This window comes from Heteronotia binoei, chromosome 3, assembly GCF_032191835.1.
Source record: "Heteronotia binoei isolate CCM8104 ecotype False Entrance Well chromosome 3, APGP_CSIRO_Hbin_v1, whole genome shotgun sequence".
In the NCBI taxonomy this organism is placed as follows: domain Eukaryota; kingdom Metazoa; phylum Chordata; class Lepidosauria; order Squamata; family Gekkonidae; genus Heteronotia; species Heteronotia binoei.
The window spans coordinates 104,754,941-104,998,733 of NC_083225.1; the positions used below are offsets into that span (position 1 = coordinate 104,754,941).

At 43.2% G+C, this 243,793-nt stretch overlaps 3 protein-coding genes across 12 annotated transcripts in view; 1 reads left to right on the plus strand and 2 right to left on the minus strand.

Annotated features, from left to right (window-relative positions):
- Positions 1 to 8,837, plus strand: part of GRIK1 (glutamate ionotropic receptor kainate type subunit 1) — a 319,350-nt gene extending 310,513 nt beyond the window's left edge. For all 7 annotated transcript variants that reach the window (XM_060234349.1, XM_060234347.1, XM_060234352.1 and 4 more), the window contains one exon: positions 8,635 to 8,837. Coding sequence is in view for 4 of the 7 variants with exons in the window: in XM_060234347.1 (XP_060090330.1) it covers positions 8,635 to 8,790 (156 nt within the window). In the remaining 3 variants the exon portion in view is untranslated. The remainder of the gene's footprint in view (positions 1 to 8,634) is intronic.
- An 85,212-nt stretch (positions 8,838 to 94,049) lies between these two features.
- Positions 94,050 to 138,575, minus strand: BACH1 (BTB domain and CNC homolog 1). 2 transcript variants are annotated; one of them, XM_060234356.1, is made up of 5 exons: positions 138,344 to 138,575; positions 111,260 to 111,556; positions 105,042 to 106,412; positions 100,670 to 100,876; positions 94,050 to 96,745 (listed from the first exon to the last, which is right to left on the minus strand). In XM_060234356.1, exons 2-5 carry the CDS (start codon positions 111,497 to 111,499, stop codon positions 96,287 to 96,289), a joined length of 2,277 nt encoding a protein of 758 aa, XP_060090339.1. In that variant the 5' UTR covers positions 111,500 to 111,556; positions 138,344 to 138,575; the 3' UTR covers positions 94,050 to 96,286. The 2 variants fall into 2 exon arrangements, with proteins under 2 accessions (XP_060090339.1, XP_060090338.1); XM_060234355.1 differs by lacking the exon at positions 138,344 to 138,575 and adding an exon at positions 138,204 to 138,314.
- On the minus strand, positions 94,050 to 243,363 carry MAP3K7CL (MAP3K7 C-terminal like). Of its 3 annotated transcripts, XM_060234359.1 has the most exons (6): positions 242,916 to 243,362; positions 235,889 to 235,997; positions 230,802 to 230,863; positions 198,592 to 198,707; positions 179,511 to 179,615; positions 94,050 to 94,559 (listed from the first exon to the last, which is right to left on the minus strand). In XM_060234359.1, the coding sequence occupies exons 2-6, from the start codon at positions 235,956 to 235,958 to the stop codon at positions 94,544 to 94,546; spliced, it is 369 nt and encodes a 122-aa protein (XP_060090342.1). In that variant the 5' UTR covers positions 235,959 to 235,997; positions 242,916 to 243,362; the 3' UTR covers positions 94,050 to 94,543. The 3 variants fall into 3 exon arrangements, with proteins under 3 accessions (XP_060090342.1, XP_060090341.1, XP_060090340.1); XM_060234358.1 differs by lacking the exon at positions 94,050 to 94,559 and having other exon boundaries at positions 179,393 to 179,615; positions 230,802 to 230,868; positions 235,894 to 235,997; positions 242,916 to 243,363; XM_060234357.1 differs by lacking the exon at positions 94,050 to 94,559 and having other exon boundaries at positions 179,393 to 179,615; positions 242,916 to 243,355.
- Between the last annotated feature and the right edge of the window lie 430 nt (positions 243,364 to 243,793).

Genomic DNA, 243,793 nt, shown 5'->3' on the forward strand with positions numbered 1-243,793 from the left:
AGGAAGCTGGTGTTTCGTTAGCTCCTGATATTTCTTTTCTCCCCAAGGTGGTTTCTCAGTTCCACCTCAACCTAGAAGTTTGGTTGCCCACTTTTCATCCTACACCTTCCTCGGATGAGGAACGTAGGTTGCATGCTTTAGATGTAAAGCGTGCTTTATTGTTTTATTTAAGTTTATTTATTTATTTATTTATTTTATTTATTCGAGATTTATATCCTGCCCTTCCCACAAGTGGCTCAGGGCGACTTCCAAAATTGATCAAACATGAAAATTAAACAATTTTAAGTATAAAAACAATTAAATATTTAAGCAATTAAAACCTTAAAAACCAATAACATTTCAATTACATATAAACAGATGGCTGGCCAAGTTACATCAAGTTTTCATCCTAGCTAGGTGTAAGCTAGCCGGAAGAGGGTCTTCTTACAGGCCCTGCGGAAATGAACCAGGTCCCGCAGGGCCCTCACCTCCTCCGGCAGCTGATTCCACCATGTGGGGGCCATAACGGAGAAAGCCCTTTCTCTGCTGGATTTCAAGCGGGCTTCTTTTGGCCCGGGGATAGTGAGGAGATTTTGTGTTCCTGACCTCAGTGCTCTCTGGGGAACATGTGGGGAGAGACGGTCCTTCAGGTAGGCAGGTCCCAGGCCATATAGGGCTTTAAAGGTAATAACCAGCACCTTGTACCGGACTCGGTATATCACTGGAAGCCAGTGCAGAGTCCGAAGACCCGGCCGAATGTGTCCCCACTTTGGGAGACCCAATAACAGCCGGGCTGCGGCATTCTGCACCAGCTGCAGTTTCCGAGTCCGGGACAGGGGCAGCCCCATGTAGAGGGCATTGCAGTAGTCCAACCTTGAGGTGACCGTAGCATGGATCACTGTTGCTAGGTCGTCGCGCTCCAGGAAGGGGGCCAGCTGCCTTGCCCGCCTAAGATGAAAAAATGCGGACTTGGCAGCGGCTGCTATCTGAGCCTCCATCTTTAAGGAAGGCTCCAACAGCACCCCCAAGCTCCTGACCCTGTCCGCCGCCGTCAGCGGCGCACCATCAAAAGCTGGCAGGGGGATTCCCCCCCCCGGGCCGCGGCGACCCAAGCAAAGGACCTCTGTCTTCGTAGGATTTAGCTTCAGCCTACTCAGTCTGAGCCACTCAGCCACGGCCCGTAATGCCCGGTCAAGATTTTCCGGGGCGCAGACCGGCCGGTCGTCCATCAGTAGATAGAGCTGGGTGTCATCAGCGTACTGGTGACACCCCAGCCCATACCTTCGGGCAATCTGGGCAAGAGGCCGCATGTAGATGTTAAATAACATCGGGGAGAGAACCGCCCCTTGGGGCACACCAGAATCGAGTGTGCGCCTCCGGGATAGTTCCCCCCCAAGTTGTTCCAAAAGCTTTCGCAAGGACAAGCAGCTTTTTGTTTCATATGCTGCCCCTAAGTTAGGTTCCAGGATTTGTCTCAGAGACTGTCAAAGTGGCTCACTGAGACTATTAAATTATGTTACTTGTTGGCTAAGAAGCCGTTACCCGGGCCTATTCGAGGCCACTCTACAAGAGCGATGGCGACGTTGGTGGCGTTCCTGAAAGGCGTGTCCCTGACGGATGTTTGCAAGGCTGCCGCCTGGTCCTCTCCACATGCCTTTATGAAGCACTGTGCGCTGGATGTGCATGCTCAACAGAGGACTCATTTGGGAACTGCAGTGCTGCAAGCTGTTTCTTCCGGTTGACCATCTTCCCGCCTCCAGGTATATCTTGCTTGCTAATCTCCCATGAGTGTGAAGCACAGGGAACACGAAGAAGATAGACAGGTTGCTTACCTGTAACTGTAGATCTTTGAGTGGTCATCTGTGCATTCACACTACCCACCCTCCTTCCCCACTGTTGACAGTCTCCCTCCAGTAGGGGCTTCCAGCGGTCAGGAAGGAACTGGCGGGATCCCCACGCTGGCGCCGGTGAGCATGCGCAATGGGATGCCTGTGCATGCCCATTGGCGCCGAGTGCGGAAAAATCCCGGGCTTTTCAGGTACCGATTTGGGGATCGGCGCAGGTGCACTATCCCATGAGTGTGAATGCACAGATGACCACTCAAAGATCTACAGTTACAGGTAAGCAACCTGTCTTTGCATACATCTCTGCACCGGGGCCCACAACTACTTGCTGTTGGATTTTTGTAATTCAGAATTTTCAGATAAGAATTTACTTTTATTTAACTTCCAAATCCAAGCAGAACTAATTATAATCTTGCTTTTCCTTCAGAATACTAAAGCTTGAAAGTGAGGGTTTTCAGTTTTAATTTTTAGCCTAAGCTATACATTTCTACATTTCCTTCTTTCAAAAACTCCATTTGTCTTAAAGGTGCAACTTGACTCCTACTTTGTTCTATTGCTTCAGACCAACATGGCTGCCCATTTGGATCTTTCAGGACCCTGTTATCTTCCTGCAAACACCCAATGGAGACAGACATTACTGTTTCTAGCAGACAGCACTGTATTAAGATTTGGAAAACATTGTATCTATCTGACATTCAGCATATGATGCTTCCAAATAAATTGTACAATGTATGTATCAGGAGGGAATTAAGCCAGACTCTATGAACTAGGAATTAATCCTGTTCTACATTATTCTAGCATGGTAACAGAGTAAATCTGTTAAGCAGAATGCAGTTATAGAAGTTACAGTCCAGTCCTCTGTTCTGCTTCAACTTATATTTGTGCAGGCATCTGTTAGTTATAGAAAGATTTGTGTGTGATGATGATGTAATATAGCTTCAAAATTTTAGCTTCAAATTAAGATGAGTCATATATTTGTACCCTGCCTAGGATTGTCAGCGTCTAGTTGAATCTTGGAGTTCTCTAAAAATGACAAGTGATCTCCAGACTACAAAGATGCAGTTCCCTTGGCAAAAATGGCAACTTTGGAGAGCAGTTCCTGGGGCATAATATCACTCCCCCAAACTCCATCCTCCTTAGGCATTGTCCACAGATATCCAGGAATTTCCCTAACCAGAGTTGGCAGTCCTAATACTGCCCATCTGCACTGACACTCAGGCAGGATACATCCTGTTCCCAACCAATCCACACCTTCTTTGATTCAGCAAAGCTGCAGCATCATGTGAGGCTGCAATATGTGTCTTCCAACTGTACCCAATACATGCAGTGGAGTAGGCTAGATGGAAGAGAGGACTACATGCACAACTGGAGCTGCACATATGGAGCCCTTCTTCAAAAGCTATAATCCCATTCGTTGGCTGTATTGGCAAAGACTTCGGAGCTCCTTTTAGACAGATTGTTTTACTGCTAATTTTGACTGACAGTTTTCACTGCCTTTATTTTGGAAGTAAATCTAATTGACTTAAATGAAAAACACTAGTAATCAGAAGTGCAACCTTAGGCTTTAAAAAAATCTGCCATGGAACACTCTAGCATTGGGCCTCCTCATATTCTGATGTGGTGTGCTGCTCTGGAGCTAGGGTGCTGGCACAAGGCCAGCACCCCAGGCACAGTGCCCCTCCCCATCCCTGCCCAGTGCACTCTTCCCTCCCCCACCCTCACCCCCAGTGAGGGCAAGCTCAGCTGGTAGTAGTGCGGCTTGCACAGCATGCCCTGCCACCTCTCATGCTGTGTCTGTGCTTCTGGAAGCACAGACACAGTGCTGGAGGTAAACCTATGGCAGTCAGCAGCAGGGGCACTGTACAAACTGCGCCACCACTGTCAAGCTGGGAAATTTCCCTTGCCAGGGGCGAGGGCAAGGGGGGGAGAGCCAAAACTGGAGCTATGGTAGCTGGCGGCAGGGCACACTGTGTGAACCACACTGCCACTTGGTCGTGCTCCAGGCAGCCACCTCAGGATGTCTAAAGGACCCACCAGCCCTGGTGTTGTGGATTCAACCACCCTCCAAGGAACCTCCTTCCAACTTACGTGGCTCCTTCTCTAACAGAAGAGCTAGTTAAATTGAAGAAAGACTTCTTATGCTACAGGAAGCTTTTAGACTTACTCAGAGGAGTGATGTGAAAGGGGGAGGAGCCACACCATCCAAACTATTCTTCTCCTTTATCTACACTATATAGCATTTTCTCCTAATCTAGTCTTTACTTAGACAGATGTTAGGAAAGTGACATCTTTCAGTTAGAGTGATGTTGTTGTGAATTTTGTTTCTGATTTATGCTATAAGTTATATGTTGAATTTCCATATATAGGTGCCTGTATTGTTCTTATATTACTTGTTTTAAACTATGGCCCCAATTCAGAAGACACAAGAGAATGTGCATGCTAACACACTTGTAATTGTATAAGAATTTCCACTTGGGATTTGCAATACCGATCTGGCAGCTAGTGGGGGGAAAAGATACATTAGACTGGCTCTCTTCTTGTAGTTTTCTGTGTTCTATATGGCCTGTGTTCTATATGGCATTCCAAGATATCTTTTGCAGTTGGCGCCATTTTTACAACAACTGTATCACTGGCTGAAATATCAGTCCTTTTGACTAGTTATTTGTAACTGCTCAGTGTATCACTTGATTTTTTTGTTATCCTTCCTTCTCTCCATAATACGTTATCACAAAGCTTCTTGCCTGAAATGCTTTAACATACCTACATTTCTAATTCTGTTCTCACACATTGAGAATATATTTTTTCTACAGGAAGGTATTTTCTTGAAATTTATTTTCTAAGTTCTTATCCTCATAAAAGCAATAAGGATTAATGTATTTTTCCAAGAAACTTTGTCTGTCTGGTTATATTTTTTCTTAGATGCTTGCACTTGCTATACAGCTAATATAAGGGCAATAGGCTTCTCAGACATACAGATCGTATTCTGTGGATTACAGTGGATAAATGTTTTATGTTATATGTATTCATAACATCTGCCATTGCCTGTAATGTTCACAACACACCATATTGTGTGTGTGGTGGGGGAGAGGTTTACATATGGAGAAATACAAAAACCAGTGCAACAGATGGAAAGAAATGAATTCCTCCTGGTTGAGTTAGGGTTGCCAGGTCCAACTCAACAAATGTCTGGGGACTTTGGGGATGGAGCCAGGAGCAAGGATGTGACAAGCATGACTGAACTCCAAAGGGAGTTCTGGCAATCACATTTAAAGGGACTGTGTATCTTTTAAATGCCTTCCCTCCATATGGCAATAATGAAGGGGGCTTTAGGGGTTCATGCAATTGGGGGCTCATAGAATTAGACTCCCTGGTCCAATCTTTTTGAAACTTGGGGGGGGGGTGTTTTGAGGAGAGGCACTGGATGCTATGCTGAAAATATGCTGTCTCTACCTCAAAAAACAGCCCCCCCCGAGCCACAGATACCCATGGATCAATTCTCTACTATACTCCATGGGAATTGGTCTCAGGAGAGTATGATGGAGCTCCCAGCAAATATTCCCCCCCCCCTTTCTGATAATCCTGAAGTGGGGGAGGGCCTCTAAACTGGGGGATTCCCTGCCCCCAACTGGAGATAGGCAACCCTAGGTTGAGTACAAGTCTTATTGTATACCTAACTGTCTTGCAAAATTATGGCCAATGAAACCTTTATATCTTTAAATTTATTCTTTTGACTACAATCAAATAATTTGTAGAATTTTTTGTCTTGAGTAACAAATGGTAAATGCTAAGTATTTGAATGCTTAATTTTCGTTATTGACACCTGATTTTATAATTACTCACAAATATTTATTGCAATTAATTTGATTTCTTAGAATGCTTTACTATGGTCATATGACCAAAACACACAACTCACAGATGCAGGTTTATCGAAAACATTTTTAAAAAAAATTTTGACAGTCACTTCCTAACCTCTATTTTCTGTGACATTTTGTTTTATTTATTGAGAAAAAGTATCACTTGCTTCTCAACAGGGGTTCTTAGGATGAGTTACAAATAAAAATAAGTCTATGATTATATTTTAAAATCAACTATTCTACAACATTATAACTGTAAATTAATACCAGCACTAAGTCAAAGTCAGACCCCATTAGACTTTAAAGGCTTGAGTAACCAGAAAAGTCTTTGAAGCCTTTTATATCCCAGGTTCTGTCATAACAACATAAGAGAAGCCATGTTGGATCAGGCCAATGACCCATCCAATCCAACACTTTGTCACACAGTGGCCAAAAAACCCAAGTGCTATATCCTTGGTTCTGTGAAGTACATCCAGCAGCTGTTTCCCAGCCTGCTTTATGCTGGCTGGGAAAGCCATGGTGAAATGCCTTCAGCCCCAGATTTCTGCTCATTGCCAAAATCTGTAGTGAGCAGAAAGTTGGGGATGAAATGGCTCAGAGCCAGTTAAACTCCTACTTTCTGCTCTCCACAGGTTTTTTTGCAGGGAGCAGAATGCAGGAGTTTAAACTTTAAATGGCTCATGAACCCATACAATCTAGTTCAGTTTGTGAACCAACCTCCCAGTTCATTTTGGTTCATTGTTTGGCCATAAACCACACCCAAAAGTGCAGTTTGTGACCATCCTTAGTCATACACTTTCTGAGTTTACCTAAATCAATTGGCTGAGATGGGTGTCAATTCTGTTTAGGAAAGGGTTGCCAAGTCCAATTCAAGAAATATCTGGGAACTTTGGGGGTGGAGCCAGGAGACATTGGGTGGAGCTATAAGCAAAGTTGTGACAAGTACAATTGAACTCCAAAGGGAGTTGTAGCCATCACATTTAAGGGGACCACATACCTTTTTAATGCCTTCCCTACATTAGAAATAGTGGATAGGGGTACCTTCTTTTGGGGCTCATAGAATTGGACTCCTTGGTTCAATCTTTTTGAAAATTGGCAAGCATTTTGAGGAGACCCATCAGATGCTACGCTGAAAATGTGGTCCCTCTAATTCAAAAAACTGCCCCTCCAGAGCCCCAGATACCCCAGGATTAATTCTCCATTAGACACTGTGGCCCAGCAGATATTTCCATCCCTCCCTTCCCCTCCAATTCTGAGGACCCCGACGCTCCGGAGGGCCTCCAAACTGAAGATCCCCTGTCCCCACCTGGGGACTGGCACTTCTACTCACGAGTTGCTGAACTTCCAAGTTTTTCACAGTAACACAGGGCAACCAAAGGTTCAAGTTTAGCTTCACACTATGCAAACGAACTCTGCAAAGATTGTTCAACAAATGGTGGTTCTGGGCTCCTTTCACAACCATGTTGTTCTGCCTCCTCTCCCCACTCCCGCTCCCCTTAAAAGCACAGACACACCATTCAAAGAGGAAGGCTTTCAAATAGAGACTGAAGCCTCCAGAGGTGGAAAGTCACATGATGGCTGTGGTGGTGGGGCTTCCCCCCCCCCGCCTGCCGGCCAGCTGACTGAGGGTGGGAAGGAGCCTAGGAAAGCGGGAGAACCCCCACTGGGACCTGGGGATTGGCAAGCCTAGTTTAGGATGGCACTGTTAATTTTGTTTCCAAAATTCTGACCTAATGTGTCTCTATGCAACGAAACACATCTTACCTATGTTCAAGAAACATGAATTTCATATATCTGCAACCCTCACTTTTTTGTTAACATCTCTCACTTAGTCAAGTTCCCACACATCGTTCCAAACACTTGTTCAGCCTTTATAAAAGTAGAACAGTGAACTGGATCCAGCCAGCTTTTTCACTCCAGCTCACTCAGTACTACAGCCTCCATCTCATATGGCTTTTGTACATGCAGATCCCAAGAACCCTATCATAACCTGCTTTCGTGGTCAAAGGGGATCTCTCCATTTTTTATTCAGAAAAACTGCTTGGATCCAACCCATTCTTTTACAGTTGCTCGGAAAGCATGGTGGACTTCTTTAGATAATTCATTTTCTCAAAATATTACTGGGTTGTACAAGGATTCTTATTCGGAAACTATCATAATACAATACAACATATTTAAACATATTTCTAAATATTGGAAATAAAACTTGCTCAATGTAAGAGCCACACAGAATAAACATCAGATGTTTGAGAGCTGCAAGACAGGAAGGAAGGAAGGTAGATGGGGAGGGAGAGGTGGAAAGAAAGGGCATTTTCGCACTGACCTTAATCGGCAGCGACGTCCCTCTTCACCATGCAGGATCTGCGCGGATTTCACACAGAACCAGTTTCCATTTGCGCCGCAAAAGCCGCGGGACTTTGCGGCTCTTCCGGGTGCTCCGCAGCAATTGGTGCGAAATCCGCGCAGATCCTGCGCAGTGAAGAGGGACGTCGCTGCCGATTAAGGTCAGTGCGAAAACGCCCAAAGAAACTTTAATCTTAAATGTATTCTCCAAGCTACTGGCTGTCTTGGCTTGGAGAAGACAAGTACCATCTACAAGCAGGCTGGTCAGGTGATGGGGGCTTCAAGAGCCACACAATATGTGTGAAAGAGCCACAAGTGGCTCCCGAGCTACAGTTTGACCAGCCCTGCTATATACTGTATCATAGAAGACCAAGTCATTCATTTTCTTATAAATTTTAATCTCTGAAGAGCTGTAAATGTAATTAATCTTCCCAGATTCCATACTTTAATCAACCATTCACTTTGTGGGAGATGTCTGTGATGTCCACTAGATGTATAGTCTAAGCCTATAATATGAATCACTCAGTGTAAAGATTGGAGTGTAAATTGAACAAAATACTATCTTTTTCAAATGTAAAAATCCTTAAGTTTTGTTTTGTTTTGTTTTCTACCAGTGTCTTTCTTTCAATGCCATAATGGAGGAACTTGGAATTTCCCTCAAACACCAGAAAAAATTAAAGAAAAAGTCAAGAACTAAAGGGCGGTCATCATTCACAAGTATCCTTACCTGTCATCAAAGGCGGACACTGAGGAAAGAAACCATGGCTTGAATGAACACAGCTGTCTAGATATCTGGAGTAAAAGACAAAGGATGTTTTTTAAAAATGTTGAGGCCTACTCATCCCTTGTATGGAAGAATTTCTGAAAGAAACATTAATGTTGTTCAGAAATTTGGTTTTCCCTTCTTTGATCTAGAGGAGGTACAGCAGATTCAACATTCTCATAGGACTGGTGTTCTAATAATCACCTGGAAACTATCTCACGTTTACTTTTAAAATGATTTTTATGCTCACCTCTTTTGCATCTCTTTTCTTCTCCCTTCATTGCTGTATGTGCTTTCTATGAATAAAACCAGGGATTTTTCAATATTGAATTATTCTTTTATTTCCTCAGTGAATTTTTTTTTGGGGGGGGGGGTGAGTGCATGTGTGTGAGAGAGAAAGATAGCATGATCATTTTTGACATTTGAGTTAGACCATTTTGCATCTAGCCTAGCATATATTCATTTGAATCATCAGGAACTCACAGTGGTCCTGGGAATGATCACTGATTTTAGGATTCATAACCTAAGAAGTAAAAGTAAATAGGATTTTGGCATTATGGTAGCAACAGCTTATTTGCGCAGTATATCTCACTTTATCAACAGATTGTGATGCAGAGGCAACCTCTGTATGATGCAGTCACCACCCACCCACTTATATACAGCCAAAGTCAACTAGTCTTCCTTCAATTGTCCCAGTCAAAAAGTCTTACAAGAAGCCTGTGGTTGTTATCTCGTAGGAAAAAAACAAAACAAAAAAAGTCCCACTGGGTAGATTTACTTTTGCTATTCAGATATTGTCCTAACATGCATCATTTTACACTTACTTACACTGAACCTCATTTTGTACATCATTGCTCAGTTTTCCAGTTTGGGAAGTGTTATCCAAATGGCCTACAAGTGTATGACACCCCCCCACCCACCCCCAACACTTGGAGCATCCCCCTAGCTTGTTAAGAACATACTCACTTGTATCAGATAAAATTAAATCAGGGACTACTGTCTGTGGATGCTAAAGTCCAGAATTTTGGTAGTAACAACTCACTACGGGAATGCAGAGGTTCTTAGAAGTAAAGCAGTCAGAAAATACAATCAGAGACTAAATCATTATTTAGAAAAAGATCGAGAACAGCAGGAGGCATTCAGAGAACTGCAGGCTCACATGTGTGTCTACCTAAGCAATAAAAGCACACAATAAAGGGAACCAAATGAAAACATACAAGCCTGTCTGGTTAGGGGGTCATGGGTAGAAGGAGAAGGAAGCAGGGCAGAGATGGAGGCCACCTCCAGATCTCCAAGAGTCCTGTGTTCAGGCTACACAGCACAGTAGTGAGGCAGTTCAGAGGAATGGCTGCTGCAGCAAAGTTCTAGGCTTTGGGAACAGCCCCGTAGCTAGAAGCTGCGAGGGGAGGGAGCCATGGAGGAATGGGGCCATGGGGAGGAGAGCAGGAAGCTGGAGAGGCTGGGGGCCACACCTTTTTCTCCCCCCTTCTATGTGATTTAGGGCCAGCTGATAAAATGATTGGCTCATCCTTTAAATGGCATGAGACGGACAGCAGCTGGTCCTGGGTACTTCTGCACAATTTAAATCATGCAGGAGGGAGAGGCCCTGGGATGGGAGTGAGAGGCCTCAAAAAAACCCTGTCAGGGGTCCAGGCCCCATGGGCCCCTAGTTAGTTATGGACCTGTTTGCGAAGCTATATTTATACTTGTTAAATGTTGGAAGTAATTGAGCTCCAAACCTGGCATTGATTTGGAGCCCAGAATTTGAATATTACTGATCAATTGTATTCTAACTGCCAGATCTTAAAACCATAAGTGCAAATGTGACACACCAAAGGCTGGGGTGATTGATTGAAATAAACTGGTCAGTAGCTGTGGACAAAAAACAGGTATGAACTGATGGTTGTATCCTGGGAAATAGTAGGTTTAAGAATAGGGATGACTGCAAACTGGATCCTTCCATACCTTACAGGTGTGTTATCACAGCTAGTAATTGAAACTTCACCTATATTTTTGAGTGGGGAAGAGGCTAATTCACTTAACTCCCATCTATATATCTAATTCCCAACTGTGCCACCTATGTGCAGATACTTATTTCTGTAGATGGGGAGCACATGGAGGGAAAAGAGTTTGTGCAGCACACATGAGCCAGTTTGGAGTAATGGTTAAGTGTGTGGACTCTTATCTGGGAGAACCAGGTTTGATTTCCCACTCCTTCACATGCAACTGCTGGTGTGACCTTGGGTCAGTCATGACTCTGTCAGAGTTGTTCTGGAAAGAGCAGTTTCTGTCAGAGTTCTCAGCCCCACCTAGCTCACAGAGAGTTCTCAGCCCTACCTAGCTCACAGGGTGTCTTTGGAAATTGTAAGCAGCTCCGACACTCCTTCTGGTAGTGAAGGGTGGGGTATAAAGCCAATCTCCTCCTCCTTCTCCAATTCTTCTTCTTCTTCTTCTTCTTCTTCTTCTTCTTCTTCTTCTTCTTCTTCTTCTTCTTCTTCTTCTTCTTCTTCTTCTAAATTTAAAAACATTTTTAAAATATAAAGGGGAGGTTAAAAACAGCCATAGAGTAAAGCAGCATTCACTGCAACTGCACAGAGAACATTCTGTTTGCCAACAGTCTCCCAAACCCCGGCCACCTCAACCAAAGCAGATACTGAGAAAGACCACCCACCACCCCTTCTAACCTCCTCCATCTCACCACATAAACTAATACCTGGCTCCCACATCAGATGCTGACCTCTATGCTGCTAACCACCCAGCAGCTAGCACTTGACACATGCAGCTTGAGCATAAAGAGTCACCAACAGAAGAAAGGTGGGGGAGGGACAAGGAGACACAAGAGAGAAAGAGAGAGTGAAGGGTGGGACTAGGTGGGAAGAGAGCAAGGAAGGTGAATGCTAAGGGCAGGGAGGTAATGAAGTTCAAAGAGTGGGGTATAAAGAACACAGACAAAGATTTTTTTAACAAACTTAAACGATTAGCACTCTTGCAATATTTTGTTTATTTAGCAGTTTCTGATAACTGACTCTTCTTGGTCTGAATTATTGCATCAGAATCTGGAGGCACTGTCTGTGCTGTAGCAATCTTGAGTATGCTGTTCAGGTGTGTATTTGAAGGTTGCAAACCTACTTGTGATTTATTGATATCCATTACAGAAATCTTAATGTCTGCAAACGAAATGTGCTGAGTGAACTTTGGACACACAGGGCGTTTCCGCACTTACCTTAAGCCAGAGCGACATCCCTCTTCACCACGCAGCATCTGCACGTTTTTCACACTAATTGCTGCGGAGCACCTGGAAGAGCCGCAAAGTCCCGCGGCTTTTGCGGCGCAAATGTAAACCGCCAAAAACCGGTTTACATTTGCGCCGCAAAAGCCGCAGGACTTTGCAGCTCTTCCAGGTGCTCCGCAGCAATTAGTGCGAAAACCGTGCAGACGCTGCGCGGTGAAGAGGGACGTCGCTCCGGCTTAAGGTAAGTGCGAAAACGCCCTCACTCATAGCTTAATCCACCTCACTGGCTTGTTGTTATTCTTCATCTAAATAGTTCACATTGCTTTCCTGCTGAGAAAGACTGGATCATGAAGGCATGAATACAGTGAAAAAGGGGGGTGCCCACCCACGAGACCTCTGGCATAACGCACAAAACACACACACTCTCTCTCTCTCTCTCTCTCTCCTAAGGCAAAAAGCTCATAACTTGAATAAAACTGTGTTGGCTTTGTTTCTCTCCCGTGCGATTGAGGGAACTGGGCAAAGGAAGCTCTCCATCTTTCCCTCAGGAGGAGGAGCCTCAGTCAATAGAAGGAAGAGGGGCTGGCTCAGTAGCTCTGCTGTGCAATTGTGAGAGCCCGGCAAAGCAAGCTCTCCCTCTTCCACTTCCTCCACATGGGAGGAGTCTTAGTCAATGGACAAAATAGAGGCTTTGCCCTGTAGCTCTTGTGCAATTGACCAAGTCTGGCAATGCAAGCTGTGATGCAGAAAGAAGCAAGAGAGTGGGAGAAGGAAGCAGACTTGATTGTGGAGCTCTGATAGGGGGCCTGATCCAGCCCCTGGGTTGCATATTTGACACTTCTGTCCCAGAGCATCCTTTAAAAATGGTATGAGCAGAGGAGAAGGCTGTTCTTCTGGTAAAATCCTGCTTTCTGGTGAAATTCTAGTTATGTTTTCATTGTGGGAGCTGACAAGAGACTTCCACTTAGTCTAAAAGCTACCACTATATCCACTGGGATTCACAAGTTCCTACAGATCAAGTATATCCAAATGGTTTTGAGCCATGAGAAAATCAGAACTATAAAACGATGTACAATGGTCATGCAGTGTTATCTTGCAATTCTGGTTCATCTTTAAGCAAATTTCTTAACATACCTATAAAATGAAATTAAATGAGAGCACTTTGGCATTTGACAGATGAAGGTAAAGTGAAAAGTGATAAAAGGAACTGTAACTTCAAGTTTATTTAGGAAAATTCTGTTTCTAAATCTGCCTAAATTTTTCAAGGCAAAGTCATCAAGCTTCTTCTGAAATTTTACACAGAAAAAGGAACACAATTTAGTCAAAGTTTTATTTGACCCTTGCATTGTTAAGACTAATACTTTAGGTCCTTAGTGAATTTACTTCATGACAACTATTGGACCTATTAATTTTATGCAGAGATTTTTTTAGATGATCCTACAAGGTCCATTATATGTCAAGCAGGGAGAATTTGAGGAAACCCACTGAATGACCTTGGCCTTTCCTTCTAATCTGCTTCATATGGTGGTTGTGCAGATAAAATGAGATAATCCCAGTATATGCTTTACTGAGCTCTTTGAATGCAGTGAGAGACGAATGATGCAATAATTACTGAATCTCTTTATTAATTGATAAGTACAAGTAGCTTGAATTAAGAAACTTCTCAGTGGCCTTGTTTTATGGAATGGTTGAACAGAAGCTGCATGTGCTGCACCATGGAAGAGACCACTAGCAATTTGATGTGATCTCTCAGCAAAGAATGTGATATAAAGATATTAGCAAATTGATATCTTTGTGGATTATCCCCCATTGTTCAAGTGAGTCTTCAGTATGGTCTCTTCTTGTATCAAATATTATTCCAGTATGGCCTCTCTTTTCTTTCCAATGCAGGTAAAACAAGCAAACAAAAAACAAACCCAAAGTATATTCACAAGAGAACAGTGACATGTCTGTAACTGCTGCAGGAGTATGTTTTAAAGATAAAATCAGGTTGAGCTTGGTTAGATTCATTTCCTTTTGGTTTCTTAGCTGATTTAATATCCTACCAAATCAGCTAACATATTACTCAATGAGTATTACAAGTTCATGTTTTAAAGAGAAATGATATCCCCCATTGTTAATGGGGAGTGAACACTCAATACATCTAATTCTCAACATGGCCAAAGAAGTGGATACTTAAATCCAGAGACTGGAGCTTTGAATAGACAAGACAGCTCTTTGTATGAACCTGACTGGAAGAACTTTGGGATTGAGAACAGGCCAGTTTCTATAAGGGTGCAAGTGTTCAAGCGAGGTATGACCCCTCTGGTTAACTGTAAGGCCAAAGTATATTGAATATTGGGGTGAAGCAAGATTGAATCTTTGCACCACTGCTATTTAATATTTATAGTAATGATTTTTGCTCCTTCCTGTCCCTTAATTATTTCCATCCACCATACTTAGCCTCCCTTAAATTGCCAACACAATTATATGCAGACTAAGAGTAAGGTCCACACACACACACAATAGGCTCTAGAAGGAGGTTCTGGGCGAGTGCCCACCACCCTTGCTGTCTTTCCACCCACCCAAGTGAAGGCATTGACTGCCCATCCCACCTCAAGGGGAGCTGATCTCTAGAGAGCAATTGTAAATCTGAGTGATTGTAAATCTCAGCCATTGGCCATGCTGGCTGGGGCTGATGGGAATTGTAGGCAAAAAACATCTGGAGAGCTACCTTGGCCACCCCTGCTATAGATGATACAGCATTGCTTGGAAGATTGGTAGAAGGAATGCATAGACTCTTACATCCCTTCTCAGATTACCACTCCAAAGAAGAGCAGTTATTAATTACACAAAATCTAAAGTTCTCCTTTTTAGTAAGAAATGAGGGCACAGAAAATACATATGGTCAGTTACTGGTCATAATATTGATCATGCTAGCTGAGCAGTTTAGAGTAAGGTTTCAGACTAATCTTTCCTGGAAAATCTATCTGAGTTCAGCAATGGGAACTATCTGAGTTCAGCAATGGGAACGAGTTCAGCTAGAGTCACCATTCTCTGATGGATTATGTACTTGTGGTTCAGATTAAATGGCTCTATTGATCATGTAGTATTAGATTGCCCTGTATTTTCATATTTAAGATAAGACTTAATCCTTTCATTACTTGGAGCTGGCTTTAATTCCCTGGATGCGAAAATTTCTTGGTTATTAAGAGATGTAGAAAACCGAGTTAGTGTATGAATGGCCAAATATTTTGCAGCAGTTATAGCACAATGAACAAACCACCTGCCTGATTTGTTTTATTCGATTGTGTGCTTCTGTTCATAACAGTGGTCAAAGGAACAGTAACTGGATTGGATTGAATTGGCTTTAGGACAGAACTACATATAAGAACACAGAGACCTCAGGCCTGTATTTTTTTTTTAAAACTTTAAACTGCAGCAGCACAGGGCTCAAATTCCATTTGAAGCAATGGTACAGAGATTAAGAAGTTAATTCTTTCCCCTTGTGTTTGGTACCCATATCCCTCATCATATGTCCTAACATGCAAGCAAACCTAGCATTCTGAAACTGCACATAAAAGTTCTCCCCCTCAGAACCTTTTTAGCAACTCTGATTGGTATAACAGCATGACTCAATAGATTGGCATTCCAGTGTCCATTGCGTGAGCAGGATACTGTTTGATATATCAGTGTCTCCAAGCATCCACATCTGTAAAGTGGAACATTAAAGTCTTCTCTCACAAGGCTGTTGGCATCAACCGTTGGTCAATTCATAAATGCCATTAGTCCTGGCTGCCCTGTCACACTGCCCCACCTAGCAAAAATGCCAGAACAGTATGCTGCAGTGGAAATTCCACAGACACCACTGTGGCAGAGCCCAGCAATGCTGCTGGGGCAACTTTTCCTCCCTCTTTGGCTGCCGCATAATTCACCTTAGGAAGGAAAGTAGCAGTGCCCAATTGTGCCATGGCCAGCTGCCACAGTGCAGGCATGCCACAGGCTGACTTTGACCAGCTGCTGCTGGAACCAACAAATAGCTGGTTGACACTGGTGTCTCTGCCTTAAAGGCAACACCATACTATCAAGGTGATGACATCAGGCCATTTAAAAATATGTCCAAATTTTTGTACTAAAATATATAAACAACCAGTGAAGGGGGAAAATATCACCAGTGAAATGGCAAAGGTTTTGGGGTAGGGTAGAAGAAGAAGAAGGCATTGGATTTATATTCTGCCCTCCACCCTGAATCAGAGACCGATTTTGCACTCAGCTTACCCTGCTGTCACGTTCCTCTTCTCCATGCAGCATCCTTCGGATTTTTCCACTACCTGCTCCGGAGCTGCAGGAAATATCGCGGATTTCGCACAGCAAACAGAAACCACTAAAAACCAGTTTCCGTTTGCCCCGTGAAAACCGCCAGGTTTGCTGCAGCTCCAGAGCAGATAGTGGGAAATCCAAAGGATGCTGCGCGGAGAAGAGGAATGTGACAGTGAGGTAAGCTGAGTGTGAAATCGGTGAGAGTCTCAGAGCAGCTCACAATCTCCTATATCTTCCTCCCCCGCAACAGACACACTGTGAGATGGGTGGGCCTGAGAGAGCTTTTCCCGGAAGAAAGGAAAATAGATGGGGGAGGGAGGCAGAAGTGAAAAGAAAATAATTAGAATTTTTAATGCATTCTCCAAGGTGGTGGCTGGCTTGTCTTGGAAAAGGGATTCAAAGAAACAAATACCTTCTCCAAGCTGGCCAATGGGCAGGGGGGGCTCTAAGAGCCACGTAATATGTGTGTAAGAGCCACATGTGGCTCTCGAGCCTCAGTTTGGCCACCCCTGGCCTAGAAGCTGACTGAAGAACACATGAATAACATTGAGCTAGAACATTTTGGGGGGAGGACTTCTGGTTTCGGCGACCCAATCTAAGGAGCGACTCGGACTAGCGCATCCAGAGCCACTCCTTAACCAAGGGGTCTCTCCTCTTGGGAGACCCGATTCTGGGACCCAGAAAAGGTCCTGGAATGCAGACAGCTTGAGTTGTGGACCGGGGCTGACAGCAGTGGCTGTCTCCCGATCCCAGCTCACTGTGAGCCTTAAATGGCATCGGGGTTGACTGCTGGTCTCCTCCTCCTTTTTTCCTCATCTAACGTCTCTGCACGAGCTGAATAAGCTGCATCACTACTACAAAGACTGTAAGTTCTTTTTTTCAATATTAAGTTCTGAGGCACTACCTTGTCAAGCAGGGGATTTGGATAACTGGATTTGAAGCAGAACACAGAGGTCGTTTTCGCACTCACCTCCAGCCGGCGCGACCCCCCTCTTCACCGCGCAGGATCTGCGCGGATTTCGCACTAAATGCCGCGGAGCAGCCTTTTGCGCCGGAAACTCCCGTCGCAAAAGCCGCTCAAACGTAAATCACCAAAAAGCAGTTTGGCGTTTGCGCAAAAGGCTGCTCCGCGGCATTTAGTGCGAAATCCGCGCAGATCCTGCGCGGTGAAGAGGGGGGTCGCGCTGGCTGGAGGTGAGTGCGAAAACGACCAGAGAAAGGCAAAGACTGAGAAAGCGGGGGGGGGGACTCTCTTCCTTTCTCCTTCGAGGCTTCCAAAAGTTCCTGCCTAACCTGCTGACTTTTATAACTTTACCATCAAAACTTTGAATCACACCAGTTTCTAAAGATAAAAAAGGCTTGATGGCTAAATTGAATTGATTTATTTTAAACTTCTTTCTGGAGAAGGACTTGATCTTTGGAAAGTTATTTGCAAGTATATATGGATGAGAAGGATAACTGGCACAAGAAGGAGTTTGAACTCTATGCTGAAGTGCTCTGAATAAATTTATGTGAGTTTTAAATGGACATTTAAACTCTTGTGGAATTTCTGTACTGGATTATAAAATATTGCTTTATTGTTGGCTGATGGAAGAATACCTGTGAAAGTTTTTAAAGTGGATTATAAGCTTTTGATGGTGGATATTATGAATATAACCTTTTAATTTTGGTTTTACTTTTTTATATGTCTTGAATATTCTTGACTTTGTATTCTTATATACTCTTTTTTTCATTTTTCACTTTTTTATACCCTCTGTAGAGTTTTTTTATCTTTATTTTGGGAATATCTGAATTGCTTTGTTTTGGTTTATCCTATTTTTTCTCTGGCTTATTTTTAATTTTTAATCTTTGATTTTACCTGTGGATTACAAATGGGGCATTCAGTCCTGGATTACAATTTATAATTTGGACTAGTTGGATGAGCTTGTTAAGACTTGGACTTTCTTAGAAAAGATGCCATAGTGAACTGTTTCTGTTTCAGTGAGTTGAACTGTTTTGGCGGCATGGTGCCAAAGATGGTTGTACTATAAAGGTTTTGTTTAACGTAAGTTTCATTATTATTTTGGGTTTGGTAAATTGTTGACAGAAGCTAGAAGACTGTTTTTTCTATGATTACTATATAATATTGGTACTGTTTGACAGATACTAGCTTATCTAATATAAACAGGAACACTGAGTTCCAAAACAAATCCCTAAAGAGGTAGCGTACGGGATTTGTGGTTGTGAGTGCAAATACACTAATAAGGATGGAAAATAAAGCTGCTATGGGTTTTAAAGAGACAATTTTAAAAAAAGATAATTGAGAAGGTAAACCACCAATTCCTTTTCCTAGTTCTTCATCTGGCCCAGGGAAGTTTATGACCATGCAGGGAGATATGAAAGAGATGCAAAATACTCTACTAACTGCCATAGCACAACTGACTGGTAAAGTAGACAACATAGGAGAGCAGATGGCTGAGATTAAACAAGAGCTTCAAGAGAACAGAAAACAGACAGCAGAGACCAATAAAGCCTTAAAGGTACTAGATGCACAGGTAACCGACAATACACAAAAGATGGAACAGCTGGAAAAAGAATAGAATGTACACAACAGCAGACTCCTACAGCTAGAAATAGACAGAGCAGCCTATATGTTGAGGTTTCAAAATATTCCAGAAGAAAAAAAATGAAAATTTACAGAAAATATTAAGTGAGGCCTTGGCAGAAATTCTTCAGGTGACACCTGAAAAGATGGAAGAAGAATTTGATCAAGTTAAGCGAGTACCATCAAGTTTTACAAGTTTGGGGAGGGATGGTGGCTCAGTGGTAAAGCATCTGCTTGGTAAGCAGACGGTCCCAGGTTCAATCCCTGGCATCTCCAAAAAATGGTCCAGGCAAATAGGTGTGAAAAACCTCAGCTTGAGACCCTGGAGAGCCGCTGCCAGTCTGAGTAGACAGTACTGACTTTGATGGACCAAGGGTCTGATTCAATATAAGGCAGCTTCATATGTCATATGACGGAACAAATTGCCTAGTGAAATACATTTGAAGCTTACAAGAAAGAGGACCAGAGACAATATTTTGAAGCAAGCAAGAGATAAACAAGTGATGATAGCAGGAAACACGGTGAAAATTTTGAGATAGGTGCCATGGCCATTTAGATAAAAGAGAAGAGAATATCAAATGCTGACAAACTTCTTGAGAGAAAGAGAAATATCCTATACATGGCTAATGCTGGAAGGCCTACTTTTTACTTATGAAGAGTACAGGTATAGGGTAAACTCCATCTTTAAAGCTCAAAACTTTCTGGAGAGAGTGGAGGAAAAGGAGGGGAAGAAAAAGAAGGAAGAGGAAGAAGAAGACCTAGGTAAAGAGAATCCAAATGAACTACGGAGATATCTGACAAGATTCCACACTAAAAAAGATTAAAAAGTTAGTGATAAGAAAAATGTATTAATGTGAATGGACTTAATTCTCCTATAAAAAGGAGGAAGACTTTTAGATATTCGACAAAACTGGAAATGGATATAATTTGTTTACAAGAAACTCATATTTTGGCTAAAGATCAATACCTTTTGAAAAATAAGAAACAGCAACAGAGATGAACAAAAAGAAAAAGGGACTGGCAATTTATGTTATATAAATTTTTGGCCACTGTGTGATACAGAGTGTTGGACTGGATGGGCCACTGGCCTGATCCAACATGGCTTCTCTTACGTTCTTATGTTAAGGACAAATTCAATCCACAGTTACAGTATACTTCTGAAGATGGAAGAATTCTACTAGTGGAAGTTATGGTGGACAATAAAAAAAAATCCTATTGGCAAATATTTATGCCCCAAATGATCACCAAGAGAAATTTTTCAAAGACTTACATCTCAGGTTGTCAAATTTGGACTATGCAAAATACTGCATAGTAGGAGACTTCAATGCAGTTTTTGATAGACAATTGGATAAAAAAATACATAAACATACTAAAATTAAAAGTCCCCAACTACAAACAAGTTTTTGGAAGTTTGTAGAAGAATTGGATCTAGTTGATGTATGGAGAACAAGATACCCAAATTCTAAAGACTTTACATATTATTCTGCCAGTCACCAAACGTGGTTGTGGTCAAGAATTGATATGTGCTGGCTCTCTACAAACCTGATTAAAGACTTAGTTGAGACAGAAATTCAAACAAGAGTCATATAAGACCATAGTTCTGTAATGGTAAAATTTAAAGGTATACAAATGAGAAGAATGTGGAGGTTAAACACGTCTATTTTAAAAGATAAAGATTTTCTTAAAGAATCTAAGGTCGAAATGGAATCTTTCTTTAAACAGAATATAACTCAAGATGTAAAGATGCAAGTGGTTTGGGACACTGCTAAAGCATCCTGTAGGGGTCTTGCAATTAGATATAGTGCAAAAAAGAGGAAAGAAAGAACTGAAAATTTCCAAAAATTATTGTTACAAACAGGAGAAGCTGAAAAGAATTTAAAAACACAACTGACAAGACAGGGGTTCCAAAATAAGGTTAAAGAAATACAGCATCAACTTAATCTACTACTTATAGAGGAGATGGAGAAAAAATTGAAATTTGCCAGACAAAATTTTTTTGAACATGCTAATAAACCTGGAAGGTGGTTGGCTTACAAAATGAGAAAAGAGAATGCCAAAAGAATAATACCCGTTTTGAAAGACGAGAATAATGAGAAAGTTCAAACACAGGAGATATGCTAAATTGTGGAACAATTTTACAAAAAACTATATGAAGACAAACAAGTTCAAAAGGTAGACCTAGAAGAATACATTAGTCAAAATAACCTTAACAAATTCACAGAAGAACAACAAAAAAATTTAAATGAACCAATAATGATAAGGGAAGTGGGAGACGCAATGGCATCTCAAAAGAATGGTAAAGCTCTGGACCCAGATGGACTACCTGCTGAGATTTATAAAGCCTATTAGGAGCCTCTACTGTTGCCATTCAAACGTCTTCTTGAAAGGAATGAAGTGGAAGCCCAAATACCAGTTTCATGGCAAGAAGTAGCTTCTTAATTCCAAAAGAAAGTGGAGATCTGAAAGATATTAAAAATTATTGGCCAATTTCTTTTTTAAATATGAACTATAACATTTTTGTAGCAATACTGGCACAACGTCTGAAGAAGGTCTTACAGTCCACAATACATCAAGACCAGGAAGGATTTCTCCCTAGGAGATATTTGAAAGACATTGTTAGAACAGTTTGTAATATAATGGAATTCTATGAGAGTCCAGAGAAACAATTGGCATTAATATGTCTGCATGCAGAGAAGGCCTTTGATAACATTGGTTGGCAATTTATGTTGCAACAATTGAAGGGAATGGAATGTGGTTAGAATTTCTTGAGAACAATAGAATCAATATATTCCTCGCAAAGGGCAAGGATGATGGTGAATGGTGAACTAACAGAAGCAATTGATATTCAAAAGGGTACAAGACAAGGTTGCTTACTTTCACCACTCCTTTTTATCTTGTGCTTAGAGATACTGAATAACCAAATAAGAGAAGATACAAGTATTAAGGGAACGGTGATCAAAGGTGAACAATATAAATTGAGAGCTTTTGCAAATGACCTGGTTTTTATATTAGACAGCCAACAGACTCAATTGATTGTCTTGTAAACAAAATTAACCAATTTGATCACTGGGCAGGACTGAAGATTAACTATCGTAAAACAAAATTCCTGATGAAGAATATGACAATAGAACAAATCCAACTTCTCCAACAAAAATCAGGGGGTTTGCATGAGAAAAGAATCAAATACTTAGGTGTATACATCTCAAATAAATGTAGCAGTTTAAAAATGGAGAACTACAATAAATTACTCAAAGAAATTAAAAAAGATTTAGAAAAATAGCATGATTTGAATTTATCCCTTATGGGAAGAATAGCCTCAATAAAGGTGAACATTTTGCCAAGACTGTTGTTCCTATTCTAAAGTATTCATGTACCTTTAAATAGTGGGTTTTTTCAGGAATTGAATAAGATGGTTTCTAAATATATTTGGCAAGGCAAAAAACCAAGAATCAAACTAAAGATACTACAAGACTCTAAATTGAGAGCAGGCATGGGCCTCCCAGATTGGCAATTGTATTATAAGGCTTCTGTGCTCTCATGGGTAAGAGACTGGGTACTGTTGAATGATAAGAGACAGCTACTGTTAGAGGGACACAATCTTAATTTGGGCTGGCATGTGTATTTATGGTATCAAAGACTAGAAGGACACTCTTATTTTAAGAACCATTGGTTCCGGAAATCTTTGTACCATACATGGTCATGGTTGAAACTGAGAATTTACCAGACAATTCCAAGATGGGTGTCTCCAGTGGAAGCATTTACTCCTCCAAATCTTTTGAAATCCAATCAGAGATACATATGACAACCTGCTGAAAAAGGATAACCAATTGAAAACCAGAGAAGAGCTAGAAAATATGGACATTAAAATGTTGGTGGTTGAGAACACAAGTTGAGTCCAGATATGCCAAAAAATAAGATAACAGACTTTAACGCAGAGCAATATCCATTTGACAAAATCTTTTTAGGTCCTCAAGAGAAGTTAATTTCTAAGCTATATGCATACCTATTACAGTTGAAGATGCAAGATGAGGTAGTAAAAGACTGCATGGTTCAATAGGTGAAAAACTTGGGACACAACATCAGGTTAGAAGAATGGGAGAGGCTATGGAAATTTAATATTAAACTAACCAAGTCAGTAACCTTTAAAGAAAATCTGTATAAGATGTTTTATAGATGGTACATAACTCCACAGAAATTGTGTAAGATGTATACTAACATGTCTAACAAATGTTGGAAATGTACTAAAAATGTGGGATCTTGGGGCGTGGCTTCGGCGCGAATGGCGACTGACGTGTGAGGCTCAAGCTCCTGACCTGATCCCCTCACCCTCCCTCATCGACGCAGGTTTCCGCACTCTTCCTTTTATTGGATTATGGGAAAATCGTCCCATAAAAAGAATAAGCCAACTTTAGCTAGTGCTCGGCTCCTCAAATCATTCCTAGATTCTAGCTCGCAAACAGATCGCTCCCTGACAAGGCCTCATGAAACAACAAAAATGGCGGATGACGCTGTCAGCTCACCTCCCTCAACGGACTTGCTTACAACGAAAGAGTTTCACAATACTCTGAGTTCATTCCAGTCAAAAATGCTTGATAACATGGCGGCTATACTCAAACCGATCACAGATCAGATCAGCACTTTACAAATCACTCTGAAAGAAGCTACAGCCACAGCTAATTCGGTGCTAGAAACGGGCCTGACGAATCAGGATGACATCCGCTATCTTCAAAGGCAAGAACGCTGGGCCACAGACAAAATCTTGGCATTTGACAATAAAGCGTGGGAGCGGCACGTTAAACTGAGAGTTTTTGAGGAACATGAGGAAGGTACCTCAGATCTTGCTAGTTTCTTAGCATCCTGGCTATCTACAGCTCTTCAGTTGGAAGACGGCATTGCCCCACATATCGTTCATGCTTATAGGCTAGGCTCAGCTTTCTCCCCACGTTACCGTGGCTCCCGGGATGTCATCATAGAACTAGCTGATATCCGTGTCAAAAAGAAGATTTTAGACACTGCCAGAAACCTGAATGGTCTAGCTTTTAAAGACAAAAAAATTCTTGCCTTCCCAGACTTGTCTGCAGAGACTCTACAGGACAGACATTTCCTCAAGCCAATGGCCCAAAAACTGGCTGCAGCAAACATCCGCTATAGATGGTCGCCGTCAGGCAGGCTCGTTGTTCACCATCAAGGGAAAAATTGGACAGTTGAAGACCCTGAGGCTGGCTTATATTTACTTCAGTCACTCAACCTAGATGTACCGATGGAGCTGGATTGCAAGTCACAAAAGCGAAAATGGACTTTCGCATCACCGCCTAAAGACCGCAAGATCTCAGTTCGTTCTCCTGAGCCAACTCATGCTTCAGATTCTATGCAATCTCTACAATCCGTAAACTCTCTATAAACCTGTGTCACCTTATTATCTTTCTTTGAAGAAATGAATAATATGTTTCATGTTATCTGAGGGTGGGTGGGAAAGGGTAGTGTGGGTTTTGACTCTCCAGCTCCCCCCAAAAAGGTGGGGATGTGGAGTGGAAGGGTACGAGGTCCCCTGTCTCGGGTGGTTCCCTGGGACCCGCAGGTTTTCCCCATATGTTTATTTCTGGTGGTATTGTTCACCTTACCTGCTAAGGGATCTGTCCTCCTGCACATGCCTTTCCATCTCGCATACAAACATAACTTGTTTGCAGGAGGAACAGAGAAAGGGGAAGGGGGGAGGGAACATGGTGCATTCATTGTTGTTACCTTCACTATAGTGTTAACTATGCTAGCTACTGTTCAACTTGTTACTTTGGTATGCCATCTGCTGTTCAAGTAATGTCATTACACGGCTGTCTGTATGCTCTCTTTAAACTCCTTTTTCTTTTTAGCTCTTGTTTGTTTGACATGGCACTAATGCACTTTGATCACTTTAGAGGTGGTATGTTTATGCTTTCATGCCCCATGGCTTTGTCTTTTGGATCATGGGTCCTTCCACCCTTGGGTTTGCCGCATTTCTTTTTTAAAAGCCAGTCAAGTGGACATAAGTCACCGCAACACTTTGGCCCACCCCTCGTGATTTATAAATTTCTAGCACCCTGTCACGTAATTATCGCAGTCTTATTTCTGGGCATCGTTTTACTTATATTTGCATACTCATCATTTTACTGTGCTGCTATGGGGTCCTATGCAGCACTTTCTTGCCATAGACCTCATGCTCCACTCCTACATTACCTTCTTCTTGTCTCTTATCCTCAATGGGAGATTTCTCCCACCATCTACTTACTTTGGTCTAAATGGCTCCAGATCTAAAGGTTCTTTCACTGAACTGTCGAGGGCTTAATAGCAAAATTAAATCTAGACGCATCCTCTCAAGCCTGAAGAAGCGGGCTCTAGATATTATTCTTTTGCAAGAGACGCACCTAAGAAATGACACTAATCTCTTATTTCACTCCGCTCACTTTCCCCTGATCTTTACCGCTCCTGGCTCCTCACATGCTAGAGGAGTCGCTCTTCTATTCTCACACTCAGTTCAATTCTCTTGTCTGGCCACTGAAAAGGATGATCGTGGTAGATTTCTATTTGTTAAAGGTAGGCTTAACAAAGAAGTCATAACCCTGGCTGCTGTTTAAAAACCTAATTCGGGACAGCTGGACTTCATTCGCGAGGTTATGTCCAAACTAAGAGCTTTCCAGGAAGGCCCTCTAATTATCGGGGCTGACTTTAATTTCCTTATGGACACCCGGCTAGATAAAAAAAAACAATCGCCTGCCTCCTCATCTCCTCCCCAGCTAGTGCCCCTCGCCCTCAGGTCTGCAAAAAATAATGTTGGATATGGGACTTACGGATTCCTGGAGGTTTCTTCATCAAAATGAACGAGACTTTACTTATTTCTCATCACAGCATCAAACCCACACGTGCATCGATTATATCTTTATTTCCAACTCTCTTTGCAACACTCTTGTAGACGCTTCCATTGAATCGAAACTTTGGTCTGACCATGCGCCAGTTCTTTGCACTATAAGGGCAACTGAGCAATATGACCGTAGCTTTTCGTGGAGACTTGACAATTATTTATTATTAGATAAGGAACTTTCCAACCAAATTGAACGCGAAATTAACGAATTTTTCAATCATAACCTTTCTGGTGACACCCCCCCCCCAAACAGTATGGGATGCTTGCAAAGCTGTCCTAAGAGGTAAGATTATTGCATTGACCGCGGCCCAGAGAAAGAAAAAACAACATCTTATTACTGCCCTGACCACGAAAATTAGAGATCTTGAATTTCAACACAAACGTACATGCAACAAAAAAGTTTATCAACACTTGCAAGAGGAAAGAAAGAGATTAGAAGCCTTAGAAATGCAAAAAATCAAACGCAATTTGCTATTTACTAAACAGGCATATTGCTATCGAAGCCCTAAATTTCACAGGCTCCTGGCATGGAAAGCCAAACAACAAGCTGCCAACCTGAATGTAAAAGGTCTCAGAGACTGCAAAGGTACTTTATGCACTTCTTCTAAATCTATTTTAGCTGCCTTTAGCCAATTTTATTCCTCTTTATACCAATCCAAAAACCCATCACCGGATCTAATCTCTAATTTCTTTCAATCTATCACTTCTCTTCCCACTTTGTCAGAAACTCACAGAAAGTACCTTGACCACCCCATCGAAGAGCTGGAACTTGCTGCAGCCATCAAGTCATTGCACACTAACAAATCTCCAGGTCTTGATGGCTTCACCTCTGAATTCTACAAAGTTTATAGTTCCTCACTATCCTCGTATTTATTAACTCTTTTTAATCATATTCTTGACTCTGGCTCTATCCCCCAGTCCTGGAGTCTTGCCAAGATTATTGTTTTGCATAAGAAAGAAAGAGATGAACTAGACCCCAAATCCTATCGACCGATATCACTCTTAAACACTGACTACAAGCTCTTTGCCAGCATTCTAACTAAGCGATTAAATAGTTTTATAGAAAAGTATATTGCCCCAGATCAGGCAGGTTTCATCCCTGGTCATGATCTAACTGATGTCACTCAAAAAACATTGAACCTGATCTATCACTGTACATCCAAGGCTGTTCAAGATACCTGTATTCTATCCATAGACATAGAGAAAGCCTTTGACTCGGTCAAACCTCTTTATTTGCACTCTTTGCTCGAAAGAATGGATTTTGGTCCTAAATTTCGCAATCTTATAGATTCCTTTTATTTCTCCCCTTCAGCGCTACTTCGGATTAACAACTTAAACTCAGCTATCTTCAACTTGTCTAGAGGCACTCGACAAGGGTGCCCTCTCTCACCCCTTTTATTTGCTCTTGCAATTGAGCCTCTTGCCATCAAAATCAGGAATGATACTCGCATCCAGGGTGTCCCTGTGGAGACCAAAGTTTTTAAGGTAAGTCTCTTCGCGGATGACATAACTTTGTATTTTACTAATCCCTCCTCGTCACTTCCAGCAATTCATTCTCACCTCTCTGAATTTGCCAATGCTTCAGGCCTTACCATAAACTTTGATAAATCTCTCTTGCATTCTATTACTCTATCCCCGGCCTCCATCTCCTTTATCAGAAAGCACTATCGCTATAAGTGGGTTAACAAATCTTGGGAACACCTTGGCGTTCACGTCCCACTTGACTTTAATACTCTCCCAGCTGTCAATCAGGCGGAAATCTCCAAATCTATCAAGTCACTCCTAACCTACTCCGGCAAACAACAATTTTTCACCCTTTTGGAACGCATTTACTTAATTAAATCTTTGATCCTTCCCAAGATAGTGTTCTACTTACGCGCTGTCCCTCTGTGTGTCCCGGCCTCCTTGCTACGTAAGTGGCAATCCCAAATGAATGAATTCATTTGGCAACATCGGAAACCAAGGCTCAACTTTGCATCGAGCAGACGGTCTATTTCAATGGGTGGACTGGGGATCCCAGATATTTTTAGATACCATGATGCTATTATTCTTTCTAACTTGGTGAAATATTATAGGTCCTCTTATGTGGCGGACTAAAAGTTGATCGAAAATTCTTATCTTAAGGCCCCTTCTTTTCAAGAAGAGCTCTGGAATGTTCCCAAGCGAGTTAAATCTTCTCTTTCTCCAAATCCTTTTTTAGCTTCCTTATTGCAGGTTTGGCGTAAACATCATATTAAGATAGCTCCTCCAACCTCTCTCTTAACCACGTTTGTTGGTCAGCACTGGTTTGCTCCGGGACTGCTAAAAACTCATTTGTGAAATGGAGACGATTGGGGCTGACTCGCTTTGTCGATGTCCTTCTTAATGGGGTAGTAAAAGACAAAGGGACTCTGGAGGCTGACTCCGACCTTCGGCTCCCCTGGTTTGAGTATCTTCAACTTCGGCATTTACTTGACTCGCATCTCTTTACCCCTCCTTTACGCATTCACCTTACTGATTTTGAAAAGATTTTATTTTGTGACTCAATCCCGATCAAAGGATTGATATCAAAGATTTATAAAATACTACTCTGCCCCCTTAACGCAGTGCCACACTCTTACCAAGGTGCCTGGGTCCGAGACCTGCACATGGAGCTGACTGAGGAGCAGTGGCAGGCTATTTGGCGTTCTTCCATATACAAAACAAAAGCAATGAACGTTCAACTTCAAGCCTTAAAAGTCCTTACACGATGGTACAGGACTCCAGTGCAGTTAGCACACTCATCCTCTATCTCGCCTCTCTGTTTTAAGAATTGTGGCCAGAAGGGCACATTTTTTCACTCTTGGTGGCTATGCCCAGTCATAAATAGCTTTTGGAGGCAAATCTACCAAGAAGTACTAGCTCTCACTTCACACTCTCCACCATTTATGCCTGAATACGTTCTTTTGAATCTTATAGGCACCTCAAGCACTTCCGAACCTGTAGAGGAATTGATCTTGCATATGTTTGTGGCTGCTAAATTTGCAATAGCCCTAGTCTGGAAGCAGCAATCTCCTCCCTCACGACGGACTTGGTGGTTGAAATTGTGGGATTATTTTGTTTTGGATAAGCTTACTTATTATTTAGACGCCCATCATTCTCAACAAATTGCTTCCCTGAGTTTTATAGAAAAATGGCGTCCCTTTATAGACAAAGTGTTAGCTGATAACAATATTACTAGTAACTCATACCATGCTATACTGATGTCATGTCAATTGTTGTAATTTTGCTCTAAGATGGCCTATGGTGTACGCACCTACTTCCCTGTTCTGTATTGGTACTTGGTGCACACTTACTGATTTGTTGATGTATTTGTACCATGTTTCTCAATTCAATAAAGCATTTTAAAAAAATTAAAAAATGTGGGATCTTTTTATCATATGTGTTGGACATGTGAGGTGGTGATAGACTATTGGAAAATTGTTCATGAACTATTACAGAAAATTCTGAAGACACAGATTCAATTTAAACCAGAACTGTTTTTATTGAAAATATATACAGAGGATTATTCCAAAGAGATGAGACATTTGTTGGCGCATATCAACACAGCGGCCAGGATTCAAACAGAGCAGTTTGGGGGATTTGCTGAGAGATGACCAATTTATTCTGATTCCCTAGCATTTCTAATAGTAATAATAATAATTTTATTTGTATCCCGCCCTCCCCGCCGGAGCAGGCTCAGGGCGGCTAACAGGACATGGTATACCATGATCAATTATACAATTCATAAAAAATACAGTTAAAATACAGTTTAAAAGTTACATAAAAATTATAAAACCATAATAAATTAAAGGTGCTATATTCAGTAGGATGTCTATCCAGATGGCTAGTTGTCACATTCAGAGTTCCCTATAAGCTTGTTGGAAGAGGGTAGTTTTGCAGGCCCTGCGGAATTGATTAACGTCCCCCAGGGCTCGCACTTCCTCCGGTAGCTGATTCCACCAGTGGGGAGCCATTACTGAGAAGGCCTGCTCCCTTGTTACTTTCAGTGTGGCCTCCTTTGGTCCAGGGATTTTTAGAAGACTTTGGGAGCTGGATCTCAGTGCTCTCTGGGGAACATTTCTAGTGAGAGATAGGCAGTCTTTACCATCTCTTATCTTGCTTTTCTCTCCTGGATAGGCACAGTTGTTGTTCACTCAGACCACTTTGCTATTATAGAAAGTGATAAGAGAGCTACCTATAAGGACTCTCAGGACATGAGAAACCAATTTCTTCACCTGCTGGCTTCACTTCCCCCCTGCTGCTCTGCTTTTTCCTTTCCCTAGTTCCACTGATCTATTGTTGCTTCCCTTTGGGCCCTCCTCATTGGTCATCTATCCTTCCTATATATCAGGGGTGGCCAATGGTAGCTCTCCAGATGTTTTTTGCCTACAACTCCCATCAGCCCCAGCCAACATGGCCAATGGCTGGGGCTGATGGGAGTTGTAGGCAAAAAACTTCTGGAGAGCTACCATTGGCCACCCTGCTATATATCTTCTTCCTCATTCTGTTATCCAGCTGCCTTCTCAATCTTTGGTTCCTACAGTGGCTTGTCCCACACAGTCTTTCACTTCCTTTGCTACCTCTGAGGTTTTTCCTCCTCTCATCTCCTCACTCCTGTCCTTATCAATACCTCTTTTGTTCTGGCTGTTCCTGTTTTTCTCATTATTGCCAGTCACTGCTCTCTTTCATAAAACCATAGAGTTGGAAGGGACTTTCCGGGTCATCTAGTCCAACCCCCTGCACAATTCTTCCCCTCATTGCCTATAGGGTCTCTTCTTTTACCCTCCCCTCCTCTCTGTACTCACATTTTTTCTATTGTCAGGTGCCAATTTGGATTGCTATAGCAATCTTATATGCTGCCCCCTCCATGATGTCTGTTGCTGTTATATTTGGGGGGGTGGAAGTTAGGTTAGCCCCACTTTTTAAAATTGTAAAAAAAATATTTGTCAGTCTTGGGGATTCTAGGTTTTTAGCAATATCTACCCAAGCCCTATGTATTTCACCTCCTCCAATTTTTGGTCTACATGCAGGCACACTAGACTATTAGATATATGATATTTCAGTCTATTTCTGTTGTAGCATTTTCACTCCTTCTGCACAAACAGAATCAATATAAGCTTACCAGGAATATCTTTTTGTAGTTGCTGTTATTATGGCACTCCATCCCATCATAATTAAATTTATTTACAATAAGAATACAACTAACATACGATCTAACATACAATAAGTAATCAGAATAATCAGGCTCCACATACTGATTATTTTCTTTAAAGTATGTAGCTTTGATTTAACTGGATGAAATGCTTACATATAACTTAATTTCGGATATTTCAGAGTTCATCTGGCATGTTCTTCCTATTAATCTGATATGTCCAACGAAATTATGAATTGGCATTTTATATATGCATGCATAGAGCATTAGGAAAATGAGCCTCCATGGCCAAGTAGCATCACTGTGTGTTGCTTATACTGGGAGATTTCTCCCACAATTCCAGGCTTTAAAATTCAATGTTTAGCTCTGGGTCATTTAACACAACACAGTGTACTGGGAATTGTCTTCAAATGGAAGTTTTCTCTAATGCAATATTTACAAGTACTTAAAATTGTAGTTAGCTGGAAAATCCTACTGTTGTTTCTGAAATGGACTCTTTTCAGAAAAAAAGAACACACCAAAATGAAACAAACCCAAAATATTACCATAATGAAAAAGCAAGCAAATGAAATATTGATGTGCTGCTGATCATATTGTTTATATGAAATCATATATACTGCTGCATCATTTATACTTGAAAGCATTAATAAAACTAAGCTGTGGCAAGTTTGCTAAAATATTTCCTAATAGCAACAAGGGGAATTGCATCAGTTACAGTATTTAATAGCCACATTGATCAATCATAGATTACATTTTCCCCGGTCCTATAGGTTGCAGATCTTTTGGGGGAAATCAAGGAGACTGATACAGCGCATGACAATATGCACTAGTTGGAAAATATCTTTGCTGTTACTTCACAGTGCAATCCCATGCAGCTTTAGTTTAAACCCATTGATTTCAATGGGCTTAGACTGGAGTACTTCTGTATACGATTGTACTGTAAAATTGAATGCTAATGCATTTAGGAACAATACACAATATGTTTCTACTGCTGTTTATATGACAGGTCACCAAAATATATGTTGGGTATTTAAACCGTAGATTCTATGTGAAATGAAGTTTGCTATGCAGCAATAGCTCTCAGTGTAGAGGAATGGTAACAGTGAGGACCAAAGGACATCAAATCAAGGACCAGGGAAGCTTTGCATTAATCCTGAGTTGTAATGACAGCTTAAAATGTGGTACTTTGATGAATTCTGAGATTGGATTTAAACCACTTTAATTTGGTTTGCTGAGATTTAATCCCTTAACTTTGCATTCTTAATCAAAAATCAAAGTAGATCTTTAATCTTGTATGTATAAAATAGATCAGAGGCCCCTGACCTACCTCTGATACACAGATGCTTGCTTCCCATTCTTCTTTTATAGCAGTATCAAGTTTATAAACTCTAGGAAGGGGTTATGCAAAAGTACAAATGCATGTAAATTGTCAAATTTGTTCTCCCCAATAATGTGCAATTTCCCTCTCTGCCTTTACTCAATAATTACATCTTTCTCTGAGCACCCACGTGTATTATTTTAATATTAAGACAGCACTATCCCAGAGTATGATGGAGTGTTTACAGTGTCAGACTAGGACCGATTTCGCACACAGTTTACCCCACGGTCACGTTCCTGTTCTCTGCGCAGCGTCCATCGGATTTCCCACTATCTGCGCCGGAGTTACAGAAGGTGCTGCGGCTTTTATGTAGCTAACGTAAACTGGGTTTTAGCGGTTTACGTTTGCTACATGAAAGCCGTGACACTTCCTGTAACTCCAGCACAGATAGTGGGAAATCCGACGGATGCTGTGCAGAGAACAGGAAAGTGACTGCGTGGAAAGCTGTGTGCGAAATCAGTATAGGTTCTGAAAGACCCCAGTTCAAATCTCCCCTCTGCCATGGAAGCTTGCTGGGATCATGGACCACTCACATCCAAGTTTAATCTGGTTTAACAGTAGTTTTCAAGGACTCTTTGGAATTGTATAGAAATATATATTTCTAAAGGATTTCTCAGCAATTAATCAGATGACAATTTCCAGGATTCTTTGAGTAAAACTGTGATGATTGATTTGTTATAAAACCATACAATGATGGGTTGTATCCTACCAACTTTCAGTGCAACGCTCTGGTACATGTGCATCTTTCTCATATCCTCCTTCCTGCTCCATCCTCATTGCCTCAAAATGTTGATGCTGCAGGTCTTGGGACCCATGCAGGCAAAGGGCATGTAGATGGGCAGACTGTGGTGAAAGAGGAAACCAAGCAAAATGGCCTCCTTCCTCTTCTACTCACACAGCTTCCAGGGCATCATCATCATTATCAGCAGGGGCTTTTTTTTTTTAAGCAGGAGTGCACAGGAATGCAGTTCCAGCTGGCTTGGTGTCAGGGGATGTGGCCTAATATGGAAATGATTTCCTGCTGGGCTTTTTCTACAAAAAAAAGCCCATGGTGAAACCATGGTGATGCCGGGGAGTATGGCCTAATATGCAAATGAGTTCCTGTTGGACATTTTCTACAAAAAAAGCCCTGATTGTATGTTTATTTATATTCCACCCATTCCCTCATAGAGGCTCAGAGCAGAGTACGTCATAAATAATAAAATTACAATAGCAGATATGGGAAGATGATGACTTGTGGTATTCTGAATAAAACTTTGTTGATCTTAAGGGCGTAACTTGACTCCTACTTTGTTCAATTGCCTAATTTCTGAAGAAGTATGTATGCATACTTATTACATTATGAATAAAACTTTGTTGGCCTAAAAAGATGTTACTTGACTCCTACTTTGTTCTACTGCTTCAGACCAACACAACTGCCCTCTTGGATCTAAGGACTTGTGGTGTTAGAAATGAAAATCAATCCTGCATTTTTTCCTGAGGTTTTCCTACATTTTCTAGATTTTTTCCCCTATGGTCCAAAGCAAACCCATTTTAGATCCTTTATGCCTTCTCTTTCTAAAAAGTAAATGCCTTCCTGCTTTTCTTAGAAATGGTGTATCTGTAACATCAGCTGGGAAACTGTAGGGAGGACAGGCTTATTGGGAGGAAAGATCCTGAAGACACACCCAGTGAGAACACACAGTTTCTAAAGTTCTGATAAATTTCTAAGAAAAGTATGTTGTCACATCAAACACACCTGCAACATGTACAGTACTTGTAGTTTTGGGTGATCATTTCGATGTACAACAGCCCATATGGTAGTTGTTTGTAACAGGGTATAAAAGACTGCCCTGCAAACAATAAAAGGTCAACTCTGCTGCATAGGAGAGTCTACCCTGCAGTCTACCCTGTAGTCCACACTTATCTTTTGTGGCAATTGAGTTCTAGATAAATAGTGACTCTCTGTGTGTTTGTCACTTCTTCCTGGCATAGCCTGGGTGTCTGGGTGGGATTGCTTACATTCTGAATAAAACTTAGTTGGTCTTAAAGGTGCAATTGACTCCTATTTTGTTCTACTTGCTTGTTATCTATTATTGAATAAACTCTGCTTTGAACACAAGCATGTTTCTTTGAACTTCTGTGGTCTGAAAGAGATTCTTGAAAGATAAGGTTCTGTACCTCTCAAAGAAGGGCCTAACCCATTTTTTCACAATAAAGCTGTATCTCTGTGACTAAACCTTCAAAAGTGTCAGAGTCCCCATTTTGGTACAGCTTTAACCTGTGGAACTACCTCTGCAAGGTAGGATAGGACCCATTTCTGACAGTGTATATCAACCCCAGTCTTCCTTGGTGGTCTCTCATCTAACCATGGTCAACCCTTCTTAGCTTCCATATTCTGACAAGCTTGGGCTAAGGAGGGAGGAGGGGGAAATTTCAGTCAGTTCCTCTTCCTCATTTTAGTCCCTCTTATCCACGTGGCTTTTTGTCTTGATGGGTCCTGTTACTTGCTAATAACTGAAGGGAAGTTAAGAAAGATATAAATACTACCCAATATGTTCATAGTATAGATATCACCAAATAGCATAACAACATTCAAATTGTAACTGGTAATTATTGGTAAAATGCTCAAGGCTTCCACTTTAACAGAATAAGCGCAATCTAGAGCAGTGGCCCCCAACCTTTTTAGCACCAGGGACCGGTTTCATGGAAGACAATTTTTCCAAAGGGGAGGGGAGCAGCACTGGGGGTATTGCTGCCCCAGGCTGCCCCCTGCCTGTACCTGCTCCAATGGGGGTCTTTAAATGGGGGTGGGACTGGGGCTGTTTCTGCCACCACACCCCACTAGGTGGCCAGGCAGCAGAAGGCCAATCTGCCTTCCCCTCCCATTTAAAGACCCCCACCGATCACCTGATTGCCAATAAATGGTCTATAAATGAGGGGTAGGCTAAGGTTGCAGCAACGCTGCCCCTTCCACCAGCCTGCAAGGGGAGGCAGCCATGGAACAAAGCTGCACTGCCTCTTTTGTCTGCCTGGGTCCTAGGCAAAAGGGGAGGCGGGGCTGCTCTGCCTTGCTCCACAGCCCGGTTGCTAGCAGACCATGGACCAGTACTGTTCCATGGCCTGGTGGTTGGGGACCCCTGATCTACAGAGTTCTAGTCACACTAAAAAGCTTGTGCTTGTTCCAGCATGACATTTTGGCATACATGCTAGGTAGTTTCTGCAGCAATGCATGCTTCCTGTTTCACTACCACTTCCATTTGGGCAAGGGCCCACGGGAAACCCCTGATCTTGTGCAAACAGATGTTTTAGCAGAAGAGGAGTGCTCTATAGAAGAGACTGTCCAGTGCACACAAAATTCATTCATAGAATCCAAGGTTAAAAACAGAGAATAATGGCTAAATTATTTCAAGCAAATGAAATAATGTTTTGCTAAATTTTTGCACAGGATTCTTTGTATAATCCAAGGATTTGCAGCAGATGCTTTTCCTTCCCCTGAGGAAGACAGCCCAAGTTTAAGACTGTCTTTTGATAAACATCTTTCAGTGATGCTAGCAAGGCCTTCTCAAGATGAAAAGCAAGCTGAGCCACATTGAGACATAGCCAAGCATAGAAAAAATACCTGTTTCCTTTACATATATGCATACACAAAGTGCTTTTTATATAAAGCATTAAAAAACATACAACTTGACATGAAAAGTTACCAGCTGTCATGTAGACGATTTGATTTTTAAAAAAATCTCAGAAGGGCTGTTAAGCTTGGAACAAACAGAAATCACAAACAAGAATGATCTATTTCGCTATTACAGTGATTTATTTCTTTCATTGAAATATCATAGAGAAATATATAAATAGCCCTGTCATGGCCTTGCTCGGTGTTCCATGCTGTAATGGATACAATGGGCTATAATCAGTATTGGGCAGGGTGGAGTACATACTGAGATGCACCTCAGCTGTCCAAAAGTCCCCCCCCACACACACACACACCTCACATTGCAAAGTTCACACCACAACCAAGTGGCAAATGGCAACTATTTGTTTATGTTGATGGATGCTTAGCCAAGTTGCCAAGGGACAAATTGCTCATTCTAATGACACACAATCCCCCTCTCTTTGTTAACAGTAAATCAGTGGAAATCAAGGGGACTTTTTCTTAAATTTCTGCATGTGTCACAAATATAATAGGAAAAAGGTCTTGCAAGCCTTGTGTTGTATAGGGTGACAGAAAAGTATGGATTGTTGCTGTCTAATATTTGTAGCTAATACTGTGATAATGGTGCCAAAGCAGTGCAAACCATTGTTCTAGAGAGAGAGAAAAATCCACAGAAATTCTTTGTACGTTGTTCTCCCCACAAGTGGAATAAAGCAGGAGTCAAGTTTCACCTTTAAGACCAACAAAGTTTTATTCAGAACGTAAGCTTTCATGTGCTCAAAGCACACTTCTTCAGACAAGGGCGGGGAGGGACGGTGGCTCAGTGGTAGAGCATCTGCTTGGGAAGCAGAAGGTCCCAGGTTCAATCCCTGGCATCTCCAAAAAAGGGTCCAGGCTGCCTGGAGGAGAAAATGAGGAAATTGTTTGGGGAGGTAGACACACGGGGAAATTAGGTGGCCTCAAAGGTTTCCCACTGTGCAACTGGGGCCAGACTGGTTAGCAGTGCATAACTCAGCCAGACTTCCTAGGGAGAGGCTGTCAGGGAGAGGGAAACTGGAAGATGGTGGCAGATAAAAGTAGGTTGGCTGGTGGGAGGAAGGCAAATGTAAGCAAATTGGTGGGTACTTAACCAGTTTTGATCAGTTTTATTCCTGGAGTGTGCAGGATGTCAGAAAGTTTACCCCTTCAGGATAGCCTTCTATCAATGCTTTAGTCAGGAAGCCTTCTTTTAATATGAAAAGAAGTGCATTTTGTCAAGCATGCAGTTTCAAGAACGAGTCAAGTGGATACAAAACTATGTTATTGATAGACCGATATGCTCTCCTGGTACAGGTCCTTGAGAGTGATACTAGAGTGATACTAGAAATACATTGATACAATTCTTTTAAGACATACTTCAAAGGATTCCCAAAGGTGGGGGCGAGGGATGCTCTCTAACACATAAACTATCATAAATGTCTACATTCTCACTATGTTATCAGTGTTATCAGTGTCTTGTCCTTGCTTTCCCCAGATGTCTCACACTCCCAGGCAGGAATGTATGGGAAGGTGTTGATTATTCTTTCTCTTACTAGTTTCTCACTACTCTACTTCACAAGCAATAAAGCAAGAAGGGGGAAGGGGAAAGAATAACAGAGCCAAAGTACTTCGGTCCTCCATGATGTTTCACAGACCAGCTTTATGGAGGACCCTAAAACAATTAATTATCATTGGAATTTTACCATGTTTGACACATTTCCCCTCATACCTGACATGTTGAGGCCAAACATTCTTGGGATATTTTATTCCTTGTACTCCTGGCATCTTAAAGTCAAGAAATTTTGCAGTTTCCTGTCCAAAGCTGCTCGTCTATGTAAGCCAGAGGAACTTTGGGTTGTGGAGATAACTGTGGACCAGGGGCTATGTAATTGTATTATTATGCTGAGCAAGAACTGTTTATGTGTCTGTAAACTGCCTGGCTATTACTCCTGTTTTGCCTTAGCTTAGTCCTGTTAGCTGGGATTATTTTGCTCCTGTTAGATGCTGACTATTCATGAATTGTAAAGAAACATGACATCCATGGTCTCTATTTGCCTTTGTCCACATCTATAGTATCACATCATTTGGAATGGGTAAAATCACTTCTCCAAAAGGCACTAAGAGGTTGATACATGAGGTCAGTTCCTGTACATGGAAGGAAAAAATAAAGGACAGTTGAATGAGCTGATTTTTAACTCAATAATGTGTCATACTGCTGTACATTTAAACAGTATTTTTCTAAATTAGTAAAATAGAAATTTTCAATATGTTCAGAAGGTCTCCCCTCGTTACATTCTCGTATATTCTGGTGATACATGTAACTAGTTTTTGTGTTCCAAGAGGCAATGTTTTTAATTACTTTGGAATGAGATTGATGCAAACTGGATTTTCTGAAGGGTCTGACCTATTTCCAGTTCCATCAGGTATTCAATAACTGCAAAATTATGCTGAACCATATGGCAAGAACAGCGATCATGGGACATTCTGAATTATAATTTGCCTAATGTGTATAATTATGCTTATGATGAACTTGGCTTTACAGTGTATAGAATTCTAGCTTTTGGTGTGTAGTAAATGGGTTAAACAGGAGCCTCAAACTGCCATTTCCTAATTCCTATATGAGATGAAACCAAGCCAGAGCAATGCTCTTCTCTCCCTGAAATTCTGTTGCTGTAGAAACGCCTAAGATTATGCAGGTCAGGTCAAGCTCTAACTCTTGAAAATTTAAGCATGTTCTGTACAAATTTTAGGAACTGTGTTTCCTGTTATGTATAGTATCTGTATAACATCTGGTTCTGCATGCCTTCATGTACTTTTCACATGCTCAGTGTGCACTGTCTTTTACCAATTTTGTTGTTATTTTTTTTAAATGACAATATCTTTATTTTCTTATTTGTATTTTTATATATTACCTGAAGAAGCTTGGGCAAAACATGTGGGGGCAGTATAGCAGAATAAACTATTATTTTTCCTACTGCACCTTTTAAATGTTCTTTTGTCCAGTAATAAAAACTCCAAGGCCTTTGCTTTTGATCAAAGAATGTTTATTTTGATCTTCAGATTTTGCATATTTAAAAGACACCCACCAAGATCTGAGGAGCTATTCTTCCATTTGGCATCCTTACCACAATAGATATGCACAACTTTTCAGAAACATTGCCCTGTGCACAACAGCCCTGTGGGGTTGGGTAGGCTGTCAGGCCGGGCAGGCTGAGGGGCAACACCCCCCTCCCCTGTCCAGCCATGCAGGGGCAGCATGGTGGCCCATAGCCCACTCTCCCCTCCATGGTCCAAGTCTGTCCACCCTCCCAGGCATTCCCTTGAAGAAGGCACTGACAGAGTGGGGGGGGGGGAGGTTGCCCAGGGAATGTGCAGCAGATATCAAGAAGGGGAGACAACAGAGGGTACAGATCAGACTTTATTTTTCCAGAACAGAGTGCAACAGTTTACCTAGTGCACGCTGGGCAGTCTCGTGGGGCTACATTCAGAGTGGTGGGCAGAAATAGCTGAGGGAGTGGAGGGGGGGGGGGTGGAATGACACATGCAGAAGCCTTTGTGTTGAATTCCCACCTGCAAAACAGAGACAGAGATCAAGAGTGCAGGGGTGGCAGCTGGAGGAGCAGGCTGTGTTTCAGCCGGCCGGTCTCTTAAAGTCTCTGATCCACATCCCCACATCGGGGCAGATGCCACACACACCCCCAGGGGTTGGGAAAGCTGCAGAGGGCAGACAGGAGAGCGGGGTCAGCAAATGCCCCCTGCTGGAGCCCACTGCCAGGTTCAAGTGCCAGAGACGCTCGCACATTGAGCGGTTGAGAGTGAGGGGAGGGGGAGGACAGTGGAAGGTCACAATGCAACTTACCCAGCCATGGGCGACAGTCCTCATATACAGAGCCTCTGGGAGCCCAGAACCTGTGGAGACCTGGAAACAAGAGCAGTTAGCCCCAGGGGAGAGACTTCGCTCTTCCCCTCGCAAGTCAGATACTGTCAAAGCAACCGCGCAGTACAAAACCCATCACCAATGTGCCTGCCTGTCCCGGCCTCTAAGTCCATATGGCTGGGAGCTCAACGGCAGAGCTTCCCGCCATGCAAAGCTGTCCCTAACAACTGAGTTGTGCGGGGCCAGAGAGGAAGTATTTCTAGAAGGGGGGACCACAATTGGGTGCTGGAGATGGGGCTCATCAGCCTGAGGCACAAGGGGATTGGTGAGGCAATCAAGGGGTTTGCGAGCTTCCACAGTGGCAGAGCCACCCTTTGTTTTTAGTTTTAATGAGGGCCTATGGGGCACGCTGCTGTTTTTGCAGATATAACGTTGCACTTCTCAGGGGGATGTGTCATGGCCCAAACTGCTCAGGGAGCTGCCTAAGCCTGGCCACACCCCCAACTCCACCCCCTCCTGCGCCTGAGCACCGTGCTCCACCTCACTTTCACCAATGCTCGGACGCAGCCCTCAGACGCCACTGCTCTTGGACAGAGCGGTGCTCTGGCGGCCCCATGTGCATGTAACTCCCCTCTGCTGTGGCGGCGCTGGCCGTACGTCGGTGCAAATGCTTCTTGCGGCCGTATAGTGGATCGTCTGCTCCCAAAGGACTCCCCCCCTTTGGATTGTGCTCTCAAACACTTATAGAGAACTGTTAGAAGCTAAAAATTGTTTAGATGAGATTGATGTAAATGAGTTAAATAAAATTCTTCTGTATGCTATGTAGAGGTTTTATGAGTATGAAAGTTACTGACAAAAAAAGTTTTTAAAAGAACAAGAAGCATAATAAATGCCATTAAAACAAGAAATGGACAAATGGACATACAGACCAAACAACTGAGGGGTTAAAAGTGTTTTGTAAGTCATTATTTAGTTCAAAATTACCAAAATGAGATTTTTAACTTTTTGGCCAAGACAAAACTTCCTAAGATATAAGATCTAGATAAATGCTTCATGGATTCTCCAATAAGAATTTCATTATGCTTTTACTTCAGCTGTTGCTCCCCATTATTGGATACTATTAATACAAGCTGTAAAGGGTGGGAAACATACCTCCATCATGGACTGAATCTAGGATAATAGTTAAAGCAAAGCCTACTACTAGTGCAGGTTCTTACCATCCTACAGTTTTGTTCAATTATGATAATAAGATCTTAACAATTGTTCCAGCAAATAGGTTGAAGAATATAACCTCTAGATAATATCTACTGACCAAACAGGTTTTATTCTTGAATGCTACACCACATGTAACATCAGGAGAATAATTAATTGTATTATTCTGGTTAAAAGAGGGGGAATCAAAGCTTTAATTCTTTTTGTTGATGCAGAAAAAGCCTTTGATAGGGCTGAACACCTGTTTCTGTTAAAAAGTTTAACAGCCTTTGGATTTGATAATTATTTTATCAATAATTACTTGGGCAGAATTAATTCATTCATAATCCAAAGAAAGGCTATGAACTATCATCACAAATCTCAACTAACAGATGGAGTAAAAAAAAAGGCTGTTATCAGCAATACTTTTTAATCTCTCTCTTGAACTTTTAGTGATTACTTATTAGAGAATCGAAGAGAACTGAACTAGGAGAGAACTGAACTCCAATCCTATTTCTCTGATATTTTTTCTTGCTTCCACAACTGCACATACAATGTCCTAGCAGCTGAGAGCAAGTACCAGATTAAAGTTCTATCTTCTTTTGGCAATTTTTCCATTTGTAATCCCAACAGAAAAGTCTCTGCAACTTTGTTAAATTCATATCCCAAGATCTTAGAAATCTCTTGTTGAATCATCTGCCAATACTTTCACAAGTCTATCACACATGGTAGAAAGAACCTTCATGTTTTTTACATTTCCAACATCTATCTGGCATCTTATTATTCATCTTTGCCAGCTATTTAGGAGTCATATACCATCTGTACATCATCTTAAAACAATTTTCTTTAATACTCTGACATGTTGAGAGTTTCATAGAGTTCTTCCACAAATATTCCCATGTGTCCATCTGTATTTCTTTATTTACATTAATTGCCCACTTAATCATTTGAGATTTCACTACTTCATCTTCCATAGACCATTTTAAAAGTAACTTATAGATTTTCTCAATTAATTTTTCATTATCTCCAAGCTGAACTTTTTCCATTTCTGTTCTTGTCTTATTCCTTCAGTTTTAACATCACTTTCCACCAAACTTTATTTGTTGCATTTGAAACCAATCATATTTATTATTAAACTCTTCAGCAGTTTTCAATTCTATTTTACCGCTTTGTATTTCTCTCTCTCTCTCTCGGCTTGACTTCGCGAACGAAGATTTAAGAAGGGTGCAGTAGTCCACGCCTGCTGCAGGCTCGCTGGCAGCTGACAAGACCAAGGTGGGACAGGCAGATCCGGCCACAGTAGCTGCAGGGAAAAGTCTGATTTGGGGTTGGTGCTGTAGCAGTGCGATTCTTCCTCAATCTCCTTTTGTCCTCAAGACCAGCTATGCGTGCTTTCTCAAAGGAAGAGACAGCCTAGTGGATGGTGTGCCTCCATGCTTTGCAATCTGAGGCTAGGTCAGACCACTGGTGATGGTTGATGCGACAGGTGCCAAGGGATTTCTTCAAGGAGTCCTTGTACCTCTTCTTTGGTGCCCCTCTATTTTGATGGCCGGTGGAAAGTTCGCCATACAGAGCAATCTTGGGAAGGCGGTGGTTTTCCATCCTAGAAATATGCCCTGCCCAGCGCAGCTGCGTCTTCAACAGCAGTGCCTCGATGCTTGTAACCTCCGCCCTCTTGAGGACTTCAGTGTTGGTCACAAAGTCACTCCAGTGGATGTTGAGGATGGTGCGAAGGCAGCGCTGATGAAAGCGCTCAAGGAGTCGCAGGTGATGATGGTATAAAACCCATGATTCGGAGCCGTAGATGAGGGTTGTCATCACAACCGCTTTGCAAACATTGGTCTTTGTGCCTTTTTTCAGATGCTTGTTGCTCCACACTCTTTTGTGCAGTCGGCCAAATGCACGGTTTGCCTTTGCCAGACTGTTGTCAATCTCCTTGTTGATCTTGGTATCTGAGGAGATGATGCACCCCAGATAGCTGAACTTCTGGACTGTCTTCAGAACTGATTCACCCACAGTGATGCAGGGAGAGTGAGGCTGGTGGAGAACTTCTGTCTTCTTCAGGCTGGTGGAGAACTTCTGTCTTCTTCAGACTAACTTCTAGGCCGAATAGCTTGGCAGCCTCTGCAAAGCAGGAGGTCATATGCTGCAGAGCTGATACCGAGTGGGAGACGAGTGCAGCAGCATCAGCAAACAGTAGCTCTCGGATAAGTTTTTCCATTGTCTTGGAGTGAGCCTTTAGTCGCCTCAGGTTGAACAGGCTGCCATCAGTGCGATAGCGGATGTAGACACCATCGTCATCATCTAGATCTACTGCGGCTCTTTGAAGCATCATGCTAAAGAAGATCGTAAAGAGAGTTGGTGCGAGAACGCAGCCTTGCTTTACACCTGTGCCTATTGGGAAGGGCTCCGTGAGGTCGTTGCAGTGTCTGACTTGGCCTCGCTGGTCTTCATGTAGCTGGATGATCATGCTGAGGAACCTTGTGGGACATCTTAATTGCAGCTATTCTACCAAGCAATGAGAAATTAAGCTTGTTCCATTTTATCATATCTTCGTCCATTTTACGCCATAACTTTTCATAGTTGTTTTTAAACAGATCAATATTCTTAATTGTTATTTCCACACCCAAATATTTTACTTTAGGGGTAACTTCACATCCCATTAATCTTTGCAATTCCTTTTGTTTACTTATTTACATATTTTTACACAAAATTTTTGACTTTTCTTTATTAACATAAAGTCCCGCCAGTTCTCCAAAATCTTGTATTTTGGCTAACAACAGTTACTTGCATAGGATTTTCATTTATAAACATTATACCAATTTTGGGTCTAATTCTTGTTTAATATAAAAGACTACTCTCTTCTTCTGTTCAGCCAATGTAAAAAATTCTAGTCCCAATTGTTGATTCCATAGAAATTTATAATCCTTTTGTCTAATATGCACTTCTTGTAAACATATTATATGACAATTTTGTTTTTTTATCCAATGAAACGTTGCCTTTCTTTTTTGTGGTGAATTTAGTCCATTTACATTCCAAAATATCAATTTATAATCCATCATGGTGCAAATTCTTTATTTTCTTCATAAAATCTACGCAGTTCCTGTGTATTTGTGATTGTGATTGTAATCCTTTTCCCTTGAAGTTCAAAGCGCAAATCTTCAGGTATTATCCATCTGTACCTCATTCCATTGTTACATAGTTTTTCTGTCAATCTTTTATATGACAAAAAGTTAGTACTTATCTTGGCAGTTCTTTCATAATTCTTACTCTACTGCCTCCCACTGTCAACGACATTTCAAAGTTTTTATTCATGATCTTTCCCACCATTCCTTTTGTCATAAATATTATGACCACATCTCTTGGCAGATTGTTCTTTTTTGCATAGAGTGAATTTACTCTATACATATAGTCATACAAATTTCTATTCCCTTCAAGATCTTCCTCCAAAAATTCTGCAATTATTTTTATTATGTATTCTTTCAGGTCTGATTCTTCATCTTCAGGTACGCCTCTCAGATGGATCTAAGTTTCCTTCAGTTTGCAGTCATGAATTGTCACTTTTTCTTGTAATTTTAACAAGGTGGAGTCATGTGTTTTCACTCTCCCTTCCACTTCTTGTACTTTCTTTGTTATTACCACAGTGTCATTTCTGAGATTCTCTATTTCTTTTTTTAATTCTTTCTTTGAGTCCTCAATATCTTTTCTTATTTTTTTTAGAGGCAGTTATCATTTCTTTCACACACACCCCCTTATTATCCTAGTGTCCATTGCATCTAATTGGGCTTGCATTTTCTCTATTGAAGCAGACCTAGCACGAGTTTGTTTCGGATCTGGCATGTAAAAAAAGATCGAAAATTTTGATCTTACCAAATTAAATTTGAACCATCAGGTTTGATAAAGTGAAGCTTGCCCTTTCCAATGCACCCAATTTCGCTGTCCTGTGAGCCTCCCAGGCTCAGATATTAATGTTTAAAGTTTTTATTTCTCCCAAAATGGCAGTCGCAACTTTTACTTCACTTTAAAAAAAAAATACTTTTTTTCCTTTTACCAGTTCAAATCTTGTTATCTACTATCCAACAGTAGTAATTCTTTAATTGCCAAATCTGTTAACTCCACCAACTTTTAATGTCCCAATCACTTCAAAAATGATGTTAAAACTTAGTCCTCCCAACAACAATGGCCACCGATGTTTCTCTCTGGTATTATATTCCTAAAGTAGGCTGTTTACTTGGTTGACTTCCTTCTTCTTCCTCCAATACTTCCTGCTTTTCTTGCCTTCAAATCTCATTTCACTGGTAGAGAAATCTCATGATATCTGACATATTAAGTTCAAATTTAGCCCCGAGAGTTCTGAAGGAACTCAAAGTTGAACTTGTGGATCTTCTAACAAAAATCTGTAATCTTTCATTGAAATCTGCCTCCATTCCTGAGGACTGGAAGGTAGCAAATGTCACCCCCATCTTTAAAAAAGGTTCCAGAGGAGATCCGGGAAACTACAGGCCAGTCAGTCTGACTTCAATACCGGGAAAGTTGGTAGAAACCATTATCAAGGACAGAATGAGTAGGCACATTGATGAACACGGGTTATTGAGGAAGACTCAGCATGGGTTCTGCAAGGGAAGATCTTGCCTCACTAACCTATTGCATTTCTTTGAGGGGGTGAACAAACATGTGGACAAAGGAGACCCGATAGATGTTGTTTACCTTGACTTCCAGAAAGCTTTTGATAAAGTTCCTCATCAAAGGCTCCTTAGAAAGCTTGAGAATCATGGAGTAAAAGGACAGGTCCTCTTGTGGATCAAAAACTGGCTGAGTAATAGGAAGCAGAGAGTGAGTATAAATGGGCAGTCTTCGCAGTGGAGGACGGTAAGCAGTGGGGTGCCGCAGGGCTCGGTACTGGGTCCCATGCTTTTTAACTTGTTCATAAATGATTTAGAGTTGGGAGTGAGCAGTGAAGTGGCCAAGTTTGCGGATGACACTAAATTGTTCAGGGTGGTGAGAACCAGAGAGGATTGTGAGGAACTCCAAAGGGATCTGTTGAGGCTGGGTGAGTGGGCGTCAACGTGGCAGATGCGGTTCAATGTGGCCAAGTGCAAAGTAATGCACATTGGGGCTAAGAATCCCAGCTACAAATACAAGTTGATGGGGTGTGAACTGGCAGAGACTGATCAAGAGAGAGATCTTGGGGTCATGATAGATAACTCACTGAAAGTGTCAAGACAGTGTGCGTTTGCAATAAAAAAGGCCAATGCCATGCTGGGAATTATTAGGAAGGGAATTGAAAACAAATCAGCCAGTATCATTATGCCCCTGTATAAATCGATGGTGCGGTCTCATTTGGAGTACTGTGTGCAGTTCTGGTCGCCGCACCTCAAAAAGGATATTATAGCTTTAGAGAAGGTGCAGAGAAGGGCAACTAGAATGATTAAAGGGCTGGAGCACTTTCCCTATGAAGAAAGGTTGAAACGCTTGGGACTCTTTAGCTTGGAGAAACGTCGACTGCGGGGTGACATGATAGAGGTTTACAAGATAATGCATGGAATGGAGAAAGTAGAGAAAGAAGTACTTTTCTCCCTTTCTCACAATACAAGAACTCGTGGGCATTCGATGAAATTGCTGAGCAGACAGGTTAAGACGGATAAAAGGAAGTACTTCTTCACCCAAAGGGTGATTAACATGTGGAATTCACTGCCACAGGAGGTGGTGGCGGCCACAAGTATAGCCACCTTCAAGAGGGGTTTAGATAAAAATATGGAGCACAGGTCCATCAGTGGCTATTAGCCACAGTGTATGGAGCACAGGTCCACCAGTGGCTATTAGCCACAGTGTATGTGTGTATATAACATTTTTTGCCACTGTGTGACACAGAGTGTTGGACTTGATGGGCCGTTGGCCTGATCCAACATGGCTTCTCTTATGTTCTTATGTTCTTATATTTCCTGTGTTGACTATGAATGCTGCAGATCTGTGACGATGGGGCTGCATCCTCAACCACAGATAGACTGAACAATAAATTCCTTTCTTCTTTTAACACTGTCTTTTAAGTTTACAAAGTTCAAATTTAGCCCCTAATCTTCTTCTCCTTTCAGGCTTTCAGTATTTCCAACTCCCACCTTTTACTTTTGTTTTGTTTAACTTTAATTAGTCCCGGAGTGAAGAGATAGCAATCAGTACCTTTTTTCCAGAGTTTATCCAAATCCAAATCAAATCAGTCCTTTGTAGATTAGATGTTTAAAATTGTAAAAGAAGGTTTGGATCCTGTCGAGCTTATGTCAAATTAATGACTCTGGAAACTTCTGCAGACAATGAATATGCAACTTCTCTCTGGAGATCCCATCAAAGCTTCAAAGGAGCCTCAAAAATTCATTTAGCTTCTCAGCCATTTCCCTATTCTCCTTCAGTAATCCTTTGACCCCTTGGTCATCCAAGGGCCCCACTGCCTCCCTGGCTGGTTTCCTGCTTCTAATATACTTGAAGAATTTTTTATTGTTGGTCTTTATGTTTTTTTGCAATATGCTCCTCATAGTCCCTTTTTGCCTGCCTGATCACAGTCTTGCATTTGATTTGCCATTGCCTGTGTTCCATTTTATTAATTTCACTTGGACTAGCTTCCCACTGTTTAAAGGAGTCCTTCTTACCTTTTACAGCTTCCATTACTTTGTTTGTTAACCATGCAGGCCTTCTCTTATACCTGTTTGTACCTTTCCTAACTTGTGATATCTATTTTATCTGTGCTTCTAGGATTGTAATTTTAAATAGCCCCAAGCTTCCCCAAGGGTTTGGACTGTACTTACCTTTCCTTTCAGTTTCCTCTTCACATGCCTCTGCATCTCAGAGAATTTACCCCTTTTAAAGTTAGACGTGGTTGTGCTGGTCTTTTGGGGCAACTCCCTATTTATACAAATAGTGAAATCAATAACATTATGGTCACTGCTCCCAAGTAGTGCGATCACTTTTACATCTCTCACCTGGTCTTGGGCATTACTTAGGACCAAATCCAGGATCGCCCCACCCCTGGTAGGTTCTGTGACCATCTGCTCCATAGCACAGTCATTGAGAGCATCTAGAAACTCAGTCTCTTTCTCTCGACCAGAACACATATTGACCCAATCAATCTGCGGGTAGTTAAAATCACCTATGACGACACAGTTTTTTTGTCTAGCCACCATCTTTAAGCCTTCGATCTTATTATTGTCGTCCTCTGTCTTTTGATTTGGTGGGCAATAACAAACTCCCATAGTTAAATTGCCTTTTGGGCCCTCTATTTCAACCCAAAGCATTTCTATAAGGGAGTCTAATTCTCTGACCTCAGTCTTACTGGACCGTATGCCCTCTCTGACATACAGAGCCCCCCCACCTCCAACCCTTCTCTCCCTAACCTTCTGGTATAACTTATATCCATGCTGAACGGGAAGCTGGATCTTTCCTACACTTAAGGGAAGAAATGAAAAGTAGTTTTCAAAAACACAAGCATCTATAGTGAAAACTTTAAAACATGTTTTGAGTATAACTTTGTAAAACTACTGCCACAGATGTGACAACTGAATTTTATTCTTTTTCAAGCATCCTCCCACATGGCAGGCCATATGATACAAAACTATGGTAGCCCCCAAGAACAGTAAACCCTCATATACTTAATACAACACACTTTAAGAAGCACTGTTCGTCCAGCTCTCATTCTAAGGCTAGACTCTCTACATCAGGGGTGGCCAATGGTAGCTCTCCAGATGTTTTTTGGCCAACAACTCCCATCAGCCCCAGCCAGCATGGCCAATGGCTGAGGCTGATGGGAGTTTTAGGCAAAAAACATCTGGAGAGCTATCGCTGGCCACCCCTGCTCTACATTCATGGTATACCCCTAAAATATTAAACCCACAACATCCATATAGGTGAATGTTAGGGACAATGTGTCCGCCTTTCCCGGCCCCTCCAGGAGATTCAAAGAAAAAGAGCTGTCAATCAGGAGTCTCTTTTAAAATATACAACTTTATTGACATCAAGAAAGAGGGGAGTCGCTTTGCAACGAACTGGTACACTCTTTCTGTTTGTGATTTTATGCTACCATTCAACAATTTTATTTATCAGCCATATAATTCACTGCTGCTGGAACCTCTTTCACCATGTGTAATACCTCCAGCCACTCTCTGCTATGCCAACTGCTGTTTACGTTGTTAGTGTCACCTGGCAAGGTTCTAACCACTGCTGAGACAACGGCCTTTCCTTTCCAGTCTTGACTAAAACCCAGTCACCCAGTCCATGTTGGTGTAGAGACAGCATTCGCATCAGCAAGACTTTTCTGTTGAAGAAAGAAAACAGCACGGACAGTAGCTGATCCAAATAACACATAATAACTCAGCCAGTTATTCCTGACTGAGGCAAACTTTTTAGCAGCATTTTGATAAATAGAAGTAGGTATATCAAGGAAGAGTAACTGATCCCTTAGCACTAAACATTATTTTAGCCTTCCTCCTCAAGGCACTTCAGTACAACCCACTTTTATACACCACACACACACACACACAAATAGGTTTTATTTCAAAATTTACTAAACACACAAATTTCCTATAAAAATATATCCATCTTGGCTTGAGCTCTCTGATACTTTTCTTTATACAACCACTTTAACACTTATTTAATTAATGGCTTGGAGAGCCACTGTTTTTCCTTTTACAGTCTCCTTTACAAATTATACCTTAAGTTCAACTAAACTTTATAATGCCACTTTTCCCAAAACCCTGTTATTGTTTCTTCTTTAGCTTTTTTTTTAACTGCCACATTAGTTAGCTTATTCTCTATAACCTTATCCAAAAATTACGGTAAATCTGATACCTGCACACATATAATAACTAACTGTTCTGTCCCCTTTGCTTCAGCAATCCTTAATATTTCTGATATTAATTTTATCAGGGGTCATATTGTAAAAAAAAAAAAATAGTTTGTGGATTTCATCCAGGGAGTGTTATACAGTTGCACCTATTTTCCAATAGACAAGGTAGGTAGATGGGGAGGAAGAGGTGGTGCCATCAGAAAAGTTCAGGAGCTGCTCTCCTGTGAGCTCCTACTAAATTCAAGACCTGAATTCCCCCCCTTACTGGTTAGCATTTAGCATTTTCTTTTTCCCTTCAAAATGTTTAAGAGTTTTATTAACCTAAATACACCACCCTTTCTCTTTAATAGAGTTTACATTTGAAAACAAGGTACAGGTTTGGCGAGACCATCCCAAATTAATTATTCTTGCCTTTTGTTCCCCCTTGTTCCCTTTATAATGTTGCACCTTTTCTCCTCTACTGCTTGGAAAGAACCATTTATAAACAGCACTTCCCTAGAGTAGAGGAACATCTTTTAGATTTGGTTATCTTTTTGATCTGGAGGTTTTGTAAATTTTACATAATCATGTTCCTCCTTTCCTTGTCCTTTAAAAGTTTCCAGATTCCAAATATAAAGTTAAACTCAATGTCTATTCTATGGTTTTAACAATATAGCTTCACATTTTAGCAATCTGCAATTTGTCATAACTAGCATTATTCTGTTTTATTGTTTATAAACTATTATTAAAAGTATTTCTCAACAAAAGTTATTTCTTTAGGCAGCACACAAGGTTGCCATTCTCACCCCACTGCATCTGGAAGACTGGAGAGATCTGTCCTGCCCACCTTTGGATTAGAAATCTCTAAATTCACATCATTAAAACTTTGAGTCTGCTTAAGAGAATGTTATTTCCTCTAGGGGTCCAATTCAGATATCTCACTTTTTATTCCACAACTTCTGATATAATAGTGCATTTTTAAAATAGTGCATAATTTTACCCCTACCAATGTTCCTTTTAAGCTGCCGAGTCTTGTATAAAAAGTGTGAACTACTGGCAGTTGTGCTCCGGGACTACTTTTACAAAAAGTGTGAGCTAGAAATCCGTGAGCCAGCCCAAGCCAACTCAGCTTAAAGGAAACATTGTCCCACACTTTTTTAGGGTTAAAGCATTATGTTCCTTATAACCAATTACATAAACATTGCACTTTCTTCTCCCACTAATTGTGCTTCAACAACTTGTTTATTTACAGAACATTGATAAAAAACAGGTTCAAAAGCCATAAATGCTTAAAATTAAAATCTTTAAAAAACCTGGAAACAACTAGCTTCTGAAAGAGTAACATTGGGGGGGGGGGGAATCATTTTTCTACAACTGTCCTTTTACTTTATAAACATTTTACTACCTTCTGAACATTTTTATATAGACAATATTCTCTGTATTTCTTTAGAATGTTCCAACAACATTTCCAAATTAGTTTACTTATGCAAGACAGAACTTACACTTTTCACAAAGTGAAAATGTCACTTCTTTACAAATACCAAATGTTAACAAAAACAAAAAGAAAGTAAAAGAAAAGAAATATTCCAACAGAGTGAGGGGTTGACCAGTTCTCTCCCCTCTATGTTTCCCAACACTCATTACTATAAATACTTTCTTTCTGACAGGCTCCTCCTGCCTGGAGCGTCACCAACTGACTGCAATCTACAGTGTCTCAGGTCTCGAGTTGTCCCCAATCCCAGCCAATGGAGATCCTATGGGTTGTGAAATACTCACGAGGTGCACCTTCCCAATTGGAGTTCACTGAGTGGGCTGGTGACAGGTCATGTGATCCTGGACAAGAGCCCCCAATTGTTAGGGACAATGTGTCCACCTCTCCCTGCCCCTCCATGAGATTCAAAGAAAAAGAGCTGTCAGTCAGGAGTCTTCTTTAAAATATGCAACTTTATAGATATCAAGAAAGAGGGGAGTCGCTTTGCAATGAGCTCCCTGATCAGTTCCATACATGCCCTTTTATCCTCTACTCCAGGCCGATGAATCCCTCCTCCTTCCCCCATAGGCTGAGGTACTCGGAAGGTGCAGCCTTACTTGACCGCCTACTTTATACTCCCTCCTTGATATTTACCCCTCCTGTTACATACATTGCATGTGCATTTAAATTTACCTTTCTCCGAAGTAGGTTGTGTCAGTTAATATTCATTACTTGATTACGCCTGCGTACTTGCTATTTATTAGTCTCTATTACTATTAATCTTTACTGTTGTCGTGGCCTGTTCAACCGTGTCATTTCTTTTACTACAGTAGTTCTGCTTCTGCTCTTTAACAATGGCTAATACACCTGTTCTTATGGTTATTAAATGTTTGTGCTTTGCATACCTGGTTCTGCTTCTTGCATTTTTACAATCACTAAGACATTACATTTGGTTCTTTCTTTGGAAAGTACCTTCTGTTTGTTTCAGCTCATTCCATCATTTCACTCCTCTCAGTGAATACATTATATAAATAACAAAAACAACAATAATAATAATATGCAAGGCAAGCAGGCATGAACACTTCAGAAGTTTGTGCAGGCTGGTAATATTTTGCAGTGACTAATTCTAATTATGTTTGGTAAATACATGTACTTGTGAAAGGCAACTGGTTCTTACTCCCACATTGCAATGGGTAATGTATTATGGGGTGACCAAAGGAACCTTCCCTCAGTCCTTAGTTAGCTCCGCTCCAAATTAATAAAAAAAATTATTATAAGGTTAAAGAGGGAATACAGAAAAGAAAGGGGGAAGGGATATAAAAATAATTTACTTCTAGAGCTTTTACATTTATCAAGAACATTTTTATAACATCAAATACATAGATAAAGAGAGTTACCTCAGAAATTTTCAGCCTTTGATTCCACCTGACCTTTCCCTTCAATGTTAAATAAAATGTTGCCAAAATTGGCATGAACTTGGCCCGGTTTAGAGCCTCCAAACCGATCTTCATGGAAGGCAGTGTTCATGGAAGAAACCTTCCTTGAACATTTCCTGGACTTTTTGTCCAGTTCAGTTCAGCTATTCAGGCCATTTAAACCTAACAGCTGGATGCTGTTTTGACTTGGAGTAGGGATATGTATTTATTCAGCTGGATGTTGCTGGATGCTTATGGTGTTTGTGTCCTTGCTCATGGTAGGATCCAACACTCACATCGCCTGCTTTTTTTTCAGGATTTCATACAGTTGCTTTCACCATCACTGAATAATCAAAGTCATTACTCAAAAGGAATGTCCACATGAAGGTTCTCAAAAGTACTTTCTGTATGTAAACAATGATCTTCAAATACTTTGCTCCCAAAATTAGAGCACACTCAACAGTTATGCATGTAGCTGTAGACTGTTTATCCTATCTCACATTTCATTAGAAATTAATGAAGCATATGTAATTAAACTAAAGCTTCTTACTCAGTTTTATTGGATTAGCCTTAATGTAATCAAAATTAACGTCACTCATAGTTAATCTTTAAAAAACACAGATTAGCATTGTAAGATCATTATTTGCTGAATGCCAAATGGAACAGTATGCACTTAATTCTCTTTTCTCAGATTAATAAATGTGCATTTTCCAGAAAACCTCTAAATGAGCTGAGACAAAGTCAAAAGTTATTTCAATATATGATAATAGCCCCTGTGTTGTATACAACCAGCTTTTCTGCTGGTGAAAAAGGAGGAGGGGAACCCTTTGACCAACCAAAAATGCTATGCTAGGGTTCATTAGGCCCTCAAGAACAAAAGCCATTTGAGACAGGAACTGTAATTAGGGCTGCCAAGTCTAATTTAGGAAATTCTTGGAGATTTGGGGGTGGTGCCTGGGGAGGGCAGAGTTCGGGAAGGAGAGGGAGTTTAGTAGAGATGTATTGTTTTAAAATCTGCCTTCCAAAATTGCCATTTTCTCCAGGGAAATTAATCCCTGTAATCTGGAGACCAATTGTAATTCTAGGAAAACTCAAGGCCCCACCTTGAGGTTGGTAACCCAAACTATAGCAAAAAGGTAAATTGGGTGAGACTACGAACCCTGATTAATGAAACTGAAAGGTTTGGAAGAGAATCTACAGTGCAAGCACACTGTCATCCCATGACTTGGGTCCCATGGTTGTATCAGCAGAAAGTCCTTGTGGTGGTGGGTTAGCAGCCATCCATGACCCCTCCCAAAGGCATGGTTGAGGTGTGCCTCTTCTTGGACAAAAACCCACTGGGGCAGGTTTGTGGTGAGGGGGAGATTGGGTAAAATTGACCCCACCTTGCTCTTGCACCCACAGAAACCTTGGCAGGGGAAGTATTGCAGAGTTAAATTTAATATTATTTCCTCCTTCTCATTGTAGCTCCTATGACTATTTGTTCACGGCGGTCCTGTGACTACTTTCAATTTCTTTTCAGGAAGGCTTCCATAGGAAAGAAAAAACAAGGAAAGGTTCTCCACCATGAGTAACATCCACTCATGTACTTGTAAGGTTTGATCTTTTGTTCAAAGGTGAGTGGAAATTCAGAAACTCAACCAAGAAAAACGTCTACACGAATCTGTTCACTATCCCTTGTTCTCTTCCTGGTTCTTATCTCCTTATGCTATAGGAATTGACACATATCAGAAACTGGTGCTACAGTTATTTCTCTGGTTCACTATAACCCCCTTGAACCAATTAAATTCATAGAAGAATGAGGATATCTTTATTCATAAATGCTTTGGCAAATACTTGTTGCCTCAAAGCCTCAGGGGAAATACTGGAACAAAGACAAGGGTCATCTGGTTGAAACCTTACCCCAAGCTTGGGACATTTATACACAACCATATTGTAGATGTCATATACATCCAGCTATAGTTTCAAGACATAATTAATACATGAACCAAGAATTACTATAAGAGGAGTCTTCAAATGAAGAGAGTTCTTCATTTACCCAAAGTTTCCAGTTATGAGAGTAGGGAAGCCTCTTGACATCCTGCCTCATTGCTCACTGGTGCCTCAGGAGAGATGATGGGGGAGGAATGCTGGTTGTATTTGCACAATGGTAGAGCATATGCGACACAATTTTTATTGAAAATGAAGTAAGCATGCCAGGCACCTGTGTGCTGGACCCTGCCCTGTATTTCCTCACAGGGATTGTTGGCTGTGGTCTCACAACCCTAGAGAAGAATGACAGAGAGGAAATGATAACCCCACATTAAACAAAAGAGTTTTATTTTCATTCATAAGGGAGCATACTTGCTAAAGTAGTGACTACCCCCTCTTCCAGAAGATAAACTGTGCTGCTGTGTGCCTGCAAAAAATACATTTATGCACATTTTTAAATCATCCCTTTCACCTGGTATTGAAAATGAAAGTTGAACTAAGTTTGTGTGATGAAGTTAAGAAAATCTGAGAAAAGAATTAAAAAGCTAAAAAGTTTAAAGTTTAAAAAAATCACATTTAATTCTACCCTAAGACATTTTGTACTGGCTTCTTAACCCAACATAAGTTCCAGCTGAAGGATCGTAAACCTTTGTTATGCTAATATGTATAACTTCTAATGCCACTTTGCTCAATCAAATGGCCACTAAGCCTCAATAGGCTGATTCTTTCTAAACTCTAGGTTCAGAAGCACAATACAGTCAAAATGAGAAATACTCTGAATGACATACCCAGTGATTTTTTCAAGAACTGGATATCAATCCTTTTCTTCCTTCCCTGCAGGTGGTATGGCAACTTTGCACCTATATTACAGATGGTCTCCAGATCAATTTTAATTGTTTTAAAAGCCAATACATTAAGGTGCCACCATCACAAGTCATCTGTATGCTTCCAGTTGTACCCTGCTTTTCTTAAGACAGAAAATTATATTTAAAAGGTATTAAATCTAATTTAATGAGCTTACATATCATATGCTAGACTACTTACATTTGAATAATACATTATTAAATGTAATTATAGCCACACTTTTACATGAAATCTGCTTAATTGCTCATTTGATAAATGTATTAGCTGTTTGTGAATTGTCCAGTTCTGTTTGGCGTTAATTAACAGCATTGGAGCCAGTCTGCCAGTGCAGCAGGCAGTCTGCAATAATCTGCTGCCATCTATTGCTTCAAAATGAAAGTGACTCTATAGATAAACTTCAGATCTTAAAACTGTGTAAAGGCCAATCATTTAAAGGAAGGATACCAAAAAACAAACAAACCAAAAACCTGTGGAAATGAAGCTTTAGATTAAAATGTGGTTTATTTCCAATAACATTGTGTGGTTTTGCTAACTACTTGTTACTTGAACTAGACCCAGAGAAGGGAAAATTAGTTAGAGGGTCTCCAACCAGATATATAAAGGATCTTTGGCTCACGTATACAGAAGCCTTTATTCCTGCACAATATTCTCTAGAGAAAAAATAATGATCTGATTCAAACTGAGCCTGCTTTGGTGAGGAGGACGGGATATAAATTGAAACAAACTAACTAACTAAATGAAATATTTATTCACTAGACGTACAACTAGACCAAAACTGCAAACCTTTAAAATCACAAATACAACTACACAAATAAAACCTAAGAATGAAACCACCTTCTACCTCCCAATAAACACATGCGCACTCACAAACCTGAGAATAGGGGAGAGAATGAGTGGGAAGAGACAAGAGGTTAATACTACCTGGTTAACTGCAATTCAAAGCTGCTGAGAAGGTTAGGAAACAACACCTGACATTCCAAGATGGGTTTTATCATATCAAAGAACTGGGTGTTAAACAATGGTAAAACTGTCTTCTTGAAAGCCATCTAGTGCTGATCAGATGTTAGGCCACTTTGATGTATCAGAAGTGATACTTAATGGTTGCCCATTAACTAGAAATGATTCATTTTGCTTTTATGAAGTACCTCTTGGAGTAGGGATATAATTGTGTGCATGCCTTGAAGCTGGTGGGGGGGTATGTAAATGCATTATGAATCCTGCATCCAAGATGGGATGTACTCTGGACATGGCAGGCCAGATGTGCTCTCTGAAACTTGTTCCAGGAATCCCCATTGCACTTCATGCTGTCAAGGGGATGTCCTATAAAACCACTAAGAGGTGACTGTGGATCAAATTGGAGTGTCTTAGCTGATGCAAGGATGGGCCTAACATGCTTACTGATCAGCCTTATAAATATTTTAAAATAAGTAACCCTGCATTGCAGTGCCGATTTTGAAAACTCCATTGCCATAGGCAGTATGAACTCAGGTTTCAATAGACAGAAATGTGACCTTCTGACAACTGGTCCCCCTACTGAAGCAATATGAAATGTTCATTAAGTCCAATTGCTTATGAAATAAAGAAAGGTCAGATACCAGGCACAAAGGCTAAGGGGTGTGGTGGAAAGGAAACCGGCTACTCTCTTCTCTTTGAATGGACATGGCTTGTCACTTAGTTAATAATATGTTAGTTGCATTATTGTATTAACTAAGAACATATGTGTCATTCTGTACTAGATGGAAGAAGTGGTAATGTTTGCTTCATGCCATCTAAAAGCAGCTTTGGAATTTAGTCACAGGTAACTCAGCTTCTCCTCTTGTGCAATCTTATAATTTCTATGCACACACATTCAAAGTTACAATTACTGGATTCCCAGAAGATTCCTTGATAGCATGATTTTTGTGTGTGTGTGTGGTGTATTGTAGCTGCATCTTCACAGCATGTTCCTAACAATACCTGGGTAGAAATCAATTCTGCACTTTTGTGAAACCAGTAGAATTTACTTATGTACAGTTTAGAGAGCTAAACTGATATTTGCATGTACCTGTATGGAAGGGATTATATGTTGACTTTGAATGCTCTTCAATGTATTTTTTTTTACAATTGACAAAATGAGCATTTATGAGGAAACACAGGGGAAGGGAAACAATTTGAAAAATCCCAACTCACTCCTTCAAAATCTCCTACTCTAGATTCTCAAAAGGACTTGTTGCTGTTTTTCTGTCTAATTACTACCACAAGGATTGTGAGGCAGAGTGATAGGGATATCCTAAAGAATTGATACTAGGAAAGACTGAAGGTAAAAGAGAGGGACAGCAAAGGATGAGATGGTTAGACAGCATCGAACATGAATTTGAGTGAACTTAGGTGGGCAGTGGAAGATAGAAGGGCCTAGCATGATGTGGTCCATGGGGTCGCAAAGAGTTGGTCTCAATTGTGCGACTGAACAACAGCAAACAATTGTGTTATATGTATACAGATATAAAATTTGGTACATAAGGTCAAGGGTTTGGATTCTGATTTCTACTTGCAGAAGATACTTCTACTACGGGAATTGTGGGGTTTTGGCAATTCCACCATTAGTGACTCCCATGCAGTTTACAGTGGTCTGATTGTCCTAGTTGAATGGTTGCAGAGGGTATCACAGGCTGAAATAGGGGAAGAATAGGAAAGTTCTTTAAGCTCTTTGAAGTGCAGGAAAAAATCCTTAAAAACCATACTTACAGGTATCTATCCAAACAACAAAATGCTATTTGTAATATTAACCCTAAGAAAGTGAGGTCTCTTTAATAATTCATCCCATAACCTGGTACTGTCTTTGGGTTTCTGTGTGGAACAAAAAGAAAAAGAAACCACCCCCAAAAAACTTTAATTTGGTGCCCAACTATACAGCTAAATCACTTCTTAGCTTTCCACCTACAAACCCCAAAGCTGTAAAAGAAATCCAGAGTAGAACAAAAATGCTTATGTGTCCTGAAGACAATCAGATTCTGGGCTGTGCAACATTAGTCATGATAGATCCAAGTAGGCAGCCATTGGATCTTAAATCTGTACCATTTTACATTCTGAGCCATTGCCTACCAGCTATGTGTGGCTCTGCTCACTGTGCCAGATTCCTCATCTGATGAAGTGTGTTTAGAGCACATGAAAGCTTACGTTCTGAACAAAACTAAGGTGCAATTGACTTAAAGATGCAATTGACTCCAATTTTGTTCTACAACAGGGTTGGCCAAGGGTAGCTCTCCAGATGTTTTTTGCCTACAGCTCCCATCAGCCCCAGCCATTGACCATGCTGGCTGGGGCTGATGGGAGTTGTAGGCAAAAAACATCTGGAGAGCTACCATTGGCCACCCCTGTTCTACAACATTAGTCATGTCACAGCTTGCACTATATGTTCTAGTCTATGCAAATCAGGGGGGTAGGTGGGTAGTACTGCCCTGTCAGCATCATGAAAAGATCCATATGAAATGTCATTTAAATCATTTCATTTCTACAGTCTGACTCACAGGCCTCTAAATTTAAACATCTTTTAGAAGCTACGGTTAACCACTCTGTGAGAACAATATCCATCATTTTCAATGGGATCAGCAGAACTATGCCTAGATGTTCTAAGAGCGTTAGAATTGCTGGTAGCTATGCAAAACAAGCTCAGTCCATCTCTATCCTTTTAGTGGGCTCTTTTCTGACAATCCTATGATAATTTACCATGACAAAATGTATATAAACTTATTCTGGCAGAGAAGGTCATTTTTGAAGTGAATTATCTAACAGGACTGTCTTAAGAAATCTTAAATTCACATGGTAAATTCTATTACTTTAACTCATCATTATAGGCTAGGAAAGGATACTGGTATTTGGTCACATGGACACAAACCTCTGACAGTTTCAGTTTGTCACCTTACAATTGACATCAAATGATTTGCACATATAATTTGAGATTAAATTAAGATTATTAAAACTGGTTGGAAAAGCATCTGATTCTTTAATGTATATTCAAAAGAGCAGCATGTCTCAAACTGGGTTCAGAAGTCCACAAGACTTTTTTAAGAAAGGAGAACCCTTTTCATGCTGTCCAGCTATGGTAAAAATGGGGCCCTCTCTGTTTTCTAGGAATGGGTGGGAAGAATTTATTTATTTATTTATTTATTTAGCAAATTTATTTATTTTCACTTAGTCATCATTATCTGCAGTTACCCACCTCAGAGCACTAGCCAGACAGCAGCCCCGCTCTAGAAACTCTAATTAGCTGAGTTTACCAAAGAGTCTACTGACATCTTAAACAGTAACATGTTAAAGAGCATACACATTCAGGGACTAGAGCCCACTTATTTAATGTAATGGTTCCTCACCAGATAGATATTTTATGAAAGACACATAATAAATAGCAGGGTCAAGAGACATAGAATGCAGAAAGGGTGAAATGTAATTAGGCATAATACACACCCAATCAAGAAATGTACAAGAAACCACCTACATAAAAGATCTGCTTAATGAAGAATCTGAAGAAGCAGATTTGAGAAAGAAATAACTGAGATGAAAGAATAACCATGGTAAATGTGAGGCTGGTTACCAAAGAAGTGAGGCTGAACTAGAAGTGAGGCTGAACTTCCCTAATATTGTACTGATTAGGGAAGAATATGTGTTGACTAGAATGTACAAACTGAAAACAAGTGGTATGAGATTAACAAGAAAGAGACACCTAAAAGACTGATGAGGCAAGGTCATTATGAATGTACTTATAATATAGTGGGTTCTATGCATGGAGAAGTCGCCAGTTGCATGATACAAGCTCTTTAATAAACATGATATAGGATAGAGTTACATCACTGACCCAACATCTCTGGATTCCCGCGCTATCACCTCATTGGGGCATTCAAACCAGTGGGGGCTTGTGATTGGTCTAAGGCTGCAGAGATTTGGATCTTGCAGCCCTTTGTTCCCTTTGTTCCCAAGTCCCCAAGCTCAGTCCGTCTGACTCCAATGAGCCTGGCAGGCACACCCAAAGTCTTCACTTGAGTCCACATACATAACAACCCTTCCCCCTTAGTTCGCAAGCCCCTAGTGGACATAGTCTTTTAGGTACACAGGCTTGCGATGCTCTTGTGTTGACTGTCTGAGTGCTGGTGTGGGTGGGGATGTGGCAGCAGCTTCTAGCGCCCTGAGTATAAGGCTTGGTGTCGAGGGGAATCTCAGCTGGTGGAGTCAGGTTCCCCGCGGTCTCTTGTTCTGGTGGTAGTCCTGGATGATCCGCTATCTCAGGTGCCGGCAGGGGTGTTGCTGCTGGTCTTTCTGCTTCCTCCGGCTCGTATGATGCGGCATCTCGTCTCCCTCCCTTCCAGGCGACTCGCGTACCTGTAATTGGTTGATGTGCTGCGTCATTGTGAACCCCCCCTCAGATGTAACCTCGTACATAATGGCACTCAATACTCTGGAAACCCATGCTGGTATCCATGCTGGCCCTCCCCCATAGTTTTTAGCAAACACTAAGTCCCCTGTGTCAAACCCCCAGGGTGTCCGGACCACTTCCGGCACCTCTTGTAGGTTGGGAGCTCGGTCCGGGTGCATGCGGTCAAGTAGGGTAGTCAGCCATCGACCCATGAGCAGCTCGGCTGGGCTGCAACCGGTGATGGTGCTGGGGGTGGAATGTTGTGCTAGGAGGCACTCGACTAAGCGGGCTTCCCACTCTTCATGTATGATGCGGCAAAGCGTTTCCTTCGTAACCCGCACCGTCCCCTCTGCTTGGCTATTGGTGGCAGGATGAAAAGGGGCCGACTGTATGTGGTTTATAAAGTTCCAGTCACAGAAATCCTGGAACTTGGCTGAGGTGAAAGCCGTCCCGTTATCCGATACCAACATGTCCGTGAGGCCCTGTGTGGCAAAAACCCTGTGGAGAGCCCCTAGTACCGCCCGCGTGGATGTAGACGCCACCAAAACTACCTCCATCCACTTAGAGAAGAAGTCCATAATAATGAAGAATACCTGCCCCTGGAATGGCCCTGCAAAGTCAAGGTGCAAACGGGACCAGAGGTTGCGAGTGGACTCCCAATGTTGTGCTGGGGTGCGGGGCAGCGCTGGTCGGGTCTCCTGGCATGGCTGACATCTGGCCACCCAGGATTCGATTGCTTCATCTATCCCGGGCCACCACACATAGCTGCGGGCTAGTGCCTTCATGCGCACAATTCCCAGGTGGGTCTCATGCAGGGGTGTTAGGACTCGATGCCGCAGTACCAGGGGCACCACCACCCTATTTTCCCACAACAGACACCCTTTATGCACCGACAGTTCATCCCTGCGGGACGCAAATACGAAGACTTCTGCTCCCACCTGGTTTTCCAGCCACCCCCTCCACACCCAGTCCAGAACTCAAGATAGAGTTTTGTCCTTAGAGGAGCAACGGGCAATGTCCTTGGCATGCACTGGGTGGTCTGGGAGGGACTCTAGCGACATGAACTGGAACACTGGTGCTGGATCTGGGTCCATTGAGGGTAGCGGCAGGTGGCTCAGGGCATCAGCATGACCCATCGCCTTCCCTGGATGGTACTTAAGGTCGTACTGGTACCCTGCGAGGAAGACGTACCACCTCAACACCCACAGTGAAAGCATTTGGGGCATTTGGCGGTCAGGGGCAAACAAGCATTTGACAGTCAGGGGCAAACAAGTCCAGTAGAGGCTTGTGGTTCATCAATATGGTGAAGGGCCAGCCATATAAGAAATCGTGAAATTTTTTAACCCCCGCCATGATGGCCACACCCTCTTTGTCTATTTGAGCATAGTTTTGCTCCACTTTCTGTAGAGTCCTTGAATAGTAAGCTACCAGAACTTTGTGGCCATCCGGTAGTACATGGGCTAGCACAGCACCCACCCCATAGGGTGAAACATCACATGCTAAAACAGCATGCAGCCTCTCGTCGAAGTGCGCCAGCAAGCTGTTGGAAGTTAAAATGTCCTTTACCGCCTGAAAAGCAGCAGCTTGCCTGCGACCCCAAATCCATGGTGCCTGTTTGTCCAACAGTCTATGTAAGGGCTCTGCTACCGCCACCTTGTGGGAAGGAAGGCGTGGTAGAAATTGAAGATTCCCAAGAAGGATTGTAGTTCTGCCTTGTTGGTGGGTGCCGGTGCATCACAAATAGCCTTTATTTTATTCTGGGCCAGGTGAATGCCGCTTGCATCCACTATACCCCAGGAAGTCAAAGGAGGGCACCCCCAACACCTTACCTTCAACCCTGCCCCGTTGAACCTCTGTAACACAGCCCGGAGGCGGCCGGCGAACTCCTCTTCGGTGGCGGTGGCTATCAGCACATCATCGAAGAATGGCTGGACCCCGTGAATACCTTTAAGAAGGGAGTCCATCAGGTTCTGAAAGATTCCCAGAGCCACACTGACCCCGAACTGCAAGCACTTTACTTTGAAGGTCCCCCAGTGCGTAACGATCGTTTGTGCCTCTGCTGTGGCAGTATCCACAGGGAGCTGTTGGTATGCCTGCGCCAGGTCCAGTTTCACAAAAATCTTTGCCCGCACTAATGACGCTAGTACGTGGCTCACCACCGGAACTGGGTAGGCATGGCCCTGCAGCGCCTTATTAATCGTGCATTTGTAATCCCTGCAGATGCGGATGCTGCCATTAGCCTTGATCGGGGTGATGATGGGGGTTTCCCACTTTGCGTTCACTACCAATTCAAGGACCCCTTGTCAATCTTGGGTCTCAATGCTAGGGGCACATGCCTGGCCTTCAGCCGTATGGACTGCACATTCAGGTTAGCTGTAGCGCTACAGGGTCCTCTGTGTACGTTCCCAGGGTTCCATCGAACACAGCAGGAAATTCCTCACATACGGCTTGGAAGTCTCTTTGAATGGGGGCGTGATGGATACCTGTTACTCGTATCCTTAGGGCCTCGAACCAGGCCCACCCCAGGAGGCTACTCAGGTTCAAGGGCAAGATTCCCCTGCTACGATTAAGGGAAGCTTGCCCTTGAAACTCCCATATGTAACCTGGACCAGGCCCATTCCCAGGATTGTAACCTCCTGTTTTTGAAAATCACGGACTAGGAATGGGGACAGTTGTAGTTTGGCCTCTCCCCTGGGGCATAACCCCCTAAATGTGCAGGCCGAAATGACTGCCTGGCCTGCTCCCAAGTCTACTTCCATTTTGCAGGGGTTGCTGTCAATGAACACAGTCACGTGGTACTTATCAGGGGATGGAAGGGGCAGTTGGCATACCTGGGTCCCCGTCATGGAGAGTGCCTGGATGTCATCCATAAGTGTGACCTCATGGCAGTGGCCTTCTTGTTGGCATGGAGGTTTCCCTTGCTGTTGCGCTGATGACCGGCAGACCCAGGCCAGATGCCCGGCCTTTCCACACGTGTAGCAGGTCATATTCCGGAACCTGCAAGTGCATCACTTGTGCGGCTCCCCGCAGCTGGCGCAGGTTTTGGGGGTGGTCGGTTCTGTCGCCCATGCCCGTGGCTTTTATCGACTTGCCTGGTGCAGCTTCAGGGCGTCGTCTCCATCAGAGTCTTCTGATTCTGTGGCCGGTCGCAGCTGGTGAGTGCTGGTGCCCAGACGATGGGCCTTCTTACTCACATCCTCGGCAACAGTGGCTATCTGTAGGGCTTTTGCCAGGGTAGGATCATCTTCCGTAGCAATTTTCCTATGTGCCTTCGAGTCCTGGAGGCTGTGAGTGAACGTCACGATCAGGGCATCTTCAAGTTGCGCGCTATAGTCCGCCTTCCTTCACATGTCACGCTGGCGGGCCAGGAAGGTTGCAGCTGTCTCATTTGGTTCCTGGAATCTCTCGAGGAACTGCAGTCACCAGGTGAGGCGGGTAGGCTTTGGGACAAAATGGCCAATCAGTGCCTTGATGATCTCGTCAAAGGAGGATGCTTCGAGCGTCCCTGGTGCGACCAGGCCCTCCACAAGCTGTAGGGTTGGGATCCCACAGTTGCTCAGCAGGATGGCTTTTTTGATTTCTGGTTTGTCATCCTTGATCCATTGCGGCACAAAGTGGTACTTAAGTCTTTTGACCTAGGGTTCCCAGGCCTCAGGCTGTGCTATGTCGAAATCCAGAATGGAGTTTTGCGATCTGGACGCGGTGGCCATGGTCAGGCCGGTCGGCGGTGCCTGTTGATTGGTAGCGCTGGAGCTCTGTGCGTTTGGCAATGCCAGTTGGCCCTGGATCCCACCTCATCCAGATCCCATCCTCATCCAGATCCCACCTTCGTCACCGCTATAATATAGTGGGTTCAATGCATGGAGAAGTCGCCAGTTGCATGATACAAGCTCTTTAATAAACATGATATAGGATAGGGCTACATTAGAAGACTGGGGATGGGGTCTACCAGCCGAACTTATATACATCTCTGGATTCCTGCGCTAGCACCTCATTGGGTCATTCAAACCGGTGGGGGCTTGTGATTGGTCTAAGGCTGCAGAGATTTGGATCCTGCAGCCCTTTGTTCCCAAGTCCCCAAGCTCAGTCCGTCTAGCTCCAATAAGCCTGGCAGGCACACCCAAAGTTTTCACTTGAGTCACAGGTTCACCTAATCTCCCATTCACTGAGCTGTCTGTTGCTCAATTTCAATGAGCAACTCCCACCCTCCAGCTCCAAGACAGACAAAGATTGAGCCACTGCTATGCACAGGAGAAAAAGAAAGCCTTCTCTCAATTGGCTGAGGGAGGAAAAAGGAGGAAAAGAGCCAGAGAAAAGCTTCATTGATTGGATGAAAGAAAGAGCCAGAGAAAGCCTTTCCTTGATTGGCTGAGGTCTCCTCCTCTTCGTCTGGAAGGGAAACAGCCAGAGCTGGGGTGGGTGGGTGATGGCATCCCATGGCAGCAGAGCAAATACAGAGAGAGGGAGGGGAGGGAAAGCAATAGAGACGGAGAGAGAAAATGAAGTCCTATGCTTAAGATCAACAACGTTATCAGAGAGATAGTGCTGGTCTGAAAGGTATCACTAAAGGCCTTTGAGGGAGAACTAATTGATGCCAGTCAGGAACCCTCCAAAGCAGTTATTTTCTCCAGGGGGAGTTAAATTATTGTCTGGAGTTCAGTTGTGATATCAAAAGATCTTCAGGCTCCATCTGGAGGCTGGCTACCCTAGGCCTGGCAGCACTGTCTGGGTGCCTTGATGCCACCTGACTGGAAAGATTTAACTAGATCTGGCTGCTTACTCCTGTTCAGCAGCAGCCTCCCTATGACTGCCAGTGTGGCATAGAAGTTACGGTTTCAGAGCAGGGTCTGCCAGACACAGGTTCTTGCTGTGGAAGCCAATTGGGTGATTTCAGAGAAGTCACAGACTTTTGGTCTAACCTGTCTCACAGGGCTGTTGTGCAGATCAAAGGGGGGGAGAGGAGAATGATGTAAGCTGCCTTGGTTTTCCCCCTCCCCACTGTGGAGAAAGACTGTGCTTTACTGCAGGGATGGGGGAGGAGAGGGAAAGCTGAAGTGAAGAGGGGCAGATAAAGGGAAGGTGATAGGGTTGCCAACTCCAGTTTAGGAAATTCTTGGAGATTTGAGGGGTGGAGCCTGGAGAGGGTGGAATTTGAGGAAGCATGGGAACTCAGTCATACACTCCACCCTCCAAACCAGCCATTTCCTCCTGGGGAACCACTGTTGCCAATCTCCAGGTGAGGGCTGTAGATCACTCAGAATTACAGTTGCTCTCCAGATGGCAGAGTTCACTTCCCCTAGAGAAAATGGCTGCTTTGGAGGGTGGACACTGTGTCATTATAGCCTGCTGAGAACACTTTCCTCCTGCTTTGGTCCACACTGTGATTTCAGACCAGTCACAGACTTTCAGTCTAACCTACCTCACAGGGTTATTGTACAGTTCAAAAGGGGGAGAGGAGACTGATGTAAGCCGCGTCGATCCATGCTGGGGAGAAAGACTGTACGTTTCCTAGGCAGAGGCTGTAAGGAGGGAGGGAGGAGATGGAAAGTTGAAGTTGAAGTCACTTCCCCTACAGAAAATGACTGCTTTGAATGGGTGGGAAGATAGCAAGGGGGGCACTCACCCAGAGCCTCTTTCAAGAGCCAGTTGTATTTTTCGTCACAATTACTACTACTACTACTACTAGTTTATTTATATTCCGCCCATTCCTCCATAGGGGCTCAGAGCACAGTACATCATAAATAATAAAATTACAATAAAATCACAACAGCATAACAATAAAATCAATTACAGTATTAGGTTCAGCAGAGCGATATAATAAAATGGCATAGCGATATAATAAGATGGACAGTGCAACACAGTAGAATAATACAGTAAGGGAGGCCAACTGATCTAATGGATAGATGCCCGTTGCCTCACCTGAAAACCTGGCAGAACAGCTCTGTTTTATAGACCCTACGAAAGGCTAGCAAGTCAGGTAGGGCCTGGATCTCCATAGGGAGCTGATTCCACCAGGTTGGGGTCAGGACTGAAAAGCACCTGGCCCTGGTAGAGGTGAGACGGGCATCTCTTGGGCTGGGGATGGTCAGCCTGTCTTGAGAGGCCAAACAAAGTGACCTCTGGGGCATATACAGGAAGAGATGGTCCCACAGGTATGTTGGTCCCAGGCTGTGTAATGTCACGGCTGGGGCTGGGTCAGGCAAAGTCCAGGGGCAGTCCGAGGTCTGTAGCCAGTAAGCAGGAGGGTCCGAGGCGCCAAATCCGAATCACTGTACAAGTATCGCAGGTCCGAGGTCCAGAAGCCGAGGTCAGGGAGTCCAGAAGTCACAAGCCAAAGTCCGGGAGTCCAGAAACCAAAGTCAAGCCGGAGTGGATGCTAGAACGTCAGGGAGATGACTAGTTGCTTTCACAAAGCCTCCTCCCAAAGCCTACAGCTATATAGCCCTCTGCTGGCTGTTGCCCATTTGGGCTAATTGCTGGCTCAGAGAGGCAGCCAGGATCCTGTTACAACTCAAGCAACCTTGCTCTTAGAAGGGCCAGAATCCTCTCAAAACTCAGGGCTCAGGGAGCGTCTTGCTTGTGAGCGTGCCGCCCTCCTCCGATCCCTGAGGTCCTGACGGAGGTGGACATGCACACGCGCCACCCGAGAGGGCGAGGCAGGGGGTCTGGGATCTTCTCCAGCAGGAGGTAGGGGCACTGGTGCAGGTGGCAGGGGCACAGTTTCTTCTGCAGGCTCAACTTCCTCTGCAGGGTCCCCAGCACCCAAGACATGTAAGGCTTTAAAAGTCAAAACTAACACCTTGAAATAGATCCGGTACTCTATAGGCAGCCAGTGCCTATAGAGTACCGGATTTATTTCAAGGTGTTAGTTAAAAATTTTAAAGGGGCCCTGGACATACTTGTGAAGCTCACCACCCTTTTGGGATTGGATTGGTTTAAGCCCCTGGGCATCAAAATTGTTGGGGTGGATGACATGCAGGCCCACACTTTTGATCAAGTGTGCCGGGAGTTCCCAGAAGTATTCGATGGGGCTCTGGGAACCTACAAAGGGCCACCTATTGCGCTGCAGCTGGACCTCACGGTTAGATCCTTAAGGCTGAAGGCTTGGCGAGTTCCATTTGCACTTAAGCCAAAAATTGAAGCAGAACTGGACTGCCTCGTGGCCCAGGGGGTGCTAGAGCCTGTCTCCCACACCATTTGGGAAACCCCCATAGTCACTCCAGTCAAGCCGAACGGGGACGTGCGCATCTGTGCAGACTACAAATGCACAATTAATAAAGCACCACAGGACCACCCATACCCCGTCCCGGTGGTAAGCCATGTCCTCACCTCCCTGGCCGGCTCTAAGATTTTCAGGAAGTTGGATTTGGCCCAAGCATACCAACAACTTCCAGTGGATGAGCAAATGGCTGAGGCTCAGACCATAGTTACACAACGGGGTGCTTTCAAGGTGCAGAGGCTACAATTTGGGGTCAGCGTGGCTCCGGGAATTTTCCAAAGCTTAATGGACTCTCTCCTTAAAGGGATTCCCAAAGTACAACCCTTTTTAAATGATGCTTTAATAGTGGAAAGTTCTGTTGTTGCCTTCGAGAGGTGCTCCGCCATTTCCAGAATGTGGGTCTCAAGGTGAAACGGGAGAAGTGCTCACTTGGGGTGCCAAGGGTGGAGTTCCTGGGGTTTGCAGTGGATGCAGTGGGAATTCAACAATGGCCAACAAGACCAAGGCAATAGTCCATGCCCTGGCCCCCACTTGCAAGGCGGAGCTTTGAAGTTTTTTGGGCCTCCTGAACTTTTACCCTTCACTCTTGCCCCACAAAGCAGCCCTGGCCGAACCCCTATACAGACTCCTAGATAAGGGTGCCTCATGGGTCTGGGGAAAAAAGCAGGCTGCGGCCTTCCAGGAGGTCAAGGACATCTTGGTTTCAAATGAGGTACTCCACCATTTTGACAAGTCCCCCCCCCCCCCCGTGATTTTAGCCTGTGATGCTTCCCCTTATGGTGTTGGCACCGTCCTGGGCCACCAACTCCCAGACAAGAGACAGGTCTGTGACAGAACCAGCCCGATTCTGCCTTCAGACCCGGTCCCGTCAGCTCCCTGGTGAGTCGCCAACTCCTGGAGGGAGCTATTTCTCCTCCTGCCCCTTGGGCGCGCTGCCACCACCTGCTCAGTCCCGGGGTTCAGATTGAGAGGAACAGGACTCCCAATCCCCCTCTCCAGCTATGAGGCCCGGCCTCAAGGTCCTCTGCCACCCTGCACTTGGGTTTCACAGAGACCTCAGCGCTTCTTTGGGGCACCCCTGGAGGATTGGCACCTTATCCAACTGCATGCCTTCCCCCTTCCCCGGGGCCCCCTTCTCAAAACACAGCGTGGTCTAAAGCGGTTTGGGGATCTATGTGGTACAGAGTTTGACTGCCAGCATTTAAACAGTAAAAATATATTTATTTAAAAAGAGAAACAGATAGGGAAAGAAAAACAAACCAAAAACAGTTGCGTTTAAAAGGTTAGCACAGCACAGCACACGCACAGCAAACAGCCTGACAAACAAAATGTGTTATAAACGCGTCCTGCTGGCCCTGATCTAAACTTGCCCTGTCTTGTGAATTACTTACTTAGTCTGCCTGCCTGGGCCCTCCCAGGCAGGAGCCTCCATTGCTCACCACATGCTCGCTCGAGCCCCAGTTCAAATCTGCCTTCTCTTCCTGCCTAACACATGCAAGGAACAACAGCACTTCCTGCCTCTCTAGGAGATTTTCCCCCTAGCGTTGTTGGTTTGGCTCTGAAAGGGAGGGGGGGAGTGAGGGGAAGGCTACAACGCCTGCTGAGGGATTTACTGACCCCTGCCAAATGAAGCACCACCACTGACTAAAATGGCGTTTCTCCACACTTCCCCCTCCTTAAATTCTGAGCCGGAGGGGTTGCCTCCTACAGAGGTGACCCCGTAGCAGAATCCAACCAAACAAGGAGAAACCCATTAACCAAAACATTACACAAACATTCAGGTATTTCTCCAATAATACACAAAGTCCAGCACCCTAGGTGCCCATGTCCCTTCTGGACAACAAGTCGCATTGCTGCATTCAGAAGGAATGTCCAGTCTAAGATGTACTTCTCCATCTCCCAGGACCACCTCTGGAGTTTGGTGCTCTCCCTTCGTTGCTGCTGTTGCTGGGGTGAGTGGTCCATCAACGGAGGAAATTCCTGGCCCCACATATGGGGATGGAAACTGCCCAGTCCCCACACAGTTGCTTCATCTTTATCCCTCATTGGTGGAATATTCCCTCTGTCCACTCTGTCCTCCCAGAAAACTACCTCTGGTGCTGCAAACAATTGCTGTCCCAGCTTCTTTTTGTCTCCTTCCTTCCTACCTATATGCACCACCATGGACCTCGCAGAGAATGGCTGTGGTATATTCACCTGCACCACTTTAACTGCCTTTCCCGTTTTCTCCATAGCCACCACATAAGTAGCATCGTCCAGGTCATCCACAATCATATGGGGTCCCTCCCATTCCACTTTCCGTTCACCAGTATGAAGTGGCAGGACATCCATCACCCTAGCCCCTGTCTCAGCTTCTGCGAAATCCACTTTCTGGTCCCTTGCCACCTCACACAGTGGTTCCAGCCTAGGGTCACTTTGAACCTCAGACAGGAACATTTCTGGCTCCCCCAGACTTCCTATCATCTGATGATATTGGATTTATATCCCGCCCTCCACTCCGAAGAGTCTCAGAGCGGCTCACAATCTCCTTTACCTTCCTCCCCCACAACAGACACCCTGTGAGGTAGGTGGGGCTGGAGAGGGCTCTCACAGCAGCTGCCCTTTCAAGGACAACCTCTGCCAGAGCTATGGCTGACCCAAGGCCATTCCAGCAGGTGCAAGTGGAGGAGTGGGGAATCAAACCCGGTTCTCCCAGATAAGAGTCCTCACACTTAACCACTACACCAAACTGGCTCTCTGTTCCTTCAAGCCACCCCTAGTCCCACTGTTTCCAGAACACCCAGCCAAAGTTTGATCTGGGTTCTCCGCCCCCTCAGTTGGTTTTTCAGTGTCAGCCAACTGAGCTCCTTCCTGCCTGGAAGGCTCCACAGCATCCTGCTGCCCTTGCGGAAATTGGCACCCCTCTTCCCATTGGGCACACCCTCCTGCAGGGCTTGAGACAGGCTGATCCTCCCCCTCCCTGGTTGGTGGTGAGGTGGCTTCCCTAAAGTTGCCTTCCTCCCCCCACCTTCCCCTGAGGGTTTGGCTTGGGTTCTCAGTCCCCTCGGTTGGTTTTTCAGCACTACCCAACTGACCCCCTTCCTGCCTGGAAGGTTCCACAGCTTCCCAGGATTCCTGTCTGCCCTGCTTCAAGACGACCTGTTTTGAGAGCGTCTCGGACGATCCCACTTCCTGATCCACAGCTACTTGGTGAACCGGTTCCAACCTAAGGCCGCTCCGGACCCCCTCCTGGAACCACTCCCGTCCCCCCAAGCCTTCAGCTATGTGCTCCTCTGAGCCCACATTAGCCTTGCTGCTCTCAGAACCTCCTGTGAAATCTCCACCTTGGTCTCTTCAGCATGCACATCCTTTATGCTAGACAGGTTCCTTTCCTTGCTAGGAACATCGACAGCCTCTTGCTGCACTTGGGGAAAGCTACACCCCTCTTCCCCTTGGGAACACCCTACTCCAGGGCTTGAGATAGGCTGGTCCTCCCCCTCCTGGGTGACTGCCCTCTCTTCGTCCTCAGTAACCTGGGCTATTTCCCCCTCCCTGGTTGGTGGTGAGTTGGCTTCCTTAAAGTTGCCTTCCTCCTCCCACTTTCCTCTGAGGGTTTGGCTGCGGGTTACAGCATTGATAGAGTACTGGCCAACCAACAAATCCCGGCCCACTAACACTGGAACTGTTTGTTCCTTCATTACCCCACATTCAGAATAGGATTTACCTTCTTGTGGAGCCAAACCCCTGAACTGCTTTCGGGAGTGGTCTGGCCCCAGTTTAAACCTTTTAAATACAGTGGCTTTATAGGCCGCAAAAGTTATCCCCCCATCTTCCCTAGGCATGCTGTAATAGATGGCTGAAAGCTCTCCAGTCAGGTTGCTACAGAGGTAAGACATATAGTCCTCCTCTGCAATCCCCCACTGTTTGGCTGTCCTCTCAAAGTTGGAGAGGTATATGGAGGGGTCTTCTCCCTCTTGGTACACTGCAAAGTCCTTGGGGGTGACTTGGATCTCTTTGCTTAGTTCAGCTTCCCGACGTAGCACCTCAAGCTCATGGCGACGTTGCTCTTCCTGCACCCGTCTGCGGATCTCAGCTCTCTCTCTTTCCTCCCGTCTGCGGATCTCAGCTCTCTCTTTTTCCTCCTGTCTGCGGACCTCAGCTTGTCTCAGCTCCCTCTCTCTTTCCTCCTGTCTGCGGATCTCAGCTTGTCTCAGCTCCCTCTCTCTTTCCTCCTGTCTGTGGATCTCAGCTTGTCTCAGCTCCCTCTCTGCTTGTCTTTCCTCTCTCTCTCGTTCCTCCCGTCTGCGGTCTCGGTCCGCCTCGATACGCATTCTCTCCAGTTCCAACTGTAGCCGCAAGATTGCTTCTGACTGGGTGGGGGCCACTTTTGCAAGTGCCCCTGCATGCTGATGACACTCCAAAAGGAGGTCTTTCATATCTACTACAGTCATGTTGTCACACTCCAGCTTGTGCTTTGCACACTCTTCCTGGAGCTGTGGCTTTGTCATCTTCAGGATTTCCCGCATCTTAGCACGCTCCATCCTAACTAGCTAAACTTTCCCTACTCCAGTTGACCCGAAAATAAAACAAAACCGCTGTTGCTTCCTCTGGGTGCTTGCACGTATCAAAAACCAAAAATGCCTGGCCAATCAAGTTCTCTGTTTGTTCTCATCCCACCGCTGCCGCCAAGTGTGACGGAACCGGCCCGATTCTGCCTTCAGACCCGGTCCCGTCAGCTCCCTGGTGAGTCGCCAACTCCTGGAGGGAGCTATTTCTCCTCCTGCCCCTTGGGCGCGCTGCCACCACCTGCTCAGTCCCGGGGTTCAGATTGAGAGGAACAGGACTCCCAATCCCCCTCTCCAGCTATGAGGCCCGGCCTCAAGGTCCTCTGCCACCTTGCACTTGGGTTTCACAGAGACCTCAGCGCTTCTTTGGGGCACCCCTGGAGGATTGGCACCTTATCCAACTGCATGCCTTCCCCCTTCCCCGGGGCCCCCTTCTCAAAACACAGCGTGGTCTAAAGCGGTTTGGGGATCTATGTGGTACAGAGTTTGACTGCCAGCATTTAAACAGTAAAAATATATTTATTTAAAAAGAGAAACAGATAGGGAAAGAAAAACAAACCAAAAACAGTTGCGTTTAAAAGGTTAGCACAGCACAGCACACGCACAGCAAACAGCCTGACAAACAAAATGTGTTATAAACGCGTCCTGCTGGCCCTGATCTAAACTTGCCCTGTCTTGTGAATTACTTACTTAGTCTGCCTGCCTGGGCCCTCCCAGGCAGGAGCCTCCATTGCGCACCACATGCTCGCTCGAGCCCCAGTTCAAATCTGCCTTCTCTTCCTGCCTAACACATGCAAGGAACAACAGCACTTCCTGCCTCTCTAGGAGATTTTCCCCCTAGCGTTGTTGGTTTGGCTCTGAAAGGGAGGGGGGGAGTGAGGGGAAGGCTACAACGCCTGCTGAGGGATTTACTGACCCCTGCCAAATGAAGCACCACCACTGACTAAAATTGCGTTTCTCCACAAGGTCCCTATGGCCTATTACTCTCGGACTTTGAACCAGGCTGAGCGCAACTACGCCCAGACAGACAAGGAGGCATTGGCAATCGTGGCGGGCATATACAAATTCAATGACTACCTGTATGGTAGGCGTTCCATGATTGCCACAGACCACAAGCCATTAATCAGCCTACTTGCCCCAAATCGCCAGATGCCACAGATCCTGTCGCAGTGGGTCCTGCAGTGGAACGAGTTCCTCAACTCCTACACCTACAAGATGGTCTACTGCCCCGGAAAGGCAATGGGCCATGCAGATGCCCTCAGCCGCCTTCCGCTGCCAGAGATGGACCCCAATCCAGCCCCGGCCCACCACGTGATGCTTCTGGAGTCTCTACCAAAGTGGCCCCTCCACGCTGCTGAGGTAGGCAGGTCCCCGGGTAGAGACCGCATCCTTGCACGCGTTTTGGACTGGGTGGGGGGGTTGGCCTATGGGCAAATTGGACACTGAATTCAGGTCTTTTTGTATCCCGCCAGGAGGAACTCTCCTTACATAAAGGGTGTATTCTGTGGGGCAGCAGAGTGGTGGTCCTTCCCCCACTCCGGAAGCAAGTGCTCGAGGCCCTGCACAAGACGTACCCTGGGATAGTGCTTATGAAAGCTCTGGTGCGGAGCTATGTATGGTGGCTGGGGATGGATGAAGAGATAGAGGGGTGGGTTAGGAGGTGCCCACCCTGCCAAGAGTCCCGGCCAACTCTGCCTGGCGCACGTGTTCACCGCTGGGAATCCAATTGGGTGCCGTGGTCCTGGCTACACTTAGATTTTGTGGGGCCATACCAGGGGCAAATATTCTTTATCTTCGTGGATGCTTACACAAAGTGGCTTGAGGTCATCCCAGTGTCATGGGTGCTGGGGGCCCTGCAGAAGAAGCCGAGCCTGCAGAAGAAACTGTGCCCCTGCCACCTGCACCAGTGCCCCTGCCTCCTGCTGGAGAAGATCCAAGCCCCCCTGCCTCGCCCTCTCGGGTGGCTCCTGCAATCCTGCCCAGCACGCCGAGCACGTTCGCCAGGTCCTGCAGCGCCTACAAGCCCACGGCCTTTATGCCAAGCTGGAGAAGTGCGAATTTGACCTGCGTTCCATCGAGTTCCTTGGTCACATTGTGTCACTGCAGGGAATACTCATGGACCCCAGAAAAGTGGAAGCGGTCCTGACCTGGCAGGCTCCTCAGAATCGCAAGGACCTGCAGCGGTTCCTTGGTTTCGCCAACTACTATCGGCAATTCATTCTGGCCTATGCATCCCTGACCACGACACTGATTCAACTACTCCGCCCCAAAGAACCCTTCCACTGGTCCCCAGAGGCCGATAACGCCTTCTCCACCCTGAAGACCCGCTTCGCCACCGGGCCACTCCTGAGATACCCCGACTCCCAGCTTCCCTTTATGGTGGAAGCTGATGCCTCCAACGTGGCCCTAGGAGCAGTGCTGTTATTGCAGCGCCCGCCTCACGGCCTCACTGGATCTCTATATTTTAGTCTCTTCGGGGTATTTTTACTTGTTTCTTTGATGGGACGACAGCAGCTTTGTTTGCTCTTCCCACAAAATATAGGCTCACGAGATCTTTAACTTAAACCACAGATTTATTGTAACAAAAAGTCTTAAACTGGGGATATGGGAGATATTTACATAGGCTAGTACGTTTGTTCTGTTGTTTCAGGCTTTACAATCACTTTTACTTTCTTGAGTCTTTCCCAGTTACACGGTTCACAGTTTCCCTTCAACTCACTCTCCACCTCTAGCCAAGGTCTGGCCTCTTGGGATTGATGTGTCTAGTCTCACCCCTAGACTGAAGTCTCTCCTCTCAGCCCTTCTTGGTGTCTCAGACCCACATCCACTCCCTCAACCTCCTCACTAGATCTTCAGAGTGGTTCCTAGGTGTTTGTGACCGTTCCGGTCTTAACTGACTCACACACACACAGCCCTCTTGGCTGGTTTTGTCCAGCTGGCAGTCTCTGGAAGACTTCCCCGTCTCCGTCTCCAGCTTCTTCACAGGATCAGCTGCCCTCTCAGCCCTTCTGGCCGGCACTAACTGACCCTCTCAGTCTCTGTCAGGTCCCCACTGACAGACTTCTCTGACAGGCCTCCACTCTGTCAGACATCAACTGACTGAACTCCTGCCTCAGCAGTTTCTCTCCTTCAACTACTCCTTTCCCTTCCTGAGAGCTCCCAGCACTTTGCCCCCACCCTCAGGTCACCTGACGCAGCCCTGTGCGTCTTCAGTTTATGGTTAACCCATTGCTTTCCGTCACAGCTGTCCCGGCGCGAGGAGCCGTCCCAGCCACTCCAGCCCTGCGCCTATTACTCGCGCCAGCTCACTGCTGCAGAGAGGAACTATACTATCTGGGAGAGGGAGTTGCTCGCGATCAAGGCAGCTTTTGAGGTTTGGAGACATTACCTTGAAGGGGCTCGCCACCCTGTCCAAGTGCTCACCGACCACCAGAACTTGGAGCATCTCCAGACCACCCGCCGTCTCAACCAGCACCAGATCTGGTGGTCCCTATTCCTCTCCCGCTTCGACTTCAGGATCACCTACATCCCCCATACCCAGAACTGGAAAGCCAATGCGCTCTCTCGAAAACCGGAATACGCCCCTGCTTCAACTGAGACCGCGCCTGCTGTTCCCATCCTGCTGCCCTCAGTGTTTGCAGCCACCTCCACTTCACCAGCACTCGTGGAGGACATTCGGGCTAGCCAGGCCAATGATCCCTGGGTCCAGCAACAGCTCCAGGCACTCCAAGATGGCTCAACAGGCGAGTTCACGACTCGAGGCGGCCTCTTGCTACACCGCGAATGCCTTTATGTGCCGCCCGGGCCCTTGCGGGCAAAAGTGCTACGCCTGACCCATGACGCGTTACCCGCTGGGCATTTTGGACAGCATAAGACCACCCACTTGCTGACATGGGAATTCTGGTGGCCATGAGTTCACTCCGATGTTGCCCATTATGTCAATTCCTGTGACGTCTGCCGACGGGCCAAAGACATCCCAGCCAAACCCCCAGGATTGTTACAGCCTTTGCCCACACCCTCAGGACCCTGGGATACCATCTCGATGGACTTCATCACAGAACTTCCGCAATCCAAGGGTCAGACTTGTATCTTAGTGGTCGTCGACCTGTTTACAAAGATGGCCCACTTCATTCCGTGCCCGAAACTTCCCACAGCTCAGGAGACGGCCCAGCTCTACCTGCAACACATCTTTCGTCTGCACGGACTCCCAGCCCACCTAATCTCAGACCGGGCCCCCAGTTCTCCTCTCGGTTCTGGCAAGCCCTCCATTCCAGCCTGGGTACTCGAGTGCACCTGTTCTCAGCCTACCACCCACAGACGGATGGTCAGACGGAGCACACCAATGCCACGCTAGAGCAATATCTCCGCTGTTACACCTGTCATCAGCAGGATGACTGGACCACCCTGTTGCCCCTAGCGGAGTTTGTGTACAACAACGCGGTCCATTCATCCACCCAAATGAACTCGTTTGCTGCAACCTACGGGTACCACCCTCGGTTCTTCCCAGCGATCCTGCCACCCACGAATGTCCCCGCCGTTGATGCCTACCTGCAAGAACTCCGTGCCAGCCAAGACTTGCTCCGAGAGCAGCTACAGCGGGCCAAGGAGGCATATAAACTGGCTGCGGACCGGAAGAGGCAAGAGGGCCCTCCAGTGCAGCCGGGGGATCATGTGTGGTTCTCAACTCTCTACCTGCGCCGGCCTGGTCGGTCTCACAAGCTGGATGCGCGGTTCATTGGACCCTACCCCTTCATGGAACAAGTAAACCCCGTCACCTTCAGGCTCCAGTTGCCACCCCACCTCCGCATTCACCCTGTGTTCCATCGCTCCCTCCTTGTCCCAGCTGCAACCCCTGACCCAGCTCGGCCTCCTTCCCCACTGCCACCACCACCGGTGCTGGTGGATGATGAAGAAGAATATGAGGTGCGCCAAATCCTGGACTCCCGGTACCATCGTGGAGGCCTCCAGTACCTTGTGGACTGGGAGGGATACGGCCCGGAAGACTGGTCTTGGGAGCCCGTGGACAACCTTCATGCCCCGGACTTGGTGCAGCAATTCCACCCCGACCACCCAGGCCCTTCGACAGAGGGGGGCCCTGGGGGGGGGGGATAGTGTCATGGGTGCTGGGAGCCCTGCAGAAGAAGCCGAGCCTGCAGAAGAAACTGTGCCCCTGCCACCTGCACCAGTGCCCCTGCCTCCTGCTGGAGAAGATCCAAGCCCCCCTGCCTCGCCCTCTCGGGTGGCTCGTGTGCGTGACCGCCTTCGTCAGGACCTCAGGGATCGGAGGAGGGCGGCACCCTCACGAGCAAGACGCTCCCTGAGTCCTGAGTTTTGAAAGGATTCTGGGCCTTCTAGGAGTGAGGGTGCTTGAGTCTCAGCAGGATCCTGGCTGCCCTCTGAGTTAGCAATTAGCCCAAATGGGCAACAGACAGCAAAGGGCTATATAGCTGTGGGCTTTGAGAGAAGGCTTTGTGGAAGCAACTAGTCACTTACCTGACGTTCTAGCATCCACTTCGGCTTCTGACTTTGGTTTCTGGACCCCCTGACTCTGGCATTGACTTCTGGACCCCCTGACTTCGGCTTCTGAACCTCTGACCTACGATACCTGGACTGTGATTTGGTTTTGGCGCTTTGGACCCTCCTTGCTACCCAGCTACAGACCTTGGACTGCCCCTGGACTTCGCCTGACCTGGCCCCAGCCCGTGACACCCAGTTCCTTCCATCTCCACCGCAGCCACAGTCGGAGCCTTACAGAGGGTTTTTTGCACCCACTGGATCCCTGACACTGTACTGACAGACAACAGTACCTCCTGGGAGTTCCAGGAATTTCTGAATAGGTACCTCATCCACCACATACGGTCCGCTCCCTTTCACCCTGCAACTAACAGCCAAGTGGAGTGCATGGTTTGCATAAACAAGGAGGCCCTGGGTTGCATAGTTCAAGGGGATTGGGACCACCAACTGTCCACCTTCCTATTTGGGAACAGGATCAACCCTAACCCGGCTATGGACATAAGCCCCGCTGAGTTACTCATGGGCAGGAGGTTAACCACCTGGCTCAATAGGTTACACCCCGACCAAGCCCCAGACCTCCGCAGCTCCCCCGAAACCAGGGAGGCCACTAGAGGGTTCTTTCCGGGGGATCCGGTCTATGCCAAGAACTTTGCAAGCGGGCCGGAGTGGATACCAGCTCAGATGCTGTGGCTCACTAGGTTCTGCTCATGCAAGGTCTCGTCGGAAGGGGGGCAGCTCCTCCGCCGACACATAGACCAACTTTGCCAACGCACCCTGCCGTAGGAGGGCCAGGGGGAGTGGGGAATGGGGAGAGCACGGGACTGCTGCAAGAAGCGACTCTGCCGGGCTTGTTGGGTTCACTGGTGGAGGAGCCTTACAGGGACAGGGCAGGGGGAGATACCTCTGCAGGCCCGAGACAACGCTCTGCTGACCGCGCCGCAAAACAAGGAACCAGCGGTTACAGAACCCCAGGCAGCAGCTTCAGCTCCCCAGATCGAACCTTGGCGGTTGCACAGAGAGCAGCCGCCCACTCATTTGAAAGACTATGTATCTTGAACTAGGGGGGGAGGAGTGTTGTGTCTGGCATTTATCCTGGAAGATACAGCACAGCGTGCCTGTGGGCGGTGCCTGGAAGGGATGAACAAAGCCTGCCTATGACGATCAGTGGCAGGAAGTTTAACTGGCCAGGATTGGACCTGACCAGGAAGAAGGTTGTTCCAGGAAATGTATATAACAGGGGACCCGGACCTGCCATGTGGTCTTTGTGATGTACTCGCTAATAAAGCATGTTGCCATTTGAACGTCTCCAACTTCAGTACATTACAAAGAGGGTCCTGCCTGTGGTGCATGCACACACACAAGCAGGTCTCTGGCACATGGAAGCCAACAGAAGAGTCGCTGAGGGGAGAAAATAAAAGGGCAGGTGGGTTTGAGGGAGGAGCAGACTATCCTCTTGCTTCAAGCTGAACCATTCTCAAGGAGGAGGAGGGTTGACACTGAGACAGACCAAGTGATTGAGGCCCCACCTGTCTGCATGAACAGCATGGCAAGGAAGCAGCAGAGCCCCCAAAAGAAGCCCACCCAGCGAGCCCTGAGTGGCTATGGAGAGCATAGAAGAAGCAGGTGCACATGGCCAGCTCCAAAGCTGAGCCGACTGTCATGGAGGACGGAGGGGCCCTTCCCTTCTGGATCAGCACAATATATGCAAAAGAGCTGCATGCAGGTCCTAAGCCACAGTTTGGTCACCCCTGCTCTAGACAAAGCAAATTTCCAGGCATAATTTTCTAACTCTGAGCCCACTTATGAGTAAATTTACTCATAGCAGTAGTTACATTAATAATCAGATTATAGAATGTTGATAGAATATGTTTCTCAAGATGCAAAATTAATTTTTCAAATTCATTCATTTGCCTTAAGGTTATATCAGATTTAAGTCATTTTGCAAAAAAAACCAAAACAAAAACCCTTTAACCTGCAGATACTTGAACCATGATATATGACCATCACTGCTTTTCTTCACAACATTGCAACATTGTTCTGAGACATCAAGGTTTTTTTTTATATCAATCTAGATTGAATCTTTCCAATTTACTCAAGGTTGAAACTTCCTGATGTTTGAGGCTTCCTGTTTGGCTTGGAAGGCAGACTGCAGCTCCCTAGTAAGGGGGATATTTTTTCTTCTGTTCAGGGTATAAAAGACCTCTCCGGGGGTGTGGGATCTATGCCCATTAATCTTAGTTAAAGATTAATCCAAGATGACGTCAAAACCCTTGAGCCGTCGATATCTATTTTAGAAAGGTGGGGAGCTACCTTTTTTAAATCTTGATGTCTGGCGCTATCAGAGGGACATCTAAACAACATCTGCAGAGGATTAAAAAGTCATTAATTTGACTTAAACCTGTCGGAAACCAGACACTTAAGAAAGGACTTATAATTGCAAGATAAGGGAAAGCTGAAGTGCCAAGAATATCTATTTAAGGTACTCTGTTTTATATTTCTACTCTCGAGACTTTCTAAGCTTATCTAAAAGTTGTGGAAATTTATAAACAGATGGAATACTGAAGGAAGATAATTGCCTACCAGCTTTGAACTTTTTGAACTTTGTATAATTAAAGGCTTTAGCAAAACTCGGGAAAAGAGGAAGTTGTTTTACATAATTGCGGTTGATGACGCAGGTGTTTTTTCTGTGGATGTTATACACTGCTACAAGTTTTAAACATTGCTGGAATTTATAAATGAGCTGAGTTGAAACATAACTGAATAAGATAAGACAACGGCCTGCCAAAACTGAATTTAATAGCTTTGAAAGAGCTTGGAGAAAAAAGAGAAAGACTTTTTGAATGTTTGCAGCTTGGGACTGGTGATGCAGGCTATTTTTTTTTACATCCCTACAAATTCCATAGGCTGCGATACTTGACACGCGAACAGAGCAATTTGACCTAGGAAGTAAAAGGTTTTGACCAATTAAACAAAGTCTATAAGGATTACAAAAACTGTGACATTTAAACCAGGAAGGAATTAAGACAAGGATCAAGAAGGACCTCTCTAACCATAGAGAAAGAACGAGTGCCATTTTAAAGGGAAATAAAACTGTCAAATTGGTTAAAAATCAATATCTCAGCTTAGGAAGCTAAGAGAAAAACAGAATTAGCTTTGTTTGATACAGCAGGCCCTAAGCTACTGGACTTGGTGTTGAACTTTGATTGGAAAAACTTTTAAGTTTTGGTGGTTATTTTTTTATGTCAGAAGGAAGGGTAACTCGTGCAAGGGCCCACTCATTTGATAAAATGCAATCTAAATTTGATGCCCTTGAGGCTAAAATGTTAAAAGCTATGGACAAAATGCAATTGGCAATGAGAAAAGACTTAAAAAAGGAAGTTGGAGATCTTAGGAAAGATATTGAGGGCTTTAAAGATGAGATTAAAGATAGAGTTAAGGAGGTAGAGGAGAAAGTGGATATACATGCTTCTACTTTGTTAAAACTCCAAGAGAAGGTTAATATACATGATTGCAAGTTGATGGAAACACAAGTTCACTTGAGAGGAATACCTGAAGGGGAGGAGGCAGACTTAATGGATCACATGGTGAATATCATTACTGAATACTTAGGAGAAGACCCTGAAAAATTTAAAAGTATGTTGGATGGAGCTTACAGAGTTAACTCAACATATGCAAAGAATAAAGGCCTACCAAGAGATATTGTTATAAGGCCAAGATCTAAAGATATACAGGAAAAATCTTAAACAAAGGTTTTCAAAAAGATTGGATCATAGAAGGGAGCAAAGTCAAAATAATGAAAGAGCTACCAAGACAAGTGATTAATGACAGGAAGAAATACAAGAAGTTAACAGACAGACTACGTACAGAGGGCACAAGATTCAGATGGCTATTACCTGAAGGTCTTGGCTTTGAACAACATGGAATAAGGATTACAATAAAGAGTGAACAAGAGATGCATAGCTTTTTTGAAGAGAATAAAAAGTCTACATCATAATGGAGTACAAGTTACTATCTTGGAACATAAATGGACTAAATTCACCACAAAAAAGAACAACAACATTTCATTGGATTAAAAAGCAAAAATGTAACATAATTTGTTTACAGGAAGTTCATATACAGCAAAAAGATCGTAAATTTTTGTGGAATAAAAATTTGGGACTGGAATTTTTTTCATTGGCGGAACAAAAGAAAAGAGGGGTAGTTTTCTATATTAAAGAACAACTACAACCAAAACTAATATTTAAAGACAAAGAAGGAAGGTATATTGCAGTAGAAGTGATAATTGAGGCAAAAAAAAACGTTATTAGGACTATATGTGCCCAATGGAGCAAAAGATAAGTTTTTTAAAGAACAATTTTTTAATCAACAATTAGATGAAAAGACATATGACCAGATTTTAATGATGGGCGATTTCAATGGGACAATACAAAATAATATTGATAGATCAAGTCAAAAGAAAAATGATAAAGAGGGAAAACTACCAAACTCCTTCTTTGAGCTGGTTAAACAAGAAAATTTGGAAGATATATGGAGAAAATTCAACCCTGAAGTAAGAGACTATACTTTCTTCTCAGCTAGACATAATACTTTTTCTAGAATAGATATGTTATGGGGTTCCAAGAGTTTGGGCCTTATAACTAAAAAAGTAGAGATTCTACCAAAGGTTTGTGCAGACCATAATGCAATATGTTGGCTTACAAAATTGCAAACGAAAACAAGAAGATGGAGAATTAATGAGGACTTGCTACAAGATAAAGATATTGTGACGTTTTTAGAAAAGGAAACTGCGGCTTTCTTCCAAATAAATGAAACTGATGACATGGAATTTCAAACAGTATGGGATACTTATAAAGCAGTAATGAGAGGAATATTAATCACATTGAACAATAAAGATAAGAGGGCCAAAGAAGAATGGTTGTTAGCATTACAAAATGAAATAAATAAAAAAGAAAGGGAATTGAAAAAAAGGCCTGGGAAAAAGAAATTAATAAAAGAAATTACAATATTACAATCACAAGTAAGACATTTGCTGAATAAAGAATTAGAATGGAATTTAAAAAGTCTGAAACAGAAATCGTTTGAAAGTGCGAACAAACTGGGAAAGTATTTGGCTTGGCAACTGAAGAGAAAGAAAGAAAATAAAACCATTAATAAAATTATGTGACAGCATATGGCACTTTAAGGAGCCATAATGCTGAGTCAGTGTTATGTAACTCCCACTATACAGCCAAATAAGAAGCATGTGAGTTACATGTGGAGCTAGTTAACCAATTAAGAAATGTGATTGGCTAGCTGTAGTATATCAACAGAGGCCAAACTCTCTGTCTCTTGTGCGTGTTGATGAATGAGAGGAGATCGGAGGAGAGGTGTGGAGAGATTTTGGAACCTGGCTGTTACTCTGTTGGACTGGATAATTGTATTGACTTATGGACTGGTATGTGTGACTACTCTTCTGGATTGTGAATTTGTACTGTTGACCTGGCTGGACTGAATATATGTAACCTGACCATTGGACTGACTTTAACTACTGCTTTTGCCTAAACCCAAATATATCTGTTGAAACGGCTTTGTTTAAGTTTGTCTTCATTAGAACTGCAGCTGGGGCTGAATTTATCAGGGTGCTCAACCCGAAGAACTTCCCACGCACTGACATTATGGCCAATGGAAAAACAATAGTAGATCAAGATGGAATTAAAAGAGAATTTTTTAAAATATTATGCAAATTTATTTAAGGGTGTAAAAATAAAGAAAGGAAAAATGGAAGAGTATCTACGGAATTTTCAAGTGGCACCTTTGACTGAGTACATGAAAAAGACTTTAAACAACCCAATAGAGAAAATCGAAATCGAAGCAGCAATAAAAGCAATGAAAGAAGGTAAGGCTCCTGGGCCAGATGGATTTACATCTAAATTTTTATAAAATCTTTAAGACGAGATAACACCCAAACTGATGAAATTGTTAAACACGATAAGAGAAAATGGAAAAATTCCAAATACCTGGAAACAAGCTGTAATTTCTTTGATTCCCAAAGAAGATAAAGATGTCACAAATGTAAAGAATTATAGACCAATTTCACTGCTAAATAATGACTATAAGATCTATACAAGAATTCTGGCAGAACGACTGAAGCAATATTTGATTAATTTTATAAAAAAAGACCAAGCCGGATTTCTTCCTAAAAGACAGATAAGAGACAATGTAAGAGCTGTTATTAATGTTGTGGAATATTATGAGAAACATCCAGAAAAGCAAGCGGCTTTATTTTTTGTAGACGCAGAAAAAGCCTTTGATAATTTGAGTTGGGACTTTATGTTTGTAGTAATGGAAATAATAAATTTAGGGGAATATTTTATAAAGATGACGAAAGCAATATATACGGAACAATATGCAAAACTGTGTATAAATGCAGATCTTACAAAAGAGTTGAAGGTAAGCAAAGGTACAAGACAAGGATGTCCGTTATCACCATTGTTGTTTATAATGACTCTTGAAATTCTATTACAACAAATACAAAATGACAATGAAATAGAAGGATTAAAAATCAGAGGATTTTCTTATAAATATAAAGCTTTTGCAGATGATATCGTGTTCATAATAGAGAATCTGATTCAAGTGTCACCGTTGCTGTTAGCTAAGATAAAAGAATATGGAGAGCTAGCAGGACTATATATAAATAAAGAGAAATCGAAATTTTTATGTAAAAATATGCAACCAAATAGACTTAAGGAATTGCAAACAGTGACGGGTTGTGAAGTCACGACTAAAGTCAAGTATCTTGGAGTGGAAATAACTATGAAGAATATTGACTTGTTCAAAAATAATTATGAAAAATTATGGTGTAAAATGGACAAAGATTTGATGAAATGGAATAGACTTAACTTGTCCTTATTGGGCAGGATAGCTGCAATTAAGACGAATATTTTGCCAAGAATAATGTATTTGTTCCAAACTATCCTGATTGTGAAGGATACCAAACAATTTAACAAATGGCAAAGGAAAATTTCTGATTTTGTATGGGCTGGAAAGAAACCAAGGATTAAGATGAAGATTTTAATAGATGCTAAAGAGAGAGGTGGTTTTCAGCTCCTGGACTTAAGATTGTATCATGATGTGGTTTTTTTGACATGGATCAAAGATTGGATAATGCTGTTAGATAAAAAACCTTTATGGTTAGAAGTTCATGGGAATAAATTCGGCCGGCACGCATATCTGTATTATGGGAAGAACAAGATGGACGGTTTTTTCTCAGAAATAGTTTATTAAACACTTGGATAAAATATAAGAAATATGGCGACGAGAGAAAACTGCTTTGGATAGTGCCAGCTGAAGTAATAAAAATAACAGCTGAATCTGATGAAGAAAGAGCGATGTCATATAATCAACTGCTCAAGATTCAAGGAGACAAAACTGAATTAAAATCTGCAGAAGAGTTAAATAATAAATATGACTGGTTTCAAATGCAACAAATCAAAAGCTTGATGGAAAATGATATTAAAATGGATGGAATTAGACGCGAGCAAAGAGAACTGGAAAGGGTCCAGCTTGGAGATAATGAAAAATTAATATCGAAAGTATATAAATTATTATTGAAATGGTTTACAGAAGAAGAAGTAGTAAAGTCTCAAATGGTCAAATGGGCAATCAATGTGACTAGAGAAATACAAATGGATACGTGGGAGCACCTTTGGAAGAACTCGATGAAGATCTCAACTTGTCAGAGTATCAAAGAGAACTGTTTTAAGATGATGTACAGGTGGTATATGACTCCGAAAAAGCTGGCTAGGATGAGTAAGAAAATGTCGGATAGATGTTGGAAATGTAGAAAACACGAAGGTTCTTTCTTTCACATGTGGTGGACTTGTGAAAAAGCGAAGGAGTATTGGAAGATGATACAACAAGAAATCTCCAAAATTTTGGGTTATGACTTCAAGAAAACTGCAGAGACTTTTTTACTTGGATTACAACTAGAAAATTTTCCAAAGGAAGATAGGACTTTAATTTGGTATTTGCTCTCAGCTGCTAGGACATTGTATGCGCAGCTTTGGAAACAAGGAACAATACCAGAGAAATTGTGAAAGTTTTATCATGGTGTGAGATGGACAAACTAACTAAAACTTTAAGAGACTATGACTTAGACTTATTCAAAAAGGAGTGGAAGAAATTCAAAGGATATATGGAGAAAGAGTGGAACGTAAAAAGACATTGGACAATTTTTTAGTATTAACCAAAAGTATTATATTTTGATAGATTAGTGGTACCTTTAGAATTAAATGCAAATTTATAACTTCGGGGAAGTCAATATTGGAGGGAGGGGGTGAAATATCATATGGTTTAGTATAAGGGGAAAAAAAGATAATTAAATATTGTAACCATGTGTTATTAATAAATTGTTAAAACACGAAACTTCCTGATGTTTGTCTAAGTCTTTGGCTGCTGATAAAGGGAAGATATCTGGAAAAAGCTTTGTTATTTATCTCAAACTAGAAAAAGTTTATTAATTATAAGATCATTATTATAAAATTATCAATATTGTAAATTAGTAAACAGTCCAGTAGCACCTTTAAGAGCAGCCCCAAGGCGCAGAGTGATAAAGCTGCATTACTGCAATCCAAACTCTCTGCTCATGTTCTGAGTTCGATCCTGGCAGAAGCTGGGTTCAGGTAGCTGGCTCAAGGTTGACTCAGTCTTCCATCCTTCCGAGGTGGGTAAAATGAGTACCCAACTTGCTGGTGGGGGGGGGAAGTGTAGATGACTGGGGAAGGCAATGGCAAACCACCCCGTAAAAAGTCTGCTGTGAAAACGTCACAATGCAACATCACCCAAGAGTCAGAAAAGACTGGTGCTTGCACAGGGGACTACCTTTTCCTTCTTTAGCACCTTTAAGACTAATGAATTTTATTGTAGCATAAACTTTTGAGAAACACAGCTCTCTTGTAGCCTTAAAGGTGCTACTGGACTCTACTATTTTGCAGCAACAGAGTAACATGGCTAACTCCTCTGGATCTATGACTATTATTATAAACTCTCCTTATCTCTTTGTCAGCCGAAAGCAAAGTTTTAAGTGGCATCTTAACCTAAGTTTCTTCAATTACTAGTTCTGATGACCTTCTGTCTATATTCAACCACCTCCAAGTTCAAATTAGCTTAGCAGCATCATTGAATGTCAGGGATAGCACCTGAGGATCCCTTAACCTGAACAATCATTCAGCTTACTTTGGTTTTCAGGTTCTTAGGTCTTCTCCAAATAAATTTGTTAGAGATTCCTTGCCACTCTTGTGATATCTTTTCGTAAGTGAATAACTGGTTGTAAAGCTTTATTTGTATTTACATAGCAATAGTTTGTTAAATAGCTGTTAGGAGAGTGTAGTTAGAAAATTAAGATGCCTAAAAAGAAATTCAATGAAACAAATGAGGCCGTTTTTCACCTACTGATATTCCTTTCTTTTTGTTAGATATTAAGGAATTATTGGTTAGTAAATTTAATCTTTGAAGCTGTTTTAATGGAGACCTTTGATTTAAAAATTGAAAATAAGAGTTTAGGAATAAATGGGGGGGGGGAATGGAAGAGATACTTTAGAACAGGAGTGTCAAACATGCAGTTCGAGGGTCAAATCAGGCCCCCGAGCAACTGGCTGTCATCTGCTTCCTTCTCTCTCTCTCTTGCTTCCTTCTGCATAACAGTTTGCTTTGCAAGACTTACTTAATCACACAGGAGCTACAGAGCAAAGCCTCTTTTTTCTCCATTGGCTGAGGCTACTCACTTGGGAAGAAAGGGAGGGAGGCAGAGTTTGCTTTGCCAGGCTCTCTCAATCACATAGCAGAGCTACTGAACCAAGCCTCGCTTCCTTCTATTGGCTGAGTCTCCTCCCCCCCCCTGGGGAAGGAAGGAAAGAGCCAAAACTTTGCCCAGTTCCCTGGAGACCATAGAAGAAATACAAAGAAAGCACCTTTAAGACCAATGATTATTAATGTTTTAAGCAGTCTTAAGTGGTTTTTTTTAATGTTGTGTTTATAACGTTTATATATCTGCTACTTAATCATAAATAGAAACACACATGTCCTGGCCTGACAAAGTCTCATTTGTGTCAGATCCGGCCCTCATAACAAATCAGTTCGACACCCCTGCTTTAAATCTCTGTGAAGTCCAGTATCAGTTATTTCAAACCAGTTAAAATCAAAAGTTGAAACTCCAGATTCTAAATGTACTTATTAAAGAGGCTGTTTCTCATTGGAATAATAAGATCTTGGAGTTGGAAAACAGAGTGGAAGAGCTAGATAATAAACTAGATAATAAAAATAAATTATTAAACAAGATGTAATTATTGCATGGCTTTACCCAAGTTATCAACAATTTTATGTGGTGGCAATGGCAAACACTCTATGCACAGCATTAAGGCAAATATTTATGAACCAGTCTTCACCTAAGATGTGGAGAAAATCAAAACTGGTAGTAATTCCAAAAACCTGGAAAGATCTAAGTTCTTATAGACCAATTAGTTTATTAAACTATGGCTATAAAATCCTTACTTCAATTTTGGCAAATAAGTTTAAGTCTATTATTCATAAATACATAAACACTGATCAAATAGAATTTATTCCTGGATGCCTTCCTATGATAAACATCAGGAAACTCATTAATTTTCTCATTATTAAATAAACAAAAGCTAAACAGCAGGGCTCAGTACTGGGTCCTATGCTCTTTAACTTGTTCATGAATGATTTGGAGTTGGGAGTAAGCAGTGAAGTGGCCAAGTTTGCGGATGACACTAAATTGTTCAGGGTGGTGAGAACCAGAGAGGATTGTGAGGCACTCCAAAGGGATCTGTTGAGGCTGGGGGAGTGGGCATCAACGTGGCAGATGAGGTTCAATGTGGCCAAGTGCAAAATAATGCAGATTGGGGCCAAGAATCCCAGCTACAAATACAAGTTGATGGGGTGTGAACTGGCAGAGACTGACCGAGAGAGAGATCTTGGGGTCGTGGTAGATAACTCACTGAAAATGTCAAGACAGTGTGCAATTGCAATTAAAAAAAAGGCCAATGCCATGCTGGGAATTATTAGGAAGGGAATTGAAAACAAATCAGCCAGTATCATAATGCCCCTGTATAAATCGATGGTGCGATCTCATTTGGAATACTGTATATGATCACAGCACCTCTAAAAGGATACTATAGCATTGGGAAAAGTGTAGAAAAGGGCAACTAGAATGATTAAAGAAAGGTTAAAACGCTTGGGGCTCTTTAGCTTGGAGAAATGTTGACCTTGGGGTGACATGATAGAGGTTTACAAGATTATGCACGGGATGGAGTAAGTAGAGAAATAAGTACTTTTCTCCCTTTCTCAAAATACAAGAACTCATGGGCATTCAATGAAATTGCTGAGTAGTCAGGTTAAAACGGATAAAAGGAAGTACTTCTTCACTCAAAGGGTGATTAACATGTGGAATTCACTGCCACAGGAGATGGTGGTGGCTACAAGGACAGTCAACTTCAAGAGGGGATTGGATAAAAATATGAAGCAGAGGTCCATCAGTGGCTATTAGCCATGGTGTATACCGTATTTTTCCGACGATTAGACGCACCGGACCATAAGACGCACCTTCGTCTATGTGCGCAAATGGCCATCTTCGGTGATGCGGGCACCATTGCAGCCTTCAGGCCGCCTCGGCCGGGGGCTGCACGCAGGCACGGGAGAAGCATGCCGGCGCCTGCGAAGTGCAGGATTTGCGGTGAGGGCGATCTCGCCGTTTGTCTCCCAGCCAGGCACACAAGCGCGGGGCAAGCACGCCTGGCTGGGAGACAAGCGGCGAGATCGCTCCCTGCAAAGTGCTGGGTTGGCGATGGGGGCGGAGGGAGCTATCTTGCCGCTTGTCTTCCAGCCAGGCGTGCTTGCCCCGCGCTTGCGTGCCTAGCTGGGAGACAAGCAGCGAGATCGCTCCCTCTGCCCCCATCAGCAACCCAGCACTTTGCAGGGAGCGATCTCACCGCTTGTCTCCCAGCCAGGCACGCAAGCGCGGGGCAAGCACGCCTGGCTGGGAGACAAGCGGCGAGATCGCTCCCTGCAAAGTGCTGGGTTGGCGATGGGGGCGGAGGGAGCTATCTTGCCGCTTGTCTTCCAGCCAGGCGTGCTTGCCCCGCGCTTGCGTGCCTGGCTGGGAGACAAGTAGCGAGATCGCTCCCTCTGCCCCCATCAGCAACCCAGCACTTTGCAGGGAGCGATCTCGCCGCTTGTCTTCCAGCCAGGCACGTAAGTGCGGGGCAAGCACGCCTGGCTGGGAGACAAGCGGCGAGATCGCTCCCTGCAAAGTGCTGGGTTGGCGATGGGGGCGGAGGGAGCGATCTCGCCGTTTGTCTTCCAGCCAGGCATGCTTGCCCCACGCTTGCGTGCCTGGCTGGGAGACAAGCGGCGAGATCGCTCCCTCTGCCCCCATCGCCAACCCAGCACTTTGCAGGGAGCGATCTCGCCTCTTGTCTCCCAGCCAGGCACGCAAGCGCGGGGCAAGCACGGCTGGCTGGGAGACAAGCGGCGAGATCGCTCCCTGCAAAGTGCTGGGTTGGCGATGGGGGCAGAGGGAGCGATCTCGCCGCTTGTCTCCCGGGGGCTGCAGGCCCCTCCTCCCTCATCTTTTAGTATTCGGACCATAAGACGCACGCACTTCCCCCCCCACACTTTTTTTTGGGGGGGAAGTGCGTCTTATGGTCTGAAAAATACTGTGTGTGTATATATATGTGTATGTGTGCGTATACACACACACATATATTGGCACTGTGTGACACAGAGTGTTGGACTGGATGTTCTTATGTTAAATACATAAAAAATATGTGTTTAACATATTTTAAAAAATAGACGCTGAAAAAGCATTTGACTCAGCGGAGTCAAAATATTTTCATTAAAATGTTTAGAAGCTTTTGGTTTTGGAAAGGCATTTAGGGCATGGGCTAACATTCTATACTCATAAGCAAATGCTCACTTAAGCATTCATAACTTAAGCAACGATGTCCCTTGCTGGCTCAATGTATAGAGCTATGAGCTATAGCAATAGCAGTGAAGGAGTCAGAATGAAACAAGTAGTGGTGTAATGTTAGGAACAACTAACTTTAAGCTAATGCTTTATGCAGATGATAGAGTACTTTTTAAACAAACGTTAAAGGAATCTTGTTCGGCTTCTGACTTGCTTCTTAACTCCTTTTCATTAATTTTTGGATGCAGATTAAGTGTAGAAAAATGGTTGTTACCCTTCAACAATGCCTTGAGTGACACAGATAAGCCAAACTGAATACTGAAGAATATAGCTTACAGAAATATTACTTATTAGGGCGTAAGGATAAATCAAAATTATATTATTGAGGATAACTTTAAGCCACTGATATATGGCAAAAATATTAAATTTCAACACTTCCGGGTTTCGTTGTCTTGAGCTCAACAGGGGTCCGTGGAGCTTGTCTCTTGTGGCCCCCCTGAATCGGGCAGTTGGAGACCTGGGCAGTTGGGGGACCCTGGGGGGGTTTCTTTTCAGCATGGGGCTTTTGCAGGGAGACAGGGAGACACCGGCGGCTGTTCCTGCTCTTCTTGTGCGCTTCTATGATTCGCTGTCTTGATTGCCATTATGGCAGAAAGAGGTGAACACCCAACCACTTGCTTTCTTTGCTGCAACAAGCCTTTGATGTATTGCTTTCCTATCTCAAACACAGTAATTCTACTCTGTAAATGAGTTTGCTTTTCATATTATCGGCTAATGGGTCATTTTACATACCAACAAACGGGTCAGTTCAAAAGAAGGGAAAGAGGTGAATCCCCCCCCCCCACTTTCTCAGGAATCTGGCTTCCAAAAGATAAAAAGAACAACTTTGAATGCCTGCAACAATCTGAATTTGACTGACTATAGATACCTAAATTGACCCAAATTATGATTGAACAAGTGAGAAAGAGACTAGTCTTTGGTTAAAATTTGGTCTGAACAAATGAGATATATTCCAAAGAGATTGGTATTTGTCATCTGAGTGCAACTGAAATGGCAACAGTCAAGATATATGGCTGGTGGAGATTTGGAAGGATAGACTAACTGGATCTCTGAGGTACTTTTCAACTTTGATTATTAGACTGAGTATTCTGTGGAGTAAAATGGCATCACAAAGCCAAATGTTTCATTAAAAAGATACAATGGATATCATATTTTCTCTAAAGCAGGACCTTGGTTTATTAACAGAGTTGATAAAAAAGCAAACGGGAGCTTTTATGTGGAAAGCTAGCAAAAACTTGAATCTACATGGACAGAGTGACAAAGAGATCTTGGTGACGTCTGTGGAGTTGGAAATGGAAAAATATCTGTCGGGAAACGAAAAGAAAACTAAAATTGAACCTTATGGCGCAGTTACTAAGAACCGGAAGTTAAGGTTGTTTGAAGTTTTTTTTGAGAGAATCTAATGGCGTGGGATTTTTACTATTGTTACTGAGAGGGTTGCTTGCATTAAGGAGAGAGGATGCACATTTCATCAAAAAAATCAAAACGTGGAAAATTTTCGGGAAGAAGGGATTTTAAATCGTTTTCCGTCTCTGTAGGTAACTGGATAATATGGAACTCTCATGAAGATACACGATTTTAAAAGGCAAAGTGAGATCTATGGGACATAATAGGTTTGTTCCTCTGATTAATATGGACATAAGAGCTAAAGGATTAAAAAGTTTTGAAAATAAATTTAGATAAAATTAACTTGGATTAATTTTTAAGAAGACAGATTATACAATTATTTTGTAATCTGGTAGATCTGCTCTTAGTATGTTTGTCTGGAGAAATTGCTTATATTGAGAGATAAACTAATATGCTCCTTGTTTACCATTTTCTTTCTTATCTCTCCACTTTTTACGTTATTTTAAATTTGATCTTTTTCTCTATCCATTTGAAATATGTAAGTTAGAAGGATAAAGATTTGTTTTTTATGCCTATCTAAATGATGACATTGTTAAAATAACAAGTCAGTTTGTATTTTTAATATGGTTAAGCTTATCCAGTTAGTTCTGTGTTGAGACCTTGGTGACTTTTATATATATATATCTATGTTTGCTGAAGAAGAATAGTTCAGACTTGTATTTTAAGTAATAGTTTAGAAAAAGTGTACAATGAAAAATGAAGACGGTAGAATATAAGAGGAAAACTAAATACTTGCAGGTAGAAAGGATTAGGTATTTTGTTTTGAGGTAAAAATGTAACTTATATATTTGCAGCTTTCTTTGTTTCTGATCTCCCACTCTGTATTTCCTCCTCCCTCTTGATGTTTCTGTACTTGTACTTGTGCTTATGCTTTTTCTTTTTGTAGTTAAAAATAATAAAAATTATAAAATACAAAAATATTAAATTTCATTTGCTGAAGAGTTCCTTCAGAATTATTACCAAGGAGGTACAGCCTTAGTAAAATCAAAATTATATTATTGAGGATAACTTCAAGCCACTGATATATGGCAAAAATATTAAATTTAATTTGCTGAAGAGTTTCTTCAGAATTTTTACCAAGGAGGTAAAGTCTTAGTACAGTTGTTGCAATTACTGCACGTATAAAACTGAACCAAATTCCCCTTTGTTTCCAGAAACAGACAAAAGCCAGTCTGCATCCATAGACAACTGCCAATGACAGTTTTCAACTGAACACCAAAATTCAAATTATGTGATACTGGTCTTTTTCTATGGTTATGAACAGCTCTGAAGTGTTTATGATGCCTTTTCCCATCCCTGTTCAGCTAAAAGTTATTGACCAATATGAAAATTTCTTGCAATTTCCAGCATTGACACTTATTTTTCCAAGATAATAAACAACACATGCAACATTTGAAACAGAGCTTTTAATAATTTTATTCAATTCAATAATATGTGCTGCTTTAATATATTATATAAACTTATAAATAATGTTATTTCCAGAGTTCAGCTTTAGCAGTACTAAATTAATCAGTAAGCATCAATTCTACAATGTCAAAATTTTACAAAAAGTGAAGACCCTAGAAAGTATAGTGGGTTTATTGCATTAGAAAACACTGGATTAGGAAAGATACAAAATCAATTGTAATTAATGCAGGGCTTTTTTTCCAGAATGCCTAACATTCTGCCCAACATATATCACACAATTGTGAACATGCCTTGATACATTTTACAAGTTCAAAACAATGCTCTTAGCTGAAATTTAAAAATATGTTTACCTGAGATTGTGTGCGTCAGAAGTTATTATCAATGTTCATTCTGAATATCTGCAAGTTGATGATCTTGTCTTTCAATGTTTGCATGCAACCTGAAACGCTACTGGGCAAGCTATTCCAGAAGCAGTTTGTTAGGCTTTAAACCAACTCAGGTTTTTCTTTTTTTATAATTAGGTATTAGAAAGTAAGGATATTTAATTACTCACTTTTTTAAAAAGTCTAAATTGAACCAATGTTCACAGATACTGAATTAATTAACAACAATAATGCAGGCTGTCCCAATTCTCTCTTAGAAAAATGTAATTCCCCTCACTCTTGAATTTAAAGACACCTAACCCACAATCACCCTTTAACCTCAACCACTAGCCAGACCACAGAAAATTAGAGAACTAGAGTCCCATACAGATACAGGACCTGTATCAATATTAACTTCCTTTAAAAACAGAAATTAATTTCCATCTTTTATACAGATTTTACATTATGCACCTTAACAGATTTGGCACTGCTAACTGATTCATCATAAAAGTACAGGACTGATCAGAAAGTTAGCAAATTCTCCTAAAACAAATTGTATGCATGTTCTAACAGCAAGTACCTTATAAAAGGCACACTATACCCCCAAAAATTGCTTACTTAAATGATGATTGAAATCTTTTCCCAAATTACCATTATAGAAATAAACACACACAAAAAGAAACCAAGCAAACCTTATATAGGAACTTCCATAATGAAGTCAAAGTCTGTAAACTATATAAATCATAATGCTAATTTGTGACAAGCATGTGTTGAATTTTTGCAGCCCAGAATGACCTTGAAATCAGTTTTTGAGGTAGTGTAGGTTTTTGTAATACAAGCTGGTTTTAGAAGTACTGTTCAGATGATGTATTTGGCCAAACATTTACGAAGTATTTATATTTCAGTATCAAGGCAAGCTAGCTCTTCTAAAGAGGCTAAATCATCACAAATCTAAACAATGCTTTAACACATCAGAAGAGAGAGTAGACGTAAGTATTATAAAAACCTGCAAAGCAAATAGGCATTACACAAAGATGATCATACTCCAAACATAGATATAAAAAATGTCTGTTCTGAGGTAGGAAATGAAGAATTCCATTGGCTTTTACATTTTGTAAACCAGCAACAATGTTTGAGGTTCAGTAGGTAGTTTCTATTACCTACAGCAATTACGCTATTACAGTGCAGAACAGCCTACAGTAAAGAATTGGGTTTTTACTTCAATAGTTAAAATTACTGAATAATATCATTTCTGATAACTGATAATTGATAAGCCACAGAAAACTGAATATGAATGGCTAAAATTAGCTTCACCCATGAAAGCATCCATTTCAAATGCATCTGAACTGGTCCCACTAGTAATAATGAAAACTGAAATTCTTCCAGAATACTTGATAATTTTATTTTCCAATATAATCACAACCTATTAAAGTTTAAGCAGGAAGCACAGACTACTGTGGTATGTTTAAACAAGTATAACCTGAAGTATTTGGAGAGCATTTGGGGAGGGTGACAAGGTATTGAAAACTAGGTAGGTCTCTGGAACAGTGGCATACCATTCTGTAAGATACAAATTCTGAGGTTTATTTGCAGTTGGAATATTAAGATTTACTATATGAAACACTTGTTCCAGTTATTTTGCTTCTCATGGCACTGAAGTACCCAAATTGCAGGAAACCTGTTTTGTTTCTCGTAAGACAGCATCTCTTTTCCTTGTCGGAAGAGATAAACCCCAAAATATATTTAGGTTTGATTCTGAATGGTTAAGTACCAGTTAATATTCTGCACCACAAAGAAAGTTCATCCTTCCTACTTAATGACTTATGTATCAAATCCTGCAAGGCTAAAGTTTGACAGGATTACTCTGTAGTGCACTTGTCAGTCATTTGTTGACAAAAATCTGTGATACCACCACTACTCTGTACACACTGCTCCAAACATAATGTTTTCTCTGATATCCGTACGGGAACCGGAGACAATTTCTGTGTTTGTGTATATCCTGTATCACATGAGCTTTTTACATGCTGAAAGCTAGAACTTGGCCCATCAGGAGATTCAACACAAAGATCTTTAGATAATTCTATACATAATGGTACTGCCGACATCACATCAGAAGGTGCAGGCTGTTCCTTCTCTGGGATCAAAAATGAAAGTGGGCAATCAGAGGCAGAATATTTTGCAAGTATCTGTATTTGCTCATGACTTAGTGCAGCTTCTTTGCACATTTGTTGACAAAGGCCTGTCAGGTTCTGCTTTGTCTCACTGAGGGTTGACAAAATGTGGTCTTTCTCCTTTAGCAAGCTTTCTTTTTCACTTTGCTGTTGGAAAATAAAACAGTTGCAAGCTGTAAGTACTGTTGTACTCCGAAATACAGTATAGTTTTGTCTTTTATAATTGAGCTTTATTTCATAGTATATTTGTTTTGGAAACAGTGATAAGGGGTAGCAACTACATAGCAATGCAGTGTCATATAGCTGCACATATCAGGCAAGATCCACCATCCCTTTCATGTATGAGCACCTGAATTAACCTTATATGCACTGATGTTAAATTTTACAATTAGCTCCTGATTTTGATAATGAGTGTACAGTATGAAGTAAAAACATGAAGAGAAGATGAGTAAAACACAGTGAACCACTTGGCTTAAAACACACACATCCTTCCTAAGTAACAAGAATGATAGGAAATCAAAGACATGTTTTGGTTTAGTATTGGACACTGACTTGCATTTCTCATTAAATTCATAAAACGCGGCAATGTAATGAGGAATAAATGCAGCAGGGGGAAAAAAACCTACACAAATCTCAAATCCATGATATCAGGGATCCCCAACCTTTTATGACTCTGCAGGCACCTTTAGAATCACGTGTGCAGTCACAAAAATGTCTGCCATAGCTTACCTTCAGTCACACAGTGAATATCCTTGTTCTCTGGAGGCAACTGCTGTCAAAGCAACATCTTTAAAAAATGTGCACAGCCAATCAAATCTTCAGTGTCGTAACAGAAGCCCCACTGGGCAAAAGACACACCTGACCTGCCAGGAAAGGTGTCTGTTGGTGCCATGTTAGATCCCCACACTGTATTAACTGCAGACAACTAGAGCAGCTGCTATGCAAAATCTAGAGTACAGAAAGTTACTGTTGAATCTGCAACAAATTCCCCTCCCTTTTTACTTGATCACTGCTTTCCCTCTACAAAGTGATGTTATTTCCAAACATAGTAGCAGCCAAATCAAGTGACAGTTCTTGCTCAGAAAGTTAGCTTCACAATTTGGGACTGATAATGATAGCATATGCCTCCCCCATTATATGCAGGCTCTAAACAGGAACTTGATGGAAAGGGAAACCTCTCTAAAAATCCTGCAAACCCTATAAGATAAGTAAACTATGGTAAATTCCTCTGATTTATTTTGATTCAGTGTTTAAGGCAATGTGTTCAATGGTTAAACAAGCGCACATTACACCTACTTCTGGCAACACATACAAAAACCACATTTCCAAACATGACTAGGTGTTTTCCCAAAAGATGTATTGCGGGGGTATCGAACATGCAGCCCATGGGCCAAATCAGGCCCTCAAAAGGCTCCTATCAGGCCCCTGAGCAACTGGCTGGTGTCTGCTTCCTTCTTCCTCTCTTTTGCTTCCTTCTGCATCACAGTTTGCTTTCCAGCCATGCTCAATCACACAGAAGCTACAGAACAAAGCCTCTATTTTCTGCACTAGCTGAGGCTCCTCCCTTGTGGAAGAACCAGGGAGGAGAGCTTGCTTTGCCAGGCTTTCTTAATTACAAAGCAGAGCTACTGAGCCAAGCCTCTCTTCCTTCTATTGATTGAGGCTCCTCCCCCTCCTGGTCCCCTGGGGAAGGGAGGAAAGAGCCAGATCCTTTGGCTAGTTCAACCTTTCGCAATCCTGTTCCCTGGATTGCACTGAAGAGATACAAAGAAAGCACCTTTAAGATCAATGAGTGCTAATATTTTAAGCATGTTTTATTTTTAAGGTTTTTTTTAAAAAAATCTTTAATACTGTTCGTCTGTGTCCTTTATGAAGTTTAAATCTCTGCTACCTGGCATACTGTTTTATGACACAAATCACCCGGTCTGATAAGGTCTTATTTATGTCAGATCTGGCCCTCATAACAAATGAGTTAGACCCCCTGATTATTGCGTGCCCTGAACTAGGGAATAAATTGCCTTTAAGACAACAACAAAACCCATTAACAATTTTCTATTAAATAACCTTTATTCCTTCTGCTATATTATACCTCCTTTGGAACAATTAAAATGGTTACCAACAAATTTTCCAAGCTCAACCTGAGGTGCTGTTTTTTACATTTAAAGCTCTTCACAACCTGGACTACGTTCTCAAATAACCATACTCTGCTATGAACCCTTCAGTATTCACAGACAATTATTTTCTCCCTTCCACATAGAGATTTGGTCTACAGTGCCTCAACCCAGAATACTTTCAGTGTGCACTCCAGCATTTTGGAGTAGACTCCCAGTGGACTGCTCCTCTCCTCACCTGCACTGAGAAATCCTTCTAGTGGTGGTGGGAAGATTATATTGGATTTATACCCCGCCCTACACTCTGAATCTCAGAGTCTCAGAGCGGTTTACAATCTCCTTTACACCCCCCCCCCACAACAGACACTCTGTGAGTATGTGGGGCTGAGAGAGCTCTCTCAGAAGCTGCTCTTTCAAGAATAGCTCTGCGATAGAGCTATGGTTGACCCAAGGCCATCCCAGCACTTGCAAGTGGAGGAATGGGGAACCAAACCTGGTTCCCCACGCACTTAACCACTACACTAAACTAACTTATGGTGAGCCTGTAGGTTTTTCAAAGCAAGAGACATTCAAAGTTGGTTTGCCATTGTCTGCCAAAACAGCCCAACCCTGGTATTCCTTGGTGGCCTCCCATCCAAATACCTGCCAGGGCCAACCCTGCTTAGCTTTCCAGATCTGGCTAACATGGGCTATCCAAGTCAGGGCTCTAATGCTGTATTATTCCAGAGGGCTTTTTGTTGATTTTACTGCTGCAAATCTGTATTCAGGACTACGAGATCCGTTTTGCTAATGGTGGCACTCCTCTACCAGTGGTTACTTTGTGGTATTTTCTTAATGACTGAGAGAAAATCCTATGTTGTGAAGAGAAAAGAAGTCAAGGGTAGGAAAGTAAAAGATTACATTAAGCTCTCAGAGTGCTCCTTACAGCAGCAGAAATGGCTGCCACTACCAGAACTGATCTGTGATATCCAACCCACTGATTTACATAACTTTATGTATGCTTGTATGCATACTTCTATAAGCTACCTGGGATCCCTTGTGTGTGGAGGTAGTTTGCAAATATCTTAAATAAAAATAAATATTTATAATGCAAATATTTATAATAAACTACAAAAACGATAATATTTCTCACATGTGTACAGGGCTATAGTAAACTCTAAAAGAAATACACACAAAAAGAATTACCAACGCAACAATCAACAGAAGAGCTTGATGTAATCTTTTACTTCCCTACCCTTGACTTCCCTTCACAACATAGAAATTACAGTTATCCAATCAGATAAAGAAACTGTTCTGATTTTTTCTCAGTAGTTAAGAAAATATCACAAAGTAACCAAATTATTCTTATATGCCCTTCTGACGTTCAGTTTTATTAATTCACTCATGTTCCACTTTTTCCCCCAACAGTCCAGGTAGTTTGCTGCTATAGTTCTTTTCTCCCCAACAATACTGCAGTCAGTCCTGGTTATTTTAGATCTGCCTTGTAAAATGCATTCCCTGTTGAGATGCCCACCTGGGGAGGGGCAAGCTCAGTTGCACAGTATCTGCTTAGCTTGCAGGAGGTCTGAGGTTCAATCATGAGCATATCCAATTTAAAAGATCAATTTTTAAGTGGTGTGAAAAACCTCTACCTAAAATCCTGGAGAGATGCTGGCCTTGACGGACCAGTGATCTGATTCAGTGTAAGGGAGTTTTTTGTGAAATGTATGTAAATGGCATCCCTTTCAAGAATGAAAAATTTTGTATGTCTGTTGCCATCTCCATGTTGCAAAGCTGTGCCTGGCCAAGAAGTCAACACCCCTACAACAATTCTTCTAGCTGTATGGAAATGAGCAAGGAAATCTGAGCATGTTGAGAAGTTGTGAACAGCTACCCCTGAAAATGTAGTAACATAATTGAAAAGAATTCAAGACTGCAGAAATGTTAGATTTTAGTTCTCAAGCAAATATCCCATACATACCAATTTCTCTATTTCCGATTCAAGGTTTTGTATGCAGTCTAGTTTCCGCTTGCGACAGCGCTGTGCTGCAATTCTATTTTTACTTCGCCTTCTAATATCGTGGATACAATCCAGCTGTTCAGGTGTCAATTTGTGCATTTTCAGACATGACTGAAAGTCATTTCTAGAAAGTGAAATGATTTTCTGTGCATCAAATGGCAGCTTTACCTAAAATGTAAATTAAAACAAAACCATGCATTATATTGCTTTTAAAAAACTAGACTCCATATCACCAGTTACAAATTCAAAGCACAGGTTTGGATCCAAGGACTTTGTTCCCCTCACGCTTCTCTCCGGCTACTGCAAAGGCTGTCTTCCACTGCTGCAGTAGTTTCCTCTGCCACTAGCACTTCTGCTTGGGTAATGGCTCCTTGAAAAACACTGGTCTTGCACAAGTGGAACAGCCAGTGGCAGAAGGAGAGAGCACTGTAGCACAATACAGCCTCTGCAGTGGCCAGAGAGAAAGGCAAGAGGAACCATCACAGGGACCAAACCACAGTTACTATAAATATTGGTTGTGATTTGTAAACTTTGAACATACAAATGTAACTTGAGACAAAAAACCTGCAAGGCCACTCAGTAGAAATCAGCAATCTAAGAATGGGGATTTCCAGAACTGGGAACTGAAAACTTGAAAATATCAGTGTAATCAAATCCATTTTGATACAATGTATATGGGATAGAAGGCCAAGAGGAATTTTTGCACTGAGTGTCACATGTATGACTATCTGCCCACAGGACAGAAGTCTTGGGTGTGTGCTAGATGCAAGAAGCTCCTGGTCCTCAGGGAATGAGTTTGTACCCTTGAGGCCGAGGTGACTGACTTGGAGAAGCAGAGACAGTCAGTTAGGCACTCACCAAATCAAAAGATAGAGGATGATTATAATATGATGGAAGGATTAAAGATAGTGGCTAAACGTAAAAACTGTGTCGTAATAGGTGATTTTAACTACCCGCAGATTGATTGGGTCAATATGTGTTCTGGTTGAGAGAAAGCGATTGAGTTTCTTGATGCTCTCAGTGACTGTGCTATGGAGCAGATGGTCTCAGAACCAACCAGGGGTGGGGCGATCCTGGATTTGGTCTTAAGTAATGCCCAAGACTTGGTGAGAGATGTAAAAGTGATTGCACCGCTTGGGAGCAGTGACCATAATGTTATTAATTTCACCATTTGTATAAATAGAGAGTTACCCCAAAAGACCGGCACAACCACGTTTAACTTTAAAAGGGGTACATTCTCTGAGATGAGGAGGCATGTGAAGAGGAAACTGAAAGGAAAGGTAAATACAGTTAAAACCCTTGGGGAAGCTTGGAGGCTATTTAAAACTACAATCCTAGAAGCTCAGATAAAATATATACCACAAGTTAGGAAAGGAACAATCAAGTAAAAGAAAAGGCCTGCAGGGGTAAAAGGATTACTGAAGGAGGATAGGGAAATGGCTGAATGTATTTTTGCCTCCGTCTTCACTGTGGAAGATAAGAAAGTGTTTGCCCACTCCAGAACTGCTAATGTTGGAAGGGGTGTTGAAAGACCTGAGTCAGATTGAGGTGACAAGAGAGAAGGTCCTACAACTGATAGACAAATTAAAAACAAATAAGTCACCAGGTCCAAATGGCATACATCCAAGAGTTCTGAAAGAACTCAAAGTTGAATTTCTGGATGTTCTGACAAAAATATGTAATCTTTCATTGAAATCTGCCTCCGTTCCTGAGGACTGGAAGGTAGCAAATGTCACCCCCATCTTTAAAAAGGGTTCCACAGGAGATCCGGGAAATTACAGGCCAGTCAGTCTGACTTCAATACTGGGAAAGTTGGTGGAAACCATTATCAAGGAAAGAATGAGTAGGCACATTGATGAACACGTGTTATTGAGGAAGACTCAGCATGGGTTCTGTAAGGTAAGATCTTGCCTCACTAACCTGTTACATTTCTTTATCCACATGAACAAACATGTGTTCTTTGAGCGGGTGAACAAAAATATGGACAAAGGGGACCCAATAGATGTTGTTTACCTTGACTTCCAGAAAGTTTTGATAAAGTTCCTTATCAAAGGCTCCTTAGAAAGCTCGAGAGTCATGGAGTAAAAGGACAGATCCTCTTGTGGATCAAAAACTGGCTAATTAATAGGAAGCAGAGAGTGAGTATAAATGGGCAGTCTTCGCAGTGGAGGACGGTAAGTAGTGGGGTGCGGCAGGGCTCAGTGCTGGGTCCCATGCTCTTTAACTTGTTCATGAATGATTTGGAGTTGGGAGTGAGCAGTGAAGTGGCCAAGTTTGCAGATGACACTAAATTGTTCAGGGTGGTGAGAACCAGAGAGGATTGTGAGGCACTCCAAAGGGATCTGTTGTGACTGGGTAAGTGGGCGTCAACGTGGCAGATAAGGTTTAATGTGGCCAAGTGCAAAGTAATGCACATTGGCGCCAAGAATCCCAGCTACAAATACAAGTGTGGGGTGTGAACTGCAGAGACTGACCAAGAGAGTGATCTTGGGGTCGTGGTAGATCTCTCTCTTTCTCGGCTTGGCTTCGCGAACGAAGATTTAAGAAGGGTGCAATAGTCCACGTCTGCTGCAGGCTCGCTGGTGGCTGACAAGACCAATGCGGGACAGGCAGATCCGGCAACAGTGGCTGCAGGGAAAAGTCTGATTTAGGGTTGGTGCTGTAGCAGTGCGATTCTTCCTCAATCTCCTTTTGTCCTCAAGACCAGCTATGCGTGCGTTCTCAAAAGAAGAAACAGCCTGGTGGATGGTGTGCCTCCATGCTTTGCGATCTGAGGCTAGGTCAGACCATTGGTGATGGTTGATGCGACAGGTGCCAAGGGATTTCTTCAAGGAGTCCTTGTACCTCTTCTTTGGTGCCCCTGTATTTCGATGGCCGGTGGAGAATTCGCCATACAGGGCAATCTTGGGAAGGCGGTGGTTTTCCATCCTAGAAATATGCCCTGCCCAGCGCAGCTGCGTCTTCAACAGCAGTGCCTCGATGCTGGTAACCTCCGCCCGCTTGAGAACTTCAGTGTTGGTCACAAAGTCACTCCAGTGGATGTTGAGGATAACTCACTGAAAATGTCAAGACAGTGTGCGATTGCAATAAAAAAAGGCCAACGCCATGCTGGGAATTATTAGGAAGGGAATTGAAATCAAATCAGCCAGTATCATAATGCCCCTGTATAAATCGATGGTGAGGGCTCATTTGGAATACTGTGTACAATTCTGGTCACCGCACTTCAAAAAGGATATTATAGCACTGGAAAAAGTGCAGAAAAGGGCAACTATAATGATTAAAGCTTTGGATCACTTTCCCTATGAAGAAAGGTTAAAACGCTTGGGGCTCTTTAGCTTGGAGAAATGTTGATTGCGGGGTGACATGATAGAGGTTTACAAGATAATGCATGGGATGGAGAAAGTAGAGAAAGAAGTACTTTTCTCCCTTTCTCACAATACAAGAACTCGTGGGCATTCGATAAAATTGATGAGCAGTCAGGTCAAAACAGATAAAAGGAAGTACTTATTCACCCAAAGGGTGATTAATATGTGGAATTCACTGCCACAGGAGGTGTTGGCGGCTACAAGCATAGCCACCTTCAAGAGGGGGTTGGATGAAAATATGGAGCAGAGGTCCATCAGTGGCTAGACTGGGTGGGCCATCGGCCTGATCCAACATGGCTTCTCTTATGTTCTTAATTACCACAGGGCCAAACTAGATTTTTTAAAACAAGTTAGGTCCAGGTTTCCCTATACCAGACTAACTTTTCCCACAGTCACAAGGAAGGTGAAAAAAGGAAGGAGGAGAGGTGTGAAGGTATACATTCTGAAGAGAAATTGTATGTAATCATACAAGATCTTAGCCAAAAAAATCCAGCAAATATATCCACCTAGATAGATCTTAGTAACATAAGCAGCACAACTTGCAAGGTAAGGGTAGTATTTATATCCATTTAGATCCCATGAATTTCATGGGATCTACACCTTTCAAATGCAACTCTATTAAAACAAAAAAATTAGGAATGCAGTCCTTCTGCATGGTTTGTGAGAAGAGATTCAGGTTAGTGAAAAGGCTTATCTGGAATCACCACTCATAGAAGGGAAACATGCAGACATAACTATGGAAGTCATGAATGTGGGTTTCTGCTCCTTTCCACAGTTAGTATAGCCTTTGGATAGATATTTTATGTGAACAAGAGTGCTTAACACTGCAGACTGGCTAGTATTCTAGTTACCTACTACTCAAACATATTATTGCTTGTTTTAGAAAAGAAACATATTTCTTTAGCTTTCTTAGATGGAGATAAGCTTTGATATGCACAAACAGAATGGAATACAGTATACATTCTTACCTCACATTCCTGTTCTCTTGCAGAACAGGATTCACTATCACCTTCTGTATCAGTTTCAGAATCTTCTTCCAAACTTATCACACAAGAATAAGGACACTGCTCTTGCTGCTGTTCCTGTACACAATCAGCACTACTAATTTCCGTGCTATTTCCAGTGCTGAGGTTATTTATGAAAGGGCAGTTAACAGAGCTCAAAGTTGTGAAAGTTCTTTGAGAACAGTGCTCAGGACTGTCACTGATCCTAATACCTAACCAAGGACACTCTGCCTTTTTTTCTGAATAGACCGGATCTGCTGCAGGAGACAAGCTGATCTGACATGTTGTATCTGTATTGTAAATGTCACTCCAAAACCCCTTTGCTAAATGTTCTGCTACCTCTCTTTCCACACTGCTGCGGTTGCTAGGTGAAGTATCATTCACATTTTCTTTTTCACACAAGTGAGACTTTAAAGGCAGGCTCTCATCAGGACTTCCACTGATTGATTTGCAGTTTCCTGGTCCGATAACAATGCTGCTTTTTTCAGTGACCTTTTGTGTGACCTCTGTATTGCTCTGCATACCACTCAATGTCAAGTCACAATACTGATCGCATGTGCTCAAGAAAGCAGTGGAATAAAGCCCATGAATAGCAACAGAAGGATTATGGGAAGAAAAAGCAACTGACTTTTCAGCAGAACATTCAGTACTCTGGAACGCAGAAGCTGTCTGTTTCAAGAACTCTTCTTTACCATCATCTTCCATTTCTACCTGAGCATCTTCACATTTTGTGTCTGGAGGCACAGCTGCATATTCAAAAGATTTTTGTGTAGCACCACTAGTATATGATTCAATCTGATGAACAGATGCAGCAGATGTTACCTGAACTTCTTTAATATTGGAGGTGGACTCTGAAGTAGGGGTTTTATCACCTCCCACAGCTTTTTGGAACTTCCTGTATTTGGGGCAAAGGGATGCAAAATCAAGTCCCTTGTCCCTTTCTGATTCAGACTCAAATGTTTGATTGGTGCTATCTTGAAGAAGAGTTATGTCTGATTTTTTTTCACTTGCGAAGTTCTTCAACTGAGGATGAATGCATTCATTTTGCAAAATTTCATTCACATCATCTATTTCTAGATGGCGCTCAGCAGCAACATCTATTTTATGCTCCTCTTTCTGACAGTGCGATTTACAACACTTTTTTCTCTGGTATTCATGTCGGCCTAGTTTATGGTCCAGAAATTTGAATTTTAGAAATTGAAAGCATGATTCCTCAATGTCATGTATTCCCAAGAATTCTGCACATTTGCAGACTTCAGCTACATTATCTTTATCTAAAATAAGTTTAGAAGTATATGCAAATTGAAGCAAAGGATCAAAGCCTTTTAGCGTAACCTATTTAAGAAAAAGGGATGAGACAAAGAAAACATGTTAAGTTTCTACCCCAAGATGCCAAAATTAAAGAGGTGAATACATAAACATTCCTTATAAGCAATCAGTTATTATGACTACATCATGGCAAATAACCCTTTACTTGACTTTGGCTTGTCTGGGATGTGGCAGAGCTCCAAAATGGGAGGTTGTGGGAACCATGGTACTGCCAACACCTTTCCTAGTGCCTGCCAAGTGTTGTTAGAGCGTGGGCAGGGTTTCTGATTGGCTATACAGATTCCAAAAAATAATTGCTTTGGCAGCAGCTGCCACTATAGCACTAGTATCTCCACTGTGTGACTGAAGGTAAGCTTGGGTGCAAGCAAGAAAATATTTGCCAACAGAGAGTTCATACAAAAAGGCCTCCTGTTAAGCAGAACTTCTGCCTGAAAGTTGAAAAGTTACTTTATAACCTCTCCCCCTGACATTTTGTGGTTGGTTTCACCTCTTGTGTCAGCCATTTGTAGGCAAGTTCCACCTCCTGCTGCAACTGTTTTGTGGTTCTGTGTGCCAACTTATTTCAGAATTCCAAAGGTGCCTGCTGGCTCAAAAAGGCTGGGGATCCCTGGTCCATGGAGTATAGGTTAGCAATTAACACTTATGAAAAAGTCCTCATAGTACAAACAGGCTAAGCAAAGCTTATTTTTATAACTTTGGATCCACTTGGCACACCTAGGAAAGGTATGAAAGGCAAGTACCACATTATAAAAGAAAAATATTCTCCTATTATACAAAATTTGATTACAAATAAAATTTTTCTAGAATTCCTTGTCACTATCCTGTAAATTATTTACAGGCTCTTGTGTTTGATAGTTCATCAACAGCAATAAATAAGTGACCACTTATGAGCAATAATTAGATTTTTTGTTTTTGCTTTTCACATCATTTATACAAGGCGTTCAATTTCAGCACAATTTACTCTGCAAATTCATGCTATACAAACACTATTCAACTTAGCTTTTCAGATACAAGCAGAGGTACATTCATTCTAAAATGTTTTAGAAAAATGCTTCTGAAAGAGGAATTCAAATTGTGATGTTCATTATCATGGTCTAGCACATATAATTGCTACAAATATTAACTAACAGGGTTTCAAGATCTAGTAGAAGCTTTTGTGGTCTTTTTGTATGCAACTGAAGTAAAGATATATAAAACATTCTTCACTGAAGAGTTCCAACTCTGAAGGGAACAAAACTTTGTATATTTATTTCTTCTCTAAATGGTTTAGATATGGGAAGTTGGCTTATTCTAAACTAGCCTAAGCTGACCCAGTCCAGAACTGTCAACACTGACTGGTAGCAGCTCACTAAGCTCTCAGGAATGACAAAAATCCCCCCCTCCCAAAATACTAGATCCTGAGGACATCCAATGAAGCTGATGGACAGGACAGACAAAAAGAAATGCTACTTTACACAGAGAGTGATTAAAATGTGGAATTCACTGCCAGAAGATGTAGTGCTGGCCACAGGAATAAACAGCTTTATTAAACAGATCCATGAAGGATAAGTCTATCAATGGTTACTAGGCATGGTGACTGAGGGGAACCTCCACATTCAGAGGTACACATTAGGGGAAGGCCTTGGCCTCTAAGCCCTGTTGTTGGTCATCCAGAGGAACTGGCTGGCCACTGTGTGAGACAGGATGCTGGACTAGATGGACTCTTGGTCTGATCCAACAGGGCTTATGTTTTTCCCAACCTATTTATTGCCCACTCTGGAACTGGAGAAAGAGTTGGAACCCAGTATGCTCTGCAAGCAAAGTATGTTCTCTGCATTGGAAATTGGTTTTTCTCATACCTAGGAGGTATGATCAAATCAAGTTTATGCATATAACATTTGAAAACATACTGCCAGCATATACAACTTATGAACTATGATATGGGCATGCAGACAGTGACAAGAACTCAGTGATAAAACAAATGCTATGGATCCATATCCACAGCATTTCTAATTAATGGATTTCAAGTAGCAGAGATGGGAAAGACCTCTGCCCAGGAGCTCAGAAAGCCACTGCCACCCTTTGTGACACAGCATAACCCAAGAGGGAAAAGGGTACCCGGAACATGCATAAGAAGATAGCACAGAACAGGGCATATCATATTAACATAGTCTTCCCTGACATGGAAACTTAATTTATAACACTCAGTAGCAATATCACATTAAAGCAATGGATATCCTATATATAAGAGTGGGAGAAAGCAGAAAGTAGCTCCAACCCAATTACAAGACAGTGTAGCCACCATGGAAGTAGAAAGTAGCTCCAACCCAATTACAAGACAGTGTAGCCACCATGGAAGTATTTTGTCTAAAATATTTCCATGTAACCTTTCCTAATTAGCCCAAGGTGGTCTGCAAAGAAATCATAAGACCAAGTACATAAAATGTAAAAGATTACTCTCCAGATGAAACATCACATTAACTACTCACAGAAAAATGACCATCTAGCTCAGCTTAATAAAAAAGCCCATTGGGAAAGAATGAATTTACAAGCCCATGTAAGGAATCTGCTGCGACGGAGGAAAAAACCTTGGGAATGGCCAGACATAGAACATGCCGCAGAGAAAAAGGGGACAGAGAAGAGGAATTCATGCATGTGATGCCCCTTCTCCACTCACAACCTACCACCCTCTACACTTCTCTCTCTCAGGTTCAGGGTAAACTTAAGTCAGGACATCACATTCACCACCTTCTCTCTTTTAAAATATATAAAGAGCCATGTTTCACACATCAGGTCCTATACAGATAAATCAGCAGACAGGTTAGCCCAGCCTCCTTTAATAATAGCCCCCGCACCGACATAGAGTTATTGGGGTTGATTGCTCAGACACTGCTCCAGTCACCTGCTGATGCCATTGATTAATACCCAATAATACATATACAGCCTGAGATATTAACGTATGTGTGATACATTTTCCAAGACACACAGTTCTTAGGGTTAAACAAGAAGTTAACATTTATTTTTATGGTATGAACATAACATTGAGGAAAGTTAGGTAAAAGTTAAGTTTCACTTCCATTGAACTTTTGAAATGTGGTCCTATTCCCACAACTGGGATCCATTGGTTACAAACTGACTATTTTCAGTCCATTCTAAAGCATTCTTCTCCACTGCTTCATCAGTCAAGCATCCTTTTTTCCCTCTAAACTTCCAAACTGTCCTCCCCCAACTGCCCCATCTCCAACAGCTTTTTTTCCAATTGTCACTTCCAAGCATTCTGTCCGCTCTCAATGGACACTCTTAGAAAGAGGGAGAACTTGGCTTGTCTGTCACTGGTAATATATGGAGAGGCAATTCAGCTGTGTAGATCCAAGGCTGTAAAGGGCTTTATAGTTAAAGACCAGTACCTTGAAATGAAAGCAGATCTGGAAGCAAATCAGTAACAAGAGCAGTAGAGATTTGTGTAAATTGAGCCAAGTCCATTAAAAGGTAAGTGGCTTCATTCTGCACTAGTAGATGCTTCCAAGCTGACTTCAAGAGAAACCCTAAGTACACTATGTTAAAATAGTCCAGTCAAAAAATTACAGACCAGTAAGTCAGCAAGGGCTAGGACAATTTCCAAAACAAAGGTAGATGAAAAAAAGCACAGAGCCAAAATGTCTTTCCAGCAACAAGCTGGATAGAACAGCTCTCCCAGACTCTTAACACAATCTACCAATTACCATCTTGAGCTGGTAAATCAGCTTCCTCAAAAACATTTTTGTTCCAAATATCATCCCCAATTTAACTAGCTTCAATTTGGGCTCCTCACTTATTTCACCTCTGCATCAAGGAACAGCTTCAGGATTTGAATGAAACACCCCATTTATTTATACGGGGTATATTCTTTGTAATGAAGGGTGGCAAAAAAAGGAAGGGGGACAGATAAAGTTTCCGTAACACGCCTGCTCCTGATTCAGCTGGACTGTGTTTTTCCCATATTGAGGTGTGGTTTTTTGTTTGTTTTCTTTTTTAATTGCACCTGTAGCATTTTAGAAATGCTGTGTGTTGATCTGGGGACCCCAATTTAAAAACAGGATGCAAATTCAATAAATAAATAAAGCAGGACCAGCCTGGTTCACAAACTGTTTGAGTAATATCTAAGAAAATAATCACACCTGTACAGCAGAGGAGATTCTGCTGTAGAGTCTACTAGAGATTCAAGCAAACTATAAATCACTAGCCTTTTGTTGCAGGATTTACATACATATTAAAACTTTTCTTCCTTTCCAAAGTAAGAAGAAGAAAATTTACATTGAAGTATGACTAAAATGAATATCAGCATACCAGAAGTTAAAGGAAGTGCATGGAGAAGGATAACAGATGTTCTTTCTTTCATTTTCAGAATGAGTATCACTGTGGTTATTCTAGAGAACACTTTTCCATTCCATTTATTCTATACTTTGTGCTCACAGACCAACAGGTCATAAGCAAACAAATTCAATAGTCCAGTAGTAAAGAATAATATAGTTCAGATATACAGAAAGTAACTAATCAACCAAAATACTAAGTACAGAGTATAAAATTATCATTAAGAAAAGAAGTCATTAAAAACCATAGATAAAAATTTTGCCATAGCAGGAGTTACACTTGGGTCAGTGTCAGCTTCTTGATTTATGTAGTAAGTTTGGGATCACAGATGTTTTATTTGGTTTTTAATCCTGAATGAACTCCTGAAAGGCACATCACACTTCAAGCATAACTACTTAGTATTTCACTCTTCAATGGTTCTTCCTATTAAAAATCCAAGGATAAGCTGCAGTAAAAATTGAACAAGGGCTTCAAGTGGAAATGATGGCCTATACATAAAACATGTAAACTGCAGTGGCACTTACCTCTTCAGGTAAAATAATGATAAGATCAACTTCTAACTGACCCACAATTCTTGAACGGAAATAGCTGCTACAAGCTGCAAGCACAGAACGATGAGCCCGAAATCGCTGGTCTTCCACTAAGAGGGTTATATCACAAAAAAGATCTTGCTTTCTCTGCTCATCAAGACTGAGCAGAACATTGATACTGTGTACTGAAGATTCATATGCAAAAACCACAGTATTCCTTTCGCTTAAAGACATGCTGTATCACAAATGTTAATGAAAGTCTCAGAGGGAAGCATGTTCTGTTCTTCAGACCTGAAAGTAAATGCAAACCGAAACTCAATTAAATACCACTACAAAGCATCTGTACCACAATATTAACGGAAGATATTAATATTAAACCAAGTGTTACTTTCAGCCATGGAGAGATGTTTTGTAGCCTATTTTATCTCTTCAAATGAGCAGGAGATATTAAGAGATGCACCATGGATCAATTTCAGTGGCTGGGCATTTCTGGTTTCAGAGACCATTCTGGCTCACAGATGCTAATGTGTAATATTGCATGAATTATCTCCTTCTACACAATTAACCAATTTTGGAAGTGGACTATCAGCCGCAGCTGAAATATTAATTAACCAAAAGAAAGCAATGAGCAAAGAGGGGAAACAGCAAAATCCACTTCTTGGGCTAGGCTAAAACAATTTTCTAGTAATACAGTATTTAAATTTAGCATGGATAATCCAAACTAACTCTGTTTTAATACATTATTTTTTCTATCTATTCCAATTATGATATCAAAACATATTACTAGTGTTTATAGAACATATTAAGACAGATGTGGTTTTAAATCAACTGCTGAGACTTGACTGGAGTTTGGCTCAAGAAAGACAGACTTCAGGTGGGCTAGCAATTCCAAATTTGGTCTTTTATTACTTGAACAAGGCTACTCTGGTTATTGGAATGATTCAGCACCAAGTTAAACCTGAGATTTTAAAAGATTTTTAAAATACTGTTGTATAAAGAGGTATCAAAAAGTAGAAAAGTTGACATTCAAATTAAAAAAATAATAATTACAAATGAAAAGCTTTATCTTTCAAAAGCTACATAGAGATGAGATACTGGAGGAAATAGGTAAATTGAAAGCTGCCTTATTATAGGAGAGCATGACACTGTCAATATTCTATTCTATTATTAGAGGTTAATCATAATGTAAACTAGAGATGTTATGCCAATAAAGGTCGTGTGATGTGATCTGTGTATGCAACCTAGATATTTTAATGGAAATGGAGGAAAGCCCTGGGCCATTATGTTAACCATTCTGTTTGGTCTTTTTTTGTTAGTCCAGGGATCCACGTTTTGAGTTAGTATACTTTTCAGTGAAAAAATATGCAAGATACTCCACCAATGGTATTTAAGTCCCCTTAGCACACCTAGGACTTACCAAAAACATTCTAGATGTTGTTGGTTCTGTGAAGAGGACAAAGCTGACTTTATACAAATGTGATGGAACTGCACAAGAGCCAAGAGGTCTGGGGGAATGGTGATCTTGCCTCACTAACCTTAAGAGCCCCAAACTACAGTTTTTTAAAAAATAGAAGACTGTCCAAGCCAAATGAAACCACAACTTTTATCTTTATTTCAGAATAGAATCAATTTTTCACATTTTTCTGAAGGGCAGGATTTTAGCACAGGGTTGTCAATCCTAGGTTGGGAGAAGGGGTCTCCCGGTTTGGAGGCCCTCCTTCCACTTCAGGGTTATCAGAAAGGGGGACAGTTTCAATGCCCGCTGGGCACTTCATTATACCCTATGGAGACTAATCCCCATAGGGTATAATGGAGAATTGATCCATGGGTATCTGGGGCACTGGGGGGAACTGTTTTTTAAGGTAGAGGCACCAAATTTTCAGCATAGCATCTGGTGCCTCTTCTCAACACCCCCCCTCCAATTTTCAATGAATATAAATAATGCATGCACATTAAACCATGGATCAATGTAAATAATGAATGTATTTTGTTTTTAATGTATTCTGCTTGAAATAATTTTAATTTAAGAGCACACAAAATAGTATCTATAATCTGTGGAAAACATGATAAAGTACTTGTGCTGGGTATTAATTTACAATTATAGGTTGCTGATCACCCCGTCTTCACAAATCCAACTATTTGTGTGTATGTGTGTTTTTGTGTGTGTCTGTGTGTTGATCTATTAGGGAGCGGAATTAGCACGAATAGAACACTTTTCAATAGAAAAAAGAGTTATCTCAGTAGCTTCTGGTGATTAGAAGGAATGCTTTCCTTCAAGTGTATGGTTCCTGCTATGATAGAACTGAAAATGTTTGAGACCTATCTAACTGAATGCAGCCCACCAACTATAATGTTGTGGTCTTGCAAACACATGCCCTCTGTACCACTGTACCCATATATGGAGCTCTGATAATCAAGAGAATTATAAGGTCTCTGGTAACCCACTATTGCAAGTAAGATGTGTTCAGCTTGGTGGCTCACAAGTTGTGCAGATCCTCTCTCTCTCTCTCTCTCTCTCTCCCCCCTCCCTAGTTTAACAAATAAGTAAATTGATATTGCTATCGTCTATTCAGGTCTCTAACAGCAGTAACCCTGAGTGTTACTGTAACACATCTGACAAGCTAAAAGATTCTTAATCACACCTTAATTCTTAGGGTGATGGGAAAGGAGGTCCTACAACTGATAGACAAATTAAAAACCGATAAGTCACCAGGCCCGGATGGCATACATCCAAAAATTCTGAAAGAATTCAAAGGTGAACTTGTGGATCTCCTGACAAAAATTTGTAATCTAATATATAATCTGATCTCCTGACAAAAATATGTAATCTTTCATTGAAATCTGCCCCCGTTCCTGAGGAGCAGAAGGTAGCAAATGTCACCCCCATCTTTAAAAAGGGTTCCAGAAGAGATCCGGGAAATTACAGGCCAGTCAGTCTGACTTCAATACCAGGAAAGTTGGTGGAAACCATTAGCAAAGAGAGAATGAGTAGGCACATTGATGAACACAAGTTATTGAGGAAGACTCAGCATGGGTCCTGTAAGGGAAGATTTTCTCTCACTAACCTGTTAGAGTTCTTTGAGCGGGTGAACAAAAATATGGACAAAGGGGACCCAATAGATGTTGTTTACCTTGACTTCCAGAAAGCTTTTGATAAAGTTCCTCATCGAAGGCTCCTTAGTAAGCTCGAGAGTCATGGAGTAAAAGGACAGGTCCTCTTGTGGATCAAAAACTGGCTAATAGGAAGCAGAGAGTGAGTATAAATGGGCAGTCTTCACAGTGGAGGACTGTAAGCAGTGGGGTGCCGCAGGGATCAATACTGGGCTCCATGCTCTTTTTCTTGTTCATTAATGATTTGGAGTTGGGAGTAAGCAGTGAAATTGCCAAGTCTGCAGATGACACTAAATTGTTCAGGGTGGTGAGAACCAGAGAGGATTGTGTGGCACTCCAAAGGGATCTGTTGAGGCTGGGTGAGTGGGCATCAACGTGGCAGATGAGGTTCAATGTGGTGAAGTACAAAGTAATGCACATTGGCGCCAAGAATCCCAACTACAAATACAAGTTGATGGGGTGTGAACTGGCAGAGACTGACCAAGAGAGAGATCTTGGGGTCATGGTAGATAACTCACTGAAAATGTCAAGACAGTGTGCGATTGCAATAAAAAAGGCCAAAGCCATGCTGGGAATTATTAGGAAAGGAATTGTAAACAAATCAGCCAGTATCATAATGCCCCTGTATAAATCGATGGTGAGGGCTCATTTGGAATACTGTGTACAATTCTGGTCACTGTACCTCAAAAAGGATATTATAGCATTGGAAAAAGTGCAGAAAAGGGCAACTAGAATGATTAAAGGTTGGAACACTTTCCCTATGAAGAAAGGTTAAAACGCTTGGGGCTCTTTAGCTTGGGAGAAACAGGGTGACATGATAGAGGTTTACAAGATTATGCATGGGTGGAGAAAGTAGAGAAAGAAGTACTTTTCTCCTTTTCTCACAATACAAGAACTCGTGGGCATTCAATGAAATTGCTGAGCAGTCGGGTTAAAACAAATAAAAGGAAGTACTTCTTCACCCAAAGGGTGATTAACATGTGGAATTCACTGCCACAGGAGGTGGCGGTGGCTACACGCATAGCCAGCTTCAAGAGGGGATTGGATAAAAATATGGAGCAGGGGTCCATCAGTGGCTATTAGTCACAGTATATTATTGGAACTCTCTGTCTGGGGCAGTGATGCTCTGTATTATTGGTGCTTGAAGGGAGGGGGAACAAAGTGGAAGGGCTTCTAGACCCATTTGTGAACCTCCTGATGGCTCTTGGTTGGGTTTTTTTGGCCAATGTGTGACACAGAGTGTTGGACTGGATGGGCCCTTGGCCTGATCCAACATGGATTCTCTTGTGTTATTATGACAAACCTGCTGTCTTTAGTGTTTGGTGTTAATTTGCAAAGCACAAGTGATTTACTTCTTAACTATATAATATCAGTTCCTAGTGAGTATCAAACATATTGATCTTTATCTGGTAACTACTGCAAGACTAAGTTTTGCCAGAGTTTGGAAATCTATGCTACTGCTTAAGAAACAAGGCTGGATTGAAAAGGCAAAATAAATGTTCAAACAGGTCAAACTAGCTGCTTTACAAGAAGCCCAGGATATAAAAGAAATGGGTTTCTGTACTTCAAGACATTTGCTCCTTGTGAGGACAGCTATGGCAAACCTATGAAGTATTGTTTTGCCAACGAAAGTCCGTATAGTCAAAGCGATGGTATTCCCAGCAGTAATGTATGGCTGTGGGAGTTGGACCATAAGGAAGGCCAAGTGCAGAAGAATAGATGCTTTCAAGTTGTGATGCTGAAGAAGACTCTTGAGAGTCCCTTGGACTGCAAGAAGATCAAATCAGTCAGTCCTAAGGGAAATCAACCCTGAATGTTCCCTGGAAGGTCAGATGCTGAAGTTCAAATACTTTGGTAACCAAATGAGAAGGGAGCACTCACTGGAGAAGCCCCTGATGCTGGGAAATACAGAAGGCAAAAGAAGAAGGAGACTGCAAAAGATGAGATGGTTGGACAGTGTTACTGATGTAACTAACATGAATTTGAACGAACTTTGGAGTATGGTGGAAGACAGGAGGGCCTGGCGTGACTTGATCCATAGGGTCGCAAAAAATCGCTCTACTGTGCAACTGAACAACAACAAAAACTTCAAGAAATGATATCTAATGTGTTATCTGCTGTGAGAATACATTAGATATCTACGTCCTCTATTGTTTACCATGATGGCAATATAGGCTGATATTGATTTACTATGCTTAATTTCAAATTTGATTTTATCTTAAATTTGTTATGTGTTTTTTTAAAAAAATTAAAGCATCACATTTAACACAAAACTCTTCATAGTGAGCTAAGCAAACAACATCAGTTTAGAATTTGTAAGAAAAAACTGGATACAACAAATAGAAACTGAAAAAAGGAAGCTTTAAGCCACACAAAAAATAATCTACCCACACTTGCATACAGAGCTGCCATTTAGTTTGCAGCATAACTTGCACAAAGTTCAGTGGTAAAAATACTTTTATAGTCACTAATTTACTACCATCTTCTGTTTAGGCTACAGTTGGTTTTGTTTTTTGTTTTTAAACTTGCTAGGAGCAATTCAAGAAGGTTTCAGGAAAGGCAGCATATGCATTTTCTAAAATACATACAGGAACAGAATTTTCATACCAAACTCGGGACAGAAGGATGGTATACCAACTCCAGCTAGTAAACACAATAATAATCTATTTTCGATTTAGAGCTGATGATAACTCTTCATATCTTTCTGGCTTCAAGACTACATTACTTTAATATGGTTGACAAGGAATCCATCTTGATTAGTGCCTGAAAGCATCATGTAATAAAGAAGAGAGCAACTCACTACCTTACAGCAGGTTGCAGAGAGCACAAGGTCTTGAATATCTAACACTGGTTTCCCTTTACTTTGGGCATAACTTATAGTGCTGGTTTTGATCTACAGAATACTAAAATTTGCATCTCCAATCAAGAGTGCCCTTACATGTATCCCAATCTTCACCAAGTCTTAAATTCAAGACAATTCTAAGCAAACACCTAGCCAAAGTAACTCTCTTCCACTGTAGTGTTTTTCAAAGTCAGAAGCAATATATTTTCCAGAAGTAATGGAATACACTTTTGTGTGGCCTAAGAAAAAATTATAGTAGAAAAAGAAGAACTTATACCTGTTTACACTCATCTGTGTACTTTGCTGATTATACCTGTTTACACTCATCTGTGTACTTTGCTGATTATACCTGTTACACTCATCTGTGTACTTTGCTGATTTTGTTATATTATATAAGCCCTTGGGATGTATTAAATTTCTAAGAAATTATATTGTTATTAATTTTGTTGTACTTTATGGAGAAAGCACAGAATGATTTTTGCAACCCCCAAATAATCATTCTACGAAGTGTTCTGCAGGGACAGCATTTCTTCTTAAACTCACATGGAATGAACAAATTAATTTAGTTGCAATACAGAGGAGACCTGTAGAGCCTGCCTTCTGTGATAAAGTAAAATAGCTTAAGCTCTCTTGAAGCTCCAATTTCTGAGGGAAAATAGTGCTAAGATTCAGGATTTCTAAGAGGAGTTTACATTAACACTGTGAGAAGGTTAAGGGAAGGCCAATATTCACCTCTTAGAAATGAATGGGTCCAGCAAGACTGTGTTACACCTGTAAATAATTTCTATCCTGTTTATTAAACATTATTACCCTAGCCCTGGAAGTAAATAAAATTTACAGTTCTTTTTCTGTTTTCCTCATGGGTGCTGAACAGAAGCCACTTAGGTTAAATCTGTCAGGTAGAGAACTGGGGTAGAGACCACACTGGTGGAGTTTTCCTTCTGTTTCAACATCATTTCTAAGACTCCAGCCTTTACAGCTATTGTCCTTCCTTTCCAGAGATTCCAGGAAGAAGGAAAGTACCACACTACTGTAGTACAGGGATTAAGACAGGGGTGGCCAAACTGCAGCTCTGGAGCCACATGTAGCTCTTTCACACATATTGTGTGGCTCTCAAAGTCCCACTGTACTGTTGGTTGTCAAGTCAACCAGCAGCTTGGAGAATGCATTTTAAGTTAAGGTTGCTTTCTATCAACCTTTGACTCTCCACCCATCTATTTGCCTTCCTGCCTGCCTGCTCTCAAACATCTGCTGTTCATGCTTTGCAGCTCTCAACATCTGAAGTTCATGTCTTGCAGCTCTCACAACTCTGATGTTTATTCTGTGTGGCTTTACGTTAAGCAAGTTTGGCCATTCTTGGATTAACGTCTAGTGAACATTCTAAGACCAGGGCTTTTTTTGTAGCAGGAACTCCTTTGCATATCCTGTTGATGTAACCAGTTCTCCTGGAGCTTACAGTAGGCCCTGTAAGCTCTTGGAGGATTGGCTACATAAGAGGGATGTGGCCTAAGATGCAAGGGAGTTCCTGCTACAAATAAAGCCCTGAATAAGATTAATTTGTCTATTTATTTATAACCAAAATGGCATGATAATTGGACATACTTATGTGTCCAATAATGTCAAGTTTGCTCTTGGCTGTTCACTTCTCCAGTACCTTTCAAAGTCTCTGATATCTCCAATTTAAGGAATTTGCTGTGTTCCCATTTGTAACCCTTTTTTGTATAAAATTTATGTACCACATTGTTTGTTTATTTGATGTATTAATTTGTATTGTTTTTTCCTAGTTTTGTAATCCAGTTTTTTAAATTGTTTGTTTGTTGTATATACTAGCTCCTTTTTCATTGTTAATGAAGATATGCAGCAGGGGACGGAACCAATGGCAGAGAAGAACAAGGAATGCTCCAAGTCCAGTTCTGCCACAAAACAAAAAGATGCAATTTCATCACAAATAGTTCTTTCCCAAAAGTGGCTAAGACTGTGGGCAATGACAGAGCTCTACAGACTAGGGTTCCCATGGAAATGGATGGGGTTAGCCTAGTCCAGGGATGCCGAACTCATTTGTTGCGAGGGCCGAATCTGACATAAATGAGACCTTGTTGGGCAGGGCCATATTGGGTTGTGTGTGTGTACCTATTTAAGATTAGGTAGCAGAGATATAAGATTCGGTAGCAGAGTTTTATATATATATAAAAACTTAAAACATGCTTAAAACATTCTCACTTGTTGATCTTAAAGGTACTTTCTTTGTATTTCTCCCATGCAATCCAGGGAACCAGGCAAAGGAAAGCTCTGGGTCTTTTCTTCCTTCCCCAGGGGACTGATGGGGGAGGAGCCTCAGCCAATAGAAGGCTCTGCCTTCCCCCTCCTTCCTCCCCAAGGGAGGAGCCTCAGCCAAAATAGAGGTTTTGCTCTGTATCTCCTGTGCAATCAAGCAAGCCTTGCAAAGCAAGCTGTGATACAGAAGGAAGCAAGAGAGGGGAAAGGAAGCAGATAACAGCCAGTTGCTTGGGGGCTTGATAGGAGCCATCCGGGGGCCTAATTCAGCCCTCAGGCTGTGAGTTTGACACCCCTGGCCTAGTCAATATACTGCAACTTCAGCCAGTTACTGCAACAAGTCTCTCTTGTACAGTAAGACTAAGAGACAACATTACAGTCTCATTCTAAGCTGGTCTGCTCAGTATCCTGTTCAGATCCATTCACTGGAATTTACTCCCAAGGAGTGTGTTCTTCCAACTGAATTGTAAGATTCTAAAGATACTAGTCCTTTAGTCATAAAATCCAAGCCATGGTGGCAAATCCCTGCATCTTGATTTGCTGGAATCACTGGGAATATACTGCACCAACTACTGGCTGACACTCTGTCACCACTTCCCACTACCATTGGGTAGCCTCTTTGTCACCCGCCCACAGCCAGCCCTGTCAGGCAAGAACCCCATTAGAAGGCTGCTGACCTTTGAGTGAGACAGTTCTCTGCTGACAGATTCTCCTGTGAGTTTATTGATCAGTGCTGCTTCTCCTCAGGGCCCTGTCTGCCTTCCTCCTTCTCATTTTTCTTTCACTCCTTTCTCCCTCTCTTTTTTCTACCTCCCCTTCTGTTCTTTCTCTCATTCTTTCTCTGTCTTTTAGTATTATTTCATTCTGTCTGTCTACCTTCCTCCCTTTAATCCACACAAACAGTAGCAATTAACATTTCTTCAACTGACAAAGAATGTTTGTTCACAGCAGGGAGGGGCCACTTCAGAGGGAGCAAAAGGGAAGTTTGCAGTGGCTTTCTTCGCAGTGTCAGCTGCCTGATGCTACCACCATTTCCTCCCAGGGAACCACTGTTGCCAACCTCTAGGTGCTTAGTTCCCCCCACCACCACCACTGTGAAGAAAGACTGGCCTTTTCCCATGTAGAGGCTGTAGAGTTGCCAGCTCCATGTTAGGAAATTCTAGATAGCAGAGAGCACCTCCCCCTGAGGTACTGTGTGTGGGAATTAATGCTTTCGACTTGGGTGGGAAGATAGCAAGGCTGGGGGCAGGGCACTCACCCAGAGGCCTTTAATGCTACCTTTCCAGGCTGGTGGGAAATTCCTAAGGTATCAATACAAGCCTCTGAGAAAGAGGCTTTTCCTCCTGGGGAACCAGTGCCACCAATCTCTAGGTGAGGGCTGGAGATCTCTCAGAATTACAACTGCTATCCAGATAGACAGCACAGATCAGCTTCCTTTAAGTGGGGTAGGGAGTGAATGCCTTCACTTGGGTAGGTGAGAAGACAGCAAGGCTGGGGGGGGGGGCACTTGCTCAGTGCCCTTTAGTTTTACCTTTTCAGGCTGGAGGGAAATTCCTTAGGTTTCAATACAGGCCTCTGAGAAAGAGGCCTTTTCCTCCTGGGGAACCAGTGTTGCCAATTTTCAGTTGAGGGCTGGAGAACTCTCAGAATTACAACTGCTATCCAGGTTGGTGGGAAATTCCTGGAGATTCTGTGATGGAGTTTGAGGAGGGTATACAAGTTAGAGCATTAGAGTGGGGTCTGCCAGGCACACGTTCTTGCTGTGGATGCTGACTAGGTGATCTAGGACCAGTCACAGACTTCCAGCCAAACCTGCCACCCAGAGTTGTTGTTCAGATCAAAGAGGGGAGAGGAGAATGTTGTAAGCTGCTTTGGTCTCCCCCACACAGTGAAGAAAGACTGTCTTTTTCCCATGTAGAACCTGCAGGGAAGGTGATGGAAACCTGAAGTCAGAGGGGCAGATAGAGGGATGGCTTCACTTGGGGGTTAGCTACCCTATGCCTGGCTGTTTGCTACTGTTCAGCAGCAGCCACCTTATAACAACCACTGTGGCATAGGAGTTAAGACTTCAAAGTCGGATCTGCCAGATCCAAGTTCTTGCTATGGAAGCTGACTGAGTGATTTTGGACCAGTCACAGACTTTCAGCCTAACTTGCCTCACAGGGTTGTTGTTCAGATCACATGGGGGAAAGGAGAATGATGTAAACTCCTTGGTCCTCTCCCCCACTGTGAAGAAAGAATATCATTTTCCTATGGAGAGGCTGCAGGGAGGGAGAAGGCAATGGAAAGCTGAAGTCAGAGGGGCAGATAAAGGGAAGGAGATAGATTTCCAACTCCAAGTTAGGAAATTTCTGGAGATTTAGGGATGGGGCCTAGAGAGGGTGGGGTTTGAGGATGGATAGGACCTCAGACAGGTAAAATGCCATTTCCTCCTGGAGATCATTCAGATTTACAGTTCCTCTCTAGATGGCAGAGATCAGCTCCCCTTAAGGTGTGTGGGGGGAGTTAGTGCCTTCACTTGGGTAGGTAGGAAGACAGCAAGGAAACTTCCAGTTTTGGCGACCTAATCTAAGGAGCAACTCGGACCGGCTTGTCCAGAGCTGCTCCTTAATAGTGCAGTCAAAGGGTCTCTCCTTTTGGAAGACCCAACTCTGGGACCCAGGAAGAGTCTCGTAAGGTGGACAGCTCAAGCTAAGGGTCGGGACTGACAGCAGTGGCTGTCTCCTGAGCCCAGCTCGCTGTGAGCATTGCTGCTCCTGTCGCCATTTTTAAATGGCATCGGAGTTGACTGCCGGACTCTTCTTTCTTCTTCATCAAGCGTTTCTGCATGAGTTGAATAAGCTGCATTATCACTATAAAGATTGTAAGTCTCCTTTTTCTTCTAATATCGAGTCTTGAAGTATTATTTGTCTAACCAGGAGAATTGGAGAGTCGGGAGTGAAACAAAGCACGGACAGAGGCAAAGACGGTGAGAAGGGGGGGGGGTATAACTCTCTCCCTTTCTCTTCGGAGGCCTCCTAAAGCTCCTGCCTAACCTGGTGACTTTTCTAATGTTATCATGGGAAATATGAATCACACCAGTCTCTAAAGATAGAAAAGACTTGATGGCTGAATTGAATTGACCTGTTTTAAACATTTTTCTGGGAGGAAGATCTTGCTGTTGGAAAGTTGCTTACAAGTATATGTGGATGAAAAGGACAGTTGGTGCAAGAAGGCACAGTTGTCAATTAATATTATGAAGAATTGAATTCTATAGGAAAGATACAGTGTTATACAAACTTTTGAGATCTTGAAAGATATAACAAAAGGAAGGAGCTTGAAGTTTATGCTGAAGTATTCTGAATAAGTCTCTGTGGGTCCTAAATAGACATTTAAACTTTTATGGGATTTGTACAGTGGATTATAAAATGCAGCTATATTGTTGACTGATGGAAGAATAGCTGTGAACATTTTTAAGTGGATTATAAATTCCTGATGGTGGATATTATGGATATGACCCTTTAATTTTGGTTCTATTTTTATATGGTCTGAATATTTTTTCTTTTTTACCTTTTTTCATTTATTTTTCTCCATTTTTTTCTTTTCTTCACTCTCTGTGGAGTTTTCATCTCCTTATTTTTATTTTGGGAACATCTGGATTGCTTTATTTTTGTTTATCTTTTTAACCTCTGATCTTACCTGTGGATTTTACAAATGGGGCATCCAGCCCTGGATTACAATTTATAGCTTGGAGCAGTTGAATGAACTTGTTAGGAGCTGGACTCCATTGAACTATTTGCTTTGGAAAAGACACCACAGTGAATTGTCTCTGTTTCAGTGAGTTGAACTGTTTTGTCTAGGTGATACTAAAGATTGTTGTGGTAAAAAGGTTTTGTTTTGTCTTATCGTTATTTGGGGTTCATCAAATTGTTGATAGAAGCCAGAAGGTTTTTTTTAAAACAAACTATTATCTTCGTATAATATTGACACTGTCTGATAGATACTAGTTCAACTAACATAAATAGGAACATAGTGTTCCAAAACAGACTACAGAAGAGGCGGTGCATAAAATTTGTGACTGTGAGTGCAAATATACTAATAAGGATGGAAAATAAAGCTGCTACTGGCTTTAAAGAGATCATTTAAAAAAAAGATAATCGAGAAGGCAAACCACCAATCCCCTCACCCAGCTCTTCGTCTGGTCCAGGGAAGTTTACAACCATGCAGGAGGACATGAAAGAGATGCAAAATAGTCTACTAACTGCAATAGCACAGCTGACTGGTAAAGTAGATAACATAGGAGAGCAGATGACAGAAATCAAACAAGAGCTTCAAGAGAACAGAAAACAGAAGATCAATAAAGCTTTAAAGGTACTAGACGCACAGGTGACTGATAACACACAAAAGGTGGGACAGCTGGAAAAAGAACAGAAGGTATATGATAGTAGACTCCTAAAGATAGAGATAGATAGAGCAGCTTACATGCTGAGGTTCCAAAATGACCAGAAGAAAAAAACTGAAGATCTACAGAAAATATTAAGTGAGGCCTTGGCAGAAATTTGACAGGTGACACCTGAAAGGATGGAAGAAGAGTTTGATCAAGTTAAACGAGTACCATCAAGTTTCATGAGACAGAATAAATTGAATAGCAAAGTCCATTTGAAGCTCACAAGAAAGAAGACCAGAGACAATATTTTGAAGCAAGCAAGAGATAAACCAGTGATGATAGCAGGAAATACGGTGAAAATTTTGAGAGGTGCCATGGCCAGTTAGACAAAAGAGAAGAGACTAACAAACCCTGACAAACTTTTTGAGAGAAAGAGAAATATCTTATAAATGGCTAATGCTGGAAGGCTTACTCTTTATCTATTAAGAGAATAGATATAGGATAAACTCTATCTTTAAAGCTCAAAACTCTCTGGAGAGAGTGGAGAAAAAAGAGGGGAAGAAAAAGAAGGAAGACGAAGAGGAAAAAGGAGGCTCAGATGAAGAGGATCCTAACGAACCACGGAAATACCCAACAAGATTGCAGACTAAAAAAGGCAGTGATAAGAAAAATCCATAATGGCATTAATAATCTCTATTAATGTGAATGGACTTAATTCTCCTATAAAAAGGAGGAAGACCTTTAGATATCTAACAAAACTGGAAATGGATATAATTTGTTTACAAGAAACTCATATTTTGGCTAAAGACCAACATTTTTTAAAAAATAAGAAACTTGGCAATTTGTTTATAGCAACAGATACAAATAAAAAGGGGATTGGCAAGGACAAATTTAACCCACAACTACAGTATGCTTCAGAAGATGAAAGAATTTTATTAGTGGAAGTTATGGTGGACAATAAAAAAATCTTATTGGCAAATATTTATGCCCTGAATGATCACCAAGAAAATTTTTTCAAAGACTTACATCTTAGGTTGTCAAATTTAGATTATGCAGAGTACTGCATAGTAGGAGATTTTAATGCAATTTCTGACAGACAATTGGATAAAAAAACACATAAACATACTAAAGCCAAGGGTCTCCAACTCCTACAAGTTTATGGAAGCTTGTAGAAGAATTGGAGCTACCTAATGTATGGAGAACAAGATACCCAAATTCGAAAGATGCTATATATTACTCTGCCAGCCACCAAACATGATCAAGAATTGATATGTGTTGGCTCTCCACAAACTTGGTTAAAGATCTAATTGAGACAGAAATTCAAACAAGAGTCATATAGATCACAGTCCTTAATGATAAAACTTCAAGGTACACAACTGAGAAGAACGTAGAGGTTAAATACTTCTATTTTAAAAGATAAAGACTTTCTTAAAGAATCCAAGGTTGAAACGGAATCTTTCTTTAAAAAAGAATATAACTCAGGATGTAAAGATGCAAGTAGTCTGGGATACCGCTAAAGCATATTTTAGGGGTCTTGCAATTAGATATAGTGCAAAGAAAAAGAAAGAATTAAAAACTATCAAAGACTAATGTTGCAAGCAGGAGAAGCTGAAAAGAATTTAAAAACACAACTGGCAAAACAGGAGTTTCAAAATAAGGTTAAAAAAAATATATCAACTTAATTTACTGCTCATAGAGGAAATGGAGAAAAAATTGACATTTGCCAGACAAAACTTTTTTGAACATGCTAACAAACCTGGAAGGTGGTTGGCTACAGAATGAGAAAAGAGAATGCCAAAAGAATAATACCGGTATTGAAAGACAAAAATAAAGAGAGTCCAAAGACAGGAGATACGCCAAATTGTGGAACAATTTTATAAAAGATTATATGAAGATAAACAAGTTCAAAAGGAAGACTTAGAAGAATATATTAACCAAAATAATCTTAATAAATTCACAGAAGAATAACAAAAAATTTTAAATGAACCAATAACGATAAGAAAAGTGGGAGATGCAATGGCATCCCAAAAGAATGGCAAAGCTCCGGGCCCAGATGGCCTACTTGCTGAGTTCTATAAAGCCTATGAGGACCCTTCACTGTTGCCATTTAAACATCTTCTTGAAAGGATTCAAGAGGAAGCCCAAATATCAGTTTCATGGCAAGAAGCTACAATATCCCTAATTCCACAGGAGAGTGCAGACTTGAAAGATATAAAAAATTACTGGCCAATTTCTCTTTTAAATGTGGATTACAAAATTTTTGCAGCAATATTGGCACAATGCTTGAAGAGGGTTTTACAGTCCACAATACACCAAGACCAGGCAGGATTTCTTCCTAGAAGATACCTGAAAGATAATGTCAGAACAGTATGTAACATAATGGAATACTATGAGAACCATCCAGAGAAACAATTGGCATTAATCTGTCTGGATGCAGAGAAGGCGGTCGTTGGCAATTTATGTTGCAACAACTGAAGGGAATGGAATGTGGTGATTATTTTTTGAGAACAATACAATCAATATACTCCTCACAAAAGGCAAAGGTGATGGTAAATGGTGAACTAACAGAAGGAGTTGCTATCCAAAAGGGTACAAGACAAGGTTGCCCACTGTCACCACTCCTTTTTATTTTGTGCTTAGAGATACTGAATAACCAAATAAGAGAAGATACAAGCATTAAGGGAGCGGTGATTAAAGGTGAACAATACAAATTGAGAGCCTTTGAGGATGATTTGGTTTTTATATTAGAGCAACCAACAGATTCAATTGACTGTTTGATAAATAAGATTAACCAATTTGGCCACTGGGCAGGATTGAAGATTAATTATCATAAAACAAAATTCCTGACGAAGAATATGATGATAGAACAAATTCAACTTCTTCCACAAAAATCAGGATTTTTGTATGATTAAAGAATCAAATACTTAGGTGTACACATTTCAAATAAGTGTAGCAGCTTTAGGATGGACAACTATGATAAACTACTTAAAGAAATTTAAAAAGACCTGGGGAAATGGCAAGATTTGAACTTATCCCCAATGGGAAAAATAGCCTCAATAAAGATGAACATTTTGCCAAGATTGTTATTTTTATTTCAAACTATTCCAGTACTTTTAACTAGTGTGTTTTTTCAAGAATTTAATAAGGTCTCTAATTATATCTGGCAAGGCAAAAAACCAAGGATCAAACTAAAGATATTGCAAAACTCTAAACTGAGAGCAGGCTTGAGCCTCCCAGATTGGCAATTGTATTACAGAGCTTCTGTGCTTTCTTGGGTAAGAGACTGGGTACTACTGAATGATAGGAGACAGTTGTTGCTAGAGGAACACGGCCTCAATTTTGGTTGGCATGCGTATTTATGGTATCAAGATTAGAAGGACATTCTTACTTTAAAAATCACTGGTTCCAGAAATCTCTGTATCATACATGGTCGTGGCTAAAACAGAGAATTTACCAGAAAATTCCAAGATGGGTATCTCCAGTGGAAGCATTCACTCCTCCAAATCTTTTGAAACCTAACCAGAGTTATAGATATGAAGAACTGTTGAAAAATTATAACCAACTGAAAACCAGGGAAGAGCTAGAAAACATGGGCATTAAAATGAGTTGATGACTGAGAACACAAGTTGAATCTAGATATGCCAAAGACAAGACAGACTTTAATACAGAACAATATCCATTTGACAAAATCTTCTTAGGTCCTCAAGAAAAAATAATTTCCAAGCTATATTCATACTTATTACAGATGAAGATGCAAGATGAGATAGTAAAAGATTGTATGGTCCAATGGGTGAAAAACTTGGGGTGTAACATCATGTTTGAAGAATGGAAGAGGCTGTGGAAATTCAATATTAAACTAACCAAGTCAATAACCTTTAAAGAAAATCTATACAAGATGCTTTATAGATGGTACATAACCTCACAGAAATTGTGTAAGATGTATACTAACATGTCTAACAAATGTTGGAAATGTATTAAGCATGTGGGGTCTTTTTACCATATGTGGTGGATCTGTGGGGTGGTGAAAGACTATTGGAAAATGGTTCATGAACTATTACAGAATATTTTGAAGACAGATCCAATTTAAACCAGAACTGCTTTTATTGAACGTATATCCTGGCGATTATTCCAAAGAGATGAGACATTTCTTGGCACACTTTAACACAGCTACTAGGATTCTTTTGGCACAGAGATGGAAGCTTCAGGAGATCCCCATGAGAATGGACTTGGTGGGGAAAATTCTGGAAACGGCTGAGTTGGACTATTTATCCCAGTTGTTGGCTGGGAAATCTAAGGAAGAAGCAAGAAAATATTGGGTGAAATTATATACCTGGCTAGACACTCAAGACTCTTAAGATTCTTTGGTGTGAACTTATATCTCCTTTCTCCTGTATCCTTTATTATAATATCATTTTTATTGGAAATGTCAGCTTAAATAGATACTTCAACAAGAAGACTTACAACATAAATGTATTAAAACATATTATTTTGATGCTGATGATTTAATGTAGAGAGATAATAACATGTGACAATATCTGTATTCTAAGAAAGTATATTACATGTAGATAAGATTATAATAATATTGTTATTTGTAACTACAATTTTCTATTCTTCCTTACCCATTCCCTTTAACTTTTTAGAAAACCAATAAAACTTTCAAACTCTGAAGACAGCAAGGGTGGCGGGCACTCACCCAGAGCCTCCTTCTAGAGTCCGTTGTATTTTTTGTTACAACAGGCCTTACTCCTGGCCATATTAAATAAGCATTCAGAGAATTCAATGGCAATAAATTTATTGTGCTCCTTCCTCCAAGGAAACCTTCAGAGTAAAGAATATAGTCCTTAATGCATTTTAAAATTACTACAAGATTAACTGATAGGTTTGCCAACTCATGAAATAAAAACATTTGATATCTGGATGCCACCTAGGGGTTGTGCCCTCTGCATTAATGTACAGAACCTGGAGCAGAAGCAAGCAGAAAAACTAACTATAAACCACAAATGTATAAATATTTTAAAAAACAAATCTCAGGAACAGCCCTGCCCCTTCTTCTGGTAGCAAAGCCCCCAAATAGCCAAAATAAATGGCCTGGTGGCATTCTTAGTTTCAGTTGTTTAAAGCTTAATTATGTAAGATGTTCAGTGCTTTCCTATCACCCATTTCCATCAAAATATGCCTCATTTACCAGACAGGAGTAAAAACTGAAGGTCTACAAAACCCAAATTGAATTTTCAGTCATTCATCTGGCTAGAAAAACAATTTGTTTTTACAGGGTAAGTTGTGCAAACGTAACTAGAACCTTTAACAAACAACTCTACTGAAGAAACAAGTGCTAGGCATACTTGTTTAAGTGTATTTGTTCCAATGCCTGATTGTAGTGGAGAGACAAAATGAGAAATAAGAAAACCAAGATGCTGATCCCTATTAATTCAAGAATCAAACAACAATTCAGAAAGAACAACTAGAGTTCAACAGGGCACCAATTTATTAGGGGAAACCAGAATAATAAAGCCAGAATAAAACCTCTCAAACACTAGTCACATCTAGTATGGCAACCTGAATGTTCAAGAGCTATAAACTTCTAGTTTTCTATATTATTACAAAAACTATAAGTATTCTGTCTCTCATACACACCCTCCACAAAGTTCTGTGTAGCTTACAATATAGGACACAGGGAAAAGTGCCTCTCACAGGTGTTCTAACAAGATAGGACATTTTCTGATTGTTATGGCATCCCACTTCAAACTAATGAGTGGTTGAAGTACCTCCTGCAGCTTGATTGTTTTTGCTGAACCTTAATTTTTCTGACAGTTTTCCACATTTTCTTTGTATTTTCATACTACTCTTGCCAAGTTTGAGAAAAATTACAGCACATCTTAACATAGGGCTAAGAATATTTCATAACCAGTGTGTGGGTTCCAAGTATTTAGTGACTAGGACTGTTAGAACTAAAAACCACATTTCAAATATCAAAACAATACACATTGATAATGTGAGCAATTGCTGAGTTTAACACATGCCATCACCTTCCTTCAGAATATATTTCTGAAACTTAAGAACATGCATTTCATCATTCTGAGATGTCAGAGAAATTTGGAAAAAGGAATAAGAGCACGATTATGAAATTAGAACTATATTAATTACAAACTGGCTGATATTGATCCTTACCACATTTTTAAAGCAAAATAACCTGGGCATTATAAATTTAATGAAACAGATGGGAAAAGCTAATGTCAAATACATAAAGGCATATATAATTCTATGGGTTCCAATTCAGACCAGAGATAGCTACAAGTGAAAGCTGAATAAAGCTGGCCATTCTGATAAAAATTATAGATGGAATGCCATAGAAAAAAAGACATTCTGCAACTTTTACATCTCAGGATGGTAGGGCTACCTACAAGCCACAGAAAATACAAAGAACATGACAAAAACAGTAGTTAATTTTTTATAACACAAACAGTGCCATCCTAACAAAAGCTACACCCTCCCAAATCCACAGAAGCCAGGAACATTAAGGCTGCAAACCTCCACCATGAAATGCTACTGTTCAATTGCAGAAAAACATTTTACTAACCTACTAAATATAGTAGTCCCTTTACAATTTTTATTCCTAGTACCTCGATTATTGCTGTTGAAGAAAACTTGCACTTAAAAGTTCAGATAAATATTCAGCAGTAGTTTTAAATGACAGTTGTATAACTATAACCCCACCCCAACCACCTCTCCTTTTATGGAGGAAAAGATATGTTTCACATGAGTGCTCGCAATAGTTAAGAGCTGCTGATTCATTAGGCTGTACTGACAGCGCATGATACAGCATTTTACTGAAAAGGAAACTGTTCACTTAGTATCTTACTAGTTACCAGATATTCTAGTGATTGACTTTATTTAAAGTAACCAGGTTTTTTGTATTAAGATATCAAAGAATAAGCACTTGGTTAAATATTCAACATCTCAATTATAGTAACTTTATTCTCCTAGATATGAAAAACATTTTAAGTATAAATTTAAATCTATCAAACACAGGTTGCTAAAAACAGAAACTATATAAAAACATACTTTAGAAATCTTAGAATACAGAAATAATTCTGGTTCATATTAAGTTATGCTCATGCCTCAGGCCAACATAATTCTGCTCCCAAAGAGAGAAGAGGCCTGTCTGATTAGGCTAATTTTTCTTACTGGAAATCTCTGTATAAATTTCTGAGGATATAATAGAAAACAAGTTAATACAGGCCACTTCAGAAAATGCTGGAAAAGCCAACTAGTATTTCTACTGATTTTCTACATTTCCTGGACTACATTCTAGCCCCTCACTCATTACATGGTGGTTTTTGGATAGCTTCTGTAAATAAAGCATTTGTTAGTATAAATGAATCCTCGCTGTTTTACCAAAAAAGTTCTATATAAAAGTCACAGGAGTACTCCTGCAAGTTCTTCAGATGGCTAAAGTCATTCCTGAATCCACTTGTAAGACAGGCACCAGTAAAATAGGAATTGGAATACACTGTACATTATTCCTGTCTTTACCCCAAACCAGATGTTTAGAAGTTTTCCCAATCCTACAATTCTGAATCTGAAAGCAGAAGTAACCTGCAGTTGCACTCCAGCTACTGGAAAACAAAATCTTTACCTGGTGTTGTGACAGCCATGCAGCTCAGCTGACAGCTGTCTTACAAATGATGCAATAAATAATCTAATTAAGTAGAACATTCATTACTAAATGAACAATAACTTGATCCTGAATGTAAAAGTACCAAAAGGTTCTTATTATATTAATCACTTTCAATAATATTCAATTGAAATGAAACTTGTGTTTTGACTGCAACAAGTGACATTTTAAGAATTAATCCTTCCAAAATGCTCTTAATTCAAAGAGTTTGTACCTTCTTGATAAAGATTTTCTAACTACAGCTCAGTCTAATGAAGATATTTAAACAAGTTTACCAAGATCTGACTCTCTAAATTTTGAATTTCCTGTCTAGTGCACCTTACACACAATGAGTCCCACATGTGAAATATGAAGAATCTTATGCACAGCAATGCATCATTAAATGAAATAGCAAACCAACCAGGTCCATGACCAGAATAAGAAATCTGTGACCTCTCCAAAAACTACACAGAGAATGATAACAGATGGGCATTTTAAGTCGCCCCAGGGATGGGAGTCAGGCAGATCAAAAAAAGTGCATTCACACACACACATCTGCTTGCTGTCCCTGTCCCGACTGCAGCCTGCCTGGAGCCAGATGGAAGCTGCATCAGAAAGGCACCACTTGCAAAGTGGTGCCTGAGGTGGCTTCAAGGCATTTCCCCGGCTGTCTGGAAGCAACTCAGAGGTAGACGAGCACTCCGGAAGCTCCCCAGGGCACATGCAGGCTGTCCCTTTTTCGTCCCTGTTTCAGGGGCAGGCTACGTGCCATCTGGAGGCTTCCAGTCCACTGCTTTTCTGGGTGACTCTCTTTGGGGCAGCTTGATGCTGCCCTGAGTTGGCCATCTGTAATCACCCAGACAGCGCTTTCTTAGAACGAAGTAGAAATTTTCCCTGTGCTCCTTCAAATCAGACTGGAATGGGGTGCGATGGGGGAATGCAACCCAATTCATTTAGTAGTAAGTCTGACTGTGTTCAACAAGACTTATTCCCAGGAAGCTGTGCAAAGGATTGTAGTTTATGCTCATTTAAACTCAGGGATCTTTGAATTTTAGCCAAACTTTGTGGCCAGCAGAAATTTGTATCATCACTTATGTAATTGTATCTGAGGAGTATGATCTTGTCAACATATGTAATATTAAACATTGGCGGTGGTTCTAAACACCACCAAAACACAGGGAATGGTATCCCAGTCACCCTCCCCAGCTTGTACACTGAACCTTAATGATGCTAGCACCATGACTTTGGTTCACTGTTATGTCATGGAGAAGAACAAAAGCTCTTGCCAAAATAATCAACTAACTACAGATGCTTGCAACTAAGCTGAGTTAGTGTGAGCTAGCTCACAGATTTTTAGCCTCCGGCTCACACATTTTTGTCTTAGCTCAGGAAAAATGGCCCCAGAGTAGGGTTGCCAAGTCCAATCCCAGAAATATCTGGGGACTTTGGGGGTGGAGCCAGGAGACTTTGGGGGTGGAGCCAGGAGACACTGGGGGGGGAGCTAGGGGGGGAAACGGCGCCGGGGAGCGTGGCGAGCCGCCCCGTCTCGGAGCGGGCGACGCCGCTGCGCAGCTGCCACCTCTTCTCCGCTCGCCGTGGCTGCTCCTCCGAGATGGGCTCAGGCTGAGCCCATCTTGGAGGAGCAGCTGTGGTGGGGCGGCAGCAGGTGGAATCGGAGGGGGGGTGGAGGCGGGCCGGGGGCGTGGTGAGCTGCGAGTCCGGGTCCTAGAAGGGCCCGGATTCACGGCTCGCCATGCTCCTGGCCTGCCTCCGCCCTTCCCTTCTCTGGTTTTGCCTGCGCTGCTGCCGCCTCTTGGCTGCTCCTCCGAGATGGGCTCTGCCTGGGCCCATCTCGGAGGAGCAGCTGTGGTGGGCGGGGAGGGGGCAGCAGCGGCGCGGCGGCCTCGCCCGCTCTGGGATGGGGCAGCTTGCCATGCTCCCCAGCACCATTTCCCCCCTCCCCCCGCTTCCGTTTTTTTTGGGGAGCGCGGGAAGAGGGTGGAAATCCTGGGGTTCCCCGCCAGGGCGGGAGGGTTGGGAAGCCTACCCAAGCACACTAAATTATATAGTAGTTCACAATTTTAATGCCAGTAGCCCACAACTTTAATACCAGTAGTTCACAAAGTAGAATTTTTACTCACAAAACTCTGCAGCTTAGATGGAACATTGCTTGCAACTAGATATTACTGCTTAAGTTCACGTTAAACTCATGGCCTGACTTCCAAAACTCCTGCTTAGGGCCAAGCATTAAGATATATTGTAAACACCCTCTTGAAAAACACTGAGTACTGACCAAGCTGGAAGAACACTGAACTTTATTTCTTGCAGTATTTTTACACCACCTTTCCATAAAGTTCACAGCTGAATTCAAATAATAGAACAGTGTTAAACACAGCTGACCCCAAAACAAAAAAGCAATATCATCATCATAAATATCAAAAACCAACAACTACGCTGAAAAGTCTTCATGAACAAAAATGTTTTAATCTGCCGCAATTAAAAAAAAACCAGGCAGGTCTCAACTGTTGAAACTTTTTCTTGAATTTAAAATGGGTATTTTGTATTTGTTTTTAAGTCTATTATTACTTGCCTTGATACAGAACGAGTGAATTATAGCTTATAGACAAGTGAAAAAAGAAAAAATATAGAAAGGATGAGGACAAATAAAGCCTTTGCTGTTAACCTCATTCTGGCAGCTTTTCATGTTCCTTGGGAATATATTGAAAATTGTCATTTTGTTCTAGATACATTGCAAGTATAGTAAAGCTAGAAGATGGTTCTCTAACCTGACTCAGCCAGTCTGGCCTGTGGATCCATACTACTGTAGTAGCAAGACTACTATAATGCTTTCTATGCAGGTCTGCCCTTAAATCAACTCAGAAATGCCATCTGGTTTAGAACACTGCAGAATATTTGCTATAAGGAGCTGGTGCAGCATGCATATCACACCCATTTTACAGTTAATCCATCAGTTACTGATCAATTACCAGGTTCAAATCAAGGTACTGGTCTTCAAGCTATAAAGCCCTTCATGACCCTGGACCCTCACAACTGCAGAAGTGCTTCTCCTACTATTCTCTGGTGCATGAGCTTCACTCATCTGAGCTAAGCTTCCTGAAAGTGTGACCATGCAAATAGCTAAAATCAGCAACAGTCCACATATGAATTGTCTGTTGTGGCCACTTCCACCTCATGGAACAGCTTGAGATAAAGCAGGCTCCTATTTGCCTATCAAAACAGAACTGTTCATGAAGGCATTTTAAAAACTGTTTTATGACTGAACAGCTCAGGAGGAGACTTTTATGAAGGAATAGGATTGTTGTCTATCACAATGTTTATTGTATATCTCAATTTACTTTTACTGGATTGTCATCTACCTTCGTATTCCACTTTCTTCATTACGGCATGTTACATTTAGACAGAGTTTTTGTTTGAACAGTTTTCTAATTCAATAATCTTAACCCCCTCATATTATTTGTTTTTATATTATGCAACCAGTGAGAAAAGTAGATTACACTTGACGCAAACAAAGTTACACTGCATCTTCACCAAGTACAACAAAAAAAAAGGGCAGAGCCAGATTGCTCCCATACACTATGGTCTTCTGATCAAATGCATCCACTTATCAGCTAACCCCACTTATCTTGTCAATTTTTTTTAAAGTAGAGACTTTTTCACAACTTGTTTCATATTCAAGCCCTTCCCATCACAGTAGAGCAACTCAACACCTTGACCCCTCCATCAAGGAGACTATAGCCAGAATTTATCTTGCACTGCTGTCTAAGTCATGGTACATATCACCACCCTAACACATTTACTCAGACACAAGTCTAGTAAACTCATATTATGAGTCTAGTAGCACCTTAGACACCAGACAAAATATACAGAATATGAGCTTTTGAAAGTCAAAGCTGTTTGAGGCATCAGACAAGGGAGCTTTGACTCTCAAAAGCTCATAGCCAATATTGTTGTTGGTCTCTAAGGTGCTACTGGACTTGAATCTAGCTGTTCAACATATGAAGCTGCCTTCTACTGAATCAGACCCTTGGTCCATCAAGGTCAGTATTGTCTACTCAGACTGGCAGCGGCTCTCCAGGGTCTCAAGCTGAGATTTTTCACACCTATTTGCCTGGACCCTTTTTTGGAGATGCCAGGGACTGAACCTGGAACCTTCTGCTTACCAAGCAGATGCTCTACCACTGAGGTACCGTCCCTCCCCTAATATTAAACATTTTTCTATTATGAGGACTTTGTACTACAGTCTTACAGCCAGGTTCATTCAAAATTAAATTCCAATGGGTTTTAATAGGCCTTATTACTGAACAACAACAAAAATTTCTACTAAATTTCAGATGTCTATTTGTCTGTGCAATCTATTGTGATCACAGGACTTTAGGGTTTAAATGTAGGCTTATTAGTTGGTCCTGTTAGTTGCATACAGGTCCCTAGCCAGAATTTAGAAGGTGGGGGGGGCATTTACATTTTTGGGGGGGCACTGATACCCAGCCCAGTACCCCAAATAACCTTCCCTCTAGTGGCTCCCTCCCTGCCTGCCTCACTCTCTCTTGCCACCATCCTCCTCTCCCCCCCAACCAACTTGCTTCTGGGATGGGGGCAGAAGCATCCCCCAGCCCACGGGCGAGTTAAAGGACCCGTGCATCAACTGTTTCACAGGCCCTTTAACTTGCGCGGGGGTGGGGGGGGGCTGGGGACTCCTTCTGCTGCTGGCCCATGCGCTGTTTTAGTGGCAGGGAATGGAGGGCTGCGGCGAGCTCACCACCGCCCTCTCTCCCCCACCAGTAAAATAATGCACGGGCCCCCAGCAGAAGCAGGCCCCCGCATGAGTTAAGGGCCCACAAAACAGATGATGCACAGGTCCTTTAAGTAGCGGAGGGGCTGCTTCTGCTGCCAAGAGCAGCTCTAGGGCGAATAGGACCTAGGCAGGCGACCCCCCCCCCGGCGCCTTTCAGCTGCCGCACTCCGCTCGCCCCCACCTGCCGCTGCAATGGTCAGCTCATTCACCCCCTGCTGCTGTGCCACCCCTCCTCCCTCCACTCGCCATGACTGCTGCCAGCCCACGCGCTGTTTTAGTGGCAGGGAACAGAGGGCTGCGGCGAGCTCACCACCACCCTTTCTTCCCCACCAGTAAAATAACACGTGGGCCAGCAGCAGAAGCAGGCCCCCCACATGAGTTAAAGGCCTGCAAAACAGCTGATCCACAGGCTCTTTAAGTAGTGGGGGGGCTGGGGGCTGCATATGCTTCCAGGAGCGGTTCTAGGGCGAATAGGCCCTAGGCAGGCAACTCCCCCACCAACACCCCCTAGCTGTGGTGCTCTGCTTTCTCCCACCCGCTGCTGCGATGTTCCACTCACTCGCCCCCCCCCACTGCTACCCCCCACAGCGCTCTGTTTGCCCGCTGCCATGGCACTCCCCCCTCTCACTGCTCCTCCTCCCTCCGCTCACCACGACTGCTGCTGGCCCATGCGCTGTTTTAGTGGCAGAGAAGGAAGGGCGGTGGGAAGCTCACCACTGCCCTCCCTCCCCCCACCAGAAAAATAATGCAGGGGCCAGCAGCAGAAGCAGGCCCCCATGAGAGTTAAGGGTCCACAAAACAGCTGATCCACGGGCTCTTTAAGTAGCGGGGGGCTGGGGGCTGCTTCTGCTGCCAGGAGCAGCTCTAGGGCAAATAGGCCCTAGGTAGGCGTCCCCCCAGCCACGGTGCTCCGCTCGCCCCACCCACTGCCATGGTGCTCCGCTCACTCAGCCCCACCCCGTCACACTCTGCTCGCCCGCCACCGTGGCACTCCCCCCAATGCTGTCCCTCCTCCCCCCCCCCGCTGTGACTTTTGCCAACTTGTGTGCTGTTTTAGGGGCAGGGAAGGGAGGGCTGTGGCAAGCTCACCACTCCCTCTCTTCCCCACCAGTAAAATAACGTGCAGGCCGGCAGTCGAAGCAGGCCCCCGCGCAAGTTAAGGGCCCACGAAACAGCTGATCCACAGGCCCTTTAAGTGTGTGTGGGGGGGAACTGCTTCTGCTGCCAGGAGCGGCTCTAGGGTGAATAGGCCCTAACCAGGTGCCACCTGCCACCACACTCTGCTTGCTTGCCTGCACCACGCCGCTCCCCCTGCTTGCTGCCCCGCCTCCTCACTGCAACTGCTGCCAGTCTGCGCACTGTTTTAGTGGCAGGGAAGGGAGGACTGTGGTCCTCTCTTCCCCACCAGTAAAAAAATGCACAGGCCGGCAGCAGAAGCAGCCCCCAGCCCCCACACCAGTTAAAGGCCCCGCGGCTCAGCTGATCGACGGGCCCTTTAACTCAGGCCGGAGGCTAGGACTGCTTATGCCCCCCGCCACGGAAGTGACCTCTCCACTGTCCTGAAGCCATGGCAGAGGCCCCAGGGGCTACTTGGGCCCCAGAGTCAGGGGGCTCTTCCAGAAGTCAGGGGGCTAGAGAGATGATCTCTGCTCAGAACAAACCACTTGCCCCCACTCCCTTCCAGCCAGGGGAATCACTCTTGCCAGGCTTTAACATCTCAGCGAGAATACCAAAGCCTGTACCTGGCCGAGCATCTACCCCTTTTTCCCAAGAAGGCGCAACCTTCGCTGCTTAGCCTTACCACCTCCTCCTCCTCTCCCTCAGAACTACCAACTCTGTTGCAAAGAACCGAGAAATGCCAAACAAACACGCACGCACAGCTCTCAAAGCGGCCTCCGATATTCCTCCCGCTGCTGCTGCCATCGTCGCCATCTCCCAACACAAGAAGGAAACAGAGACGCCGAGGAGTCTCCGGAAAGGTATGCGCCTGCGCGGCCTGTCTGTTTTCTTCCTCTTACCTCGTCTCGTAAAGCCACTTAGTCCTCACGAGAAAACCCCATTTACTTGCCCAGCTCTGCTTCCAGCGGCCCTTTCAAGACAGCAGTGGCCGCCTGTGCACCGCCATTCCTCAGGGCCAGCTTCGCCTGGGGTTCTACAGGCGCTGCGCTGGACGACCGGAGTCAGGTGACAATATTACAATATTACAACCTCCTCCACTTGCTCGTTCCTGATTGGACGTTGGTCCTAGCTGACATCCACTGCTTCCCCACCCCTCTTTTCTACTGTCTGTTTATGCATGCATGCGTGTATTGTTCCTTTTAGAGGTTTGCTATTGGTAAGGCCACAGTGGTCTAGTTATTGAAAAGTTTTGTTAACTTGCGGAAGACTTGGGGGTGGGGGAGTTACCAAAACTATATGACCGGCGTGCCCTCTGGGAACAATGGGAGTTGCTTGAATACAATAGATTTGATATAATGGAAGCCAGGAATGCCAAAATATTTGCATGGGCGGAATTGAAATACATTGGTGTTGGAAAGTGTCCTTAAGTCACAGCAGACTCATGGCGACCCTGTGGGGTTTTCGAAGCAAGAGACATTCAGAGATGGCTTGCCATTGTCTGGTGCTCTGTCCCCACCCTGGTAGCTTCCCATCCAAATACTAATCAGGGCCAACCCTGCTTACCTTCCAAGATGTGATGAGTTTGGGTTATCCAGGTCACGATACATTACAGGACAGAAAAGTTAAAATAAAAATGTAGAAGGGAATTAGAGAAATTTATTTTGGGCATGGAATTATAGTCCCTGAGAGTAGTGTAAATGTTGTGGTACTAGAATGAAGGCCCTTGGGACTGGAATCAGTGCTCAGAGGTTGAAATGACAGCCCGTGTGAATGGCATAATGTTTTGAGAGTAACACTCCCACCCACCCTGCCAAAGTGGAATGTTTGTCTTTGGGTTCAGATAAACTGTTTTGGGACAGGAATGATACCCCACCCTCAAGCATAGAGCAAAGATAACCTGCTCTGAGACTGGAATGACAGCCCCTAGAGTGGAATAATGGTTGCTAGGAGTACAGTGACTGTTCAGGAACTGGAATAAGAGCCCCCAGAGTGGAATGTGGACATGTGGGTCCCTAGAGTGGAATGATGGTTCCTGGGTTTAGCATCAATGTTTCTGTGAAAAATCACATCCCAAGCTCTATGTAATGGTTACTTTCATATATAAAGATTCCAGTATCTAAGTTTAATTATTACACACCAGGCCATTTGCCCATCATGACAAGTACTCTGACTGCCATTTGTACTAATCAAAAGCAAAAATCTAGCTGCTGTTTGGGTTCAGGGGGACAGGTTCCTGTTTCTTTGGTAGCACAGGTGGCAATGTGATTATCCTACTTTATAATCAGGATTTTTTCTAAGAATCAAAAGCACCATCCACATTAAACTGGGTCCTGTGATCAGTCATGGATGGATTGCAGTTTATACACAGTCATGTTTTTCTGAGTGGCCATTTTAGTGGGATAGAACTACAGGCACCTCAGAGTATCAGTATTTGCTGCCAAACATTGTAAAATAGGTGCCCAAAGAACTTTGAGCCATACCTCAGAGAGAACTCTATCAATCAGTGTAGTGGACAAAAGTGCCCAGGGAGCTCAGGTAGGGTGTAATGCAAAAAAGGCACATGGAGGACAGGAAGCATTCAGACATGGAGAATGTGGGGCTCTAAGGAAGAAAAGGAAGGGGAAAGACGGCATGATTTATACTTGTCAACAGTGCAGAATAAGGTAGCTGATACCAGTTTAATGACCATGAAAGGAAACAGAACAGTTAACAAGCAAGGTAACTATTTAGGCAGAGGTGACTGGGCCATAACTGCACAATCTCCAGAAATACTAACTCATAGAATCATAGAGTTGGAAGGGACCTCCTGTCATAAGAACATAAGAGAAGCCATGTTGGATCAGGCCAACGGCCCATCAAGTCCAACACTCTGTGTCACACAGTGGCAAAAAATTTTATATACACACATACACTGTGGCTAATAGCCACTGATGGACCTGTGCTCCATATTTTTATCTAAACCCTTCTTGAAGGTGGCTATATTTGTGGCCGCCACCACCTCCTGTGGCAGTGAATTCCACATGTTAATCACCCTTTGGGTGAAGAAGTACTTCCTTTTATCCGTTTTAACCTGTCTGCTCAGCAATTTCATCGAATGCCCACGAGTTCTTGTATTGTGAGAAAGGGAGAAAAGTACTTCTTTCTCTACTTTCTCCATCCCATGCATTATCTTGTAAACCTCTATCATGTCACCCCGCAGTCGACGTTTCTCCAAGCTAAAGAGTCCCAAGCGTTTCAACCTTTCTTCATAGGGAAAGTGCTCCAGCCCTTTAATCATTCTAGTTGCCCTTCTCTGGACTTTCTCCAATGCTATAATGTCCTTTTTGAGGTGCGGCGACCAGAACTGCACACAGTACTCCAAATGAGACCGCACCATCGATTTATACAGGGGCATTATGATACTGGCTGATTTGTTTTCAATTCCCTTCCTAATAATTCCCAGCATGGCGTTGGCCTTTTTTATTGCAAATGCACACTGCCTTGACATTTTCAGTGAGTTATCTACCACGACCCCAAGATCTCTCTCTTGGTCAGTCTCTGCCAGTTCACACCCCATCAACTTGTATTTGTAGCTGGGATCCTTGGCCCCAATGTGCATTACTTTGCACTTGGCCACATTGAACCGCATCTGCCACGTTGACGCCCACTCACCCAGCCTCAACAGATCCCTTTGGAGTTCCTCACAATCCTCTCTGGTTCTCACCACCCTGAACAATTTAGTGTCATCTGCAAACTTGGCCACTTCACTGCTCACTCCCAACTCTAAATCATTTATGAACAAGTTAAAGAGCATGGGACCCAGTACCGAGCCCTGCGGCACCCCACTGCTTACCATCCTCCACTGCGAAGACTGCCCATTTATACTCACTCTCTGCTTCCTATTACTCAGCCAGTTTTTGATCCACAAGAGGACCTGTCCTTTTACTCCATGACTCTCAAGCTTTCTAAGGAGCCTTTGATGAGGAACTTTATCAAAAGCTTTCTGGAAGTCAAGGTAAACAACATCTATCGGGTCTCCTTTGTCCACATGTTTGTTCACCCCCTCAAAGAAATGTAACAGGTTAGTGAGGCAAGATCTTCCCTTGCAGAACCCATGCTGAGTCTTCCTCAATAACCCGTGTTCATCAATGTGCCTACTCATTCTGTCCTTGATAATGGTTTCTACCAACTTTCCTGGTATTGAAGTCAGACTGACTGGCCTGTAATTTCCCGGGTCACCTCTGGAACCTTTTTTAAAGATGGGGGTGACATTTGCTACCTTCCAGTCCTCAGGAACGGAGGCAGATTTCAATGAAAGATTACAGATTTTTGTTAGAAGATCCACAAGTTCAACTTTGAGTTCTTTCAGAACTCTCGGATGTATGCCATCCGGACCCGGTGACTTATTAGTTTTTAATTTGTCTATCAGTTGTAGGACCTCTTCTTTTGTCACCTCAATCTGACTCAGGTCTTTCAATACCCCTTCCAAAATTAGTGGTTCTGGGGCGGGCAAAAAGTTCTCATCTTCCACAATGAAGACGGAGGCAAAAAATTCATTTAGCTTCTCAGCCATTTCCTTATCCTCCTTCAGTAATCCTTTTACCCCATGGTCATCCAAGGGCCCCACTGCCTCCCTGGCTGGTTTCCTACTTCTAATATATTTGAAGAAATTTTTATTGTTGGTCTTCATGTTTTTTGCAATATGCTCCTCATAGTCCCTTTTTGCCTGCCTGATCACAGTCTTGCATTTGATTTGCCACAGCCTGTGTTCCCTTTTACTAATCTCACTTGGACTGGTTTTCCATCGCTTAAAGGAGTCCTTCTTACCTTTTATAGCTTCCATTACTTTGTTTGTTAACCACGCAGGCCTTTTCTTATGCCTGTTTGTGCCTTTCCTAACTTGTGGTATGTATTTTATCTGAGCTTCTAGGATTATAGTTTTAAATAGCATCCAAGCTTCCCCAAGGGTTTTGACCGTATGTACCTTTCCTTTCAGTTTCCTCCTCACATGCCTCCTCATCTCAGTGTATTTACCCCTTTTAAAGTTAAACGTGGTTGTGGCAGTCTTTTTGGACAACTCCCTATTTATACAAACGGTGAAATCAATAACATTATGGTCACTGCTCCCAAGTGGCGCAATCACTTTTACATCTCTCACCAAGTCTTGGGCATTACTTAGGACCAAATCCAGGATCGCCCCACCCCTGGTAGGTTCTGAGACCATCTGCTCCGTAGCACAGTCATTGAGAGCATCAAGAAACTCAATCTCTTTCTCTCGACCAGAACACATATTGACCCAATCAATCTGCGGGTAGTTAAAATCACCTATTACGACACAGTTTTTACGTTTAACTGCTATCTTTAATCCTTCCATCATATTATAATCGTCCTCTCTCTTTTGATTTGGTGGGCGATAACAAACTCCCATAGTTAAATTTCCTTTTGGGCCCTCTATTTCAACCCAAAGCATTTCTAAAAGTGAATCTAATTCTCTGATCTCAGTCTTACTGGACCGTATATCCTCTCTGACATACAGAGCCACCCCACCTCCAACTCTTCCCTCCCTATCCTTCCGATATAGCTTATATCCAGGAATCACCGTGTCCCACTGATTCTCCTCATTCCACCAAGTTTCTGAAATTCCACAATGTCTATGTTTTCTCCCAACACTAAACATTCCAATTCACCAATTTTACTTCGAACACTTCTAGCATTTGCATACAAACATCTATAATTTCCCAGGCGAGCTAGGCCCGCCACCTTCCTCCTGCCGCCTCGAGACTCTGGCAGACAGTCCATATTGTTTGTCACCTTCACAGTGGACAACTCTGGTCCGTTACCCGGTAGAAAAATAGCAGCTAACCCTTCATCTCTTTGAGACGAGTCCTCCCGAACCAGAGACATTTCATCTCCTGTCGGCTTTCCCCCAAGATTTAGTTTAAAAACTGCTCTGCCACCTTTTTGATTTTAAGCGCCAGCAGCCTGGTTCCATCCGGGGACAAGTGGAGACCATCTCTTTTGTACAGCTCCCGCTTGTTCCAGAAAGCATCCCAGTGCCTAACAAACTTAAACCCTTCCTCCTTACACCATCGTCTCATCCACACATTGAGACTTCTAATTTGTGCCTGTCTCTCCTGCCCTGCACGTGGAACAGGTAGCACTTCTGAGAAGGCTACCTTGGAGGTCCTGGCCTTAAGTCTCCCGCCTAGCAGCCTAAATTTTCCCTCCAGGACCTCACGACTGCATTTCCCCACATCGTTGGTGCCAACATGCACCACGACCACAGGCTCCTCCCCAGCACTGTCTATCAGTCTATCTACTACACGCGTAATGTCCGCTACCTTCGCACCAGGCAGGCAAGTCACCATACGGTCAGTACGCGGTTTCGCCACCCAGCTGTCTACTTGCCTAAGGATCGAATCACCAACTACCAAACCCCCCCCTCTCCCCCTGCTCAGGGATGGTTCCTTGGCGCGAAAGGATTCCCGCTCACCAACCGAAGAAGAGGTCCCTTCTAAGGGCGCATTCCCCTTGTCCTCAGCCCAGTGCCCTGTTCCCTCTCGACCCTCACGCTCTCTGGCAGCAACAGGGCTGCTACGTTCAGAGCGGGGCTCATCTAATACGCCCCCGAGAGTCTTCCCCAAGTGCCTAACTGACCGTCTCTGCTTCTCCAGGGCAGTCACCTCGGCCTCAAGAGTACGAACTCGTTCCCTGAGGACCAGGAGCTCCTTGCATCGAGCACACACCCAAGACTTCTGTCCTTTGGGCAGATAGTCATACATGTGACACTTAGTGCAAAACACTGGAAAGCCCCCAACCCCCTGCTGGCATTCTATCTTCAATATATATATATATATATATATATATATATATATATATATATATATATATATATATATATATATATATATATATATATATATATATATATATATAAATATACAGTCCTCTTTAAAAGCTGTTTGTTTAAGTGGCTCCCCTTCTGGAGGGTCAACTTACCTTACCTCAACTTATCTTATTGGGAACTTACCTTATTTGGAGAGCAAGGAAATCAGGGATCTGGATTCCTGGTCCTTAGAGAGCCCTTAGGCGAAGAGCCACAGGCCAAGAGCCCTTTAGCTCGCGCCTTTGGCAAGGCGCAGCTTAAAATGCAAAGAGGTGCAGCAGAGGCACTCCTCAGCAATCACTCTCAATCTCTTTCACCCTTAGGCCAGTCAACCAAACAAAGAGCAGTTCCCCAGCTATCACACCTTAGAATTTTAGGCAGCCCCACAAACCTTAGAATGAAGTCCTTCAAAACTCAGAAATTCTCAGCAATTTCTCCAGCTGTCTCAGCTATCAGAGCTGCTTTGCTCCTCTCAGACCTCTGTGAGATGTGCTCAGCCTTTGGCAAGGCGCAGCTTAAAATGCAAAGAGGTGGGGCAGAGGCACTCCTCAGCAATCAGCAGCAATCACTCTCAATCTCTTTCACCCTTAGGGCAGTCAATCAAACAAAGAGCAGTCAACCAAACAAAGAGCAGTTCCCCAGCTATCACACCTTAGAATTTTAGGCAGCCCCACAAACCTTAGAATGAAGTCCTTCAAAACTCAGAAATTCTCAGCAATTTCTCCAGCTGTCTCAGCTATCAGAGCTGCTCTGCTCCTCTCAGACCTCTGTGAGATGTGCTCAGCCTTTGGCAAGGCGCAGCTTAAAATGCAAAGAGGTGGAGCAGAGGCACTCCTCTGCAATCAGCAGCAATCACTCTCAATCTCTTTCACCCTTAGGCCAGTCAACCAAACAAAGAGCAGTTCCCCAGCTATCACACCTTAGAATTTTAGGCAGCCCCACAAACCTTAGAATGAAGTCCTTCAAAACTCAGAAATTCTCAGCAATTTCTCCAGCTGTCTCAGCTATCAGAGCTGCTCTGCTCCTCTCAGACCTCTGTGAGATGTGCTCAGCCTTTGGCAAGGTGCAGCTTAAAATGCAAAGAGGTGGAGCAGAGGCACTCCTCAGCAATCAGCAGCAATCACTCTCAATCTCTTTCACCCTTAGGCCAGTCAACCAAACAAAGAGCAGTCAACCAAACAAAGAGCAGTTCCCCAGCTATCACACCTTAGAATTTTAGGCAGCCCCACAAACCGTAGAATGAAGTCCTTCAAAACTCAGAAATTCTCAGCAATTTCTTCAGCTGTCTCAGCTATCAGAGCTGCTCTGCTCCTCTCAGACCTCTGTGAGATGTGCTCCTCTCAGACCTCTGTGAGATGTGCTCAGCCTTTGGCATGGGCGACAAGGACAGACTGGCATTGGAGCTTACAGCTGGTTCCTCAAGTACTCAGGAGGTTGACAGCCTGCTGGGCCCCACGCCTGATCCAGCAGCAGAGGAGGAGGGGCAACACACAGTTGCAAGCAGGGAGCCCAGCTGACTCTCCCCACCAGTGGTGCAATTAAGGGAATGGTTGCGCCATGACTTAGCTCAGAAGAAGAACGCATGCCAAAGGGGAAGGTGTTCAATTAGCCCTGAGAACACACACCATGGTGTGCTGCAGGGGGAGGGGGCATGGTGCTCCTGGAGCACCCTTTGAAGATCCGTAGCTTGAAGCAACTGAATTTCCAGTGGCTTTAGCTGCTGGAAAGTCAGGCGCATCAAGCTATGCCCCTTCCCCTTTCCACTCTAAACTTGGAGAGGAGCACCTTTCGGTGCTAGGAAGATTCAATTACGCTGTTAATTGGAGCACCACAGGAGGTCCATTAAGTCCTTGCTTGGGCTGAGGCCTCTGGAAGCAATGCATCTATCTTGTGATGTGCGTCCACCTTGGCTGACTTTGAAACTTGATCCTTCAGCTCTTTGACTTCTTGCTACGAATGACTCTGCTCTCCATTTTTGTTTGTTGCACTTTGCTGGTTCCTATTCTGCCCTGTTGATTCTGACCTTGGACTGGATTTGGTCTCTGTGCTTTGAACTTGCCCTGGTGGTTCCCTTTCTGCTTTCCAACTGAGACCCCGGCTGCGACAGTCTCTTTCCCTGCCTGCACCCCAGGACATGACACCTCCAGGGTCATCTAGTCCGACCCTTGCACAATGCAGGAAACTCACAAATACTGCCACCCACTAAATTCACAAGATCCATATTGCTGTCAGATGGCCATCCAGCCTCTGTTTAAAAACCTCCAAAGGAGAGCCCACCACCACCCAAGGAAGCCTGTTCCACTGAGGAACTGCTCTAACTGTCAGGATATTCTTACTAATGTTGAGCCAGAAACTCTTGATTTAATTTCAACCCACTGGTTCTGGTCCTACCTTCTGGGGACACAGAAAACAATTCTGCACCATGCTCTATATAACAGTCCTTCAAGAACTTGAAGATGGTGATCATATCACTTTTCAGCCGCCTCCTCTCCAGGCTAAACATGCCCAGCTCCTTCAACCTTTCTTCATAGGACTTGGTCTCCAGTCCACTCACCATCTTTGTTGCTCTCCTCTGGACCCATTCTAGCTTGTCTATATCCTTCTTAAAATGTGGTGCCCCAAACTGAACACAATACTCCAGGTGAGGTCTTACCAGAACAAAGTCAAGTGATGCCATCACTTCACGCGATCTGGACACTATACTTCTGTTATTACAGCCCAATATCACATTTGCCTTTTTAGCCACCGCATCACACTGTTGACTCATGTTCAGTCTATAGTCCACTAAGAGCCCTAGATCCTTTTTGCACATACTATTGTCCAGACAAGTCTCCCCTATCCTATAACCATGTATGGGATTTTTATTACCTAAATACAAAACTTTACATTTATCCCTGTTAAAATTAATCTTATTGGTTTCAGCCCAGTTTTCCAGCCTGGATCCTATACTGGATCTACTGTATTTGCAATCCCTCTCTTCTGCAAATTTAGTAAGGATTCCCTCCATTCCTTCATCCAAATCATTATAAAGATATTGAACAAAACAGGTCCCAGGACAGATCCTTGAGGCACTCCACTTGTCACTCCTCTCCAAGAGGATGAGGAACCATTCACAAGCACCCTTTGGGTGCGATCTGTCAACCAGTTACAGATCCACCTAATGGTAACAGGATCCAAACCACATTTTACCAACTTGTCAACAAGGATAGCTTGTGGAACCTTGTCAAAAGCCTTACTGAAATTAAGATAAACGATGTCTACAGCATTCCCCTGATCCTGCAAGGCAGTCACTTTCTCAAAAAAAGATCATGTTAGTCTGACATGACTTGTTCTTGAGAAACCCATGCTGGCTCTTAGCAATGACAGCCATCCTTTCTAAATGTTCCAGGACTGACTGTTTGATTATTTGTTCTAAAACTTTCCAGGTATAGATGTCAAGCTGATGGGTTGGTAGTTACCCATATCCTCCTTTTTCCTCTTCTTGAAGGTGGGGACAACATTTGCTTACCTCCATCTTCTGGCACCTCATCTGTTCTCCAAGAATTCTCAAAAATAATGGTCAGAGGCTCAGAAATTACATCTGCAAGCTCTTTTAATACTCTTGGACAGAGCCTTTTTTTGTAGGAAAAGCCCACCAGGAACTCATTTTCTTATTAGGCCACACTCCCTGAAATCAACATTGTTTAGCATAGGGCATTTTTGTAGAAAAAGCCCAGCAGAAGTTCATTTGCATATTAGGCCATACCCCCTGATGCCAAGCCAGCCGGAACTGTGTTCCTTTGCATTCCTGCTAAAAAAAAAAGCCCTGCTCTTGGATGCAGTTCATCTGGCCCTGAGGACTTGGTTTCTGAACATAAGAAAGGAACCCTTTTTTGTTGTTTTTAGCATCTTTGGCTAGGCTCAGCTCATACTGAGCTTTAGCTTTCCTAACTCTTTATCAACTTCCTCCCCATTAGCAACTCGGCAGGGCTTAACCCGGTGATGGGGTTGGGGGTGATTCTGTTCCCAAATAGGAAGGCTGCCAGGCGGTGGTCCCAATCTCCCTGTACAATGCAACCCAGGGACTCTTTAGTGGTGCGCACCATGCGCTCTGCTTGGCCGTTGGTGTCTGAATGGAAAGGGGCAGATCAAATGTGCTGGATGAGGTGCCTATTCATGAACTCCTGGAATTCCCGGGAGGTGAAAGCAGTACCATTGTCTGTGACGAGGGTCTCGGGAATTCCATGAGTGCAAAAGACCCTTCACAAGGCTCTGACCACCGCCGCAGTGGAGGTTGACGTTACAGGAATCACTTCCAACCACTTGGTGTATGCATCAACTAGAGTAAAGAATATTTGGCTTCCGGTCTGAGTGGCCGACAGAGCTGCATCCCTCTGACTAAGGGGGAATTTTATTCCTTTGTTCAGGGTAGTAAAGACCCCTCCGGGGATCTCTGCCCACCAATATCAGTTAGATATTGGACCAGGATAATGTCAGAATACCTTCAGTCATAGATCTTGGCTGTAATTAGGCAATTAATCCTGCCTTCTGGAAGCCTTGAAGATCCAGCGTTAAAGAGGGAACATTTTCTATCATCTACAAAGGATTAAAAGCCATAAAATTGGCTTAAGCCTGTCGGACCTCATTCACTTCAAGGACTGATTTACAACTTAATGAACAGAAAGGCCGAAGTGCAAGAACATAGCAGATAAGGTACTTTGATTTATATTTCTGCTCCGGGACTTTTCTAAGCTAATCTAAATAACAGTGAGAATTAAAAACAAACGGAACTGATGCGAAACAGAATGAAGATAAGAGTCTGCCTAATTTGGATTCTTTTAAACTAAAAGCTTTAATAGAATTTGAAGAAGAATAAAATTGTTTTGAATACCTGTGACTGATGACGCAGGCTCTTTCGCTTCTCGCTCTACAAGGATATAATTAATATTATTAATAAAATTGTTATTAATAAAATTGTTATTAATAAAATTGTTATTAATAAAATTGTTTAAAACGTAGAATAAAGAATATTTGGCCCTGGTATGGCCCCGCAAAGTCTAGGTGTAACCGGGACCACGGCCTCCTGTTGGACTCCCAGAGGTGGACAGGGGCACTGGGCCGATCAGTCCGGGACTCTTGGCAGGGTTGGCATCTTCTAACCCACCCTTCTATCTCCTCGTCCATCCCCAGCCACCATATATAGCTACGTGCCAGGGCCTTCATACGCACCACCCCCGGGTGTGTTTCATGTAAGGCTTCCAGCACTTGCTTCCGCAATGGAGGGGGGGAACCACCACCCTGCTACCCCAGAGAATGCATCCCTTGTGTATGGACAGTTCATCTCTGCGTGATGTGAATGCCCTGAATTCTGTGTCCAGTTTGCCCATGGGCCACCCCCTTCCCACCCAGTCTAAAACGCGTGCGAGGATGCGGTCTCTACCCGTGGCCCTAGCTACCTCAGTGGCATGGAAGGGCCTCTCGGGTAGAGTCTCTAGAAGCGTCACATGGTGGGCAGGGGTGGGATCCGGGTCCATAGAGGGCAGCGGCAGGCAGCTGAGGGCATCATCGTGTCCCATAGCTTTGCCAGGGTGGTGGACCAGGGCATATGTGCACGAGTTGAGGAACTGGTTCCACCGCAGGATGTGCTGTGACAGAATTTGCAGTGTCTGGTGGTCTGGGGCAAGGAGGCCCAGTAGTGGCTTGTGGTCCGTGACAATCGTGAAATGCCTACTGTACAGGTGGTCATTGAATTTATGCATACCTGCCACTATTGCCAAGGCCTCCTTGTCTATCTGGGCATAGACAGTGCACTCCGCGGGGGTCAGGGTCCTCGAATAATAGGCCACAGGAACCTCCCTCCCATCCGGGAGTTGGTGCCGCAGAACGGCACCCACTCTGTACGGGGAAGCATCGCAAGCCAGATTCACTGGTAGGGATTCATCAAAATGGTGGAGCACATCATTGGAAACTAGGAGGTCCTTGACTGCCTGAAAAGCAGTGGCCTGCTTCTTTTCCCAGACCCATGGGGCGTTTTTATCGAGGAGCCTATGAAGGGATTCTGCGATGGCCGCTTTGTGGGGCAAAAATGAATGATAAAAAATTAATAAGCCCAAGAAACTTTGTAACTCTGCCTTGCACGTGGGGGCCGGGGCGTGGACTATTGCTCTGGTCTTGTCGGCTATCGGGTGGATTCCCGCTGTGTCTACAGCAAACCCCAAGAACTCTACCCTTGACACCCCGAGGGAACACTTCTCCGCTTCACTTTAAGTCCTGCCGTCTGGAAGCGGCGGAGTACCTCTCGCAGACAGCTGCTGAACTCCTCAGCGTCCGGGGCGGAGATCAAAACGTCATCAAAAATGGTTGCACTCCGGGGATCCCTTTAAGAGGAGAGTCCATTATGCTCTGAAAGATCCCCGGAGCCACACTAACCCCAAATTGCAACCGCCGCACCCAAAAAGCTCCCCTGTGAGTCACAATGGTCTGAGCCTCTGCTGTCTCGGCATCCACTGGGAGTTGCTGGTATGCCTGGGCCAGGTCCAGTTTCCCAAAAACCTTAGAGCTTGCTAGGGCTGCCAGTATGTGGCTGACCACCAGAACGGGGTATGGATTGTCTTGGAGTGTGCATATGCGCACATCTCCATTCAGCTTCACTGGAGTGACTATGGGTGTTTCCCATGCAGCGTAGGATACCGGTTCTAGCACTCCCTGGGCCGTGAGGCGGTCCAGTTATGTTTCTGTTTTTGGTTTAAGAGCGAACGGAACTCGCCTGGCCTTCAGCCTTATCGGTCTCACGTGGGGATTGAGGGGTAAGGTAATGGGAGGCCTCTTGTAGCACCCCACGGACCCATCAAACACTTCTGGGAATTCCCGGCACACGTGCTCGAAATTTTGCGTTCGCATCTGCTGCACCCCCCACTATTTGAATACCCAGCGGTTGAAACGAGGCCAGCCCCAGTAATGTGGAGAGCTGGCATTTGACCACGAGTATGTCCAGCATGCCCTTAAAGTTCTTAAACTCCACCTTTACAGTGGCCCAGCCCAAAATCTATATGGGTTTTTTTTAGAAGTCCTGCAATATAAAATCAGCCAGTCGCAGCCGGGGCCAGCCACTTGGGCAAAGTTTTCTTAGAGACTCCTCCGAAATTATGGAGATGGAGGAGCCCGAGTCCAGCTACATTAGGCATGGAATGCCCTTGATTAGGACCGACACTCTGACCTTATCGGGGGTGGTGAGGGGCAAGTTCATTACCTGTAGGCTAGTCGATGCGGTCTAGTAGGCATCGATTGAGTCGTGGTTGGTGGACTGGCGTCTGCAGGTGGCCTTGGCCCGGCAAGCCCGTGCTATGTGGCCCACTCTTCCACAGTTCCTGCAGTCCACGTTGTGATGGGGCAGTCCCATCGCTCGTGTGGATCCCCTCAGCTGGCGCACTTGGTGTTGGCTGGTCTCTCTGTCGCTCAAGGCTGAGTGGGCGCTCTCGGCCCCATTCCTGGTTGGCGGCAGAGCTGGTGTGCCTCCTACTCCTCTGGGTTGCCCGGCGCCATTTCCTCCTAGTGGACAGCTTCCAATCGCGGGTTGGGGAAAGCTTTGGTTGCTCTCTCGAACGCAATGGCTTCGTTGAAGGCGAGTTGGAGGGTGAGCTCCTCCTTTGTGAAGAGCTTTTGCTGCAGTCTTTCGTCTCGGAGGCCCCAGACGAATTGATCCCTCAGGGCTTCATCCAGCTTGTCGAAGCTGCAGTTCCCTGCAGTTTGGCGGAGGGTAGCCGGGTAGATGGCGGCTGTCTCTCCCACCCCTTGATCCCTCTTGTGGAAGAGGAATCGGCGGGTGATGATGGATGGATGGGGCAAGAAGTGCCCAGTCAGGAGTCTGACTACCTCTTCGTACATTTTCTCCGTGATCTTCACGGGGACTGAGAGACCCTTTGCGATCTCGAATGTGGCCTCCCCGCAGACACTCAGGAGCACGTCTCTCTTACGGCTGTCGTCTGTAATCATGTTTGCTTGTAGGTAGCAGTCGACCCGCTCCGTGAAGGTCTCCCACCAATCAGGGTTGGCGGGGTCAAACTCAGCAAGGTGGCCCGTCATCCCACTTGGGTTAGCCATGGCAGCTGTGACAGGCGCTTCAGACTTCCTAGACTGCGTGCCTTCCTCGTCTCTGGCCAGGTCAGCGAAGTCCCGCTTGGGGAGTTACCTGGCTAGAATCCCATCCTCGTTGCCACTGTAATGTACTGAGTGACGAGACGTGTTGAAGGCAACATGCTTTATTAGCGAGTACATCACAAGAGAGAGAAACGCGGTCCGGGTCCCAATTATATACATACCCCAGAACAACCCTCAGCCTGCCCAGGTCCAATCCTGGCCAGTTAAACTTCCCGCCACAGATCTTGATTGGCGGAGCATATTTGCAAGCTACGTCCGGGGACCAGTGGACTCCCACTGGTCACCTCTGTAGCATTCGCTGCGTTGTAACTTCAGGAATGAAATGCAAGACACAACAGGAGCAATGTCGTCAGTAGTCTTGAGGAGTGTCACGTTCCATTGCAGCCTCAACAGAGCTTGTTTTTGGAATCCTAAAATCCCTCAAAGTATTTTGGATCTAGAAGGATCCATGAGCCTCCATCTCCCACACCCCCACTTTTTGCAGGAGTTTGGCGCTATGTCCACCTTTGCTTTCAATAGTAATGGCCAAAGCTGACTCTCCATCTCAAATCAAAGCTTCCACTCAGAGGCTCAGTGCAAAAGATTAAATCCAAGGTGTTGCTTCTTTCCTATGTTGGGCCTATCGCTATTTGAGAGAGGCCCAGCACATCCAGAGAGGTTATAAAATCCTGGACCAGCCCTCAGGAGGAGCAGTCTGCATGAATGTCAGAAGTTTTTTGAAGTTTTTTCTTAGTTTTTTAAAATTAAATACATTTGGAAGCTGTGTATGCCTTTTCTCTTGTACTAGAGTATACATTTAACCAGGTTTGCTTTTCATTAAAAACAATTAGACAGAAGTATGGTTATCTCCACAATATGTTCGTGGAATACCATACCATTAAACAGGGTTTGTATGGCTCTCACTCAGGTATAATCAAGACATGCAAATAAACACAAATGAAGCCCTTGTAACAATAAACTGCCAGAGGAGGGAGCTCCAGTGCTATACTGACATGAACTCCAGCCAAAATTGAAAGAAAGGCAAAGATGAATTATTAATTTAAATGCAGACATTTCTTTCAGGATGCAAATATGGATGCAAATATCCGAGAAAAGAAAGAACCTAAATCTGTGTTACCCCTAATTTAAAATATTTTACACAGACAATCAAGGATGTGATATATATCAGATGTATAGAGACAGAAGAACAATCCAAGTTGTTCTGCAAGACAAGCTATTTGGAAAGCAACCGTCAAGATAAAAATCTGCTTCAGTTTATCTATTTATTTATGTATTTCAAACTATAAAACAAAGATGGAACAGTCAGAAACTCACTGGCTGGAACTTAATTAGTTTGTGGGCTCCTAGATAGAAAGATGATTCTTCACAGGGAAGCCATTATATTGCTTCCTCTCTTGCCTTGGAAAGTGCAATTGATGGCCACACCTACCAATGACACCCAAACAGTGAGTTAAAATCTAGAGTGAAGCAAGTAGGCTCCCGCTCATATCTGAGGGCTAGCCAATTAGTAGAGAATGTTTGAAGGGGCCTGGCTTCTGGGTCCCTCAAGGTGGGACCTGGAGATCTGGAATTACAACAGCTCTCCAGTCAATAGAGATCAGTTCCCCTGGAGAAAATGGCTGCTTTGGATGATGGACTATATACCAATGAGGTTCCTCCCTTCCCAAAACATGGCCTTCCCCAGGTCTGCCCCATAAATCTCCAGGTATTTCCCAGCCCAGGGTTGGCAACACCTATACAGTTCTCTCAACTGAAAAGAGGGAACAGGGTCATAGATGCAGCCAGGGGAGGAAAAAAAGGCTCCAAACTCAAAACTGGGCAGAAAGCAGGGCTTGGTGGAGTTAGTGTGCAGAGCAAGGGAGGCAGCAGCATCTGGTGAGGCTGCTTGAGTGTGTCAAGGAGAGCATGGGTAGAAAGGGCTATGGTTAAGGGGGAAAGCAGAAATCAGGCAAATCCCATGCTAGACATCATCACAGGAGGAACTGAACATAACACAGCCAATAGTACAAATTTGCAGCACCCTGAATATATCTATAAGAAGCTTGGAAAAGTACAGAAAAGGGCCACCAAAATAATCTCAGAGTGATCAAAATGATCAATTGTGAGGTGCTGGATTGATTTTGTAGGTAGACTTGTGCAGGAATAGGAAAGAGGAGGTGTGTTTGGTGCTTCAGGTTGAAAGTGAAGGGGCTCTGCATGTGTGTGAGAGAGAGTTAAGTGCTGCCAAGTTACTTCTGACTTATGGTTACCCTATGAACTAATGTCTTCAAAAACATCCTATAGTTAACAGCCTTGCTCTGGTTTTGCAAACAGAGGGTTAATTAAGTAAATCAGTCTCATGTTGTGTTTTCTGCTTTTCCTGCTGCCTTCAACTTTTTCTAGCATTGTTGTCTTTTCTGATGACTTTTGTCTTTTCATAATGTGACCAAAGTATAATAGTCTCAGTTTAGTCATTTTAATTTCTAGGGAAGGTTCAGCCTTGATTTGATCTAGAACCCACTTATTTGCCTTTTTGGAGGTCACAGTAACCATAAACTCTCCTCCAACACCACAGTTCAAATGAATCAACTTTCTGTTAGTTTTCTTCATTGTCCAAGTTTCATAATCATGCCCATACATAGTATTGGGGAATACTGTGTGATTTATCTTGATTTTGGACACCAGCAATACATCCTTACACTTAAAAATCTTTTCTACCTCCTTCATGGCTGCTCTTTCCAGTCTCAAACTCCTTATGATTTCTGGGTTTTAGTCTCCCTTTGGTTAATGATGCAGCCAAGGAACAGAAAATTTCAAACAATTTCAGTTTCTTCACTGTCAACTGTAAAACTGTGTAATTCCCCTGTAGCCATTACTTTTGTCACCTCAATGTTCATCTTTAATCTTGCTTTGGCATTTTCTGATTTAACCTACATCAGGAGTTGTTTCAAGTCTTCACTATTTTTTGTCAGAAATGTTGTGTCATCTGCATATCTCAAATCATTAATGTTCCATCCAGCAATTTTCACTCCACCATCATCTAAATCTAGTCCAGTTTTCATTATGATATGTTTTCCATAATAGTCAAAGAGATAGGGAGATAAAATACATTCTTGTCTAACACTTTTACCAGCTGGAAACCATTCTGTTTCTCCAGATTCTATCCCTAACAGTAGCCTTTTGCAGTGCACCCATTTATTTTAAAACTAACCATAACTTTTCATGATCCACACAGTCAAAAACTTTGCTATGATCTATGAAATGCAAAGTGATATTCTTCTGAAATTCTCTCATATGCTTCAGTAGTCAATGAAAGTTTGCAAGATGATCTCTAGTGCCTCTTCATTTTCTGAAGCCAGCTTGAACATCTGGCATTTCTCGTTCCATACAGGTCACTAATAACACAGGTCGAGATGCAGGACAGGAACCCGGAAGTGACCGACAGGCTGCTTCAGGAGCCATGGCTGGATGGTTACAGCAGAGCTGACTGAAGTTAAATTCAGCTAAGATGGAGGTCCTGTGCCTGAGTTGAGGGGGTGGGGTTTCGTGCATCCAGCTCCCAGCCTTGGATGGTGCTGTTTTGGTGCCGGCCCAACAGATGAAGAGCTTGGGAGTGATTCTGGATGTCTCCCTTTCTATGGACAGTTGCCAGGTCTGCCTTTTTCTATCTACGGCAGGTCAGGCAACTAGCACCATATCTATCCCCCCAAGACTTAGCTAGAGCGATCCATGCAATGGTCACTTCCAGGCTGGACTACTGTAATTTGCTCTATGCTGGCTTGCCCTTGAGGCTGATCTGGAAACTGCAGCGGGTGCAGAGTGCAGCAGCTCACCTGCTGACTGCATCACCTGTATGGGTGAGCATACGGCTGGCACTCCGCGGTCTGCACTGGCTGCCTATAGAGTACCAGGTCTGTTTCAAGGTCTTAGTTTTGACTTTTAAACCCTTGTGTGACCTGGGACTAACATACTTACAGGACCATCTCACCTCATATATGCCCCAGAGGTTGCTTCGTTTGGCCTCCCAAGATCTTTTAACTGTCCCCGGCCCAAGAGATGTCCGTCTTGCCTCTACCAGGGTCAGGGCTTTTTCAGTTCTGGCCCTGACCTGGTGGAATTAGATCCCTACGGAGTTCCAGGCCCTACCTGGCTTGTTAGCCTTTCATAGGGCCTGTAAAACGGAGCTGTTCTGCCAGGCTTTTGGATAAGGCAATGGGTGTTCATTTGTTAGATCGGTTGGCCTTCCCTGCTGTACCATAATGTTGTATCATCATGAGTGCCGAAAAAATTATGCTATTAATATAGCTTTGATATTTCATCATTATTCGGACTGTTGTTACTGACGGGGGCCAGTGGGTTATGTAACATCATAATGGTATGTAAAGTGCTGATTAGTTTCTGAGCTTAATGCTGTAACTGATTTTATTATGATTTTAGCTGTTTTAATAGTTTGTTTTATTATCATATATTTTAGGGGTGGCCAACGGTAGCTCTCCAGATGTTTTTTGCCTACAACTCCCATCAGCCCCAGCCAGCATGGCCAATGGCTGGGGCTGATGGGAGTTGTAGGCAAAAAAACATCTGGAGAGCTACCGTTGGCCACCCCTGATATATTTGATGGTACTTCACTCTGAGTCCCCATGGGAGAATGGACGGAATATAAATAAACTAATAATAATTATACTTGCCTTCTCCCTGAACTGTGCATTCATTTGGGATAATGTTTGGGATGAAAGCCACAGGGGAGAAATTCCAAAAGAAAAGTATTTGCATTTGTCTCCTCACTTCCCCTGCACTGCAAAGTATACTGTGTAATGGGGGCCCTCACTATTAGCTGCTGCTGTATTTTTTTTAAAGTTTTATTTCATTAAAAAAACACATATCAGAAAAAATACAGGTGAAGGAAAGAAGTGATAACACCTACATAGTAAAGGGAGGGCAAGTACCATACTCATGTTATTAGGGGCATTAGCTGCTGCTGAATTGGTGGAAGGAAGAATGCCAAAAGCCTCTGTTCCTAGGGTCAGTGAAAGGATATTGCATAGAAAGCTTTAGAAAAGTGTAAATCATCCCTTGCTTTGAGATTTGATTTGGCTTTGTGTCAGCTCTGCGACTGTTCTCAATGAAAGACGTTCTCCAGGTTGTAAGGATAAGGCCTTTATTTGACAGACAAAATACAGACACTTCCACGAAAGTGTCAGAACGAAAGAAGGCTATAGATGTCAGAGATTGTATAGACGAGGTAGGACTGTTACCAGGGCCACACCAGAATTTGAGTTACTGAAAGTGGGCTATTGCAAAGACAGTTGGTTCTCACAGTAAAAGGGAAACAATCAAACAAACCTTTAATGGCATAGTAAAAAAGGGAAATGATTTGTAATAACAAGGACTTTCACCACTCATGACCTTGAGAGCCAGCTTGAGCCAGCTTCTAACACTGGGCACATTCTTAGTTTCGATACATGAGAGACAAGATAACAGAGCAAGCTAGCTTAAGACATCACAGGAATAATATCGCATGTTACAGAAGTAAAAGAATTATGGCAAGGGATCTTGACACTTTGGGAAGTCAAGCCCATTTCCTATGAAGCTTCATAGCTCTTGGCAACCTTGGGCTTTGGATATGTGCCAGCTCTACATGGACAATCATACATCTGCTGATTCATAGGAGAAAGTATTCTCTCTGAAGCAAAACTACCCCATTACATATAGACCAGGTATCATTCACTGATTTTGGAACATATGCAAAATCTATATGATTAGATAATATTCTAGAGCTGCAGTCACATGACAGGCTTAGCATGCTTTGGCCATGTCTTTTGATTCTTACTTTTTTGTGCTAGAGAATTTTGTCAAAACATCCACCTTTAATCCACTGCTCTGCACACTCACCCTGTGGTTGACCATATATTTTGACATGATGTGTATACAACTTGTCTATGTTAATTTATTACTTGTTAAGCCTATAATCTCATAAAACTGAGTTAAACTCAGAGAGCTGGGTATCCAAACGAGTTCTGAGCAGAATACATCTTAATCTCCCGCCACCTCCACACACTCCATTTCGTCCTCTCAACAATATGTGAAAGAGATATGCTAGCAGAGTGACTGGCTAAGTTACCCAGCAAGCTTCATAGGTGAGTAGCATTGCCAAGTCCCCCATTTCCTCTGATGGGGGACTTTTTTGCGCACAAGAAGCATGTGTGATGTGATGACATCACCAGCAAGTAACATCATCACGCCATCGATGTCGCGCGCTGGCCACTCTAGGTGTTTCAGGAAAACTCTATGGTTTTCCTGAATGCTCTAGCAATTTGGGAGGGGAAAACTCTATGGTACCTATTGTACCATAGAGTTTTCCCTCCCACAGATGGGAACATATACGGGAACATATACGGCCGGGACTACGCAAACTGCACTGGCTACCGATTGTATACCGGGTCCAGTACAAAGTGCTGGTTATTACCTTTAAAGCCCTATATGGCTGAGGACCGACCTACCTGAGGGACCGTCTCTCCCCGTATGAGCCCCAGAGAGCACTGAGGTCGATGGGAAAAAACAGATTGACTACCCCTGGGCCAAAAGAAATTGAACTCCAGAATACCCACACATGGGCCTTTTCTTCCACGGCCCCATATCTTTGGAACCAGCTCCCAGAGGAGGTGCGGGCCCTGCGGAACCTTGATCAGTTCCGCAGGGCCTGCAAGACCGCCCTCTTTAAACTGGCGTTCATGAACAGCTGAACTACAAGTGCATAACAAAGAAACATCTGCCGCCAATATCAACTGTTAGATTTAACTTAATGTTATCAGATTAGTAATTATTTAATTAATGTATTAAGTGGTTTTAAGGTTAATTTAATGCTTATTAATGTAATGTTTTATTAATGTATTGTTATTTCTCTTGTTGTTAGCCGCCCTGAGCCTGCTTTGGCGGGGAAGGGCGGGATACAAATAAAATTTTACTTTACTTTACTTACACATTGTAAGAGCATCCAGGAAAACCATAGAGTTTTCCCGGAAACGCCTAGAGTGGCCAGCGTGCTATATCACCGGTGCGATGATGTCACTGCGCTGGTGAGGGAGGTTCCTCCTGCTGGCCCAATGTGGGCTGGCAGGTTGGGAACCTCCAGGGTGGGAGAAGCCCCGCCCAGCCCGGGGGCTTGGCAACCCTATAGGTGAGTTTGGATTTGAATCTGAGTTTCTGTAACCTAGGGATGCCAGGGCATCTCTAGAAACTTTGGAAGTGGGACTAGGGGCAGAAATGACAATGGCCTGTGTGCCAGTATCACATCTAGGCAAAAACCTGGATATGACATCAGTAAATTGACCAACACTCTAGAAACTCTCTGGTATATTACCCCACTGTTTCTCTTGTTGGCCTGTGAGGCAACAGCAGGTTGGAGATGGAATGGTCCTTCCCTGGAAGATACCTGGCCAAAGTGGGTGCCTGGAAAGCCTACTGTAGTTAATACACCTGATGTTAGCATGCCCAGGCAAAACAAGCTTTGAGGCATGTGCTCAACCCCAGTGGGTTCCAATAACTGTAGGGTCATATAATTAACACCATCATGAACTTTAATGAGGTACATAAACAAGGAAGTTACAACTGAGAAGGGATAGGAAATAATTAGAGTTGTACAATTTCTAGAAATTCTGAAGCCACTTTTTTCTGTCCCCCCCCCCCTGAAAAATGGGGGGGATATGCAATACTTCTTGTAATATCAAACTTGATTTCACTGCTTTAACAACATAAAATGCATAATTTATAACTTACTTGGCATATAAAATTGCAATAATTGACATATTTGTGGAATTTAAACGTTATAAATGCCTCAGTTTTGTATAAGCAAAATTGCAAATATACTCTTTAGAGAAAACTGCAAACTGATTTGCCCTATGCTATAAACACATGTACCTTAATTTTGTTATCTTGTTAGGTAGATTCTTAATGAAACTTTCAGGTTTTCTCTGAGGCATTGGTGCAGTCTCTGACTCATTCTACACTGGGCAAAAGACCCAGTAATACTACCCTTTCAGATGGTTCAATCCACACTGAAAACTGGCCTCATGACTGTCTTGCTCCGGAGTTTTCGCTACCATATACACTTGAAATCCTGGAACAGGAGTGAAGCTGCATTAGCCTCGGTGTTGCTGCTTACTTTCCAAGACCAGAGATCCAGCGGATTTTTAGTGGATTTTATTCTTTCTGTAGCTTTTCTTCATTACCACCAGCAGGTGGCGTTTTCTGCAGCAATCCTCATTGGTCGGTTCTATGTGACGTCCTATGTTATCTGATCGGACTACCAGATAACAATGGGCCGAGGGGGAGGCTAAAGGAAAGGAAAACTCCTGCTGTGAGAGCTGTTAAACATATCAGTGGATGGCCAAATTGACACCTAGGCGACAGGTCTACACAAAGAAGCTACTTGGCTTTCAGGTGAAGATGCATTTTTTTCTTCTGGCACCATCCTTTGTTTTGGATTCCATGGGACAAAGGTTTAGGCAGTCTGTGCGCTTGAAATGAAATTGAGAAGGCAATCCGTTTCTCAGTTCTGCTACCCAAGAATCATGAAGGAAGAATGGTCTCTGAGCCTATGCAGAGTTCCACACTCATGGCATAAGGCATTCCTTTTAGCAAGTACTAGCTCAAGCACTCCCACATGAGGAAGCCCCAGTCCTTTTCCCCAGAAATGTTCTGTCCTTAGCTCATCCCATTTGGGGAACTTGAAAGCCATAATTCTGGGGAACTTCAGAGAATGGCATTCCCTCATGAGCAGGCTTTGTCTGTGAGCCTTCCCTCCCCCCCAAGGGAAATCTAACTTTAAAACCTGAATGTCTCCTAGAATGGAGAAACCTTGTTTTGTAAGGTTAACAGGTAACAGAGGCATCTTTTCCCTCAAGTAAATACAGAAAAAGAGAAATAACATTAGACAAGGGCAGTTCTCCAGCCAAGAGCTGGAGATCCCCTGGAATCCCAGCAAGGTTTCCAGCCTTTAGTTTTTTCTGCAGGGTGAAGGGAGTTTGATGTAATATCTTTATTTTAACCCTTTAAAATGGCAGAATCAAGAACCTGAGAAAAAGAGGTTGAAAAAGGTTTTGTTAATTCAAAACATTCAGGGCAAATGGTTAGGAAATGACCATTTCAACTTTCAAATTGGCTGAATGTAAATCTTTGAAACTCCCAAGCTCATCTTTCTCTGCCACTTATAAAATCAGAAAATATTCATTGCCTCAGCTCTATGAATTTTACAGTGGTATAGCCTCTGAGCGAGTATGGAGTGCCTAAAGACTAGCCCAAATAGAGCTGGCTAAAGTATTGCAAATGCTCAGCACTCATGCTCCTCCTCCATCAGGAAGAAATGCTAATCATCCCCCCTCTTGCTCACAAAAGCCCACAGTCGATCTCAGTAGGCTAGATATATGTTTTATTTAAGGGCCAAGTATTAACCTGGGTGCACCTCCTAATTTAAGGTTTGAACAGCTAAGCTAATAGTACTGGGCCAAAGGCTACTTCCTTCAGCACGACCGATGTGAAGGTGACTGACATATTTGTTCATCATGCAGTGTCCCTGAAGGTCTGGGTAAATGTCGGATCTACATGGATCTTCATGAATTCATATGATTTTTACATTGAAATGAAATCAAACCACTTTAATTCTATACATCCTGTCTTAGACTATAGGCAGGACCACAGAAATCATGCCTCCACGAATTTGTGGCGCCTCAGCAGTGCAAAAACTGAGTTGCAAAGCACGAATCCTCATGAATTCATATGATTTTTATGGTGAAATGAAATCAAACCACCATCATGTTGTAGATCCTCTCTTAGACTATAGGCAGCACCAGAAAAATCATGCCTCCACGAATTTGTGGCACCACAGCACTGAAAAAACATGTTTCAAAACCACGGATCCTCATGGATCCTCATGTTTTTTGCTTTGGGCCACTCCAAGATTACCAGCCAATCACATATCCTGTCCATGGGAAGAGTTTGCACCACAGAAATCATGGATCCACGGCTTCATGGCAGTGCCAGGGACCAAAAACTTGATTTTGGACTATGGATCCTCATGGATCCACATGATTTCTGCTTCAGATCCCCCCAAGCCCTCCATCCAGTCACTTATTATGTCCATGGGCAGAATTTGCACCACAGAAATCGTGGATCCATGGCTTCATGGCAACGCCAGGGATCAAAAACTTGCTTTTGGACCACGGATCCTCATGGATCCACATGATTTCTGCTTCGGATCCCCCCAAGCCCTCCATCCAGTCACTTATTACGTCCATGGGCAGAGTTTGCACCACAGAAATCGTGGATCCACAGCTTTGTGGCAGCGCCAGGGATCAAAAACTAGCTTTTGGACCACGGATCCTCATGGATCCACGTGATTTCTGCTTCGGATCCCCCCAAGCCCTCCATCCAGTCACTTATCATGTCCATGGGTAGAGTTTCCACCACAGAAATCGTGGATCCACGGCTTTGTGGCAGCGCCAGGGATCAAAAACTTGCTTTTGGACCACGGATCCTCATGGTTCCTCTTTTACACCCCAGAAATCATGGATCCTGGGCATCGTGGCAACATCATGGAGCGAAAACATGGCTTTGAAGCACATATCCTCATGGATCCTCATGATATCTGCATTGGATCATCCCAAGCTCACCATCCAATCTCATGTTGCGTCCATGGAAAGAGCTTGCATCACAGATATAACGGATCCATGGCTTCGTGGCAGCACCATGGATCCAAAACATGTTTTTGAGGCACGGATCCTCATGGTTCCTCTTATGAGAAGATAGGAGTCTTGGAAAACAATTTCACAGTAGACCTTTATTCCTGGTTTAGCGGTGTCCCCAAACTGACATTCTACACCAGGGCTGGCCAACGGTAGCTCTCCAGATGTTTTTTGCCTTCAACTCCCTTCAGCCCCAGCCAGCATGGCTGGGGCTGATGGGAGTTGTAGGCAAAAAACTTCTGGAGAGCTACCGTTTGCCACCCCTGTTCTACACTAAAATCATAGAATTGTATAGAATCATAGAGTTGGAAGGGACCTCCAGGGTCATCTAGTCCAACTCCCTGCACAATGCAGGAAACTCACAAACACCTCCCCCAAAATTCACAGGATCTTCATTGCTGTCAGATGCCCATTTAGCCTCTGTTTAAAAACCTCCAGGGAAGGAGATCCCACCACCTCCCGAGGAAGCCTGTTCCACTGAGGAACCGCTCTAACGGTCAGGAAGTTCTTCCTAATGTTGAGCCGGAAACTCTTTTCATTTAATATCAACCCATTGGTTCTGATCCCACCTTCTGGGGCCACAAAAAACAATTCCACACCATCCGCTATATGACAGCCCTTCTAGTATTGAGGATGGTGATCATATCACCTCTCAGCCGTCTCCTCTCCAGGCTAAACATCCCCAGCTCCTTCAACCTTTCCTCATAGGACTTGGTCTCCATATCCCTCATCATCTCCATTGCCCTCCTCTGGGCATGTTTCCTTATTAACCTGTGGTGCCCCAAACTAAACGCAGCAGTCTAGGAGGGTCCTAACCACAGCAGAGTAAAATGACACAATCACTGAACATGATGTGGACACTTGGTTTTTGGTGATACAGCCCAAAATTGTGTTTGCCTTTTGGGCCGCCACATCACACAGCTGACTCATGTTCAGTGTGTGGTCCACGAAGCCCCCTAGATTAGTTTCATACATAGTGCTGCAAAGATAAGTCTCCCCCATGCTATAATGAATATGCAACTAGGTTCAGGAAAAAAATCCTGCAGTTGTTTGAGACTTCGAAAATAAAACCCAGAACTATAAATAGGCCAGCAGTCCACAAAACTGCTTTTATGTAAAACTGTAGCATGATCCTTATATTCTGCCCCACTTACATCCAGAGAGCTCACGCAAGAGCAGCTGTCATTTCTGTACACTAAAAGCACCAAATCAAAGAATAGGTAGCTGTACTCCAGTCTGAATATCTGTAAGGAAAAGTATGGTCATTCGGTAACATCATCCAATCCTGGTTCAGCTAATGGGAGAGAGATGGATTCATCAGAATATCACACAACAGAGCAGGCCTTGAAATTCCTAGTCTCATTTCAGAAACCGGCCTATGAAGCTCTTTTGCCCTCAAGCATAGAAGGCGGAGTGCACAGCCTGCTCTCTCATGGGAAAATCACAGATTATGCAAAATCACTATGTTTTTATTGTAATTAAAAGAAGACTCAATAAGTTTTAATTCTAAGCAGATAAGTGATGTATGGAAAAAAGTCAACCCTTTGCCACTGACCCTGTTTCATTCTCAAGGTGTCCCATCAAGACACATATCACATATGTATGGCAACACTTCTGTCCTCAGTCATATTTGATGAGGGAAAAGGCCCAGCCACACCCCACATTCCACGTGTATATGGGAGGACTCGAGGATGGGTTCTCCTTTTGCATCTCATTCCATTAGTCTCCAAAACTACCTTTGTTTGCTGGCTTCGTGTATGTATCACTTTTCTCCCCAATGAAAGCAAAGGGGCTGTTGTGTCCTAGGTTCAAATGGAGAACTGTTACTTTTGGAGGGAACTGTTACTTTTTGGAGGGAAGCTGAACAAGCCAAGCTTGTACTCCACACCAGGGTTCCAGAGAAGGCCTAAGCGTGCCCAATCAGGGGAAGGATTGAAACATAAGTAGCCAATCAACATCTAGGCTCATACTGTACCCTGATAGGCCCTTAGGCCTCTGTAAATAGCCAATCCATGTACATAGTTAAGGTCCAATCAGAAGGGGGCAAGAATTGTATAAAGGAGCGGGAGGTTTGAATAGAGCTCAGTCTGTGTTGGTGTTCCTGAAGTAAAGCTTGCTGAAATCACTCTCCGACTCTGGTCTCTTACTGCATCGACCCCAGTACTTTACAGGGGCTGACATCATTCTCCTGTCCTCCACTTTTATGCTCACAGAAACCCTGCAAAGTGGGTTAGGCAGAGAGTGCATGACTGTCCTGAGGTCACACAGCAAGCTTCCATGGCAGTCAGGATTTGAACCTAGGTTTACTGGATCCTAATGTAATATTCCAACCACTACAACATACTGGCTTTGCATGACCTGGTGAGCCAAGAGTACAGCATGTAGAACAAGGGTGTACGACTTCCCTAAGCCTTTCTGCATCTTTGGAATCATGACACAGCATGGTGGCTGCAACCAATAAAGCAGAAATCACGTGGATCCATAAGGATCTGTGGTCCAAAAGCAATGAGAGCAATGCCGCCACCTTGTGGATAAAGTTAATCAATACAGCCCTCGTGTTCATCACACCCAGACAGTGTGGATTGTTCGAGGATACTCCGGATTTATATAAGCCAGCTTCAGTCCACAGAAAATCTGGCTTAAACATCAATGCAGAATCGGCCTCTGTTCCATCTCCTTCTTATCTTTTTTCTCTTTCCTGCAAAGTAGGGGAATAACCTTTTGCCCAGTCTTTGTCACAGTGGTTAAAAAGAGAAGTTAAAAGGTCAACCACATCAGCTCAAAAGGCATATAGTTATTGAGAAGCAATGAAACCCCTGGATGCTCTCCTCATGAAGATACGGTATCCTTCTAGGTACAGAAATGCAGAAAATGCATCTTAGTTTTAAAAGCTGTATATATCTATTCTACAGCATGCCCACTTGGTCTTTAAAAGGGTTTTACTGATCCTAAAGAGGGAATATTTCACAGGAATTCATTTCAATCCCCCCTCCCGTCAAATTTCCACTTTTTCTGTCAAGGAAATTGGGGGGGGGGGGGGAGGCCTTGGGAAACAAAAAACAGGTTGCCCCCAAACTTTTCCATTTTTTCCCAGCCCTTCACATATTTATAACTGGGTTCTAAAGGTAAGTTGCCAGCTAAACTGTGTCAATGCCCTCCCAGATTCCAGGTCCTTCTTCCTGGAACTGTTCCCTGGCACAGTCAGTTATGTGAGTCTCTACTTGGAGCTTCAGTCTGACAGCAGGAGTCCAAATCCTCTGCTTCAGCTTTCACAACAGCCCCACTGGTGTCCTTGGATCTGTCAGAGACCTCTCTCTCTCTCCTGCAGGTTTTCCTCCAGACCTCTCCTCTTCTCAGGGCTGGCCTTGCCACTGGGCAAACTAGGCAATTGTTTAGGGTGCCGGCCTTCTGGAAGCACCAAACTGTATGCCCTCCCATGTGACTTGCTGACATCAGTGTGTGGGGGGGGCGTCAGAAGTTGGTCTTGCCTAGGGTGCCCTTCCTCTACTCCTTTTTTTCTACCTTCTCCCTCCTCCTCTCTGAAAAATAGACTACTGTTACTTAGGTGAGAGTCAGGACTATAAAGCAATGTAGTCCCTCAGTGATTCCATCCCAGGAGGCTAGAAAAAGGGAAACTGGCTATTTGAATTCTACTTGGGGGAGAATTAGCAGCGAGGTTGCCACCTCCCTTCATGTAGCTTACTGTAAAGCAATGTGAGAGTGTATTTGTGTAACTGTAGCAGGTAAATAACGGAGCCCCACACATTGCTTGGTATGAAACGATTTTACTCGAACATCAAAGCAGAACTTAGTCGGCATAAGCCCCAAAATGACTAAGTTAAAGTTCTTCTCCAACAGACCATTTTTATTCAACCCCAAAACAAGCAGCCAAGCCCTCAAGCTTATCTACTCCACATGCCCCCACCTTCCTGTAATTTTCCACTCCTCTGTCCCTCTTCATTATCAGCTTAGCAAAAGCTTCTCAGAGGGGCCTCTTTTATCTACTTTTTACAACCTTCTAGCCACACCCATTTGGGCAGTGTGGCTTCTAACAGTTAAACTTTGCATCAGACATCCTTTTTGCTTTTAAAGGCAAGAGCATATTTTCATTTATTATTATAGGGGTATTCATTCATTATTCAAGGGTCCCTCTTCATAACAAATATCCATTTAAACAGTCATATCATGCTTTTAAATAATCCTTTTAAAAATCTTAAAAGACTATCTTCTCCCATATGAACCTACTTTCACTTTGGTCAACTTTGGAGGTTCTGCTTTGGTTGCTCCTGCCATCTGAGGTGGTGACCCAAGATAGGATGTTCTTAGTTATGGCTAAATATGGTTGGTAGGTCTGTGTTGGAAAATACTTGGAAAATTTGGGGGTGGATCCAGGAGAGAGTGGGGCTTGGGCAGGGGAGCGGCCTCAGCAGGGTACAATGCCATAGAGTTCATCATTCAAAGCAGCTATTTTTTCCAGGGGAGCTCATCTCTGCCAGCTGGAGATAGGGTGGCCAGACCGTCCCGGGCACCCGGGAATGTCCCGGTTCTGGCCCCCTATTCCTGCCTCCCGGGCTGGCTATACCGGGACCATTAGAGGTCCCGGTTTAGCCAGCCCTGGAGGCGGTGGGCCGTGGGCGCCGGCGGGGAAGGCACCGAGGGAGGGAGGGAGCATCCCTGCGCGTGCGCAGGGCCCCTGCGCACGCACAGGGACGCTCCCTCCCTCCCTCCCTCCCTCGGCGCCTTCCCCGCCCGCGCACGGGGCCCGGCGGCGGTGGCGGAGGCCTCTCCGCGGCCTCCAGCGACCAGCGGAGGCTGCGGAGAGGCCAGCGCTGGTCCCTGGAGGCCCTCCAGAGACTCTGGAGGGCCTCCAGCAATCAGCGCCGACCAGCGGAGGCCGTGGAGAGGCCACGGAGAGGCCGGCGCTGGTCCCTGGTGGCCCTCCAGAGACTCTGGAGGGCCTCTAGCGACCAGCGCCGACCAGCGGAGGCCGCGGAGAGGCCGGCGCTGGTCCCTGGAGGCCCTCCAGAGACCAGCGGAGGCCCTCCCCAGCCTCCGCAGCCGCCGCCAGCAGCACCAGCCGCCCGGATGAGAGGTCGCCACCCGCCCTGGATGAAGGTAAGCAGGGAGGGAAGGGGCCGAAAGCGGGGGGGGGGCAGCTGGCAGGGCGGCCTTCCTTCCTTCCTTCCTTACTTCCTTCCTTCCCTCCCTCCTCCCTTCCTTCCCTCCCTCCTTCCTCTCTCCTCCCTTCCTTCCCTCCCTCCCTCCTCCCTTCCTTCCCTCCCTCCCTCCTCCCTTCCTTCCCTCCCTCCCTCCTTTCTCCTCCCTCCCTTCCTCCCTCCTTCCTTCCTTTCTTCCTTCCTCCCTCCTTCCTTCTCTCCCTCCCTCCCTCCTTCCTTCCTTCCTTCCCTCCTTCCCTCCCTTCCTTCCCTCCTTCCTTCCCTCCCTCCCTCCTTCCTTTCTTCCTTCCCTCCTTCCCTCCCTCCTTCCCTCCCTCCCTCCTTCCCTCCCTCCTTCCTTTCTTCCTTCCTTTCTTCCTTCCCTCCTTCCCTCCCTCCCTCCTCCCTTCCTTCCCTCCTTTCTTCCCTCCCTCCCTCCCTCCTTCCTTCCTTCCTTCCTTCCTTCCTTCCTTCCTTCCTTCCTTCCCTCCCTCCCTCCTCCCTTCCTTCCTTTCTTCCTTCCCTCCCTCCCTCCCTCCTTCCTTCCTTCCTTCCTTCCTTCCTTCCTTCCTTCCTTCCTTCCTTCCTTCCTTCCTTCCTTCCTTCCTTCCTTCCTTCCTTCCTTCCTTCCTTCCCTCCCTCCCTCCCTCCCTCCCTCCCTCCCTCCCTCCCTCCCTCTCTCCCTCCCTCTCTCCCTCCCTCTGGCCACCCCTGGAGTAGACAATACTGACTTTGGTGGACCCAAGCACTGATTCAGTGTAAGGGAGCTTTGTGTTTGTGACTGGACTAGACAATACTGACTTTGGTGGACCCAAGCACTGATTCAGTGTAAGGGAGCTTTGTGTTTGTGACTGGACTAGACAATACTGACTTTCGTGGACCCAAGCACTGATTCAGTGTAAGGGAGCTTTGTGTTTGTGTCTTCTGGTGCAATTTTGTTCTCAGATCCTGTATTTACTTCATCAGTATATGGGATAAGGCACTTTCTCAACTGTGCTGCATAATGCAGCCTATTTATTTTGTCCTGTTGGCTCTGTTGGCTCTATCTGCGCCACCTTCATCACTTTCAGGGTGTGGATCCCCCAGTGGGGTGGTCTCCCGACTCCCTCCGCCGGCTGTTTCTGATAGCCCTGCGCCCCCTCTTTCATTTGATATGTGTCCCATGCGGGTGCCACCCTCCCGCCGGGAGATGCCGCAAAATGAGCCCCCTTGAGGCTTATGGCAGCAGGGCTCGGGGGAAGCGAGCTAGACTGCTGTTCTTTTGAGGGGTTATAGAGTGTTTCGAGCCCGTCCCTGTGGCATCGGTCCCATCGTTGTGGGACCCAGGGGGCCGGCGCAGCGGCACGCCGAAGCAGCCTGTCACTAATAACACAGGTCGAGATGCAGGACAGGAACCCGGAAGTGACCGACAGGCTGCTTCAGCGTGCCGCTGAGCCGGCCCCCTGGGCCCCACAACGATGGGACCGATGCCACAGGGACGGGCTCGAAAGGTGTCCCTGGCTGACCTTCAGACATTATGGCCACCCTAACTGGAGATCAGTTGTAGAAGTGGGAGATCTCCAGGACCCACCTAGAGGCTAGCAACCCTAGCACCAAAACCTTGGAATTCTGTCCCCAGGAAGATTAGTCTATTTCCCTTTATCAGAGTCTTCTGCCACCAAATGAAGACTTTCTTGTTTCATTCAGCATACCTTCAATAACAGCTATTGCACCTCCTCTCTTGCTTTTATTGAATTGTTTTATAATTTTAAATGTTGTTTTAGGTTGTTAAACTATGTTCATGTTTTTATGTTTGCCAACTTGGGGATCCTGAACAGGTGGAAAGATGACATAAAATGTTTTGTTTTTGTTTTTTTTAAAAATGTAATTTGAATACATTTAAAAATACAGTATGTCACAAAAGTGAGTGCACCACCTCACATTTTGTAAATATTTAAGTATATCTTTTTATGTGACAACACTGAAGAAATGACACTTGGCTACAATGTAAAGTAGTAAGTCTACAGCTTGTATAACAGTGTAAATGTGCCGTCCCCTCAAAATTACACAACACACAGCCATTAATGTCTAAACTGTTGTCAACAAAAGTGAGTACACCCCTAAGTGATAATGTCCAAATGGGGCCCAAAGTATCAATATTTTGTGTGGCCCCCATAATTTTCCAGCACTGCCTTAACCCTCTTGGGCATAGAGTTCACCAGAGCTTCACAGGTTGCCACTGGAGTCCTCTTCCACTTCTCCATGACGATGTCACGTAGCTGGTGGATGTTAGAGACCTTGCGCACCTCCACCTTCCATTTCAGGATGCCCCACAGATGCTCAATAGGGTTTAGGTCTGGAGAAATGCTTGGCCAGCTCATCACCTTTACCCTCAGCTTCTTTAGCAAGGCAGTGGTCATTTTGGAGGTGTGTTTGGGGTCGTTATCGTGTTGGAATACTGCCCTGTGGCCCAGTCTCTGAAGGGAGGGGATCATGCTCTGCTTCAGTATGTTACAGTACACGTTGACATTCATGGTTCCCTCAGTGTAGCTCCCCAGTGCCAGCAGCACTCATGCAGCCCCAGACCCTGACATTCCCACCACCATTCTTGACTGTAGGCAAGACACTCTTGTCTTTGTATTCCTCACCTGGTTGCCGCCACACATGCTTGATGCCATCTGAACCAAATAAGTTTATCTTGGTATCATCGGACCACAGGACATGGTTCCAGAAATCTATGTCCTTAGTCTGCTTGTCTGCAGAAAACCGTTTGCGGGCTTTCTTGTGCATCATCTTTAGAAGAGGCTTCCTTCTGGGATGACAGCCCTGCAGACCAATTTGGCAGCAGTTTAGACATTAATGGCTGTGTGTCTTGCTTTAAATGCATATTAATGAATACTCTTAAAACAGGAATGTGTGTCAATAGATGAAATATTCCAAATGCTTATGATCAAACTGAAATAGTCATTTTGTTTGTTCAGCTGCACATCTCATGGCTGGTATGAGCTCACTGCATTTATAAGCCACTCTACTTAAAAACTTCTCCTAGTCATAGGTTTCTTAGTGCTTCAGAGGAATGATTTTTCACAACCTCAAATTTGATTTTAATCAGAACCCCAATATTACAAAGGAAATTTTGAATTCCTCCTGTTGCATTAAAGAGGACAAAATAGGCCAGGTAAATACGAAGTTTATTTTCTTGATGTCTTTTATGGTCCCTGCCTTTCTTTTTCCTCTCTTTCGTTCCCCTGTTTTATGAGCATCTTGGGAAGTATAATTGGATTCAGACTACAAAGCCTTTCAAACTTCCTAATACAAATAAGTAATGACACTATTAGTATATTACAAGCAGGAGATCTGCAAGGACGTGTGGGTGGCATCTCATTAAATCTTCACCAACTATTTCCTATTTTCCTGCTAGGGCTGCCAAGCTGCCACCGGGGGTAGAGGATCCCCCAATTTGGAGCAGGCTGCTGGGGGGATCCCTGCCCTCAAAGTGCCTTGTAGTCACACAATGTGCCCTGTGCGATAATGTCACCCGGAAGTGATGTCATCGTGCTGGGCATGTCATGTCAGGGATGCTCTAAGATTTGCAGTAAAACTCTATGGTACCATAGTGCCCGACGCGATGATGTCACCTCTGAATGATGTCACCACGTTACGTGAAAGAGAGGAGTCCCTTGCCGTGGTGGTGAAGGGAATTGACAAGTCTTGTTTCCTTCCCAGAAAGACCCATAGCCTCTTCCCTTTTCCTGCTTATTTCTCTGTTTCTCACTCAACAGCCAACTTACCTTTATCTGCTCCCCTGTCTTCAGTTTTCTCTCCTTTCCTCTCCCTTGCAGTTTCTACATGGGAAAATGATGGCCCAGTTGTGCAGCAGTGTCCATTTACTGGCTTGCAGGCTTTGAGACCGCAGGGCCTGCAAGACCACCCTTTTTAAATTAGCTTATGAATAACTGAAAATCCGCCATCAGCATCAACTAGAAGAGTGTCAAGGATAGCGTCATAAAATGTTTTAGTTAATTGTTTTAATTCAGGCTTTTAAGGTTAGTTTATGTTAATTTAATGTTTCTAATGTAACTGTTTTATTGTTGGTGCACCATTGGTCACCGTATTGTTAGCCGCCCTGAGCCTGCTTCGGCAGGGGAGGGCGGGGTACAAATAAAATTTATTATTATTATTATTATTATTATTATTATTATTGAGTATCAGGTGCCAGAAGTTAGGCAAAACAGAATTGTTCAATCCAAAGTCAGGGGTCCAGAAGTCAGGCAAAGCAGAGCCATTCAGTTCAAGATCAGAGGTCCAGAAGTCAGGCAAGGCCAAGTCAGTGGCTTAGTGTCTATTGTATGTGTTGCGTCCAGGCCTAACAGCCTGTCTTGCACTGGTTTTATAGCCCCACACCAGAGAGTCATACTTGCAATTTGTTACTCAGAGGTAATCCTGCATCTGTGTCATCAGCAAGCAGCTAGGAGTCAAACACTTTGCTCTGTCTGGTCTGTAGCTTTGTTCTCAGCCTTCATCTGTGGTGCTCTAAGGGTGTAGGTGATACTGATGGGCTGTGAGTGGCCAGCTGGGGTTCACTGGCTGAATCAGGGCTGGAGAGTATTGGTGGCTCTGTACTAGCTGTTGGCTGTGAATCCTGACAAGTCTGAAGCTCATTTTCCTGCTGGTCAGCTTTCATTAACTCAAGGCTGGTTGCACAGGGCTCCTCTTCTCTTGAGGAGTCCTCATTATTGCTGAACCCTGGCTAACTCCTGACAGGCCAGTGAGTGGAGTTGCACTGTACAGAACTCTCAAGGACATCCAGGGTTCACCTCACTTTCACCTGTACCCTTATTTTCTCTTTCACTCTTCCAGGCAAGCTCCAAATTCTCACTTTCTTCCACTTCTTTCTCTCCTTCCCACCCATTAACCAACCTACTTTTTACCACCACCACCCCTTAATCTTTGGTTATACTTGTATTTGTTTACTTCATTTGTAGGCTTACCGTATGGCTGCTTAAACAAAAGGTTTCCAGCTGCCATTGCCCTCCACTGCTCAGCTGGCTGGCAGGAATAAACCGGCTGGTGAAATAGGGAGATTGTGATCATCATCCTCATGAAATGATGCAACATCTGGCACAATCCAGAAGTGATGTCATTCATAATCTTGTATTGTACTTATGATTTCAAATATGTTAACTGACAAATTTTTATCTTGGATATATAATGATATTGTTTGGATCATTTTTTCAATTCATTTGTATTGCTCATAACTGTTAATTTGTTGTTTATATGACAATCGCACCACCTTGGTAAATTCCCATCTCCTGCCTTTTCCCAGGCCAGTTGCTTGGCAACATTATTTATTTATATCCATTCTTCACAATGGGAACCCAAAACAGCTTACATAATTCTCTTTTCCTCCATTTTATCTACACAACTACCTTGTGGGGTAGGTTAGGTTGAGGACATGTGTCTGCCCTGAATTCACCCACAGAGCTTCCAAAGCAGAGTGGGAATTCAAACCTGGGTCTCTCAGATCCTATTCTGAAACTATCATGTATGCCATGCTGGCTTTTGTGGGGTGACTGCTGTTGAACAGTAGCAGGTCTTAGTTAGTCATACAGTTTTGGTCAAGTCACCCCAGGGTTGCTGCTGGGAGAGCCCTCTCGTAGAGACCAGAGCAGCCATACAAAAGCTTTAACCCCTCCCCCTGCATTTCCTGACAGAAATCAAGGTTTGAAGGCCTTCGTTACCTAGCAATTACCACTAAGAACATTTGTTTCATATAGGTGCAAGTGCTGCTTCTTCTATTTTGAGGTTTTTAACCACCTCCTTCCATTGTATCTTTGTTTTAGGTTTCAGATTTTTGTGTAAACTTGGGGCATACCGGTAATTATTCTTTGAAGTGCTTTAAGATAACAAACCTTTGAATGAACTTTCTGAATTTACTGTGGGATTTTTTATTCCTTTACTCAGCATTCCTTGTGCATTTATAGAAGCAGGAAGCAGTGAAGGTTTCTGCACTTTATTGTGGACTATATTGTATTGGAATATTGGAACACGTCTTGTGAGATGCTTTTGCATATATTTGCAAAATCATTATATAATTTTATAGAGTTCACATAGTACTTTTTGTTATTTAGGGTTATGATACCTATTGGCATTGTGTTGCACTTTCCTGCATAACCTGCTCCTTGTAGTTTAGCTAGGGTTGCCAAGTCCAATTCAAGAAATATCTGGGGACTTTGGGGGTGGAGCCAGGAGACTTTGGGGGTGGAGCCAGGAGACATTGGGGCGGAGCCAGGAACAAGAGTGTGACAAGCATAACTGAACTCCAAGAGAGTTCTGGCCATCACATTTAAAGGGACAGCACACCTTTTTAAATGTCTTCCTTCCATAGGAAATAATGAAGGATAAGGGCACCTTCTTTTGGGGCTCATAGAATTGGACCCCCTGGTCCAATCGTTTTGAAATTTGGGGGATACTTTGGGGAGAGGCACTAGATACTATATGGAAAATTTGGTGCCTCTACCTCAAAAAACAGCTCCCCCAGAGCCCCCGAAACCTCCAGATCAATTCCCCATTATACCCTATGAGAAGACGTTTCCCTCTCCACCCCCCTCCCCCCCCCGCCCCCCTCCTTTCTGGGAAATCTGATGCAGGAGACAGAACTCACTCACCTCCGGAGGTGCAAAGGCACATGGTCCTTTGGGGGCGTGACTGGGCTCCCCTCCCTTCACCGGCCAGCTGACTGGGGGCGGGAAGCAGCCTGAGAAAACGGAAGAGCTCTGGCTGCTGCGATCGGGGCTGGGTGGGAAGGGCTGCCGTTCTCCCCCTCCCCCCCCCGCTTTCCCTTTTATGGCCAGCGGGAGGAGGAGGCTCCAAATCGGGGGTCTCCAGGCCTACCGGGGGATTTGGGACCCCTAAGTTTAGCACTTTGAATACCCAGTTGGGGGCAGGGTATCCCCTCGTTTGGAGGCCCTCCCCCCATTCCAGGATTATCAGAAAGCAGAGGGGGAGGGATTGAATGTCCGCTGAGCCATTATACCCAATGGAGACCATTCTCATAAGGTATAATGGAGAATTGATCCATGAGTATCTGGGGCTCAGGGGAGGGGTTGGTTTTCTGAGGTAGAGGCACCAAATTTTCAGCATAGCATCTGGTGCCTCTCCTCAACCCGCCCTCCCACACACACCAAGTTTCAAAAAGATTGGACCAAGGGATCTAATTCTATTTGCCCCCAAAGAAGGTCCCCCCATCCTCCATTGTTTCCAATAATTAAGGGAAAGCATTTAAAAGGAGTGTAGTCCCTTTAAAAGTGATGGTCAGAACACCATTGGAGTTAAATTATGCTTGGCAAAACCTTGCTCCTGGCTCAACCCTCAAAGTCTCCTGATTCCACCCCCAAAATCCCCAGATATTTCCTAAGTCACACCTTGCAACCCTACTAGTAATATTAATTTAACTCAGAGTTAGAACCTATCAACAAAAGAGCAACATTATAGGCAGGTGAAGGAAATTCAGGAACAAACCCTTTTTCAAATTATGTTTTAATGAAAAAAATATGTATGAAATATAACAAATAGTTTTCTGCTGATTTAGGGAAACAGTTATCAGTCAAAGAAAAGGAGAAATCATTGCGGATTATTTATTCTTAAAGTCTTACTTTCCCCAGTTTTTTTACCTAGGAATTAATCAGGATAGTGCTATATTTTACAGTATAAACTTAAACACATTAATCAGTATCAATATCTGTTACAAATTCATTCCAACTTGAGTACAAAAATGGAGTAACCAATATTGTTCACTGTGAGTTATTTAAGTTAATAATTTACCATTACTTTTTCCCATTTGTTGTTTGCCAGGAAGATAATAAGTAATGTTAACATCCTGATACTAACTATATTTGCTTGGAAATAAGCCCCATTGATATAGATAGACTTCACTGAAAAGCAAGTGTGCTCAAAATTGTCTGAATAGCCATAAATTCAAGGCATTATTTAGGGAGGGCAGGGATGGAGTAACACACAGTGATATTTCAAAATCGCTTGAGATGTAGCGCATATCACTCTGGTAAGGGTATTGTTGAATTTTGTATCTACCTTCATTCAGTTAAAAAGTTAGTTTATTTTTTGATTTCTCAGTGTGTGGTAAGAGGTTTTGATCATTATTTTTCCAACTAAAATAATGAAATTAATAATAAAATTAATATTGACATCTGTTTTTTGCATCTATAACTGGACTAAATAGCATTGTTTGTCTGTCTGTCTATCTATCATCTATCAAGTTTCCTGACCTATAATTAAAGCTCCAGCCAAAACATTTTGACCTAGAAACTTGAAATGGTTGGAACACAGAGGTTATTTTCATATGTGGCCTGATGGATCCTCACCCGTAACATTCTAAACAGTATGCATTTCCTATTGGGAGTCATTGAATGTGTCCTGAGGAAAATGCACCTCTCAGTCTTCCTCTAAAAATGCACTAGGCATTTTACATAAAAGCCAGTATGGAAACTGAGCTTTTAAATGATCAGTGGGGAACAGTGAAGATGAAGATATTGGATTTATATCCCGCCCTCCACTCCAAAGAGTCTCAGAGCGGCTCACAATCTCCTTTACCTTCCTCCCCCACAACAGTCACCCTGTGAGGTGGGTGGGGCTGGAGAGGGCTCTCACAGCAGTTGCCCTTTCAAGGACAACCTCTGCCAGAGCTATGGCTGACCCAAGGCCATGCTAGCATGTGCAAGTGGAGGAGTGGGGAATCAAACCCGGTTCTCCCAGATAAGAGTCCGCACACTTAACCACTACACCAAACCAGCTCTGAATAGTGGACAACTTTTCGAGGGCCCGTTTGGAAGTGAACCTTTCACATGAACATACCAAAGTATACACCATACCACCACTCCCTCAGGCCAATCCCCCCCTTCTCACAGCTATCACCTCTTACTGCCCTCAAGAAAACTCCTGGCAGACGTTGTGTAAGATACACCAATGCTACAAGGAGGAAGCAACTTAGAGATGCAGCAAAGAAATTCGCAAACAGTACTTACATACCATAATGAAGCATGGGTATCAAACTAGTATGGTATAAAAGAAAGGAACACAATGGGAAAACTAAAAAAATAGGCAAGACAGAAGCGCCTTCAATAATATATATGAAAACAAAAAGAAATGAAAAATGGCATGTCTGTAGATTTATAATTTAAGGTAAAAATAACCACAACAAATATGAACACTGCTTTTGACAATTTACATAGCAATCCTAGGCAAAGCTAAACCAGGCTAACATGACTGAAATTAATGGGTTTAGACTGGAATAACTATTTAGGATTGCACTGTAGAACTCAAATATGTCCATGCACTCTACTCAGAGATACCTCACCATCCATCCCCAATGAAGCATCAAATTGCACTTCACATTTTAGCATTATGTAACAATGCAATCCTATATAAAGTTAAACCCTTCTAAATTCATTGAAATTATAAGATACAAATGTGCTTAAGATTGCACTGAATATTGAGGGAGGGATATAGTCCTGCTCCCCCAAGCCCTGGTCTCTAGTGGCAACTAGAGACAGGCTGGTGGCAACTAGAGTCAGGGCTTCTCACCTTTAGAATGTCCTCACCTGGAGTCTACCATACTGTCTTTTAGGTGCCACCTAAAACATTTCTTCTTATCTTCTTCTTAAAACATTTCTTCTTATCCAGCCTTTAACTAAGTGGTTCTATCTTTTCCACTGTTTTATGGTTGCTTCTGGTCAAAGGACTGTTTTGTTAATATTGTTGTTTTTACGTTTCTCTCTTGTTTTAATTGTTTGTTTTGTGTTCATAGACAGATGAATAATTGAAGATGATTTAACCAGTTAATGGTCTTTCTACTTGCAAGCAGTCTCCTGCAAGACTCTGAAGAGATGGCATAAAAGTGTCCTAAATAAGTAATAATAAAATCAACATCTTACATGTATTTTCTTGACAGTGTGAACTGTTTCTCACAATACTGTTTGTATGTGGCAGCTGTGTTTTTAATCATATCAGAGTGTGGTGATCTTTATCCATACAGTCATGTATGCAGCTTCTTTAATAAAGTCAGCACAGATTCACCACTTTTGAAAATTGACCATACTGAAAGCCCCAGATGAAATTGCATGTTAAAAATTAGTCAGTGCATAATACTAGCAATCACACCATTGACTGAATACATGGAAGCACAGGTAAAAATTAGCATACACTGACTCAAAACTGAGGGTGCCTCCATGCACAAAAAGATTTCAGTAGACATCTGAGTACACTAATAGCACCATGCAAGTCCTATTAATATCAGTAGGGGTTCATCGTCTTTAGGACTGGTATTTAGGACCAGATTCTCAACAAGCTCATTTTCAACACTAGCACCATTAAAATCAATGGGGTTTACTTCCAAGAGTAAATTTAAGATTGGTGTGGGATTAGCTGATACAAGGAAATGTTTGCCTTTTCCCATTTTCTTACAGTATTATAGTTGTGCAAATCTTCATTGCCAATGTATATTAGTCAGTGTATGGTTATCCTGTAGCATATATTGGCAGATAAAGGGTCTAGATTTTCTATCATATTCAGTTCAGATTTAGAAAAGAACAGGGCAATAATCCAGTGTTCCAAGTACAGTACTCCTGCTACATAACTTAGTGTGGTCCGCTTTCCATCATAGAGACGATTCATTTCTAATGTGTGTGTATGAACCTTCTTAAACTGGAAAAAAAAACTTTGTAAAAGAAATCTAATCCATTAGAACAAATAACAGGAATAGATAAGCTCCTAATTATTTTACTTGAAATAATGTATCTATTATATAACGCAGGGGTGGCCAATGGTAGCTCTCCAGATGTTTTTTGCCTACAACTCCTATCAGCCCCAGCCAGCATGGCCAATGGCTGGGGCTGATGGGAGTTGTAGGCAAAAAACATCTGGAGAGCTACCATTGGCCACCCCTGATATAACAGATAAAATATCCATTATATTAAGCTGGCAAGCATTAAATCAAATTTAGACATTTGCATATTCTGCAAGTGAAGTGTCCCAACACATTACAGAAACCTTTGAGGGGAAAAGACTTGCCCAATGCTAAAAAGACCCTAGATTTTAATTGCTCCAAACATCCATTCAAAGTTATGAAGATCCCTGTCTCTTCTGATACTGTATTCTAAGCTTCTCCAGCTGTTCAACACATTGTGTCTGGGCCAACTTCAGTGTCCGGTTCTCTTCTGTAAGGTCTGAATACTCCTTTGCTAGCTGAGCAGCATCCATGCTCTCTTCCTCAGCTTGATCCAACCTAGCAATCAGCTCCCTTCTGGTAATGAAAGAAAAATTGTGTGTGAAATTCCAAAGAAGTGCCAAATGCAAACACAAAAAATAAGTTCATTATTCTTCTTCAGAAGGGCTTATGCTTAGTGGTTTGGGGGATGTTAAGTAATGTAACAAGCTATCATCCATTTATGTAAGGAGAGCAGAAGCTCTGCTCTAGAAAAGTTACATTTCACACATAGCACAGCAATGACATGGTGTTCCTGTATGTGTGAGAGAGAAGGGTATGTCTTAGAGTTTCTCAGTAAACTAAAGAATCTCAGAACCTTGGCATAATCTTAGCTTATTTCTTGGAACACTGCTCTCAGTCCCCTCACAAATAAGTAATACACTGTTTCCCAAAGATAAAAGAGAATTCTTGCTCTATTTCTGCTTCTAGATAGGCCTCTGAGCCATCAGTATCCGAGACCTTTTTCTTCACATCATGAAGCCTTATTCTCCTGGGAGCAGGGCCAGATGGGGGAGGGCAGAGGGCGGTGCTTGCCCCGGGCGCCGACAGGGTGTGTGTGTAAGGAAATGCCCCTAATTTCCAGAATATCGTAGTCACCCGTCTGGTTGCCAGAGTGCCTGGAGACAGAGCTCTCACACATCTGCCAGAAGGACGTGGGTTTGCCTACCAGACTGGAAAGGACTTATGAGTACTAACAGCCACAACGCTAAAGCAGCACTTCATGTCCCTGGAAGAGTGCCAGCAAGGAGAACGGATGGTTTGCAGTCGCTTCGGGTGAATACCATCTCTATCTTGGAGCTGAAGAAAGTGCGCTGTTAGGAGCTATCCAGGCTATGCGGTTTTCAGCCTTGACCATAGAATCCACTTTGGGAGGCTAATACCAGCTATCTTCTAGCAATGCCAAGACTTTATTTCAGCACAGCAGGAAGCACACGTACACAACAGATGTTACCCACCCATGGAGCCATCAAGCTTATCCAGGCGTGTACGCTGCCAAATCACCCAAGCATTTGTCCAACAGAACCCAGGACAAAGACTGGTGGCAAGAAGAACACTGAAGAAGAGGAAGACCATCTTCAGCCAGAGCCAAGTTCCTTTGTGCAAACCGGGTGTTCCCTAGGTAGTAATTTGGCCATCTATTGTCACCTTTTTAGATAAGTTTAATAATCTTAAGCACCCCTCCACCCAGTAATTTCTCCCATTCTTCTCCCCAACTGTCATTCTGGAGCCTCCCCCTTGACCCATGGTTACCTGTACAGCCAATCAGGTAACCCGGGCCCAAGCTTGTTCATTGGTCAGTTATTGGGACCCAATTAGGTGCCACCAATTAACTTGCTATTGGCTACTGCAGAAGTCCAGCCCTTATAGTCACTGTAGAGCCTCCCCTTTTTCCTCCCCTGTACCTCCCATCCCCTGAGGGTCTAAGGTAGTCTATTTAACCACTGACCCAACTCCACTCAGGTGTGAATCTAGCAGTACCCTATCTCCGCTGTCTAGATCCATCCCCGATTCTTGGCCAGTTGAGGGTCCCATTTCCCCCGTCCTCTTTCGTCACCATTGGAGCCTTCCTTGAAGACTACGATTGGTAATTATCACCCTTTTTGTCTACCCATGTGTTGTCTCTATATCTCTATTTTTCTTAGGACTGTATGTATGATTTTATGAGTATTTTATCTTGTATGAAAGCCTATATTTTCTGGAATAAATTTTAATTGTTTTACTTAATTAGAGTCCCTAATATTTTAAGCATTAATTTCTGGACGTGGAATCCTGTTTAAGGCAGGTGCCCACCTGACAATTCCCCATCCTCGTTTTGAGGGCATTTTGGCTTACAGGGGGGCCAAATTGTGTATGGAGTCCATTGTATTCTATGGGACCATAGTATAGAATGGCCCAAAAGGGGGGCATCATTTTTTAATTTTGCTCCCCCTCAAAAAACATGTAGATCCAGTCCTGCCTGGGAGTTCTCCCTGTTTCTTTGTTGCTTCCCCACATCCTATCTGAAGTAATAACAATTTCTCCACAGTCCCTATTGACTGATGACACTGAGAATCTTTATGCCCCCTGTAGGCAGGGATTTGCTGTGATGCATGGAGGTGGAAACTAGTGACTGTCTGTCACAAAGCACCAGCATTTTAAATTCCCCTACCCAGAAACATGGCCACTGTTCTCACACATATAGACATGCAGTTATCAGGTTTCCAGGAGAATAGTAAGGGAGATTATACAAGGAGTATAAAATATATGCACCCTCATATGTCTCAGCTGCAGTCATTCTTTGACTTTGGCCTCTACCATGTAACCAGCAGTCTAGTTTACTCAGACATTGCCTCTATGATTTGCCTATAAAATGCAAATTGTCAGTCCTGCAGCTTTGAAGCCATACAGAGAAAGGGGGTTTAAACTTGCCACCACTTGGTTTTGCTGTTTGAAACTGGTCTCCTCACTTTGTTATTAACAAAGGAGAGAATATGTGTTTTTAAATAGGACATAGTGTTTATCCTTTAAAACAAAGTTTTGCGCCAGCTCGACAGCAAAATGATCAATGGCATATATCTTGAAGCCATCTTAGAATGTTAACTACAAATATCTAATGGATGGCAAGAACTGAAAGCACACCCACCCAAAAGCCCTAAGAGTAAGACATCCCAGACAACCATGGTTTGATTAGGAATGTTTGTCAGCAAAAAAATCAATTAGCAACCAAGTTTATTCAATATAAGTCACCCAACATCTGTATAATTCCTTCTTATATATGCTTTAAAGGAAAAGGAAAGGTCCCCTGTGCAAGCACCAGTTGTTTCCGACTCTGGGGTGACGTTGCTTTCACAACATTTTCATGGCAGACTTTTTATGGGGTGGTTTGCCATTGCCTTCCCCAGTCATATATGCTTTAAAACAACACCACAGAAACTCATTAAAAATAAAAAGACTGAAGCACTTAAAGCAGCCTGGCTCCAACTTATCCAGGCAGCCAAATCTTCTTTGGAGAATTGTTTCACGTGGATTCCAATCAGATGGTCCTAAACTTTCCTGTGAGATACCCACAAAAACCCAGGAGACTCATTTTTATGCACTCTATGCTGCAGAGCCCCTCCACCTGTTAATATGGAACACCTCCCACCCTGGCTTCTAGTCTCAACTGCAGAAGTCAAGAGGCTTGTAGCCCAGCTAAGGTTGGGTGAGGCCTCAGGGAGTTATCTGATCCCTCTGGAACTGAACATAAGAGCAGCCATGTTGGATCAGGCCAATGGCCCATCCAGTCCAACACTGGCCAAAAATACACACACACACACACACACTGTGGCTAATAGCCACTGATGGACCTTTGCTCCATATTTTTATCTAACCCCCTCTTGAAGCTGGATATGCTTGTAGCCACCACCACCTCCTATGGCAGTGAATTCCACATGTTAATCACCCTTTGGGTGAAGAAGTACTTCCTTTTATCCGTTTTAACCTGACTACTCAGCAATTTCATCGAATGCCCATGAGTTCTTGTATTGTGAGAAAGGGAGAAAAGTACTTCTTTCTCCATCCCATGCATTATCTTGTAAACCTCTATCATGTCACCCCGCAGTCGACGTTTCTCCAAGCTAAAGAGCCCCAAGCGTTTTAACCTTTCTTCATAGGGAAAGTGTTCCAACCTTTAATCATTCTAGTTGCCCTTTTCTGGACTTTCTCCAATGCTATAATATCCTTTTTGAGGTGTGGTGACCAGAATTGTACACAGTATTCCAACTGATCAAAATGGATATTCAATAGTGGGCAATGGTCCTCTCCATTCTTTTCATATACATTCACCAAACTGCACAGATCCCCACAGATTAGATCTGGCCATCATCATTCCAATATATTAAAAGGGGGGGGGGGGGTGAAATCAGATCCTTTGATTACTGCTCAATTAGTCTGCTTAGCGTGGTGGGTAAGCTTTGTGCCAGACACCTGTGCTGGAAGTTTTGGGACTCACCCTCCACCCTCACCCTGCCGCCACCAGCTCCCACTCATCCTTCAACCCCCCTGCCGCCACCACCAGCTCTCGCTCCCCTCCCTTTGGGCTGGCAGGCACGGGGCTACTGCTTACTCGTGAGTAGCCCCATGCCTGCCATTTACTCACGAGTAGGCAGCAGGCACAGGGGCGGAGCTGTGCTGTCCTGCCTAGGGCAGCAGAAAGGCTCAGGCCACCTCTGTTGAAGGGAGATATACACATATCCCCTATGTACAACATCTCTGCCTGTGTCAGTCTAGAATGGCAGGAACAATCAAATATGTCCTCTAACACTGCAAACTTTACCAGGACATTTGGAATACATACATCTATTATTTTAATAATTTTATTATTACTATTAATTGTATGTTTTCTGTAACAAATATCTCTTTTATGCACCCAGCGGATATTATGTATCGTTGATATTATTGACTGTTGATCTCAGATTGTAATAATAATAATAAACACACTCTGAGAAAATATGTGTTTTTAAATAGGACATGAATTTTCTTCTTTAAAATAAGATTTTGACTAATGAACTCAGTACCACTTTAAAGCCTATGCCCCCCTCTTCTTTCCCTGCACTGTCCCTAAGAAAAAATGAGGCGACACATGTCTGTAATCAGCAATAGATAGATTGACTGATAGATGTGATCTTGTGTAGCCTTAGACAAATAGCATAAATATGCTAAGATTGCACCTGTGACAAACACTCTTGTTCCAGACATATTCGTTTTGACAATACATCTTTGTTTTGACAATACATCATAAATCCTATCAAAAAGGATTGAGAGGATTATTACAGATTATCAAGTTATATCTAGACTATATACATATAGAGATATAACCTTGTGATCACTGCCATTAAGGCCACTTGCAATTATCCCAAGGAAGGCACCAATGGCTGGTGCTGTCAGCCTGTGCTGTCAGCCTGGTCTCTTTTTGGAAAAGGCAAAGTTGATATCTGTGCTACAACTTCTGATATTACTTCTGATGGTATAATAATCTCAAAATGGGCAGGAGGCAAATTTTACCCAGAATCCTATCTAAATTATGATAAGACCAAGGAGGAGCACTATTTTTTTTAAAAAAAAATTGTAGGACTAAAAATATATTATTTTTCTTTGTTGGAGTTATTAGAGTTATTTTATCTGTTCATTTTCTTTATTCTGTTCTTTGTTTCCTTTCATTTTAAATTATAAACATTTTTTTCTGTGGGGTTTTTCTCCCATCCAACTTGTTCAAGGATCATGCCCTCCTCACCAAAGGAAACCTCCTTGCCAATCAGATTTCAAATTAGACAATTAACCATCTCCCTTGCAGTGTAGGCACGTGTCATGCCAACCAATATGAATTTAATACAGATCCACAAGTGGATATTTTAAAAAATCTGGTCATGAGCAGCCAGAGAAAAAAACAGCAAGCAAACAGGATAAATTGCTACCAATATAAAACTGAGAAAGTCCTTCCCAGGCTACTGAGAGACAGCAAGAATTGGAAAGAAATACTGCCTATATTAGAGCCAAACTAGATGTTACTGAAGGCAAAGGTCCAACCCATGACTGCCAACTCCATTTTAGAAAAGAATGTCACCATTTAAAAATTGCAGCAGCACCATGTGATCTTGTTCCTCCCCCTACATCTTTTCAAGTGTTGAAATGCACATGGAGGATGTTTTGGCACTTGACAATGTGTGTGGGATAGCAAGATTCATAGTGCTGTCATGCTGTGGGCCACTTGCGCCAATTTTCAAATAGCTAAATTCTCATCTAAAATGGCATTGGTGGCCATGGGTTGGACCAGTGGCTGTAATAGTGCCTAGACTGGCCTTGAATGAACTTCCTTAGCAGGAATATTTATTAACTTTTTGAGTTGGAGGATCTCCCCTGTCACTTAGGTTATCTACTGAGCCATAATTGCTTCTATCCTGTTGCTGTCATTTTGAGCAATGGTAAAAAGTATTACAGTCAATTAAAAAAAAATCCAGAGATTACAAATTGTCTTTATTAGTAGTTGGGTTGAATATATTAAAAGTGTTAGGGGAAAAGGTTATTCAACTTGGGTCTTAATAACCAGCTGCTAAAACAGCCCTGTGGTGCAGAGTGGTAAAGCTGCAGTACTGCGGTCGGAGCCCTCTGCTCATGACCTGAGTTCAATCCCAGTGGAAGCTGGTTCAGGTAGCTGGCTTGAGGTTGACTCAGCCTTCCATCCTTCCAAGGTCAGTAAAATGAGTACCCAGCTTGCTGCAGGGAAAGTGTAGATGACTGGGGAAGGCAGTGGCAAACCACCCCGTAAAAAGTCTGCCGTGAAAACGTTGTGAAAGCAACATCACCCCAGAGTCGAAAATGACTGGTGCTTGCACAGGGGACTACCTTTACCCTTTTTTTACTAAAACAGCAGGGGTTCACATTTACCATTTGGCCCCAAATGACTGTGTTCCTCTATGAGGACTTTTAATTGTATGGTTCTGAATTTTTTTGCCCACTCTTACTGAATCCCCTTTACAACTACAGACAGTTTAAGGATGGGTTGCACTGAGACTGATGATGGAGAATAGGTTTGGAGAGTGGGGCAAGCAAGGACTGGATATGGAGTTTTCTCTATTTTTATCAGTGACATACAAGATGAAAGTTGAATGCTCATAAATTTCATGGTGATGGATTAATAGTGTTGTGAACACTTAAAGGTCTAGAAAAACTTCACAGATGAAGTTGCATTTCTTAATCAACTTAGACAGGTGTCAGCATCATATATAAGAAAACAAAGCTAAACATCGATAGCTGTGCCTGTGTGAACTCTGATTAAAACACAGAGCGCTATACTTCAAGCCAGCTGTACATAAGCAACTGCTACCAAGATATTTGAAATAGCAGAAATTGCTATAGAATGACAGTCCTGGCCATATTATTATAGTACTTAGTAACAGTGGCTGCTTAATGTGCAGTTTGCGAGTGGTGCAGTTTTAGGTCTGTTGTGATTTATTTCATTTTTATCCTACCTAGCATACATAGTTCCTTCCCCTTTTAGCCTCACAACAACCAAGTGAGGTAAATTATACTCTTCTGTTGACTTGTCTAGCTGGTGAATCTACTGAATACTGGTATCCTAGGTCTTGAGATAAAACAATTTTATTGGTAACATATGGTAATAAATCTATTTCTTACATCTTTAAAAACCTCTTTTATCTACCCCATATATTACTTTCTACCCACCCCTCCCCCCGTTACTTGACCCCCGCCGGTGTTATTTACTTAAAATGCAAATATTTAAAGGTACCCTTAGCTATTAAAACAAAAATTTATATTCTTCTTCTTTTAAAAACTTAATCATTATCAAAAATTGTCCAATGTCCTTTTATTTTCCACTCTTTTTCTACATATCTTCTAAACTTTTTCCACTCCGTCTTAAAAACTTCTAAATCACAGCTGCTAGGACATTATATGCGCAGTTGTGGAAGCAAGAAAAAATACCAGAGAAATGGGATTCGATTATAAAAGTTATGACATGGAGTGAAATGGACAAATTAACAAGAATATTAAGAGACTATGACTAGTATCCTAGGTCTCAAGGGAAGATTGAGGAGCAAAAACAACACTGGGGAGGCCTCCCCCCAAAATAGAACAGCCAGTTTGCTTGCAGTGACTGCTAGGGCCACCAGCTTGCCACAAAAGCAACTATGAAGGCTGCCCCTCACTTGGGGCCAGGGTGGCCCTGCTTGCAGGAAATGACTGCCCACCAGGATTTTTTCCAGTAGCCTTAATTGCCAATTGCCCCTACCAGGTTCTAATCTGATATGCTAACTGCTACCATACTGCAACTAGTGACACATCCCTAAAGCAAATTAAAAGGTAAAGGTAGTCCCCTGTGCAAGCACAGTCATTACTGACCATGGGGTCATGTTGTATCACGGCATTTTCTAGGCAGACTTTTTTTACGGGGTGGTTTGCCATTGCCTTACCCAGTCATAACATAGATCTATTGCGTAGAACAGTGAAAATTCATCTCTAGCAGCCAGCAGCATCGCTGCTTAGCTGCAGGGATGTCTTTGCCTCCCTGGAATGAAAAGGGAGGACTTCTGCTGCCCGTTTGGGTGCAATTCTGAGGGGGCGGAGCTTGCTGCTGTAACAACAGCACCATCTGCCCCCAAAGATGATCGGTGGAGGCAGGGGAGCTTTTAGCTCACTCCTGCTTGGATCATCTCAGTTTCCCTTAAGCAGAGATCGGGTGGCTGAGAGGGCTGGGCAGGAGCACTTTTGGCTCGATCCTGCTTTGGCTTGTCAGTTTCACTCCCTGCTTTCCTGCAGGCTGTACTGATCAGGTGTCTGATAAGGCCCTCCCCCCAGGCCTTTCTTTCCTCTGCATTGTTACAGTGAGCTGGAGATTGGGGCTGCTGATAGTGCCCCTGCTATTGCGATGGCTTGGGATCGGCACAGGAGAGATGGCTCTCTAATTAACAGCCTGTTTAAACTTCACACACCCTTTCTTCCCCCCCCCCTTTTTTTCTTCTTAAGAAGGGAATTTGGCATTGTGCTGGTAGTAGGCTTCCCAACCCTCCCGCCCTGGCGGGGGACCCCAGGATTTCCAGCCTCTTCCCCCGCTCCCCAACAAAACGGAAGCGGGGGGAGGGGGGAAACGGCGACAAGGAGTGTGGCCCGGCGGTGAGTGGCAGGGGTGGCGGGACCGCGGCAATTGTCCCGGGCTGGCCACCCTTTGGCCGCTTTTGGCCTTGCTCCCCCCCTTTGGCGGCTCCCGCAGGGAGGAGGGGGCATCTGGCCGGGCTGGCTCCTCAGCCTCGTCCTGCCCGCCTTCCTCCCTCAGCCCCGCAGGCCCAGCAGGCTGCCTGCCTGCCTCCCAGCTCCTCTTGCCTCCAGCGCCGCCTCTCGTGGACAGGCCTGCACCGCCGCCTCCCTCCCTGCTTCGCAGCTCTCCTCGCCGCGGCCCCTTCGCTTTTGATGGGGAGCCTCCGCACCAGAGAAGGAGGGCTCGGCGCCCTCAGGCATGACGAGGAGGCCCTGCTGCGGGCTGCCACCAGCTGCTGCCAGGCCCTGAGAGGGCCCCGCTCTGCCTTCCGTCCATGGGGCGCTGGTGGTCGGGGCCGGCATTGACCTGGCCTTGTCTTGGGCCCTGGCCAGCCTGGGAGCCTGGAGCCGCGCTGAGGGTGAGCCGGGCGCCGCGGGGAAGGTGGCCGGGTGGGCCGCTTGGGAAGCGGGGAGAGGAGGGGAATGCCTGCTGCTGAGCACGCCGTCAGGAAGAGAGAACAGCTCCCGTAGGGGATAATGGAGGGTGGATCTGGGACTGTGGCCTTGGCCTTTGAGGCAGAGGGACCAGATTTTCAGCATGCCACCTGGTGCTTCTCCCCAAAATGCACCCCAAGTTTCAAAAGGATTGGGCCAGGGGGATCACTTCTGCAAGCCCCCAAAGAAGGTGCCCCCATCCTCCATTATTTCCAGCGGAGGGAAGGCATTGAAAAGGTGTGCGGTTCCTTTAAATGTGATGGCCCTTTGGAGTTCAATCATGCTTGTCACAACCTTGCTCCTGGCTCCACCCCCAAAGTCTCCTGGCTCCACCCCCAAAGTCCCCAGATATTTCTTGCATTGGACTTGGCAACCCTAGCTGGTAGTATTGGAATTCTTCTTAAAGGGGTGGGAAGGCTGGATTTTTGGCGGCTTCCTTTGCTACCTCATTGCTTGTGGGTTATCATTCCCTCCCCCCCTTTTTGGTTCTGGGTCACTGCTATTTTTTCACTCTCCTTTCTGTTGTTAAAGGATTGGGTAGTGTGTGCTGTGAAAAGCCAAACGCCCGTTTGGTATAGCGGTTAAGTGTGCAGACTCTTATCTGGGAGAACCAGGTTTGATTCCCCACTCCTCCACTTGCGCCTGCTGAAATGGCCTTGAGTCAGCCATAGCTCTGGCAGAGGTTGTCCTTGAAAGGGCAGCTGCTGTAAGAGCTCTCTCAGCTCCACCCACCTCACAGGGTGTCTGTTGTGGGGGAGGAAGATAATGGAGATTGTGAGCCACTCTGAGATTCAGAGTGAAGGGCAGGATATAGATCCAGTGTCGTTTTCTTCTTCTTGGTTTGCAGAGGACCTTAGCTGCCTTGCTGGATAGGCATCTTTAGCCTTTTGAAGCTTAGTGGGGCTGTGTCGGCCATTTTAGGCTCCCCTTGTGGTTTTTCTTTCTTGGATAAGAGGGCAGCCATTTTAAGGGCAGTAGAGCAGCAGGCATTATCAGCTGTTGGCTTTATTTCAGGAACAAAGGGGAAAGCCATTTTGAGTGCTATGTAGCAGCAGTCATTTTAGTGCCAATTTTTGAGTGACTTTGCACTTAGTTGGGTTTGCAGGTATTGTTGGAGAGTCAGTTTGGTGTAGTGGTTAAGTGTGCGGACTCTTATCTGGGAGAACCGGGTTTGATTCCCCACTCCTCCACTTGCACCTGCTGGCATGGTCTTGGGTCAGCCATAGCTCTGGCAGAGGTTGTCCTCGAAAGTGCAGCTGCTATGAGAGCCCTCTCCAGCCCCACCCACCTCACAGGGTGTCTGTTGTGGGGGAGGAAGGTAAAGGAGATTGTGAGCCGCTCTGAGACTCTTCGGAGTGGAGGGCGGGATACAAATCCAATATCTTCTTCATCTTCTTGTTAAAATGCCTGGTTAAAAAAAAAGGCACAGGGAGATCCAAGGGAAAACAACTTGCATCTAAAAGGCCATCTCCCCCCTTTATCATCCAGCTAACGAGGATGATGAGGTGGTAAATAGGGCCATTTTGCAGCGGCTTAGGGCACTGGAGCAGGCATCTGGCATTCCTCACCCACAGGGCTCAGAAGATGGGAAAAATCCTAAGGCTATGTTTCAAGCAGGTATTTTAACCAGGTTGTCTATCCTTGAGGGCAGGTCTGCTGGAAATGTCGCTGGAGGAGCCAGGGGGTCTGATGGCTCAGGCTGGGATGCTGGTCCACTTTGTATGGATGCTGGACCAGGGTCAGCACTGGTATTGGTTGGTTCTGAGGGTAAGGCTGGAAACACTATGCATTCATACTGGCTTGGCCTGGCTTGGCCTGGACTGGCTTGGCCTGGACTGGCTTGGCCATGGAGGCCCATTGGGTCCTGCTGCTGCGGCAGCGCCCAGTGTTGCCACGGAGGCTTCTGGCATGGGTACATAGCAAGCTTGGTCTTGGCCAGCTGGGCAGTTTGGCTCCTACGGGGCTTGCCCAGTAGCTGGGCAGCAAGGTATGCCAGGTCCCATGTTGGGGGAATGGGGCTTTCCTTCTCCTTTGAGTGCTTCTTATGGGTCTGCCCCCTTTTACTGCATTGCCTTTTGGGGATTTAGCTTTACCCTTAGGTGATCATTTGCCTGCAACAAAAGATAACATTTTAAAGGATGAATATGTGGATATTTTCTCCCTCCTGTTCCGTGAGCTGGAGAAGAAAAATGAGGATTTAGATGATAAGGAGAAAGAGAAGTTGAAGAAGCAGAGAGTAGACAGGACCTCGGCCAATTGGCTTCCTGGGTTTTTCATATATGCTGGTTGATAGCATGCTCTCAGCCTTGGAGGGGTGCTTCACTGATCCAGTATATGGATATTATTTATAAGGAGTATGCAATGTTTAATGGGCCCACTTGGCTCCAATGTGACTAGGAGTTTCGAAAGTGAGCTGCCTTATACCCTTCCCTGCAGTGGAACCGCATCCAGCAGAAGCTTTGGCTCCAGGTCTTGTCCCCTACGTGACCCAACTTGGGCAACTGCTCTGATAGCGGCCATTTGGTTGCCAGGACATCTGTGACTTCTTCATCTTCTTTCTGCAGTTCGGCGGGGCAGGCGGTTCAGCCCTGCTTGCTTTGCTGGGAGTTTGGGTCCCAGGTAGGCTTTCCACCCCCCCACCCCCGCTTTGGCGGGAGACTTCTGGGTTCGCAGCTTCATCCCCCGGTCTCCAGAAATCAGGAAGCAGGGGGGTGGGGGGTGGAGGGGGGGGAGAACATACCTGTAGGGTTCATGTTGGTGAAGAGATCCTGAGCAGTTTGTAAATGTCTGCCCCTTTAAGGCTGGGCAGGAAGGAGGAAACAGGAAGGGCTTCGGAGAACGGCCCCTCCCTTTCTTTGCTTTCGTTTTCACAGCAGGCAGAGGGAAGAAGACCCAGTAAGTATTTGTGTGTGAGAGAGAGGGAGGGGGCAGGGAGGGGGGATTCCCTGGTATGGAGGCCCTCCCCCCCTTTAGAAAGCATGTGTGGGGGGGAGGGAAATATCTACTAGGCACTCTATTATTCTCTATGGAGAACAATTCCCATAGGGAATAATAGGGAATTGATCTGTGGGTATTGGGGCTCTAGGGGGGCTATTTTTTGAGGTAGAGGCACCAAATTTTTAGTATAGCATCTAGTGCCTCTCCCCAAAATACCCCCCAAGTTTCAAAACGATTGGACCAGAGGGTCCAATTCTATGAGCCCCAAAAGATGGTGCCCCATCCTTAATTATTTCCTGTGGAAGAAAGGCATTTAAAAAGGTGAGCTGTCCCTTTAAATGTGATGGCCAGAACTCCCTTGGAGTTCAATTATGCTTGTCACATCCTTGTTCCTGGCTCCACCCCCAATGTCTCCTGGCTCCGCCCCCAAAGTCCCCAGATTTTTCTTTAATTGGACTTGGCAACCCTAGTCCCAGGGAGTGTGCAATAGGAAGGCTTGCCAGTACAGGCATGAAGGCCCCATGTAGGGTTGCTCTCACTCCTTTAGTAACTGCCCCACAGCCCAGCCACATAAGGGCCAAAAGAAGCAGGACGGGGGTGGAGGTAATTACCAAGCTGGAATAGGGGCCCAGTCCGATAAAGGTGGGACCTCTTTATCCCTCTCCATCTGGCTGCAGGAGTTTTTGGAGTCTTTTAATGGGATTTCATTTCGAAGGGCAGACATGAAACTTGAAGCAGAGCTTCAGGTCATGTCTGATGCTGATGGATCTTTAGGTTTTGAGGTTTATTTTTACGGATATTGGTGCACAGATATATGGCCAAAGTTTATTACAAACAGTCATAAGACCAGCATACAAAATAATATAAAATAATACAGTATAAGAACATGGCAATAGACAGTTACACCATAATTCCTAAAATTCCGGACCGAACTAATTCTTCACTAATAACTCAACTTACAGTACGATCTACACTTTTAAATTACCAGGTAACAATACCTAGCAACCTTGCATCAGACGGATTCATAATTGTCAGTCAATAAAAACTTCATCACTTGTTCCTCGGCATATTTACAATAATTTGCCAATGGTTTAAAATGTGAGAGAAGGGGTATCAGCAGCTGCTGTCTCTCTTCATCATACATAGGACAATGAAGAAATATATGGGCAGCTGACTCCACCTGATTCAACGCACAAAAACAAATCCTCTGATGCATGGGAGTCCAGGTATATCTACCAAAAAGGACTGCTGATGGGAGCGCATCGAAACGGGCTCTAGTAAATGCCCATCTATAATTAGGAGTTTTTATAAATCCAAAATAAGATGCGGATCTTAGACTTGGTCCCAGTTTCAGTTTTTTGTAATAACAAGGTAGGGCTGCATAATCATTTTATGCTTCGATATCCTTAAATCTTTGAGAAATCAAACTCCTTGCATACTTCTGCCCTCCCTCTAATACATTTTCAGGATCTAGCCCAATTGATTTCAGTTTATCAACTACTCTATGAGACCATTGGGGATAAGGAGTTGATGTCAGAAAATCAGGGATAAGCCCCAACGGGTTCAGATGAGTCTTAACCCAATAGTTACACCTCTGAATCCAGACATTCAATGTGACTGTAGATAAACCAGCTTCCTGTCTCAATATCAAATTTGGCGTACCTTTCGGGGTATAAAAAACTGCTCTAAGAAATTTCGATTGCACTAACTCCAATTCTTTAATTTTACTCACAGACAATATTTGCATTCCATAAATCATCTGAAGGAGAACTTTGCCAGATATATGGCCAGATTCATGGGTTCAGGAGGGTGTGAATTGGGATCTTATGTTTCTTGAGTTCTTTCCCATTCTCATTGCTGTTTGGTTGTGGGGGAGTTATATGACTAATCGCACAATTCATTTTTGGTGTGATAACATGGCAGTGGTACATGTCATTAATTCCCTTTCATCCAAATCTCAACGTGTTATGAAATAGGTGTGGGCTCTCACTGCGTTGTTTGCGGCTTAACATACTGTTTTTAGCCAAGCTTGTTCCTAGGGTGAATAATGGAGTGGCTGACATTCTCTCTCATGAACAGATGGAGAGATGCCCCCAGAGCTGTGGCTGATTGGAGAGCGATGGGCCTAGCCATAGCAGACAGTACCAGGAAGTCTTAGGTTAGGGGTAGGGTAGTGCTTTGTTTGGCCCCTCCCAGTGGAGCAGTTGCTCCACTACTGTGTTTCTTTAAAAGGTAAGGGATTGGCTGTGCAATCTATTAGGGGATGCCTTTCAGCTCTGGCTTCTGCTAGAAAGGCGTTGGGGTATAAAGAGGAAACCGCAGACTTTCATCTGTGGAATATGCTAGAGGGCTGGGCTAGAGAGGTTGGACCTAATCCTGATGCTAGGAGGTCTATTTCCCCTTTGATTCTTAGGTGCTTGAAGGGGGTTTGGGGCACAGTGTGTACATTCTATTTTGAATCCACCCTGTTTCATGCTGCTTCCTTGGTTGCCTTCTTTGGGACCCTCAGAATCAGTGAGTTAGTGGCACACTCCTGAAATGATGTTTCTGGTAGTGCTTTGTTGCCACAGGTCCTGAGGTTGGTGGAGAGTAAGGCAGTCATTACTATTCTAAGACTGACTGGTGTCGCAAGGGAACCATTTTGGAGCTGGGCACATGCTCTGAGCAGAACTTGTGTCCTGTTTCCGCTTTGGCTGTCTATTTGGCAGTACGCAGTCCTAGGGATGGATTTTTTTTTTGTCACCTCAACAGCAGTCCGCTGACAAAACATCAGTTTTGGGTTGTGACTTCTTGGGCTTTAGCTGAACTGCCTTAACTCCCTAACTTAATCCCTAACTTTGTGTGGTTTGGAACATGAATTTTATGGTTATTGTTTCTGGTTTGACTGTTTATTCTTTTTAGATGCTGTTGTTCCGGGCCAGAGGAGCCGAGTTCTCATCTGTGGACACAGTTATGTGCTTTGGGCTGCACATCAGGCTCGGAGAACTTTGGTTGGCTCTTAGCTGGGACTCAGCCAATGGGTAACTATTGAATGGCGTGGGTGACAGGGTCTTCATTGGCCAGCCCTGCTGCCATTGTTATTCTATGGGAATGCTGGCCCTCCTCCCCAGGTCCTAGTTATTCACCTGTGTGGGAATGATCTTGGGCTAGTAAAAAGCAAGGTGTTGGCCTTGCAGGCCAGGGACGATTTTAGGGCCATTAAAGTGAGATGGCCTGGGATGATTATAATATGGCCAGATATGATTCCCCACCTTATTTGCTGTAGTATTTGGGACCCTGCAGGCATTGAGAGGGCCTGTCACAAGGCTAGCAAGGAGATTAGGAAAGCCTTAGAAGGGGAGGTTGGGCCACTACCTTCCCCATCTGGATATTTCTCTTAAATTCCCTTACCTCTACAGAAGGGATGGGGGCATCTCTCTGAAAAGGGTAATATGCTTTTCTTGAGAGACATTTAGCAAGGGCTGTGGGTGTCATTGGGCCTTCTGGTGGGTGCTAAGGCCTAAGCAGAGGCTTGGCCTTAGTGGTGGCAGGTTTTACTGTGCTTATGGTACTGTGCGGCTAGGGGAGGACCAGAAAGCATCTGGGTTAGGGGTCTGGCAGGATCAACCTTGGGGTTTGATGATCCAGGGTGGGAGAATGCAGACCATTCTTTAAGGCTCGACTGGAGGGGGCCTTCCATTGAGACGTGCATCTGGTGGTTGGACCCTCTGGGGATTGCCTTCTTGCTGGGCTGACCTGGCGGGAGCTGTGCCACACAACTCCGGCTGGGGGCCGTGTCCCTCACCCGTTGAATGGCAGGGGAGAGGTCTGTTGAGACCCCTGGCCCTGACCAGGCCGCTGTTTCAGTACTGGAGGGTGCCTTCCATTGAGACGTGCGTCTAGTGGACGGACCCTCTGGGGATTGCCTTCTTGCTGAGCTGACCTGGCGGGAGCTGTGAAGTACAGCTTCGGCTGGGGGCTGGGTCCCCCAACTGTGGAATGGCAGGGGAAGTGTCTGTTGAGACCCTTGGCCCTGACCAAGACACAGTTTCAGTTAGCCCTTGCCGTTTGTTACTTATACTTTAATATAAGTAACTAATACCTTGCGTCTGACTCCTTATTCTGACTTGGGAGGCAATACATCTTGAAAAGCAGAGGCTGAAAAATTCTGAAGAGTTTCAAATAGGATGTGTCAAATGGAATTGTCCAAGAGGGCATTTTATAAAGGGGAAGTGTTACATGTTTTAAAATGGGCATTTTTATTGCACTGTTTATGATGTATATACTACTTTTTTTACCTTGATTTCTAATTTTTGTAATCTACTTTTATTGCTTTACTCTGTTTTCATTACATTGTTTTTAAATTTTGCAAGCCACCTTGCATCTCTGAAAAGCAGATTATAAATATATGCATATAAACTAGTGAACTCAATATAACTATTCTAGCTAAAAAAAATAAAATATTTGCTGTTGTACAGAATACCATTTTCAGTTTTTTCAAATCAATTACTATTACAAAACCAGTTCACAAATATATGCACATGGACACACAAATGCATGTATGAATGGAGAAAAAAAAGAATATTTCCATTAAACCTCCCCCCCAATATTGTGGTGAGATCTGATTGCCCTTTAATTGGTGAGATCTGATTTAATTAGTGAGATCTTTAATTGGTGAGAACTGATTGCCCTTCAACATGGCAAAAACAGAACATATAAGGAGGGTACGGAGTTCCAACCTAGGATCAATGCAGGGGTAGTACATAAACACCTAATTTCTTTAAATGAAACTAAGTCCTCAGGGCCAGATGAACTACATCCAAGGGTTCTAAGAGCTTGCAGATGTAATTTCTGAGCCTCTGGCTAATATTTTTGAGAATTCTTGGAGGATAGGAGAGGTGCCGGAAGACTGGAGGTAGACAAATGTTGTCCCCATCTTCAAGAAGGGGGAAAAGGAGGATCTGGATAACTACTGACCCATTAGCTTGATGTCTATCCCTGGAAAGTTTTAGAACAAATCATCAAACAGTCAATCCTGGAACATTTAGAAAGGGTGGCTGTGATTACTAAGAGCCAGCATGGGTTTCTCAAGAACAAGTCATGTCAGACTAACCTGATCTTTTTATGAGAAAGTGACTGCCTTGCTGGATCAGGGGAATGCTGTAGACATCGTTTATCTTGATTTTAGTAAGGCTTTTGATAAGGTTCCACATACTATCCTTGTTGACAAGTTGGTAAAATGTGGTTTGGATCCTGTTACCATTAGGTAGATCTGTAACTGCTTGACAGATCACACCCAAAGAGCGCTTGTGAATGGTTCCTCATCCTCTTGGAGAGGAGTGACAAGTGGAGTGCCTCAAGGATCTGTCCTGGGACCTGTTTTGTTCAACATCTTTATAAATGATTTGGATGAAGGAATAACGGGAATGCTTATTAAATTTGCAGATGATACTAAATTGGGTGGGGTTGCAAATACAGCAGAAGACAGAAACAGGTTACAGGATGATCCTGTCAGGCTGGAAAACTGTGCTAAAACTAGTAAAATGAATTTTAACAGGGAGAAATGTGAAGTTCTGCATTTAGGTAGGAAAAATCCAATGCATGGTTATAGGATGGGGAAGACTTGTCTTAGCAGTAGTATGTGCAAAAAGGATCTAGGGCTCTTAGTGGACCATATGCTGAACATGAATCAACAGTGTGATGTGGTGGCTAAAATGGCAAATGCAATTTTGGGCTGTATCAACAGAAGTATAGTGTCCAGATCACGTGAAGTATTGTGTATTGTGTTCAGTTTTGGGCACCACATTTTAAGAAGGATATAGACAGGCTGGAACAGGTCCAGAGGAAGGTGATGAAGATGCTGAGGGGTGTGGAGACTAAGTTGTGTGAAGAAAGGCTGAAGGAGCTGGGCATGTTTAGCTTGGAGAGGAGGCAACTGAGAGGTGATATGATCACCATCTTCAAGTACTTGAAGGGCTGTCATATAGAGGATGGTGTGGAATTGTTTTCTGTGGCCCCAGAAGGTAGGACCAGAACCAGTGGGTTGAAATTAAATCAAAAGAGTTTCCGGCTCAGGATTAGGAAGAACTTCCTGATCGTTAGAGCAGTTCCTCAGTGGAACAGGCTTCCTCAGGAGGTGGTGGGCTTTGCTTCCTTGGAGGTTTTTAAACAGAGGCTAGATGGCCATCTGACAGCAATGAAGATCCTGTGAATTTAGGGGGAAGTATTTGTGAGTTTCCTGCATTGTGCAGGATGTTGGATTAAATGACCCCGGAGGTCCCTTCCAACTCTATGATTCTATGAAAAGGTCACTAGGGCCTCAAAGACATTTTATGGATTTTTTTGATATTTGATAACTGTATCTATGATTGCTGATCTCTCACTGTAGTTTCATGCAGCCATATTACCATACATTATTTGATTCTATAGACTCTTATGGAATACACTGATATAATTTACAACATTTTTATTGAATCAGTCAAACCCATCAGCAAACATTTTATAAGTTTCTTTATGGCTATTAGTACGGTTAGCAATTCTGTTTATTCCCCCCCCCCCAAAAAAAAAACCCTCCTGTTCAACATTCCAAATAATTTGTGACACAGATTCTTGACCAATTACTCTCCACTGTTCAACAAAATATAAGGGTTTTTAATAAGAGTTTTCTTGATATTAAAACAGGTCCTACCTATAATTTTACAATGTACAAAGACAAGGGAATTGAGAAACTGGAAAGAACACACTTGGAAAGAGAACAACAAAGCTACCTCTTTTTAAAGCCAGAATTGAATTTTAACACTTTCAGAATTAGTATTATTTTTGAATTCTTGACAAACAAATTACTGTTGGTTCTTTAGAAGAAGCACATACTCACTTTCTTTCTTCAAGAAGAGCAATTTCCTTTTTGACTTCATAGTATTCTTCTGCTATTTGGCAGTGTTGTTTGAACACTTGCATAGATTCCTTCGAGTCATGACAAGGAGGCAGGGGCTTTACAAACAAAAAAAGAACCAGTTAAGGTTATATCATTAAAAATGAATCCTTAGAAACTATTTTAGTACAAATTAGTTCTTTAGTTAGAAGGTGGGAGTACCATTTTATGAAACTACAAGGAGTCTTTTCCTATCTGTCAGAAGAAAGGTCATAGGAATTTGGCAGCTTTCCAAAACTGTCATAATAATCTGTTGAACAAAGTTTGAGTCCAGTGACAACTTTAGGACCAACAAAGTTTCATTCTGGGTATAAACTTTTGTGTGCATGCACACTTCATCCGATACCATAATCTGTTAAAATTTTCAACTATAATTTGGTAAAAGACAATCATACTACTGTGTTTTTAATAATTCATATTACACTTTATTGTTGTATATGACAATCAACAAGAAAGTAAATGGAATAGAAATTATAATGTGAAAAAGTTTTTTTCTCCAGACTTCACTTGATACAGTAAACACGCAGTCCCATTCTAAGACTCCAACGCCAGAAGAGAGCTAATGCTGGTTTTAAATTGGTGACATTAGTTGGCATCCCATGGTTATTCTGCACTAATATTCAATGTAAGGCAACAGAACAAAGCAGGAGTCAAGTGGCATCTTTAAGACCAAAAAAGTTTTATTCAAAATGTAAGCTTTCATGTGCTAGAAGCTTGACTGGGCTACAACAACCAGAAGGCAATATATAGAATAGCAGATTGGTGTCCATGTCACCAGGTGTGAAGTGCAATAAATAAGAGTCTGTTGCAATGCTAGCCCTGGGTCAAAATGAGGGCACCAGTCTTTCAGAGGCCCAATCCAACAGAATTACTGGACCTCAACTTGTTATTCTTTTAATCTGCTAAAAAGACATTTCCATAATTTTGCATACTAATTCACTGCCTACGTTATCTGTATTTAGGACGGCTTGCTATTCCATTTTATTGTCTGACGAAGTGAAATCCGACAAAGACAGAGTCTCTCTATCTGAGTTGCGGTGGCCTGGGAAAGGAGATTTCCTTACCAGCTTTTGACAGGGTGCCAGTTATACCTGTCTCTAGGGTCAGGAGCCTAGGAGTGCTCCTGGAGCCCTCTCTGATTATGGAGGCCCAGGTAGCAGCCACTGCCCAAGTCTGCCTTTTTCCATCTGCAGCGTGTACGGCAGTTGACGCCTTTCTTGGAGCACTGCGACTTAGCAATGGTGATCCATGCTACTGCCACCTCAAGGATAGACTACTGTAACGCCTTCTACATGGGGCTACCTTTGATTCTGACTCGGAAACTGCAGCAAGTGCAGAATGCTGTGGCACAGTTGTTAATGGGGCTCCCCTGATGGGAGCACATTCAACCCGTGCTAAAAGAGCTGCACTGGCTGCCTATTGTGTACCGAATCCATTTCAAAGTGTTGGTATTGACCTTTAAAGCCCAATATGGTCGAGGACCTGTCTATCTAAGGGACTGCCTTTCTCCATATATACCCCAGAGAGCACTGTGTTCAGGAGGTCAAAATCTGTTATCCATTCCCGGACCAAAGGAGGCCAGACTAAGCTCTTCATGGGCTAGGGCTTCTCAGTGGCAGCACCGATGTTATGGAATGCTCTTCCAGAGGCCACGAGAGCCCTGTGGGACCTCTCCCAATTCTGCAGGGCCTGTAAAACTGAACTTTTTCAATAGGTCTACAACAACTAATGTGGGAGGAGGCAGCCACTGCTATATTGCTGAACAATATTATCTGTAAGACCGCTAACAGAGAAACAGAGCACTGAGATATTGATAAACCGCCTATGTTATACAATCTTTCTTATAGCACCTAATATTTAGTTTTAAAAATTGTTTATATATGTTTTTATTCTTTTATAATTGTAATTTAAATTGTTTTTTTATCATGACTGTTAGTCGCCCAGAGTCTGCTTGCGGAGTGGGCGGCATATAAATCTAAAGTAAATAAATTAATAAATAGATGTGCTTCTAGCACATGAAAGCTTACATTCTGAATAAAACTTTGTTGGTTTTAAGGGTGCAACTTGACTTCTGCTTTATTCTACTGCTTCAGATCAACACAGCTGCCCACCTGGATCTATTCTAAGGCAATGTTCAAATCCTGCAACTAATCTCAGTATGCATAGAGCCCAAAGATCTTCTGGCCATAGAGGAAGAATTTATAAAAATGCTAAAGAAGGATGAAAGAAGAAAATTTTAATCAGTTTGATAATCTGGTTGTTAATAAGATCCATATGTTAGGGACAAATGTAGTAATCAATCAGCCACTGCTACCTCTCCATTAACAGTAAGAGATAAAGGGTTTGTCTGAAACACAGATGCAGGTTTAAAATTACCTGAGATATATGGCTGTAATTGTCTCATCCTCTTGATTGGATTGACTTACATTTTGTAGTCTGCCTTGAATCTCAGTAAGAAAGGCAGACTATAAATAATGTAGAATGAATGAATAGTGGTAATGGGTTCACCCCTTGTGATACTATTTGCTCAACTAAAAATCTTAAGATAGCAGTTATCACTTACCTGCACTTTAAAAAGTGTTTTATCCTGGCAGCTGAAAGATCTTACAGAATTTGAATAAATATTATTGGACAATCAGAAATTTTATCCTAAAATACATTTCCTGTTGATAGACTGGAGTATAAAGAATGCAATGATCATAATAAACATGGCAGAAAGTATTAAATCATGACCTAAGTATAGAAAAATGTCATGTTATATATACAAAAGGTGTATTATTATCTGTGAACATACAGTTCAGAGTAAATTGTTTTTAAATGATCAATAAGTTGCACAAATCTCCACAGATGCTTTCTAAAACGAGTGGTTAGTGTTGGTTATGGTAGGGGGAATGCAATTTCAATATATATGTTGGAGATGCTGTAGATAAAAAAAAAATCTAATGGAAAATGGTTCAGAGGGGAGTATCTGATGTTTAGGATATTCAGCACCCAATGACCATGGGAAGTGTTGCTGTTTTAATTGAACTGCATAGACTCAGCACAGATATCATATAGAGAAATGATGTTAAATATGCAGAGTGTTACAAGGATAATTTTGCAAGGTATTGAAAGAGAAAATTATTCCACAACAAACAAGCATGGCTATTGAAAGTATGGGACACAATGAGAATAATTAAAATGACTTCCTTGTAACTTCTATATCAAGTAAATGGAGATGGGCTGGTTACAATTAGTTTGATATTGGAAACAGAACTATGCCAGCACCAAGGGTGAAGAGTCTAGGGGTTATCTTGGACTCCTCCCGCTCTAATAAGGCCCAGGTTGCCACTGTTGCTAGAATAGGGGTTTTTTTAATCACCTTCAGCTGGTCAAGCAACTGGTTCTCTATTTCTTCTCTACCTCTTGTCCCAGGACCTAGCTACAGTGATCCAAGCAATGGTCACTTCCAGGCTAGATTATTGTAATTTACCATGGTGCTGCCCATGAATTTGACCCAGAAACTGCAGCTGGTGCAGAATGTGGCAGCTGTGTGGGCACACATTCAGCCGGTGCTCCACTAACTACACTGGCTGCCTATAGAGTACCAGATCCAGTTCAAGGTTCTAGCACTGACTTTTACAGTCCTGTGCAGTCAGGGACCTATAGGGATCAATATCTTCTGGTTGTCCCTGGCCCAAAGGATGTCCGGCAAACCTCAACTAGGGCCCCAGCCTGCTGCAACAAGCTCCCACTTGAAATCAGGGCGCTGCAGTATCTGATATAATTCCATAGGGGTTATAAAGTGAAGCTGTTCCGCCAGCCTTTTAGTTGAGGTAGCGGGCAACCAAATTCCATTATTGGCCTTCCCTGCTGACAGCGCTGAGCTTGTGGCTAGCGGCTTGATATCCAACAACAATGCTTAGAAGTTTCTATCTAAGTGCTGCTACTGAGGCAACTCGTGGTAAGAATTATCTTTGAATTTACTGAAGCAGAGTCATCCCAATCTGAATATCCGATGAAGTGGACCAGTGAAACGGCCAGCTCCAGCATGCGACCCTGTCATCGGAATGCATCGGGAGGGTGGGTGGGTTGGTGCATCTCCACCCACTTGCCATTTCTAAACTGTGGACTATTCCGAATATGACCTTTGTGATGGTTGCAGTGGGGTAGAGAGATATATATTGTAGGATCTTGACACATTTTTGCACGAGCCTTGGTTGTCATATAAGATTACTGTACATGTGTATTGTTACACTTTGTGAATGTTTCAATTTTTGTATTTTTTGTACACTTTGCGATAAGGAATTTTACTACACCAATTTTCCAGTAATTTCAGCCATGTGCCTTTTGTCTGTTGAACTCATCCAACTAGGCAACAAAAACAAAATGTATCATAGGTCATTAGGCATCCCACAGCAGCCGTGCCATCAACAATATGGCACAGGGTAAGGAAGACTGGTGGGATATGCATAGTACAGGAATAGCATGTCTAAGCCCCCTGTTTTAACTCGTACATGGGAAGTCCTGGGGAAGTTCAGCTGGACTCCCAAGAACAGCTGGCTTTCCCTCCATCAGACATCATTATGATAGGGTTGCCAACTCCAATTCAAGAAATATCTGGGGACTTTGGGGGTGGAGCCAGGAGACATTGGGGCGGAGCCAGGAGCAAGGGTGTGACAAGCATAATTGAATTCCAAGGGAGTTCTGGCCATCACATTTAAAGGGACAGCACACCTTTTAGAATGCATTCCTTCCATAGAAAATAATGAAGGATAGGGGCACCTTCTTTTGGGGCTCATAGAATTGGACCCCCTGGTCCAATCCTTTTGAAACTTGGGAGGTATTTTGGGGAGAGGCACTAGATGCTATACGGAAAACTTGGCACCTCTACCTCGAAAAACAGCCTTCCCAGAGCCCCTGACACCCGCGGATCAATTCCCCATCATTCCCTATGGGAATCGTTCCTGGAGGTGCATAATGGCTGTGGGGGTGAAGCTTCCCCTGCCGGCCAGCTGGCTGTGGGAGGGGGGAAGCCTGTAAAACCAGGGGATTCCCCGCTGGGACCTGGGGATTGGGAAGCCTATTATGAGAGATAGCTCACTCATGCTAATTAATCATTGTTTGCCCCACATACTCCACATTTTGGCCGGTAAGCCCCCCAAATCCTCTTGCACTGTCTGAATTATTTTTTAAAAAATTATCCAAAATATTTAAATCCTGTCATGTCAGAATTAAGCTTCAGTTTCTTAGGCCTCATACCTCGCAAAACAGCTTCCAGATCCTGGTTTGAGGTTTCCACAGCCTCCCTGAGATCTATTGGAAGCATGAGATGCTGAGTTTCATCTGCATATTGGTGATAACTCAGCCCCAATGTCCAAATGCCCTCACTCAGTGATTTCATGTAAATGTTAAAAAGCAAGGAGGACAAGATGAAACCTTTTGGGACCCCTAACACCAAGGGGCTGAGCCGCAGGTTTCCAGCAAGGTAGAACATATAATGTTCTGAAAGAAAATCCCAAAATAAACTTGCAAACCCTGTTATATGGGCTTTTTATATTTTGCATCCCCCCAAGAGGGAAGCCCCAAGTAAATGACCTTCAAAAACTGACTTATAAATCAAGCAAACCAAAATAACCCAGAGCTCCTAGCATGACATGGAACCTTTATAATTTAATTAGGTTGTTCTGGTGGTATGTTTTCTATTTACTGAACAGCAACAGAATTTAGGCCAAAATTAGAGGTAACATTTGCTGATTGACTACTGGTAAATAGGTGCTTCTGAAATCATTAGCTTTTTCCCAATGAAGCAACTAGCTGCTTAAAATGAGGGTGGGGGGAGAGACTTGTTAATTCATCTGTTGTCCAGCTGACTACTCAGCATTCCTTATATAAAAGCAAATCTATTTCTATTCCTGTTAGCTCTTTTTGGACTCCTCTATTTGTGGAGAACTATGCTTGGATTCACTGTGCAGGGAGTGGCGCAATATATCATACTTGTGTTCCCTCTCTTAAAACAGTACAATATTGTCCCCCCTATAGAATGGATTATATTAAAGGACAAAAGTAATTCCACAAAATGGACTGCATGTGATATTTCATATGCTCCCTGAAGAACAAAAAAGAGAGAGATGATAATTCTGCTCAGTCTGTTTGAGTTAATTTTTAATACGATTACCAGGGTTTGGGGTTTTTTTTTAGCAGTAATGCATAGGAACGCAGTTCTGGTTGGCTTGGTGTCAGGGGGTATGGCCTAATATGCAAATGAGTTCCTGCTGGGCTTTTTCTACAGAGAAAGCCCTGACGATTACTACTTATGTAATTTATCAGGCCACAAGTGTTTCATTTTCTCAACCATGAGGGAGATTAGGCTGATATTCAGCAATTTACTTAAAAGAATGTCATGAGTTTGGGGGGCCATATGTAAATATTTGAGCATAGTTTTCTGCATTACTAAACACAATGATCATTATGGCATCTGATTGCATGCTCCCATATATTAGCCATCCATAAAGCCACAAAGTACAGAAAATGGCATCAAGGGTTAGCCATCAAGCATTGCTGCTACCATGCTGCACTCCTCTTGCAGAAGTAGAGGGCTTCCTTCTCAGTGTGTGCTGCTAGCTGCATTTGCCAGAAAGGACAACCACTGCAGAAAGGGAAAAGAAGGTCATGGATCTGAGGGGGCATTCCTCAGACTATAAGGGTCCTGGGGCCCCTAAGTATCTGTGAAGGAACTTCAGGGGGTCTGCAAGCCTTTTGCAAGGACAGATGGTGTGAATCTTTGATTCCCATCTTGGAACCCCCTCAGTTTTTTAGGAATGGGAATAAGGAATTTTCTCCTTGGGAGAAAGGGGCAGGATTGGCTTCCCTCTCTTTGAAAGGGCAAAAGTTTACAGAACAGTGGTTTCGTGTGCTCACCTTGGTTCCACCTTATAGTGCATGCTAAAAAATGTGTTGACTGGTAGCCAGGATCCAATTACTTGCCCTAGGAATTCTAATAAAGTGTTGCCAATCTTCTTGTGGGACCTAAAGATCTCATAGAATCATAGAGTTGGAAGGGACCCCCAGGTCATCTAGTCCAACCCCCAATTCTCCTAGAATTGCAATTGATCCCCAGACTACAGAGATCAGTCCCCATGGAGATATGGCTGCTTTGGATAGTGGACTCTATCATGATATCCCCCCAACTCCTATCTTCCCCTAGGCTGCACCCCCAAACCACCAGGGATTTCCCAAACAGGAGTTGGCAACCCTAATTCTGAATAGTAGAAGTTATTAACGAATCAATGTGTCTTGCTGTTTCTGGTGCAATTCTTAAATCTTAAAGACGCTCCAAGACCTACCAGCATTTTTAAGAACATTAGCATTTTAAAATCTGTCCTCCAGTTAATGAATCATCGGCTGTGATACATCGCAGTGGTTTTAGACTGTCTTCAAACTGGTGAACCTACCCATATGTTATTGCTCATCCTGAGGTTTTTAAAATTGAGTGTATATGGACCTAAATTGATTTTTAGCTGCTAAATTGAACTAAGGTATAAATTTTGCCAATTGATTGGATAGAAAGATAGGGGGGGTCTTTTTGAACAAATTGGCTAGGATGGGAAAAAGAATTTAAAAAAAATTATAATTACTAGCAGTAGGAACAAGTTTTTCAATCAGGTCATAGGAATTATTAGTGGATAGAGCACTAGGTGGTGGGTGGGAAAAGCAGGATACCAACTGTGTGCGCTGCTGGTGATCTGAAACTCTGTGAAGACCATCAATAAGAGATGACTGGCCAGGGGATTCCAGTGCTCCTGGGGAGGGGAAAGTATAGCGGTGGGAGCAGGCAAAATTGGAACGGAAGGAGACTGAGACGCAAGAGGGCTCGCTCCCCTTCCAGCCTGTGTCCCATCCCAACGATAGCGGGTATGGGGGCCAAGTGGAAGTACTCACCTCCGTCCCTGGTATTGTGCAATGCCAGGTCCATAAATAATAAGACCTCAGTCCTGCAGGATTTTTTAATCGGGCAGGACATGGACCTGGCTTACATGATGGAAACCTGGGTACGGGATGGGGAGACAGTTGCTCTCTCCCAAGTAGCCCTGCCTGGGTTCTCCATCCTTCACCAGGCTCGGACTAGCGGGTGGGGAACTAGTGTCGTTTTTCATACGGGAGGATTGCTCCTTCAGGGCACTCCCACCACCAAAGATCATTGGTATGGAGTGTGCTGGTTTGATGTGGGATGTTGGGGAGAGGTTAGTAATCTGGCTGGTGTACCGTCCGCCTAATGCACCGGCCAGTGCCTTACCGTCCCTGATGGAGGCTGTATCAGGCTGGGCATTGGAGTACCCTTGGCTTATAGTCCTGGGTGACTTCAATGTCCATGCCGAGGACGTGGCTTCCACTCAGGCGACAGACCTAGTGTCTTCCATGGCAGCACTGGGACTCTCCCAATATATAACAGCGCCCACGCATCGGGCTGGACACACATTAAACCTGATCTTTGCGGCGGGAGTTGTATTGGATCAGATTTCTAACGAGGCAGTGCCATGGTCTGACCATTATGCCCTGAGGGCTCATGTGGATACACCGCCCTTACCCCATTTAGGTGGCGAGCAAGTTTTAGCTCGCCCGCGAAGGCAGATGGACGCCTTGTGGCTTCAAATGGCTTTCTGGGATCCCTGGCCCTCTAGTGACTCATTAGATGAGCTAGTGGAGATCTGGAATAGCCAGCTTTCCACAGCCATTGACGAGATCACTCCCCGACGTCCTCTCCATCCCCATTCACGATCTGCTCTGTGGTATACCCCAGAGCTGCGATCAATGAAACGGCGATTGGGACAACTAGAGAGACAATGGCGACGTACTCATGACAAAGCTTCGAGAACATCTTATAGGTCATTTATGCGGACCTATGAGATGGCAGTCCGGGCCACAAAGAAGGTTTACTTTGCGTCCCGGATTGCGTCTGTGACCTTGCTCCCAGCACAATTGTTTAGTATAATTTGATCATTAGTTTTACCACAAGGTAAACCAAACGTTAGAGAATTGAAAATTGGCTGTGAGGCTTTTGCGAGTTTTTTTGCAGATAAGGTCTCGTCGCTCCGACGCGACCTCCTCACCATAATTGAAACAGTAGAAGAACTTGAGGCACCGAGTGCATCTTCTGGTCCAATTCTGGACTCCTTCAGCTCACTCAGCCTGGAGGAAGTCGATAGGATCCTTTTCGCTGTGCGCTCTACGACCTGTAGGTTGGATCTGTGCCCGTCCTGGCTTATAAAAGCTAGCCAGGCGCTGTTATGTGAGCCACTACAGGGTATTGTCAACAGATCCCTGGTAGAAGGGATCTTTCCCACACCTCTTAAAGAGGCGGTGGTCCGTCCCCTCTTGAAAAAACCATCTGCAGATCCGGCTGTATTGGCGAACTATCGGCTGGTATCAAACCTTCCCTTTCTGGATAAGGTCATAGAGCGGGCGGTGGCAACTCAGCTACAGGGATTCCTTGGTGACACTTCTGCATTGGATCCATTCCAGTCTGGCTTTCGACCAGGTCACGGGACGGAGACAGTTCTGATCATCCTCATAGATGACCTCATGCGACATCTGGATCGGGGTGGCTCAGCGGTGCTGTTATTATTAGATCTGTCGGCCGCATTTGATATGGTTGACCATCAGCTACTGACTAGCCGCCTTGCCGACGTGGGGATTCAGGGGTCTGCCTTGCAGTGGTTGGACTCTTTCCTTCAAGATCGGGGACAAAGGGTGGTGATAGGGGAAGAATCATCCCGAAGGCACCCACTTATATGTGGTGTGCCACAGGGTGCGGTTCTGTCCCCGATGTTATTTAACATCTATATGTGCCCCCTTGCCCAGATTGTCAGGAGGTATGGGCTGGGATGTCACCAATATGCAGATGACACCCAGCTCTATCTATTGATGGGTGGTCACTCCGACTGTGCCCCGGAAAATCTAGCCCTGGCTCTTCAAGCCGTAGCATCTTGGCTCAGGCTGAGTCGGTTGAAGTTGAATCCGATGAAGACGGAGGTTCTCTATCTGAGTCCGGGTAGTCCGGGGGGGGGGGAGATCCCTCTGCCAGCTCTTGATGGGGTGTCACTAATCCCGGCCCCCAAGGTCAAGAGCTTGGGTGTGCTCCTGGAGTCCTCTCTTACAATGGAGGCCCAGGTAGCAGCCACTACTAGATCTGCCTTTTTTATCTTCGGCAGATGCAGCAGTTGGTCCCCTTTTTGGAGCGCAACAACTTAGCACTGGTGATCCATGCTACGGTCACCTCAAGAATAGATTACTGTAACGCTCCCTACATGGGGTTACCCTTGGTGCTGACCCAGAAACTACAGCTAGTGCAGAACACTGCAGCGCGGCTGCTAATGGGGTTCCTCCAGTGGGAGCACATTTGGCCAGTGCTGAGAGAGCTGCACTGGCTACCTATTGTGTTCCGAGTCCGTTTCAAGGTGTTGGTATTGACCTTTAAAGCCCTCTATGGTCAGGGGCCTGTCTATCTGCGAGACTGCCTTTCCCCACACGTTCCCCGGAGAGCACTGCATTCAGGGACAAAAAATCTGTTGTCCGTCCCTGGACCAAGGGAGGCTAGGTTGCGGCAGACACGAGCTAGGGCCTTCTCGGTGGCAGCATCAGAATTGTGGAATACTCTCCCAGAGGCCATAAGGGCCCTGCGGGATCTTTCCACTTTCCGCAAGGCTTGTAAGACCGAACTGTTTCGACAGGCCTTTGAGATCTAACTTAATTTGGGAGAGAGCTGCCACTCTACACCATTACAGAGTACCATGATCACCATTTACATTTATATTTATGTTAAATTATATCATAGTGATACAGCACCAAAAATGCAATGGAATGTTTTAATGTTTAAGTGTTTTAAATAATTTTAAATTGTAGTTTTATTGGTTAAATTGTAAAAATGTATGTTGTTAGCCGCCCTGAGTCCGCTTGTGGAGAGGGCGGGATAGAAATTTAAAGTAATAAATAAATAAAATTCCGCAGGGGCTGTAAGATCAAGATGTTCCACCAGCTAAATGGTTGAGGACAGTGATAGTGAAATCTGTTGGCCTCCCTTCTCTCCCCACCTCTCTTTTTTTGTGCTGCTGCCCCAGCTGTTCCATCTGTGATGGATATTAGGTCATTATCTGACGCAGAACTTCTAGCTTTTAAACTATAATAGGGGTGGCCAAACTGTGGCTTGGGAGCCTCAACATGTGGCTTTTTCACACATATTGTGTGGCTCTTGAAGCCTCCACTGCACTGGTAGCTGGCTTGGAGAAGAAATTCTCTTTTTAAATCACTTTTCCAAGCCAAGCCAGCCAGCAGTTTGGAGAATGCATTTAAAGTTAAAGTAGCTTTCTTTACACTTCTCCCTTCCCATTTCCCTCCCTCCCTCCCTCCCTCCCTCCCTCCCTCCTTCCTTCCTTCCTTCCTTCCTTCCTTCCTTCCTTCCTTCCTTCCTTCCTTCCTTCCTTCCTTCCTTCCTTCCTTCCTTCCTTCCTTCCTTCCTTCCTTCCTTCCTTCCTGTCTTGTGGCTCTCAAACATCTGATGTTTATTCTATGTGGCTCTTAGCGTTAAGCAAGTTTAGTCACCCTGAACTATAATAATGTGGATTTTAAAACTGTAATATGTTGAATTTATTGCATTTCGATTGCAGTAAGCTGCCCTTAGCCCTGTGTGACAGGGAATAGAGTGGCTTATAAGTCTAATAAATCAAATCAGGACCTTAGTAGTGGCCCTCTAAAATCAGCTACCCTCTGAAACCTGACATTATAAACTATGTAAAAACATTACAAATATTATTTTGATTTTGATTTTTAAAGTAGCTGGTGTAGTCTCTACTGTACTGCTTTTGAGGACATGAGAGGATGGAGGCCTTTTAAAGACATGAGAGGATGCATTTTTCACACACTTTGAGAAGGGGCTATACAGCATGTGAAGTAGGAAGGGAGGAGTTGGGCATCTGAAATCAAATTGGGGAGCCCTGGTTTGAGAACAGCTGTGCTAGAATATTTCCCTTTGCATAATCAGGAGGTTCCACAGTCAATTGTATGTTCTAAGTGTTTAGAATCAATAGCTCAGACGCAAATTAGATAATATGAACACCATGGGGATCTGCAGCCAGACAGCAGCGGTGAGCTGCCCATGCAGGGACCAATTTCTGATTGCGCCTGTGACATTTCAGGATTCAGTTCTCATGGGGAATAGATTCAGGATCAGGACAGTCCCCTTTAGGTACTTCAGAACTGAGTTCCATGTGGAACTTGCTGCTGCTGCTGTCTGGCTGCAAGTCCCTGTGGCAATCATGTGTTACATTTAACATCTAATTTGGACATTACCAGCGAAAATTATAATACTGTATCAATATACATTGTTAGTTTAAGGAAACAGATTATTTAGTCTTAAAGTGATTGTGTTTGCACAAAGGAGGAGGACTTTACACATCTAGGAGTGTATTGGCTGTACTCACCAAGAAAGGCATTGACTGGAAGGGCCAGCCCTATACTATCTGGCACCCTTGGCAAGGCTTCCGGTGCCCCCCCTCCACTGATAACATCACTGACTCACATGGGGGGCACCCAATTCAGTGCCCCCAGAAGGCCAGCGCCCTAGGCAATTGCCTAGTTTGCCTAGTGGCAGGGCTGGCGCTGTTGACTGGGCAGCCACATCATCAGGGTAGAAGGAAAGCCTCAGACCTGCAGAAACAAAGTATTTCAAGACTGCCTTGATTATATTTAAGGATCTGTTATATCTAGTAGATGAGCCCCGTGGTGTAGAGTGGTAAAGCTGCAGTACTGCAGTCCTAAGCTCTGCTCACAACCTGAGTTCAATCCTGGTGGAAGCTGGTTCAGGTAGCTGGCTCAAGGTTGACTCAGCCTTCCACCCTTCCGAGGTCGGTAAAATTACCCAGATTGCTGGGGGGGAAATGTAGATGGCTGGGGAAGGCTGGCAAACCACCCCGTAAAAAATCTGCCATGAAAATGTTGTGAAAGCAACGTCACCCCAGAGTCAGAAACAACTGGTGCTTGCACAGGGGACTGCCTTTAACTTTTACTTATATCTAGTATCATTATTGTACAAAAGATAGACCCCTACAAAGATTTTTTTTAAAAAAAGTTATGGAAAGCACTCCTATGCAGTACTATTTTTTCTTTATGAGATGTGTTTTATTTGGACACATATTTATTTTGCACGAGCCCCCCTCCCCCTCCTGCGGGCTGTGGGTAGTGGTTAAATTTATGAACAATCCACCAATTCTCCTGAGTTGTTTCATCCATATATGATATTTTCATCTGAAGTTAAATTGATTAAGTGTCTCTTGCTGTTAATTTGGAGCAACTCAGGGTCAATTTTGTTACCATGTCGAAGCAGAATCCTTCAATCTCTTTCTAGGGCAAACAGCAGGAGCTTTGGGGTAGGGACATGAGGGCTGGCTCAAGGTTGACTCAGCCTTCCACCCTTCCGAGGTCGGTAAAATTACCCAGATTGCTGGGGGGGAAATGTAGATGACTGGGGAAGGCTGGCAAACCACCCCGTAAAAAATCTGCCATGAAAATGTTGTGAAAGCAACGTCACCCCAGAGGAAAAGGAAAGGAAAGGAAAACTGAATGGACGGAGCAACTAGGCAGAGCCAGTGGGTCTTCCAGTGAGTGTGTGAAAGGAAGGAAAGCCAGCAGAGAGCCTCTATTTGTTTTGAGGAAAACTTCACCCTAGGCTGCTCTGCTTTCATTTTCCTGTTAGTCTGAATAAGCTGATTGGAGTACCACAACAGACATAATTTCACTTCTGGAAAAAAACAGAAATGATGTCACATCATTCTAGAAACTGCTGAAAATTCTATAGTAAAACCTAGACCAACATGACATTACATCTGGGTTTCCCCTGAAAGGGTGCGGTCACACATACCATTAAAAGCGTGTGTGTAGCGCTCAAATCTGAACTGCTGAATATTGATTTGATGCAGGGCAATTCAGACGAGCATCCAAGAATGCAATTCATTCTGTTGTGCGCGATCAGACATCCAATACTATCACGCTCCTTTCTTGGAGCATGCGTAATCAGATGGTGATTTCTGGGAGCGGAGGGGGTCCATTGAACGTGCGCCCAACTGGTTGGAGCTGGGAAATCAAAACTTTCTTCAGAGGCAGGGGGGAAGGGCGAAAGTTTCCAGAATTAACGTTGTCGATCCAAACCACGGAACTGCCAGGAATTATTTTCCTAGAAATTGGCAGTGACAATGATATCTTGAAATCCTCCACATTGAAAAAAAAGAATTTTTTCCTGTTCTGAATAGTGGGATAACGTTTCCCCCCCCCCCTCCGATCCTGTGTTGATTGGAGAAGCAGAAGCGTCACCTCAGATTCCCGGATGATCTGGCAATGCGCATATCTGCTGGGGCTTTTTTAAAAAAAAAAAAAAAAAGGTGAGAGGCAGTATTGCGCGTGAGCTGTCCGAATAACAAAAAGCCGATCTTGTGCCGCTGTTTTGAAAAAGGGCCGGACTTTATGTGCTGTCAAATTAACGCGGCACTGATCCGCAGCAAGTCGGAATGACCCCGGATGACACTCGATTGCCAGATGTGCATGTCTGAACAAACACATTTAATGCCTCAGCCAGACGGAGCTGTGTCGTCACTAATGGTACGTGTGACCGCACCCAAAGTGATATAACACTGCAAGTGATGTAGGCTTGCCAGTCCCCAGGAACCAGCAGGGGATTCTCTTGGTTTTGCGGGCTTCTCCTAACTGCCACCATGTGCCTTTAAATCTGTACAGGCTTTAAAAGAGCCTACCAACAGCGTATATTTTGGATTTTGTGTGCCTTTAAATCCTGTAGTTAGGGAGACTAAAAGGAAAACTGAATGGATGGAGCAACTAGGCAGAGCCAGTGGGTCTTCCAGTGAGTGTGTGAAAGGAAGGGAAGCCAGCAGAGAGCCTCTATTTGTTTTGAGGAAAACTTCACCCTAGGCTGCTCTGCTTTCATTTTCCTGTTAGTCTAAATCAGCTGATTGGAGTACAGCAGATGGTTGCATTCAGCAGCTCCAGTGAGTAAATTGCCCCAGTGAAATCACAGAAGTCTGTGCAAACTAGATTTATTTTGGCTGCTTAGTGAGTGAGTGAGTGAGTTCACTTTCATTTAGTGGAAGTGCAGTCAGCTTCTCAAGGATGAGGAAGTGAAGACTATTCAGGGGAACTGCACTGCCATATTTTTATTTATTTATTTTAGGGAATGGAAAAGTCTCCCGGGTCCACCCCTAAAGTTCCCAGGTATTTTCTGAGTTAGACCTGGTAACGCTAAGGTGATGCCAGCATTCTTTTTCAATCCCTGCCACTTTAGCTACTCCTGGCAACCTTGTTATGGCTCTGGTGGGACTCAGGAGCCTTGCAAAACAAAACAAATAACTCTTGGGCTGACAATCAAGGTTATTTTTATGTGTATGTGTGTTGAGTAGTTCTCACGTTACAGTCAACACTTGTACAAACTTATCTAGGCACTGGTACACAGTGTAATGTATAAAATGAATGTGCATTGGCTCTTACAAACAGATGCACTGTAATGTGAATAGGGCTTCTGTAACTGGTTAGGAGAGAGGAACAACAGCTATTGGAGATGTTTCCTGCATAATTACTTACTATTTGTTATCCTGTAGATTCCTTGTGATTATGACAAGAACAGACAGATGTAGCATGAACTGGTCACTGTGTTACACCAAGGATTTTACTAAGTGGTTTAGAAGTAAAGGTAGCTGAACAAATTACATGATAAGTATACATTAATTTTAATTCTTGATGTTCTTCATAGATATTTTTATTAATGATAAATTAAGTACTCAAATACAATTACATTATTCAATTAAAATTGTCTGACCATAACATAATTAGTTTGGGGTGTATTCCCAGGATTGGCAGGGGGAGTGTCCTCTATCCTTGAGTTTCATCAGTGGCCACCCTAATTAAGGTGCATAACAAGTGCACTGAGACGCAGAGATCTGTGTATGTTCTGAGATGCATATTGGTCTCAGAACCAGTTTATTGTACTAGTTAAGTGGACTCTAGACTGGGAGAACTGGGTTTGATTCCATTGCCCACTCCTCCACATGGAGCTGCTGGGTGACCTTGAGTCAGCCACAGTTCTCTCAGAGCTGTTCTCTCCAGAGCAGTTCTCGAAATAACTCTCTCAGACCCACCTTCCTCACAGCGTGTCTGTTGTGGGGAGAGGAAGAGAAAGGAAATTGTAAGATACTCTGAGTGAAGGGTGGGGTATAAATCCAATATCTTCTCTTCTTCTCCTGTATTCAGGGGCTTTTCCATTCAAATCAATTGAGAACTCATGCAGACTATCCCTTTTTAAGTAAAATGAAGAAGTCCACCCCCGAACTCAGAAAAATGTCGGTCTTGATTATTAGTATGTACCTAACTTTTCAGAACACTTATTTAAGCACAGACAATGTCATGGGTGCTGGGGACCCTGCAGAAGAAGCTGAGCCTGCAGAAGAAACTGTGCCCCTGCCACCTGCACCAGTGCCCCTGCCTCCTGCTGGAGAAGATCCAAGCCCCCCTGCCTTGCCCTCTTGGGTGGCTCGTGTGCGTGACTGCCTTCGTCAGGACCTCAGGGATCGGAGGAGGGCGGCACGCTCAAGAGCAAGACGCTCCCTGAGCCCTGAGTTTTGAAAGGATTCTGGCCCTTCTGATGCTTGAGTCTCACCCCACCTCCGCATTCACCCTGTGTTTCATCACTCCCTCCTTGTTCCGGCTGCACCCCCCGACCCAGCTCGGCCTCCTTCCCCACTGCCACCACCACCGGTGCTGGTGGATGATGAAGAAGAATATGAGGTGCGCCAGATCCTGGACTCCCGGTACCATCATGGAGGCCTCCAGTACCTTGTGGACTGGGAGGGATACGGCCCGGAAGACCGGTCTTGGGAGTCTGTGGACAATCTTCATGCCCCGGACTTGGTGCAACGGTTCCACAACGACCATCCCGACCTCCCAGGCCCCTCGACAGAGGGGGGCTCTGGCGGGGGGATAGTGTCATGGGTGCTGGGGCCCCTGCAGAAGAAGCTGAGCCTGCAGAAGAAACTGTGCCCCTGCCACCTGCACCAGTGCCCCTGCCTCCTGCTGGAGAAGATCCAAGCCCCCCTGCCTCGCCCTCTCGGGTGGCTCGCGTGCGTGACCGCCTTCGTCAGGACCTCAGGGATTGGAGGAGGGCGGCACGCTCACGAGCAAGACGCTCCCTGAGCCCTGAGTTTTGAAAGGATTCTGGCCCTTCTGGAGTGAGGATGCTTGAGTCTCAGCAGGATCCTGGCTGCCTCTCTGAGCCAGCAATTAGCCCAAATGGGCAACAGCCATCAGAGGGCTATATAGCTGTGGGCTTTGGGAGGAGGCTTTGTGGAAGCAACTAGTCACTTACCTGACTTTCTAGCATCCACTTTGGCTTTTGACTTTGGCTTCTGGACCCCCTGACTTTGGCTTTGACTTCTGGACCCCCTGACTTTGGCTTCTGAACCTCTGACCTGCGATACCTGGACTGTGATTCGGTTTTGGCGCCTTGGACCCTCTTTTCTCACCAGCTACAGTCCTTGGACTGCCCCTGGACTTTGCCTGACCCAGCCTCAGCCCGTGACAGACAACATCATTTCCATAGAAAAAGGAAGGCTCTTGTTTCCGGTTTTTCTTTTAGTGTTGTATTCTATTTTAATGTAACTTCACTGTAAACAAATCATATCACCATGTCTCTAGACACTAAATAATCAGAACAAATTTAACAAGGCAAAATGTACAACATGAAGCACTCTGTTCCAAGAACTTAAAGCTACACCAAAGTAGTTTCTCTGGTATTGAGCCCAATAACTCCCAGGCAACAATAATCAATCTTAAAAAAATACCCACAAGTAAAACTCTGGACAATTAATCTTATGAGAAAAGGAAATGCTGCTTCTTTTGATCAGTGATAGATAGCTTTATCAAATCTATGTCGTTTAGGTAAGTTTGTTTTAAAAAAAATATGACAACTAAGTTTCTACCTATTTAATTTAATTTAAACATTTATTAGCCACCTGTCTACCTTGTAGAACTCAAGGTGGCTTACAGTATAACAATAGTTATAAAACACATAAAATATGGCAGTTTAAAATCTCAATTAGTAAAAACTAAATCTGTCAAATGCAGGCCTAAATAAAACTGTCTTCAGCTGCCTCTTGATGGTTGAAAATGAGGGAGCAAGGCACACCTTCCTGGGGAGGATGTTCCATAATCATGGCACTGTCACCAGAAAGGTCCTCTCTTATGTGCCCACCAGGCAAGCTTCTTTGATTGCTGGGACACTCAGGAGGGCCTCTCCCACAGATCTTAATTCCCAGGCAGGAATGTATGGGAGAAGATGACCCTTCAGATATCCTGGTCCCAAGCCATGTAGGACTTTAAAGGTCAAAAACACCACCTTGAATTGAGCTTGCGAGTGGATTGGTAGGCAATGCAATTGCTGTAGGATTGGGTTCACATGCTCCTTGTAGTTTGTCCTGAGCTGCAGTCTGGACTAGCTGCAGCTTCTGAGCACCCTTCAAGGGTAGCCAAAGTGGAATGCACTGCAGTTGCCCAGTCTAGATGTAACTAAGGCATTCTACCTAGATCTGACTGAACCAGGATTGGGACAGCTGATGCACCAGCCAAAGCTAGATGAAAGCACTCCCAAGTTACCACAGCCACCTAGTTTTCTAAGGTGACTGCTATGTCAAGTAGCACTCTCAGGCTGTGAACCTGGCTTTTCAAGGGATGTATATCCTCAGCCTTCCATCCTTCTGAGGTCGGTGAAATGAATACCCAGCTTGCTGGGGGGAAAGTGTAGATGACTGGGGAAGGCAATGGCGAACCACCCCATATAAAGTCTGCCATGAAAACATTGTGAAAGCAACATCACCCCAGAGTCGAAAATGACTGGTGCTTGCACAGGGGACTATGTTTATCTTTTTATATCCCCAGTACAAGACAAGAGTGATCTGAAGTCCCTGGTTTGTCATTCTTAGGGATAACATTCCCCAGGTGGGGTATCTCCCACTTTCTCAGGCTCCTGTCCATCACCAGCCAGATTGTGGGCAGGAGGAAATTCCCCCTCTCCCCCCAAAAAAGGGATATTGCGTGTGATGTGCTGATGTCACCCAGAAGCAACGTCAGCATATTAGTTATGTCTGGGGAGCAACACACTGCTTTTTGGGCAGTCTTTTTGGGCAGATTTTACCATACAGTTTTGCCCAAAAAGCAGAGCATCACCTCCAACATCACTGATATGCTAACGTCACTTCTGGGTGACCTCAGAACATTGTGTGATGCCCCCGCCATTGCAAGGAAGGGACCTGACAACCCTAGCCATTCTACTAAACCATTAAACAGAGGTCTTGTCAGGATTACATTTCAGTTTATTCACCCTCCTATAACCCATTACTGACTTGAAGCACTGGTTCGGGACATCAATAGCACCCTCATAATTAGATGGAAAAGAAAGATAGAGCTGGGTATCATCCACATATTGATGACACCACAGCCCATACTTCCTGATTCAGATGCTCTTATCCAGCATACAGACATCAGCTACATATCCACCTTATCCATCTCTCTCCTAGACTCTTGTCAGCTTCCTTCCTCTGCCACAGTGAGAGGAAGATGAGACAGAACCTGGAACACCTTTCTGCATGCCACAATGGGCCCACCAAGAAAAGAGGGCTTTGTTTTAGTCATGTGGTGGGAGGGATATGCTACCATATGTCTCCTGCAGTCTTGTAAAAATGAATCCAACAGCTATTTTCATTCATACATAGAGTGTTATCAGAGTGTATGGCACGTCAAAGTTTCATAAGGAAAAAAACAGAATCCTATAGTCTTGCATAGTACATAGCTAATATAATATTAAAAGCTTCAGGAAGAACTATGTTTGGATGCATGCATCCAGACGGTATACCACAAAGGGAGCAGCAGCACAGCAAAGGAGGGATGAGCAGAGTAGGCAGAGTAAACTAATGGGCATCATAATGACAATGACTGTCAGGAAGCAGAGAGAGCAAAACAAGGAGAATGTTATATTTATTATATTGATGTTATATTTAATCAATGACTTTGTTATCTGAATTCTACTTTAGTTTAATACCTTACTATTTTCTGTTGACAATTTGAAATGAAACCAAATACATACTTCTGATCTGTCTTCAATACTTATCTTGCCTTCTAGTATGTTCAGGCTTTCATGAATGTTACTATTATTATCCACTCAGAAAATCCTCTTTCCAAAACTAGAAAATGTTTTATTCCCAGCTTCGGCAACCCTTGTGTGTTCCCTCCACCCTCTCCTATAAAGAGAAAGGCAGTCCATCTGTCTAGCAAATCTGTCATTTCCTTCTTTCCATGCCTCTCATTCCCCTAATGTCATTTTTAGTCAGCCACTTGTAGAGACTGCTTATTGCAGTTTTAATAGTTCAAGTGGTTCCCTATCAGTTCAGTTTGTCTGTCCAGTTTAGCTTGTCCCTGTCATGATCAGATCTTGAAAGAATTGTGGTTATTCCTCTTGAACAATGTCTTCAACTACTTTTGTCTGACATTTCCTTCTCCCAAGTCTTTTCAGATGTTACGGTGAAACATACCAGGGGCTCAGCAACTATTCTTATCAAGAGTGGATGGTGCCCAAGATACTCCCAATATGCATACTCACCATGTTGTCAGGACAGGTATGACAAACATATTTTGTATGCAAGTATAGGTTTTAGAGAACCCCAATAAATCCATAGGTTAGTTTGAACATGCTGAACCTGTACTTGCATGTAAAATATGCATGTCACCCCTGTTCAGGCAACAAGGTGACCACACAGGTTGGGAGGATCCATACATAGTGACTGAGCTTCCAGCATGCATGGATGTAATGCATAGACTTGTCTATTCCCTTCTGTTGCCATCTTCTGCCAGCAAAATAAAGGCTTTTAAATTTCAGTTTGTTTTCCTTCAGTGATCCCACCTTCCTGCTCAATGCTTTAATTGTTGTTTTTATGTCTTTGTCGGTATTTTAGTTCTGCTTTTAATTGTATTAATGATACATTTATGTTGGTTTTAATGATCTTTGAGATGCAATTTTATTATGTATGCTTTAGCTTGCTAGCCACCCTGGTGGCCACTGAAAGGGGGGGTTTAAAGTTGGTAAAATAACATAAAAATAAACTCTGAAATGTGCTAATGTTGGGTGGAGCTGGGCTTTCTTGGTCCTGGCACCAAAACTTTGGGACTCACTCCCCAGGGAGACTCTCCTGTCTTCCACTATTGGTATATTTTACCAGCAGGTGAAGACTTTTTAAATTTTGTTTGTCATACCCCCGATAATGGTGTTTGGTCCTCCTCCCTGGTTCTGATATCATTTGTTTATGTGTTTGTACATACTTATTTTAAATCTTGTTCTTAATTAATTTTAATTGATCAATTTTAAATGTTCTTAATTGTTCAAATGTTCTAATACTTTTATGTGATCCTCCATGGGAATCCTGATTGGATGAATGAATAAATAAATAAAAATAAATGTATCTGAAACAAAGAAACAAAAGCTCTGCGGCACTATAAACACTAATAGATTTATTACATCATAAGCATTTGGAATGGCACCCATTTCCGCAAATGCACAAAGTAGATTTCCCCCCCTCAAAAATACTTATGCTACAATATGTGTTAGTCTTTTAAGTGTCATAGGGATCCTTTTTGTTTTGTTGCAGAAGAAATGGCTATCCTCTGCAATTTGTTTAATACATCATAATGCAAAAACATCTTAAGGTGTGATCATCATGCAAGCATCTTTTTGCTGCATACTATAGCTTTCAGTCACATGTTCATACAACATGACACACACACAATTTTCACATGAGAAAGTATTTGGGTGCTTTCTGAAGCAACACACCAGTTAAAAGAGCTACCCACATTTTTGTGGGTAATTACATAGCTGACCTGAATGGCCCAGGTTAGTCTGATCTTGTTAGCTCTCAGAGGCTATGCAAGGTCGGCCCTAGTAACTTCTTGGATGGGAGACTACTAAAGAAGTCCAGGGTCACTATGCAGAGCCAGACAAATGGAAAACCACCTCTGAATATCTCTTGCCAAGAAAACCCTACAGGATTGCCATAAGTCAGCTGTGATTTGACAGCTCTTTCTACCACCATGTAAAACAAAGTTAGAGTCCAATGGCACCTTAAAGACCAAAAAAGTTTTATTCAAGGTGTGAGCTCATGAAAGCTTTATTGGTCTTTAAAGTGCCATTGGATTCTAACTTTATTCTATTGCTTCAGACCAACACAGCCACCCACCTGGGTCTACCACCATGTAGTTGTTGCTATAACTGCATTTCTATATGTCATTTTGCTTTTGGCAGTAATGTTCTAACACAATTTAGCTGATAGACCTTAAAGTTCACTTGCTGCTGTGATCCAGTTTCTATGAATGACTGGGAAAAATTTTTTAGGAGATAGCAAGCTAAGGCATAGTCAGTCCAGAAGCGAAATGGCTAAAAGAAAAGAGTGAAGTAAGCAACAGTCTGAAAAAGAGGAACCTAAGGGAACAGAAGAGGAAGAAGGAGAACTGAGAAAACTGGCAGAGTAGACCGAAGTGAAGCAAAAGGAACTAACCAGAGAAGGGCTTTAAACAAAACTTACAATACAGGTGAATGCTGTACACCACTGTTTCCCATTTGCAGGGTCGGGACCTGGTACTGGGCCACGGAAGCCTCACTACCGGGTCACAAGAAAAGCCGAAGCTAGCCCCGCCCCCAGCAAAGCATGACCTCTGCTCTGCTTCCTTCCTTCCACCGTCTCTCTGTTGTGCAGAGAAAAGCTAGCCTTGAAGACTGACACAGGCTGCAAAGCCTAAACTCCATTTGGCTTCCTTCCTTTGCCTATCTCTGTGTTGTGTAGAGAAAAGCTAGCCTTGAAGACTGACACAGGCTGCAAAGTCTGAGCTCTGTTTGGGTTCCTTCCTTCCCCTGTCTCTGTGTTGTGCAGAGAGGAGCTGGGCTGCCTCTCCTTCCTTCTCCCCCTTTCCCAGTGTTTGAGAGAAAAGCTGGCGTCCACTGGCACTTTACATCCATGAAATGTTCTTCAAGGTATGAGCTTTCATGTGCCTAGCAGTTCTTTTGAGGAGATTTCCCCAGGAGGCCTGAGTGGCAAAGAAGGGGTGTGTGTTTTTATCAGCTGGGAAGGGCAGGGAGTGGGCATTCCAGTAGCTATTTTTTTTACCAAACGACCCTGGGCAAAATTGTTGCTGGCTGGGATAATCTGATAGTAAGGCTTTTTTCCCCTTTGCCCCCCTTCTTTCTTTTTCCCTCTGCAAGGAATGCTCTGTCTGTATTCTTGGTGCTGGGGGTGGGGGGAAGCAACAGTGGGAGGGCGTCTAGTGCCCTGGCCCCACTGGTGAACATTCTGGTGCTTTTGGGGCATTGTATGAGAGAATTTTGGACTGGATGGTCCACTGGTCTGATCGAACATGACTTCTCTTATGTTCTTTCTTTCCATGTCTTTCTTTTCCTTTGCTTCCATTTCATTCTTTCTCTTTCTTTCTTTCCTTCCATTTTTACTGGATGAAACTTTTCTGTTCATCATACTGTTGTTGCAAACATAGGAGCTCTGTCAATGAAAAATTGGCACCCCCAGTTGTAACCAACTGGCCTTTCTATGAGATTTCTGTATGAGTGAGTGAGAGTTAGAGGTGTGGGGCAGAAAGAAATTATTGGAGATTACTGCTGTATATCTCAACAGCACTGGAAGTGATGGTACTATGAACTTGGCACCATTTTACTGGTCCTGGTTTTAATAGCTGTCTGACACCAATATTAAACTCCTCCTGTAGATATTTAAAAGGATGAAATTAGTTCAGTGGCTAAGTATCTGCACAACAGGTTGCTTGTAAAGGCATGGGAAACACAGCCAGTAAAAAGCTGCAAGCTTTTTGGGATAACGGCAGAAACGCTTGTATGAACTTTACATAACTTTAAATTAATTCATTAATTGCTGTACAATTCTCTGATACCTTTCACAGCAATTTCCCAGTCAAGGAAAAGTATGAAAAATAGCTGTCAAAAGATTTTCTTGAAACCAAGCAAGCTTGGTTGTAGCTTGAGGAAGGGTTCCAGTAGTAGTAGCTGAAGGCAGGGCCTACTAAATGGGTCAGCATATTTTGAGGTAGAGCAGCTGCCCAAGGCCCAGTGTAGGTGGTACACAGCACTGGCATTCCTGATGGCAATGGCAACAGCGCTTCCAACTGCATACACTGGCCAGTGCTGTTGAGGAAGGGGTGTGTAGGTGGTGCAGGCAATTGAACATGGGCATTAGGAGTGCTTGCAAGCTGGAGAAGAATACACAAATAGGTGCATGCAGGTGTGTGGGTGGAAAGAGAGGACCCTGGGAATGTATGAAAAAGCTGCAGACCACCCACTTTCCACCCCCATTTTGGCTCAGCATGAATTTCAGAGAGATTTTTTTTAAAACAAAGTTACTTCAGAAGAAGAGGCAGGTTTGGGGGAGTGCCCTGGAAGTGACATCACAGGAAAAGGTGGAGTTTGGGGTTTTGGTGGAGTTTTGGTTCAGTGTGCCCTGGAGGTGACATCACTTGGTCCTTGACCTGGAAGTGACACCACAGGAAATGACATAATTCCTGCCTACCAGCTCCACCCCCAAAGTCTCCTGGCTCCATCCCCGAATTTTAGTGGGCCACAAAGGAGAAGTGTAAAAATAACCGGACCACGGGAAAGAAAAGTTTGGGAAACCCTGCTGTATACTATGGAAGAGAAAAGTGAGGGCAACTAAAAGAAGAGGAGTGGTCTGAAAAAGTAAAAAGAAAAGAAAAGAAAACAGGATGGGGCAAAGCACATACGGGGGCTAAATACAGGAGGGACTGCAGGGTGACAGGAAGGAAATGGACAGGCAAGGAAAGGCACCAGGAGAACACAGGGGTGCTACCTCTAGAATATTATTAATTGTGGTTTCTACCATAATTGCAGCATTACTCTCAAAAGAGGGAGAATGAAGGCCCCAAATAATTAAAGAGGCAATGCAGTTCAGTTTTCAGTGAAGCAGGGGAAGTTGATGTCTTACCCTGTAAATCAGGGGGTTTTTTGAGCAGGAATGCACAGGAACACAGTTCCGACTGGCTTGGTATCAGGGGGTGTGGCCTAATATGTAGATTAATTCCTATGTGAAACAATGGTGACTTCAAGGGTTGTGGCCCAATATGCAAATGAGTCCCTGCTGGGCTTTTTCTACTAAAAAAGCCCTGCTGTAAATAATAAAATGTGGAAACTGCATTCTTCCCCCTCCCCCCAAACTGCATGATCTCAATCTGAATCTGAATTCTTATTCTAGCAAAACCCTTGAGAGAAGTTGCTTCAACTCATCCATATACAGCAATATTTTTGTCTTCAGCAAAACTTTTGCCTATGTATATTTATGAGTTGGCTCAACCAGGGCTTTTTTTAAATAGAAAAAGCACAGCAGGAACTCATTTGCATATTATGACACACCCCCTAACATCACCATTGTTTCACATAGGAACTACAAAAAAAAATTCTACAAAAAAGCCCAACAGAAACTCATTTGCATATTAGGCCACACCCCCTGATGCCAAGCCAGCTGGAACTGTGTTCCTGCTCCAAAAAAGCCCTGGGTTCAACAATTTGGAAAAGGCTGACGGCAAGAAGTTTCTAAACTGTGATTTGAGTAGATTGACATGGGGTGGGGTTTTTAAACATTTTTTTTCTTTTACCATTTTTTTTTTCTATGCTTATATGGAACATATAGATATAGTAACAGGGCCATTCTCTGTTTCCAGGAAAATGCTCCTAAGTGCTTTCCTTATCACTTATTCCCTATGGAGCTAACCAGTTTCAGAACATCTGCTTTATGACAGAGGCATGGGAGAAAGGGTTAAACACTCCATAACCCAGCAACTTGCTCCCAGTTCCAAAGCAGCCATATGAAGATGCTTATTATCTTTCTAAGCACATCATTCTTGTGCACAGGTTGCCTCAAGGGCAGTACCACCACCACCCTTCTTCAAAACAGAGTTTCTCCATTCTTTACTCATCATACTCATTTATGCAACATTTCTTCAACTGTGATGACCCAAAAGCTCAATGGCAACAATATCAGGAAAATGACTGTGGCCAAGACTGTGCCTTTGGAATGCCCTTCCCGCAGAGAACTCCCTGGAGCAGATTCTCTCTCTGTTTCAAAAAGCCATCTTGAGAGTTTTCTTTAAATGTAAAAGAGGGCTTTCTTTAAATGTAAAAATTTTAAACAACTAGACAATACTTGGCAGTAATAAAAATAGACATATTACAGAAACCCTGTTTGCGTGCTACAGTATCCTGCCTATGTGTACATCTTTGGCAATGAAGAGTCAACATGCAGTCACTTTATGAATGAAACCAGGGACCAGTATGTGGATAAAGGTTGGGTCTGTATTACACATTCAGCTGTACATATAAATTAATGACTTAATGTACATATAAAGAACAACTAAGTATACATGGTTCATGAACTGTATGTGTGTTTGCTGTAATTTATGAACATGGTTATAGAATTCCATTATTCTTTCTCATGATGACTCTCTTTTCTTAGGTAAAGCAACTTCTAACAGAAAGGAACTGTGGGACATTGTTTTAATTCCCCTTTTCCCTTGGAAACCTTTAGTCTTTACTTTGGGAAATAAATTGGGTTTATTGAGATATATGGGGGGAAGTGCTGGAGTGCGAAAGGAACTAATGATCTGGATACAAGGATGACAGTATCTTGAGAAGAGAGTGGAAAAGTTGTGACAAAACTACCAGCCTCAGATGCCTATTATGCACAGGTTTTCCCTCACTTTCATGTCTGTCAGGTTTTCTTTGTCATTCTGCATTGATTTTCCTCCCTTTAGTGCTCTGTTTGCTGTTTCCCTGGGTTTTCTGAGAGAGTTTTTATGCCAATTTTCCTATTGTTTTGCTTCCAAGTCAAAGGTAATGCAAAAGCATATAGATTCCCTTAGATTTTCCCCCTGCCTTTTGCTGCCCCCCGAAGACCACTCCCTGCCCACATCAAGGACATTCCACCCACTCTGCATCTTCTGCCATCTTCTCTCCTTCATTGGTGTTCAAGCTCCATTTTCCTCATGTTCAAATTTTTATTTATTTTTTGACAAGTGGCATGAATGTAGTGATATGAGACTAATGCTAGTCTTGGATTGCTGAATAAAAAGGAATTAAAATGATGGGACAGGGAGTTTAAAAGGAGCTGCACATACTTTAGTTCCCTGCTGGTATTGACCTGAAAGGGGGATTGGAGAGGAGGCAAACAGCAGCAGCAGCAGCAGCAAAAAAAAAAAAAAAGGATTTCAGTGCTGCATGCAAACAAAATAAAGGGGAGGGGAAGGTTGTCAGCACAGAATGAAATTGACATGAGATGTAACAAGAGAGAGACCACTGGGATGGGAAGCCTAAAGCTTTGCAAACATTTTCCCCTTTAATACTTTAGTGAAGAAAATTGGACAGGGGACAATTTTGGCAATCTCTGGAAGCCTAACATTAAAATGACAGCACTTAAGAATTGCTTGGGATCGATCCAAGGCTTTTTTTGAGCAAGAACGCACAGGAATGCAGTTCCAGTTGGCTTGGCCAGGACTCCGGCTCAGAAAAAGGTATCTGGCAGAGGGAAGGCAGTAGGCAGTCATGTGCTCCCAGTCCACACACTCTGCCCTCTCTGCCACCAGTGGCAGACTAGCCTCCAGTGGGCTTGTGAAGACAGTGAGAAACACAGAGCCACCCACAAGCACTCCCTCCCAGGAGAAGCTGAGTGTGTCACTGCCCACTCTGCCACATGTGGCTCTCTTTCTCTGGCTGTGTTGGGGAGGGGGCAAAACAAGGTCACTCATTGAGCTGTATGAGAACACAAATCCATGAAATGCAACTGTACTGTTCTGTGTCATTATGCAGAAAGTTATACTATAGAGGTGCCATCACTTCCGGTGACATCAGGGGGTATGTCCTAATATGCAAATGAGTCCCTGCTGGGCTTTTTCTACAAAAAAAAGCCCTGGATTAATCCATTTGGAGAAAAAATTCAATCCACACAGGATGGGCTTAAAAAAACTGACAAGATCACGATCAGTGTGCAGGATCAAATTAGAGACTAACAAAGAGAAAACCATGCAAATTAGCTTACTATGCAGCTGTGTTAGGTATTGGTGAAAATGCCCCCAATTTTTTCCATTTTAGTGGTGGAATAAAGTCAGAATAAAATATAATGGCTCATATTGAGGCTCCGTGCCTGTCTCCGGGCTTAGTGCTGGGCCACTTCGACCCACTCAGCTTGGAGGAAGTCGACGGAATCCTCTCTACTGCTCGCCCAACAACATGAGATTTGGACCCTTGCCCCTCTTGGCTGATTAAATCTTGCCAGAGGGAGCTTAGATGTCCTTTACGGGACACCATAAATAGATCCCTCTTAGAGGGGCATTTTGCAACACCTCTGAAAGAGGCTTTGGTCCGCCCCCTCCTGAAAAAATGTACAGCAGACCCGGCCGAATTGGCAAATTACCGACCGGTGTCTAATTTACCGTTTTTAGGTAAAATTATTGAGAGGGCAGTGGCGTTGCAGCTACAGAGGTTTCTGGATGACGCTTCCGTCCTGGACCCGTGCCAGTCTGGTTTCCGGCCGGGCCATGGGACGGAGATGGTGCTGGTCGCCTTGGTAGATGACCTCCAGCGGCAACTGGATCGCAGCGGCATTGCGGTGCTGATGCTGTTAGACCTGTCAGCGGCATTTGATACAGTCGACCATCAGCTACTGACCCGCCGCCTCGCCGACATAGGGGTTAGGGGGTTGGCCCTACAATGGCTTTCCTCCTTCCTCATGGGTCGGGGACAAAGGGTGGCGATTGGGGGTGAGCGGTCCCAGAGGCACACACTAGATTGTGGGGTGCCTCAGGGAGCAGTTCTCTCCCCGATGTTATTTAACATCTATATGCGCCCCCTTGCCCAGATTGCCCGGAGGTTTGGGCTGGGTTGCCATCAATATGCAGATGACACCCAGCTCTATCTGCTAATGGACGGCTGGCCCGACTCCGCCCAAGGGAATCTGGATCAGGCTTTGCAGGCTGTTGCAACGTGGCTTAGGCTGAGTGGGCTGAAGCTGAACCCGACAAAGACAGAGGTCCTTTGTGTGGGTCGCAGTGCTCTGGGGAAGGAAATATCTCTCCCGGCCTTCGACGGTGCCATTAAAAGTAGCACACCAGGTAAAGAGCTTGGGTGTTTTACTGGAGCCTTCATTATCAATGGAGGCCCAGATAGCAGCCACTGCCAAGTCAGCATTCTTCCATCTGAGGCGGGCGAGGCAGTTGGCCCCTTTCCTAGAGCATTGGGACCTAGCAACAGTGATCCACGCGATGGTCACCTCAAGATTGGACTACTGTAATGCCCTCTACATGGGCATTAGAGCCCATGTAGCCATGTAGCCGAGCCCGTTTGTGCCAAACCCGGAGGCTGCAGCTAGTGCAGAACGCGGCAGCCAGGCTGTTGCTAGGACTCCTGAAGTGGGAGCATATACGGCCGGGACTACGCGGACTGCACTGGCTGCTGATTACGTACCGGGTCTGGTACAAAGTGCTGGTCATTACCTTTAAAGCCCTATATGGCCGAGGACCAGCATACCTGAGGGACCGTCTTTCCCCATATGAGCCCCAGAGAGCACTGAGGTCAGCAGGGAAAAAACACACTGACTATCCCTGGGCCAAAAGAGGCTAAACTTCAGAACACTTACGCATGGGCCTTTTCCATCGCGGCCCCATCCCTATGGAATCAGCTCCCGGAGGAGGTGCGGGCCCTGCGGAGCCTTGATCAGTTCCGCAGGGCCTGCAAGACCACCCTTTTCAAGCTGGCGTTCATGGACTGCTGATTTATGGTTGTTTAAAAAAGGGATCCGCCAATATGGTTCTGTTTAAGGAACCTTGTTACCATTTAAACTGACAGGAATAGCGTCAATAACAACATTGCTACTGTCAGATTAAGTTAAGTTTAACTATGTATTGACTGGTTTTTAAATAACGTTAATTTTAAAGTTTATATTTATTGTATTGTATGTGTATGAATGTTGTTAGCCGCCCTGAGCCTGCCCTGGCGGGGAGGGCGGGATATAAATAAAATTTTATTATTATTATTATTATTATTATTATTATTATTATAAATTCCCCATACAATTCCCAAAATTCATCAGGCATTTGTTTTCTTTCTTTCTTTTTTAACTTAGAAATAGGTCAGAGAACAATACATTGCATTACTTGGTAGAATCTCCTGTTGGGTTAAAAAAATTGATAACTGGGTACCATGGGATTATAATTTTTTTCTCATATGATAACAGTGAAGTAGAATAATAACAACTAAAAGCTATTTTGCAGTAAATAAAATGTTCCCAAATGTTATTATACCAACTTTGGAGTGAAGGTAACTGTACTTCTTTCCATTTTCTGGCTATTAAAGTTTTAGCAATAGATAGCAATAAAACAACCATTTCTTTTTTATGTCTATTTTGTTTGTATTCCAATAATTCAAAAATATGGTCTCTGGAACTTTAGGAATCATTATTGAGAGCATTAGTTGTGTTTTCTCTATAATTTGTATTTTGGGGCATGACCACCAGCAATGCATATAATCTGCTTGCATTCCACACTTTTTGTAACACTGTCTAGAATATGTGGAGTTAATAAGATTCAGTGTTAGGGGTGTCATGTACCATCTGGTGGCTAATTTTTAAGATTTCATTCTTATTGAGAAAATCTTGGATTGTGAGTTTGTTAAATCCCAGATTTCATTCCAATCTTCATCCGTGAATTTTTTTTGTAGGTCTCTATGCCATTGTTTTTGGAAGAGAATTGTTTTTTTCCTCAGCTATTGAGTTGAATAATTTGTATACTTTAGACAAGAATCCTGGTTCTTGTTCTGCTTTAGTATGTAAAAAGAGTTCAAGTGGTGTTTGTTTTCTTTTTCTAGTTTCCAAAAGAGGCAGTAAATTTAAAAAATGGGCTATTTGCAAATAAAAATACCAATGAATACGTTCTCCTAAATTTGTTTTTAATTCTAATTTGTCTTTAATTTTATTTTTGTTTAATAAATGAATTATCCGGTTTAAGCCTTTCTGTTCCCAAGAGCAAAAGGTGTTTTGCAAGCAGCCCGGGGGGGGAAATGGTCGTGCAATGAATGAGGCTTGATATGAAATACCAGGAGCCAGTTGTGGTAATCTGCACTGCCATATTTCTGGAGCGTTTTTAAGAAAGTTATTTGATGAGTCTTTTATTTTTTTCTGAGAGTTTTTATCCCATATTATATTGAAAAGAGATGGTTCAATGTTGTTTCCTTTTTCCACCTGATACCAGTCAGGTGTGTTTAATGCTGTGGCTGCTGTGAGGATGTTTGCTATGTTGGAAGCTTCATAATAAAGTATAAGATTGGGTAAATCTATCTCACTTTGAGAAAAGGTGCATGTTAAAGTTTTAAAATTTATTCAGGGTTTCTTGTAATTCCAAAGAAACCTATTTAGTTCTGATTAACATGATTTAAGATTTTTTTTTTAATGTCCAGTGGTAACATTCTGAACAGAAACAAATACTTTGGTAAGATAAAAGTTTTTATTAGTTGCAGCCTGTAGGCCATGAAAAAGTTTGTGATTTCCATTTTTTTTAATAAGGATTTAATTTCAGTATGAGTTCAGTCGAAATTATTTTTAAACAAATCAGTTGGATTTGAGGCTATATATATTCCTAGATATTTCCAGGGTTTTTGAGGTATGTTAAAATATTTTTTACTAGATTTGACAGTCTTTCTTTTTTAAAGGCATTTTTGTTATAATTTGTTGTTCCATGATTTTGCATGTATACTTTAGTTAATGTTTAATCATTTTAAAGATCTGTTTTTGTTTAATATTAATGGTTGTTTAATATTAATGTTTAATATTAATATTAAAGACATGATTTTATTCTATCAGGGCCTTATCAGGGTTTGAAAGGCAGGGTATATATTTTGTCAGTAAATAAATAATATTATATCTCATAGTTAATTGCCACTTAGATTCTTGTGACTATAACAGTTCAAATATATTGTTGACTGATATCCATGCATTAAAAAAAATTATATTCACCTGGAGCTGCTGTTCTAGATCTGGAAAAGCCAAAGGGAAGGGATTCTCAGATGGGGTATCATCTGAAAAGGAAACAATTTTAAAGTTCACTATAGAGGCATTCCATGTCATCAGTTGATCTAAAGCATGTAACATAGGTATATGTGACAAATTTATATAACAAATATCAATCTGTTTAACCACATATGTTCAACTATTTGCATTTATAGGCTACCATAAAAATGCACTTCCACCACAGCAGTTACTTGTGAACGGTACTTTCCAGGCAAACACTCTACTACAAAGGAACCCTTTTTATAGAGGAATCATTCCCAATAAACAGGCATTTGTCCAGATAGCCTGGTTCAGAAGTATGGTTGCCAACAGGTCTGGGGAAAATGCTTTGCACCTCTAATATAGGTTTTATGTGCAAAAATGGGCAGCTGAAGCTCTTCAGGGCATGAAAGTAGATTACATCACCTGTAAATAACAGCCCAGGAGCTGTGGCACAGAGTGGTAAACTGCAGAACTGCAGTCCAAACTCTGCTCATAACCTGAATTTGATACCAGGGGAAGCTAGGTTCAGGTAGCCAGCTCAAGGTTGCTAATGAGATCCTACCAGGCTTTTTCTACAAAAAAAGCCCTGAATATAGGGATAAGCACCTTGAAAATTTAAGAAAGCTGGGATAGACATTTTAGAAATTTGAGAAAGCAGGCAGCTAGAAGACTGATGACTGACTCTGCATTTCACCACCAAGAGGAAGGGGGGGGGGGAGGGTCAAGCTGCAAGTAAAGAACCTGCCTTCTCTCCTTTCTAAATATTGGATTATTCTGCTCTGCTGAGCAAACTGTGGAGCCTTCCTGCAGTGAAAGATGCTATTTTGTTATGTATAAAACGGGTCTAAATGTTTCTTGATGCTCTCCTACCTCACAGGGGCAATGGCAGGAGTAAGAAAGTAAGCATGCCAGAAGACATAATAAATATAGCATAGATTCTGACATTTAAGTGTTTTTGCTAATTACTTGTCTGTTGCTGAATAAACTGTGCTTTATTTAAGGACTTATCTCTGTGAATCTCTGGGTGAGTAGGGTTAGTGGGAACTCTCCCAACAGTGCATGGTTTTGCCCCCTTTGGGAGAGGTTTGCTCCCCCTCTCTCTGACACAGGCAGCTGTACAATTTGGTCATTGTTCATGATTTTATCTCAGGTGGGACCTGGAGTTCTTCTGAAATTACAAGTGATCTACAGAATACAGCGATCATTTCCCTTGGAGAAAATAGCTGATTAGGAGGAAGGACTCTATGACATCACATCCCTGCTGAGCTTGTACATTTCCTGAGTTGCTAAAAGGAAACACAGCATTTTCTCAGCTGTTTAAACACATATTCCATATTGTGTTCATTTCAGTTCTTATTTCCTGTATTTATATCCCATTTTTTGTTTTTAAAGAAAAATTCAAGGAGGCTAACAAAGAACTATTACATACAAAGTAATACAAGTAGAGCCTTGAAAGGGCCATGAAAGAAGGCCCCTTCTTCTTTTGCAAAGGGTATAGCTGCTGCTGAAAGGACAAGCAGTGATAACCAATAGACTCTTGCTCTCTCTCTCTCCCTCTCTTTCTGCTGAGATGCAGAATAGCTGGTTTCTGGAGGGGAGGTGAAATGTACTGGGTTCGAAGCATGAGGACGCCCAGGAGAGAGTGAATTCAGCTCTTTATTCAGTGAATCAGCATAGTAAGGTAGAAACAGAACTCCCTTGCAGGGCCAATGGCCCGGCTTATATGCATGCAAATAACCCCACCCAAAAACCCATTACATGCAACTATATGTTCACAGCTGGCCCAAGGATCCCTGATAGGCCTCCTTCCTGAATCCAAGTGGCTATTGTTTTAGGGTCTCAAGCTCAGTCAAGTCTCTGCTGGCCCTAAGGCCAAACTCCAATCCCAGTGCATAACAGGAGGGCAATAACTGGGCCACTGTTTCTTCCTCTCATTTAAAGGACACTCCAATTCATACAGTCCACAATTATGTGTGATCAATTTCTTACTACCCGCCAATAAAGAATACACTATTCCTAGAGCAAAGCTTGCAGCATAGTGTGCACAGCTAGCTACACACTTAACTAAAACCATGTCTAGTATGTTGAAAAAGGTAATTTCTACTGTACAGGAAGCAGAGTAGAAGATCCTGCAGGGGGCAGAAAGAAGATAGATAGGATAGTGAGGTCAGCACTGAGAGCCAGTTTGGTGTAGTGGTTAAGTGCGCGGACTCTTATCTGGGAGAACAGGGTTTGATTCCCCACTCCTCCACTTGCACCTGTTGGAATGGCCTTGGGTTAGCTATAGCTCTGGCAGAAGTTGTCCTTGAAAGGGCAGCTGCTGTGAGAGCCCTCTCAGCCCCACCTACCTCACAGGGTTTCTGTTGTGGTGGGAGAAGATATAGGGCAGGGGTGGCCAACAGTAGCTCTCCAGATGTTTTTTTGCCTACAACTCCCATCAGCCCCAGCCATTGGCCATGCTGGCTGGGGCTGATGGGAGTTGTAGGCAAAAAACATCTGGAGGGCTACCATTGGCCACCCCTGATATAGGGGATTGTAAGCCGCTCTGAGTCTCTGATTCAGAGAGAAGGGTGGGGTATAAATCTGCAATTCTTCTTCTCTCTTTTTAAGTGTCATTCCTTGTCTGTCTCCAGATTGCTACTCTCAGGGCAAGTTCCCCCTTCTTCTCGGAAGTCCCACACTCAGTCTTACCCTCTCTCTCAGCTAGAGATGTAGTTAAGAAACTCTCCTCTTTCCTATCAAGTATGTTAATTCCTAAATAAATCATCTAATTTTTAATCAGGTTGTGCGCTGTCACTGTGTTGATTGCTCTGCCAACATAGTATTGCACTCAGTCAAGAGCATAGGAAGCTCCTGCACAAGCATATGTCTGGGTTGCCCTGATGGAACTCTGTACTTTTAGTAACTTCACAAATGATGAAATGCCAGCATGGAATTCCTATCAATCTGCAGTGAAGATGAAGAGAGCCAGTTTGTGTAGTGGTTAAGTGTGCAGACTCTTATCAGGGAGAACCAGGTTTGATTCCCCACTCCTCCACTTACACCTGCTGGAATGGCCTTGGGTTAGTCATAGCTCTCACAGGAGTTGTCCTTGAAAGGGAGAGCCTCTCAGCCCCACCAACCTCACAGGGTGTCTGTTGTTGGGGGAGAAGATATAGGAGATTGTAAGCCGCTCTGAGTCTCTGATTCAGAGAGAAGGGTGGGGTGTAAATCTGCAGTCTTCTTCTTGTGAAACCAAGTAGAATTTTCCAAGGCTTCGGTTGAACCTCAGGTGAAGCCAGAGGATGAAGAGGCTTTTAAATTTGTGGTATGGGTATCCATTTAAAGAATGAGAGCATCTTTTTAAACAAGCATAATTTCTGGTTAAAAAATAAGCCACATAGCTGCTCCAAACTCCATTCATCTGACCTACTCAACTCTGTCCATCCCTGGCCCAGAGATGATTTTAAAATCACTATTACTCTTATGCTTAACCAGCACACCCCATCCACCTTTAGATATTTTTGCAAGATGCTTGAATGGGATCAGGGGCAGCTTAAGACAATTCTTACTGATTTAAGGAAACAATGAATTATAAAGTAGGTAAACAATCAAACTTAAATGTAACTGCTCTTATTCAATTTATATTTTTCTGATGTTGACATTAAATAACACAGCATTTGGGATCAACAAGAGAATTGCAAAAACTTCTGTTATTTACGAGGAAATAATAAGCTTTCCATCCATTTCTCTGAAGGCCGACTCGCAAATATATCTGATCCACCTTGCTAGGAAGGGTGTGCTTATATGGAATAAAAAGATATTTGTCCAAGGCCTAACATTAGCAACCTTAATGTTTTATTTATTGATATTCAACAGAACAAATACCTTAAAACATTCAGTAACTGTAATGGTACGTAGCTTTGCTACTTAATGAAGACCAATTATGCTAAGAAGAAAAGCTTGGAACGTATCTGTAAGATGCAGTCCAGCTTCTCCACTCCTTCCCAGCCTGACTATATAATTAAACAAATGATCAGTCAGCAATAGTATAAAAATGAATACCAGCCAACACTGTGCTTTTTAAAATTGTTGGTGGTGGCGATGTTACGGAACTTACAACATAGACCAGCTGTTTCCTGAGCACTTCCCTTAAACTAATCAGGAGGATATTTACAGTCTCATTTTTTGTATTTTTTAATTCCTACAATGAATGTCTGTCATTCTATCCTATACAAAGTGCTGACTGGAATGATATAGGTTTGCCCTTTATCTATGCATTGCTTAGAGTTTGGATTTAGTGTCCAACAAGAGAAACCATGAGCAACGTTTAACAAAATATTTTTGCTAATAACATTCTAGTTATCACAGAGAAATACAGAATATCAACTGTGTAAAATAATCTATGTCATTTGAACATTATTTTGATATTGGGTTGGATCCTATCAATTCATGAGTGGTAGATGCTTTCATAGTTGGATATTTTCCTCCCTTCCCCTTCCTGCAAAGCTGTCTGTGATCCCTGAAAAGGTATTGTATGGGGTAATGCGACCCCCATTGCTATAAAATCATCATGTACCCATGAGTTACAATGAGGAGGAGAAATCAGGCAGAACTGATCATTTTGCTCTTGTGGCAACAGAAAACTTGATGGTGGTGGACAGTGCTGTCAATCTGCAGCTGACTGATGGTGATCCCATATGGTTTTCAAGGCAAAAGATGTTTAGAGGTGGTTTGCCATTGTCTGCCTCTGTGTAGGAACCCTGGACTTACTAGGCAGTCTGCTATCCAGATGACCTTACAGAGGATGACACTTCTTAGCTTCCAAGACTGATGAGATTGGGCTAGTCTGCTGAAGAAAGGAGGTGAGGGTGATTTACTGCAAGACACCCATGTGCCTATTCTTTTCAGGTGTCACATAGGGTTCCTTTGGAAAGAGAAGATCTGCCTTGTGAGCCTTTACATTTGTACAACCATAGGGTTCAACCCAATGAACTAAAGGATCCAACCACCAGCAATAGCAAACAACTAGACCCCTCACCCAATAAAGCTATATTAAAACTGAAGTTTACCTGGTGAGTCATTTAGACTGAAGGCAATTCGTATTGGTTTATCAGCAGGAACCCTTGCTGTAGTGATCATGTGGGCACTTGAGCCTATGCGTTTACTTATATCTTCCAGCTGCAAATGATAAATGTAGCAAATATTACAATATGATGGTGAAACATATTCAATCACATCTCTGAAACTTAAAATAATCTCTTCTAAGTGTTTCTCACTATAAAGAGGAGGAGGAGATAGGGGAGGACGGGATATAAATTTGATAAAATAAAATAAATTTATACCCCACCCTTCACTCAGAATCTCAGAGTGAATTACAATCTCCTTTCCCTTCCTTTCTCCCCCCCTCCCCGCCCAGGTGGAGCTGAGAGAGCTGTTTCAAGAACTGCTCTTAAGAGACCAGCTCTTTCAAGAACTGTGACTGGCCCAAGGTCACTCAGCACCAAAGGTGCACATGTGGAGGAGTGGGGAATCAAACCCATTTCTTCCAGATTAGAGTCTAAACACTTAACCACTATACCAAACTGGCTCTCAAGCATTTACTTCCATTTACATCCTGAAGAAGATGTAATGTGAAATCTGCATGTATATAGTCCAATGCTCCCTCTAAGCTGTGGAGTCTTGTGAGCAAAAATTGCACTTCATGAGCTACTGGCATTAAAGTTCTAAACAAATGGTTTAGCAACTACACAAATTAGTTTGCTCTGAGGCCATCCTTCCTGAGCTAAGACAAAAATGTGTGAGCCAGAGGCTGAAGAATTGTGAGCTAGCTCACACTAACTCAATTTAGAAGGAACATTGGTATTTGGTCCCCCCCGAGATTGTTGTTACTTTCAGAAGTAATCCTCTGCATAATTACTTTTTCCCACAGTTTGTCCACAATATACAGACAATTGCAAAGCAAGGTTCCCATGCAGATTTTCCAAGAAATTTAACTTTTCAGTTGGACATACACAGGTGTGTCTGAATCACAATGATTATTCAGAGAAAATCACTGTCTACAAATACTCTGCTGCAAATTAAAACTGTATTTGGTTCTCAGACTTTTCTGGGAAATCAACTACCGTAGCCAGTCACCTTGTTAAAACTTATTTTATTCCAGTTTCTGAGAAAATATCAATTACCACATATTTTCTATATTTCCCTCTCTTGCTTTCCCCCAACTGTTTTTCACCACTTCAGTTTGTGCACACACACAAAAATATTGGGGTTCTTGACATGTGGTTTATTTTAAGATAATAATAATAATAATAATAATAATAATAATAATAATAATAATAATAATAATAATAATAATAATAATAATAATTAGTATTTTTATTTCTATCCCGCCCTCCCCACCTCGGCAGGCTCAGGGCGGCTAACAACATTTCATAAAAACATACAATGGTTAAAACTTTTAAATTTAACAATATAAAACAGTAGATATTAACTTAATAACATTAAAACAATCCAGTAAGTGCAGTTATTCAGCGGTGTGGTCTTAACCGCATTGGCGGGTGCTTAATTGCCGATCTTCTTAACAGTCCAGGTATGCGAGTTTAAAAAGGGCGGTCTTGCAGGCCCCGCGGAACTGGTCAAGGTTCCGCAGGGCCCGCACCTCCTCGGGGAGTCGGTTCCATAGGGTAGGGGCCGCGATTGAAAATGCCCGTACCCTAGTATTCTGATATTTAGTCTCCCTCGGCCCGGGGATGGTCATTAGATTTTTCCCAACTGATCTCAGTGCCCTCTGGGGTTCATACGGGGAGAGACGGTCCCTCAGGTAGGTAGGTCCTTGGCCATATAAGGCTTTATATGATATGAACCAACTATAAGATGGTTCTATGGCTGCCAGTTTTGGATTGGAAATTTCCTAGAGGCTTACGGGGGAAGCCCAGGAGAGTATAGTTTGGGGATCGGATGGGGAGGTGCTCTGTAAGGATGTGACACAATATAGTTTACCCTACAAAGCTGCCATTTTCTCCAGGAAAACTGATCTTCATAGGCTGGAGTTCAGTTATAATTCTGTGGAAACTTGAGCTCCCACCTGGAGGTTGGCAACCCTAGCTAGTTCACACATATAGGGTTACTATATTTTGTAAAGCAAAAAAGAGGACCTATTTCCTAACTCCTTCAAACAAGTGATTACTATGACAGATCTCATTTTAAATATCCCTACTATTTAAACTGACAATTGATACTAACTAGGAATATTCCTAGCCTTCCAACCCCAAAAGAGGACATTTTGTTAGTTTTTTAAAGAGCCCCAAAAGAGAATGGACACCAAAAAAAGAGTACATGGCTTCTAAAAAGAGGGCATCTGGTAACCCTCTAGAACTAGAACCAAATGCCTGAACTGATGTGGATGAAGAGTATGAAGAGACGAGAGTAAATAGGTAGAAATCCATGGCAATTGATCTTTGAAAGTCCATTCTCACATGCAGGACATCTTTAGGATTGGTTTCTGCTTATGAACCTGTCTAGACTCTAAAAGCAGCCCTCCCCCTGGAGATTTGGTTGTCATAATTTTTATAAACCTGCATATACTGAGACTAAGCTTTCCTATTTCAGCATGCTCTTGACCCAACTGGCAATTAACGATTTCTGACATTATTTCAATGGTGTATTATTCTGTCTTGGTACTGGTATTGTATCATTGTAACTGTTTGTAACTGTTTATGTTGTTGGACATAAGAGTTTTATTATAGTATTACTGATTGCTAACCATATTATTACTGATTGCTAGCAACCATTACGGTGGAAAAGCAGAATAAAAATATTTTAATAAATAGGTGAAGTCATCATATGATGAGCGTTGTATGATACAGATCTTTGTTACGCTGTCCCACAGTCTTCAAAAATACAATCTCAGACTTAGTGCATTCAAGTCAATAGCTCTGTTGTAGTCATCATGTATTTGTGAATTCAGATATGTGCTTGTTTTGTAATCTTGCAGAGATTACATGAATACATCTACTCTCCTTTACTTTAACATATCTGAGCCTATTATAAAAAACATTTATTAAGTACTAAGCATGTTTATATGCAACATTGTTCCAGAAAATGGATCACATCAAAGAAGTCTGTGCCTAGATCCTGTTAGGAATGTAGCCTCTGATTCACACATCAATGCCAACAATTTACAGCAAATCTACTATAGTGATATAGTTTAAATCTAATACAGTTAATTGTAAGAAAGCCACATGAATCTATTATAATTGATCTATTCTTTGGGGTCACCTTGGGATCAGAGAGCATTTTTTGTTTTTGGCCAGTTTTCCCAGGGATCCTGGGGTGCGGTCACACGTACTATTAGTGGCAACACAGCTCTGTCTCGCTGACGGATTAAATATGTTTGTCCAGACATCCACATCTGGCAATCGAGCGTCATCCAGGGTCATTCTGACTTGCTGTGGATCAGTGCTGCATTAATTTGACAGCGCAGAAAGTCCGGCCCTTTTTCAAAAAAGCAGCACAAGATCGGCTTTTTCCTGTTTGGACAGCTCACGCGCGATACTGTCCCTTGGAATGATTACCGCTCCTCCCACCTTTTTTTTTTTTTAAAAAAAGCTCCAGCAGACATGCGCATTGTCATCCGGGAATCTGAGGTGACGCTTCTGCTTCTCCAATCAACACAGGATTGGAGAAAGGGGGGGGGGACGTTATCCCACTACAGAACAGGGAAAAAAATCTTTTTTTTCAATGTGGACGATTTCCAGATATCATTGTCACTGCCAATTTCTAGGAAAGTAATTCCTGGCAGTTCCTTGGTTTGAATCGGCAACTTTCCCCCTTCCCCCCTGCCTCTGAAGCAACATTTGATTTTCCACCTCCAAACAGTTTGGTGCATGTTCAATGGACCCCCCCTCCCAGAAATCACCATCTGATCACACATGCTCCAAGAAAAGAGCAGGATAGTATTGGATGTCTGATCGCTCAACAACAGAATGAGTCGCATTCTTGGATGCTCGTCTGAACAACCCTGCATCGAATCAATATTCAGCGGATCAAATTTGAGTGCTACACATCCGCATTTAATGTGACGTGTGACTGCACCCCTGGAGAGGGTTTTTTTTTTTTTGCCATCGTCTGGGCTTGGAGCAGGGGTCACTGGGGGACTGTAGGGAGGGAGGTACTTGTGAATTTCCTGCATTGTGCAGGAAGTTGGACTAGATGACCCTGAAGGTCCCTTCCAACTCTATGATTCTATTCTGTAGTCAGCAGGCTTAGAAGAGTGTTACTCTGTTTGAGATTCTAGTGTTAATTTGCTCTCTTCCTAGTCACAAGCAGACTGCTATTTTCAGTCAATTCCAAAAACCTATATTGGCATAACAGACTGCTATTTTATGATAAAGACTTTGTAGAAATATGGTCCTCATAGCAAAGTTATTTGGGGGCTACACATTGACTGCCTTAGGTAAAGCTGACTGACACATCACCGCCCACACAAGTTGAGTGGGCTCTGCTCTGAGTCCTATATAACAACTTTAAATGAATTACTGGTTCTCCTCAATTTGTGCCATGTGCAGCCTTCCCCACCCCACATTATTTTCCTGAAGTAATTCTGCAGGTCTATTTGGCCCAATGGGGAAACTTACATGTACACTTGTGGGTTCCTCCAAAAAAGATTGAATAGCAACTCTTCCCTGACCATTTCCATTCAGGAAAACAATGCGTGAGAGAAAAGTGAAGCCTCTTCTGTGCACATACCACAGTCAAAATGGCACTGCATATGTGGGAATCCCACTACTTACAGTTGTTACACAGGATGCAGGTGGGGACCACAGAGATGATAAAAAAAAACAGTGGTGCAGTGGGAAGACCAATACATTAATAACTCCTACCAGGACCGAATCAACATGTTTTTTGAGGGGGCAAAAATCAAAAAATGGCGCCCCCTTAAGGGCCATTCTATTTTATGGTCCCATAGAATACAATGGGCTCCATACCCAATTTGCCCCCCCTCTGTCAGCGCCCAGGGCAAGCCCCCCCCCCCCCCAGATCTGGCCCTGACTCCTACTTATTTTGCATTTAGCTTCCTTAGGGGGATCTATATATGTGTCAAAAATTAAAAGGAAAATAAAATAAAGGAAAATAAAAATAAATGAAAAATGGTTTTGAAACGTTTTAAAATGGGTTGTTAAAAATATCAAAACAATGATAAAAGCATGTTTAAGAGATAGAACAGGGCATGTACAAAGAACGCTTAATTATCAAGAGCCACCAAAATACTGCTAGAAACTTAGAATAATGTTATAACAATTATTGCAGGCATGTTAAAATGGGAATTCTAATATTAATTTGGAAAATTATTTATTAGAATGAATACACCCTTTTCAACCAAAAACAATATCCTGCAAACATCACATTAAAAAGCCTGCTTTTAAAAAGAGAGCACTGATAAAAATTGGAGTTGCCTAGTCCTGCCTGGGGTGTCACTGAAGATTGGGGGGAAGTGCCTGGGGAGGGTGGAGTTTGGGAGGAGGGAGCTCGGTGGGGGTGGGATGCTATAGTCAACCAGCTCAAGCTGCTATTTACTTCACAGAAACTGATCTCTAGTCTGGAGATCAGCTGGGATTTTAGGAGAATTCCAGGCCCAACCCTGAAGGTGGCAACCCTACAGAACTACAAATTAATCAATGATGCACCATTCTCAGCTTATGAATTCTGGACTGAGATATGAATTTGGTTAGAGGTTTCATCTGCCTTCCCATTACAACCCCTTTCAAAACAGCACTAGTATTACTTGTGCTTTAATAGCGAATGGGAGTAGAGATTAATACCTGGGTGTCACTTTGAGACTGATCATTGTTCAAAGTGTTAGTCCTCTTAAACCCACAAATTGCATTAGTGTATCATCCTAAAATGAAAACAATAGCTTCTGGCTTCAGCACATGTTTAAATGCATTTAACAAGATATAGCTGTTGGTAGATGCTAAGAACAAGGCGCATTGGGGGGGATCTCTTTTCTTTCACGGTAGTGTCTAGCTGGACAAAGATGGGTTCAAACAGTGTTAATTCAGAGGAGAGATTGCTAAAGTCTGTTATTTGCTATCCTTTTCTATAAAAACTGGATTGAACTTTATTCAAATCAATGCAAATAAACCAGTTTCAAATAAAATACTTTAGCTTAACTAAGCTGTTCGGCTATATAACAAATGTTCCCCATGTATCATTTTAAAATCAAACAGCACTTGAATAAAATATACATGTTTGTTCTGTTATTTATTTAAACAAAAATACCCAAGCATTTCAGGCAATGCAAATTTTACAGTGAGCTCTAATCAGTTATAACCTTCTAAACCATTGACTTGAATTGGGGTGTAACTCTGCTCAAGATTGGCCTGTTCATGTCTAACTATAATTTAGTTCCTCGATGTCACTGTCATTTTTTTTTAGCAAAGAGAGAGAGTAAGAGAATGAAAATGATAGAAAAACAAGTTATTATGAATTAAAAATGCCAGCATCAACATTACTTTAATTGCACAGGATCTAAATTGTCCATCCTTTGAATGTCATATTCCACACAACATAAAATGCATTTCAAAGGTAATCAATTTGAGATGGCTAAAAAAGGTTTTGAAATCACTATCTTGTTCTGACCCTGTAAGGATTCCTTCCGAAAAACAGGTTAATTGGTTTTTCAAGAAATCATCTGCATTTGTAGGTGCTCTGGACTAGCTGGTATTCTTTATTTTTTCATATTTCCACCAAATTTCTCACTGGAACAAATCAAGCAAAAAAGGATTAAAAGAAGATAGAATAGTAATGTCATTCATTTCATTTTATATGAAGATATGACCCAATGAGGAAAATTAAATAGACTGGATTTAAAACTTCCCCTTCGCCTTCCCCTCATATTAAAGCTGAAGCACTTGACAGCCTTTGTGTCTCTTAAGATATCTAAAAAGATTCCCCAGGAAATAGGTCCTTCGTTATAGATTGCCTGTGAAGTTGAGTGTTGTTTCCTTATGTTAGAAAAAAAATCTGCAGCAGAACTCAATTTAAGTGTGGTTACAGCTTAATCAGTTAGTTCAGTTTTCACACCTGTTGCCTTACCTCACTTAGTAGTGTCTACACTTGTATAATCCAGGGCCAGCCACTGCCTTGGCTTGTCGTTGCCTTTACAGAGTTAAGATTCAATAAAAAGAAAAGGCTGCACCTGCTACAGAGCAGCAAACTGACAAGGTCTGAGAAGCTGAAACAGCTGTCAGGGCAACATGCTGCTACCTGCACTTCCCATAGGCTTTTCAGTCCCTCAGGACCACTCTTTTCCGTTTCCCTTCACAGTTCCACTGTCCCTTCCTTTCTTTTCCAACAATGAGGGATTACAGCGTAGTCATGCTTCATGGGGCAAAAAATCTTTCCATCAGAGGCATTATTAGAGCCGCAGTTTGTTGAGAGTTGAAGCTTTTTAATTCATTAGTCCTGGGCAGACCTAAAATACAAACAGACTTGCTTCATAGGCCTGGAATGTTTTCAGCATGATCAAATCAGCGTCTGTGTCTATTCCAGCAAACTGGAAAAGAGAGCCTGACTCCAGTCAGCAAAAATGTCTGCAGCTCAAATCAGCTTGGGGTGACATTGCCAACTTGAACCGACTGCAAGAAAACTATCAGATGATAGCAGCAGCTATCAAAGCTAACAACTAGGTTCAGCGGTTGCTGCGTTAGTCCAGGCTTGGTAAAATGATACTGTCCAATAAACGAGATGACAGACCTGCAACTTTAAAAGAAACAATGGGTTATTCTTAGATGTACTGTATATTGACTCTGATATGTAAATATGTTTCTCAAGGTATATTTTGGGATTACTTTGTGAAAGTTACCACAATTAAATAAGTGGGTTTTGATTTACTTTTCCAAACAGAAATTATGGCAACATTTTTTCTTGACTCATCAGTTCTCACAACTTGACAAAAAATACTAAAATGATTT

What these genes read in the sequence shown, in the direction of transcription:
- BACH1 (XM_060234356.1), bottom strand. Translation starts at nt 111,499, where the DNA reads ATGTCTTTAAGCGAAAGGAATACTGTGGTTTTTGCATATGAATCTTCA. An exon ending in CAAGAGAACAGGAATGTGAG is followed by an intron (nt 100,877 to 105,041) that starts GTAAGAATGTAT and finishes TTTACATTTTAG; the next exon opens with GTAAAGCTGCCATTTGATGC. An exon ending in AATCGGAAATAGAGAAATTG is followed by an intron (nt 96,746 to 100,669) that starts GTATGTATGGGA and finishes ATTTTCCAACAG; the next exon opens with CAAAGTGAAAAAGAAAGCTT.
- MAP3K7CL (XM_060234358.1), bottom strand. Translation starts at nt 235,958, where the DNA reads ATGATCACTACAGCAAGGGTTCCTGCTGATAAACCAATACGAATTGCC. An exon ending in ATCTAGAACAGCAGCTCCAG is followed by an intron (nt 198,708 to 230,801) that starts GTGAATATAATT and finishes TTGTTTGTAAAG; the next exon opens with CCCCTGCCTCCTTGTCATGA. An exon ending in GCTCTTCTTGAAGAAAGAAA is followed by an intron (nt 179,616 to 198,591) that starts GTGAGTATGTGC and finishes TTTCATTACCAG; the next exon opens with AAGGGAGCTGATTGCTAGGT.